Genomic DNA, 274,966 nt, shown 5'->3' on the forward strand with positions numbered 1-274,966 from the left:
CTGTCAGGACACTACTTCGTACTGTGGGAGGGTGTAGTTCAGATGAGCCTGGAATGCTTTCTATAAGTGTTACTTTAAAATACGCATAGATTTTGTTCGTATTGAGAAGTACCCTCTCCCATCAAAAGGGAGGCTCTCTTCCTCAAGCATCACTTGACAGTTTTCTCGAAAACTCTCCCTTCAGAATTTCTTTCCCGGAGTGTATGTGAAAAACTGTTTTATCTTCTTTCTCTTTTTTTCTGATGCTGTTGCTTTGCTTGTCTTGTCCATTTTCACACTTAATCTCCCTTGGCTGCCAGCTGCAGCCTGTGCCTCGGTGGTTTTCTGGAATGGTTTGTTTGTTGTACATGAAAGAAATAGGCTTGAGTGCTCCTCGACAGATGTTTGTTCACCATGGCACAGTGTAGGAAATCTCCAAGAGAAACCTCCCTGTGGTTTGCTGTTGGTAAATGGACTGATTTATTTGGCTGTGGAAGATTGCACACAACATTACATACTTGGATAAACTACTGTATATCTGAAATTATGTGGGTTCAAATGTCATGTTTATACCCAGCTATGACAAGCTTGACTATCTTCAGGAGAAGTTTGGCTGGTTTCACCACAGTTGTAAATAGCTGTATGCTTGACAACAGGCAAGACAATACAAGATATTTATACTGTAAAGAAAACAAAAATCTGCTATGAATGTGCTTCTGTATGCATTTGGTGATGCTTTTGGGTGTAAATTTCAGCAGGTTGTTCATTTATTGGTCTCTGGTATTCTCACCATAATCTCTTGTTGTGGAATATGACATCTTTGGCAATTTGAGGGGAAAATATGTTTTACTCCTTTTTTCTGGAGGCCTCTAACCAGAGGAAAGAATGTATACACATGGGAAGAGCATGGAGGTGTCAATGTAGAATATGTCAACAACATAGCTGTAGTTGTAATTTCTTATGTATTGAATTACAGGCATGTACTGTATGTTTATATTACAATAAGATCAATCTCCCCACACGTCTCCTTTGGCATATATCCTTATTATCGTTTGAGAATTGATGAGTCAACGTGTCTTTATTACCGCGATAGCTAACAGCAAAGAGGGGGCTGTCAGACATCTTAACCATCAGGTGTGCAAGTCAAAATTCTCTGTCACTATTAGCTCTCTGAATCCTGGGCATTTGTAGTAACATGACAAATTAGCAATGTTACATTTGCCACTGATAATGCCGAGCTCAGACAACCCAATCGTGACAGAGAATGTCTTTCTTGTTTGTGACACACAAAAGAGGATCTCTATAGAATTTGCCAATAGTTAGATATTACACAAGTCAAACTTTGAACAGCTATTGTGTTGTATGACTATTTACAGTGCCTAAAAGGGATTCAATTACAGCAATTGACCTTTTTCTAAATTAATATAAAATAAAAAACCACGATGTCTTCATTGAGTATGTCTTCAAACCCCAGAGTTAAGGCAGCAAAATTGGACAACTGGACAACAATCCAATGCATGTACTGTACAACACTACAGTGATGTAGGATACAGGTATAGGGCTACAGATTCATACTGCAGATCAGGGCTTCAGACTAAAATATTGCCCTGGTAGCACTGGTGCCACTAACCTTTTCAGTTGATGGCACCAGCCCATGATTTGGTGGCACGGCACCTCCCCGAAAACCATTTGCAGCGTCACACAATAGAAACATTTTGAGTAATCATCTGATAAAGTCCTTATAAAGTCTTTCACAATGCTTAACTAAGAAGTGTAATAGGCTACTGAGATGGCATTCAATAAATATGTTGTTACATCTAACATGTCCAAGCAGGAATGCATTATTCCAAATGTGATTGTTATGAATTTTGGGTTGACAATTAAGATATTTTTGTTCAATTTTCCCGTGAAAATAGAGCTCCAGAATTGTCTGTTTTTTTTTGGTTCAACAGAGATGAATTTGCCTTCATCTTCATGTGCGTTAATAACATATAAAGGCCTAATTCAGTTCGTACACATTCACCACCTGAGGAAGTGGAAACTCAAAACATATTAACTAGATTGCTAACTCTAAATATAATACCCACTGCTAGTAGCCATGTATTCATCCAACAGTAAATGTAATGTCCTAAAAAAAACTTTGCAATGAAGCCTAGAGCCCTCGAGATTGGCCGATGCGTATTTTGCTCTCTTCGTATTTTAAAGCCATATCAGATATCTTGATTGTAAAACTGTAAAAGCTCAATAATGACAGTTGAGGAAAAGAATGATACCTGCAGAAAGCTGAGAACGTCTTCTCTTAAATATGGACAACTAGTTGTGTTTGTTACGCACAATTACATTTTGAAATGTTATACAATCATTTGGATGCACGAGGGTGGAGAGAGATCGTCTGAGGCTCTTCTCATCATTACAGCAGCTGGCCTCAGCAAAACAGGCAGGCACAGCGGCGATCATGAGGATAATGCACTTTCCTGTTTCATGATTTTATCCGCCTAACAAATAGGATGTTTTGATTGAGGTGCCCGGGTAGAATGTGCAGCTCGCCACAGTGCAACCAATATTTTTTTTCAAAGGTAGCAAAATGTGACTAAATGGATGCAGCATAATGTTGCATATTGGAGGGGTCAATACTCTTCTAGGTGGGCAATTAAAAAAAAAGAAATAGATGTGGTTGTTTCTGTTGAATTCTAAAGGGAAAATACATCCCACACTTTCCTGATAGTTTGGTCAATATATCCCAACCACAACTGAAATACCAATCATTTCTGTATTACTTTAAACTGTTGGTCTAACTCTAACAGTTCAGAAAGTAACCATGCTTGGCAATTGTTTTGTCGATCAAATGTGAGAAAGTCAGTTCTGGTGAAGGTTCAGTTCAAATTAACGTTTGCTACGTTTGTGTAATGGCTTGTACTGAACGACACGTTTCCCCAAAACGTTCTTCAATGTTCTTGAACAGACTTTGAGGTAGTCTACCTTTTCTCCATTTGGTGGGTGTGGCTTGAAGCAATGAGTGACATATTTGAAGGGCAATGGTGCGTTTTCAACCCACAACCCAATCCCTGCCCGCTTTTCAACTGGTCGCTCAGAACAGCACCGTTTCCGTTTAATTGAACGTTGCATTATGTTTTTTTCATACTGAATGCAGCCCTGGTGACTTTTCTACTCCAAAATGTATGAAAATATAATGAAGGTGACATCATTAAAATATTATGTCCCCTAGCCTAACAACATACTGGTCCATATTATCAGGATGGTGTGTTATTTAGCGATAAGCATTATTACCTGTATATTATTACCTGTAGCCCAACAGATAGCATAGTGGCTATAAATAAATAGGTTGAAGCACGGGGTTGCCCATCTGTATTTTTGCATAAATCAGTACTTGCCCAACCTTTTCAGCCATGACCCCCTTTCATCATGGGGGAACATTCTATGTATATCTAGCCCAATATAACCATTACCAATTATCACTTGTTTTGAGAAATAGCCCGCTGGGCACAGACGTCAGTTCATATAGAGTGAACAAAAATATAAATGCAAGATTCAGCAATTTCTAAGATTTTACTGAGTTGCAGTTCATTTAAGGAAATCAGTCAATTGAAATAAATTCAATAGGCCCTAATTTATGGATATCACATGACTAGGCCGGGGCGCAGCCATGGGTGGGCCAGGGAGGGCATAGGCTCATCCACTGGGGAGCCAGGCTCACCCACTGGGGAGCCATACCAGTCAATCAGAATTAGTTTTTCCCCACAAAGGGGCTTTATTACAGGCAGAAATAAACCTCAGCACCCACCCTCAGATGATCCTGCAGGTGAAGAACGCAGATGTCGAGGTCCTGAGTTGGCGTGGTTACACATGGTCTGTGGTTGTGAGGCCAGTAGGACGTACTGCCAAATTCTCTAAAAACACGTTGGAGTTGGCTTATGGTAGAGAAATGAACATTCAATTCTCTGGCAACAGCTCTGGTGGACATTCCCGCAGTCAGCATGCTAATTGCATGCTCCCTCAACATTTTTGACATCTGTGACATTGTGTTGTGCAACGAAACAGCAGATTTTAGAGTGGCTTTTGATTGTCCCCAGCACAAGATGCACCTGTGTAATGACCATGCTGTTTAATCAGCTTCTTGATATGCTACACCTGTCAGGTGGATGGATTATTTTGGCAAAGAAGAAACGCTCACTTTTAGGGATGTAAACACATTCGTGCACACAATTTTTGAGAAATAAACTTTTTGTGCGTATGGAAAATTTCTGGATCTTTTATTTCAGCTCATGAAACATGAGACCAACACTTTACATGTTGCGTTTATAATTTTGTTCAGTATAGTTTTGATTTACATTTGGTTGAGTTGTCAACTAACGGGAATTCAACGTGAAATCAACAACAAATGTCACCATGTCATTTGATTTAGGTTAAATTAAAATGACGTGGAAACAATGCTGATTCAACCAGTTTTTGCCTAGTGGAAGCGCTCACATGCAAGATCGCATCACTTGGCAATAGAAACTTACTCCATTTGAAAAATATCATATATAATTATTATTCTTGCTTATGAATTTACCATGTCAAGTGTGACTGTACTTCTTTAGGAGCTATTGCATTGTTCTCCTTACAAGCCTTGTGCAGGCCTTTGAGGATCGGGTCAAACCAAAGCATAATTTGCGGTCGGGAGATCCAATCGTAAAATAAGGAATTGAGTAGTATTGTGTACTGTAAAGCCGCAGAGTGCCAGAAGGTACAGTTGGAAAATAATTTCCAATCTATCAAATTCATCATGGTATATTATTGAGGAGGTAAAATTGTCCCCCCTGTCTCCTGCAAGTTACGCACCTGGCTGTAGATGCATATCAAATAGAGGTTTAACTGTCTTAAAGGTTTAATTTTCTTGAACTTCTTCAGAATTGGTGGGTCCCCTGTGGGACGGTTGAGTTAACATAGGCTAATGTGATTAGCATGAGGTTGTAAGTAACAAGAACATTTCCCAGGACATAAACATATCTGATATTGGCAGAAAGCTTAAATTCTTGTTAATCTAACTGCACTGTCCAATTTACAGTAGCTATTACAGTGAAAGAATACCAAGAGTGCACAGTTTTGAACATGAAAAGTTATTAATAAACAAATTAGGCACATTTGGGCAGACTTGACACAACATTTTGAACAGAAATACAATGGTTCATTGGATCAGACCTAAAACTTTGCACATACACTGCTGCCATCTAGTGGCCCAATATCTAAATTGCACCTGGGCTGGAATAATACATTATGGCCTTTCTCTTGCATTTCAAAGATAATGGTACAAAAAAAAAGTTGGCTTTTTCTTTGTATTAACTTTTAGCAGATCTAATGTGTTATATTCTCCAACATTCCTTTCACATTTCCACAAACTTCAAAGTGTTTCCTTTAAAATGGTACCAAGAAAATGTATATCCTTGCTTCTGGGCCTGAGGTACAGGCAGTTAGATTGGGTATGTCCTTTCAGGCAAAAATTTTAAAAAAGGGGTGACAGAATTATTTGAAAGACATTTTGGGTCGAAAATATTATTAATCTCAAGAATTAATGAAAAATGTTGAATATAAAATCCTAATGTTTCTAGTGGACACTGCTTCTGGCAGGGTTGGGTAAGTTACTTTCTAAACATAATCTGTTACAGTTACCTGTCCAAAATTGTTATCAGTAACGTAACTTTTGGATTACTTAAACTCAGTAACATAATCGGATTACTTTCAGTTACTTTTTAGATGACTTTCCCCTTAAGAGCCACCCCTCCTCTGTTTTGGTAAAAATGGATGCTCTATCTATTAAAAGTATTGTTTAAAACATGTTTTGAGGCTATACAGTGTTTGCTTAATTTACAATGTTTACAAACATTGGACAAAACAAACCTATACAGAATTTGGGGTTTTCACGGGGTGTGATAGTTGAACTAAAATCATGAGGCATTAAGTAGTTGTATGTAAAAAAAAAGAAAATGCAGCATCATATGATGCAAAATGCATCATACCAGCTGTATTTCTGTATTGTGAAAGTTATACATCTTGAGATTGTTTTTGGGTGTAGTTTTCCTTTAAACCTCTGCCTTTTTCAATGCTGATTTGAATGTCATTGAGGAAACAGAAATACTTTTTTCAAACATACTTTCTGAATTTTAAAGTAATCCTAGAAGTAATCATCTAGTTTTAAAAAGTATCTGTAATTGGATTTCAATACTTTTGCTGGTAACATAACGGATTACATGTAAACTAAACATTGATCTTAATATTCTGATTTATATCCTGAATCTCAGAGCAATCTGCCTTTCTGTTAGAGCGCCGTTATCGTCAAAATTATGTTATATGTGGGGAGAACAATGATTGCTCCCCTGCATAAATGACTGGTCCTGTCATCATTTGTTGCCATGGTTCTTTATCAAGTTAGCTCTGTCAGTATGACTTCTAAAACGACATGATAATCCCCCTGTATCATGCTCAAGGCGATTTATGTAAGATGTTTTTTAAAGAATGGTATATTGTAACGGTCGTCATAGTAAGTGGACCAAAGCGCAGCGGGTTGAGTGCTCATTATATATTTATTTAGAACACTTAAGAAAACAAAACAAGAAAAACGTACGAACGAACAGGATTACAGGCTAAACACAGCTATGCAATCACAACTTCCCACAAAGGGACAGGTGAAAACAGGCTATCTAAGTATGACTCTCAATCAGCAACAACGATGTACAGCTGTTCCTGATTGAGAGCCATACCAGGCCAACACAAAGAAGTACACAACATAGATAGAACCTAGAATACGACACATAGAACATAACCCAAAACCCCCGGAATACTCTAACCAAATACCCCTCTACATAAACACACCCCCCGAACCACATAAAACAAATACCCCCCTGCCACGTCCTGACCAAACTACAATAACAAATTACCCCTTTACTGGTCAGAACATGACAGTAACCCCGCCCCCAAAGGTGCAGACCCCGATGCACCTCACACAAAAAATAAAAATAAACACAAAAATAAACCCCCCAAACTAAAGGGAGGGAAGGGAGGGTGGCTACCGTCACCGACGGTTCCCGTGCTACACCCCCCCCCCCTCCCCAATCCTCCTACTGTGGAGGTGGCTCAGGCTCTGGCCTTAGTCCCCCACCTAACCTGTCCACCCCCGCTGAATGCCTCTGGCTGAAGCGCATCGCTGTAGACCTCGGGCAGACGGACATTTCTGGGAGCTCCGGACTGTAGGCCGTCTCACTCGGTTCCGGACTGTGGGCCATCTCTAGACGGGGCACTGTCGTCAGACACTCTGGATGGGGTACTGTCGCCGGAAGCTCTGGACGGGGTACTGTCGTCGGAAGCTCTGGACGGGGTACTGTCGTCGGAAGCTCTGGACGGGGTACTGTCGTCGGAAGCTCTGGACGGGGTACTGTCGTCGGAAGCTCTGGACGGGGTACTGTCGTCGGAAGCTCTGGACGGGGTACTGTCGTCGGAAGCTCCGGACGGGGTACTGTCGTCGGAAGCTCCGGACGGGGACTGCGCACTGAAAGCCTGATGCGTGGGGCTGGTAGTGGAGGTACCAGACTGGAGACACACACCCCAAGGCTAGTGCGAGGAGCAGGAACAGGACGAGTTGGACTGGGCTGACGCACTGGAAGCCTGGTGCGTGGGGCTGGTACTGGAGATGCCAGACTGGATACACGCACCTCAGGGCTAGTGCGGGGAGCAGGAACAGGACGAGTTGGATTGGGCTGACGCACTGGAAGCCTGGTGCGTGGGGCTGGTACTGGAGATGCCAGACTGGATACACGCACCTCAGGGCTAGTGCGAGGAGCGGGAACAGGATACACTGGGCCGTGAAGGCGCACTGGCGGTCTCGAGCGCAGTACTGGCACCACCCTTACTGGCTGGATGCCCGCTTCCCCCTGGCAAATGCGGGGCGCTGGTACCACGCACACCGGCCTGTGAATGCTTGGCCTCGACGCCGTGCGTATCACCCCATAGCACCGGACCTGACCAATAACAGGCTGCTTCCGATAAGCACGGGGAGTTGGCTTGGGGCGTAACCCTGGCCCAGCCAAACTACCCGTGTGCTGCCTCTCAGGCTCCCTTAACTCCTCCATAGCCCTGGATATGCTCTTCCTCATTTCCGCCCATGTCCATCCTTCCGAATAGTCCACATAATTCCTCTGTTGCTCCTTTCCCCGCTGCTTGGTCCGTTGTTGGTGGGAAGTTCTGTAACGGTCGTCGTAGTAAGTGGACCAAAGCGCAGCGGGTTGAGTGCTCATTATATATTTATTTAGAACACTTAAGAAAACAAAACAAGAAAAACGTACGAACGAACAGGATTACAGGCTAAACACAGCTATGCAATCACAACTTCCCACAAAGGGACAGGTGAAAACAGGCTATCTAGTATGACTCTCAATCAGCAACAACGATGTACAGCTGTCCCTGATTGAGAGCCATACCAGGCCAACACAAAGAAGTACACAACATAGATAGAACCTAGAATATGACACATAGAACATAACCCAAAACCTCGGAATACTCTAACCAAATACCCCTCTACATAAACACACACCCCGAACCACATAAAACAAATACCCCCCTGCCACGTCCTGACCAAACTACAATAACAAATGACCCCTTTACTGGTCAGAACGTGACATATATTCTTTATATTCATTTTATACTAGTTAGTAAATTGTACCCTTTTAGTGTTATATGTAAAGTGAAATGGAAGTTGGGACCAGATAAGAAAATACCATAATTTATACGTGATAAAGATTATGTTTTGCACATTATTAACTGTATTCCATAGCTTTCCCATATTCTGTAGTATCTTCATCTACTTGTTGATGAAGAAAAGGTGCCAAATTGCAAACAGGAAATGTCATTTTTATTGAACTTTTTTGTATTTATTTTTCATGGTATCCAATTGGTAGTTACAGTCTTGTCTCATCGCTGCAACTCCCATACAGACTCAGGAGAGGCAAAGGTTGAGAGCCGTGCGTCCTCCAAAACACAACCCAACCAAGCCGCACTGCTTCTTGACACAATGCTCACTTAACCTGGAAGCCAGCTGCACAAATGTGTCAGAGGAAACACCATACACCTGGCGACCGTGTCAATGTGCACTGTGCCGGGCCCGCCACAGGAGTCGCTAGTGCACGATGGGTCAAGGACATGCCTGCCGGCCAAACCCTCCCCTTACCTGGACGACGCTGGGCCAATTGTGTGTCACCCCATGGGTCTCCTGGTTGCGGCCGGCTGCGACAGAGCCTGGACTCAAACCCAGAATTTCTAGTTGCACAGCTAGCACTGTGAGGTAGTGCCTTGGACCACCGTGCCACTCGTGAGGCCAGGAAATTTAACATTAAAGGACGACTGCACCTTCAGATTTTGCCTTCTGATTTAGATTTGGTTAATTTAGAAATTAATTCAAACATGAGTTGGTTTCGGGGTGTGTTTTGATGTGGATGTCTCGTGTGTGTGTTTGCATGTGGGAAGAATTGGCCAAATAATTTTGCCAGTTAGATTCAGCCGGCTAGTGTGAGATCGTGGCAAAATTAATTTGACTTTGGATAGCCTATCTCCGGGGATAGTTAGGGGCCTTCAATAAATTACACAATGTAAATGAGGCAACATTTTCATGTTGCACACCTTTTAGTTTTCTAATTAAATGCTTTCAATATTTGTATATGAATTTCTACAATTTATAGTTAGTTTAAGGTTAAGTCATTAAATTGTTGAACTATTGGAATTTTAACATATTGTCATATGTACATTGTGTAATTTACCAATGGTCCCTAACTAACCCCACAGGGATATCCAAAGTTAACAGAAATTTACCACAGGCATTGCGATCCTTTTGGATGAAACTTTATGACCAAAATGATCCTATTTACACTTTGTAGAAAATTTCGGACTGTTATCGATGCCACAATGGCTCTTTCAAAATTTGAAGTTGTTTTTAGGGGCAGTTGATTTTTAATCTCTATGCAGCCAACTATTATTTCAGGAAGTTTACAGATAGTTTCAGCATAATTCAGGATGTAGGAAATGTCATGGATGTCTTTGAAATGTCCAATCGGGGTTTAGCCCCAATATATTTAGCCCAGAGTGGCGCAGTGGTCTAAGGCACTGCTTCTCAGTGCTATAGGCGTCACTACAAACATCCTGGTTTGAATCCAGGCTGTATCACAACCGGCTGTGATTGGGAGTCCCATAGGGCGGCGCACAATTGGCCCAGGTTTGGCCGGTGTAGGCCGTCATTGTAAATAAGAATTTGTTCTGAACCGACTTGCTTAGTTAAATAAAATTAAGAATTGGTAACACTAATAAATACATCTGGGTATATATCATTTGGATGAAATAATTGAATGACAATGTATTTCAGGTGTAGAGAAATCAGTCATGTCCTGTATCATTACAAATAAAAGGATAGAAATATTGCAAGACCTATGTGGGAAACAATGTAGACCTATGTGGGATCTGGTAGTGGTGCGTTGGTTGATAACTTGTCAATTCCCATTTTTGCTGGTTTCATGTTAAATTAGGGGTATCTATTACATTACATCAGTCAGTGACTACAAGAAGCCTTAAAGGGATAGTGCAAGATTTAGGCAACTAACACTAGAACCTCTAAGTGCTAAAGTACACGCTGTTGGGTGTCCCCTTTAGCCAAAGTATCAGATTAATCTACTGTGTTGTTATCAGGGGTGTGACAACCTAGGTAAATCTGGCTATACTTCTAATTGAATCCATAAATTGACAGTTGATACTTGTGATCAGAATAAACGTAACTGTTTCATTATGCCTAAGTAGATGTTTGGAAATATACCTATCTCCCTGTAGGTTTATAGACCAGATTTGGAGCAATGCACGGAAGTGTGTGTGACTGTGTCTGTGTCCTGTCCTCAAAACTTGCAGCGGGCAAATAAGTTGGCTGTCAGTCAGTCAGAATGCACATTAGCGTTTCTTCTTCTTTCCCTACTCTCAGGTCGCTTCTTAGATATGATTCACATTGATAGCTTGCTAGCGAACGTCCTCACCTATGGATTTATCATAGTAGCAGGCTAAAAGGAGGCAACAGCAATCTAAATTATCAGACCGAAACATGCGATGAGAAGGGATCAGGTGAAGTATGAAGTGAGTCAATGGAGACAGTTTTGGGTGAAATATGAATATGCTCCCAATGGCTATGGTTGCTTAATTCAAAATCTGTTAGGGAGTGCCAATAGGCTTTAGATTTCAATAGCCACAGGAAGGGTCACATTACCCTCAGGATTAATGTCAGTGCTGCAGCAGTGGACTTGCATTTGAGTGACTTGGCTGAACCTCTTGTTTAAATATACACAGACTCATTAAAGATTAGGCCAAGGGGAAACCCTTAAATAGCCCTGAATTATGGCCATTTGGGCTCTAAAGGCACGTTCCCCAAAGCACCTCAAAAATCAGTGTCACTCACTCCCTCAGCCTGCTTCGAGTCCTTAATTGAAGACTAAATCTATAATCTACAGGGGAGTTTTTTGTTCCAGCCCCTATGTTTGTGCCCATTACAGTGCCTTGGTTTTGAACATTGGATAATGGTTGTTTCATAACAAGCTGTAGTCGACAGTGGTTCATATAGGGTGGTGTGACACCGTGAAACTGTGGCATGCTCTTGTCACGAAGTCTGCTGCCCTGGCTCTGCTATCTTGGAGGAAGATGTAGAGAGCTGAGTCACCGAGGAGCAGAGAGGCCTGGAGAGCGATAACTCACCAAGGATGAACCGAGTCGTCACTCTTCTTGTTTTAATTAGGAAGAGCTTGCCCTTTCGACAGGACACTCACGTCATCAGCTTCCTTCCCCAGCAATGATTACAGACAAGGAACTGTGTGAGCTCATTGCAGCTTGGGCCACACTGGGACCTAATATACCTTGAATTTTGCGAGTAGTATAATTTTTGTTTGGCTTGCTGAGGGGATACAGTATCATATTCAGGCTCCCTTGATAATGAGAGGAAATCTGTCCACTGTGGCAAACTGAGTGAGGCCCAACATCTCCCTCTCAAATGTTGCTTCATCATATTGAAATTTTTCCAAGGCCATAGGCTCTGAGTGTAATATATTCTCTCCTCCTAGGGGTCGGCTGTACTGTTTGGAGTGGATGGGGGGGTCACCCAGCCTCTGTGTTCCATCACCCAGTCATTCATCACTGTCACCATGTGCCTGCCCGTCAGGCTCCCAGCGTGCATTGCCAGGTGTGAGAGGGGGGCCAGCATTTTTGGCTCCCGATCAGGAAATGATCGCAACTGGCTCTGATCCACTTTAGCAGTGTGGGTCTGGATGTCATAATGTATACGCTCTTGGCTCCAGAAGCTCGGCTTCAGGTCAGAATGTATACTCACACTCTAGAGAGACGGAACTGCACTAGTGGGATCTGGTTTTCGTTTTCCTAGTTGACGCAGTGCATTAAACTTTCCAGAGATTGGGACAAATCTTAAGAGGCAGAACAATATATATGTTGGAAAAGCTGTTTGAGGGAAATTCTTTTTTATCCTTTCTTCGCCACGAAACCTTGCCGATTGCTCGCTTTTTGTTAGCCGAGGGGCGAGACCTTAGTGGAGAAGTGGGGGGACTTGCTATACTGCTGAGTTGGCAGAGAATACATTTTTGCAATTAACACTTTTTTCCTGCACTCACTCTGGTGCCCAGTAGGCTATCAAGTAAGCACATAATCCTCAAAGGGGAAGGAGTATCACCGTTTAATGCCCTTTACTACTCAAGTGCAGCTCAGTCAATATTTCAGTACAGCAGAGGATATCAGAAAAGTATGTTGATGGCTCCAAATTGGATTATGGCCACATTCCGGACTTAAATTGGTGTCAGCCGGCAACTTGACTGACTGAGTTTATTCATCCTCACCTTGATGCAATTTGTCTATAGCGAGTAGCCCATTCCCAGTTTTTCTCCTCATGTCTGCCTCGTCCTTGGAAAAACTGAAATCTAACATGCTTAGGACACTCGTCTCATTATTTGTCTGTTCTTGGGAGCGAGGAGGTGTTTTTCAGGGTCTATTTCAGGCAGCTGTCAACAAGTGTTGTTCTGTGCACTATAGTGCAGCAGAGGCACTGCAGAGACTTCAATTACTGACAAGTCTCAGTTGGATGATTTCTAACTGTGACCAACAAATTAGAAAAGAGGATAGAGGCGAGACTGAGGAAGGAAAATAATTTCAAAGGCAGAGAGCCAAAAGTGTAGTTACAGCGCTAAATACAGAAAACCAAAGAAGACCACCCTCAAGCCAAGTTTAACAAGTGCGATGCATTTGGCAGAAGCTAGAAGAGAGGAACCCCTTTGTTCGTAGGAGTTGGAACAGCACCAACAGCCTGCTCCATCGGATTCTGTTCAATAATCCACCGAGTGGCTGATTTATGGCTGGCATTAAAGTGTTGACTAAACTTCCTGAACATAATCTGTTCCTACAACCAAACCAAAGAGGGGGGGGGGGGGGGAGAATAACAACTGACAAGAATATACTGTCACTGACTTTTCCATCAACTACCAGCAGTTCTGGTTAAAAGTAATAGTAAAGTCAGCAGGCCATAAAGCTTTGACGCAATACAGTAATACACAGTACGTGCAGTCATTTGCATGGTGTAGTGTCAAGCCAATTGAGAAGGCTAGTTAAGATAAGGTTTTCTCTTCTAAATACTGACATGTAGGAGGTAGTGAGGCATTACCCACACATGTGATGATGAACATTTGGTATTAAAGTAGGATTCTAGCCCCTGCAAACCAGACCAATTATCTCAGGGTTCATGGGCCACAGAGCAGCTATGGTTTTTTGTAGACCAGAGGGGGCGGCCGTCATCTTTTTTTTGTGTCAATCTGCGTTTTCAAAGGGTCCCAGGCACTTTCAACCCATATGTTATTTCGAGTTCCCCCGCTGTTTTGACTTGATACATGATTCCCAAAGACAAGGAGCATGTTCTCTGGGGGACAAGGGAGAGTGGATGTGCCACATTTGACATTGAGGCAAGATTACAGTGTTCTTCCTGAAGCAGACAGACCTAAAACAAGCGGGGAGCAGGAAGGCAGGATGAGAGGCTGTCGTGTATGTGTGCACTCATACAGGACGAGGGTTTTAGAATAGTTTTAGAAGCATACGAAGGACAGCTGTTGGAGTCATCATCACTTTTTGACGGCTAGGACCAAGCTCCCTTGAGAGTATCTGCATCTCCTGTAGAACTAGAGGACTACAGAGGAATCCATTTAAAAAGCCAGTTCATCCATTCAGGCACCTGTGTTGTTGGATATTGATTAGGCCTCGCAATTGCAAAATTAAATTATTTAACTGCGTCGTCCTAAAAAGTGGTTGGATTATCACAAATGTGTTCAATATGCCATTAGCCAAAAGTTCCAGATTTTACATTTACATTCCACCTGATCGGCTCTTATTGCTGGTATTTAGTAGAGCACTTAGGCTAATGCTATCTCCACTAAAACACAGAGAGAGCTATTTGTGGGAAGCAGCATGACATAGTTGCTCTTGTTCAGACTGGATTCTCGGAATATTGTACCTCATTTTAGATTATTTCACATCCACATTTTGTTCAATGAGGGAGCTATACAGTAGTTTCAGTGACATTTTGATTAATCTTTCGTCATCTTACTGTATTATGCTATGCTCTTTTACTGCAGTGGGCTAAATCAGGGTCACACAGAGTGTTTCTTGGTAATCTTAAACAAATCTACTATGAAACAAAAGTATACGCCTCACACACATGGTTATGGCCTTAAAAAAAAGAAGACACCTGTAGCATGTCATATATAGATTTGAAATGTATTCAATTTTTGAGGTTGCATCCCAATATTACACTTTATACATCACAGAAAAATGAAATATAACATAATCGTTTGACATAGAAACAATGGATTTTTGGTGTTAAAAAAGTATAATATTTATTAATTTGATCATTTGACTACAGGAAAGGGCTACATAGATTTGGACAGATTTTTGGTTTGTCTACTGTGGAAAGGAGTACATTAGATAGAGTTGGGTCTACCTCTGGGAAACCATGATAACCTGCATTCCCAGAAAGTTCCTATTTAGCACTTATTTTTACGAGGTGTTAGGGAATACGAATACCGTACAATATATATCAGCCAATACAAATATCTGACCCGATTCAGGAAACTAGGCGTATGTCGCAAGTCACGAATTCACAGGAGAGCTGTTTTGTTTTTGATCAAAATTTTTTGGCCAGCAATGCCTTCTCGAACATGTGAACTTTCATGTGCCTTGTAAATACGAATAAAATTGTTAAATTACGAGCCTAGTTTGACTACATTAGATAGAGTTGGGTCTACCTCTGGGAAACCATGATAACCTGCATTCTCAGAAAGTTCCTATTTAGCACTTATTTTTACGAGGTGTTAGGGAATACAAATACCGTACAATATATATCAGCCAATACAAATATGTGACCCGATTCAGGAAACAACCTTCCCGCTATCCATGATTGGCTGAGATAATGAGTTGGTTGGATATGCCGATAGATGAGTTTGGATTGGTCTGCCATATAGCATGCGTCTGTCTATTGGAGCTGGTCAGTAATTTTATTTTATTTCACCTTTATCTAACCAGGTAGGCCAGTTGAGAACAAGTTCTCATTTACAACTGCGACCTGGCCAAGATAAAGCAAAGCAGTGTGACAAACAACACAGAGTTACAAACAAATGTACAGTCAATAACACAATAGAAAAATCTATGTACAGTGTGCAAATGTAGAAGAGTTGGGAGGTAACGCAATAAATAGGCCATGGAGGCAAAATAATTACAATTTAGCATTACACTGTAGTAAAAGATGTGCAAGTTTATTTATTTTATTTATTTCACTTTTATTTACCTAGTATGTGTAGGTAATCGTGTCAAACGCTGCTTTTTTTTTATGTATCACATAGTAAAACTGCATAAACCTAATGTCAAGTTAAAGTGTACTGTTAGCTAGCTAACGTTAGCTGGCTGGCTCGCTAGCTAACATTATGTGTATGCTCTCCACTTTCTGGAGGACAGAGTTTTGAAATCAGTGGAATTAGAGTGTGATAGCTAAGGAGATGGAGAAAACACCTGGATTACATCGTCAAACTAAGGGCAATCATGCATGGCATGACAGGAGACGCATCCAACCATGATGTATACCGGTAAGATAGTCTAGCTAGCTACATTTTCAGATATTACACGTTTCTAATTTTGACAGAAAGTGGTTTCATTTCAAGTGTACTGTTAGCTAGCTAATGTTAGCTGGCTCGGTCACTAGCTAACGCTATGTATGATCTTATTCCTTGTATCTCAGACAGATTTGCTTAACTAGTTATAGCCATAGAACCTGGTTGGCTAGCTACCAGCAGATTCATGCAGGGTAGTAACGTCATGAGTTGTGATTATGGTCCATTGTTTACCTAGCTACATGTCTTAACAAAAGACTCCATGCAAGCATCCATTTCAATAGAATGTCACTGCAACTGTTGATAGACGTACTAGTTGATAAATTTGCTCTGGCTATCTACTCCAATTTCAGACCACGGGTAAGATAGTCTAGCTAGCTACATTTACAGATATTACATGTTTCTAATTTTGACAGAAAGTGGTTTCATTTGAAGTGTACTGTTAGCTAGCTAAGATCAGTTTTTTTTCTACTCATAAATAAAATAGTTTCTCACGTTATCCTACCTTTTTTATCTTTAAAAATGTTTTTGCAGAATTTACAGACCATCCCATGTACATGATGAAACAAAACAGATTAATTACACAGACAGTCTTAGTCATTCAGTGTGATTGAGCTGGTGCGGTTACCACTCACTGACTCACTGACTCTCGTGGTGCCAGTAGTGAAAACATCCAGCGGACCCCTTATGCATGGCTGCCTCCATCCTAACACAACACCTCTCTGTTTCCATGGAACCAGCAGAGATAGAAAGATTGTGTGTGTGTGTACCTGCGTGTGTGCTTGTGTGCGTGCCAAGGTTAAACTAAAACTAAACATGAAAAAATGATTTAGTAAACTGAAATTAAGCAAAACTGTTTGAAAAACTAGACTGAAACTATTTATCTTGGGGAGATTTAAATGGGTTTTCAATCTTCTGATTCTGTCAGGTCATATTGAGATTGACTTTATCATTTAAAGGTAGACTCAGCAAGATAACGTTGCCATGAGCAGCACCTCAGATATTGGGCGCATTTGAGTGGTAAGGCTAAAGCAACAGACTAACAGAAAGTCGAGGAGTGAAGTCGGGGGATGTGCATCTGTGACAGCCGGAAGTTCAGATCAACATACTAGTGTTGCCATTGTTTAGAAAAGGTTCTTTATAATGTCAAAATAAACATGTATCTGAAGCCCATATCACACACACTCAAACTAAAATCTTAATATAATATTGTGTGTTGTGGTAAGGTTGGACCCAGGTGCAGAGAAGAGACCAGATGAGGAATCATACTTTACTGAGAACCAGAAGCCGCAGGATCACAGTACACTTGTAAAAACTACTACTACCACCTCACAACTCAGGAAACAACTCAGGAAACAACTCAGGAAACAACTCAGGAAACAACTCAGGAAACAACTCAAGCTTCTGCAAAGGACAACAGAAAACACGCCTCTTTTAACAGGGAAAACATAATGAGTAAATAGGACACACCTGAGTGTCATTAATGTCTCTTGGACGGTCTCTGCCACCCTCTGGTGACAGGTGGAACCATGACATGTACATTGTACAATCAATTAGCGAGAGAGCCACAAATGTCACATTTATTTATATATGTCCATTGAACACATAAATCTCTGCAAATTGGTTGCTGTTTCAGTCATGTCTTTGGTCACATTCGCAAACAAAAACACCCTAATGATTGGATGACAATAGACCCTCCCACAATGCAGGCGATGGCTGTAGGATGAAGTTGGTGAAGAGCAACTGCAGAAACTTGCAGTCAAAACTTAATGACCTTTGATCACGAATTGTGTGAAGTTCATGCAGTTGACATGTCAGGATATTTTTTATCCCCAGAATGCGACACACTTTGAAAGGCGATGACCAACAATGGTCACCGACTTGACACGAGTGATCTACTCGAACGTGCCCATTGAGATGAGCACGATGCAAGATTTTGCTCTCACACAGGCCATGTCCGATAGTATCAAAACCATGATACAATTTTGACTGACTGATCTACAAATAATATTGAGTAGTCTTTAATGATGCAAGGTGATTTGTAGATCAGTCAGTCTCAACCTTCCTTTAATGTCAGCTGCAATGTCGAATGCGCCCACAGTCACACAGAGCATCTGTGCATGTGCACAGGTGCGCTTCATGCTGCTACAGCGTGGTAGCTACAGGACCAAAACAGCAGAGAAGTTTAGCCTTGCGCTTCAACACTGCTGGTTATTGCGGAAATTGACCCACTACTACGGTTTACTTCTTGCGTCTACGACATCTCCTGTCATCTCACTACCTTTAAACCCAACCTAACCTATAACCTGAGCCATCACCTTATGCGTTACTGTCCCAGAGTGGCAAGAAATAACATCCCCAAAAACATCAAAACTAAACATAAATGTCTCCTAGCCTCCCAGACATCAGTTTCATTGTTTGTGTTAGGGACAGAAAGTAGCCTATGGGAAAATCTCAACTGCATACTTCTCGCGTCCTCTCTCCTCGTCGCCTTCTCAAAATTTAAAGGAGGAGAAGGTCAAAGGGGAGGGACCTCTGGTTTTCTCATCTAATGGGTTTTGAGAAGGAGATGAGGACACAAGGAGTATTCAATTGAGATCTTCCCATCGGCAACGTTCTGTCCTTAAGACTAACACTAAAACTGAAATCATACTGATCAAAAATATAAACGCAACTTGCAACAATTTCAATATTGTACTGAGTTACAGTTCATATAAGGAAATCAATCAATTGAAATAAATTAATTAGGCCCTAATCTATGGATTTCACATGACAGGGTAGGGGAGCAGCCACGGGAGGGTATAGGACCACCCACTTGGTAGTGAGATCCACCCACTGAGGAGCCAGGCCCAGCCAATCAGAATGACTTTTTCCTCACAAAAGGGCTTTATTGCAGACAGAAATACACCCCCTCCCCATCAGACAATCCTGCAGGTGAAAAAGCTGGATGTGGAGGTCCTGGGCTGGCGTGGTTACACGTGGTCTGCGGTTGTGAGGCCGGCTGGATGTACTGACAAATTCTCTAAACCGATGTTGGAGGCGGCTTATGGAGGAGAAATGAACATTCAATTCTCTTCAAACAGCTCTGTTGGACATTCCTGCATTCAAATTGTACGCTCCCTTGAAACTTGAGACATCGGTGGCATTGTGTTGTGTGACAAAACCGCACATTTTAGTGTGGCCTTTTATTGTCCCCGGCACACAGTGCACCGATGCAATGATCATGCTGTTTAATCAGCTTCTTGATATGCCACACCTGTCAGGTGGATGGATTATCTTGGCAAAGGAGAAATGTTCACTAACCGTGATGTCAACAGATTTGTCCACAACATTTTAGAGAAATAAGCTTTTTGGGCATTTGGAACATTTCTGGGATCTTACATGGGTTTATATGTTTGTTCAATGTATATACACTGTTAAAAAAAATAAAGGGAACACTTAAACAACACAATGTAACTCCAAGTCAATCACACTTCTGTGAAATCAAACTGTCCACTTAGGAAGCAACACTGATTGACAATAAATTTCACATGCTGTTATGCAAATGGAATAGACAACAGGTGGAAATTATAGGCAATTAGCAAGACACCCCCAATAAAGGAGTGGTTCTGCAGGTGGGGACCACAGACCACTTCTCAGTTCCTATGCTTCCTGGCTGATGTTTTGGTCACTTTTGAATGCCGGTGGTGCTGTCACTCTAGTGGTAGCATGAGACGGAGTCTACAACCCACACAAGTGGCTCAGGTAGTGCAGCTCATCCAGGATGTCACATCAATGCGAGCTGTGGCAAGAAGGTTTGCTGTGTCTGTCAGCGTAGTGTCCAGAGCATGGAGGCACTACCAGGAGACAGGCCAGTACATCAGGAGTAGTGGAAGAGGCCGTAGGAGGGCAACAACCCAGCAGCAGGACCGCTACCTCCGCCTTTGTGCAAGGAGGAGCAGGAGAAGCACTGCCAGAGCCCTGCAAAATGACCAACAGCAGGCCACAAATGTGCATGTGTCTGCTCAAACGGTCAGAAACAGACTCCATGAGGGTGGTATGAGGGCCCGACGTCCACAGGTGGGGGTTGTGCTTACAGCCCAACACCGTGCAGGACGTTTGGGATTTGCCAGAGAACACCAAGATTGGCAAATTCGCCACTGGCTGTGCTCTTCACAGATGAAAGCAGGTTCACACTGAGCACATGTGACAGACGTGACAGAGTCTGGAGACGCCGTGGAGAACGTTCTGCTGCCTGCAACATCCTCCAGCATGACCGGTTTGGCGGTGGGTCAGTCATGGTGTGGGGTGGCATTTCTTTGGGGGGCCGCACAGCCCTCCATGTGCTCGCCAGAGGTAGCCTGACTGCCATTAGGTACCGAGATGAGATCCTCAGACCCCTTGTGAAACCATATGCTGGTGCGGTTGGCCCTGGGTTCCTCCTAATGCAAGACAATGCTAGACCTCATGTGGCTGGTGTGTGTCAGCAGTTCCTGCAAGAGGAAGGCATTGATGCTATGGACTGGCCCGCCCGTTCCCCAGACCTGAATCCAATTGAGCACATCTGGGACATCATGTCTCGCTCCATCCACCAACGCCACGTTGCACCACAGACTGTCCAGGAGTTGGCGGATGCTTTAGTCCAGGTCTGGGAGGAGATCCCTCAGGAGACCATCCGCCACCTCATCAGGAGCATGCCCAGGCGTTGTAGGGAGGTCATACAGGCACGTGGAGGCCACACACACACTACTGAGCCTCATTTTGACTTGTTTTAAGGACATTACATCAAAGTTGGATCAGCCTGTAGTGTGGTTTTCCACTTTAATTTTGAGTGTGACTCCAAATCCAGACCTCCATGGGTTGATAAATTGGATTTCCATTGATTATTTTTGTGTGATTTTGTTGTCAGCACATTCATCTATGTAAAGAAAAAAGTATTTAATAAGATTATTTCTTTCATTCAGATCTAGGATGTGTTGTTTAAGTGTTCCCTTTATTTTTTGAGCAGTATATAATATAAAATCAAAATAGAAATGTGTTTAGAAAACTTAAGCTAAATAAAAACGAATAAAGTGGTTCTGAAAACTAACTGAACCTAACTTACTTTCAAATAAAATCTTAAAACTGAATGAAATAAAAACAAATATAAAAACACAAAACTATAATAACCTTTGTGCGTGCTTTCATATGTGCGTGCACACATGTGAGCACGTCTGATCAGAAGTGACACGAAAACCTTGAGATGGCCAGAGTATTAATGACCTCCAATAGGAACCTTTGAGTAAAGGCTGGACAGAGGACAATGAGGACTTCCACCAGGCCACAAAGCACCTTTCCATCTGCCCTTTCCATCCAGGCCGCCCCAGCTGCAGCCGGAGCCTCCAGATGTGAAGTTTGCCTGCCTGTGGAAAAAGGGGGCCCTGGCCACCTGCCAGAGAGCAGAGAGAACGTGTTTCCAGAGGAGCCCTGTGTCCATTAGGCATCAAACTAAAGAAATCAGTCTAAAACAAGGAGGGACTAACTGGATTTAAAATTGTATGTCACGGCTGTTTGAAGGATCGGACCAAAATGCAGCATGTTCGTAGTTCCACATATTATATTTATTGTGAAACTAAATGCAATACACGAAAAATAGTTGAATACACAAAAAACAACAAACCGTGACGCAGAGAGGAAAACACACTACTCAAAAGAAAATAACCCACAAAACAGAAAGAGAAAAACCCCTACTTAAATATGATCTCTAATCAGAGGCAACGAGGATCAGCTGCCTCCAATTAGAGATCAACCCAAACAATCCCCACATAGAAATAGAAAAACTAGAACTTAAACATAGAAATAGAAAACATAGAACAACCCAAAACACCCCCTGTCACGCCGTGTCCTACTCTACTATAGAAAATGACATCTTACTAGGGTCAGGACGTGACATTGTAAATGTTTTTAAACATTTGTTATCATGTGCCCTAATGAACATGACCCTTGTGTCCCCCAGTCTCAGGTGCAGTGGAACCTGAGACTACATCCAAGGGCAACCCTGGTGGTGAGCGCGAGGTGCAGCTACACCCGTGGGGGCGACACTTCAAATACAATCAGAGCGGATGACGGAAAAACCGCAGGGACCGCAGTCAGGGTCTGGGAGAGAAAAGACACATGGGAATGCATGAGGTGTTCTGACATTGAAAAGAGTGCAATAGGAACCTGCATGGAAAGGGTCAAACACCTTCTAAATACTGAATCAGACAGATATGCATATTAGTCACCTGTGCTGAACCCAATGACACACTGAGTATGCTCTTTTTCCCTGGAAGTTCAAGAGTGAGACACATTCTTAGCACAGTTTGGTAATCCCCTTTGAATCACAATTGGAATATACACAGCATTCCTCTCAAATGAACGTAACATATACCTCATAGAGATTTTGATGTTGAAAAGAGAGCCACCTTCTCTGAACAGAAGTTACATTGGTGTCACTGTAAATACAATGTGCTCCATTCTAAATCCTCTTACATTCCATACTTTAACAGGCCTCGCATTCTGTCTTTAACATTGTGATCCATTTACTGTATTTATTTTATTCCAAGAGAAATGGCCTGTTGGGCGACCATTTCTATGGCCACTGATAGGCATCACTCAGAAGGGGGAGATGAGAGGGTTTGCTAGCTGCCACAGGAGATCCTCGGTACCCAGGTGTCTGACAGAATGCTCAGCCTCAGGAGAGTGTCCCTCCAACATCAGAACAACTCAAGGTCAAACCGACAGGGCTTTTCCTTTATGTTCCCAAACTTTTCGATTTAAAGATGCCCCTGCTTTTCTACTGAGATCAAATCACCTCCTCCCCGACCAGATTAGGGGTGCTGGTGGGGGGTACAGGGTGGCTAGCAGGCTTATATTAAAATGGCATCCCGCTGTTGACAAGCGTTCTTTGAACAGGGCGAGCAGGGACAGTACAGAGACTCAAGACGGATCTTCCTGTTCTGGAAAATTATTCCAAGAGAAGCCAAGAACACCTCTGGCAATTTTTTTCCCCCTTATTGTACCCTGTAGCATGTTATTTTTCTGTGTCGACTGAGTAGTGTGCACAGCGAGGTGCATCTTAAGGTGCTTTGTCCTTGTCCTGGATTGTGCTTATGCCGAAGTGTATAAACTGAGGCTATGCATTGTGTGCAAGAGGACTGATTCCTCTTTTAATCCGATTGGAGCACATTATGTGCCCTTTGTAATCTATTTCTAATCTAATGTATTTCAACAGTGCAAATTCTCTTTGATAATCACGTGTTCCATTGATCCCTCTTACAATGGCTAATTGTCTAATTCTGTAAATCTGGTCACTGTATCATCAGGCCTCTGGGCCTCCCATTCTGTCTTAAAAGAATCAGGTGCTCAGTGCTAGCCAAGTAGGTTGGCCGATCTGTTTGTCTGTCGGTTGGTTTGTATCTGTTTTTCTATCCCAGTGTCCCTGCTCTATAACCAAAGGTATCCAGACCATATCCCCATTGTCAAAATGGAAGCGTATGTTGTGCAAATGAAGCTCAGCTGCCCAGTCAGTTTCACTCACATACTGTATTATTAGGAACACCTTCCTGAACGACGATATGGATATTCAGCTAGCGGGATATACGCTGCACCGGCAAGATAGAACAGCACACTCTGGTAAGACGAGAGGGGGGGGTGGTCTGTGCATATTTGTAAACAGCTGGTGCACGAAATCTAAGGAAGTCTCTAGATTCTGCACGCCTGAAGTAGAGTATATTGTGATAAATTGCAGGCCACACTACCTGCCTAGAGAGTTTTCAGCTATACTTTTTGTGGCAGTTTATTTACCACCACAGACAGATGCTGGCACTAAGACCGCACTGAGACAGCTGTATAAGGAAATAAGCAAACAGGAAACCACTCACCCAGAGGCGGCGCTCCTAGTGGCCGGAGACTTTAATGCAGGGAAACTTAAATCAGTTCTACCAAATTTCCATCAACATGTTAAATGTGCAACCAGAGGGAAACAAATTCTAGATCACCTGTACTCCACACACAGAGACGTGTACAAAGCTCTCCCTCGCCCTCCATTTGGTAAATCCGACCACAACTCTATCTTCCTGATTCCTGCTTACAAGCAAATATTAAAGCAGGAGGCACCAGTGACTCGGTCTATAAAAAAGTGGTCAGATGAAGCAGATGCTAAACCACAGGACTGTTTTGCTATCACAGACTGGAACATGTTCCGGTATTCTTCCGATGGCATTGAGGAGTACACCACATCAGTCACTGACTTTATCAATAAGTGCATCGAGGACGTCGTCCCCACAGTGACTATACGTACATACCCCAACCAGAAGCTATGGATTACAGGCAACATTCGCACTGAGCTAAAGGGTAGAGCTGCCGCTTTCAAGGTGCGGGACTCTAACCCGGAAGCTTCCAAGAAATCCTGCTATGCCCTGCGACAAACCATCAAACAGGCAAAGCGTCAATACAGGGCTAAGATTGAATCATACTACACCGGCTCCGACGCTCGTCTTATGTGGCAGGGCTTGCAAACTATTACAGACTACAAAGGGAAGCACAGCCGCGAGCTGCCCAGTGACACGAGCCTACCTGACGAGCTAAATCACTTCTATGCTCGCTTCGAGGCAAGCAACACCGAGGCATGCATGAGAGCATCAGCTGTTCCGGACGACTGGGTGATTATGCTCTCCGTAGTCGACGTGAGTAAGACCTTTAGACAGGTCAACATACACAAGGCTGCGGGGCCAGACGTATTACCAGGACGTGTGCTCCGGGCATGTGCTGACCAACTGGCAGGTGTCTTCACTGACATTTTCAACATATCCCTGATTGAGTCTGTAATACCAACATGTTTCAAGCAGACCACCATAGTCCCTGTGCCCAAGAACACAAAGGCAACCTGTCTAAATGACTACAGACCCGTAGCACTCACGTCCGTGGCCATGAAGTGCTTTGAAAGGTTGGCAATGGCTCACATCAACACCATTAACACAGAAACCCTAGATCCACTCCAATTTGCATACTGCCCAAACAGATCCACAGATGATGGAATCTCTATTGCACTCCACACTGCCCTTTCCCACCTGGACAAAAGGAACACTTATGTGAGAATGCTATGCTTCCCTCAAAGCTCATCACTAAGCTAAGGATCCTGGGACTAAACACCTCCCTCTGCAACTGGATCCTGGACTTCCTGACGGGCCGCCCCCCAGGTGGTGAGGGTTGGTAGCAACACATCTGCCACGCTGATCCTCAACACTGGAACTCCCCAAGGGTGCGTGCTCGGTCCCCTCCTGTACTCCCTGTTCACCCATGACTGCATGGCCAAGCACGACTCCAACACCATCATTACGTTTGCAGACGACACAACAGTGGTAGGCCTGATCAATGAGGAGTTCAGAGACCTGGCCGGGAGGAGGTCAGAGACCTGGCCGGGTGGTGCCAGAATAACAACCTATCCCTCAACGTAACCAAGACTAAGGAGATGATTGTGGACTACAGGAAAAGGAGGACCAAGCACGCCCCCATTCTCATCGACTGGGCTCTAGTGGAGCAGGTTGAGAGCTTCAAGTTCCTTGGTGTCCACATCAACAACAAACTAGAATGGTCCCAACACACCAAGACAGTCGTGAAGAGGTTATGACAAAGCTTATTCCTCCTCAGGAAACTAAAAAGATTTGGCATGGGTCCTAAGATCCTCAAAAGGTTCTACAGCTGCAACATCGAGAGCATCCTGACTGGTTGCATCACTGCCTGGTACGGCAATTGCTCGGCCTCTGACCGCAAGGCACTACAGAGGGTAGTGCGTACGGCCCAGTACATCACTGGGGCTAAGCTGTCTGCCATCCAAAAACCCTTCTCAACAGTTTTTACCCCCAAGCCATAAGATGAATCAAATGGCTACCCGGACTATTTACATTGTGAGCCCCCCCACTCTTTTTACGCTGCTGCTACTCTCTGTTTATCATATATGCATAGTCACTATAACTATACACTCATGTACATACTACCTCAATTGGGCCGACCAACACATTGGCTAACCGGGCTATCTGCATTGTGTCCCGCCACCCACCACCCGCCAACCCCTCTTTTACGCTACTGCTACTCTCTGTTCATCATATATGCATAGTCACTATAACCATATCTACATGTACATACTACCTCAATCAGCCTGACTTACCGGTGTCTGTATGTAGCCTCTCTACTTTTATAGCCTTGCTACTGTATATAGCATGTCTTTTTACTGTTCTTTTATTTCTTTACCTACCTATTGTTTACCTAATACCTTTTTTGCACTATTGGTTAGAGCCTGTAAGTAAGCATGTTGTATTCAGCGCACATGACAAATAAACTTTGATTTGATTAATCTACACTGGTTGAAGTGGATATAACAGTTGACACCAATAAGGGATCATAGCTTTCACCTGGATTCACCTGGTAAGTCTATGTCATGGAAAGAGCATGTTCCTAATGTTTTGAACATTCAGTGTTATATCTCCTAATCTGTGAGCACTCTCGGCGATAATGGGGGGATTTCATCTGCGATACAGACGGACAGACAGACACTGATGCGCAAGGCAGGCAAAAAAACTGCCTGCCTGCCTGTCTGTCTGTCTGTCTGTCTTTCTGTCTGTCCCATGCCCGTGGCACTGTCTCAACCCAACAGGGGGGGAAAGCTTGGCAGTGGGATGATTTCCTCTCAGAATGCAGACAGAAAATACATAAAGGGGAGATTAGCGAATAAGTGCAACGGTTTGTTTTCTTCCGCGTCTTTGCCAGAGGTTACTGGTCCGTGTGACTTTCCCATGAAGTGCCATTTTGGGTCCTGGCTCTTCCTGTCTCCCACTCTCTCTTTCTCTCTCTTATGGGGATAAGCACAGGACTGGAGGTGGAGCAGTGTTGGGTGAAATGGTCACATGGTCCGTATCATATTCTGTTTGAGTGTGTTACCCAAACATCGCAGGAATGTTATGGGAGCAATGGGGTCTCATCACTCAACCTTTATGAGAGGACCTCACAAAAACCCTAGCTCTCTCTCTCTCTCTCTCTCTCTCTCTCTCTCTCTCTCTCTCTCTCTCTCTCTCTCTCTCTCTCTCTCTCTCTCTCTCTCTCTCTCTCACTATCTCGCCTGTCACCCTGAGGAAAAGTGAGTGCATCGTTAATCACATTGGCAGGCCAGTGTTTTGAAGCTGTAGACTGCCTATAGCCAGTGCCACTTTATTGGTTGTTATTTCACCCCATGGAGCTGAGAGTGGGGTCCTGAAATCACAAATGCTTTTGATACTGGTGCCGTTTGCCTGAAGAAGTGTCTTTCAAGAAACATCATCTTGGAAAAGCTGTCAAAGACCCAAGCTAACTGGAGAACCTGAACCTCAAGTCAACCTATGTCCGGAGAATGAACTCACCTAATTTCCCTAGAATGGAAAGTGGAGGGTTTATTGCTTGTTATGATGATGTGAGCTTGAACGTGTATGTGCTAACTCGCATTAACTTGTACACTTGTGTGTACAATGAATTACTTTGTCTCGCGGGGCTCAGGGGAGAGCTTAAGAGTGAAGGCGATGAGAGTTTGGGTTTGGATCCTTTGCAAAAAAGATCTGGGCCACATTTTTAGGTCCCCATAGCTATGTAGCCTATTGAAAATAATTACCTAATTCTGAGTAAATCGGTTGGGTTACCACTCAGGAGACTTGTATCATGTGTTTTTTATATATTTAATGCATATGTTATGCACGCGTGACTATAAAACCATTTTATTCGATTGTGTGCCTCAATATCTCAACACCTCTTGCGAGCAAAGCTGTCTGGTGGGTGAGTCGAGTAAATCCCGATGGCTGCTAGTTTAATGCTCCACAGGCAGAGCTGGATTATTTCTCCTGATGCCCTTTGTTTAAAGGCTATTGGTGTTGATTGACAGCCCAGCTTGCTGCCCCTGTTCCGCCAGGGTTCAATGCGAATGTCTGGCTAATGAGGTCCACTTCAGTGATTACAATCAGAAGGGGGAATATTAGCCTTCTCTTGTGTCAGCCTTGGATGAGGGAAACCAGGGAAAACCCCCCAAGGCCGCGGTGTCGGAGTGAGACGGAGGCTTTTCGGCTTCTGATCAGTTCATATTTACCATACAACAACATGTTGTAGCCTCCCCAAGGTGGTTTAAAGCCGTCTCAGAGATGTGACAGGTAACGAGGGTAAGGAGTAATGGTGAGAAAAGGCTCCCTGAGTCCATTTCCAAGGCTCTGATGACATAGGGCATCCGACCCAAACGTAAAAATTATCTCATGTCTGTTTTCGATGGCCATAAAACGTGCTGTTGCTTGTACTTCGAAATTAACATTCACCCCTATGCTGAGAGTAGAAAATGATGAAATTCTTCATCTTGGGCTTACAATGCAGTGAATTGGCATCATTTTCTGCCTCCTCTATATTAAGGTGCCCTCACTTCTCCCTCCCTGGTCAGTCCGTTTAAAGAGAAAAACAGAGGGAAAGATGAGAGATGGAAAGAAAAACGCAGAAGAAAACTCACGAGAGCCGACTCACGAGAGCGATGTGACATATGGAAGCCATCACAGGCTGTGCCCCCATCTGTGTCGGCCGCCGCGGCCTGTTGGCACCCACCAGCCCCAGCCACTGCGCAGGATGGGAATTATCACGGGAAGAGGATCCATGTAATTGTGATAAGAGTCGGAATCCCTTGGGAACAGGAGTTTGCGTGGTGGTGGGGGGGTGGGCTGGGGTGTAGGCGCAGATGCTTACTGGGGTGTTTACAGAAAACAGGTGCCCAGGGATCTCAAGAGGGTTCAGCTGACTTCAGTAGGGCTTAGTTTCTCATGTTTCTGCCTGCGACAAATATCCCCATCCTCGATTAACGCCCCGAGGCTGCATTTTCCTTGTTTCTCGCCGACTTCTAACAGATTCTTAATGTAAAGGAAATGCTGCGACACATTCCATTTGTTTCAGCATTTAAATTGTTCTGAGAGAGGGTGGAGAACGCTACAGCTCTAGCGTATGCACAGTCACCTTGATTTTAGGTGCCTGGCCGGATAGGATTGATTTCAGTTTGATTTGTGTTCGAGACATGCCAAGTCGATGCATTGTCAAGCGTATTAAAAGGGAAATAAAACGAAATACTAAAAGTCGTTATCAAAAAGGAAATTGGAACTCCCATCTCAATTCACATGTTTATGAAGCTGAAGAAGCCTGAAGGGATGAATAATTAGTACATCATTATAAACCACAATATAAAGCAGATAAGTCATTTGAGAGTCTCCTGACTCATACTTTGGTTTAGTGCAGATTTAATCAGGATCTTAAATTACATTTTCAACCTCCAGTCACATTCTGTTCTACTCATTCAATGAAATTTGGCTGCACATGCAAGCTACAGGTCGTATACATTTCATGCTGTATATCAATTAAGTGTAGACAAAACCTAATGAACATTTCACATGTTTGGAATCATTTGGCAGGATATGACATCCAACAAAGCATGCATAATACTAATTACTTATGCGGAGTAGCACTGCATGCTTTGTTTTTTAGTTTTCATAAATCTTGTCTTATCTTTATACCTTTTATCCTCTGCTTTACCTGACTAACTGGAATAGTACAATTTTGTCTGTGAAACATGTCCACTCTATTTCAGTGGACCCCTGATGGTCTGCTGTAAGCTGTACTAGAGTGAACAGCCCTTAACATCCTCACAACCTGTCCCCTCAGACACACACACATTCAGAGAGTGACCCTACCCCTAGTTGTGTCTATGTCTGTCCCCCCCCCCCCCCAAGGATTAAACAGAACTGCAGAGTCGGGTGTCGGCTAAATAGCCGATAACAGCCTCATTGTCAGCCGGCAAATTTTTCCACTTCATTAATTAACTAGTCTTTTCATTTAAACGTTTTAATTTGCTTCTCAGAAAAGTCTGTATAGCCTTCTCCTGCTAAAATGAAAGATATGCTGGGCTCTATTGATAGGACAGACGAGCGATGACAGGGACACACTGCTGATTTGTCAGGCTGCTGTTTGTCCCACCTGTGTTATTTTTATGCGCTCTGGTTGACTGCAGTCAAATGTCTTTTAACAGAGGAAGAATAGCATGAGCGTCATCTCCTGTGAGTGAATTTACACGTCCCGTGTAATGTAAGTTGTAACGATGAGTTGAAATCCACGTTACTATTGTTTTGTGGCACATTCGTTTATTTTCTTTAGTGTTTCATAGGCCTATAGCCAGCCACGGAGTTGGGGTGCACAGGCTATTTACTGTGCTTTGATTGACGACCCAACAGCAAGTGTTCACTAGTTTATAAAAGGTGTCGAACAGACTGAATCTCCTATATTCCTTTGCTAGTCATGAATCCCAAATAAACCAAGGATCTTGTTCGCATTTTCCTAGGATTCGAAGCCCGCTAAAGTGACTCGTCATTGTAGCCTAGTGATGGGTTGTTCGCGAACGGTTCTTTTAGAAGGGTTCTTTTAGGTGAACAGAACCGAATCGCATCGGCGAGAGAACCGTTCATTTGGCTCCCTAATTTGCGTACTGGTAGGCTACTACTGCTTTTGGGGATTTATCTGCAGATAAATTATGAAAACATTCTATGAAGATGTTGAATCCTCACTGAAGGAACAATAGACACTGGATAGAGAGCCTCATTCTTGTCCAAAATATGATAAAAGAAAAGGTTATAAATGCTAATGTCATAATACTTTTATGGTATTACTAAATATATTCATATAGGTCTACTGATTTGATTAGTGTTGACAATGGAGTAGTCAACTTCAGAATTCTGTGTAGCAAAGCCCATGTTTAACACCTGCTTCATTCTTCAATCATACCTGTTCTATTCATGGGCGCCTGACTTTGTATAAAAGTGGGGGTGCACAATCTGGCGGGGGGTCTGTGGGTCCTCCTAAAAATGTTTGCATTTCAAAAACAATTTCCTGCAATTCTATGTTGTTTCTCAACAGGTACTCCATGTTTATTTGACATAGCACAACCTTTTTTTCTTCTTTTTTTTTGACACAATAAACTAAATTGAAAGAGTAGACTAGCCTAGTTTTTCTGACTAGATTAATAATCTACCGCCTTCTCTCAAAGTCCCATCCACAGTGATTGATTGACAGGTCTGAAACCCTACCAACTCTGTGACAAACAACCTGCCCCCTCCCCTGACAATCCCACCCACAGTGATTGATTGACAGGCCAAACTATTAAAAGCATAGTTCACCCAAATTACAAAATGACACACTGATGTCCACAGCAGCAGAGCCAATTAAATACATAATTTGAAGAACAAACATCATTGTGGCAATTCATATATTGCAGTAAAACTGTAAATATGACTTTGATCTCAAGAGACGACAGGTTTACTGTTAAACCAGGTTCTCTTACTTACAGTAGATCATACAGGCCTAGGCCTAGACAAAATCCCAAACAACTAACACACTGAAGTGATACCTTTTCAGTCATTTTAATTGTAAAGTCATGTCTTTCTACTCAATACCACCACTAATTTCCCAATCTGGCAGTAATTTAGCTGTGTATTTCAGATGGAATCAAGGCATTAGAATGTACGAGGCTGTCAAAATAGAGCTTGTCCCACCCAGCCCGGAACTTCCTGGCTGCCTATTTTATCTGTTTGCCTGGCTACTCCATGTACTTATGGAAAACACAGCAGATGGGTGCAGTGGTGCGCCCCACAGCACTCAAACCAGAGACTTCTTCACCTCCCAGAAGAACAATTGTCTGTATTCTTTGATCCTCCATGTAGCAGAATGAGCCTAACATGATCCTGTGTGGTGGTGTACCTCAGAATCTGACCCCAGACCAGGTCAGAGCTGCCCCGAGGGCAGACAGAGCAGGGCCCCTCAAGATTTAACACCTCTCAGACCTGTGAACACCTGGGATGTATTAGTACATACACATGTAGCCATACAAAGAGAAAAAATTGTTTCTGCCCGGCCTCCCCAAGGCCCGGTCGATTATTTTCTTCACCTGCATCCGTCCTGGCTGGTGCTATAGCTTTTCTGTCTGACATTTTTACCGGCCCCCTCCCCTCTTCAACTCATCCATCTTCAGTGGTGTTATGGGGAGGTGAGGAGGCTTGTCAGGCATGACTAATGTGACTCAGATAGCGTGCTGCGTGATGATGGGGGGAACACCTTGATATGGGCCGCACCTTGTTTGTTGTGGCAGCTCTACCTCCGATTCCCCCCTCTGCCCGCGTTGCCTAACCCTGCCCCCCCCCCCCCCCCCCCCCCCCCCCCAACCCCCAACCCCATCAGTGATATGCTTCAGCAATTCGGGGCAAATGAAAGAACAGCTGTCAGATTTATTTTTCTATACCACCATTTTAACAAAGTTCGAGGCCCTGACCCTGGTCTCTGGTCAGTTCCTGTGTCTGGTCATTTGTATCCTCGGGACAGATCCTGACACAGGGCAGCCATATCCAACAGGAAATAGTCCCTCTGCGCGACCACGGCCAATAACACTTGTCTCATCTCCTGGTCACTCTGTAAACAAGTGCCTCTCTTATCGTCAGGAAGTTTTTGTGTTGAGGAAAGATATTTCTGTATCTTTGTTTCCTCTAATGCAAACAATTAGGCGATATCCTCTCCAGGGAGCGGGGCTGGCCGGGGCGCACCGTTGCAGCTGGAGGTGACAGCATGCTCCAGTACTGTAATGGAGTCATCCATCAACTGTCCCTATTAAAATACCTTGACAAGCCAGCTGAGACTACACTCCTCCAGTGGCCATGGTGACCAGTCTCAAGGTTGTCATTTCACTCGCAGACAGTAGCCACGGAAATACAATCGCCCAAAGTCTCCTGTAATGGACCTCGTTCTCATTATTAGGTTTACTGAGCTTTTACACTTGGCTGGTTGCTTTATCCTTCCAGTGTACAATGTGCAGAGGTGAAGCTTGAGCGAGAGAGAAAAATCTGGCATGTCCATCTGAATACAAGCCATTTGGGTTGTTTTTGGTGGTAAACTAGGGCAGATATCAATGAGCCAAGAGAAGTGGTACAGATTTGACCCTGATTTTTGTGTACTTCACCCAAGTCAAAGACTGTTCTCTCTGCTACTGCATGGCAAGTGGTACCAGAGCGCCAAGTCTAGGTCCAAAAGTCTCCTTAACAGCTTCTACCCCCAAGCCATAAGACTGCTGAACAATTTATCAAATGGCCACCCGGATCATTTGCATTGACACTGCTACTCGCTGTTTATTATCTTTGCATAGTCACTTTACTCCCACCTACAAATTACCTTGACTAACCTGTACCCCCGATACATTGACTCGGTACCGGTACCCCCTGTACATAGCCTCGTTATTGTAATTTTATTTGTAATTTTATTTACTTTAGTTTATTTAGTAAACATTTTAAGGGCTTGCAAGTAAGCATTTCACGATAAGGTCTACACCTGTTGTATTTGACACATGTGACAAATACAATTTGATTTGATTTAACGCAGACCAAAACATTCAACATTGTGAGAGGATCTCCTACAAATCAGCCGGACTAGACAATCTGAACCCTCTCTTTCTAAAATGATCCGCCGAAATTGTTGCAACCCCTATTACTAGCCTGTTCAATCTATCTTTTGTCTCGTCTGAGATCCCCAAAGACTGGAAAGCTGCTGCGGTCATCCCCCTCTTCAAAGGGAGAGACACTCTAGACCCAAACTGCTACAGACCTATATCTATCCTACCCTGCCTTTCTAAGGTCTTCGAAAGCCAAGTTAACAAACAGATCACTGGCCATTTCGAATCCCACCGTACCTTCTCCGCTATGCAATCTGGTTTCCGAGCTGGTCATGGGTGCACCTCAACAACGCTAAAAGTCCTAAACAATATCATAACCGCCATCGATAAGAGACAATACTGTGCAGCTGTATTCATTGACCTGGCCAAGGCTTTCGACTCTGTCACTCACCACATTCTTATCGGCAAACTCAACAGCCTTGGTTTCTCAAATGACTGCCTCACCTGTTTCACCAACTAATTCTCAGACAGAGTTCACTGTGTCAAATCGGAGGGCCTGTTGTCCGGACCTCTGGCAGTCTCTATGGGGGTGCCACAGGGTTCAATCCTCGGGCCGACTCTTTTCGCTGTATACATCAATGATGTCACTCTTGCTGCTGGTGATTCTCTGATCCACCTCTATGCAGACGACACCATTCTGTATACTTCTGGCCCTTCTTTGGACACTGTGTTAACCTGTTAGGGCTAGGGGGCAGTATTGACACGGCCGGATAAAAAAACGTACCCGATTTAATCTGGTTACTACTCCTGCCCAGTAACTAGAATATGCATATAATTATTGGCTTTGGATAGAAAACACCCTAAAGTTTCTAAAACTGTTTGAATGGTGTCTGTGAGTATAACAGAACTCAAATGGCAGGCCAAAACCTGAGAAGATTCCATGCAGGAAGTGGCCTGTCTGACAAGTTGTGTTTCATCTTGGCTCTTTTTATTGAAGACTGAGGATCTTTGCTCTAACGTGACACGTCCTACGGCTCCCATAGGCTCTCAGAGCCCGGGAAAAAGCTGAACGATATCGAGGCAGCCTCTGGCTGAAACACATTATTGCTTTTGGCAAGTGGCCGATCAGAGTACTATGGGCTTAGGCGTGTGCCCGAGTCGACCGAATGCTTTATTTTCTTTCGTCTGTTTACCTAAACGCAGATTCCCGGTCAGAATATTATCGCTTTTTTATGAGAAAAATGGCATAAAAATTGATTTTAAACAGCGGTTGACATGCTTCGAAGTACGGTAATGGAATATTTAGAATTTTTTTGTCACGAATTGCGCCATGCTCGTCACCCTTATTTACCCTTTCGGATAGTGTCTTGAACGCACGAACAAAACGCCGCTGTTTGGATATAACAATGGATTATTTTCAACCAAACCAACATTTGTTATTGAAGTAGAAGTCCTGGGAGTGCATTCTGACGAAGACAGCAAAGGTAATAACATTTTTCTTATAGAAAATCTGACTTTGGTGAGTGCTAAACTTGCTGGGTGTCTAAATAGCTAGCCCTGTGATGCCGGGCTATCTACTGAGAATATTGCAAAATGTGCTTTCACCGAAAAATTATTTTAAGATCGGACATATCGAGTGCATAGAGGAGTTCTGTATCTATAATTCTTAAAATAATTGTTATGCTTTTTGTGAACATTTATCGTGAGTAATTTAGTAAATTCACCGGCAGTGTTCGGTGGGAATGCTAGTCACATGCTAGTCACATGCTAATGTAAAAAGCTGTTTTTTGATATAAATATGAACTTGATTGAACAAAACATGCATGTATTGTATAACATAATGTCCTAGGGTTGTCATCTGATGAAGATCATCAAAGGTTAGTGCTGCATTTAGCTGTGGTTTGGGTTTATGTGACATTATATGCTAGCTTGAAAAATGGGTGTCTGATTATTTCTGGCTGGGTACTCTGCTGACATAATCTAATGTTTTGCTTTCGTTGTAAAGCCTTTTTGAAATTGGACAGTGTGGTTAGATTAACGAGAGTCTTGTCTTTAAAATGGTGTAAAATAGTCATATGTTTGAAAAATTGAAGTTTTTGCATTTTTGAGGTTTTTGAATAACGCGCCACGGGATTACACTGGCTGTTACATAGGTGGGACGATTTGGTGCCACCTACCCTAGAGAGGTTAACTAACCTCCAGACGAGCTTCAATGCCATACAACTCTCCTTCCGTGGCCTCCAACTGCTCTTAAATGCAAGTATGAAAAACTAAATGCATGCTCTTCAAACGATCGCCCGTCCAGCATCACTACTCTGGATGGTTCTGACTTAGAATATGTGGACAACTACAAATACCTAGGTGTCTGGTTAGACTGTAAGCTCACCTTCCAGACTCACATCAAACATCTCCAATCCAAAGTTAAATCTAGAATTGGCTTCCTATTTCGCAACAAAGCATCCTTCACTCATGCTGCCAAACATACCCTCGTAAAACTGACCATCCTACCGATCCTCGACTTCGGCGATGTCATTTACAAAATAGCCTCCAATACCCTACTCAATAAACTGGATGCAGTCTATCACAGTGCCATCCGTTTTGTCACCAAAGCCCCATATACTACCTGTCTTGTTTTGTACGCTTTGTACAAAATAATAAAACACAGAACTACAGGATGTTTCTTAACATAACTCTTTATTAACTAGCTACAACTGCATGTTCGCCTATCTCCAACCACGATCAACTGGCCATGACCTAACCGTCTGGGTGGTCTTAACCAATCACCGCACAGTAGGATACGGCGGTAAAATGCATCCAATTATAATTCGGTATGTATTCACATATGAATATTACATCCCCCTTCTTTTAAAACAAAATACAAATGTTTTACATATTCTAAGCTTTTCTTTTGAATACATGCTCTGTAGTTTGAACAAAAGGTAAGTAACCATTTATATTGCATAACACACCAACTGAATCAACATAGACTCTGAAACAATGATCCAACATACTGTTACTTTTCAAACAAGGGATTCTCAGCAACTCAGCTTTCCCTGTAGAAATGACATCTTAACATTTCAAACAAATACAATAGCAAAGCATTTCAAGTGAACTTTCAATAACAAGTTTACAGTCTGGAACTCTTTTAGGGCAGTGATCCGCATACACCCTTTGACATTTCACAGGTCGAGGACAGCTCTGGGCTTGACCTCTCTTCCTGACCTTGTGCGATATGATGTTGAGCATGCTTCTGTGTCAGTCAACAGCTCTTGTGGTGTTGCAGGTCAGTGTGGTGTATGTTGTACTGTGTGTGTGTTTAGTCCATCACGTTCTCTTTCAGGGGAACAGTTCATCTCATCAGTGTGTTTTTCTTTTGTGTTCAGTAAGTGACGACGATTGCGGCGGTACACTGCTCCTTCTGCTGTGCAGACGTGATATGAACGTTCAGTGTCAGCTGGCTGGATGACGACTGCTGGTTTCCAGAGGCCATGCTCCTGGATTCTAACTGACTCTCCGTCGATCAGTGGTCTAGCTGACCTGTCATAGTATCGCTTTTGTTGTTGTTGTCTCTGTGCACGTTTTTCATGCATTTCCTTGTAGCTGACGACCTCAGGTTGCAGCTGCTGGTTGGTGCTGGGAAGGGTTGAGCGAAGTCTGCAGCAGCTGGGCTGGTGATTTGAAGTTGTCAACTGGAGTGTTGCGGTATTCAAGGAGACTGGGGTAGGGGTCTCTCTTGTCTGCTTTTGCTTTGTCCATGAGTGATTTAGCAATCTGCACAGATTTTTCAGCAAGGCCATTACTTTGAGGGTAATGTGGGCTTGTGGTGACGTGTGAACTCCCATGCTTTTGTGAAGGATTCAAACTCATTTGATTTGATTTGTAACAGGGCCCATTGTCAGATATTAAAGTCTCTACAATGCCATGCCTGGCAAAGGCTGCTTTCAGCTTGTGTATCACAGCTGCAGATGTGGTGCTGTGAAGCTTGTCGAGTTCGAAGTATCTGCTGTAGTAGCCCACTGTTACGATGTAGTCCTCGTTGTTCCAGGTGAACAGATCGGTTGCCACGACCTGCCAGGGTCTGTCTGGGATACAGTGAGGTAACATTGGCTCTTTGGTGTTTTAGGGGCGTCTTTCAAGACAGATGGTGCATCTACCAACAATGTCCTCTATTTGTTTGCACATTCCAGGCCAAAACAAAATGTCCCGTGCTCTCTGTTTGCACTTTTCCATGCCCATGTGTCCAGCATGGATCTTTGTCAAAATCTTTTTTCTGAGACTGGTAGGAATAATGATTTTCTCTCCTTTGAAAATGATTCCGTTGATCTGTGATAGTTCATCACGATGGTTCCAGAATTCTGAGATGCTCTGAGGGCATTTTCTCTCTCCTCAGGCCATCCATCCTGTATGACTTTCCTCAGCTGTGTGAGTTGTGAGTCCTTGTCTGTTTCTGCTTGGATCTCCTTCAGTTTCGTGTCACTAACTGGTAAGTTGCTGTACACAGTGTGCACTTGCATGTCCATGCCCTCACTGAGGCTGCTGTCCTTGTAGGTAAGAATCTTCCTGGAGAGTGTGTCTGCGACAGGGATGTCTTTGCCTGGACGGTGAATGATTGTGAAGTCGTATTTTTGTAGTTGAAGGATCATTCTCTGTAGCCTTGGCGGGGCTGCAGCTAGTGGTTTCCTCAAGGGCCATTTGATAGCCTTGTTCAAGTCTCTTGGGTCGAGGCATACTCGGAGCTTGCCTGTGCGTGGTTTCTCCACCACCACTAACGCGTTTACCCAGTCAGTCGGTTCTGTAACCTTGGTGACTATGTCAGATTGCTCCATGCTCTCCAACTCTTTCTTCAGATGGACACGGAGAGCAAGAGGAATCTTTCTCGGTGGGTAGACCACAGGGGTTGCGTCTGGGTCAAGGTGAATGGTACATTCTCCTGGGAATAATCCTATTCCTGTAAAGACATCAGCAAACTCCTCCAGTACATTTTCTGTCTCTACTGGTGCTGTTACTGATAAAACTAGCTTGATGAGGTCCATGTCTAAACATACTTTAAGACCTAGCACTGCAGGTGCTCTAGTGTCAACAACGTAAAAGTCAAACATCATGTCACTTTCCTTGTATTTGCATTTGAAAGTGCATGTGCCTTTTACTGGGAGCTGTTCAACACCATAACCAGTCAGTCTGAGCATGGTGGGCTGTAGCTCGCACTCAGATGTCAAGCTGCGGTACTTATTCAGAGGAATAATGTTTACTTGTGCACCAGTGTCTAGTTTGAACTTTAGCTTTGTGCCTTGTGTTCCTATCTCAATGTCAGCAAAGGCTTGCTCTGTCTCTGATATGTGACTTTTCTGTGTCACTGAATCAATAAACAGTTCATCATCATTTGACTCTTTGATTGACATTTCATCTTCACTCACTGTGTGTACTGTTTTTCCACGGTAATCTCTGCACACTTTTACAAAGTGATTCCATTTAGCACATTTAGTACACCGTTTGCCTTTAGCTGGGCAATTTCCTTGTTCGCCATGCACTTTGTATCCACAATATCCACATGTTTTGGGGCGTTTTGAGTCTGTGTCGCTCTGTTTTGGAGTTATGTCTCTCTCCGTTCTAAAATGCGCTCTCTGGGCACCGGAGGTGTGCTTTGATGTCTGCCTGACTGCGTGCACTGCTTGTTCACGTGATGCGCTCGTGCTGCTGCGCGAAATGGTTTTCATCTGAGCCCGTGCTAGCTCGTGAGATCTGGCTATGTCGATAGCTTTGTCCAGCTTTAGCTCAGACCCAACATTCAAAAGTTTCTCTCTCACTCGCGGTGAGTGTATTCCAAATACAATACGGTCCCTGACCATCTCATCCTTGTTTGCATTATCACAGTCTTTCACAAGCAGACGCAGCTCAGTCCCAAACTGTTCAAAAGACTCACTAGCTCCCTGTACTTTCTCATGGAATTTGTACCTAGCGAAAATTGTATTAGTCTTCGGCACAACATATGCTTCAAAACGATCGTAGTATGTTTTCAGTACCATTGATTCAGCCTCGGTAAGTGTCCATGTGTTGTAAATATCTCTCCCTTTTTCACTGATCCAGAGGAGCAGGTAGCTACACTTTTCCTCTTCTCCTCTTGCCTTCAGAGGACCCGTGAACATTAGCTCCACATGCTGTTTGTACTTACGCCATGCATCCGGTAAGTTTGTAGACTCCCAGGCCATTCGAGGTGAAGGAACTTCAGAAAAATCCATCTTTTAACCTCTCTAGGGTATGTGGGACGAAATCATCCCACCTACTCAACAGCCAGTGGAATCCCGTGGCGCGATATTCAAATACCTTAGAAATGCTATTACTTCAATTTCTCAAACATATGACTATTTTACAGCTATTTAAAGACAAGACTCTCGTTAATCTAACCACACTGTCCGATTTCAAAAAGGCTTTCCCACGAAAGCAAAACATTAGATTATGTCAGCAGAGTACCAAGCCAGAAATAATCAGACACCCATTTTTCAAGCTAGCATATAATGTCACCAAAACCCAGAAGACAGCTAAATGCAGCACTCACCTTTGATGATCTTCATCAGATGACAACCCTAGGACATTATGTTATACAATACATGCATGTTTTGTTCAATCAAGTTCATATTTATATCAAAAACCAGCTTTTTACATTAGCATGTGACGTTCAGAACTAGCATACCCCCCGCAAACTTCCGGGGAATTCGCTAACATTTTACTAAATTACTCACGATAAACGTTCACAAAAAGCATAACAATTATTTTAAGAATTATAGATACAGACCTCCTCTATGCACTCGATATGTCTGATTTTAAAATAGCTTTTTGGTGAAAGCACATTTTGCAATATTCTAAGTACATAGCCCAGGCATCACGGGCTCGCTATTTAGACACCCGGCAAGTTTAGCACTCACCATAATCATATTTACTATTATAAAAGTTTGATTACCTTTTGTTGTCTTTGTCAGAATGCACACCCAGGACTGCTACTTCAATAACAAATGTTGGTTTGGTCCAAAATAATCCATCGTTATATCCGAATAGCGGCGTTTTGTTCGTGCGTTCCAGACACTATCCGAAATGGTAAAGAAGTGTCGCGCGCATGGCGCAATTCGTGACAATAAAATTCTAAATATTCCATTACCGTACTTCGAAGCATGTCAACCGCTGTTTAAAATCCATTTTTACGCCATTTTTCTCGTAGAAAAGCGATAATATTCCGACAGGGAATCTCCTTTTCGGCAAACAGAGGAAAAAATCACAAAGGCGGGGGCGGTCGGGTCACGCGCATAAGCCCAGAGTCCCTTGATCGGCCACTTGAGAAAGGCGATAATGTGTTTCAGCCTGGGGCTGGAATGACGACATTCTGTTTTTTCCCGGGCTCTGAGCACCTATGGAAGACGTGGGAAGTGTCACGTTAGAGCAGAGATCCTTAGTAAAAGATAGAGATGGAAAAGAAGTTCAAGAAATGGTCAGACAGGCCACTTCCTGTAAAGGAATCTCTCAGGTTTTGACCTGCCATTTGAGTTCTGTTATACTCACAGACACCATTCAAACAGTTTTAGAAACTTTAGGGTGTTTTCTATCCATATGTAATAAGTATATGCATATTCTAGTTACTGGGTAGGAGTGGTAACCAGATTAAATCGGGTATGTTTTTTATCCAGCCGTGTCAATACTGCCCCCTAGCCCTAACAGGTTTAAAACAGTTTTACCTAATTTCTATCAACATGTTAAATGTGCAACCAGAGGGAAAAGAACTCTGGACCACCTATACTCCACACACAGAGATGCATACAAAGCTCTCCCTCGCCCTACATTTGGCAAATCTGAGCATAATTCTATCCTCCTGATTCCTGCTTACAAGCAAAAATTAAAGCAGGAAGCACCAGTGACTAGATCAATAAAAAAGTAGTCAGATGAAGCAGATGCTAAACTACAGGACTGTTTTGTCAGCACAGACTGGAATACGTTCCGGGATTCCTCCAATGGCATTGAGGAGTACACCACGTCTGTCATTGGCTTCATCAATAAGTGCATCGATAATGTCGTCCCCACAGTGACCGTACGTACATACCCCAACCAGAAACCATGGATTACAGGCAGCATCCGCACTGAGCTAAAGGCAAAATCTGCCGCTTTCAAGGAGCAGGACTCTAACCGGGAAGCTTATAAGAAATCTTGCTATGCCCTCCGATAAACCATCAAACAGGAAAGCATCGATACAGGACTAAGATCGAGTCATACTACACCGGCTCTGATGCTCGTCGGATGTGGCAGGGCCTGCAAACCATTACAGACTACAAAGAGAAGCACAGTCAAGAGCTGCCCAGTGACACGAGCCTACCGGACGAGCGAAACTACTTCTATGCTCGCTTTGAGGCAAATAACACTGAAACATGCCTTTAGACAGGTAATTTACTGCGCTGACCACTGACATTTTCGACCTCTCCCTGTCCGAGTCTGTAATACCAATATGCTTTAAGCAGACCACCATAGTGCCTGTGCCCAAGAACACTAAGGTAACCTGCCTAAATGACTACCGACCCGTAGAACTCACGTCTGTAGCCATGAAGTGCTTTGAAAGGCTGGTCATGGCTCACATCAACACCATCATCCCAGAAACCCTAGACCCACTCCAATTTGCATACCGCCCCAACAGATCCACAGATGATGCAGTCTCTATTGCGCTCCACACTGCCCTTTCCCAAATGGACAAAAGGAACACCTATGTGAGAATGCTATTCATTGACTACAGCTCAGCATTCAACACCATAGTGCCCTCAAAGCTCATCAATAAGCTAAGGACCCTGGGACGAAACACCTCCCTCTGTAACTGGATACTGGACTTCCTGACGTGCCGCCCCCAGGTGGTAAGGGTAGGTAACAACACATCCGCCACGCTGATCCTCAACACAGGGGCCCCTCAGGGGTGCGTGCTCAGCCCCCTCCTGTACTCCCTGTTCATTCATGACAGCATGGCGAGGCACGACTCCAACACCATCATTAAATTTGCCTATGACACAACAGTTGTAGGCCTGATCACCGCAACAACGAGACAGCCTATAAGGAGGAGGTCAGAGACCTGGCCTTGTGGTGCCAGGACAACAACCTCTCCCTCAATGTGATCCAGACAAAGGAGATGATTGCGGACTACAGGAAAAAGAGGACCGAGCACGCCCCCATTCTCATCGACGGGGCTGAAGTGGAGCAGGTTGAGAGCTTCAAGTTCCTTGGTGTTCACATCACCAACAAACTATCATGGCTCAAGCACACCATGACAGTCGTGAAGCGGGCACGACAAAACCTATTCCCCCTCAGGAGACTGAAAAGATTTGGCATGGGTCCTCAGATCCTCAAAAGGTTCTACAGCTGCACCATCGAGAGCATCCTGACTGGTTGCATCACAGCCTGGTATGGCAACTGCTCAGCCTCCGACCGCAAGGCACTACAGAGGGTAGTGCGAACGGCCCAATACATCACTGGGGCAAAGCTTCCTGCCATCCAGGACCTCTATACCAGGCGGTGTCAGAGGACGGCCCTGAAAATTGTCAAAGACTCCAGCCACCCTAGTCATAGACTGTTCTCTCTGCTACCACACGGCAATCAGTACCGGAGCGCCAAGTCTAGGTCCAAGATGCTTCTAAACAGCTTCTACCGCTAAGCCATAAGACTCCTCAACATCTAGTCAAATGGCTACCCAGACTATTCACATTGCCCCCCCCACACCACTGCCACTCTCTGTTGTCATCTATGCATAGTCACTTTAATTAACTCTACCTACATGTACATAATACCTCAGCTAAATGATGCCCCTGCACACTGACTCCCCCTGTTTATATTGTTATTTTTTATTTCTCCTCTTTAACTACTTGTTACTTTTATCTCTTATTCTTATCCATATTTTTTGAAACTGCACTTTCGGTTAGGGGCTCGTAAGTATGCATTTCACTGTAACGTCTACGCCTGTTGTATTCAGCGCATGTGACTAATAAAATGTGATTTAATTTGATTTGAGATGGTTAATCATGACCAGTCAAATGTATTTTCAGTGGCTAACCAATTTAATAGTTAACTGTTAACATCCTTAATGTGTTGGTATGGATGTGGGTACACAGATCTACAAGCCACTGCAGCCCTTCATGATGTTCCGATTTTTTGTGGCCCCCTCCCCCATCAAAGTTGCCCATCCCTGACCTAAAGTGACTGAAAAAAGCCCCCCAGTGTATACACAAGTTCTTGGCCCACAGTTCAGGAGCCTATTGAAAGAGCCTATCTCCTCCATCTGCGGCATGCCGGCAGGCATCCTCCTGAATTCCAGTCCCTTTGTTTGCTGAGCAACATTATTGAGTCTTCCGTCGACTTGACATCCTTGGAAAGTCTGCCTTGCTTCTCACACCTGCTGCCCAGCCCTGCTGGAATTCCTTCATGACGGCCGTAAAGGATGTGTCGCCTGGAAAATGCGGGCCGCTAAGAGACCTTCAAGGTAACGCAGGGTGAGTTGAGGAAATGGTGAAGAATGTGAACCTGATCATTGGCTCCGCATCTCCACATCCACCCAGGCAGCCAAGAATTCAAGCATTGTTTCAACTGCTGAAGTGATCCATCACTGATATTGAGCAACTGTAGACTTAATATAAACCTTCTATCCCCCATTGTTTGTGGTTTTTACCCCTGTTTTGACTGGCGCCCCGAGGTCAAAAGGTGCTTGATGTGATGACTGGAGTGTGACACGTTGTTGTGGTTAATGTATGAATGTAGGGAGAAATGTTTTTCAGTAGAAAAGAGTGGGTAGAGTTCAATTGCCAAACCTTTTGATCTGACTGCAACTGGTACTCATACTTAAAGGGCCAATCAGCAGTTGAAACAATAACTAAGTGTATTCCCCACACAGGAGGCTGCTGAGGGGAGAACGGCTCATAATAACGGCTGGAATGGTGCAAATGGAATGGCATCAAACACATGGAAACCAAAAGCAGATAGGGGTGTGACTTACTACCATATATGGGCATACAAATCTATAAGGGCAGGCCAAGCCGATGACCTCATTTGAAGATGGCTGCTACCTACAGTGAGGGAAAAAAGTATTTGATCCCCTGCTGATTTTGTACGTTTGCCCACTGACAAAGAAAGGATCAGTCTATAATTTTAATGGTAGGTTTATTTGAACAGTGAGAGACAGAATAACAACAAAAAAATCCAGAAAAACGCATGTCAAAAATTTTATAAAATGATTTGCATTTTAATGAGGGAAATAAGTATTTGACCCCTCTGCAAAACATGACTTAGTACTTGGTGGCAAAACCCTTGTTGGCAATCACAGAGGTCAGACGTTTTTTGTAGTTGGCCACCAGGTTTGCACACATCTCAGGAGGGATTTTGTACCACTCCTCTTTGTAGATCCTCTCCAAGTCATTAAGGTTTCGAGGCTGACGTTTGGCAACTCGAACCTTCAGCTCCCTCCACAGATTTTCTATGGGATTAAGGTCTGGAGACTGGCTAGGCCACTCCAGGACCTTAATGTGCTTCTTCTTGAGCCACTCCTTTTTTGCCTTGGCCGTGTGTTTTGGGTCATTGTCATGCTGGAATACCCATCCATGACCCATTTTCAAAGCCCTGGCTGAGGGAAGGAGGTTCTCAGCCAAGATTTGACGGTACATGGCCCCGCCCATCGTCCCTTTGATGCGGTGAAGTTGTCCTGTCACCTTAGCAGAAAAACACCCCCAAAGCATAATGTTTCCACCTCCATGTTTGACGGTGGGGATGGTATTCTTGGGGTCATAGGCAGCATTCCTCCTCCTCCAAACACGGAGAGTTGAGTTGATGCCAAAGAGCTCCATTTTGGTCTCATCTGACCACAACACTTTCACCCAGTTGTCCTCTGAATCATTCAGATGTTCATTGGCAAACTTCAGAAGGGCATGTATATGTGCTTTCTTGAGCAGGGGGACATTGCGGGCGCTGCAGGATTTCAGTCCTTCACGGCGTAGTGTGTTACCAATTGTTTTCTTGGTGACAATGGTCCCAGCTGCCTTGAGATCATTGACAAGATCCTCCCGTGTAGTTCTGGGCTGATTCCTCACCGTTCTCATGATCATTGCAACTCCACGAGGTGAGATCTTGCATGGAGCCCCAGGCCGAGGGAGATTGACAGTTCTTTTGTGTTTCTTCCATTTGCGAATAATCGCACCAAATGTTGTCACCTTCTCACCAAGCTGCTTGGTGATGGTCTTGTAGCCCATTCCAGCCTTGTGTAGGTCTACAATCTTGTCCCTGACATCCTTGGAGAGCTCTTTGGTCTTGGCCATGGTGGAGAGTTTGGAATCTGATTGATTGATTGCTTCTGTGGACAGGTGTCTTTTATACCGGTAACAAACTGAGATTAGGAGCATTCCCTTTAAGAGTGTGCTCCTGATCTCAGCTTGTTACCTGTATAAAAGACACCTGGGAGCCAGAAATCTTTCTGATTGAGAGGGGGTCAAATACTTATTTCCCTCATTAAAATGCAAATCAATTTATAACATTTTTGACATGCGTTTTTCTAGATTTTTTGTTGTTGTTATTCTGTCTCTCACTGTTCAAATAAACCTGTGTATTAAATGAATCATTAGGTTATTAGGAACAAATCTAGCCTATTGCCATGTTATCTGATGATGTATGACTTAATGGCAACATTGAATGTCTACCGACATTGAATGTCTAATCTTAGCGCATGAAAAAGATGATGCTGCCTGCTTACATGCCGTAGGCATCCATTACACAGGGGATTGGCTACTATGGTACCTTGACAGTCTTATAGCCAATGATAATCTTTCCAGGGATGTGCAGTTGACCTGAGTGGTACAAAGCAAGGCTTAGAACCTTTTATGCGTAATGCAAACTATTGCTACCTGGCTCAGAGACGAGATGCACCAAGCATGCTATATTATATTGTAAACGGGTTTCATTGCTTAATTTCATTGCATTAGCATCAAATGTGGCTTCTCAAGGGGGAAGAAAAAATAAATATCGAACCTTAAGCTAAAAAGAATGCAGCTATGAATAAGTATACCGACCTAGAAGTTTTTTAAATATAATACTGGTCAGACTCGGATCAGGGGAGCGATTTGGACAACAAGGATTTCGACTCGGCCGACGAAGATTGCTTTCTAGAAGGATTGGATCCACTTTTTGATCTGTAAGTAAATTATTTTCATAATTTTCTATAACTTATTCTATAAGTTGTCTGCTTTTTCTGCTTTGGATTTAGTTGACATAGGCCTATGTAACAAGTCATTTCAATGTTGTATAATTCCAAAGCAGTTATTGTCTATGTTTCATGTTAGTTCACTGTTTGCTGTTCTAAGTCTCATCCTTGTAACTTTGGAGAGGCCACTAAACTCTCATGGCCATTGTTTATTTGTGGTTTTCACCTCTGCTTTTGTCTCCAAAATGTTAATGTTTGCATTGTGTGTGTGTTTCACACCTTCTATGTGAGTCACTGTACAGATTAAGTTTAGGCTTGGTTTTTTTACTTTACAGTAATGTTGTTTTGTAAAATTTAGTCAACTGTAATTCTGTGTGTCTTACAACAATATATCTCTTTATTTTATTCACCACAGAGTGGAGGATGCAGAGGCTTGGATGATGACGTCAAGGTCTTCCACCACCCACTGCTATATCAATCACCCCGTCTGATGGTTCTACATCCACTTTTCATAGACCTCTTGAAAAAGAAAATAGGGGCTTGTGGCACCATTCGTCCTAACAGAACCGGTTTCCCCAAGACCAAGGTAAACGACATGACAAAGACAGCGGAGAGGGGGACCATACATTGGATCAGGACTAACAAGCTACTTTTTGTGAAATAGAAGTACACTAGGTAAGTAACCATTCTCCCCACACAGCATACGGCATTCAATAACGACCATGTCTCAAGGAGGGTGAAAAAGGAAGAATGTCCCCATTCTGTGAAGGACTACAATGCCAGCATGGGAAGTGTCAACCTATCTGACGCTCTGATAGGCTACTAGCAGGTCCTCGACAAGACCAGGAAGTGGTATAAGAGTTTTATTCACCACTTTGTGGACATTGCTACAGTAAATGCTTTCATTTTCCACAAGCAGATGGACAAAGCGAAAGATCAAACCCCACTCTCCCAGTTGATCTTCGGACACTTTGGAGAGTTTGAAAGGACACTTGAATGTACCCTGGATACCCCATAACACCACCGCAATGTTTGAGGGAGGTTGATATGGTGGAAATTGTGTTTTTATACTGAACAATTAGCATTCAGGGATTGCAAATATGGAATAGCACAGGAATGATCAAATGTACAGACATATGACACTTGGAAACGTCCCGTGACCACACCTGACACCACTTACTAAAACATCTGCCCATTTCTAGTTGTTAGGTCTATCAATCCCATTTTTTTATAATATTGTTCATATGTTGTGGGAGCCATCGGTTTCCAGCTCTGGGCATCAATAATTCACTAATTCACAACAACAACAAAATAACTGTTATTTCGTGTGTGCTTGATCTTGTGTATTCTGAACTATGTAACTCATATCTATCTTCTGATCATTTCGTCATAATCTCCCAGATGTCGTCTTTCCAAATATACCAAGTTTTGGCATGTCAGAATCATGTAATTACACATGAATAGCAGTTACTTTTGGCTATGTCTATTTAGGAGGTTTAGGAGATCCAGCCCAGGGCTCCAGACTAATGGTTTCCTCTAATGGCACTGGTGCCACTAACCTTTTCAATTGGTGGCACCAGCCCATGATTTGTTTGTACCCCCCCCCCCCCCCCCCAAAAAAAATGTGCAGCCTCACGCAATAGATTTAACCTTTATTTAACTACAGTTGGCAAGTCAGTTAAGAACAAATTCTTATTTACAATGACGACCTACCTCGGACAACGCTGGGCCAATACAATGCTCAATAAGAAGTGTAATAGACTACTGAGATGCTATTCAATAAATAAATTGTTACATATAATGTCCAAGAAGGAATGCATGATTCAAGATATCACCTAATCCAGGGATTGTCATAGATTTTGGGTTTGGGGGCAATTAGGCTTTTCTTAAAATAAGGATCCAGAATTTTTGGTTCATAGATGAATTTGCATTCATCTTTATGTGCACTATTATGATCTATAGGCATATGCTGATTCACCATCTGAGAAAGTGTGAACTATTGGGCCCTATTAAACCTGTATCTTTTTTCTCCAAATTCAATTTTCCCCCAAACAAATTTTTCCTCAGTTTTGTTGCTCCAGGTTTTGGATTTCCCCTTGTTTTCTCAGGTATTCACTCTCAAAATCATACTTATTTAGCATAAAAACAATAACATTGGATGTTCTAAGTCCACAACAATGCTTAAACCACATCAGAAGAGGTCTGGGAAAAATGTAAGGTGTTTTTGTAGCCACATGTGATGGTAGAGTTTCCTAAACAAATGCCTGACCGTGTGGCCTGACCAGTAAAACTCTTGACCTTGGTAATAGGCTATAACTACGGCCCAGAGGTTTTCCTGGTCAGGTCTCATGTTCAGGAAAAACTCCTGGCACTACACGTCATACTGTGTGTGATAATGTCACTGGGTGCATGGGCATTTAGCCTGGCACCTGTGTTTGATGGGGGAAATGATTTAATGTCCACGGATGGGCATGCCTGGGGTAAGGAGGGGAAAGGTCCCTCAGGCTGCTGGGCAGCTTGATTAGCTACTGATATAGAGTCAAACACCATGACCAATGTAGTTCCTGAAGACCTCACTCATGTCTTGCCACAAACACTAAAACACTCTGCCTTGGCACTGTCCGATGTGGGCAGACATCTGCGATGAGGAGTGCCAGAGCATGCCAACCTGTGTCCAACTTTGATGTTCAATGGCTCGACTCATTCCCTTATCACATCTATTAAATCTGCTCATCATCATTGTTTCTGATCTAGGCCTAGATTCATTATGGATCATGGAAGATCTACACTATAGCACGATTGAAATTTAAAGGCAATGTTCCCGGGTTCGCAGAGACTGCATTCACGGTAAACGCTAGATACATTGAGTGTACAAAACATTAGGAACACCTTCCTAATATTGAGTCGCACCCCCTTTTGCCCACTGAACAGCCTCAGTTTGTTGGGGTATGGACTCTACAAGGTGTCGAAAGCATTCCACAGGGATGCTGGACCATGTTGACTCCACTGCGTCCCACAGTTGTGTCAAGTTGGCTGGATGTCCTATGGGGGGTGGACCATTCTTGATACACACAGGAAACTGTTGAGTGTGAAAAACCCAGCAGCGTTGCAGTTCTTGACACACTCAAATCAGTGTCCCTGGCACCTACTACCATAGCCGGTTCAAAGGCACTTCAAACTTTTGTCTTTCCCATTCACCCTCTGAATGGCACACATACACATTTCATGTCTCAATTATCTCAAGGCTTAAAAATCCTTCTTAACCCCTCCCTTCATCTACACTGACTGAAGTGGATTTATCAAGTGATATCAACAAGGGATCATAGCTTTCACCTGGATTCACCTGATCAGTCTATGTCATAGAAAGAGCAGGTGTCCCTACTGTTTTGTACACTCAGTGTATGTCGGCTCAATCGGAAATTACCTTTAACCTTAACCATAAAGGTTACTACTTTCAATCGCGCTATAACGCGAATCTTCCGAGGTACGCGTTGAATCTAGCCCCTATTCTATCCCACTGGACTAAGGTTACGCACACAAAAAGATGGTGAATGGCCCTCAAAGAAAGTAGTTTGCTGTGATGGAGAGGAAGTGGAAGAAGACCATCACCATGAATCTGTCAGTCGACTTATGTGACAAACACATCAGAGTCATTGGCTGTGTAAGGGCAGCCTTCAGTGTCTCTGCATTGAAAACCTGTAACAGTGCTCTACTTGGACTAGAATGGCTCGATGGACCTCGGGATATGTAGGACCTCTTGGAGAGGGCTTTTGGGACTTGTGAACACTGGCTGCACTGTTAATTCTATGTGTTGTAGCTCTTACAAAATAAATGTCTCTTTCCTAATCCGTGAAAAGTAACTTGTTTCCATAGGGGTCATTTGAAGTGCCAAACATTTCAATCACTGCCAGTTTCTTCTGTATTTCCATTAGGCAAACCTCTTCCTCAATACAACCTCTTTGAACTGGATTTAGGGTGACGGCCACAGTGTATGACTAGTGAGCATGTGCATAACCAAGGGCCACATCATCCTCTCTGGGCAGAACAAGGTTAAACGTCAAGGCCATCAGCGGAGGTGCTGAAAGATTAAATGTATAATCAGGAAATTCTTCATGATGGCTGTGGGTGTGTGGATCCCTTCTGATCCGCCATGTTCTGCTTTCGTTCCTATGCGCTGCTGAACCAACTAAGCACCCAACGGTGCTGGCCTACAGTGTCTCAGGAGGCTCCTGCTTAGATTTATGAGCATATTGCTTTTGTTTAGCCAAGGTGCATTCTTATTTTGCTTCACTTTTAGAGACTGCAGGTTGAGATAATAAATCAACAGTGAGGGGTTAGAGGTCACATATCCACTTAGAGCTTCTCTTGAAACCTTGGTCATCTGGTTTGACCATTTGTTTGATTCCCTGAGACAGGAAATTTCTTTCTGTCGAGTGTGTCGGGCCCTCTAGATGATTGAAGCGGCCAAACACACTCGAGATGCTACTTTCTGCAGTAAACATTTTCCAACCCCTGGAGTGATTAGCCCGGAGTTACCGTGGAGGCTGGGGCGTGCTGTCCGTCTAACCGTCTGCCTGGGACCCAGGCAAATGAAGGGTTCAATCATCTTTAATTAGCATTCTTAAGGCTCTCCAAGAATCACACTGGAAGCCCTATATACTAATCTCTCCATGCCTCATTTGCATTTGCAATTTACTTTTGCCCAGCATGTTCTGTGAACCCCTATGGTCACGATATTGATGTAGCATTTAAAAGCAAACACACACTGTACACAGGCAGGATTCCAGCATCATCAGACATGCAACGGACCATTTCTTATCATTCCAACAGTAACCCACATGCTTGATGGTAGAATGTTTACAATCGTTGCACGGTCAGAAATCTGCAAGAGTGTGTGAGAGGATGACTGAATAAAAAGCAGGGGTGGAAAGAGTACAGAAATATCCTACTCAACTAGAAGTACTGTTACTATAATGCAATTTTACTAAAGTAAAAGTAAAACTACTGATGTAAAAAAAATACTAAAGTAAAAGTAAAAAGTAGCTAATTTAAAAAGTAATTGAGTTACTTTTAAGGTAAAAGCAGAGGCAACAACACAAACTTATGGAAATGCAAAATGAATGAGCAAACCTTTGAGATAGAAAAGGGGCTATAGATGTTGCAATACTGAGATACTGAGACTGACGTGTGTTTGTCAGATGTTTTCTGACCTTAAAAGTTGTACCATGTCCAGCTGTACCTATTGTGTACTCACACAGTTATATGCAAGATTAATTCATTTAAACCAACCCATCTATTGTTCTCTCTCACTTCACATGCACACACACATACTCAATACAATGAAAATTATGTGTAGATTAAACATTACTTGTGAGAGACACTGATGTTGAATGAGTACATCAATCATAAAAGTTTATGTAATGATTGATAGGCCTACTACAACTCATGCACGGCTTCATAAAATGCTTACGTAAAATTTAGGCCCCAGTTATAGTAGCTACAGATTGTCACTTCAGATAATGTGATTTAACCAAAGATTTTCAGTATCTGGGAGTTACCGATTTGGTACTGTTTAGTGTAGCACAGATATTTTTTTACCAACCTTAACTTGGCGACACTATATTTGTTCTTGATTCAGCCAAACATGTATCTTATAAAATGTCAGTGTCCAGTTGCAGGCGGTGCGTTTGAATTTATAAAAGGTACACAGTGCATTCTCTAAACTTTTTTCACTGTTTTTTACGTTACAGACTTATTCTAAAATGGATTAAATCGTTTTTTTCCCTCATCAATCTACACACAATACCCCCTAATGCAAAAACAGGTTTTTAGAAATGTTTGCAAATTTATAACAAATAAAGCACTGAAATATCACATTGCCAGCGGTTACCGCCTTGAATCTTCTTCGGTATCACGCTACAAGCTTGGCACACCTGTATTTGGTGAGTTTCTCCCATTCTTCTCTGCAAATCCTCTCAAGCTCTGTCAGGTAGGATGGGGAGCGTTGCTGTACAGCTATTTTCAGGTCTCCCCAGAGATGTTTGGGTTCAAGTCTGGGCCCTGGCTGGGCCACTCAAGGACATTCAGAGACTTGTCCCAAAAACACTCCTGCATTGTCTTGGCTGTGTGCTTAGGGTCGTTGTCCTGCTGGAAGGTGAACCTTCACCCCAGTCTGAGGTCCTGAGCGCTCTGGAGAGGTTTTCATCAAGGATCTCTCTGTACTTTGCTCCGTTCATCTTTCCCTCGATCCTGACTAGTCTTCCAATCCCTGCCACTGAAAAACATCCCCACAGCATGATGCTGCCACCACCATGCTTCACCGTAGGGATGGTGCCAGGTTTCCTCCAGGCGTGACGTTTGGCATTCAGGCCAAAGAGTTGAATCTTGATTTCATCAGATCTGAAAGGTACCTTTTGGCAAACTCCAAGCGGGCTGTCATGTGCCTTTCACTGAGGAGTGGCTTCCGTCTGGCCACTCTACCATAAAGGACTGATTGGTGGAGTGCTGGAGAGATGGTTGTCCTTCTGGAAGGTTCCCCCATCTCCATAGAGTAACTCTGGAGCTCTGTCAGAATGATCATCAGGTTTTTGGTCACCTCCCAAGGCCCTTCTCCCCCGATTGCTCAGTTTGTCCGGGCGGCCAGCTCTAGGAGGAGTCTTGGTGGTTCCAAACTTCTTCCATTTCGGAATGATGGAGGCCACTGTGTTCTTGGGGATCTTCAATGTTGCAGAAAAGTTTTGGTACTCTTCCTCAGATCTGTGCCGCGACACAATCCTGTCTTAGAGCTCTATAGACAATTCCTTTGACCTCATGGCTTGGTTTTTGCTCTGACATGCACTGTCAACTGTGGGACCTTATATAGACAGGTGTGTGCCTTTCCAAATCATGTCCAATCAGCTGAATTTACCGCAGGTGGACTCCAATCAAGTTGTAGAAACATCAAGGATGATCAATGGAAACAGGATCCGCCTGAGATCAATTTTGACTCTCATAGCAAAGGGTCTGGATGCTTACGTAAATAAGGTATTTATGTTTAAAGAAAATACATACATTTGCTAAAAAAATCTTAAAAACTGCTTTTGCTTTGTCATTATGGGGTATTGTGTGTAGATTGATGAGGGAAAAATGTATTCTATAATAAGGCTGTAAGGTAACAAAATGTGGAAAAAGTAAAGGGCTCTGAATACTTTCTGAATGCACTGTATATACACAAATGCTCCGTTATTAAAATATATATTTTTTTGCTCCATGAAGTAATCAATAATGTGTACGCCACCATCTTGCCTATTACAAATCTTCTTTCATTTATTGTAGCTGCAAGGATATCTAGCTAATGTTAGCATACTAAATAACTAGGCTATTAGCTGCTAAAGCCAACCATAGCTACATTTTTTTGCATTCATAACTAGATATCTTACCTCTACATGTTTCCTGAGGTTCAAGGCAGAGTTTTTGTAGGAAGCCACCTCCGCCATCCTGGGTAAGCAGCTTGCATTGCATGATTACACTGTCGCTTCTCCTATACTTGAAGGAAAACTGGTGACTGAAATGCGGCCAGGGATTCCCCTCCTCGTCTCTTTCATAAGATGAAGGCACAGGGTCTGTGCCTGGATTGTCTCCTGACTCTCCTCAGTCTCCTCCGTCTCCATTGTTTTTCACACACACCGCTTTGATAAAATACCTTTCCTCTCTTTCACGACAGGTCTCTCTAACTAACTTATTTTGACCTTTTTTGACCTATTTTTACCTGTATTTCACCATAACAAGCTCAAATCAAATTTTATTTGTCACATGCTTTGTAAACAGGTGAACTGCTTACTTCTGTCCCAACAATGCAGAGAGAAAAAGGAGAACATTTAAAAATAATAATAACATGAAGCTACCTTGGCTATAAACACGGGGTACCAGTAGCGAGCCAATGTGCAGGGGTACAAGGTAATTGAGGTAGATATGTACATATCGGTAAGGATAAAGTGACTAGGCAACAGGAGAGATCATTCTTTTGAAGTGCTTTCCTCACCATCTTAAATAAGCATGCCCCATTCAAAAAAAATTGAACAAGGAACAGATACAGCCCTTGGTTCACTCCAGACCTGACTGCCCTTGACCAGCACAAAAACATCCTGTGGCGTACTGCATTAGCATCGAATAGCCACCGCAATATTGAATTTTTCAGGGACGTTAGAAACCAATATACACAGGCAGTACGGAAAGCAAAGGCTGGCTATTTCAAACAGAAATTTGCATCCTGTAGCACAAAATCCCAAAAGTTCTCGGACACTGTAAAGTCCATGGAGAATAAGAGAACCTCCTCCCAGCTGCCCACTGCACTAAGGCTAGGAAACACTGTCACCACTGATAAATCCACGATAATTGAGAATTTCAATAAGCATTTTTCTACGGCTGGCCATGCTTTCCACCTGGCTACCCCTACCCCGGTCAACAGCCCTGCACCCCCCACAGCAACTTTCCCAAGCCTCCCCCATTTCTCCTTCACCCAAAACCAGATAGCTGATGTTCTGAAAGAGCTGCAAAATCTGGACCCCTACAAATCAGCCGGGCTAGACAATCTGGACCCTCTCTTTCTAAAATGATCCACCGAAATTGTTGCAACCCCTACTACTAGCCTGTTCAACCTCTCTTTCATATCGTCTGACATCCCCAAAGATTGGAAAGCTGCCGCGGTCATCCCCCTCTTCAAAGGGGGAGACACTCTAGACCCAAACTGCTACAGACCTATATCTATCCTACCCTGCCTTTCTAAGGTCTTCGAAAGCCAAGTTAACAAACAGATCACCGACCATTTCGAATCCCACCGTACCTTCCCCACTATGCAATCTGGTTTCCGAGCTGGTCATGGGTGCACTTCAGCCACGCTAAAGGTCCTAAACGATGTCATAACCACCATCGATAAGAAGCAATACTGTGCAGCTGTATTCATCGACCTGGCCAAGGCTTTCTACTCTGTCAATCACCACATTCTTATCGGCAGACTCAACAGCTTTGGTTTCTCAAATGACTACCTCGCCTGATTTACCAACTACTTCTCAGACAGAGTTCAGTGTGTCAAATCGGAGGGCCTGTTGTCCGGACCTCTGGCAGTCTCTATGGGGGTGCCACAGGGTTCAATCCTCGGGCCGACTCTTTTCTCTGTATATATCAATGATGTCGCTCCTGCTGGTGATTCTCTGATCCACCTCTACGCAGACGACACCATTCTGTATACCTCTGGCCCTTCTTTGGACACTGTGTTAACTAACCTCCAGACGAGCTTCAATGCCATACAACTCTCCTTTCGTGGCCTCCAACTGCTCTTAAATGCAAGTAAAACTAAATGCATGCTCTTCAACCAATCGCTGCCCACACCTGCACGCCCGTCCAGCATCACTACTCTGGATGGTTCTGACTTAGAATATGTGGACAACTACAAATACCTAGGTGTCTGGTTAGACTGTAAACTCTCCTTCCAGACTCACATTAAGCATCTCCAATCCAAAATTAAATCTAGAATCGGCTTCCTATTTCGCAACAGAGCATCCTTCACTCGTGCTGCCAAACATACCCTCGTAAAATTGACTATCCTACCGATCCTTGACTTTGACGATGTAATTTACAAAATAGCTTCAAACACTCTACTCAGCAAATTAGACATAATCTGTCACAGTGCCATGCGCTTTGTCACCAAAGCCCCATATACTACCCACCACTGTGGCCTGTATGCTCTCTTTGGCTGGCCCTCGCTTCATATTTGTCGCCAAACCCACTGGCTCCAGGTCATCTATAAGTCTTTGCTAGGTAAAGCCCCGCCTTATCTCAGCTCACTGATCACCATAGCAGCACCCACCCGTAGGAAACGCTCCAGCAGGTATATCTCACTGGTCATCCCCAATGCCAATTCCTCCTTTGGCCGCCTTTCCTTCCAGTTCTCTGCTGCCAATGACTGGAACGAATTGCAAAAATCACTGAAGCTGGAGACTCATATCTCCCTCACTAACTTTAAGCACCAGCTGTCAGAGCAGCTCACAGATCACTGCACCTGTACATAGCCATCTGTAAATGGCCCATCCAACTACCTCATCCCCATACTGTTATTTATTTTATTTATTTTGCTCCTTTGCACCCCAGTATCTCTACTTGCACACTCATCTTCTGCACATCTATCACTCCTGGGTTTAATTGCTATATTGTAATTATTTAGCCACTATGGCCTATTTATTGCCTTACCTCCCTAATCTTACTACATTTGCACACACTGTATGTAGACTTTTATATTGTGTTATTGACTGTACATTTGTTCATCCCATGTGTAACTCTGTGTTCTTTGTGACGCACTGCTTTGCTTTATCTTGGCCAGGTCGCAGTTGTAAATTGAGAATTTGTTCTCAACTAGCCTACCTGGTTAAATAAAGGTGAAATAAAAGATAAAAAAAGATTAAAAAAACAGTAACATCAGCGTATGTGATGAGTTAGCACAAAATGGTCAATGCAGATAGTTAAATAGTTAACCAATAGTTACCTGGACTAAGTGTTCAGTTAGGATCACCACTTTATTTTAAGAATGTGAAATGTCAGAATAATAGTAGAGAGAATGATTTATTTCAGTTTTTATTTCTTTCATCACATTCCCAGTGGGTCAGAAGTTTACATACACTCAATTAGTATTTGGTAGCATTGCCTTTAAATTGTTTAACTTGGGTCAAACGTTTTGGGTAGCCTCCCACAAGCTTCCCACAATAAGTTGGGTGAATTGTGGCCCATTTCTCCTGACAGAGCTGCTGAAAGTGAGTCAGGTTTGTAGGCTTCCTTGCTCGCACACGCTTTTTCAGATCTGCCCACAAATGTTCTATAGGATTGAGGTCAGGGTTTTGTGATGGCCACTCCAATACCTTGACTTTGTTGTCCTTAAGCCATTTTGCCACAACTTTGGAAGTATGCTTGGAGTCATTGTCAATTTGGAAGACCCATTTGCGACAAAGCATTCACTTCCTGATTGATGTCTTGAGATGTTGCTTCAATATATCCACAATATTTTCCTCCCTCATGATGCCATCTATTCTGTGAAGTGCACCAGTCCCTCCTGCAGCAAAGCACCCTCACAACATGATGCTGCCACCCCTGTACTTCACGGTTGGGATGGTGTTCTTTGGCTTGCAAGCCTCCCCCTTTTTCCTCCAAACATAACAATGGTCATTATGGCTAAACAGTTCTATTTTTATTTCATCAGACCAGAGGACATTTCTCCAAAAAGTACGATCTTTGTCTCCATGTGCAGTTGCAAACTGTAGTCTGGCTTTTTTATGGTGGTTTTGGAGCAGTGGCTTCTTCCTTGCTGAGCGAACTTTCAGGTTATGTCGATAAAGGACTAATTTTACTGTGGATACAAATACTTTTGTACCTGTTTCCTCCAGCATCTTCACAAGGTCCTTTGCTGTTGTTCTGGGATTGATGGTCCCATGGTGTTTATACTTGCGTATTTTTGTTTGTACAGATGAACGTGGTACCTTCAGACGTTTGGAAATTGCTTCAAAGTATGAACCAGACTTGTGGAGGTCTACATTTTTTTTCTGAGGTCTTGGCTGATTTCTTTTGATTTTCCCATGATGTCAAGCAAAGAGGCACTGAGTTTGAAGGTAGGTCTTGAAATCCATCCACAGTTACACCTCCAATTTACTCAAATTATGTCAATTAGCCTATCAGAAGCTTCTAAAGCCATGACATCCTTTTCTGGAATTTTCCAAGCTGTTTAATGGCACAGTCAACTTATTGTAAGTAAACTTCTGACCCACTGGTATTGTGATACAATGAATTATAAGTGAAATAATCTTTCTGTAAACAATTGTTGGAAAAATGACTTGTGTCATGCACGAAGTAGATGTCCTAACCAACTTGCCAAAACTGTAGTTTGTTAACAAGAAATTTGTGGAGTGGTTGAAAAACGAGTTTTCATGATTCCAACCTAAGTGTATGTAAACTTCTGACTTCCACTGTATATATACTACAGTTCATAAGTTTGGGGTCACTTAGAAATGTCATTGTTTTCCATGAAAACATACATGAAATGAGTTACAAAATGAATAAGAAATATAGTCAACACGTTGACAAGGTTATAAACAATGATTTTTAATTGAAATAATAATAGTGTCCTTCAAACTTTGTTTTCGTCAAAGAAACCTCCAATTGCAGCAATTACAGCCTTGCAGACCTTTTTCATTCTAGTTGTCAATTTGTTGAGGTAATCTGAAGAGTTTTCACCCCTTGATTCCTGAAGCACCTCCCACAAGTTGGATTGGCTTGATGGGCACTTCTTACGTACCAACAGCTCAATAGGGTTAAGATCCGGTGACTGTGCTGGCCACTCCATTAGAGACAGAATACCAGATGACTGCTTCTTCCCTAAATAGTTGTTGCATAGTTTGGAGCTTTGCTTTGGGTTATTGTCCTGTTGTAGGAGGAAATTGGCTCCAATTAAGCACCATCCACAGGCTATGACATGGCGTTGCAAAATGGAATGATAGCCTTCCTTCTTCAAGATCCCTTTTACCTTCTTCAAGATCCCTTTTACCCTGTACAAATCTCCCACTTTACCACCACCAAAGCACCCCCAGACCATCACATTGCCTCCACCATGCTTGCCAGATGGCATCAAGCACTCCTCCAGTGTCTTTTCATTTTTTCTGCGTCCCACGAATGTTCTGCTTTGTGATCCGAACACCTCAAACTTAGATTCGTCTGTCCATAACACTTTGTGTCTGTGTGTCTGTGTTTTTTGCCCATATTAATCTTTTCTCTATATTTGCCAGTCTGAGATGGCTTTTTCTTTGCAACTCTGCCTAGAAGGCCAGCATCCCGGAGCCACCTCTTCACTGTTGACGTTGACATTTGTTTTTTGCGGGTACTATTTAATGAAGCTGCCAGTTGAGGACTTGTGAGGCGTCTGTTTCTCAAACTAGACACTCTAATATACTTGTCCTCTTGCTCAGTTGTGCCGGGGCTTCCCACTCCTCTTTCTATTCTGGTTAGAGACAGTTCTGTGAAGGGAGTAGTCCACAGCGTTGTACAAGATCTTCAGTTTCATGGCAAATTCTCGCATGGAATAGCCTTTATTTCTCAGAACAAGAATAGTGGCCATTCTGGCCATTTTGAGCCTGTAATCAACCCCACAAATGCTGATGCTCCAGATACTCAACTAGTCTGAAGTAGGCCAGTTTTATTGCCTCTCTAATCAGCACAACAGTTTTCAGCTGTGCTAACATAATTGCAAAAGGGTTTTCAAATGATCAATTAGCCTTTTAAAATGCCTTTTAAAATGATAAACTTGGACTGTTCGCTGCTCTGGCACCCCAATGGTGGAACAAGCTCCCTCACGACGCCAGGACATCGGAGTCAATCACCACCTTCCGGAGATACCTGAAACCCCACCTCTTTAAGGAATACCTAGGATAGGATAAAGTAATCCTTCTAACCCCCCCCCTTAAAAGATTTAGATGCACTATTGTAAAATGGTTGTTCCACTGGATATCATAAGGTGAATGCACCAATTTGTAAGTCGCTCTGGATAAGAGCGTCTGCTAAATGACTTAAATGTAATGTAAATGATATGCTAACACAATGTGCCATTGGAACACAGGAGTGATGGTTGCTGATAATGGGCCTCTGTATGCCTATGCAGATATTCCATACAATTTCTGCCGTTTCCAGCAACAATAGTAATTTACAACATTAACAATGTCTAAACTGTATTTCTGATCAATATGTTATTTTAATGGACAAAAAATGTGCTTTTCTTTCAAAAACAAGGACATTTCTAAGTGACCCCAAACTTTTGAATGGTAGTGTATATATATATATATATATATATATATATAACATTCTATTGGTTGTAATAATTTTGTATAATCATTTAAATTGAAAAACTCTAAGCTTTGAATCCAGCGGCAGGATGGAGTTATGGTCAGATTTGCCAACAGGGGGGCGAGGTAGAGTTTTGTATGCGTCTCTGTATGTGGAGGGAAGGTTATCTAGAGTTTGTTCACCTCTAGTTGCACAGGTGACACGCTGGTAGAAATAAGGTAAAACGGATTTCAGTTTTACTGCATTAATGTCGCCAGCCACTAAGAAGGCCACCTCTGGGTGAGCATTTTCTTGTTAGCTTATGGCCCTGTACAGCTCGTTGAGTGCGGTCTTAGGGCCAGCATCGGTTTGTGGTGGTAAATAGATGGCTATGAAAAATATCAATGAAAACGCTCTTGGTAAAACAGCTATAGCTGTTTCCAATTTCCATAGAGAAATGGTATTGAAACTGAGAACTTCGACTAGTTACCCCAAGTCTCACTTACTAAATCCAGGACATTAACATTAAAAAGGCAGCTCCCATTAACACAACCCCTTTCTCTGCTCCAGTGTCTTAACCCCCCAATCAGTGCTCACAATGGGGTAACTTGACTGGCTGCCTTGACACCCAGAAGTCCCCTATTGTGGCAGGGTCAGAGCCTGCCACAACGGGGCACTTGACATGTGTCAGATGGGTTTGAGAGTGAGAGAGAGAAATCCCTCTGCAGTTGAGCGGTGGCCGCCTTTTCTTTAGCTGCCATCTGTTAGCAGAGGGCAGATTGCCTCAAGGGTCTTATACTCCCAGGTCACAGGGTCAGGCTAGGGAGCATGTCAATCCCTTCTCAAGCCTATTATAAGATCCTGGATGAGTAGACATGAGTGGAGCAGTGCAGCAGGTCTAAAGTCTAAGCAAAGCTCTTTGATAGCTTGTCTTTGTTTCCACTGCATTAAGCATGTTTAACCAGATGGAACTCCACTGTATGTTGTGCTGCTATGCACATTAGTCATTTAGTCAAATTTTGCACATGATATATTTTCCTAATTTCTTTCCAATATGGGCTGCCTTTTGGCAAACCACCACTTATCCAATATTAGGCTTCACTGAAAAGGGGATTTGAAAATACCAAACCCTGATTAAGCTAGAAGCAGGGTCCAGTTGGTCATTGGAGCAGCGTTACATGATGACCGGTTGAGGAAACGTGTGTTTGTGTTTGAATAGTTGGCCAATGACGGAGGCCCGGGAGCGCGACAAAATTCCTAAGCTTCATGTAACATCCTGCACAATTAACATGGAAAAATTCCAACCGCCAATTAACGGCACCAATAATAGGGGCCATTAGACAAACAAGCTGACACAAACAGTGACATACTGTGACACACACACACACTCCAACACACACACACTTTGACAAAGACACGGGATGCCCCAAAGTGAGGAAACTGAGTCGGTAGATAGGAAACAACACGGCGGGAATGTGTCCCCCTGTCCCTGAAAGCACCATGATGCACTTGAACCTGCCCCCTCTGTCCCTTCCTCCCTGTTTTCCTGTTTATGACTCACTTGTTTGGATGTTTTCCTTTGGCCAGCGGCGGACATACAATTAGGCAGAAAAGGCAATTGCCTCAGGCCTCACATCATCAAGGAGCCTCATGAGCTGGGTATAATAATACTTTTAGTATAAAAAAATATATATAGAGTACCAGTCAAAAGTTTGGACACACCTACTCATTAAAGGGTTTTTCGTTAAAGACATCTAAACTATGAAATAACACATATGGAGTCATGTAGTAACCAAAAAATTGTTAAACAAATCAAAATATGTTTTAGATGTTAGATTCTTCAAAGTAGCCACCCTTTGCCTTGATGACAGCTGTGCACACTCTTGGCTTTCGCTCAACCAGCTTTACCTGGAATGCTTTCCCAACAGTCTTGAAGGAGTTCCCACATATGCTGAGCACATGTTGGTTGCTTTTTCTTCACTCTGCGGTCCAACTCATCCCAAACCATCTCAATTGGGTTGAGGTTGGGTGATTGCGGAGGCCAGGTCATCTGATGCAGCACTCCATCACTCTCTTTCTTGGTCAAATAGCCTTTACACAGCCTGGAGTCGTGCTGGGCCATTGGCCTGTTGAAAAACAAATAATAGTCCCACTAAGCACAAACCAGATGGGATGGTGTATCGCTGCAGAATGCTGTGGTAGCCAATATCGTTAAGTGTGTCTTGAATTCTAAGTAAATCACAGACAGTGTTACCAGCAAAGCACCCCCACACCATCAAACCTCATCCTCCATGCTTCACGGTGGGAACTATACATGCGGAGATCATCCGTTAACCTACTCTGCGTCTCACAAAGATAAGGCAGTTGGAACCAAAAATCTCAATTTTGGAATCATCAGACCAAAGGACAGATTTCCACTGGTCTAATGTCCATTGCTTGTGTTTCTTGGCCCAAGCAAGTCTCTCATTCTTATTGGTGTCCTTTAGTAGTAGTTTCTTTGCAGCAATTCGACCCTGAAGGCCTGATTCACACAGTCTCCTCTGAACAGTTGATGTTGAGATGTGTCTGTTACTTGAACTCTGTGAAGCATTTATTTGGGCTGCAATTTCCGAGGCTGGTAAATCTAATGAACTTATCCTCTGCAGCAGAGGTAACTCTGGGTCTTTCTTTCCTGTGGCGGTCCTCATGAGAGCCAGTTTCATCATAGCGCTTGATGGTTTTTGCAACTGCACTTTCAAAGTTCTTGAAATTTTCCCGGATTGACTGACCTTCATGTCTTAAAGTAATGATGGACTGTCATTTCTCTTTGCTTATTTGAGCTGTTCTTGCCATAACATGGACTTTTACCAAATAGGACTATCTTCTGTATACCACCCCTACCTTGTCACAACACAACTGATTCAAACGCATTAAGAAGGAAAGAAATTCCACAAATGAACTTTTAACAAGGCACACCTGTTAATTGAAATGCATTCCAGGTGACTACCTCATGAAGCTGATTGAGAGAATGCCAAGAGTGTGCAAAGCTGTCATCAAGGCAAAGGGTGGCTACTTTGAAGAATCTCAAAAATTAAATATATTTGTATTTGTTTAACACTTTTTTGGTTACTACATGATTCCACATGTGTTATTTCATAGTTCTGATATCTTCACTATTATTATACAATGTAGAAAATAATACAAATAAAGAAAAACCCTGGAATGAGTAGTTGTGTCCAAACATTTGACTGGTACTATATATATATATATATTTCATTTCTCCATTTGAGCCCCCTCATGCTCCGCTTGAGGTATTTTTTACAGTTAAATTACGTCTTTACTATATTAGCTATGTATTACCTTTGAATGTGCCATGAACACAACCAGTCATGATGTTCTCATCTGATTGTCAAACAAATAACTTCAAAAGGTACATTACCTTTGCACTTTCATCCAAAATAATTCTGGCAACCGAACAGTGCACTGTGTACCCGCCAACTTTCCATCAATTTGCAAGTGGCTGAAACTAACTCTCTAGAGAAAGCATCTGAAAGCGCCCCTCTGTCTTACCACACATCTGCTTGGGGCCTCCAAATCACTAAGTCCACCCCTGCCTTTGGCGCCCCAAAGTCAATACCCTCCTGTGGTGGGTGTCCGAACATCATTAGAGGGCTAAGAATATCCGTGTGTGGGTCCTGTGTGCGGTTGCATTGTTTTGAAACCACCCTGGTTTGGCTAGGGCTATTTCTGGAGCACTGATCGCCTCCCTCCCTGACTGAATCCAAACTGTAAAAAGGGCAATGATTTTTCACCCACGTGTCCTGCAAAATCAAACAATGCCACTTCCAAGGTCATCCTAACATTAAAGTAATTCTCTTCCTCTGAACTGTCTTGCATCCTCTGTGAAATGCTGGAATTCAAACTTCTAGTTAGTTATACATGTCATACTTAATTTGGATGTCAGAAAAATTAATGGCGGAGCATTGGAATTATAGATGGTAATGAATGATAAGAAACAAGGCGACCTACGCCAAAATGGCCCACTTTCAGCTGGAATCAGACCACATATTGTTTTCTTTCATGTTTTTTGGGGGGGGCACATCCCCTCTTTGTCTGCTCTGCACTGCAGCACTCCGCTATCAGTCAGGGGAGGACACAGAATCCTCCCGTCGTCCGTCTCTTAATGACTCCTGTGACCCTTTGCTGTGAGATTGCTCAGATGCAGTGCACTCAAGGACCAGTATCAAGGTCACTGATTGGTCCTTTTGGTTGACTATTTGCATTCACATGTTTTATCACCCTACAAATGGAGCTGAGTGGAAATCTTGCACAGGGATGTTCATCAACTAAAACAAGTGAGTTACAGATTGGCTGAGCATTTAGGCTACTCAAGCGCGCACACACACACACACACACACACACACACACACACACACACACACACACACACACACACACACACACACACACACACACACACACACACACACACACACACACACACACACACACACACACACACACACACCTGTCCTTGTTTGCTGACAGACTCCCCAGCTGTCCTTTCATCCAGACCCAAGATCAACTAACACAGATGACATGAGGAAGAGAAGTGCAATTGGCCGTAGTATTGAGCTAGTGGAGCGTCCAGTCTCAATCTGACTCCCAACATGTAAAATCCATCCATCCACACACACGCAGACAAATCAAGTCACTCATCCTGATGTGCAAGCCTCGTGTGTGTGTGTGTGTGTGTGTGTGTGTGTGTGTGTGTGTGTGTGTGTGTGTGTGTGTGTGTGTGTGTGTGTGTGTGTGTGTGTGTGTGTGTGTGTGTGTGTGTGTGTTTATATGTGTGTATGTATCTTCCTGACCTGCTGTATTGTAATACGCACAACCCTACTGAATGTGCAAACCTAACTTTAGTAGATGCAAACCTACAGATGTATAATCTTAATTTGATTACTCTTTTGTTGCTTAGAATTGTCCTGTGCAGCAGGAAATGCAAACTTGTAGTGTATTTCAGTTTTAAAAAGGCTTCTAAAGTTTCTGATTTCCACTTTAAAAGTTCAGACTTGATTTGCCCTATTGCAAATGTATCAACCCTTACAAAAATGTCCATTCATTATAATCCATTTGATAATTCACATTTCCTGTTGCTGCAGGATTATTTTCCTGCTATAATAAACTGGCTCAAATTAAGATCCTACATCTGTATTGTTATTATGTATCAATATACTGTACAATGCAGTAGTGACTTCCTTTATTACTAGTAGCAGCCCTACACAATCACTCTCTTACTGTACTGACAGTCTACCCCTCAACTGTAACACCTGCAGTTATTATTCCGTTAATAGTTTGGAATACACCACTATGGGAGAGCGGGGGAGGCATGACCAGGCTTCCTTGGGAGTGTCCATAGCAATGGGCTATTGGAGTAAGACACTGTCACCCCACGCCAAGTCAACAATGTTATCTCCCAAAGCCCTGGCAAAAACATGCCAGCAGCTCCAACTGTAAATCCTGCCTCTTGGTTACAGTGAGTCGCAGCTCTCGGTCTTAACGAGAGAGTGCAGAGAGAGAGAGTGCTTGTTAGAAAGAACAACATCAGCTGACAGGTTGCTCTGTGTCAAATAAAGGAAAACTACTGGAGAAAAACTACAGGAGAGGTCTTTCTCTGCAGTACTGGTCGTAGCCAACAAGTCTAGGCCTAATCCCTTCGAAATTCATTCCGCAGAATTTACGACATTCTGACACTATTCTGATTTGTTTTACAGGATAATTCCAAAGTACATGAATTCCCTCCTTCTAATTTTCCGATAGTTCCACTTTCCGTCAGAGGTGAATAACTCTCTTTGGTATTTATTATAAGTCTTCTTTTAAAATCTGTGGCCACCCTAAGACTCAGTGTTAACCTCAATAACTTAACACTCATGTTAACCTTGATAAAGGGATATCACTGTCTGACTTTGTTGCAATGTCATCTTACAGATGTAGGATCTTAATTTGATCACCCTGCTGCAAGATAACTTTCCTGCAATGCAGGACATTGTTTACGTGTAGTGTAGAGGTTTAAGAAAACTTCCCTTAAGAAAAATGCATCAACCCCTACAAAAATGGCTATGAATTATATTCCACATAATAATTCACATTTCCTGTTGCTGTAGGATCATTTTCCTGCTGTAGAAAACAGACAAAATTAAGATCGTAAATCTGTAAATTATTCCAGGCTCTTTTCTGGTTCTTTGGGGTTATTTTAGGCTGCTGATGACATGGGGTGTGTGTGCTCACCAGAAATCTCCAAATGCAACATTTCTAGCCATGAATACTTAATAGCAAAAACCTCTCACAGGTTCTTCGTCATCATACAGTACATGCACGCGCACAAACACACACACCACCTGCACCAAATACCCCCTAATGGATCCCAACGTCATATCTCCCCCTTGCACGTTGAATGGAGTAAATATGAATGAGGATGTAGTAGTATGGTCTATACAGTCTGTAACTCATTACAGATGTAGGATCTTAATTTGACCTATATTGTCACAGCAAAGTAATCCTGCAGAAATGTTAAGTCCATAATGTTGCTTGATCAGTGGTTAGTCTGTTAACTGGCCAAAAGTAAGCTAAATGAAAAGTGCAATACTTTTAATTTAACTGTGGGTTTTCAGTGAATTTCTGTAAATCAAAAAGCAAATCTCCATTTCATTCTCAGCAACAAATGAGTGATCAAATTAAGATTATTCATTTGTACATGTGATGGGTTTGTCTGCTAAAATAATTCAGCCATGCCACAAATTTCTGCAAATTGCCATAACTATTCTATCTCGTAACCCGGCATCCATTACATTATTGAAGACAGATTTGAGAAATCTGTCTCTACCCATTTGTTTCCACTGAGCCCCAAACTCCCCTTGACGGTAAAACATTATACCTCTTCATTAATTCTGCTGATTGGAGCATAGCCCAGTTGGATCTCCATTTCTGCAGATCTCCATTTCTGCGGCTGCATGCGACATGTGTGTGTGCACTTGCGTGCGTGCATACGTGAATGCGTGTGTACATATCAGTGGAGGCTCCTCAGACGAGGAAGGGGAGGATCATGCTCCTCAGTGAATTTCATAAAAATTTTAATTGTAAAACATTTCAAAAGTTAACCTTTAAATAAAACTATACTAAATATAATCACGTCACCAAATAACTGATTAAAACACAATATTTTGCAAAGAAAGTCTATAGTAGCGTCAACAGCACTGTAGGGTAGCACCATGGTGTAGCGTGAGGACAGCTAGCTTCCGTCCTCCTCTGGGTACATTGACTTCAATACAAAACCTAGGAGGCTCTTGGTTCTCACCCCCTTCCATAGACTTATACAGTAATTATGACAACTTCCGGAGGATGTCCTCCAACCTATCAGAGCTCTTGCAGCATGAACTGACATGTCGTCCACTCAATCAAAGGATCAGAGAATGAATCTAGTACTGAAAGCATAAGCTACAGCTAACTAGCATCGCAGTGTATAAAATGTGGTGAGTAGTTGACTCAAAGAGAGAGAAAGACAATAGTTGAACGTTTTTGAACAAATTAATTTCTTCCAAAATGAAGGAGAATCAAGAGAGAAATAAAGAGAGCGCAAATGCAGCTAGCTAGTTTAGCCTACTAAAACTCCTTGCTCAAACAGAGGGATTCTATGTTAGCTAACTGGCTATGACTTTCCAACAAGATACTGGAACTCTTCCAAGTCAAGGTAAGCTTTTGGTATTACAAATGTATTGCCACCAGGGCTCGCCGGTGTAACTGCTTAGTGACTAACGTTACTGCATGATTGTAGCGGGTTTACTAATGCGTTAGTTATATTAGCTATGCTGACTATGACATTAATTTAGCTAATATGGTGAATGACGTAGGCTGTGTGCAGCGGTTTGGCTTGGAATGATTTTTTTGCCTGGTCACATACAGTTGATGTGTTGTCCATTGAAGTCCACAAGCGAAGAGAAGAGGTGAGAGGAGGAGAGCGTATAGATGCAATAAAAAATACAACGTGGCTGCAATGAAAGTGAACTGTGTTTACACGTTATCAGTGGTGTACTCATTCTGCCGATTCTGTTGAAAAACATTTATTAAATGGAAGCAAACGGAACAAAAGGGGGATAAACATACCTGAACTTGTCTAATAGAAACTCTTGTTTGCAACTGTTGGACTAATGATTACACCCTATATCAGCTAGATGCAGGTAAGAGTGTGCAAGGCGGTATTGAATGTCACTGTCTTGACATGTGCCACTTGACTGTCACCTCAAATTTGTCTCTCGACCTTTGTGCACCTACACTGTAAAATTTCATTCATAGGCTAGATTGTAGCAACCTCATGATGGGTATAGGGAAAATTTGAGTATCATGTAGTAGCCTAAACCTATCGCTGTTACATTGAACTGGGTGAATGGAATATGAATGAGAGTCATGCAATATGCTTAAATAGAAATAAGGCCTTGCTCATGAAAAACAAATTGTCCTCCCTTATCTTAAACGGCACTGACCGCCATATATATATATATATATATATATATATATATATATAGTGGGGGAAAAAAGTATTTGATCCCCTGCTGATTTTGTACGTTTGCCCACTTACAAAGAAATGATCAGTCTATAATTTTAATGGTAGGTTTATATGAACAGTGAGAGACAGAATAACAACAAAAAAATCCAGAAAAACGCATGTCAAAAATGTTATAAAATGATTTCCATTTTAATGAGAGAAATAAGTATTTGACCCCTCTGCAAAACTTGACTTAGTACTTGGTGGCAAAACCCTTGTTGGTAATCACAGAGGTCAGACGTTTCTTGTAGTTGGCCATCAGGTTTGCACACATCTCAGGAGGGATTTTGTCTCACTCCTCTTTGCAGATCTTCTCCAAGTCATTAAGGTTTCGAGGCTGACGTTTGGCAACTTGAACCTTCAGCTCCCTCCACAGATTTTCTATGGGATTAAGGTCTGGAGACTGGCTAGGCCACTCCAGGACCTTAATGTGCTTCTTCTTGAGCTACTCCTTTGTTGCCTTGGCCGTGTGTTTTGGGTCATTGTCATGCTGGAATACCCATCCACGACCCATTTTCAATGCCCTGGCTGAGGGAAGGAGGTTCTCACCCAAGATTTGACAGTACATGGCCCCGTCAAATGATGCAGTGAAGTTGTCCTGTCCCCTTAGCAGAAAAACACCCCCAAAGCATAATGTTTCCACCTCCATGTTTGACGGTGGAGATGGTGTTCTTGAGGTCATAGGCAGAATTCCTCCTCCTCCAATCACGGCGAGTTGAGTTGATGCCAAAGAGCTCCATTTTGGTCTCATCTAACCACAACACTTTCACCAGTTGTCCTCTGAATCATTCAGATGTTCATTGGCAAACTTCAGACGGGCATGTATATGTATTCTTGAGCAGAGGGACCTTGCGGGCGCTGCAGGATTTCAGTCCTTCACGGCGTAGTGTGTTACCAATTGTTTTCTTGGTGACAATGGTCCCAGCTGCCTTGAGATCATTGACAAGATCCTCCCGTGTAGTTCTGGGCTGATTCCTCACCGTTCTCATGATCATTGCAACTCCACGAGGTGAGATCTTGCATGGAGCCCCAGGCCGAGGGAGATTGACAGTTCTTTAGTGTTTCTTCCATTTGCGAATAATCGCACCAACTGTTGTCACCTTCTCACCAAGCTGCTTGGCGATGGTCTTGTAGCCCATTCCAGCCTTGTGTAGATCTACAATCTTGTCCCTGACATCCTTGGAGAGCTCTTTGGTCTTGGCCATGGTGGAGAGTTTGGAATCTGATTGATTGATTGCGTCTGTGGACATGTGTCTTTTTTACAGGTAACAAGCTGCGGTAGAAGCACTCCCTTTAAGAGTGTGCTCCTAATCTCAGCTCGTTACCTGTATAAAAGACACCTGGGAGCCAGAAATCTTTCTGATTGAGAGGGGGTCAAATACTTATTTCCCTCATTAAAATGCAAATCAATTTATAACATTTTTGACATGCGTTTTTCTGGATATTTTTGTTGTTATTCTGTCTCTCACTGTTCAAATAAATCTACCATTAAAATTATAGTCTGATCCTTTCTTTATCAGTGGGCAAATGTACAAAATCAGCAGGGGATCAAATACTTTCCCCCCCCACTGTATATATATATTTTACAGTTGAAGTCAGAAGTTTACATACACTTAGGTTGGAGTCATTAAAACTAATTTTTCATCCACTCCACAAATTTAACAAACTATTGTTTTGGCTAGTCGGTTAGGACATCTACTTTGTGCATGACACAAGAACATTTTCCAACAATTGTTTACAGACAGATTATTTCACTTATAATTCACTGTATCACAATTACAGTAGGTCAGAAGTTAACATACACTAAGATGACTGTGCCGTTAAACAGCTTGGAAAATTCCAGAAAATGATGTCATGGCTTTAGAAGCTTTTGTTAGGCTAATTGACATAATTTTAATCAATTGGAGGTGTTCCTGTGGATGTATTTCAAGGCCTACCTTCAAACTCAGTGCCTCTTTGCTTGACATCATGGGAAAATCGAAAGAAATCAGCCAAGAAATTGTAGATCTCCACAAGTCTGGTTCATACTTGGGAGCAATCTCCAAATGCCTTAAGGTACCACGTTCATCTGTACAAACAAGAGTATGCAAGTATAAACACCATGGGACCACGCAGCCGTCATACCGCTCAGGAAGGAGACGCGTTCTGTCTCCTAGAGATGAACGTACTTTGGTTTGAAAAGTGCAAATCAATCCCAGAACAACAGCAAAGGACCTTGTGAAGATGCTGGAGGAAACAGGTACAATGGTATATATATCCACAGTAAAACGAGTCCTATATCGACATAACCTGATAGGCCGCTCAGCAAGGAAGAAGCCACTGCTCCAAAACCGCCATAAAAAAGAGTCAGACTACGGTTTGCAACTGCACATGGAGACAAAGATCGTACTTTTTGGAGAAATGTCCTCTGGTCTGATGAAACAAAAATAGAACTGTTTGTCCATAATGACCATCGTTATGTTAAGGGGAGAAAGGGGGAGGCTTGCAAAGTGAAGAACACCATCCCAACCGTGAAGCACGGGGGTGGCAGCATCATGTTGTGGGGGTGCTTTGCTGCAGGAGGGACTGGTGCACTTCACAAAATAGATGGCATCATGAGGGAGGAAAATGATGTGGGTATATTGAAGCAACATCACAAGACATCAGTCAGGAAGTTAAAGCTTGGTCACAAATGAGTCTTCCAATGGACAATGACCCCAAGCATACTTCCAAAGTTGTGGCAAACTGGCTTAAGGACAACAAAGTCAAGGTCCTGGAGTGGCCATCACAAAGCCCTGACCTCAATCCTATAGAAAATTTGTGGGCAGAACTGAAAAAGCGTGTGCGAGCAAGGAAGCCTACAAACCTGACTCAGTTACACCAGCTCTTTCAGGAGGAATGGGCCAAAATTCACCCAACTTATTGTGGGAAGCTTGTGGAAGGCTACCCGAAACGTTTGACCAAAGTTAAACAACTTAAAGGCAATGCTACCAAATACTAATTGAGTGTATGTAAACTTCTGACCCACTGTGAATGTGATGAAAGCTGAAATAAATCATTCTCTCTACTATTATTCTGACATTTCACATTCTTAAAATAAAGTGGTGATCTTAACTGACCTAAAACAGGGAATTTTTTACTAGGATTAAATGTCAGGAATTGTGAAAAACTGAGTTTGAATGTATTTGACTAAGGTGTATGTAAACTTCCTACTTCAAAAGTATATGTGTGTTTATGTCTTTTGTATGTTTATATGTTTATATGCGCATTGAGGGGTCGGCACTCCGGGGACCACCTGCTGATTAGGTAAAAGTTTCCCCGCCTCAGATTGGGGGGGGGGGGGGGGAGTCTAGCGTCCTCCCGCCTGACCCTCCCGACCTCCTCCTAATCCTTCTATTTCTTTGGCCTGCCTCAAAGCCTGCCTGCTCATCCATTAGCGCACAGAGTGATAGACGACTGCACCCTGGACTCTGTATCCACCCCTGACCAAACACTAGTGTCATCCTTCCTGCATTCCAGTCATGGGAGTTTCTCAGGCCTGTCCAGGCCATTGGTTGGTGTCTTTCTGGTGAGGCCATTCCAGCTTCCCTATTGTATTTTCATAGGAAAAGTACTGCCTAATCATATCTCAAGCAATGTTTGTCAACACTCCAGCATCCTACAACACCCTACAACTTTGAATTTAGTTTTTTTTCTCAATTCTAAGATTAAGCCACAATGGGAAGTATGTGACATCTATTCAAAAAGTTAAATATTGATGTAAAGCGTTCTAGTCAATGCTATGTGGCACATGATCTGTCTTTGCACCAGTGGGAGATGCAGCTATATTATGACAAGGTGTTACTCTAGCTTTATCTGTAGATCTCAGCCTGATTTACAGCACACATTATCACTCCCCCCCCCCCCCCTATCTGTCTGCACAATCTGCTTTCAGTTGGGCTCCTGGCTAGATTGAAGAGCACCTTTTCAACACAATGAAAGGAAGAGATATTCCTCATACTCATCTGAAGCACCCAAAAGTATGTATTGTGTAGTATAGAAAGGGAAGAGTTATTTCACCAAGTCAGTGCTGAAATCTGTAATGCCTTCAAGATGTTGGAAACGGGTGGATGCTTTATTTCGCACGTAAAAATAGGTTTTAAGAGGTTGTATTTTTCCATCGCGGTACAATGCAATCACATCCGAATTGTACTACAATGCAGACCAAATCATTGTGTGTTGATTTCAAATGGAAGGTAATCATGCTGCCATTTATCTTGAACACTTAAGATGTTTTTTGGGGGGCTATCGACATTTTGAGGGGAGAAAAAACTGTGTTAAAGAAGCAATGCCAAGATCCAGCTACAGTTAGATGTAATCTAAGGAAAACGGTTTGATTTGTAATCTGCAAACAAAGGGGGGTTTGTGGAAGTGAATGACCCCATAGTGGCTAGTAGCTGTTTACTCTGGTCAGAGACTGGTGGCAGGGGAACTGACTGTACCCTCTATACGTGACTGAGGTCCCAAACCCTGCTGAAAAAAAACAGCATAGACCAGCATATGGTGGTGACTAGTGTTGGTTTTGCTGGTGACCAGCCTTTGTTATGTTTTGGAGACTTTGATGCTGGTTTGCTGGTGACCAGTTTATGCTGGTATGCTGGTGAATCAGTTCAACGTGCTGGTATACTGCACAATCAGTTCAACATGGAAATGTATAATATTTCAATGAGATTTCAACCTTTATTCACCCTCTCAAAAAGACAGCCAGAAGTTTGTTGAATTCAAATGTGTTATCACTATGCTTCAACCATCGAAAAGCACAACCAAATTCCAATGGAAAAACATGGTCAGATTTTTGGATAAGTTGCATCTAAATGGGTTATCACATCAAACATTTAAAAGCACAAAGTTCAAATGGGAATACAGATATTTTGTATTTATACAACAACTTAATGTTTTATCACTGTGCTTAATCGAATAGCATAACCAAATGACCTGGATTGAAGTTGAGATTACTTAAAAGTACATAGTGCAAGTGATCAATGCTGTTCGAGATTCTGTACAGATTATTATAGCATTGCGAAGATCTACACAGACCTGAAACCTTTGTACGCAATCTTGAACATGCACACATTCTATGATTACATTACAAAACATTTATAGTTATAGTAACCTCAAAATGTGTCCATGGATGTGTTACTCATTTTAGGTTAAATAAATACTGTTACATTAGTTTGTAAAATAGCCTTAACTTTAGGCTATTTTCTGTATTACAAAAGTAATATTGAATTGTCTTTGGTTGACAACTCAACCAAATATCAACATTTAAAAGAGAAGTAGTCTAGCTAATGCTTGGATAGTTTCATCTGAGCCACTGGCTTAATCCTATTCTTGAATTCTTTTAATTTTTTTTGTTGGAGAAACGAATCCAACATAATTTGTTAAAAATGCACTACGCAGTTCAGTTCACCATTTCCTGGTTGATAAAATTTGAATAGTTAGGCTAATTTCAGTATATGTGAGAAAAAAAGAAGCAAGTATAGTGTAGAGAATCATTGTACCATCTGAACCACTGTGAAAAATATTTACAAAACCGAAAGTAAAAGATGCAAAAATAAAACTTAAGAACAGGGAGCATAGAAATAGTGCGCATAGAACAGATCTCCTGCTTCTTAGACTTGCTTTCAATCTGTAACAAATATTTCTATGTGAATTTGGTCAGGTCGCCCAAAAAATTACATATTGTAGCTTTAACTTGTCGACCAAGTTAATAGACTATTTACTGTATTGCAAAAGTGATAATGAATTGTGTTTGGTTGTCAACGCAACCAAATATAAACATTTGAAGGAGATGTATCTTTTGTGTTACTAACTTAGTCTGGCTTTAAATCCAGTTGTTTAGATATTTTGCAGTGATTTATGCTGTATCTGGCAAAGTACTGTGTAAGTTTCAGAAAGAGGAAACAATGGCAAATTGTTGTGGACCTGTCAGCAGAACGTTTGAATTCAACAATGTTTTGCATCGACTTTTCCCCACAACCGAAATACAGGGCCGGCGTTATGGGCGGGCCTAGGGGGCCTGGACCACCCTACCATACCTCCTTGACCGAACAAATAAAATATGGAAATATTGATAATTCATTTGACCGAGAGGCAAGCCGACAGAAAGACACATCAATCTCAGTCAAAGCATCGGAGCGAGTGAAACAGCGCCCCCTGTCTGTCTCAGAATGTGTAGACCATCTATCTGATGCTGTCTGGACAGTGAAACAGCTCCCCTCTGTCTCAGAATGTGTAGACCATGTATCTGATGCTGTCTGGACAGTGAAACAGCTCCCCTCTGTCTCAGAATGTGTAGACCATGTATCTGATGCTGTCTGCACAGTGAAACAGGGCCCCCTGTCTGTCTCAGAATGTGTAGACCATGTATCTGATGCTGTCTGGACAGTGAAACAGCGCCCTTCATTCTCAGAATGTGTAGACCATGTATCTGATGCTGTCTGGACAGTGAAAAAGCTCCTCTCTGTCTCAGAATGTGTAGACCATGTATCTGATGCTGTCTGGACAGTGAAAGAGCGCCCCCTGTCTGTCTCAGAATGTGTAGACCATGTATCTGATGCTGTCTGGACAGCGAAAGAGCGCCATTCTGTCTCAGAATGTGTAGACCATGTATCTGATGCTGTCTGGACAGTGAAACAGCTCCTCTCTGTCTCAGAATGTGTAGACCATGTATCTGATGCTGTCTGGACAGTGAAACAGCGCCCCTCTGTCTCAGAATGTGTAGACCACTTGTCTGATGCTGTCTGGACAGTGAAACAGCTCCCCTCTGTCTCAGAATGTGTAGACCATGTATCTGATGCTGTCTGGACAGTGAAACAGCACCTCTCTGTCTCAGAATGTGTAGACCATTTGTCTGATGCTGTCTGGACAGTGAAACAGCTCCCCTCTGTCTGAGAATGTGTAGACCATGTGTCTGATGCTGTCTAGACAGTGAAACAGCTCCCCTTGGTCTCAGAATGTGTAGACCATGTATCTGATGCTGACAGTTTTTCCTCTTCCTGCCCTGATTCTATTTCTGGCTAGACAGCATCAAATATAGAGGGACGCTTTTTCGCTTGCTTACAGTAAACTTCAGCAGAGAGGAAGAGGCAAAGCGAGGGGGCTCACTCTCGCCAAAATCTGTCCAGTATAAGCCCAATGCGTTTCTATAGGAACAATATGCAGACCTATCTATTTATTTTTTTAACCTTTATTTAAATAGGCAAGTCAGTTATGAACAAATTCTTATTTACAATGACGGCCTACCGGGGAACAGTGGGTTAACTGCCTTGTCCAGGGGCAGAACGACAGATTTTTACCTTGTCAGCTCTGGGATTCAATCCAGCAACCTTTTGGTTACTGGCCCAACGACCTAAGCTTGTCGCTTGCCTTCCCGCCTTTGGGACAAAGACTCCCATTGTGAGGGCGGAGACATGAGCATTTCTTCATTTATATACAGATCTCTGGTTTCAGCCTCTTGCGAATTGGAAAGGAAGGTGGTCGGGTGCACACCGCACTGTTAGGATGCTGGATTTCCCTAAAATAAATTGACGTTAAGCCAAAATTATATAATTACCCCTGTCTAAATAAAATGATTCTAAATACTTCACGAGGGAGCATGACTTATGAAATAGCTGTGGTTTGTTTAAAATTAAAGGTGTGTTTGGGAAGCCCACAATTTGGGAAGCGGTGCAGCAGGTGCAGCTGTCAGTGAAAAGCGTTTAAAATATTTGTGAAGATATTGTGTCTTGAGTATAACTGAAAATGTTGCATCAAGAAGAAGGGAGGGGTGTTGTTTGCGAAGATATGGTGCACATCCAGAATGCATGCATATGTAGGAAAGTGTGCATTTGGCAGTGTTTTATTTCTGATTGCCTAAACTCTCATTCTCATTCTTTTTTCACATCCATTGCGAATGATAGTTCCTCAGTATTTAAAAAAGCTTTCCAACACTCCCGGCCTAAATAATCCCCAAGCCTCGGTGTGAAAGAGCAGAATATCATGATCTGATGAGCCCGTATATCCAGTGGAAACGTCATAAAAACTGCTTTCTGCCTCGAGCTCACTGGCGCAGGAAACTTTGAGGGCCCGGAATAGGCTAGTTGAGTTTGTTAGCGAAAGCGTCGGGCTGGACCCTGTGGTGATTTGATACAATGTTGAACTTCACTAGTAATAGCTCAAGTCAAGACAGATAGAAAGGAAGGCAGACAGGCAGAGAAGAGAGATTAATGTGATTGAAAGAAGCAGAATTGTCATCAGGATTTTTTCTACTGTTTTTATTTGTCGGCTTTAGGCATATGTATATTACTTAGTTGAGGCTTACTGCTGCATTGGCCTATAGGCTATCTCTGAGTTCTATATGTAACAGTATAGCTTCCGTCCCTCTCCTCGCCCCAACCTGGGCTTGAACCAGGGACCCTCTGCACACATCAACAATTGACACCCACGAAGCATCATTACCCATCGCGCCACAAAAGCCACAGCCCTTGCAGAGCAAGGGGAACAACTACTTCAGGTCTCAGAGCGAGTGACATCACCGATTGAAACGCTATTAGCGCGCACCACCGCTAACTAGCTAGCCATTTCACATCGGTTACATATGCTATCATTTCTTTCGCCGCCAATGAATCACAGTGTCTCAATGTGGCCATATGGCAGAGGCTAGTGCTCTTGCCATGGTTGAATTTTACATTTTGTATTTCATAATTTTACTTCCGATTTTTTTGATTAACCACGTGACAATGATTATGAGAAACAAAAACGTTATTATTGAAATGAAACTATTCTGCAAAAATGTGCATATATAAATATTCATAACTGGCACGCAGATCGGTAGAAGTGGTAGAATAAATTGTAAGCTTCCCCAAACTTGAAACTCACGAGTTAACTATGGTCTATACTATTACACCGATTTAAAAAAATATGTGCACACATAGGAGGTCCTGTGAAAAAATAGGCCCACCTATGGAAATCAAATGCCTGTCAGGTCTGTCTAAATATGCCCGTGAATTCTGAAATATTTTAGAAGGCAGGCTACTAAAAACAAATGCAATTACAGTATACAGTAGCATGCATAGGCCTAATTCAATGTAAAAGATCAACCATTCACATGTTAAATTTGACTGTACATTTTTCAACCACGATGCCTATGGGATCGCAACCCTTGAAATACATATAACCTATCTATTTGCTAGGCTACTAACTAGGCCACTCGGTCCAATTTAAATGACAGATGTACATGGTAATTTCTTGTATGGCTACTTCAGGAATATGAACCCATCACAGACAGAAAAGGTGAGGAATTGATTCTGCAAATAAATAGGAAAAATTCCTGTCTAATTATTTTAGGTTCTGCAATTTTATTTAGAAATTTGCAAAACGCAAACTGACAGCTGCAACCAACCATAGACATATAATCCATAGATTATAGTATATAATCTCTATATAATCTATTCCATATTTTTCATGAGAATAACCAAAGACAGACAACATTTGGTAATTTAATTCATTGGAAGTCTTTAGTTTTAATCACCTTGCATCTCCTATCTTGACACGTGGCTCTGTTTTTAGAGAATTGTGGGTAATTCAACATTTTTAGACATAATACGTTTCACATATCAGTTAGCAAATAATGTAAAAAAAAAAGTAATTGACTTAATAAAGCCACATACATACATGGTCTCTTTTTTGCTTTCTTGAGTAAGGCAGATCCAAAATGCAGGTGTTTCAGCCTAGCTCAGTGCTTTCTGTGGTGGTGGGGCAGCCAGCAGAAAATCCAAAGCGTAGGGGTTGGTAATGTTCTCTAGTTGTGCCGTGATTGGCTCAGTGTTCTGTCACTCATGGGGAAACTACATCACCGCAAAAATTACAGGGAAAGCAAAAAAATTAAAGCCCCTTAGGTGCTGCCTTAGAGGTTTTATTTTATTTTTATTTCACCTTTACTTAACCAGGTAGGCCAGTTGAGAACAAGTTCTCATTTACAACTGCGACCTGGCCAAGATAGAGCAAAGCAGTGCGACACAAAGAACACAAAGTTACACATGGGATGAAGAAATGTACAGTCAATAACACAATATAAAAGTATATATACAGTGTGCTCAAATGTAGTAAGATTAGGGCGGTAAGGCAATAAATAGGCCATAGTGGTGAAATAATTACAATTTAGTAATTAAACACTGGAGTGATAGATGTGCAGAAGATGAATGTGCAAGTAGAGATACTGGAGTGCAAAGGAGCAAAAATATAAATAACAATATGGGGATGAGGTAGTTGGGTGGGCTATTTACAGATGGGCTCTGTACAGGTGCAATGATCGGTAAGCTGCTCTGACAGCTGATGCGTATAGTTAGTGACGGAGATATGTCTCCATTTTCAGTGATTTTTGCAATTCGTTCCAGTCATTGGCAGCAGAGAACTGGAAGGAGAGGCGGCCAAAGGAGGAGTTGGCTTTGGGGGTGACCAGTGAAATATATCTGTTGGAGCGCGTGCTACAGGTGGGTGCTGCTATGGTGACCAGTGAGCTGAGATAAGGCGGGGCTTTACCTAGCAGGGACTTATAGATGACCTGGAGCCAGTGGGTTTGGGGACGAATATGAAGCGAGGGCCAGCCAACGAGAGCATACAGGTCGCTGTGGTCGGTAGTATATGGGGCTTTGGTGACAAAACTGATGGCACTGTGATAGACTACATCCAATTTGCTGAGTAGAGTGTTGGAGGCTATTTTGTAAATGACATCGCCGAAGTCAAACATCAGTAGGATAGTCAGATTTACAAGAGTATGTTTGGCATCATGAGTGAAGGATGCTTTGTTGCGAAATAGGAAGCCGATTCTAGATTTAATTTTGGATTGGAGATGCTTAATATGAGTCTGGAAGGAGAGTTTACAGTCTAACCAGAAACCTAGGTATTTGTAGTTGTCCACATATTCTTAGTCAGAACCGTCCAGAATAGTGATGCTAGACGGGCGAGTCGGCCCGAGAATTGATCGCTGTGGCACCCCCATAGAGACTGCCAGAGGTTCGGACGACAGGCCCTCCGATTTGACACACTGAACTGTCTGAGAAGTAGTTGGTGAAACAGGCGAGGCAATCATTTGAGAAACCAAGGCTGTTGAGTCTGCCGATAAGAATGCGGTGAATGACAGAGACGAAAGCTTTGTCCAGGTCGATGAATATGGCTGCATAGTATTGTCTTTTATCGATGGTGGTTATGATATTGTTTAGGACCTTTAGCGTGGCAGAGGTGCACCCTTGACCAGCTCGGAAACCAGATTGCATATTGGAGAAGGTACGGTGGGATTCGAAATGGTCGGTGATCTGTTTGTTAACTTGGCTTTCAAAGACTTTAGGCATTTTGAGCAGGACTGAAGGCTCTACAGTGAAATAAAACAGTAAAAACCAGCCAAGACAGCAGTAGACAAGGCATATTGACATTAGAGAGAGGCATAAAGCAATCATATGTGTTGATCAGGAGAGCTAAGACAGCAACGGGTAAATGGCGATGAATGGGCAGAGCGGGTCAGTTAGGTACATACAGGACCTGAGTTCGAGGCTGGGGCCGACAGGTAAACAAAATGAGGTACCATGTTATTGAAAAAGTCCAGGGGGCATCAGCTGTGTAGCCAAGTAATCATAGGGTCAAAAGAGCAGCAATAGGTGAATCAGGGTGCTGTTCGGTCATCACTACTACGCTAGGCGAGCAGGGGATCCAGCGTTCTGAAAAGCTAGCAGGCCGGGGCTAGTAGCTGGTTCTTCGTCGTCATAGTAACAGAATAGCCTGTTGAGACCACATCAGGCGATCACGTCGGCAGTCCAGTCGTGCTGGATCGGCGGGGCTCCGTGTCGACAATAAAGGGTCCAGGCCAATTGGCAAAGGAGGTATTGTAGCCCTAGAATTTGATGTTATATGGGCCTAGCTCGAGGCTAGCTCAAGGCTAGCTGCTGCTTGCTTCAGGACAGAGGCGTTAGCTAACAGTAGCCACTCGTTTGAAGCTAGCTAGCTAGCTGCGATGATCCGGAGTAATGATCCAGAGCGGTAGGAATCCGGTGATATGGTAGAGAGAAGCAGTCCGATATGCTCTGGGTTGATATCGTGCTGTGCAGACTGGCAGGTGTTGTCCGAGCTAAGTCTGGCTGATGACGGGGAAAAAAGGCGTGGACCACTAGCCGTGGCTAACAAAGACTAGTAGCTAGTTAGCTGGCTAGCTCCTGATGGAAGTTCCAGTTGTAAGGAATAAAAATAGCAGATCCGTACCACATTGGGTGAGGCGGGTTGCAGGAAAGTATATTTAGTTCGTAGATAGAAAGTGAGATTAAGATATTTATGATTAAGATATATACGATATATTAGAAGTGCCAATCCAAGAAGTCTCAAGGTCATTGGCCACAGATAAAATGACATCAAATCAAGTAATATCTACCGTAGCTTTGATTGGTCTGATCATGTCAACATCATACTTTCATCATGAATCAAATCGACAATCTACTGGCAAATCCTTTTCAATCCTTGTCATATGAAGAGACATTATAGATAAATGTATCGGTGCTCATCGGCCATTGGACATAAACATTACACAACAAGTTGGAAATCGCAAATTCAACAATGAGTGATTTGGAAGGAATCAGTGGCTAACTGCAAGCGTAGCAAAGCAATCGCTAGCCTGCTATTCAGTGGAGTAGGTGTGTGGTCCAAATCTGGGTTTAAGAGTTTATTTTCCAAGCTTAAAAGGATAAACATTCACATGCAACACCATAGGCCAGAACATTTTTGACAACATTGGTCATGCTGTCAATCCAGCATGACTTCTGCTGCGTTCAAAACAACTGGAAACTCGGAACTGGGAAATCGGTAAGAAAATCTGTAAGAATACTGTAAATCCCAGGAAAAAACAGACACTTGTTTTGACTTATTTTTCTTTACTAATAGCCTAATGGAGGAGAGATGCATGCTTGCACTTGCTTGCTGAATGTAAAATAGGCTACAGCATGAAAAACAGGCGGGGAGTTGGAATGGGGAGCGAGACAGCACATGGTGTTAAAACAATCCCATATTTTCCTATGGTATCTTATCACCGATACATCCTGCCAACCACCTCCTAACTACCGCAGATGATCTACGCACAAAATACCCAGGCATTGGTACTGTTCTGCTTGGTGACTTCAACAGATTTGATTTGCCTGAACTGTATAGAGGTAACAACCTGACACAGGTTGTAATGGACAGCACTAGAGGCAATGCCTTCCTAGAGCAAAACGCCATCCATGATCATAACAAATACGAGTGACTTACAAGCGCCCCTCCATCCTCCCACCCATAGGATGCAGTGACCACAATTCTGTGCTATGGTGAACCAAAGCAGGAAGATCAGAGAACAAAGTGGTTAAGAAACAGATTAGATCCCTTCATGTTTAACTTTGGCAAATGAGCCACGTCCCAATCTTGGTCTGAAGCCTATGAGGCAAGAGACACAATCACAAAAGCAGATACCTTCTACCAGACACTCACCAGTGCTGTAGAGACCTCTTTCCTATTAAAAACAGTCAAGAGTGCACCCTAGTGACAAACCTTCGGTCTCCCTAAGTATCAAGCGCCTAATCAGGTTGAGACAAAAGTATTTTTTTAAACAGAACGCACAAGTATGGAAATTCTACCAAAACAAAACACAAAGGGCCCTGGCTTCAGCTAAGAAGAGTTACTACACGGACAATGTTGCTAGGCTGAAGACTGCAAACCCCAAGCACTGGCATCAAGAGGTGATGGCCATGGCAAATGTAAAGAAAGTGGACAGAGTTATTAGTGTATTTATTTTTTATTTAACTAGGCAAGTCAGTTAAAAACAAATTCTTATTTACAATGACGGCCTACCCTGGCCAAACCCTAACCCAGACGACACTGGGCGCCACCCTATGGGACTCCCAATCACCCCTGGAATCAAACCAGGATCTGTAGTGACGCCTCTAGCACTGAGATGCAGTGCCTTAGACCACTGTGCCACTCAGAAGCCCTGTACCAGGGGCTGAAACTGAGGACAGTTCTACAACTGCCAACATCAACAGATGCTTTGCTGTGATTTCATCTGCCTTGCTTCCACTTGACTTGACACAGCTCCCAACTTTCCTCCCTTCCCCCACCAGATTCCCACCCTCACATTCTGGGATGTCTACACAATTCTCCAAGCGATTAAGGTCTGCAAAGCACTCAGCCTGGACCTAATCCCTTAAGCAGTGGAAAGAAGCAGTGGTCATCCCCACCCAGCTGTCCATATAGAACAACTAAGACCAATCTCTGATATACCAGTTTGCAAAGATTCTTGAAGGCTTTGATACTCAAGGACATCTCTTTTGATCCCAGACAGTTTGGAAGTCTAAAAGGCAGGTGCCCTTGTTAACTTTGGGCTAGATGGGATGGTAGTGTCCCACCTGGACAACATCCGGTGAATTTGCAAAGCGCGAAATTCAAAATACAAAATTAGTAATATTAAATGTTCATGAAAATACAAGTGTCTTACATCGTTTAAAAGCTTAACTTCTTCTTAATCCAGCCGCTTTGTCAGATTTCAAAAAGGCTTTACGGCGAAAGCACACCATGCGATTATCTGAGGACAGCTTCTCGCATATAAAAGCATTACATACATTTTCCAACCAAGCAGAGGCGTCACAAAAGCCAGAAATAGCGATAAAATAAATCACTTACCTTTGAAGATCTTCCTCTGGTTGCAATCACAAGGGTCCCAGCTACATGACAAATTGTCCTTTTGTTCGATAAAGTCCTTTATATCCCAAAAAAGTCAGTTTAGTTGGCGCACTTGACTCAGTAATCCACCGGTTTCCCTCGTTCAAAATTCATACAAATGAATCCCGAAAGTTACCAATAAACTTCGTCCAAAGAAGTCAAACAATGTTTCTAATCAATCCTCAGGTACCCTAATATGTAAATAAACGATACAATTTAAGAAAGAGAATAGTATGTTCATTACCGGAGATAAATAATGAAGTGCGCGTCGGTGACAACACTACAGCCAAAATGGGAGCCACTTAGAAAAACTACAAATTCTAGCTAATTTTTCAAAAAACAAGCCTGAAATGCTTTCTAAAGACTGTTGACATCTACTGGAAGCCCTAGGAACTGCAATCTGGGAGGTATTCCATTGATTTCCCCATAGACAGGCATTTTAAATGGTGCCAACTCCCCAAAAAAAAAAATCTGGATGGATTCTCCTCGGGTTTTTGCCTGCTATATCAGTTCTGTTATACTCACAGACATTATTTTAACAGTTTTGGAAAATTTTGAGTGTTTTCTATCCAATACTACCAATTATATGCATATCCTAGCTTCTGGGCCTGAGTAACAGTTTACTTTGGGCACCTCATTCATCCAAACTTCCGAATACTGCCCCCTAACCTTAAGAAGTTTTAACCTTGTTGAGAGTCTCTCCAAAGACTCAGAAAAACCAAGCTCAGTTTGTTCATTCATAGCCACAGATTTCAGTGAAGCATTTGACAGTGATAACCACACTACTGTCATCAAAAAGATCCTGTCAATGGGCGTGAGGCATGAAATAGTCCCATGGACTTGCACACTAAAAAGTTTAAAAAAAATCTGTGTATAGTACACTATTTTATATAGAGTGCATTTCAAACAGGTTGCATTAGACAGAAACAATAAATGGGAGGTTGGTTGGGGAGGATGCGTAGGCATCTAGCAACCCAAAGGTTGTGTGTTTGAATCTCATCACAGACAACTTCAGCTAATTGGCAACTTTGCAACTACTTTCTAGCTACTTTGCAACTACTTAGCATGTTAGCTAATCCTTCCCCTAACCTTAACCCTTTAACTACTTAGCTAGCATGTTACCTAACACTAACCTTAACCCTTAAACCTAACCCTTGCCTTATCCCATAACCCTAACCTTTACGCCAAGCCTGGCTAACGTTAGCCACCTAGCTAGCTTAGGTAACGTTAGCTACAACAAATTAGAATTTGTGTAATGTACACGAATGCGTTATGAAAAATGAAAATTGTGTAATATCGACATAACCTGAAAGGCCGCTCAGCAAGGAAGAAGCCACTGCTCCAAAAGTGCCATAAAAAAGCCAGACTACGGTTTGCAACTGCACATAGGGACAAAGATCGTACTTTTTGGAGAAATGTCCTCTGGTCTGATGAAACAAAAATAGAACTGTTTGGCCATAATGACTATCATTATGTTTGGAGGAAAAAGGGGGAGGCTTGCAAGCCGAAGAACACCATCCCAATCGTGAAGCAAGGGGGTGGCAGCATCAGGTTGTGGGAGTGCTTTGCTGCAGGAGAGACTGGTGCACTTCACAAAATATATGGCATCATGAGGGAGGAAACTGATGTGGATATATTGAAGCAACATCTCAAGACATCAGTCAGGAAGTTAACTATCCTACCGATCCTCGACTTCGGCGATGTCATCTACAAAATAGCTTCCAATACTCTACTTAGCAAATTGGATGTAGTCTATCACAGTGCCATCCGTTTTGTTACCAAAGCGCCTTATACCACCCACCACTTCAACCTGTATGCTCTAGTCGGCTGGCCCTAGTCTATGCTAGGTAAAGCTCCGCCTTATCTCAGCTCACTGGTCACGATAACAACACCCACCTGTAGCACGTGCTCCAGCAGGTGTATCTCACTGGTCATCCCCAAAGCCAACACCTCATTTGGCCGCCTTTCCTTCCAGTTCTCTGCTGCCAGTGACTGAAACGAATTGCAAAAATCGCTGAAGCTGGAGACTTACATTTCCCTCACTAACTTTAAACATCAGCTATCTGAGCAGCGAACCGATCGCTGCAGCTGTACATAGTCCATCTGTAAATAGCCCACCCAATCTACCTACCTCATCCCCATATTGTTTTTATTTACTTTGCTGCTCTTTTGCACACCAGTATCACTACTTACACACCATCATCTGATCATCATCATCTGCTCATCTATCACTACAGTGTTAATCTGCTAAATTGTAATTACTTTGCTACTATGGCCTATTCATTGCCTTACCACCTCATGCCATTTGCACACACTGTATATAGACTTTCTTTTTTTATATTGTGTTATTGATTGTACGCTTGTTTATTCCATGTGTAACTATGTGTTGTTGTTTCTGTCGCACTGCTTTGCTTTATCTTGGCCAGGTTGCAGTTGTAAATGAGAACTTGTTCTCAACTAGCTTACCTGGTTAAATAAAGGTGAAAAAAAAAGCTTGGTTGCAAATGGGTCTTCCAAATGGACAATGACCCCAAGCATACTTCCGAAGTTGTGGCAAATTGGCTTAAAGACAACAAAGTCAAGGTGTTGGAGTGTCCATCACAAAGCCCTGACCTCAATCCCATAGAAAATTTGTGGGCAGAACTGAAAAAGCGTGTGCGAGCAACGAGGCCTACAAACAAAGTCAAGGTGTTGGAGTGGCCATCACATTGTCCATTTGGAAGACCCCGTTACACCAGCTCTGTCATGAGGAATGGGCCAAAATTCACCCAACTTATTGTGGGAAGCTTGTGGAAGGCTACCCGAAACATTTGACCCAAGTTAAACAATTTAAAGGCAATGCTACCAAATAGTAATTGAGTGTATGTAAACTTCTGACCCACTGGGAATGTGATGAAAGAAATAAAAGCTGAAATAAATCATTCTCTCTACTATTATTCTGACATTTCACATTCTTAAAACAAAGTGGTGATCCTAACTGACCTAAGACAGGGAATATTTACTAGGATTAAACGTCAGGAATTGTGAAAAATTTAATTATATGCATTTGGCTAAGGTGTATGTAAACTTCTGACTTTAACTGTATATATTGCATATTTTAACATTTTATTATATTAAGTGTCTTGTTAGTTTAAGATTTTACTATTTGATAATTACACTGAGTATACAGAACATTAGGAACACCTTCTTAATATTGAGTTGCAGTCCCCCTTTGCCCTCAGAACAGCCTCAATTTGTCGGGGCATCGACTCTACAAGGTGTCGAAAGTGTTCCACAGGGATGCTAGCCCATGTTGACTCCAATGCTTCCCATAGTTGTCAAGTTGGCTGGATGTCCTTCGGATGGTGGACCATTCTTGATACACACGGAAAACTGTTGAGCGTGAAAAACCTCAGCAGCATTGCAGTTCTTGACACACTCATACCGGTGTCCCTGGCACCTACTACCATACCCTGTTCAAAGGCACTTAAATATTTTGTCTTGCCCATTCACCCTCTGAATGGCACACATACACAAACCATGTCTCAATTGTCTCAAGGCTTAAAAATCCTTCTTTAACCGTCTCCTCCTGTTTATTTACACTGATTAAAGTGGATTTAACAAGTGACATCAATAAGGGATCATAGCTTTCACATGGATTCACCAAGTCAATCTGTGTCATGGAAAGAACATATTTAGTACACTGTGTATATACAGTATGATTGATGTTATGGTCGTAAATTGGTTTCCAATTCAGTCTATGACTGTGAGGAACCAATAACCTACTACTACTACTACAAAACACAACATATGAGTGGTCTGCTAATGTACCTTTCTAGATCTTAAAAATGGTTGAGAATAGACCCATAACTATTCCAAATGGTTGCATAATGAGGCCTAGGCTGTATGCAGTTATTTCGGCATGAAACAAAACAGGATATTTGAGCGGTTATTCAAATTAGCCTTCATCACTGCAGTTCACAGCCTATAGACCTTAATTGTGTACTCACTTGATAACAATAATAAATTCCTCATTGCACTGTGTTGTTGCCTTGGGTCGTTTTTTTTAGGTAGTCATTTTCTTAAACGTTGGTCTATTCAATAACCTAGTGGAACTTTGCGTGCCCGCAGAGTGCAGCCTGGAGGAGGTCTGCAATTTCATAATCTGTTAATATTTCTAGCCCTAATATTTTGCTAGTGAATGCCCCAATATATAGCTAACAGCGTCTTACTACAGCTACACATAGGCTATAGCCTCCCTCTTCCAGCTATTCCCGTGCGTAGTAGGCTATTCCTCTTCTCGTGAAATCCCAGGAAAAGCTATGCTGTTTGTGTGACGCAATACTGTACTATATCACATAGACTGTTAGGAATGATCTGAGCAAACTGAACAGAATTCATACATTTTGCGTCATAAAAGCCATAGGACATTTTTGTTAAAACAAATTATACTATGCCTAATAGCCTATTTGAGGAATGAAGCAGGCTTGCTCGTGCTTATTGGTGTATATAAAACAAGGCTACAGCATAGGCCAAATTAAAGTTGAGGAGATAAAGTGCATTGGTGCTATGATCACTTTGGACAGTTATGATAACATTGTTGCACTATTGAATTGCAAATAGTTGCAGACAGAGGGATGAGCACAGTGATAAAAATCCAAATAATAATTGACAACCATTAATAATAATAATAGTAATAATAATAATAATAATAGATTTAATGTATGTAGTGCTTTTCATTACAAACTGAAGCTCAGTTGCTTAAAAAAACAAACACAAAAATAGATGCGCAGGCTAAATGGCGTTTGCTGTTAAATTGCTCCATTTAAATGCAAGTGTTTATATTATTATTCATTTTAAAAAGTATTCATACCCCTTGACTTATTCCACATTTCGTTGTTGTTGATTTTTTTCTCACACATCTAAATACCCCATAATGACAAAGTGAAAACATGTTTTTAGATTTTTTTTCTTGGCCAAAATTATATGAAATACCCCTTCAAATAAGTGGACGTGGCTATTTCACCAACCCCCATTGCTGACAGGTGGATCAAATTGAGCACACAGCCATGCAATAGACAAACATTGGCAGTAGAATGGCTTTACTGATGAGCTCATTGACTTTCAATGTGGCACCGTCATAGAATGCCACCTTTCGAACAAGTTAGTTGGTAAAATTTCTGCCCTCCTAGAGCTTCCCCAGTCAACTGTAAGTGCTGTTATTGTGAAGTGGAAACATCTAGGAGCAACAACAGCTCAGCCGTGAAGTGGTAGGCCACACAAGCTCACAGAACGGAACCGCCGAGTGCTGAAATCATCTGTCCTCGGTTGCAACACTCACTACCAAGTTCTAAACTGCCTCTGGAAGCAACGTCAGCACAAGAACTCTTCGTCGGGAGCTTCATGGAATGGGTTTTCATCGCCGAGCAACCGCACACAAGCCTAAGATCACCATGATATTTAGCAGATGCTCTTGTCCAGAGCGACTTACATACATTTTGAGTGCATACATTTTCATATTTTTTTTTGTACCTACTTAAGTATTCACACACCTGAGTCACTACAAATTAATATCACCTTTGGCAGCGATTACAGCTGTAAATCTTTCTGGATAAGTCTCTAAGAGCTTTGCACACCTGGATTGTACAATATTTGCACATTATTATTTTTTAATTCTTTGTTGATCATTGCTAGTCAGCCATTTTCAAGTCTTTCCATAGATTTTCAAGTCGATTTAAGTCAAAACTGTAACTAGACCACTCAGGACCATTCAATGTCGTCTTGGTAAGTAACTCCAGTGTATATTTGTTTCAGGTTATTGTCCTGCTGAAAGGTGATCTTGTCTCCCAGCGTCTCTCTCTGAACCAGGTTTTCCTCTAGGATTTTGCCTGTGATTAGCTCTATACTGTTTATTTTTATCCTAAAAAACTCCTTAGTCCTTGCCGATGACAAACATACCTATAACATGATGCAGCCACCACCATGCTTGAACATGTGAAGAGTGGTACTCAGTGATTTGTTGTGTTGGATTTGCCCCAAACATAATGTTTTTATTCAGGACATAAAGTTATTTTCTTTGCCTCATTTTTTGGCAGTTTTATTATAGTGCCTTACAGCAAACCGGATGCATGTTTTGCAATATTTTTATTCTATACAGACATCCTTCTTTTCACTCTGTCATTTAGGTTAGCATTGTGGAGCAACTACAATGTTGTTGATCCATCCTCTGTTTTCTCCTATCACAGTCATTGTAACTGTTTTAAAGTCACCATTGGCCTCATGGTGAAATCCTTGAGTGGTTTCCTTCCTCTCTGGCAACTGAGTTTGGAAGGACACCTGTATATTTGTAGTGACTGGGAGTATGCTCAAAGGGATATTCAATAGGTGTCCTTCTTTGAGAGGCATTAGCAAACCTCCCTGGTCTTTGTGGTTGATTCTGTGTTTGAAATTCACTGCTTGACTGAGGGACCTTACAGATAATTGTATGTGTGGGGTACAGAGATGAGGTAGTCATTCAAAAATCATGTTCAACACTATTATAGTACACAGAGTTTTTATTGCACACAGTATTATGTGACTTGTTTAACAATTGTTTACTCTTGAACTTATTTTAGGCTTGCCATAACAAAGGGGTTGAATACTTATTTCAGCTTACATTTTTTTATTAGTTTGTATACATTTCTAAAAACATAATTCCACTTCAACATTATGGGGTATTGTGTTTAGGCCAATGACACACAATCTCACTTGAATCCATTTTAAATTCAGGCTGTAACACTACAAAATGTGTAAAAAGTCAAGGGTGTGAATACTTTCTTAAGTATTATTTGCAGTTGTCACTATGACAATGAACACACCCTGAAAGCACGGACTGATCTTGTGTTAACACCTTATTAATATGTCTACAATGTGCGGTAGTATGCATTGATCAGTTGATTGACAGGTGTACTGTAGAATGATAAACGCTCTTATGGAAAAGTGTTTGTTCACGTCCATCTATGTCAACATGTGTAATTATCTGATGAAGAATTAGTTCCAGGATATAATCACTGCCACCTGTTGAGGTTAGCATAGGGCTAACATGTGCCATGGTATCTGATTGGACGAGCTACAATTTCGTGTTTTGTCACCTGCAAGTAAATTGATGATTTTACCTGGCTGATAAACATTTTGAGCCAGAGAAAATGGGTCCAGTGTGGCTCAGTTGGTAGAGCATGGCGCTTGCAACACCAGTGATGTGGGTTTGAGTCCCACGGGGGATCAGTATGAAAATGTATGCATTCACTACTGAAAGTCACTTTGAATAAGAGCGTCTGGTAACTGTTTACAGTTAAATGTTTGCAATTATGGCCCCCTGGTGTGTTCTGCAGTGAGTTACTCACAAGGCACCGGTCTCTTGTGTTTCATAATGTGACAGGTGAAATAAAAAATGCAATCTGCAGGTATTTACTTAAAAAGTAGCTACAAACATTCACATTTATAAAAAAATGTCAAATAAATAGTTTCAAAGGTATTGACGGTATTGAAAACCATCCCGTGGCTATTTTCAAATACCCCGGTATACAGTATATATGGTATACCGCCCAAGCCTACCAAGGTGCATTGAAACTGTTCTGGCTCGTGGTGGTCCAACTCCCTATTAAGGCGCTGTTGACGTTTCCTATATTTTGGCATTACTTGGAAGTATTTTACTGTAGTTGCCAGCTTGCAATACAATATTTTAACCACTAGCAGATGTGGTATGCATGTTCTGCAGGGAGGTGAGCACATTCTCATGTCTACTTAAATATACATTTTAGAAATGCCAATTCGAAGAAATTCGCACAGTTTATAAATCAGGCCCCTGCACACTGACCGTGGACTTTTGATATCCTATGGGGCTAGTTAGGGACCATTAGTAAATTACGCAAAGTACATGGGACAATATAAAAAAATTAATTAGCTCCAAATTTAAATAAAATGAAAACCTCAAACCAACTATAAATTGCATAAATTAATATCGCTAGCCTAGGCTATATCCAGACACAAGATCTGGTTAGACTGTTTCAAGTTATCTAGAAGGGTGAGTGGCTGTAACTGCGTAATGTTTTGGCAGAGTGAATGTACAAACGCTTCCCACGTACAAACACACACAAACAAGAGACACCCACATCAAAGCACGCTTCCAAGACCCGAATCTCATTCTCAGTTGCACTTCCTAATGAGTTTGATTGCAACCCAGGCTAAGTCAGTAAGTTCAGCCCCTCTTTAAGACAGTACATTACATATATAATAAGACCTTACTTTGAAGGCCTAGTTTTTCACATTACGCTAGCTTGCAAATATGTTTGAACCCTATAGGAATCCAGCCAGTGGGGATATCAGTTAGAACTTTTATTCACCCACAGCCTGAATTCAGAATGACTGCTAGGGCAAGAAAGATTACTAAATGAGACTATCATCATCTAAACTGGAACAACCATTTCAGTAATGGGTGCAATAACTAACAGATTAGATTAGTTTAGAAAAATGTATGTTATTTATCTTTGTGTAGCCTAAGATTCATTAATCAATCAAAGCACAAAATAATGAAATCAAAAATTCAAAAAATCTAACTGCAAAGAGCATGCTGGGAAATATGATAATGATTGGTGCGGTTTTTGCCAGCTAGACCATGCTGGTCAGACCAGCTTGACCAGCTAGAAAAGCATACCAGCTTCACCAACATACCAGCATGGGCTGGTCACCAGCACCACCAGCTTGACCAGCTAGTCGGCCAACATAACCAGCTAGACGATGCTGGTCAGACCAGCTTGACCAGCTAGACCATAATGGTTGGCCAACATATACAATAACAGTCAAAAGTTTGGACACACCTACTCATTCAAGGGTTTTTCTTTATTTTTACCATTTTCTACATTGTAGAATGATAGTGAAAACATCAAAACTATGAAATAACACATATGGAATCATGTAGTAAACAAAAAGTGTTAAACAAATATATTTTAGATTTTAGATTCTTCAAAGTAGCCACCCTTTGCCTTGACAAATTTGCACACTTTTGGCATTCTCTCAACCAGCTTCATGAGGAATGATTTCCCAACAGTCTTGAAGGAGTTCCCACATATGCTGAGCACTTGTTAGCTGCTTTTCCTTCACTCTGCGGTCCAACTCATCCCAAACCATCTCAATTGGGTTGAGGTCGGTTGATTAAGGAGCCCAGGTCATCTGATGCAGCACCATGACTCTCCTTCTTGGTCAAATAGCTCTTACACAGCCTGGAGGTGTGTTTTGGGTCCTTGTCCTGTTGAAAAACAAATGATAATCCCACTAAGCACTAACCAGATGGGATGGCGTATCGCTGCAGAATGTTGTAGTAGTCATGCTGGTTAAGTGTGCCTTGAATTCTAAATAAATCACAGACAATGTCACCAGCAAAGCACCCCACACCTCCTCCTCCATGCTTCACGGTGGGAACCACACATGCGAAGATCATCCGTTCACCTACTCTGCGTCTCACAAAGACACAGCGGTTGGAACCACAAATCTCAAATTTGGACTAGACCAAAGGACAGATTTCACTGGTCTAATGTCCATTGCTCATGTTTCTTGGCCCAAGCACATCTCTTCTTCTTATTGGTGATCTTTAGTAGTGGTTTCCTTGCAGCAATTCGACCATGAAGGCCTGATTCACGCAGTCTCCTCTGAACAGTTGATGTTGAGATGTTTCTGTTACTTGCACTCTGTGAAGCATTTATTTGGGCTGCAATCTGAGGAGCAGTTAACTCTAATGAATTTATCCTCTGCAGCAGAGGTAACTCTGGGTCTTCTTTTCCAGTGGCGGTACTGTATGTGATACAGTAGCTCAGAAGAGGGGTTTTATTGCCTCTATATCTCTGTTTTGTCTCTCTCTCTCCCTCTCTGTATTTCTCTCTCTGTATCTACTGTCTTTCTCCTACTGAGACACACACACACACACACACACACACACACACACACACACACACACACACACACACACACCACACACACACACACACACACACACACACACACACACACACACACACACACACATCACTCTTTCCCTCTACCCATGTTAAATGCTATATTTCAGAGATGTACAATGGTCGTTGATTCCTGTAGGTCAGAAAGAGAAGCAGAGGCGCTCCATGGCGTCTATTGTCTGTGGCTCTGTCTCTGATATATATTCCGTTGACAGGACCCAAACAGCCACTGTTGCTTAAGAAAAAGCATATGGTCATATTTAAAATATCAATCCCACAGAGATAGAGGATTTTTGTCCACAACAACAATCACATCCCAACATCTCTATACCAAGACAGTGTGTATTGGTTAGGACACCCAGGGTGGAGGACTATGGAGAGACTAAGGTCCAGGGCTAAACAACTCCATTTCTGTCCCCTCAGCCTTCCTGCATCCCCTTACAACCCTCATGCCTCCTACATCTGGAGTATGTGCAAGTTAGACAGTCGGCCTATCTCTTCGTTATAGCTAGTGTTGAAAGCTACAAGCAAAGATATGATAGCAGCATTGTTGGCGATTACAGATTTATTGCCTTGTTTTGATTTCAGTGGCAGTTTCCTTTAGGTTGAGCTGGTTTCAGTGGCGTTAGAATGAAATTGAGTCCCTGGCATTGCTAGCAAGTGACCATGCTGGGTCTTAGAGTACACTATGTGCCTGTGGCCTCTCAGTCCCTTGCCCTCCCCTGTGCCTACACTAGCTAGCTATTCCAACTCACACACTTAACACAGGGAGACGTTGCCAGGGCTACCATTTATTAATAGCAGGTAGGTAGGTTGATAGGTAGGTTGATAGGTAGCACCCCCTACTGTTTTGATAGGTAGAGGCAGGAAAGTAGGTAGGTTAATAGGTAGCACTCCCTACTTTTTTTTTAGGTAGAGGCAGGTCATTTCAACCTGTATCATAGTTTACATGAGTCTAACAACTGAGGCAGAGCTGACCGGCTGACGTTTGTGGAAATGCATTTTGCCCTCATTACCATTAAACTTTTTGACTCCCTTTGCATTAAATACAAATTCATTATAACAAATGTAATAATGCAAGTAGGATGAAACCTGTTATGTTTACTGTGATTCTTTCCATGTGTGAAATAAGTATGGTGCAAATGTGCCCCCCTCTGGTCAGGTAATGGAATGGCTATAGGCATAACACAAATACTGCCATACATGTCCCATTCAATTGTTTACGGCTGTTTATCACTGCAGGTAATAACTCTGGGAGAAGGGTTGTCTACATTACCTTATCTTTGTATGTTTGACCTTTTTGGCTTGTAGGCCCTAAAAATGGTCAAAGACTCCAGCCACCCTAGTCATAGACTGTTCTCTCTGCTACCGCACAGCAAGCGGTCCAAAAGGCTTGTTAACAGCTTCTACCCCAAGCCATAAGACTCCTAAACAGCAAATAAAATGGCTACCCAGGCTATTTGCATTGACGCCCCCCCCCCCCGACACCGGTGCCCCCACACATAATAGACTCTGTACCGGTACCCGCTGTATATAGCCCAGCTATTGTTATTTTACTGCTGTTCTTTAATTATTTGTTATTCTTATCTCTTTCTTTTTCTTTTGGTAATTTCTTAAAACTGCGTTATTGGTCAAAGGCATGTAAGTGAGCGTTTCACTGTAAGGTCTACACCTGTTGTATTCGGCGCATGTGACTAATAAAATGTCATTTGATTTGATTTGAACACCTCAAAACAAGACATGGTATCAATAACAAAACGCAACAAGCTGAAACGAGCCACATACAATTCCCCACTTGGCAGCTTCTTGTCATACAGAATCATGTAATGCACACCTTCCGGCCATCATCGATGCATGCACATTTGTTTCGAGCGGCCATGATGGTGACAAACGCACGCACGCACGCACGCACACACACACACACACACACACACACACACACACACACACAGTCTGCTCTGTTCAGATGGAAACACAAGGCTCCATATTCCCTCTTTATAGATTAAGAGTCATCCACTGAGTTGTGCTCTTATTAAGCCATAAAGTCTTACAACAGAGACGCTGGTGGCTCCAATAGCTCTGTCTGAGAACAATCAGATATGTTATCAGTTCATGGAAACTGCTGGACACGTCACAACACACATTATATAGGCATATAGGCTATTCACTGTAATACACTGCAAATAAAGACAACCCAGACACCAAAGAGAAATGCATGCCAACATAACATTAAATAGGCTATAAAGTTATATTTGTCATAACTTCATGAAGTAACAAGAAAAAAACGTTAAGTGATTTAGGTGCTCTGCATGATAAACTTACAGAGCAAATGTGCCCCCTTCTGGTATCTTCCTAGATCACTTGTCTCTCTGTGTTGATACACTTGTCATTAGCTAATATACACAGGCATTTATATATATTTATAAACTGGGTGGTTCAAGCCCTGAATGCTGATTGGCTGACAGCCATGGTATATCAGACTGTATACCACAGGCATGACAAAGCATTTATTTGTACTGCTCTAATTACGTTGGTAACCAGTTTATAATAGCAATAAGGCACTTCTGGGGTCTGTGGTGTATGGCCAATATACCACGGCTAAAGACTGTATCCTGGCACTCCACGTTGCGTTGTGCGTCAGAACATACCCTTGGGCCTTACTGCTTAAATATGTCACATTCAGTTTTCATGTGGGCAGGTTGATGTCTGCCTATGTTATTGTGTGTTTAACAGTTGAGCAATGGTAAAACTTCTGTGCTCTCTGTCTGTTTTTATTGGCCAGTAAGGATCTTGGCTCCTGAGTGGAGCAGTGGTCTAAGACACTGCATCTCAGTGCAAGAGGTGTCACTGCAGTACCTGTTTTGAATCCAGGGTGCATCACATCCGGCCGTGATTGAGAGTCCCATAGGGCGGCTCACAACTGGCCAAGCGTTGGCCGGGGTAGGCTGTCATTGTAAATAAGAATTTGTTCTTAACTGATTTGTCTAGTTAAGTAAAGGTTAAATAAATAAAACATATTAAAATCTTCCAGAGTACACAACAGATATTGGCAAAAAACATTAACAACTGCATTTCATAACTCCGCCTCCCTGCTCTGATAGAGGCTATTTTGAGCAAAGGCTGAAGTGCAGCGGATCTTCACAAGTTCATATTTAACCTAACAGTGTTCCATTAGCTACCTCACCCACAGTGTAGACCTAGTCACTCAAAGTGGACCGTAGATATGTGGTTCTCCATTGTTATGTTCACTAGGCACCAAATGGAAGCAAGCGGCTGAATCAAGGCATACTATCTTAACGTGTCCAATAACAAGAAACTCTCATTGATGTCGCAAAATGTTGTGCTATTGTTTGCTATGGTGTGTACTAACGAATACACCCCTGATCTTCCTTGACAGCTTTTGAGGTGCCGCTGTTGCTAAGCAGTAATTGGCCGGGGAGCTGAGGAGTCTCCTGAATGGTTCTGTTCAGGCGATGGAATGGAACATAGTCTAATAGAGTCTCCTCTCCTCTCTCCTATGCCTTCTGCTCACATCATAGTAGACACAAAGAGGTTGTATAAATCGAACACTGACTAGTAGTCTATGTTTTCCACTGAGACCTAGGAGGAATTACCTGAAGTGGTCTTGTATCTGTGAATCTGCACACATACTGCAGAAAGACGGACACACACATACAGTCATTATATTCTATGCACCTTAGACCATGTTTTTCATGGCATGTGTTGGCCGTGTACTGGAGGCTGGAGTGAAAACAAGATAAAATGTCTGAGTGTGTGAGAGGCATATATCCAGGATCCCTGTGCAGGATGACCACAGTGCTGCACTATTATATGCAGCAAGGCTTGGGTATCTCGTGCAGAACAGACCTCTATTACAAAATAGATTTTATTTCAAGAGACCACCTGTATTACATAGAATAAATACCTGTGTTATCAGGTTCTTCGATTAATTATGTTATCTCTAACCAGGAAATACAAATAAAAGGGAATCCTGAAGGGAATATTGTTTTATATGCCTCAGACTGCTAAGAGAGAAGGGCAACAAGCAGTGCAGCCGAGCGGCAACAGCAAAATGACACAGTGGTTTTTATGGCGTGGAGCAAAGAGAATTTATGGAATGGAGGAAAGAGATCCATACCTCAGCCAAAGTTCCACCCTTTAAGCTGTAGTGGTTGATCTCTATCAGAAGAGGGGATAGTGCATGGTGTATCATACAGACAGAGGGAGGAGAGAGACGTGGCAACACACTCACTGACACACCGACACACACACCTGTCTCACATACAGTACATTCATGCACGCATTACCGTCACTCTCTCTGTGGAATCGCTGGTGGCAGACAGTTTGTGCCAAGATGCCCTTTTCTGACTGGCTACTGGTTGGCACTCTTCTGGCACTTGGAGGTAAAAGTTTAGTTCTAACTTCCTGTGATGATTGATGTATCCATATTAATAAGTGCACAGTGCATGATTTATGTGCGAAAAGGCTATGCGAGAGGCTCTTGGTTGGTATAGGGTACATTCGAATTTGCCATCTGCTGTTTGTTTCATGCCTGTTGGATTATTCATTGGAATATCTTTGAATGTAATTTTACTGAGAATGAATCAAATGAGAATGACAATGATTATGCATTCTGACATGTTGTTTAGAAGTCAATCGTTTGATTGCTTCTATTGTCTTTGAGAGAACTATCGTGTTGCACGGGGATTTTATGAAAGGTATTATTATACACAATTTGTCTGGCTGCTCTCTTCTTTCTCTACTTGCAGAGATTCTATAATTTGTAATTTTCTCACCATTGCAGTTAGTCTTCATTTGCCCCTAGATGAAGTTACATAGATTTTTGGAGACAAATCACAGCTCTTACTGTAATGTCTGATTAAAATCAGTAACTGAACAACAACAGTACTCCACATTGATCTAGGAATGTGCTTACACAGCACTTTAATTGTCACTTTCCAAGGTATCTTCCTCATTTGTTTTTTCCCATTTCAGGAAGCTGGAATGTCATTCGTGCAGATGGTGGGTCTGAGAGGAACTGCTCTGCAATCCCACCGGTATGACGATCTAGCCCAGATTTAGTGCTGTTATACCATGTGTCCTTGTATACCATGTCCCTTCTGGGGATTCAAATAAATGTGTAGTGAATGAGTGTCAGATCAGTCAATATGTAATCAGGTCAGACACACAGTATGCAGCCATGTTTTTCCATATCTAAGGTTCACTCACTGGCATAATTAGCCTCGACCCATATTTATAAAGAGACTCAGAGCAGGCGTTCTGGTTTAGAATCAGGTCCTCCCTGGCCAAATCATTTGATTAATTAATATTTATTATCGAAAAAGGATAAACTGATCCTAGATCAGCACATCTAATCTGAAACGCTTTATGAATACGGGCCAAGGAATCTACACTAAATATCATTCAATTCCACTGTTGTTTTACTTCACTCATTCAGTCTGGACAAATATTGGGGAACTTGAGTTTTGGATTCCAGGAAACTCTCTATTTTGAGAAATACACCCATCGTGACTCTGACTATCACGTTAAACATGCATTCATGTTAGTAGGCGATTCACACAGATTTTAAGGTTGCAATTCAGCCCTCTAACCCTCTCTACTGTTTGTTCCAGTACCTGCCTTCCACTGTGGTCAACACTACCCTACGGCTGCAGGCCTTGAGGGAGGCTATGAGTTCCTTCAATGTCTCTGCCTATATCATCCCTGGGACAGACGCTCACCTGGTAGGAGTGTGTGTATGTACGCATGTGTGTGCGTGTGTGTATGTGTTGTGTGTGGGTTTGACAACATGTGTATCTCCTACAGAGTGAGTACATCGCCCCACGTGATGCACGGATGGCTTTTATGACGGGCTTCACAGGCTCTGCAGGTATATCTCTAGATGTCCTTTCCTCCTTTCTTTTTTCTCCCTTCTTTTTTCTCTCCTTCCTCTCTAATTCTCCTCCCCTCAGTTCTAAAATACCACACTCCCTTCCTCTCCTCCTGTCTCAGTTTTAGTCCTTCCCATTCATCTCACCGTTCTACTTCTCAGTTCATTTCTCACCCCTCCTCCTCCTCTTCCCTTCTCCTCCCCTACCTCCTAGTCCCACAATCATTCCACTCCAGCCCTCCTCTCCTGATACCCTCTCTTCCATCTTCACTGCTTCTTCTTCTCACATCCATCAGCTCCCTGCCCCTTCCCCCACCCTCTCAGAGCCATTGATGAGTGACAAATGAACTGTGAATCAGGGAGCTTCCATAGACCGATCAGCCTGGTCTCATAGACTAGACGTAACATAGAAAACTCAAATCCGGGACACTGAAATTAGTTTGAGGTGTTACATTTGGTATGGTTACATAAGACAGAAGGTTACCTAAGGCAAAAATAAAGGACGGTGGTGGGTCGGGGTGGATAGGTGGGTATATAACGCAAACATCTAGCAGCCCAAAGGTTGTCTGTTCAAATCTCATCTTGAACAATTGAACAAATTATCAACTTTTCAACTACTTACTTATTTTTAGCTGCTTTGCAACTACTTAGCATGTTAGCGAACCCTTCCCCTGACCTCAACCCATTAACCTAACTCCTAACCTTAACCCTATCCTTAACCCCTAGCCTAGCTAACATTAGCAACCTAGCTAACATTAGCTTTAGCCACCTAGCAAACATCAGCAACAACAACTTGGAATTCGTAACATATCATATGTATTGCAAATTTGTAACATATTGTACAAATTGCAATTTGTAACATATCATACGAATTGTAATTTGTAAAATATCAAATGAAATGGATGAAGGACATCCACAAATGAATACATACCATACTAAATGGAGGGAGACAGATTTAGGTACACTACGTTAAGTCTACCCTTGAGTCCAGGTTGGACAGATTGATGGGAGATCTATTCCTGGACTATTGCACTGACATAAACGGATGATCAATGCCATTTCTGTACTAGAGCTCAGGCAGATGAATAGATCATTCCAAGCACAGTTAAAATTTCTCCCCTGTGAATAAGAAAAGGTATTTTATAATATGTTTTATTTTTTATCCGGCAGATGTTCAGATTAGTCTGAGTCTGGCAGTTTGTGATATATAAATAGAGGTTAACACCAGTATTACAAAGCTGTTATGATTGTGTTCTGAAAATGCCTGTAATGATTTGGTGCATTTTGTGATCATTGGTACTGTTGTACGTCCTTCTGGTATGTACTTGTCATATAAAGTGCCTTCGGAAAGTATTCAGACCCCTTGACTTTTTCCACATTTTGTTACGTTACAGCCTTATTCTAGAATAGATTAAATCGTTTTTTCCCCCCTCATCATTCTACAAACAACACCCCATAATGACAAAGCTAAAACAGTAAAAAAAACAAAAAAAACGGACATTAGATTTACATAAGTAATCAGACCCTTTCCTCAGTACTTTGTTGAAGCACATTTGACAGTTGATTACAGCATTGAGTCTTCTTCGGTATGACACTACAAGCTTGGCACACCTATATTTGGGTAGTTTCTCCCATTCTTCTCTGCAGATCCTCTCAAGCTCTGTCAGGTTGAATGGGGAGTGTAGCTGCACAGCTATCTTCAGGTCTCTCCAAAGATGTTCGATTGGGTTCAAGTCCGGGCTCTGGCTGCGCCATTCAAGGACATTCAGAGGCTTGTCCCGAAGCCACTCCTGCGTTGTCTTGACTGCGTGCTTATGGTCGTTGTCCTGAGTGCTCTGGAGCAGGTTTTCATCAAGGATCTCTCTGTACTTTGCTCCGTTCATCCTGGCCTCGAACCTGACTAGTCTCCCAGTCCCTGCCGCTGAAAAACATCCCCACAGCATAATGCTGCCACCACCATAATTCACCGTAAGGATGGTGCCAGGTTTCCTCCAGACGTGACGCTTGGCATTCAGGCCAAAGAGTTCAATCTTGGTTTCATCAGACCAGAGAATCTTGTTTCTCAGATAGAGATGTGAGTGCTGCAGAGATTATTGTCCTTCTGGAAGGTTCTCCCATCTCCACAGAGGAACTCTGGAGCTCTGTCAGAGTGACCATCGGGTTCTTGGTCACCTCCCAAGGCCCTTCTCCCCCGATTGCTCAGTTTGGCCAGGCGGCCAGCTCTAGGAGGAGTCTTGGTAGTTTCAAACTTCTTCCATTTAAGAATGATAGAGGCCACTGTGTTCTTGGGGACCTTCAATGCTGCAGAAATGTTTTAGTATCCTTCCCCAGATTTGTGTCTGTGTCTCGGAGCTCTACAGACAATTCCTTCGACCTCATGGCTTGGTTTTTGCTCTGACATACACTGTCAACTGTGGGACCTTATATAGACAGGTGTGTGCCTTTCCAAATCATGTCCAATCAACTGAATCGCCAGTCAAGTTGTAGAAACATCTCAAGGATGACAAATGGAAACAGGATGCACCTGAGCTCAATTTCGAGTCTCATAGAAAAGGGTCTGAATACTTATGTAAATACTGTAAGGTACTTCTGTTTTTAAGGTTTTAATACATTTGAAAACATTTCTAAAGTAGGGAGTGTGATAAGGACTGGGAGACTAGTCAGGATCGAGGGAAAGTTGAACGGAGCAAAGTACAGAGAGATCCTTGATCCAGAGCACTCAGGACCTCAGACTGGGGCAAAGGTTCACTTTACAACAGGACAACGACCATAAGCACATAGCCAAGACAATGCAGAAGTGGCTTCGGGACAAGTCTCTGACTGTCCTTGAGTGGCCCAGCCAGGGGACAGAGCTTGAGAGGATCTGCAGAGAAGAATGGGAGAAGCTCCCCAAATACAGGTGTGCCAAGCTTGTAGCGTCAAACCCAAGAAGATTCGAGGCTGTAATCGCTGCCAAAGGTGCTTCAACAAAGTACTGAGTAAAGTGTCTGAATACTTACCCTGTATGTAAATGTGATATTTCAGTTTTTAATTTTATACATTTGTAAAAATGTCTAAAAACCTGTTTTCGCTTTGTCATTATGGGGTATTGTGTGTAGATGGTTAAGAAGAAAAAAAAGATTTAATACATTTTAGAACAAGGCTGTAACTTAACAAAATGTTGAAAAAGTCAACGGGTCTCAATACTTTGCGAATGCACTGTAAGTTGCCAACGCATAAAGGAGTACAATAACTCTAACATAACCACACATCATTGAAACTGAACACAACCCTCCATGATGTGTAATGTAACCCTCCCTCCCCAGGCACAGCGGTGGTGACCCTGAAGAAGGCGGTCCTCTGGACAGACAGTCGCTACTGGGTCCAGGCTGAACGCCAAATGGACTGCAATTGGGAGCTGGAGAGAGACGGTAAGATGATTTGATGTGATACATTAATCGATGCCAATGGAGACAGCTCGTCTTACTGGGGTCCGACATATAACCAAAAATACATTACAGACAAAAGTCTTTACAATTTGCAGACATTTAAAAACATTAACATGTCCTTTGTGTGTGTCATTTGTGTGCATGAGACACTACTGCAAAGAAGAGACTAGAGCTGCAGACTGTGTTGACTAGACTAGAGCTGCAGACTGTGTTGACTAGACTAGAGCTGCAGACTGTGTTGACTAGACTAGAGCTGCAGACTGTATTGACTAGACTAGAGCTGCAGACTGTGTTGACTAGACTAGAGCTGCAGACTGTATTGACTAGACTAGAGCTGCAAACTGTATTGACTAGACTAGAGCTGCAGACTGTGTTGCTTTCCTGTCTGCCTGATCCTCTCATTTCAAATCCACATCTCTATCTGATGAAACTACGAAAGGAGAAAGGAATTACAGTCACAGACACATACACAAAAAAAGTGCACAGTGATAGGCATGCAAGCCATCAATGAATCAATCAAATTCATTTTATGAAGCCCTTTTTATATCACCAGCAGCACAACGTTCTTTACAGAAACTGTACCCAGCCTACAACCCCAAAGAGCAGGCAATGCAGATGCAGAAGCACAGTGTCTAGGAAAAACTCCCTAGGACGCAATAACCTAGGAGAAACCTAGAAACCCAGTCTTCTTCTGGCTGTACCAGGTGGAGATTTATGGGTCCATGCTGTAAGGCCAGATCTTTTTTTCAAAGTGTTCAAACGTTCATAGATGACCATCTGGGTCAAATAATAACCATGGTGGCTGTAGGGGTGTAACAATTCAACACCTCAGGAGTCAATGCTGGTTGGCTTTTCATAAACAAGCATTTAAAGTTTCAAAGTGAAAGGTGCGGAGGGGGGTTAGCAGGAAGCAGCAGCAGGTAGGAAGTGAGGGGGTCGAGCAGCAGGTCTGGGACAAGGTAGCGCAAGTGTACCCGGTGTATTATCAAATATAAGCCTGAACAAAAACATAAATGCAACATGTAAAGTGCTGGTCCCATGTTTCATGACCTGAAATAAAAGATCCCAGAAATGTTCCATACACACAAAAAGCTTATTTCCCTCAAATGTTGTGCACAAATTTGTTTACATCACTGTTAGTGAGCATTTTATCCTTTGTCAAGGTAATCCATCCACATGAAAGGTGTGGCATATCAAGAAGCTGACTAAACAGCATGGTCATTACACAGGTGCACCTTGTGCTGGGGACAATTGAAATACACTCTAAAATGTGTGGTTTTGTCACAACACTATGCCACAGATGTCTCAAGTTGTGAGGGAATGTGCAATATACATGCTGACTGCAGGAATGTAAACCAGAGCAGTTGCCAGATAATTTAACATTCATTTCTCTACCATAAGTCGCCTCCAACGTTGTTGGAGGGGGAAAAACTAATTATGATTGGTTGCGCCCCTGCCCAGTCATGCGAAATCCATAGATTAGGGCCTAATGAATTTATTTCAATTGACTGTTTCCTTATATGAACAGTAACTCAGCAAAATATTTGAAATTGCTGCATGTTGTGTTCTTTTTTTTCATCAGTATATTATTATAATGGAGCTATGATAGAGGTAACCTTAAACAAACACATTGCCAAGGCTCCCAAATGTCAAACATTCGTTTATGTAATCTGAACAAATGAAACTGTCTCGGCAAGGAAGATAACTGTTGTGACAATGTTTACTCAAGCAAATGTCTGGTCTGTCCTATTGTTGCTTCTGCTCCACAGTGTCCATCAGCAGTATAACTGACTGGCTGATTCGGGAGGTTTCAGACACTGGCAACATCGGCTTTGACCCCTTCCTCTTCTCTATCCGTAAGGCAGCCCATAAAGATCCATGTCATACTTGACAGACTATGGCACTTTGGTTTAGCAAATAAGTATTCATGTACTATCAAATATATGGCACTATATATGCCACTTAGCAGATGCTTTTATCCAAAGTGATTTAAAGTACAGTAAATGCATACAGCATAGGCTGTGTATGTGATCCCTGCAGGATGTACTACTGTATAATGGTTGTCTTTTCCAATCCCATAGAAACCTATGAGTCCTACAGCTACTACCTAGTTCCAGCCAAGCTAATGCTGAAGTCCATCCCTGACAACCTGGTGGACAGAGTGTGGACAGACAGACCCCTCATCCCTCCTGATAACCTCATCCGCCTGCCCGACAGAGTCGTAGGTGTGTGTGTGTCGCTGTCTATCCGTGTGTGTGTGTGTGAGAGTGTGTGCGTGTGATGAGTGTGCGAGTGAGTGAGTAAGTTACTGTGCAGTTCCCTTTATCTCTGGGCTGATGAATAGATAAATACCGGCAAACAGTGCAGAAAGCCATAGGCTCACAAACTGTCATAAACATCCCCTTTAACTGCTTATGGCTGGCAATCATTGCAGGTTATTACTCTGTGGAAGGGGGAAATGAATTGGGTTGTTTCCATTAGTCTTGTCTCTGTGGGTTTCCCCTGATAATAAACACTTATAGTCAGTGCCTGATTTGGTTCAGAGCTGTCCTGAACGTGTACCAGCAAATCTAATTGTTGGGGAATTGCGTACCAGCTCCTCTATACAAACAAAGTAACCTATCCCTGTCCCAGATTCACACACTGAAGCAAAACAGGTTGATCAAATTGGAATGAAGACAAGATCTTCATTGAGTAGGAGAGTGGGCATTCATTCACTGATTCTGCTTTGTTCTACATTATTTGACGCTAGTCTGTGAATCTGAGAGTGACAGTAGGCTGTCCTGGGTGTGCAGGCTTTTGTTCAAGCCCTAGTCTAACCACATTGTAGGCTAAACATCAGCTGCTCAACAGGACCTTGATAAGTAGACTTGAGTGTTTCAGGGCTGTATCATAAGCCAAGCCTGCACACCCAGGAGCTCTCCAGATGGAGGGTTGACCACATGTTGACAACATGTGGCTAACTGTGCAGTTCTATGTGGGGGGCTAAGTGCCTTTATCAAGGGCACAATGCCAGGAGGTGGTAGGTCTACACGGGATCAGACACAGCAGCTTCCCAGTGTCAATAATGCTTACTTTTGCATGTAGGCTATAATAACCATTAACAGTGAATAATCAGAGAGCTCTATAGCATAATGTCATTGGTGAATTTTGGTAACCATAGTCTAATGGACCGACTTGGAAAAAGACAGCTCCTGCACTTATTCCATCCCAAGTCATGCACTGCTGATAGTTCTGTTTTACCTTTTGATTTCTATTATCATGATTAGACAGCAGTAGTGATGTGTGAGTAAAATCACTGGGGGAAGCCAAACCAGGGGGGAAAAAAGCCATATTACAACCTATGTGTTGTGGTAATTGCGTTGTTTGCTCTATAACCTGGTAGTTCATATGCCTTGACACCGTGATATACTGTATAGGCCTAAGGCTGAGAGAATAAGAAGACATAGCCTTCCCTGTAGCTCAGTTGGTAGAGCATGGTGTTTGCAACGCCAGGGTTGTGGGTTCGATTCCCACGGGGGGCCAGCACAGAAAAAAAATGTATGAAATGTATGCATTCACTACTGTAAGTCGCTCTGGATAAGAGCGTCTGCTAAATGACTAAAAATGTAAATGTAAAAAGACATTGGCAGAATAAATTCAACCACACCTTTGTTTCATCACTAAACTGGAGAGCAACATCTGTCCAGTGAAGACCACAAAGCATATTGCATGTAACAAACAGTTACATGACCTACAGCATGGTCAAGCAAGTTAATGTTTCTGACATTGTTGGACCACTAAACAACTATTGATTTAGAACCACGGAGAGTTACCACAAGTTACAAAGAAAACAGGAGCTGCCTCCACTATTCTAGCACCATTTCAACTTCAACATTTCAACATCATCAAATCACGTATGCTTAATCTAATGCAGTGACAAGTAAAATATACCAAAAATAATTTAGTCCAATCATCGTAAGCTAAATATGATGTGGCTGTTCATGGTTCTGATTTCTGTGTGTGTGTGTGTGTGTGTGTGTGCGTGCCAGTAGAAAAAACATGTTGACTCACCCTAGTTGTAGAGAAACGCGAATGCCATCCTCCTCTCTTTCATGTTGCCTAAACGGTCTATCACTCTGTCATACAGTACACACACTTATTTTTTGTTGTCCTAGGCTACCTGGCTAAAATGCTTGCTCGCTAGCCCAACTTCCTTTCATGGGAAATGTTAGCTAGTTAGCATTAGCCTTCTACAATGAAATTTTTGTCATTTTAGCAGACACTCTTATCCAGAGCAACTTGCATCTATATACATATTCAACTTCCATCCTCTCAGGCCAGGCCGCACATTGTATGAATATATGGTTGGATCAGAATCACTGTTATAATCATTGGCCAGTACGGAGAATTAAAGGTTAAACCTTTTTTTTTTTAAAGTAAAACCACAAGTCCAAATCTCAATCTCCATCTATTGCTAATTTAGGAAAGGACCTATTTTAGCCAGCTAGCTAGCCAGTTTACTTTAGCTCAACACTGGTAGGCTATTCTTTTATACTTTTTTTTATCAAGGAAGGCCAAAGCTCGCTGGCTTCCCGTGCATTCAATGCTACAGGCGGCAACAATGTCATACTCTTTTTGACCAGACAGAATCAGATAGATGGCCTACAAATACAGAAAAAGAGGGGCACTATTTCACTAGCTCAGATGCTTTCCCTTGGTCAATTTGTTAGGGAAACCTGGCTTCCCTTGGCATCCATGAATACACTCCACTGTTAGATAGTAAGTAAATGGAGGGATCATAAAACAAATGGCCTTTATGGTGACCCAGAGTCTGATTGTGTTTTCTCATCTGGCGCCGAAACACACCCGTTTGACAGAGAGGACCTGGCAGATGAAAGTGGAACACATACGGACTCAGATGACAGACAATCCTTACAAGCCCACAGCGGTCCTGCTCTCTGCTCTTGATGAGACTGCCTGTAAGAACGTCAAACCTGGAAACTCCACATTCATACTCATTCACTTAACATTTCATTATTTGAAGTCCTCATTGAAGTCTTCTTATCTGCTCTGTTTCAGGGCTGTTTAATCTGCGTGGTAATGATGTCCCCTACAACCCCTTCTTCTACTCCTATACGCTACTGACCTTGAATGAGATCTGGTGAGTCTGAAGTCCTAGTCCGCACTGCGTTACAGTGCTCAAACGGGCCCCTTGTGTACCATAAAAGTTGTTGATTAATTTTTCTCTCCCTCTCAGGTTGTTTGTACACAAGGACAGAGTGACAGAAGACTTGAAGCTATACCTGAACTCCACTTGTTTCCTAGCTCACTGTGTGCAGTTGTTAGAATATGAACAGGTGCGGGTAATGCTGAAGAACTACATGACAACACCTGGTGTGAAAGTGTGGATTGGAACAGAGTACACCAACTATGCCCTGTACGAGCTCATCACTCCAGAGGTGAGGACAGGGGTGGGATATAACCTATTATTAAACTCCTCACTGACTGGGAATGGTCCATTTAATGTGTTATATATTTATTTATCACACCTCCCTACACTTTACTGTGGAAGAAAGTTGTTGTTGTGTCGCATTTCATGTACATGAGTATGAACTGAGAGTATTAGAACCATATCGCTCTACCCCTCCGTTTTAGGAGAAGTTACTGACCAGTGCCTACTCTCCGGTGCTGACCACTAAAGCGGTGAAGGACGAGACAGAGCAGCGCATCCTGAGAGATGCTCATGTATGTGACACACACACCATTCAAAATCCTATTTTTCCTAAACCCTAACCCTAACCCTTAACCCTAACCTTAACCACAAATCCTAAACCTAACCCTTAAGCCTAAAATAGCATTTTAACAAATTCAAGACATGAAAAAAGCCCTGACTTTTCACGCATGCACGCACGCACACACACACACACACACACACACACACACACACACACACACACACACACACACACACACACACACACACACACACACACACATAGAGAGAAAGCTGGAAACTCAAGACTCCCTATTCCCTCTCTTTATTGAGTTGTGCCCTTATTAAGCCATAAAGTCTTACAACAGAGACGCTGGTGGCTCCAATAGCTCTTCAGATGTGTTATCAGTTCATCTCGACAAGCCATACTTTTCCATATTGGGATTGTTATATTAGAGGCAAGATTGCATACGTTAGCATTAGTGCTTTCAATACCCTTCATGGGATATCCTGTCTAAGATACCCTGATTTTCTGTCTTCTATCCATTACCATCAAAGTCAGTTTTTTATGATTGGCACCAATAAAGCCCTTAAATGTATGGTTCTTATAAGGGTGTGTTATTATAAATTCCTCCATTCCTGTCGTCATGGCTGTCAGCTAATGGGGATACAGATAAAGATACAGATCTGAGCGCGGCAATAAGATATGACAGACTGTTGTCATGGCATTGACATTTAATATGGGCCAAAATGTCAAGGTGTTTGTATGAATTATGACTCTGGATGGACATTGTCCTTTGAATCAGATCTAGAAATCAGCTTACACACCCTAACCTCAACCATTACACACCCTAACCTCAACCATTACACACCCTAACCTCTACCATTACACACCCTAACCTCAACCATTACACACCCTAACCTCAACCATTACACACCCTAACCTCAACCATTACACACCCTAACCTCAACCATTACACACCCTAACCTCAACCATTACACACCCTAACCTCAACCATTACACACCCTAACCTCTACCATTACACACCCTAACCTCAACCATTACACACCCTAACCTCAACCATTACACACCCTAACCTCAACCATTACACACCCTAACCTCAACCATTACACACCCTAACCTCAACCATTACACACCCTAACCTCAACCATTACACACCCTAACCTCAACCATTACACACCCTAACCTCTACCATTACACACCCTAACCTCAACCATTACACACCCTAACCTCAACCATTACACACCCTAACCTCAACCATTACACACCCTAACCTCAACCATTACACACCCTAACCTCAACCATTACACACCCTAACCTCAACCATTACACACCCTAACCTCAACCATTACACACCCTAACCTCAACCATTACACACCCTAACCTCCACCAGCTTGAAAATCCTAACCTCAACCACTGTGGGAAAAAACGGAAAGCTGATCTGAGATCAGGGGCCGTATGTACCCAATATCTCAGAATAGGAGTTCTGACTTAAGAGCAGTATTATCTTTTAGATCACAATTAATAAGATTACATGAACCTGATCCTAGATCAGCAGTCCTACTTTGAGACGCTTGAGTTCAAGGGTAACGTCATCCTACTTCTCAGTTGTAATAGGAGAATACCTTGTGTGGTCTGATTGTCCTCCCTTGCTCTCCGTAGGTGAGGGATGCCGTGGCAGTCATACAGCTGCTGATGTGGCTGGAAAAAGTTGTACCAGAGGGGAAAGAGACAGAGATGACAGCAGCATATTACGTCAATGAGCGTCGCAGGTGGGGAGAAGACATACACACACATGCATATACACACAAACGCAAGCACTTAAGCACGCACACACTTAATCGCTAACACTATCTTTGACACTTGACAGCAAGCAGAAGGACAGCAGGGGGCCAAGCTTTGAAACCATATCTGCCAGTGGGCCCAATGCTGCTCTGGCCCACTATAGGTATCTAGAGCTTATCTTTTCCACCTTGTCTCCTAATGTTTTTGCTTAGTATCTGCCTCACAGTACCACTAACTATTGTTTTGTCACAAACATTGTATTATAGCCCTTCTAATGCAACTAGCAGAAAGCTTACTGTTGATGAGATGTACCTGGTGGACTCTGGTGGCCAGTATCTGTGAGTAGAGAAGCTTATTCACTATAGCTGAGAATGTAGTTATCACCATAGAATTACAAATAACACATTAGATTAGTAATTTAATAGGATCTTTATGGTAAATATTTGCAGTTTATTCTTCAGTTATTATCCAGATTGATTAAAATGTGAGCCATGACTTGTTCTTCTTGTGACCATAGAGATGGGACCACTGACATCACACGAACTGTTCACTGGGGGACCCCCACCGACATGCAGAAGGTACAGGTGGCCCTATGGGGCTAAGTAGCTTTATATATACCAGGGATGGGCAACTGTGATGGGGGTGGACGCCACAAAAAATCTGAACTCATCACGAGGGGCCGGAGTGGCTTGCGGGTCTGCTTACCCACATCCATACCCGCAGTCTGAGCCAGCCCTAGCCTTTTGGGGGCCCAAGTGAAATTGTGTTACCTCCGTCAAATTGATATGTAGATATATACCTTTATACCTGATATATAACTTTATGTCGCCTATAGTTATTTCATGTCTATTCTCATCATTTCAAACCAATTCTCTGATCTACACTGTTCTCTCACTCCAAAGGAGGCCTTCACTCGTGTGCTCATGGGAAATATTGAAATCTCTCGGACCATCTTCCCCTCAGGGACAAAAGGTGAGTGCAATGCAATGTACAACTGCACAGAAGCAGATGCTCATTCACGTCACACTGTCAGAGGCTACTACTGGTGGATATGTAAAAGCATACGTGCAATGTTCTATACAACCACAAGAGGGCACTCTTTTTTCACTAGTCCCTTAGCAAGGTGATTTTGTGCTTATTTTACACAAAGTACATTGGGACTGATTGAGGCCCTGTTTGTTGAATACTTTGAAAATACATCTTTCCTTCTTTGAGATCGCTGATCTGACATGACTGAAAGGTATATTACAAGCATTTCGCTACACCCACAATAACATCCGCTAAACACGTGAACGTGACCAATACAATTTGATTTGATGAGGGAATCTTTACTTTCACGGTTGTGTTAAATCAGTGATTACTTCAAGAGAGGAAGGAAAAATACATGTCTTAAAGTATGGCAACAAGAAGTGGTTGTAAAGATTTGAAGGGTGTTTGACACCATGGCACGTTAACGCTTTTATTTATCAACAGGTGTAAACATGGAGATGCTGGGGCGCCGGGCATTGTGGGAAGTGGGCCTGAACTACGGCCACGGGACCGGTCACGGCGTGGGAAACTACTTTGGCGTCCATGAGTGTATAATTGCTTTACTTATTGTTTATTTTGAATCTTGAGTATCGTTTTATGATACTGATATTCAGAGTTGTTTTGATTTCATTGTAGCAATCACACTGTATTATTTTCACTTTTTTTTTTTGATTCTCAATGCTAAAAAAAATCATTGAATCCACTATTAAAAATAAGGGAAGGAAGTTAAAGTAGCTGTACAGTATGTGACCATAGATGTTTGGATTTGACTAATTTCAATTCCGTCACAGGGCCTGTTGGCTTTCAGAGCAATAACATTCCATTCCGGGAAGGCATGTTCACGTCTATAGGTAAGATCTTACCAAATCAAATTTGTGTCCTTATCTTCAATTAACATCTTGAGGTTTGTCACAAGGTTCATTTAGATTTTTTAGCTGCCTTTTTGACTTGAATGAATAGGAAGAGAATGGAGACCTTTATTTCATGAGCAGGTTGTATCTCTTCCAGAACCAGGATATTACAAGGAAAATGACTTTGGGATCCGTATTGAAGATGTTGTCGTAATCGTGCCAGCTCACACAAAGGTAGATAAACTATTGAACTACAGCATTTTTATTTAACATGTGGAAATATCAGATAAGTGTGGGTAAATATGAATAACATTTAACAATGATGGGGATGTATTAAAGCTGTGGAAAGATTCTAGCTATCCATAATATGACGTCAATTGTCAGATGTAAAATGTCTGACAACTACAGTGCATTTCCAAAGTATTCAAACCCCTTGACTTTTCCCACATTTTGTTAAGTTATAGCCTAAAATGGATTACATTTAAAAAAAAATCCTAATCAATCTACACCCAATGCCCCATAATGACAAAGCGAAAGCATATTTTATTTCTTTGCACATTTATTAAAAATAAAAAACAGAAATACCTTATTTACATAAGTATTCAGACCCTTTGCTATGAGACTTGAAATTGAGCTCAGGTGCATCCTGTTTCCATTGATCATCCTTGAAATGTTTCTACAACTTTATTGGAGTCCACCTGTGGTAAATTCAATTGATTGGACATGATTTGGAAAGGCACACACCTGTCTATATAAGGTCCTACAGTTGACAGTGTATGTCAGAGCAAAAACCAAGCCATGAGGTCGAAGGAATTGTCTGTAGAGCTCCGAGACAGGATTATGTCAAGTCTGGGGAAGGATACCATAACATTTCTGCAGCATTGAAGGTCCCCAAGAACACAGTGGCCTCCATCATTCTTAAATGGAAGAAGTTTGGAATCACCAAGACACTTCCTAGAGCTGGCCGCCCGGACAAACTGAGCAATCGGGGGAGAAGGGCCTTGGTCAGGAAGGTGACCAAGAACCCGATGGTCACTCTGACAGAGCTCCAGAGTTCCTCTGTGGACATGTGAAAACCTTCAAGAAGGTCACCCATCTCTGCAGCACTCCACCGATCAGGCCTTTATGATAGAGTGGCCAGACAGAAGCCACTCCTCAGTAAAAAAGCACATGACAGACCACTTGGAGTTTGCCAAAAGTCAACTAAAGACTCTCAGACCATGAGAAACAAAATCCTCTGGTCTGATGAAACCAAGATTGAACTCTTTGGCCTGAATGCCAAGCGTCACGTCTGGAGGAAACCTGGCACCATCCCTACGGTGAAGGATGGTAGTGGCAGCATCATGCTGTGGGGATGTTTTTCAGTAATAGGGACTGGGAGACTAGTCAGGATCGAGGGAAAGTTGAACGGAGCAAAGTACAGAGAGATCCTTGATCCAGAGCACTCAGGACCTCAGACTGGGGCAAAGGTTCACCTTCCAACAGGACAACGACCCTAAGCACATAGCCAAGACAATGTAGATGTGGCTTCGGGACAAGTCTCTGAATGTCCTTGAGTGGCACAGCAAGGGGACAGAGCTTGAGAGGATCTGCAGAGAAGAATGGGAGAAACTCCCCAAGTACAGGTGTGCCAAGCTTGTAGAGTCAAACCCAAGAAGCCTCGAGGCTGTAATCGCTGCCAAAGGTGCTTCAACAAAGTACTGAGTAAAGAGTCTGAATACTTATATAAATGTGATATTTCAGTTTTTTATTTTATACATTTGCAAAAATAAAAAAAAAACAGTTTTTGCTTTGCCATTATGGGGTATTGGGTGTAGATTTATGAGGAAAAAAACCTATTTAATCAATTTTAGAATAAGGCTGTAAAGTAACAAAATGTGGAAAAAGTCAAGGGGTCTGAATACTTTCTGAATGCACTGTATGTATGATTTTTACATGTGAAATGTCAGAAAATCATGTGTCTCACGTGTGAAATCGGCTTCGTGAGACATGACTTTTCCATAAGGGATGTCAAAGGTTGTGTTCCAGGCTGACTTCATGCATTGTATCAACCAATAGTTGTGTGCCACGCAGTCCGACATCAGATTGCTATATTATATGCTGATACGTTAAACACATTTGTATTTATTAGCAATCCCCATTAGCTGCTGCTGCTACTCTTTCTGGGGTCCAAAGACATTAAGGCACTTACATCTCACGTACAATGGTTGTGAGATCTGGCATGTGTCTGCAATGTAATCCGCTAGGAATGTGTCCAAAGACTGTGACAATCGTTGACTTTCTGCCCTTTGTGTATTTTTCTCCTGCAGTATGGCCATAAATACCTGACCTTTAAGACCGTATCATTAGTCCCGTATGACAGGAAGCTGATTGACACCTCTCTCATGAGCCCTCAACAGGTAAGAAACACATGGTGTGTTGACACTTAACTTGTACGCTCTGTCATGAGGCCTACTTACTGTAATGACAGCAGATACCATAAACACATAATCAGCAGTCATGATAAAACATCCTTACCACCATCACAGCTAGTTAGTTAATTAACAACTGAACTAAGACTGACATCATGCCCATCATTCAATTACATATTTCATGGAATTTCATTTCCTTCATTAATTTCCTTTATTATATTTGTTATTTATTATATAGATTCCCACTTTGTAAAATGACAAAAAGGGGGTCAGTGGAGACTAGGTCATTGGGATTACTATGTGTGTATTTTGATATGATCTCTGTTATGCACGTTAGGTCATTATTATGACTGCATTATAGTATGACTGAAGGTTCAAAAACATTGAACGGTTCAATTCTCTGGGACATCTAGTATGAGAGCATGAGGTAAATACACATTCGACAGACAGGTTGAGGTGTATTCATGCTGACAGTTTGGGTTTCCTCTGAAAATCCCCCTCATAGTTTACAGGCAGCTTCCAAAACCTGCATTTTTTTTTTTTTAAACCACGTATGACGTTTATCAGCAGTGATATTACTAACTATCCGAGGTCTCAGAGAAAACAAAGCCAGCACTTTCATTTTGTACATGTAGCCTGATCTGTAATCTACTCGTGTTTATGTTCAGCCGTACTACTTTTTTTTTTATTGTATCTTGTATGTTGGTCATTTTAGAAACAGCGTTCATATATTATTGCAGTTTGAATAAAGTACACCTGTCACTCAAAGTAAATCTCACACTACTTCTGTACACACACATATGACTACCGTAAAAGCCAAAATGGGTCACATATGACCTACAGTACCAGTCAAAAGTTTGGACACACCTACTCATTCAAAGGTTTTTCTTTATTTTGACTATTTTCTACATTATAGAATAATAGTGAGGACATCAAACTAAGAAACAACACATATGGAATCATGTAGTAACCAAAAAAAGTGTTCTAGGCAGAGTTGCAAAGAAAAAGCCATATCTCAGACTGGCCAATAAAAAGAAAAGATTAAGATGGGAAAAGAACAAAAACACTGGACAGAGATATGGCTTTTTCTTTGCAACTCTGCCTTGAAGGCCAGTCGCCTTTTCACTGTTGACGTTGAGACTGGTGTTTTGCGGGTACTATTTAACGAAGCTGCTGAGGACTTGTGAGGTGTTTGTTTCTCAAACTAGACACTCTAATGTACTTGTCCTCTTGCTCAGTTGTGCACCGGGCCTCCCTCTCATCTTTCTATTCTGGTTAGAGCCAGTTTGCGCTGTTCTGTGAAGGGAGTTGTACACAGCATACGAGATCTGCAGTTTCTTGGCAATTTCTCATATGGAATAGCCTTCATTTCTCAGAACAAGAATAGACTGACAAGTTTCAGAAGAAAGTTATTTGTTTCTGGCCATTTTGAGCCTGTAATCGAACCCACAAATGCTGATGCTCCAGATACTCAACTAGTCTAAAGAAGGTCAGTTTTATTGCTTCTTTAATCAGAACAACAGTTTCAGCTGTGCTAACATAATTGCAAAAGGGTTTTCTAATGATCAATTAGCCTTTTAAAATGATAAACTTGGATTAGTTAACACAACGTGCCATTGGAACACAGGAGTGACGGTTGCTGACAATGGGCCTCTGTACGCCTATGTAGATATTCCATAAAAAATCTGCCATTTCCAGCTACAATAGTCATTTACAACATGAACAATGTATACACTGTATTTCTGATCAATTTGATGTTATTTAAATGTACAAAAAATTGCTTTTCTTTCAAAAACAAGGACATTTTTAAGTGACCCCAAACTTATGAACGCTAGTGTATGTGGAAACTCTGTTGGAAAACTGTTAGAAAAGCATTCCAGGTGACTAATTCATGAAGCTGGTTGAGAGAATGCCAAGAGTGTGCAAAACTGCCATCAAATCAAATTTATTTCAAATCAAATCAAACTTATTTATATAGCCCTTCTTACATCAGCTGATATCTCAAAGTGCTGTACAGAAACCCAGCCTAAAACCCCAAACAGCAAGCGATGCAGGTGTAGAAGCACAGTGGCTAGGAAAAACTCCATAGAAAGGCCAAAACCTAGGAAGAAACCTAGAGAGGAACCAGGCTATGAGGGGTGGCCAGTCCTCTTCTGGCAGTGCCGGGTAGAGATTATAACAGCACATGGCCAAGATGTTCAAATGTTCATAAATGACCAGCATGGTCAAATAATAATAATCATAGTTGTCGAGGGTGCAACAAATCAGAAACTCAAGAGTAAGTGTCAGTTGGCTTTTTCATAGCCGATCTTTGAGAGTATCTCTACCGCTCCTGCTGTCTCTAGAGAGTTAAAACAGCAGGTCTGGGACAGGTAGCACGTCCGGTGAACAGGTCAGGGTTCAAGCAGGTCTGGGACAGCAGGTCTGGGACAGGTAGCATGTCCGGTGAACAGGTCAGGGTTCCATAGCCGCTGGCAGAACAGTTGAAACTGGAGCAGCAGCACGGCCAGGTGGACTGGGGACAGCAAGGAGTCATCATGCCAGGTAGTCCTGAGGCATGGTCCTAGGGCTCAGGTCCTCCAAGAGAGAGAAAGAAAGAAAGAGAGAAAGAGAATTAGAGAGAGCATATTTAAATTCACACAGGACACCGGATAAGACAAGAGAAATACTCCAGATGTAACAGACTGACCCTAGCCCCCCAACACAAACTACTGCAGCATAAATACTGGAGGCTGAGACAGGAGGGGTCAGGAGACACTGTGGCCCCATCCGATGAAACCCCCGGACAGGGCCAAACAGGCCATCAAGGCAAAGGGTGACTACTTTGAAGAAACTAAAATATAAAATATATTTTGATTTGTTTAACACTTTTTGGTTACTACTTACTACATGATTCCATATGTTTTATGTCATAGTTTTGATGTCTTCACTATTATTCTACAATGTAGAAAATAGTAAAAATAACGAAAAACCCTTGAGTGAGTAGGTGTGTCCAAACTTTTGACTGGTACTGTAGTTTATTACTGCTAGTGTTTTGACTTGATTTATTAGGATCCCCATTAGCCGACGCCAATGGGGGGACAGCTAGTCTTACTGGGGCAGACGTATAACGAGAAAGACATTACAGACAAAATACTTTACAATTTACATACATTTAAAAACATTAAAATGTAGTGTGTGTGTGCATCTGTCAGTTACACATACATGTCAATACATACACACAAGCAGGTCACATGGGGGAGAGGCGTTGTGCCATGAGGTGTTGCTGTATTTGTTTTTGAAACCAGGTTTGCTGTTCACTTGCGCTATTTAAGATGGAAGGGAGTTCCATGCACTCGTGGCTCTGTATAATACTGTATGTTTCCTTGAATTTTTTCTGGACCTGGGGACTGTGAAAAGACCCCTGGTGGAATGTCTGGTGGGGTAAGTGTGTATGTCAGAGCTGTGTGTAAGTTGACTATGCAAAGAATTTGGAATTTCGAACACATCAATGTTTATTATAAAAACAAAAAGTGACACAGTCAGTCTTTCCTCAACTCTTAGACAAGAGAGACTGGCATGCATTAGTATTAATATTATCCCTCTGATTACAATGAAGAGCAAGACGTGCCACTCTGTTCTGGACCAGTTGCAGCTTAACTAGTTCTTTCGTTGCAGCAATTGACCATATGACTGTGCAATAATCAAGATAAGATAAACTAGAGCCTGCAGGACTTCTTTTGTGGAGTGTGGTGTCAAAAAGCACAGTATCTCTTTGTTACAGACAGACCTCTCCCCATCTTTACGACCATGGCAGTTTACAATCTAAGCTAACACCAAGGAATTTAGTCTCCTCAACTTGTTCACCAGCCACACCATTCATTACCAGATTCATTTGAGGTCTAGAACTTAGGGAATGATTTGTACCAAATGAAATGCTCTTAGTTTTATAGATGTTCAGGACTAGTTTATTACTGGCCACCCATTCCAAAACAGTCTGCAACTTCATTAGCTGTGGTTGCTGATGTGTATTTGGTTGAATCATCAGCATACATGGACACACATACTTTGTTTAATGCTAGTGGCAGGTCATTGGTAAAAATAGAAAAAGTAGAAGGCCTAGAGAGCTGCCCTGCGGTACATCATACTTTACATGTTTGACATTAGAGAAGTTTCCATTAAAGAAAACCCTCTGTTACTTAAGATAGATATCTCTGAATCCACGATATGGCAGAGGTTGAAAAGCCATAACACACGTTTTCTCAACAACAGGTAATAATATCAAAGGCTGCCTTGAAATTGAACAGTACAGCTCCCACAATCTTCTTACTATCAATTATTTCAACCAATCTTCAGTCAATCAATCAATCAAATGTATTTATAAAGCCCTTCTTACGTCAGCTGATGTCACAAAGTGCTGTTCAGAAACCCAGCCTAAAACCCCAAACAGCAAGCAATGCAGGTGTAGAAGCACTTTGTGACATCAGCATCACTTTTTCATGTGTCATTGCAGTACATGTTGAGTGCCCTTCTCTATAAGCATGCTGAAAGTCTGCTGTTAATTTGTTTACAGAGAGGTAGCATTGTATTTGGTCAAACACAATTTTTACAACAGTTTGCTAAGAGCTGGCAGCAAGCTGATACAGTTGTAGGTCTGCTGTCAGAACCAGTAAAGGCAGCATTACCACTCTTGGGTAGTGGAATAACTTTGGTTTCCCTCCGGGCCTGAGGACAAAGACTTTCCTTTAGCCTCAGATTAAATATATGACAGATAGGAGTGGCTATAGAGTCAGCTACCATCCTCAGTAGCTTTCCATGTAAGTTGTCAATGCCAGGAGGTTTGTCATTATTGATCGATAACAATATATTTTCCACCTCTACCGAATTCATTTTACAAAATTCTAACTTGCAATGCTTTTCTTTCATTATTTGATTTTTTTTATACATGAGTATGATGGCTCACTCTTCATTGTTGTCATTTCCTGCCTAAGTTTGCCCACTTTGCCAATGAAGTAATTATTAAAATGATTACCAATATGAAATGGTGTTGTGAATAAGCCATCTGATTCGATGACAGATGGAGTTGAATTTGTACTCCAAAGTATTTTTTCCATCATTCTTTATATCATTGATATTGGCTTCATAATACAGTTTCATCTTCTTTTTGTTGAGTTTAGTCACATAATTTCTCAGTTCGCCCCATCTCTTTCAGCCATACAGTTTTTCAATTCCTCATCAATCCATGGAGCCTTAACAGTTATATCAGTCAGTTTCTTAACATGTGCATGTTCATCAATAATTGAAAGAAGCAATTTCATAAATTCATTAAGTGCAGCGTCTGGATGCTCCTCATTAATCACATCAGACCAAGAAATATTTTTAACATCATCCACATTAGAGGCACAGCAAAAACTATTTTAGGCCCAGCTTTTGGAACTTTGGCTTTCCTGGATATAGCCACTATATGTGACTCGTTTCAGGAAACTAGGCGTATGTTGCAAGTCACGACTTCACAGGAGAGCCATTTGAACGTTTTATTTTTATTTTTTAAATGTGTTTTGGCAGAAATGCCTTCTAGAACATGTGAACTTTCATGTGACTTAATAACAAACTTGTGTGCCATCTGTAAATACGAATAAAACATTTAAATTACGAGCCTTGTTGGTTAAGCCACAGAAAAATGGAGCAACCTTCCCACTAGCCATGATTGGCTGAGATAATGAGTGGACTGGACATGCCGAGAGAGTTCAGATTGGTCTGCCATATAGAAGGCTTCTGTCTATTTGAGTTGGTCAGTCCGTGTTGGTAATCATGTCGAACGTGGCTTTTTAAAAATGTATCGTGTAGTGGAGCTGCATAAGTGTTACTCTCCACTTTCTGGAGGATCGAGTTTTGAAATCAGTGTAATTAGAGTATGATAGCTAAAGAGATGTTTTCTCCAACTGTCTCTGGATTACATCTTCAAACTAAGGGCAACCGTGGCATGGCATCCGTGACAGAGAAACGCATCCATCATGCATGATGCTGTATACGGGTAAAATAGTCTAGCTAGCTACATTTTCAGATATTACTCATTTCTAATTTTGACAGAAAGTGGTTTCATTTCAAGCTAAAGTGTACTGTTAGCTAGCTAGCTAACGTTAGCTGGCTAGCTCCCTAGCTAACATTACGTGTATGACGTTATTATTCGTATCCCAGAACCGTTTGCTTTGCTAGTTAGAGCCTAATGTTAGCTAGCTATTGTGATCACTGCATCCAATGGGTACGTATACAGCTTTAGAACAAAGTTTTACAGTATTAGTAAAAATGTGATCAATACATGTGGATGATCTTGTTCCTGGTAGGTTGATTAATAACCTGAACCAGATTACAGGCACGGGTTACAGTGAGAAGCTTCCTCTTGAGTGGACAGCTTGATGAAAACCAGTCAATATTCAGGTCCCCAAGAAATTAGACCTCTATGTTTACATCACACTACATTATCAAGCATCTCACACATTATTTAGATACTGACTGTTAGCACTTGGTGGCCTATAGCAACACCTCAAAAGAAAATACTTTAGATGTGCCAGGTGAACCTGCAACCTCAACACTTCAATAACACTTGACATAAAATCTTCTCTAAGCATTTAGGGCTCCCGAGTGGTCTAAGGCACTGCATCTCAGTGCTAGAGGCGTCACTACAGACCCTGGTTAGATCCCGGGCTATAACAAAACCAGCCGTGATCGGTAGTCCCATAGGGCAGCGCACCATTGGCCCAGAGTTGTTTGGCTGGGGTAGGCAGCCATTGTAAAATAATAATTTCTTCTTAACTGACTTGCCTAGTTAAATAAAGTTTTATAAGTTACAGGGATATGTCTCTGAATTGACTGAACTTCATCTCTTAAAGTAAAGATGGACTGTCGTTTCTCTTTGCTTATTTGAGCATAATATAGACTTGGTCATTTACCAAATAGGGCTATTACCCCTAACTTGTCACAACACAACTGACTGGCTCAAATGCATTAAGAAGGAAATAAATTCCACAAATTAACTTTTAACAAGGCACACCTGTTAATTGAAATGCATTCCAGGTGACTACCTCATTGTAACGATGTGCGCTGAGAGTCGGGAAGCAAGTTCAGGGAGTGAGTGTTTTAATAAATAAACATAACATAATACAGAACAAGAAAACACAAACAACGCACAGACATGAAACAGAAACAATAACACCTGGGGAAGGAACCAAAGGGAGTGACGTATATAGGGAAGGTAATCAAGGAGGTGATGGAGTCCAGGTGAGTCTGATCACGCGCAGGTGTGCGCCATAACGAGCAGCCTGGTGACCTAGAAACCAGAGAGGGCACCACGTGACACTCATGAAGCTGGTTGAGATAATGCCAATAGTGCAAAGCTGTCATCAAGACAAAGGGTGGCTACTTTGAAGAATCTGAAATATAAAATATATTTTGATTTGTTTAACACATTTTTTGGTTACTACATGATTCCATATGTGTTATTTCATAGTTTTGATGTCTTCACTATTATTATACAATGTAGAAAATAGTAAAAATAAAGAAAAACCCTTGAATGAGTAGGTGTGTCCAAGCTTTTGACTGGCACTGTATACAGCAACACCTCACCCATAAGCATTCCTGTCTCTTCTATAGATGTTATATCCTTGTATTGCTACTGCTCTGTCATCAAATGAAATATCTAGTGAATCCTAGAAATGACTAATATATGAATTTTATCTTATGTTAGCAAGTTAATGATTTCACTAACCTTATTTCTAAGGCTACATATATTAATATGGGCTATTTTCAGCCCTTTCCTGGGTAACTTATCAGGGATAGACATGGAAAAGAGCAAACAAAGCAAGATAAAAATATATATACATATACATTCATTGTGTGTGTATATGTGCGTGCATGTCAGTGGCTGTCGGTGACGTTTAAGATGAGGGAGAACGATTATTTTATTATGAGCATGGCCGTATTTCTATTACAGCATATTGGATGACTGTCATTCATATTCCATTCACCCAGCTCAATGTAACATCAATAGGTTTAGGCTACTACCTTTTCCTTGTAGCCATCATGAGGTTGCTACAACCTAAAAAGTTTACAATGTAGGTGCATTGGTCAAGAGAAAAATTTGAGTAATCGAGGTGACAGACAGTGATACATTTAATACTGCCTTGTACACTCTTGCCTGCATCTAGCTGATCTAGGGTGTAATCATTAGTCCAGCAGTTCTAAATGAGAATTTCTATTGGACAAATTCAGGTATGTTTATCCCCATTTCTTTCCATTTGCTTCCGTTTAAGAAACAATTTTCAACAGAATTGGTGGAATGAATACACCCCTGATCATACGCAAACACAGTTCACTTTCATAGGAGCCACATACTGTAGAAACAGCATGAAAATTTTGCTCATTGTAGAATTCCTTCTTGCATCTACATGCTCTGGCAACACAGTAATAAAACCAAAAGCTTAGCTTGACTTGGAAGAGTTCCAGTATTGGATAACCATAGCCAGCTAGTTAAATAGCATCCCTCTTTGTTTGAGCTGGGTGTTTGAGTAGGATAAACTAGCTAGTTGCATTCGTTAACTAAGTGAAATTGAAAGTAAAACAAAAATACAATTAAATATCTCTTTTGCTTCTCCTTTATTTTTAAAGAATTGAATTGGTTCAAAATTGTTCCTCTATTGTCTTTCTCTCTCTGAGTCAACTACTCTCCAGATGTTATGCACTGCAGTGCTAGCTAGCTGCAGCTTTTGCTTTCACTACTAGATTCATTCTCTGATCCTTTGATTGGGTGGACGACATGTCAGTTCATGCTGCAAGAGCGCTGATAGGTTGGAGGACGTCCTCTGAAAGTTGCCATAATTACTGTGTAAGTCTATGGAAGGGGGCGAGAGCCATGAGCCTCCTAGATTTTGTATTGAAGTCAATGCACCCAGAGGATGACGGAATCGAGCTGTCCTCCGGTTACACCATGGTGCTACCCTACAGAGTACTGTTGACCTGTAGACCTTCATTACAAAACAGTGTGTTTTAATTAATTATTTGGTGACTTGAATATATTTAGTATAGTTTTATCTAAAAAGGCTAACTTTTTTAATGTTTCAGTATTTTTATGAAATTCACTGAGAAGGATGGTCCTCCCCTTCCTCCTCTGAGGAGCCTCCACTCGTGCATGTGGCATGTGTGAGTGCATGTATGTGTGTCCGTGCCAGCTTACGGTGGTGCGTGGCACTGGGTTGCTGCTCATTTGTGTCTGTGCCCCACTGACCCTGTCTCCATTGTTCTCCCCTTCAGCTACAGTGGCTGGATAATTACTACCTGACCATACGTGAGCTAATGGGGGCTGAGCTGGACAGGCAGGGCCTGACAGAGGAGAAGAAGTGGATGCTGAAGCACACAGTGCCTTTCCAGAGTGCCACTGCTTCTGCTGCCGTCTCCTCCCTCAGCCTGACCCTCACCGCCTTGGCCACCGCCCTCCTCCACAACCTCCTCTGAGGAGCCTTCATCCCTCGCTCCACTTCTCCCGCCATCTCTCCCACCATCTCTCAGTCCTTCTCTCCCTTCATCTCATCGCACTCCATCTTTTATGGCTAGTATTATTATCTTAGCTGTCAGCCTATGCAGTGCCTGTGCATAGTAAATGTATTGTTGTCATTCAATGTTTGATTTCAATGCATGTTTTGATTAGTACCTTTAAGTTTATTTCAATTTGTTTATTTCGTTATTTGGTGAATATGTTCAGCTGGTTTGTTTTGTCATTTTTTGATGTGTCCAACCTCTCTGTGTTTCGAATCAGTTTTTTTATTTGCATCCCAAAAGGGGGTCTTGGCTGTAGACAGTGTAAATTGATTTGTAATTTATTAAAAGAGGATTATTTGAAAGTTTGAGTACCATTTTGTTAACTGACCTGTAGTTCACTACTTACTTTCTGTGTAGAATGATTTAAATGTATATCAAGCATACTGTACTTTGTCCCTGAAGAAAAAGTTTAACCAAACAAACTCAATATTAAACACTACATTACAAGATGGCCATGATGACAGAGTGAATGTTGTATTGTAATCTGTGCCTGTTAGCACTTTGTGAGGGACAGATAATTGGGGTCATCATCACATGCTGTGTTAATCAGTGTCTCTAAAAGCAGCCATTGTCACTGTCTGATATGAGTCTCACCCCCCATCCAACCAACAGCTCTTGAGGTTCGTCTAGCTTTACCACATGTGAAGAACTAGTGCCAGCGAGATAGGGCTGTTGCTTAGCAACAGACCTGTCAAGAGCTGCAAGAAGGTGTGAATGTGGCTTTTACGAAGACGTCCGCCCTGCTGCAAGCTTTTTTTTCGACTTGCATCCCTCCCGCATAGGAAAACAAGTTTTCATAAGAAGAGAAAGATGGCTTGGCTGTGCTATATTTCCATTGTTGTTGGTTAGATGACACTGTCTGTGTGTTTGAAATGGTTGGGTCTGTGGCTATGGCCACTGGAAAAAGAGGAACAATGCAATTACTAATTGATGTTGAAAATATGACCTCATTGTCTCTATGTAAGGAAAATATTTCCCTAAGACCTGAACACAGTTTTAGTAAATGTACTATATCTTAACTTTCACATTGTCCCTAAATGAAGTGTATACTGTTGATCCTCTTGGATTGCTACTGTTTATTCTTTCAATGAAACCAGTATGTCTTATGCTGAACATTGTTTATTTATGCTTTTGTCCCTCAAACGTTTGTACAAACACACAAAAACCTCAAACTTGTTGCCAACGTTCGGAAACTTAACTAGGGCATCCTCTAGTCATGTCGTTTGACAACCCTCCAAAATAATAGGCTACATTTAACACATATCTACTTCCTTGTATGTCTATCTCCGCATAGGCCTACTAATGCTTGTTTTGTCCAACATGCAAAGGTAAAATGTATACGCATTTTCCTGTGGATTCGATTTCTAGTATTTTTTTTTATCATCCATTAGTTGTTTTTATCGGTTGTTATTGGCTCAAAGTAAAAGTTGCCCTTGAGTTGCAGGGTCAGGGAGATATCCCTAACCACTGAAGCAGGGATCAATATGTTCTATCCCCCTAATGGTTAAAGTTAGGATTGAGGGGCAGGGTAATCTGGTCCTAAATCAAGGACAACTTCTACCTTGAGCCAATAACAACCAAGGAAATCAACCGATGGACGATAAAGAAAATACTAGAAATAGAATCCACAGGGAAATGCGTGATTTGACAGACCACTCTGTATACCTTATCAAGGATCAACATGGATGTGTTTCTGGTCGGGCAGGCTGTGTGTTTCTCCTGTGACAGGGATTTACACCTGCCCAGCAGCTTCAGTTTCTAAATGTGTCATCTCTTGTTGGCTTTCACTTCCATGGTTCAGGTCTGCTCTGATAGAAATACTTCGGGTATTTTTGTAAAGCTGGCTCAGTGCTCGAATCCTCAACTAGCATCTCTATCATACACAACCTCAAGTAGCACCTTTATCAGACAGAAATCACTATAAAAGGTGGAACTCATCTTCTTCTGGCCAGTATTTCGTATGACTGGCATGACTAGTAACAGTGCCCAACAACAAGTGAATAGCACTTTGAAAACTCTAATGATGAGCACTCATAGCAGATAGGATGTGGAGGAGTGAATGCCGAAAGGGATGGCAGCTTTCAAGCCAGGGTGGGGTTTTACTCCCGCCCAGTACTGTATTTCAGTAGGCCCCTACTGTATGTTATGGTTAAGAGGAAGAAAACCTCCTCTACTCTTTTTACATGCAAAATATGATTCATTTCTTGCACTCTGGTGGATCTGCCTTCTTTCTTGTTTTGCAAGAGGTAAATATAGACAGAATGAGGGAGGCATGAACTTGTTTAACCCAGTCATAGACACTAACTGCCGTTAGTGCCTTTTGAGTGTATTCTGGGGAGTTTTGTTAAGAGCCCCGATGCTTGTTCTGAACGTTAAAACGCATCACTTGCGGAAATTTTTTGGAAACATAAGGAACGTATCTTTTATATACGTGAGAAATAATTTTCAGAAAATAAATAGTTAAATTACTACACACTTTTTTTATAATAAGGGATACATGGAGAAAATCAGACCTGTATGAAATGAAAATGAATGGCCCTACCTTCAGGTAAAATATATTTTACCTAAAACCCCCCTGAATGCTTGAAAATAAACAAATGACCCTCCCCTATACGCAAAACAATCATTAAAACAAAATGTATAGCAGAGAACGTGTCTACCATTTACCCTTAATTCTTGGACAGACCAGAGTCAGTTTTAGAAACTGTTCCTGGACCTGTGTAGTAGGCTACATGGCATTGCAGAAATGTTGCACAAGGCTGCGGGTCAGAAGGTTGTGGGTTCACAGACCACCGTGGACAAGAGTAGGGATGGAACGATCTCTTTTATAGTAAAAGCGATGCAAGAATCTCTCTCTCCTTTATAGTAAAATTATTACATTAATCTATCATCGTAATTGCAGGTTCGAGAAAAATTGCCTTTTATAAACCTTTCATACAATTAATACCACACAAATTACAGAAATTACAGGCTAAGAATGGACACAGATAGCCCTATCAAATCAAATGTTTTTGGTCACATACACATATTTAGCAGATGTTATTGTGGGTGTAGCAAAACGCTTGTGTTCCTAGATCCAACACTGCAGTAGTATTTAACAGTGCAGTAGTATCTAAAAACGATTCACAATATTTCACACATGTAAAAGTAAAAGAATGGAATTAAGAAATATATAAATATTAGATTGAGCAATGTCGGAGTGGCATTAACTAAAATATAGTAGAATATGATACAGTATATAAATGTAATGTAAACATTATTAAAAGTGACTAGTGTTCCATAAATTTATATTTAACTAGGCAAGTCAGTTAAGAACAAATTCTTATTTACAATGACAGCCTAGGAACAGTGGGTTAACTGCCTTGTTCAGGGGCAGAACAACACATTTTTACCTTGTCAGTTCGGGGATTCGATCCACCAACCTTCTGGTTACTGGCCCAATGCTCTAACCACTAGGATACCCACCACTTCTGGCTGTTAAAGTGGCCAGTGAGTCCAAGTCTATGTATATAGGGCAGCAGGGTTGCGTAACCCTCTGTGTTCATCTTATCATATTTCTCCAATGCCAAATCAGTGTGTGTTGTTTGATACGAAACTGGCCCTGTTTGCAAATAATTAAATATGAGACTTCATTAGGAATCTGAGCACGGTACTTTCGAAAGTTAGGCCTACCTTTCCACCCCAGACAGAGTAGGTCTACCGACAAAGAAAATTGTCATCTTTAACTGCTGGCTACTCTTGTTCCGTGGCTTAACCCCTATTTTATGTTAGCTATCCCCTATTTTAGACAAATTGGATTAGAACCATTACTCTTTCTGACTATATCAACCAGTGGAGGCTGGTGGGAGGAGCTATAAGTGGACAGGCTCATTGTAATGGCTGGAATGGCATAAATGGAATGGTATCAAACGGTGTCGAACCAGATGTTTGACTCTGTTCCATTTATTCCATTCCAGCCATTACAATGAGGCCATCCTCCTATAGCTCCTCTCACCAGCATCCACTGATATCAACCATTAGTTTTGTGAACTTAAGAGATGAATCGTCACTTTCACCAGCAATGTATGTCCAAAAAGCCTGGCACGCAAGGTTATTAAAATAATGAAGAAGAAAAAAATACAAGCAATGTTGAGTTTCTCTGTCAAACCCAAACCAAAGCGCCTACAGAAGTTTGCTTCTCCACTTCCTGTGTGGTCACGTGTCTTCCTCTCAGTCTCTGTGCTCTACTCTGTCAAACAGGAAGTCACTCTTTTTGTCTCTACTGTTTTGTCAGAGTTCTCTAGAAGTGACATCGGAGTGACAGGAGCTGCTGAAGTCTGCGTTGGTGCCCGTCTCTCCACTGTTTGACCAAAAAGAATAGCAGCAGGAACCATAGAGGAACAATGTTACGGCGAAAACCTTCCAACGCCTCAGAGAAGGAGCAGGTGCAGGAGAAGGTGCAGAAGAAGAAGGTGAGGAGGTTTGGGTTGTCTGTGTTTGGATGGGAGGATTGTGTCTGTGAGTAATGATGAAACAAAGTGCAATGACAAGAGGAGAAGCGCTGTCTGAACACTGCAAAAAGGGCTTTGGACCGCAATTTTTTCTTCAAAATGAGCAGTGATCAAGTGAAAAAAATGATGTTGCTAAAACAAGAGAGCAACACAACGTGTTCATCTTATTGATGAATGAACACATGATGGACAGTAATTTAGAGTGCTACTTTCTCTGGCTCATCCCCTTGTACTAACTCAAACACTGATGATGGTGAGAGGCACATTAGCCTATTGTCTGTATGTGCAACGAACACTGACAGGTTTTGCTACACAGGCTTAGAAGAAGAAACCTTTGTGGTGACTTGAAAAAAATCTTCTAAAACTCGGAACTGAAATAGATGGAAGCCTTGGTTGTCAGGGTTAAAAAGACAAAGTATTGCTTCTCATGGCACTAAACCTTAGTTCCTCTAATATTGCTGTATGATTCATTGCTATTGGCCATGGACTTAGCAGCTAAGTTCAGTTTGAGTCATACTTAATCATTTTGTGGCTTCTCGCTCTCTAAAGCTCTACTGGCTTGGTTGGGTAACAGCTATTCTCCTATGTTTAACACCAGTGCCCTTGTTTTCCATCTGCATGCATATTCTACGCTTCTATCCAAGTTTCATCATTACACATCTCATCACCTCACTGCGTCACCATGACACGCAATAGTTGAGAAATAGATGAAAGGTCAAACTGAATGCAAAGACTCTATTGTTCAGGAGCAGATATACTGTATCTGAAAAGTGGACTTAAGTGGGTTTTGATGCTAGACAAGGCAAATGATTTGCTTCTCAGCAAGATCACCCAATGGATATTAGATGATACTAATGCCTATCATAATAAACTACACAAACTCTATCTTCTCTGAGAAGTTGTTCCCTCTAATTCAGTGGCACCAGGAAGAGACAACATAGACCACTATTGCCACCAAGGCTGTCTAGACACCTGCAGCGATTGGATGCTGACAGTTGCCCAACATGTACCCATATTCTGTGGATTTTTAGATAGGGGCAAGAAAGAGACGTGGATATGAACATAGGCCATGGAACATAGGCCATGGAAAGTAATGGCTGCTTAGGGGAGAGTGAGGTAAGTTGAGACGACCTTGTTTCTAGGAAACCATACACAAAATGTTTAATAATTTCATGGAGTTTGAAGAACAAAACATGAAAAAGGGGTAAGCAAGTTAGGTCCAAAAAACAGTTAGAGGTTTCATGATGCTTGTTTCTAAAGCAAAGTAGATATTTAAAAATGTTTCTATACATCAGTTGGGGTCTGTAAAAGCTTCAATATGAGGTCCTAAAGCTAGCATGAAAGTCCAGCTCTGTGGGCTAATAAGTGTTTTCTTCCCAGGCATAATGCAAGGCATTATTGCTGGGATATGAGGTAAAAAAAAAGGGCCTGGACTATGTTGAAAGTGTTTTTAAAAAGTAGTAAGTGTTTGTTTGGTGTTAAGCCTGTGTTAAAAGATTCTTAAAATGAATAAAAGACAAAATGGGGCCTCCCGAGTGGCGCAGCGGTCTAAGGCACTGCTTCGCAGTGCTAGAGGCGTCACTACAGACAAGGATTCGATCTCGGGCTGTATCACAACCGGCCGTGATCGGGAGTCCCATAGGGCGGCGCACAATTGGCCCAGCGTCGTCCGGGTTAGGGGAGGGTTTGGCCGGGGGGCTTTAAATGGCTCATCACGCTCTAGCAACTCCTTGTGGCAGGACGGGCGCCTGCACGCTGACCTCTGTCGTCCATTTGAATGGTGTTTCCTCCGACACATTGGTGCGGCTGGCTTCCGGGTTAAGTGGGCAGGTGTTAAGAAGCGTGGTTTGGCTGGTCATATTTCGGAGGACACATGACTCGACCTTCGCCTCCCGAGCCCGTTGGGGATTTGCAGCGATGAGACAAGATCGAAATAGGAGAGAAAAAGGGAGTGTGATTGCGTTAAATGGTGTTTGAAAAAGAAATATAGACATGGTTTTAAAAAGGTAGTGGTAATATTTAATTCAGTACAGAAATTTGTAGGCGGCTTAACTTACCCTGTCCCGTGGCTCAACTTGCCCCATATACCCAGGATAAGTTATACCAAGAGACCACCTTTTTCGGACAAGTTATGTTTCCAAAACTGTAATGTTTACATTAATTCTTATTTCCAGCATTACACAACATCCTGAAATGTTATGTAGATAGCTTTGTTAGAAAGAATACAATAATTCCCTTGACGGAGAGATGCTGAATGTAAAAAAATAATTCTCAACTTACCCAACTCTGCCCTATCGCTATAGGGAACTCCAAGTGGAAACTGTTCGACCGCATCAACGATTTCTGTATTGATTCTCAGTACAGTATCAAATTGAGACTCAATCATATGTGTAATCACAGATGGGAAAATGTTTGATTCATAACTGAAGTGTATAATCAGAGATGGGAAGAGATGAAAAGGCTAATTAAGGGGTTTATTGAAATGCATTGGAGAGACTAGAGATGGAGGCATAGAGCAAATAGAAGCATACTAGTCTATAAAACAGCAGACATGAATACAGCTTTCATCTTTGCCATATTTTGGGAACAGTATTCTATAATGTTATTGACTGCGTCTAAGCCTTGTAGATCTGTGTAAGCCGTGTCTCATGCTGCATGCTGGTTTAACCTGGTTGGGATCAGCCCACTGTATTGATTTGTGATCCAGGAAAGGTACAAAATGCACTTTTTAATACAGTCACCATCTGTGCAGGCAGCTTTGGGAGCAGCAGTGTCCTTTTGACCTGTAGTCAGATATTGGTCAGGATATACTGTAAGCATATATATCCCATAATATACGACTAAATATCCCATGACGACCTGCCGAGCTAGCGTTATGACTAAGCCTGTCTGATATAGATTTATTCTGTGAATCTCGACTGATAAGGACGTGATACCACGTATTGTGAAACATCAGTGTGAAAAGTACTATCTCAGGAGTGATTTCAACCAACAACACAAACAATAAACTCTGCACACAGCTGTTTCTAATGTCCTGAGAAATGTTTATCAGGTACATTTAGTTGAATGTAGGCGCTTCCTCTTATTTTATGAATCGGTTTTGTTAAGTTCTCATTTTAATAAACTTGATGATTCAGAGTTTGTCATTACTGTAAGTGCTCAACAGGAGGCCTGAACCATAACCAGGCCTAAACCCCCAAAGATTGGCCACAGTGGCATTTTGGCTCTTCTCAGCTGTATCTGAGTTTCTTCTTCCTCAAATCTAAAAAAAAGTTGCCAAAATGATAAACGCTACCATGTGTTCTCTACCCTATTTTAGATATCATGCCAAGGTTCTATCTCCTCCTGGCTCATTGTCTCTATTACAACTGTCTGCGTATTTTACTAGAAGAACTCTCTGGGTGCCAAAATATCTTTGATGAAATGTTGTACGTTTTTAAGACCACATGACTTGAATGTCGAGATGTATATATTTTTTATGACTCAAATGTGTATTTCTCTAGGTCTCCCCTACATAAATCGTCTGTGTCCTCCCTCTGTCTCCACAGCTCACTCTGCAGAGGTCCAGCAGCTTCAAGGACTTCATGAAGCCCAAGTCCCCAGTAGTGGTGGACAAGGAGCTCAACTTGGACTACACAGTAAGTTTACAGTGAGACTGACTGGCTTTGAACCCGGGTCGCCAGTATGCTGTGTTAGCCTTCTGAGCTAAAGCCTAGGCATTAGCTTGGGAAGCTAAAGCAATTCTTCAGGCCTTAGGGAAGGTTACTCTTCACATGAGCATGGTTTACCGAACGACCTCTATTAAAAACAAAAGCCTCTCCTGTCTTCCATTGGCAGGCATATGTATTCACATAATCCAATCAGGTTACAGTTTAATAGCAAAAAATGGATTAAATAAATACAGGGATGGTTTCAAATTCAATCTCTTAGTTTACTGAAATTCTAAAAGTACTTGTTCCTCGACGAAGGACATACTGGTTAACGTTCATTCAACAACTGAGTTTCAACCATACCCACATTCACACTAAATTGTCTATTGACCACAAAGGGAAAACTGACATCAGTGTTTAACGATAAAGGAAGTTTGCAGTTCATGCTTCCCAAAAATTGCTAAAAACAAAGAACTGTCAACAACTGATACCAACAATAGCCGAGTTCTGTACTTCCTCAGTTTCACGTTGATGACAATATAATCAAACTTGAATGGATAGCATTTATTTCTCTACTGTATTTTTAAAAACAGTATGGCTGGAAGTTAGAGGTAGAAGTTTAGAAGAGGTTTTCAACAATGAGAGGAAGTTCAGAGGATGAAGTTTAGAGCTGCGTCTAAATCAAACCACATTGAGAGACAGAAGGACAGAAATACCAGAGCAGGATGTCCTCTGTAAAAAGCTATTCAAGCAGAGAACCGCTGGCTGCTGTCTTCCAGACAGTCTGCTGCTTCTCAGCCAGATCCCATTCACTACGACTAATCCACCTCCAGAAATGATTAAATAATGAGATCTCTTCCTAAGCAATGTTCTAATGATTTTGTAGGTGCGTGCGTGCATCCATGCTTTTGTATGTGTTTCTGCATTTATTTTCAAGTTTTGCTCTGTATGTATGTGAGAAATCTGCAGTATGTGTTTACAGCACTTGTGGTGATGTGGTCTGTTGTGCTGAAGATGGGGTTGTAGGCTTCCATGTTCCCCATACAGCCATTCTGACACAGCACTGTAGCCCTGTGAGGAGGAGCTAGTATGACTCACTGCACCATGCTCTTCTCTCTCTCTCTGGGCCTTCTGCCGGTGACACACACAAACTGTCATCACAGCCAAGCTTCACTGGAAGCCCTCTCCCCGACACAGGATCCCAATCACTGATTCACGTCACACACCGCAATCTGTTTGTGTGTGTGAAGCGTGCGCTATGAGCCACTCTAGAGCACATCATCACACAAGTTACATTGATCACTTAACATGTTTGTGTATGAAATCACAGTCAAATTCCTCGTGACCGTTTAGTCATGGTAACTAGGCTTCTCCAAGCTCTGCTGCTGATGGTCATAAGTAGCCTACCAAACTTGCTAACTGCCTCGTACTCAGCACTCTATTGTCCCTGTAATCACTCTGACGTCAATGCAAATGTAATCGAAAATCAAATCAAACACTTAATGAGAGCCCATGAACTCATGTTGCGCAACATTTATATAGGCTATATTTTTTTCTCAAGTTTCCTAATATTAAGCATATTGCTTATCTTTTACAACAGGAGTATAGCCTACCTGGGTGGCATGAAAATGAACCATGGGAAAAGAGTCCTACATTCGCTTTTTAAGTTAATATTTTATGTATTTTTTTTCCCCCTGCCCCTGTTGCGTGACCGGTGTATGATAATGGTTCATTCTAAATCAAACTAATTTCACAAATATATTATTTAGTAAATGTAAAGACAAGATTAAATTAATAATAGTCTGATGGATGACAATATTAACCTATCACTTATGAATGATGCCCAGCTTGTTCAGTAAGGCAAGAAACAGTGCATTACTTTTTATTTGGCAACTTTTTCAAATCATAGTCGCCCACCTCATGTAGCTTAGCCCATAGGCCTATATATCTGGATAAGGTTTGTATCACAACTAAAGTGACCAAATAACTTCTTAAAATAAGTAGATGCTGGGGCCTCCAGAGTGGCGCAGCGGTCTAAAGCACTGTGCTTGAGGCGTCACTACAGACCCGGGTTCGACCCCAGGCTGTGTCACAACCGGCCGTGACCGGGAGTCCTATAGGGTGGCGCACAATTGGCTCAGCATGGTTTGGCCGGGGGGGCTTTACTTGGCTCATCGCGCTCTATCCACTCCTTGTGGTGGGAAGGGTGCCTGCAGGCTGACTTCGGTCGTCAGTTGGGTGGCGTTTCCTCCGACACATTGGTGGAGCTGGCTTCCGGGTTAAGTGGGCGGGTGTTAAGAAGCGCGGTTTGGCTGGTCATGTTTAGGAGGACGCATGACTCGACCTTTGCCTCTCCCGAGCATGTTGGGGAGTTGCAGCAATGAGACAAGATTGAAATTGGGGAGAAAAAAATATCAAATAATAATAATTAAGTAGAGCCTAACTGGCATAGATAGGCCGCACATGAGTTTCAAGTTTGGGGAAGTCCATTTTCACCATAAAAATGCACCTTTATAATAAAGCATTACTTGCATTTGCGGTCACTTTTGAGAACAGTGTTTTCCAGGTAATTGATTGCATTTTGGAACATATGCGCTTATAGCCTACTGCCGTGTGCACATTGCTGCGCTTATAATGTGAAGAAATAGCCTAATAGTTTAAGAGAGTGGTTGTATTACTTTGGGATCTATCGCATCCCACAACTGTCCCAGAGTATGTTTGGAATATTTATTTCTTGCACAGATGGACAAGGTGACCAATAGAATAGGTACATTTTGTACTATGGGGGATAGCAGATTGACATAGGCTAGTGCTTTTGCTGATCGTTAGGTCTACTCATCTTGTGGGCTGACAAAAAGTAAATGTGGACAGTTCTTCTCACATTTTCAATATGCGCCTCGAAATTCGATAAGAAGGACACGCACAGTTGCGTCCCAGATGTGTCTGTCTGCACTTATAGCCTACTTCGGAGCTGAGATGCCTGTGAGAAGGACCAGATCATGTTATGGGCATTGGCTAATTAACAAATAAGGCACGAGGGGTTGTGGTATATGGCTTAATACCACGGTTAAGGGCTGTTCTTAGGCACGATGCAACTGCTATTATAAACTGGTTACCGATGTAATTAGAACAATAAAAATACATGTTTTGTCATGCCCGTGGTATGTGGTCTGATATACCACGGCTGTCAGCCAATCAGCATTCAGGGCTCAAACCATCCAGTTTTTATAATAAGAATTGAGATATCTGAGAGAGCCATGTGAGAGAGGTGCTTTGGAGCACAACGATTGGCAGCTGGGAGAAGGGAATTATAATTATTATATTCAGTCCAAGAGCACAACAGCCACCTTGGCCACAAAAAGCATGGATTTTTTTAGGGGGCATTACGGCCACACAAGGGGGATGCCGCCAGGAAATTCGAGGCCTGTTGAGAATATTATCAAGTGCTTGTAAAATTGTGAATGAGAGACTGATGAAGTGTGTGTAGCCTTCACAAGAAACAAAGCAGAGCTTTGCATGCAACTTTTTTCAAATCACCATTAGAGTAACATCATGCAGCATTAGAATGTATTCAATTGTATTCTTTATACAATAAAATATAAAATAATGCCACGGAATTCTAAGCAAATCTTGTCTTATAAATGAACTAGTGTAGCTCACAATATGGTATAGCCAGATCAGGGCCTTTATAAAAGGGCATCTCAGAGTATGCTAATCTGTTTTTCTGAAATAGACTACATTTTCTACATGTCATGTTTCTTTAGACTTGTCTGAAATAATGAATGGATTTGTTGTGATGGTGTAGGCTATTTTAATAGGATTTATTAGACTTTTAAAATGTATGCTAGATGTTCCAAAGGTCTGCATCAGTGGCTGGTAGGCTATGCATGAAAGACAGGAGATGCTAAACCTGTTTATGTTAATTACCGGTGAATTACCGTGAGACCGGCAGCTATTTTCTTGACAATCCCCAGCTGACATAATTTAATAACCGCCACAGCCCTAGTTAGGTGACCCTGTGCACTTCATTTGTGATCCACATAGATAAAAACAGCACACAACACCCACATCTTGCAAAGACCGACTTAAGTAAATGTTGAAATGGTAACCAAAATGAACCTTTTAGGTGCCAGAGGATATGCCTGTGGAGGATGCAGTGAAGAGTGGCAGTAAGCAGGGGAAGAAGTCGTGGCGTAACGTCATCTCACGCACCATGACCCGCAAAACCTCCAAGACGGTACAGAAGGCCCTGGCAGAGGAGGGGGTAAGTGTAACTTGATATACTACAGTGCCCGTAATGCTATATGGTTTGGTCTTAACAAAGATGGTTCCAAAGCTTACAACGTGATGTCTGTCTCCTTACCAATAAATCATCATAACTGACAGGTTGTCTAATAAAATGGCAATTAAACTCAGCAAAAAAAGAAACTGCCCTTTTTCAGGACCCTGTCTTTCAAAGATAATTCGTAAAAATCCAAATAACTTCCCAGATCTTCATTGTAAAGGGTTTAAACACTGTTTCCAATGCTTGTTCAATGAACCATAAACAATTAATGAACATACACCTGTGGAACGGTCGTTAAGACACTAACATCTTACAGACGGTAGGCAATTAAGGTCACAGTTATAAAAACTTAGGACACTAAAGAGGCCTTTCTACTGACTCTGAAAAACACCAAAAGAAAGATGCCCAGGGTCCCTGCTCATCTGCGTGAACGTGCCTTAGGCATGCTGTAAGGAAGCATGAGGACTGCAGATGTGGCCAGGGCAATAAATTGCAATGTCTATGCTGTGAGATGCCTAAGACAGCGCTACAGGGATACAGGATGGACAGCTGATCGTCCTCGCAGTGGCAGACCACATGTAACAACACCTGCACAGGATCGGTACATCTGAACATCACACCTGCTGGACAGATACAGGATGGCAACAACCACTGCCCGAGTTACACCAGGAACGCACAATCCCTCCATCAGTGCTCAGACTGTCCGCAATAGGCTGAGAGAGGCTGGACTGAGGGCTTGTAGGCCTGTTGTAAGGCAGGTCCTCACCAGAAATCACCGGCAACAACGTTGCCTATGGGCACAAACCCACCGTCGCTAGACCAGACAGGACTGGCAAAAAGTGCTCTTCACTGACGAGTCACAGTTGTCTCACCAGGGGTGATGGTCGGATTCGCGTTTATCGTCGAAGGAATGAGCGTTACACCGAGTCCTGAACTCTGGAGCGGGATCGATTTGGAGGTGGAGGGTCCGTCGTGGTCTGGGGCGGTATGTCACAGCATCAACAGACTGCCTGCAATGACAACAAGCTCAATCTCAACGCTGTGCGTTACAGGGAAGACATCCTCCTCCCTCATGTGGTACCCTTCCTTCAGGCTCATCTTGACATGACACTCCAGCATGACAATGCCATCAGCCATACTGCTCGTTCTGTGCGTGATTTCCTGCAAGACAGGAATGTCAGTGTTCTGCCATGGCCAGCGAAGAGCCCGGATCTCAATCCCATTGAGCATGCCTGGGACCTGTTGGATCGGAGGGTGAGGGCTAGGGCCATTCCCCCCAGAAATGTCCAGGAACTTGCCTTGGTGGAAGAGTGGGGTAACATCTCACAGCAAGAACTGGCATTTTGACCCCCCCCCCTTTGTTCAGGGACACATTATTCCATGTCTGTTAGTCACACGTCTGTGGAATTTGTTCAGTTTATGTCTCAGTTGTTGAATCTTATTCTGTTCATACAAATATTTACACATTTGTTAAGTTTGCTGAAAATAAACGCAGTTGACAGTGAGAGGACGTTTCTTTTTTTGCTGAGTTTATATTGTAAACATAATTTATATTCCAAAAATCAAATATAGATTCAAATATGTGCTATATTTTTGGGGGGAATAGATATTTAGTTTAACCCTGAAAATGAGACACTTTATTACCTGTATATCATATGACAACTCAAATAAAGGCAACATAAACATAAAGTGTCTTAGTAGGGCGTTAGGCCACCATGAGCCACCAGAACAGCTTCAATGCACCTTGCCATATATTCTACGAGTGTCTGGAACTCTATTGGAGGGATGCGACACCATTCTTCCGCAAGAAATTCCATAATTTGGTGTTTTGTTGATGGTGGTGGAAAACGCTATCTCCGGCACCGCTACAGAATCTCCCATAAGTGTTCAATTGGGTTGAGATCTGGTGACTGAGACGGCCATGGCATATAGTTTTCATGCTTATCAAACCATTCAGTGACCACTTGTTATCTGTGGATGGGGGCATTGTCATCCTATGAGGGCATAGCCATGGTAGACAAAATAATGGCCTGCCCAGAATGTTTATATATGACCATAAGCGTGATGGGATGTTGATTGCTGAATTAACTCAGGAACCACACCTGTGTGGAAGCACCTGCTTTCAATGTACAGTATCCCTCATTTACTCAAGTGTTTCCATTATTTTGGCAGTTACCTGTGTCTAAATACTGAACACCTTTACATGAATATCTTCAAAAGGTTGATAGTGCCTCCCCCTAGTGGTCACATTTCAAATAGCATCCAAACAAAGGCTTTCACAGCTACAACTCATTCTACCATACAAGGCTCAGTGGTGTAAAGTACTTAAGTAAAAATACTTTAAAGTACTACTTAAGTCGTTTTTTGTGGGTATCTCCGAAATAAAAGGGCGTTTCCGAGTTGCGCAGCAGTCTAAGGCACTACATCTCAGTGCTAGAGGCTTCACTATAGACCCTGGTTCGATTCCAGGCTGTATCACAACTGGCTGTGATTGGGACTCCCATAAGGTGGCGCACAATTGGCCCAGTGTTGTTAGGGTTTGGCTGGGGTAGGCCGTCATTGTAAATAAGTGTTCTTAACTGACTTGCCTAGTTAAATAAATAAAACAATTACAATGTACTTTTTACTCCATACATTTTCCCTGACACCCAAAAGTACTCATACATTTTTTTAATGCTTAGCCGGACAGAAAAATTGTCCAATTCACACACTTACAAAGAGAACATGTCGTCATCCCTACTGCCTCTGATCTGGCGGACTCACTAAACACGAATGCTTTTGTAAATGACATCTGAGTGTTGGAGTGTGCCCATAGCACCATTTTCTTGTTCGGAAAGTGAGCCGTCTGCTTTTTCTCAATATAAGGAATTTGTAATGATTTATGCTTTTACTTTTGATACTTAAGTATATTTAGAACCAAATACTTTTAGACTTTTACTCAAGTAGTATTTTACTGGGTGACTTTTACTTGAGCCATTTTCGCACCACTGACAGGGCTACGCTACAGCACAGTATACTTTGGAGTGACTTTTCTAATGAGGGGTCCCCAGATAGCTGTCTGTGGGTGTACTATAGCCCCATGTTAGGGCCAAGAGAGAAACACAAAATATGTATATACACAACACACTTTTTTTTGTATAACGAATATATGTCTATCGTTAGGGCATATTTTGACCTGAAGGCTCTGTCTGTTGTTGAACACCTAAATAATATCCTTTATGTATACAGGGGGAGAGTGGTGATGAGGGCTCCCTGTCTCCCACCACAGACTGGATGCCAGGCCTGACAGCAGGCAATAGGACATCTGTGTGCTCCAATGGCTCCGAGGACACTGTCCACAGCCCCGTCTCTCGCCAGCTCTCTGGGTGTAAGTTAGGTTAAATAAACTATATCTAACCAAGCCAAGTGATTTCCAGTGATTGTCTGACTACGAGTGTTGTGTATTACAACAGGTGGGGACCGCCAGAGCCTGGACAGTGGCTACAGCCAGAGAGACAGCATGAGGCTGGAGGAGTCCAGTCCTCCCTACACAGGCCCCTTCTGTGGTCGTGCTCGTGTCCACACAGACTTCATCCCTAGCCCCTACGACATAGAGTCCCTCAAGCTCCAAGTAAGTAGCCTGGTTTAACCAGACTGACAGTCCACTTAGCCTCTTTGGGCTAGGCATGCTGCTAGCGCCCCCACCTCGACAACATCCGGTGAAATTGCAGAGCGCGAAATTCAAAATACAAAATTCGTAATATTTAACGTTCATGAAAATACAAGTGTCTTACATCGTTTAAAAGCTTAACTTCTTGTTAATCCAGCCACTTTGTCAGATTTCAAAAAGGCTTTAAGGCGAAAGCACACCATGCGACTATCTGAGGACAGCGCCCCGCATACAAACGCATTTCAAACATTTTCCAACCAAGCAGAGGCATCACGAAAGTCAGATATGGCGATAAAATAAATCACTTACCTTTGAAGATCTTCCTCTGTTTGCAATCCAAAGGGTCCCAGCTACATCACAAATGGTCCTTTTGTTTGATAAAGTCCTTCTTTATATCCCAAAAAAGTACATTTATTTGGCGCGCTTGACTCAGTAATCCACCGGTTTCCCTCGTTCAAAATGCATACAAATGAATCCCGAAAGTTACCAATAAACTTTGTCCAAACAAGTCAAACAATGGTTCTAATCAATCCTCAGGTACCCTGATATGTAAATAAATTCTAAAACTTAAGAAGGAGAATAGTATGTTCATTACCAGAGATAAATAACGAAGTGTGCGCCCTCACCGACGCGCACCACAACACTACAGCCAAAATGGGAGCCACTTAGAAAAACTACAAATTCTAGTGAATTTTTCAAAAAACAAGCCTGAAACTCTTTCTAAAGACTGTTGACATCTACTGGAAGCCCTAGGAACTGCAATATGGGAGGTATTCCATTCATATTCCCATAGACAGCCATTATAATGAGTGGTGAGCTCCACAACAACAAAAATCCCGGATGGATTCTCCTCGGGTTTTCGCCTGCTATATCAGTTCTATTGTACTCACAGACATTATTTTAACCGTTTTTTTAAACAGTTTTAACAGTTTTTTTTAACATAACTTTAGTGTTTTCTATCCAATACTACCAAGTATATGCATATCCTAGCTTCTGGGCCTGAGTAACAGGCAGTTTACTTTGGGCACGTCAGTCATCCGTACTTCCGAATACTGCCGCATTGACTGGTTTAACCAGGCTACCAAGTAAGGCCCTCCTGAAAGAACTTGTTAACAGATTGTGAAATAAAAGAATGATTCCTTAGTCATCATCCATGGCTGAATCTATATAGGGGCCAATTGTACTGAGCGCTGACCAGATTAGACATGTAGCTATTATTAGAGTAGCTCAGTGAAGAATAGAATTACACAGACCGACTTCACATACATTTTGTGGTATACAGTATGTGATCATATACTACTTAACTGGAATGCAGATAATGCTTGGATCGAGGTAGTTATCCACTGTTTCTCCTGCAGAAAGGTGACAGAACCACTTCACATAATACTACAAAATGTACAGTGCCTTCAGAAAGTATTCATACCCCTTGACTTATTCCACATTTTGTTGTTGCAGCCTGAATTCAAAACGGATTATATATATGTTTTTCTCTCACCCATCTACTCATAATACCCTATAATGACAAAGTAAAAACATGTTTTTAGACATTTCTGCAAATGTATTAAATGAAATTACACGTAGTCCCCCTGTGGCCAATTCAATTGTTTGGACAGGATTTAGAAAGAAACACACCTGTCTATATAAGGTCCCACAGTTGTCAGAGCAGAAACTATACCATGAAGTCCAAGGAACTGTCTGTAGATCTCCGAGGCAGAATTGTGATGAGGCATATATCTGAGTAAGGGAAAAAACAATTTCTAGAGTGTTGAAAGTTTTCAAGAGCACAGTGGTCTTCCTCATTGGGAAATTGAAAAGAATATTGAACTACTCAGCCTAGAGCTGGCCGTACGACCTAACTGAGCTACCGGGCAAGAAGGACCTTGGTCAGGGAGGTGACCAAGGACCCATGACCACTCTGACAGAACTTGGCTGAGATGGGAGGACCTGCCAGAAGGACAACAGTCTCTACACCACTTCACCAATGGGCTTTATGGGAGAGTGGCCAGACACTCCTGAGAAAAAGGCTCATGACGGCATGTGAGAGATTCTGTGGTCTGAAGAAAACCAGGCACAGCTCATCACCCATCTAACACCATCCCTACCATGAAGCATGGTGGTGGCAGCATCATGCTATGGGGATGCTTGTCAGTTGCAGGGAATGGGAGACTGGCAAGGATAGAGGGAACAATGAATGGAGCTAAATACAGACAAATCCTTGATGAGAACTTTATTCCGAGTGCAAATTACCTTAGACAGGGGAGAAGATTTACGTTCCAACATGACAATGACCCCAAGTATACAGCCAAAGCAATGCTAGAACAAGAATGTGAAAGTCCTTGAGTGGCCAAAACCCCAGACTTGAATCCCATTGGAAATCTATGGAAAGACTTGAAGATTACTATTCAACGCCGCTCCCCATCTGACTTAAAGCTGCAATATGTAACTTTTTGGGTGAACCGACCAGTTATAGATCTGTCAATCTCATTGAAAGCAAGTCTAAGAAGCAGTAGATCTGTTCTATGTGCACTATTTCTATGCTTTCCGTTCATAAGTTTCATTTTTGCATCTTTTACTTACGGTTTTGTACACCAGCTTATGGAAAATATATTTCACTGCGGTTAAAATGGTACAATGATTCTCTACACTATACTTGCTTGTTATGTCATATAAACTGAAATTAGCTATACTATTAGCATTTTAGCAACCAGGAAATGGCAGAGTTAACAGAGCTTGAGAATATCTGCAAGGAAGAAAGGGAGAAAATCCCCAAATCCAGATGTGTAAAGCTGACACAGACTTACCAAAGATGACTCAAAGCTATAATCGCCGTCAAAGGCGCTTCTACAAAGTATTGACTCAGGAGTGTGAATACTTATGTAAATTAGATTTTTGTATTTCATTTTCAACTAATTTGCAAAATCTAAACATGTTTTCACTTTGTCATTATGTGGTGTTGTGTGTAGATGGGTGAGAATCTGTCATCCATTATTTAATTCAGGCTGTAACATAACAAAATGTGGAATAAGTCAAATGGTATGAATACTTTCTGAAGGCACTGTATGTGGTCACATTGTATTATATAACTGGGAAGCAGATTGGATCTAGTTTGAATCGAGGTATTCATCATCCACTGTTTCTCCTGCAGAAAGGTGACATCATCCAGATCATTGAGAAGGACCCGGTGGGCACATGGACAGGGAAGCTCAACAACAAGGTGGGCACCTTCAAGTTCATCTATGTCAACATCTTACCGGACGAGGCCACGCCACCCATGAGGAAAATGTGCCCCAGCAAGAACCGCTTCTCCAAGGCCAAAAACAAGCCCCAGACCCTGGAGGAAGTTCTGGAGAGGATCGGTCTCACCGTAAGACAGTCATATTCTCTTAATCTCATACAGATTCAAATAGACAATTGGCTTAGAGAACGCAATCAAAGAGCAATCATTATTAACTTAGATCAGTTCAGATTTGGAAAAAGTTTAAACGCAGAGTGCTGTATAAAGACATTAGTGAAACTGGATAAGTATCTGACAACGCATCTCATTTAATTGCATTGCATTCGAAGCTCTCAGAAATCCCTGTCAAATAATGAACATTTATTTTTGGATTATTGTGCAATACTATAATGCTAATGTGATGATTCTCTCTGTTGTTCAGGAGCTGGGCTCTTTGCTGTCTATGCACGGCTTCCAAAGCCTGGAGGACTTTGGCGGGCTGAAGGAGTCCCACCTCAATGAACTGAACATCACAGATGCTGAGCAACGTACCAAGATTCTGACTGCTACTGAGCTGCTGCGTGACTGTAGGTCCACACTCAATTCCATATAATAACATAATAGATCACACAAGAAACACTATAGGGGGCCCATGATCACAAAATAATCACAGAAAAACTAAGCACACAGATGCAATGTTTTACTACAGGTAGATGATGCCATAATGTACCTGTAAGCGATCACCCCATTGTATGTATTCATTTCTCATTTACATGGGAGCATAGCCTCCTATGTGCTACATCAAGATGTAATGTAATGCGGGACATTTTCAGCAAAGCCTATAAATGTATAACTTCTCTGTACAGTGCCATCTTCAGCTTTCTCTCCTTTCTTGGAAAATTGTTACCTGATTAGCTTAATTTCATGAGCCAAACTGTACAGTAAAGGTACAACATTCCGCTCACAAGTTACTGCATTGGCCTGTAGGAAACCCCATTTGGCCCTCATAAACACTTTGATATGGGAGCTCTCTTCCCTCCAGTCAGATAATTAGCCCTCATTTAAACACCTGTTTCCGACCAGTTATGATCCATATCATTATGGCGGTTTCCTCTGTTCTGAACATAACTGCTTGGTTGGCTGTTAGCCTGAGGGGCTAGCAGCTTCAACGTGCTTCCCTGTTTTAATTACGTACACTACGACTGGAATTCAAACGAACCACACTGCGCTGACGTCGCACTGCACTTGACTTTAAAGGCAATTTCCCTGACATTAGAGGCACATACATACTGAAATAATGCATTTGGACCAAAACTGAAGTTGATGGGATCGTTATCTACGCTGTATTGATGCTGATGATTGTTTTGTCTTTGTCCCCCTCAGCGGATGACGAGTCTGAGCCAGAGGAGGAGGGAAGTAGCACTGAGGAGAAGGGTGACGTACCCAGGGACTCTGGCTGCTTCGAGAGCACAGAGAACATGGAGAACGGGCGCCATGAACCAGAGGGAGAGCCTGGTATGCAGCAGAAGTCTAACCAGGAGCCAGAGCAGCAACAGAGAGAGGAGAATCAGCTGAGCTCTGTTGAGGAGCAACTGCAGGAGCTTACAGTGGATGAGGAGATCTCCTGAGAACTGTGAAGAAGCTCTGGAATTGAAGAGAACCTTGGTTGGTTGACTTTACTAATGGACATTTATCAAAAGCCAACGACAATTGGTTGATTTATTCAAACCATCAGAATAGTGATAAAATCAGGATTAAGCCATATATACTGCAAGGGAGTGTCTTTTCATTTGTTGCCCCCATACTTTTGAAACAAAGAGCCATAGGGTCTGCAACCGTAGCATGAGCTCCACCAGTAACTATTGAAAATGTTTTGGAAGAATGCAAGACCTTTGAAAGTATCTATTTTTTGTTGAAAGCTTGGTGTGGTCAGGCTGTAAATACAAGTGTTATCCTTTTCCCTGATACCATGGCATTTGAGCAGTTCTGAGTGGATTTTATATATACTGAGAGCATTCATATCATCATCTTTCCAGGGCACTATTAAGACCTTAGTAAGGGCATAAAAACGGTAATATTCTTCTGTGTGTTTCGGACTTGATATAGTCACGCAATTCCTATTTCCATCAATGGACAGGTAAGAAATTACTTCCCTGTGTCTTTTTTGAATCCTTTATTCTGTCATCTTTAATCTATTACTTTTGAACATTTTAGGTGTTTTGAGTTTTCAATGTGTAATGCTTTTGCTTGAATGTTTTTTTTGGGGGGAAATAGACAACCAATTCTTGAATATGACCTATGAATGAATGTTTCTATAGTATGTGGACTGTATATAACGTTGTAGACATTTGACAGCACCAAAGTCATATCTCATGTGTTCAGAGTTACTGTGTATTTGGTTTTACCTTTTTGTTGTGTTGATCAAAGTTAATATCTGTATGTCTGTCATAGTTGTTAGGTTGACTTTTCTGTATTCAATTTTAAATAAAACACATTTTTATACCAGTGTAGATTATTAAAAGAACTGATTGTGATCATATCTTCCTGACCACCTCCGAAAGGAGGAATTGATTGGGTGGATAGGTTATGACGATCATGACATCAGCCGGTCAGGAACAAGGGCAGGGGTAAAAATACATGTCATCTGTATGCACTTGAATAGTGAATGGAGGCCGCTTTACCACTGTTTCGTTTTTCAATCATGCCATGTAGGCTACTCCAGTTATTTATCTCCACCCATATCATCTGCGCGACAGATGATATTCTGCCCAAACTCTGTATGCCATTGGCTCTCCAATCCTGTTCCTGTAGCTTCCTAGTGCTTAATTTGGGAAACCAAGTGAAAGCATCGATAGTAACATTTTCACAACAAAACGTTGAATTAAACTGTTGACAGCCCCTCTGCACGTTTGAGAAAGGAATAGAGGAGATGGAAACACATGGTGGTGAAATATTCTGTCAGCCAATTCATTATGAAAATATAAAAAAATGCCCTTCACTAAGACTTCTGTAATCTCAACATTAAATAAAACACTAGAATGCACAGTATAGATTGCGCCATACTGGATGGCCGCCGTTTTACAAGCTCTGGCCCAACTGTGCTATTCTATTGTTTATTTTTACTTTATTTTCACAAAATGTATCCCCTATTATTTCTTACAACCGACAAGAACTTTTTAAAATCAGATCAGCATTTACATACCCCAATTCTGGCTTCAACTTCCGACTCATTTACCCTGGGCTCTGTAATTCCAATCAAATTTTCGGGCTACCCAAGAGGAAATGCCGGTGTTACAGAGGGAAGGGGGTCCTGGTAAAATTAAGGCGAAGGGAAAACCAACCACCACTTCCCCTCCACCAATGTACACGATAAGATAGATGACCTCCGATTGCAAATTTGCTACCAACGGGAATCTCGAAACTGCAATATTCTTCAATTTTCTGAAACATGGCTTCGGACAAGATGCTATCCAACTTCACTGGGCAGACAAGGACAATGGAGTCGGGAGGGGGGGGGGAGGTTTTGCCTCGACATCAACACCAACCTCTAGCTCAGTTGGTAGAGCATGGTGTTTGCAACGCCAGGGTTGTGGGTTCGATTCCCACGGGGGGCCAGCACAGAAAAAAAAGAAATGTATGAAATGTATGCATTCACTACTGTAAGTCGCTCTGGATAAGAGCGTCTGCTAAATGACAAAAATCTAAAAAAAAAAAAAATGTGTGCTAACCCCAGTGCGGTGGAAGTGTCAACCCACTGTTCACCTGTCTTGGAATACCTGATGGTCAAATTACGTCCCGAGGGAGTTTTCAGCTATTATCGTGACTGCTGTATACATTCCACCTCAGCATAAGAAAGATAACAAGCTGGCTCTTAATGAAGTCTAAAAGGCTATAAACAAGCAAGAAAATCTACATTCAGAGGCACCTTTTGTGATTGCGGGCGATTTTAATTCTGCGTCACTAAGACACGTGATGCCTAACTTCCATCAAAATGTCTCCAATGCCACTAGGGGCGATAAAGTCCCAGACCACTGATATTCTACCAACAAGCAACCATACAAGGCCCTCCCTCGTCTGCCATTTGGCAAATCAGATCATGACTCCGTACTCCTGCTTCCTGTTTACGAGCAGAAACTCAAACAGGAAGTACCCATGACTCGCTCCCTTGAGAAATGGTCACCAGAATCAGATTATCCTACAGGACTGCTTTGCTAGCGCGGTTTGGAATATGTTTTGAGACTCCGCCGATAACTTTGATGAGCTAACCACCTCTGTCACCGGTGTCATGAATTGACTTTAACATTATTCTGAAGACTTATTTATCTAATTACCTAAATATGTCTAATTGTTACCCGATTAAATGAATCATTAACTCATTAGGATCTGGGAAACCACGAGAGTGGTTCTTTAAAGCGTTACCATCTCCCGAATTAAACACTAAAAGGTCTTTACCTATCACATCTATAAACAGTCAACGTATTAATCATAACCTCGTATCATATCATCATTCTGAACAGTCGTAACCTTGCATCTGCAAAAACCTGAGCCTTACTTATGATTCAGTACTACACAAATTGGTTTAATAATTTATTTACTAGCTAATTAAAATGGTAACACAGGCTAAACATACACACTTAATATGTTAAAAACAGGTCCCTAGCGGACTGACAACAATATGGCTAATTGTTACAAAAGACATGGAGAGAGAGGGACAGAGACACTTAACGTTGGTACATTTACAAACTACTCTAACTTACAGTACTCCTATACTTTGCACACAAACCGTCGCCCGCTTGGCGTAAGAAATCATGAATGCATTTACGTGAAATGCCTTGGTTCGCTGTGTATCTCCCGGAACCATGCCACCTTGGAAAGGGGGTTGGGCCTTTTTTTGCGGCACGCTTGTAAGGCTCTCATTATCCACAAGGGTTCCAACAAGTCTTCTCCGGTATCCAGTGACTTGTCCTGAACAGAACTACATTTTACATTTTAGTCATTTAGCAGACGCTCTTATCCAGAGCGACTTACAGTTGTGAATGCAGACATTTCATACATTTTTTTCCCTCGTACTGGTCCCCCGTGGGAATCGAACCCACAACCCTGACGTTGCAAACACCACGCTCTACCAACTGAGCCACACAGAGTTTATTCTCCTTCCATTCACTCCGGAATATGCTTCTTTGAAGATGGGCTAGCCAGCCCAGTTGTAGTCACCAATGCTCTGGATAACATAAAAACAGCCTAACCAGCTCTGCTAGGGTGAGTAAAATTCTCAGAGTGAGCTGTTCTCTCATTTGTGTCTGGAAGTAGCTAGCCAACGTTAGCCAGTTAGTGTGTGTGCTTGACTGCTGTTGTTAGGTCAGAATGCTCGGATCAACCCTAGTCCTCGGCCAGAGTGTCCAGTGTGCGCTCTTAACGCTCCGAGAGCGAAACGCTCTGAATTTACAAATGCTTTGAGTTTACGAACGTCCAGAGTGCACTCTGAGCACTTTCTGGCACTCCAGATTAAATTTACGAACACACCTGTAGTATTAACCAGCCTTAACACCCTGACTACACCACTCACATCAGGTGCGCGTGCATTGCAAAATAAATGTAGAAATCTATATTATTCAATTATTGCACCCACACTGCTCGCGCACGTCAATGTGTCTGTGTTGCCAAGGGCTAAATTAGAAGTCAGTTTTATTTGTGACGCAGATCACGCTGCAAGTCCTGCCTCTCCCATCTCCTCATTGGTTTATAGAAGCAGATACCCACGTGCCATCTCCTCATTGGTTATACCCACGTGGGTGATTGAAAGACGAACGGTTTTGTCGGTCGTCGTGGTAATACTATGAATGCTTAGATGCCAATCACAATATAAGTTCAAAGAAGAAAAAGCCTGGAAGGAGGAGAGATGACTAGAAACAATTCAGTTGACCACTTTATGTGTGGATTAATTGTCGGAATAGAGGACCTTGTGCATTTCAGGTAAAATAACAAATCAATGTTTATATCCGAGGACAAATTAGCTAGCAATAGCAAACTAGCTAAATAGGACAAGTTAGCTAGCAAGTGCAAGCTAGCTAGCTAAATTGCCATAAATGTTTAACCTGTTGGGACTAGGGGGCAATATTTTCACGGCCGGATAAAAAACGTACCCGATTTAAACTGGTTACTACTCTTGTCCAGAAACGAGAATATGCATATAATTAGTAGATTTGGATAGAAAACACTCTAAAGTTTCCAAAACTGTTTGAATGGTGTCTGTGAGTATAACAGAACTCATATGGCAGGCCAAAACCTGAAAAGATTCCATGCAGGAAGTGCCCTGTCTGACAATTTGTTGTCCTTCTGTTGCATCTCTATCGACCTTACAGCATCTGTGCTGTTACGTGACACTTTCTAAGGCTTCCATTGGCTCTCTAAAGCGTTCAGAAAGTGGAATGACGTGTCTCCTGTCTCTGGGCAAAGTATAGCAGCAGAGTTTGTAAGTGGCCTGCCTGGGGACAGTGAAGCTGAGATGCGCGTTCACGAGACTTCTCCATTTTCTTCTTTCAGTCTATGAATGAATACAACGTTGTCCGGTTGGAATATTATGGCTATTTTACGAGAAAAATAGCATACAAATTTATTTTAAACAGCGTTTGACATGCTTCTAAGTACGGTAATGGAATATTTCGATTTTTTTTTGTCACGAAATGCACTCGCGCGTTACCCTTCGGATAGTGACCTGAACGCACAAACAAAACGGAGGTATTTGGATATAACTATGGATTATTTGGAACCAAAACAACATTTGTTGTTGAAGTAGATGTCCTGGGAGTGCATTCTGACGAAGAACAGCAAAGGTAATCCAATTTTTCTAATAGTAATTCTGAGTTTAGGTGACCCCGAAGTTGGCGGATGTCAAAATACCTAGCCGTGATGGCCGAGCTATGTACTCAGAATATTGCAAAATGTGCTTTCGCCGAAAAGCTATTTTAAAATCGGACATAGCGATTGCATAAAGGAGTTCTGTATCTATAATTCTTAAAAATAATTGTTATGTATTTTGTGAACGTTTATCGTGAGTAATTTAGTAAATTCACCGGAAGTTTGCGGTGGGTATGCTAGTTCTGAACATCACATGCTAATGAAAAAAGTTGTTTTTTGATATAAATATGAACTTGATTGAAAAAAACATGCATGTATTGTATAACATAATGTCCTAGGAGTGTCATCTGATGAAGATCATCAAAGGTTAGTGCTGCATTTAGCTGTGGTTTTGCTTTGTGTGACATACAGTGGGGAGAACAAGTATTTGATACACTGCCGAATTATGCAGGTTTTCCTACTTACAAAGCATGTAGAGGTCTGTAATTTTTATCATAGGTACACTTCAACTGTGAGAGATGGAATCTAAAACAAAAATCCAGAAAATCACATTGTATGATTTTTAAGTAATTAATTTGCATTTTATTGCATGACATAAGTATTTGATACATCAGAAAAGCAGAACTTAATATTTGGTACAGAAACCTTTGTTTGCAATTACAGAGATCATACGTTTCCTGTAGTTCTTGACCAGGTTTGCACACACTGCAGCAGGGATTTTGGCCCACTCCTCCATACAGACCTTCTCCAGATCCTTCGGGTTTCATGGGCTGTCGCTGGGCAATACGGACTTTCAGCTCCCTCTAAAGATTTTCTATTGGGTTCAGGTCTGGAGACTGGCTAGGCCACTCCAGGACCTTGAGATGCTTCTTACGGAGCCACTCCTTAGTTGCTCTGGCTGTGTGTTTTGGGTCGTTGTCATGCTGGAAGACCCAGCCACGACCCATCTTCAATGCTCTTACTGAGGGAAGGAGGTTGTTGGCCAAGATCTCGCGATACATGGCCCCATCCATCCTCCCCTCAATACGGTGCAGTCGTCCTGTCCCCTTTGCAGAAAAGCATTCACAAAGAATGATGTTTCCACTTCCATGCTTTACGGTTGGGATGGTGTTCTTGGGGTTGTACTCATCCTTCTTCTTCCTCCAAACACGGCGAGTGGAGTTTAGACCAAAAAGCTCTATTTTTGTCTCATCAGACCACATGACCTTCTCCCATTCCTCCTCTGGATCATCCAGATGTTCATTGGCAAACTTGAGACGGGCCTGGATATGGGCTGGCTTGAGCAGGGGGACCTTGCGTGCGCTGCAGGATTTGAATCCATGATGGCGTAGTGTGTTACTAATGGTTTTCTTTGAGACTGTGGTCCCAGCTCTCTTCAGGTCATTGACCAGGTCCTGCCGTGTAGTTCTGGGCTGATCCCTCACCTTCCTCATGATCATTGATGCCCCACGAGGTAAGATCTTGCATGGAGCCCCAGACCGAGGGTGATTGACCGTCATCTTGAACTTCTTCCATTTTCTAATAATTGCACCAACAGTTGTTGCCTTCTCACCAAGCTGCTTGCCTATTGTCCTGTAGCCCATCCCAGCCTTGTGCAGGTCTACAATTTTATCCCTGATGTCCTAACACAGCTCTCTGGTCTTGGCCATTGTGGAGAGGTTGGAGTCTGTTTGACTGAGTGTGTGGACAGGTGTCTTTTATACAGGTAACGAGTTCAAAACAGGTGCAGTTAATACAGGTAATGAGCGGCGAACAGGAGGGCTTCTTAACCTGTTGGGGGTAGGGGGCAGTATTGACACGGCCGGATAAAAAACGTACCCGATTTAATCTGGTTACTACTCCTGCCCAGTAACTAGAATATGCATATAATTATTGGCTTTGGATAGAAAACACCCTGAAGTTTCTAAAACTGTTTGAATGGTGTCTGTGAGTATAACAGAACTCATATGGCAGGCAAAAACCTGAGAGGATTCTATATGGGAAGTGGCCTGTCTGACAAGTTGTTGTTCATCTGGGCTCTTTTTATTGAAGACTGAGGATCTTTGCTCTAACGTGACACTTCCTACGGCTCCCATAGGCTCTCAGAGCCCGGGGAAAAAGCTGAACGATATCGAGACAGCCTCTGGCTGAAACACATTATCGCTTTTGGCAAGTGGCCGATCAGAGTACTATGGGCTTAGGCGCGTGCCCGAGTCGACCACATGCTTTATTTTCTTTCGTCTGTTTACCTAAATGCAGATTCCCGGTCGGAATATTATCGCTTTTTTACGAGAAAAATGGCATAAAAATGGATTTTAAACAGCGGTTGACATGCTTCGAAGTACGGTAATGGAATATTTAGAATTTTTTTGTCACGAAATGCGCCATGCTCGTAACCCTTATTTACCCTTTCGGATAGTGTCTTGAACGCACGAACAAAACGCCGCTATTTGGATATAAGTATGGATTATTTGGGACCAAACCAACATTTGTTATTGAAGTAGAAGTCCTGGGAGTGCATTCTGACGAAGAACACCAAAGGTAATAACATTTTTCTTATAGTAAATCTGACTTTGGTGAGTGCTAAACTTGCTGGGTGTCTAAATAGCTAGCCCTGTGATGCCGGGCTATCTACTGAGAATATTGCAAAATGTGCTTTCGCCGAAAAGCTATTTTAAAATCGGACATATCGAGTGCATAGAGGAGTTCTGTATCTATAATTCTTAAAATAATTGTTATGCTTTTTGTGAACGTTTATCGTGAGTAATTTAGTAAATTCACCGGAAGTTTGCGGGGGGTATGCTAGTTCTGAACGTCACATGCTAATGTAAAAAGCTGTTTTTTTATATAAATATGAACTTGATTGAACAAAACATGCATGTATTGTATAACATAATGTCCTAGGTGTGTCATCTGATGAAGATCATCAAAGATTAGTGCTGCATTTAGCTGTCTTCTGGGTTTTTGTGACATTATATGCTAGCTTGAAAAATGGGTGTCTGATTATTTCTGGCTGGGTACTCTGCTGACATAATCTAATGTTTTGCTTTCGTTGTAAAGCCTTTTTTAAAATCGGACAGTGTGGTTAGATTAACGAGAGTCTTGTCTTTAAAATGGTGCAAAATAGTCATATGTTTGAGAAATTGAAGTAATAGCATTTCTAAGGTATTTGAATAACGCGCCACAGGATTCCACTGGCTGTTACGTAGGTGGGACGATTTCGTCCCGCCGGCCCTAGAGAAGTTAAAGAAAAACTAACAGGTCGGTGAAAGCCGGAATACTTACTGGTTGGTAGGTGATCAAATACTTATGTCATGCAATAAAATGCAAATTAATTACTTAAAAATCATACAATGTGGTTTTCTGGATTTTTGTTTTAGATTCCGTCTCTCACAGTTGAAGTGTACCTATGATAAAAATTACAGACCTCTACATGCTTTGTAAGTAGGAAAACCTGCAAAATCGGCAGTGTATCAAATACTTGTTCTCCCGACTGTATATGCTTGCTTTGAAAATGGCTGTGTGATTATTTTTGGCAGGGTACTCTCCTGACATAATCTAATGTTTTGCTTTCGCTGTAAAGCCTTTTTGAAATCGGACAATGTGGTTAGATTAACGAGAGTCTTGTCTTTAAAATGGTGTAAAATAGTCATATGTTTGAGAAATTGAAGTTATAGCATTTTTGAGATATTTCTATTTCGCGCCACGCGATTCCACTGGCTGTTGACTAGGGTGGGACGCTAACGTCCCACTGGCCCAGAGAGGTTAAAGAGATGGGTGGGGCTAAGGCTTTAGAGGGTGTGAACAATGCTGAATGGGTGTAGACAAAGAAGAGCTCTCCAGTGGGTGTACCAAAACATTCAAAGGCCATTTTCTTAAAAGTGAGGTTACAAGTGTATCAACTTTCAAAGCAGAATGACTTTCCCATTGTACCTCAACTGTAGTGTATGAAATACAGTTTTCTAGCTCTGAGTCTCTACTTTTGTCCAATGTAAAAAAACACAGTTACATACGTTGCTACATAAGACCAATTTGAGCCGGTCAGTCACATATACAACTGGTGTAAAAAGTATTACGAGAAATTAATAGTGTAATGGGTTACTAGATTTGATAAAGTAACAATGTATGAATGTATAATGGGTTACTTGAGTTTAACTTGCTAGGTAGAGACTTAGTATGGACAGAACACGCCATCTATTAGGGGACTGATCTACAGTGCCAGCCCAATTATAGTGAAAGTTGATCCTAGAAAGAGACTCTAGTCTCGAGAGCAAATTTAAAAAAGGCTGCTCCCTCCAAAGTTTCTCTTCCCCTCTGAAATGGCAGTATTTTATTAAAATTCTGCGCATTACATTACATAAATAATAGACATGTAATAAGTGTGAAGCAGAAAGTGAATATCCTACAGAAATAATTATATAGAGTAACATTGTTAGGGTAGACTAAAATTACATGTTTATCAACGATTCTGTATCCCTTTGAAATGCTTTCTGAGACTGGTGCCTTGGAGTTAGTATGAAGGTAACTGAATCCGGCTGGTAAAGGAGCCCCAAATAAAGTAAGGCCATTTAGTTTGTTTTTACCTGTTATTGAATATTTGTTAGTGGTGTTGATACTGATTTATTGTGTGGGGTCTTTTTATTTTTTGTTTTAGTGGGTTTTTCACAGGTTAGAAAGGATGCACCTTAAAGGGCACACAAATGAACTTTTCTGAAGTATCTATTGTCAGAGTTTTGGTTGCACACATGTCAATTCTCTTGATAAGAAATGTACTGAAAAACCCAATGTAAACCTGATACACAAAATGTTTGAAATATCGTTAAATAATGTGAGGTACAGGGAAAGAAACACTCACTTAAATGGGGATGAATGACCTCTGTTCTGACTTTCTTGTGAGGCCTGATCACCATCACTAGAAAGACTAGAGACATTGGGTGAGATTTAATGGGTTATGTAAACACCAATAATTAGGAAGAAGTTTATAATTTATCATCAACAGTCCTGTGTTGATGATTAAGAGAGAGAGAGCGCTGACCCTGAATGAGGGACACTTGTCTCGTCTACTTTACCATTACCTTATGGGAGACAGTTAAGATCGAGTCATCAAGGGTTGTAATTCTAATTTATTTGTTATTTTGATTTAACAGGCAGTGTTGTTTTTTTTGGGACGCATGAATCACGATGTGAGTCATGTGTCTAAAGGGGGAATTACCAATCCCCTGGCGCCCTTTGCTAAATATGCAAATTGATTTTCTTTCCATGCCTCCCTGTAAAAGGAAAAAGGTATGTTGTTAATGATTGACAGTTACTCCAAATTGATTGAAGTTTTCCCCACCTCGAGTGATATATGAAGAAGTGTATTGCTGTTGTTTTGTTTTTGTCTTGCTTCAATACAAATCTCATCAGATTGGGTTTGCTGGATGGTCGGGATTTCTCCCTAAGGATTAGCCCTCTGACTCCCCAACCCTGTAACTCTGTGGTGAGATCGCCAAGATGATAGGGGAGTAAGCCAATTTGGGGGGGAAAAAATGGTTTCAACTGTGTTATTCTCTTTGACATTTGTCTTAGACATTTGTATTAAGAATATTGGTAGTAGTACTAATTTGTCATACAGTGAATAATTTCTCATAAATAATGCATGGATTTCCTGAATGAGAAATGCCCTAAACTAAACTGTTGTTCTGAGCCGTCCTCTCTCTCGAGGTTATGGCGAAGGTGACCACAGATGGTATCTAGATGCATGGAAGGGATAATTTGACTGAGAACAGTGTAAACCTCACCCCCTCTAACCGGCTGAAGTAATGGCGACAATGGCGTTCACTATGGTCCTTCTTCACTTCTACCGTGAGACCTGAATCAGAGCCAGCAACCTGTACACAGCATCCAGTCGAAGCTATCAACTGCCTTTTCTCTCATGCCTTTTCTCTCAGGAGTGCGACATGGGTCCATGTGGAGTGAGCATGGAGAGAGATCCCGTCCAAACTTCTCTCATGCTGCTGGTGTACTGGTAGGAAAATGGAAAATACATAATGGACTGTAAAACACAGCTGTGGCTCAGGTGAGAGAAATCGGGACATTATCAAGGGCCATCCACCTTGAACATGTGCCATTGGGAGGACGAACTGAAACGCCAGAAGAATGAATGCTGGGAGGGAGGAGGGTGGTCAACCATGCCCGTAATTAATTTAGGCTTATCCAAAATTGTTCATTTGGGGTATCAGGTTAATTGTGGAGGTCTGCACACTGCGAAATGTATATTACTTTAAACTAGAACTACATTGAGATACCAATCTTGCATTAATATGCCACTTGCGACAAAAGCTCCAGCTGAAATGTCATTGCCAGAATCCATAAATGAAATTGTGTAATGAAGCATATATGTAACTGTATGAAGTGAAGGTCTAAAGCCATGGTTTTACAAGAAGGATTGTACAACCCAGAATGGTTTGAAATAATGAAGTGTCTGGTTTTGTGTTGATTTCCCTTACTTTAATAAGCGTACAGAACCTTTTGATAGAAGCTATAATCTAATGTTTAACTTAAAATGTAATGATAATTATTACAGATTGAGTGATACATTTTATTTTTTTATGTTTGTGCTTTTCTAATAACCAATTTCTGTGTTCATGCAAGTGACTGATTGCAGATACCGATGGTGTGGATTCGTTCAATTTGGCAGTACGCCCATACCCTTGTTTTGAGAACGAAATATCTGTTTCAAGGGCTCAGCTTAGGGAGAAGAAGCCTTGTGCGGTATTGGTCTGTCATATGCATGAACTAGTATCGGTCGGTCACATGAATGAAGCAAACGTTAATGATGAATAAGCTAAATCATACAAATAATAACTTGTCTGCAGAATATAAGAGAACTAAAGGGACTGCCCCGGTAGAGCTTCTGACAGACGTTCAATGGTGCATCAAGTTTCTTGGAACCTCTCCAGTTAACTGTTAATAAAAAATGTATCATTTAAGATTGACTTTGAGTGTCCCATATGTAGAATTTCCACGACAGAACGTTCAAAACAATATTGTGACGAAACATGCAACCCATGAATAGGAGGACGGGCTCATTGTAATGGCTGGAATGGAATAAATGGAAGTATCAAACAAACATAGAAACCACTTTTGGCTCCGTTCCATCTATTCCATTCCAACCATTACAATGAGCCCATCCTGCTATAAATCCCCCCACCAGTCTCCACTGATGTATAGCCTACTTCACTGTGGAAAAGGGGCCACAATACATGTCATGTTATGATTTTCAGTTTGCTTCCTTCCATGACTGGTTTTTTCATTCTTCTCCAAGGATCATAAGGAAAAATCTAAAACAATTGCTATGTGTATTTACAATCCCCTTCTCCAAAAGGATCGCTCATTCACCTAGCGCTTATCAATTTATAAATTACAGTGCATGGATATTCTATCAGAAAATATAAAGTAGAAGCTTTTTCCACTTGGAACCGTAAGGTTCACTCGACCTTGGGCTCTATTCAATCTGCAAAGCTGCTTACAGATTCCACCATAGAAATGTAAAGGTCATTTCCGATTGAGCCGACATATGCAGTATTTACCGTGAATGCAGTCTCTGCTAAAGCAGGTACATTGCCATTAAATTTCAGCCCCTTATTCCTGGTTTCCTCACGCATAAAGGTGGTGGAATTATTAGGGAATTAAGTCCAGGTCAGAATATATCGTAGCTGTAGCCATACCTCTGCTACACCTTCATTTCTTAGATATCCACTCCAAACAAATGGCGGGTGAATAGTAACTGAGATAGGGACCAGAGGGTCAATCTTGCTGATGTCCTTGTCAAAGAATGTCTATTTATAGCCCTGGTTACACCTTGCATTAACATGTGGTTTTCATGATCTGATCAAGATGATCCAATTACTATCTGTTCAAGGTTCTGGGTCTACTCATGGTTGTTAAATGTCTCTTATCCCTCCACTGTGTCTGTATTGTGACCAGATTTCCTGGTCCCTCCATGTATGCAAATTATTTGACAGATATTATTTGGCAGTCAGCAGTCAAAATCCTTTCCATGCAATAATTCAGAGACAAGATGATTAATAACAATGACAATATCATTCAATTACCAGACATGTCAATCAATCATGTAAAAAGAAGTGAGAAATATCATGAAATATACATAATCACAATGTTATTACTAAACAAAGTGAACATAAATAGTATTCCATCAGTGGTATTGTATCTACTGTATACTGTATTATGTACGGTGTTATGTAGATCAGAGCATTCAGATCGGAGACCCTCGTCACGCACTTTTCACATTATAAATCAAAATCATACATCCAAACATTGAGAGAAAAAAAGTCCAAACTTCCCAAGTCATTGTATAGACTATTACTATATGCCCATAGCGATAACATTAATAGTACAAGGGTCCAATTCGTTCAATTATCTTTCAACCAGCTTAAACTTTAACATGAACATTCCCTTTTTCATTTGTTAATCACAAATCACCAATACGGTCACACTTTCCATTGACAGCAATGCAGCTGCACAGTTATCTACTGAGAGAGAATTTTTACAACTGGCTAGAACAGAATACTATTCAGGGGGAAAAAAACAAATCAACTTAAATTGATAGGTCTACCCTCAAACCAATCCTAACAACTGCTCCGAAAGACAAAAATAGATTAAAAAAGAAAATGAATACATTTCCTGAAAGGCCTTCTCAATACACACACATAAATTCAGGAAATACTGTACACCACTATTTGATTAAAACATCCATTTGTTGTCCATTTCACAAGGCGGCTTACATTCTCAGCAGCTCCGGGGTAAAACTTCCCCTAGGTACAGCTCTATAGTAGGATTGACTTCCCCTCCCCCAATCCTAACCTTAAAGGGATACTTTTGGGATTTTGTCAATGAAGACCTTTATCTACTTCCCTAGAGTCAGAAGAACTCATGGATAGCATTTGTGTGTCTCTGCGTGCAGTTTGAAGGAAGTTGCTAACTCTAGTTAGCATTGCTTAGCGAAACTACCTCCAACTTCATTCATACTGAACGCAGAGACCATTGGTGGGGAAAATTCTAAACCGACCCTGACCCAGACCAGCGTCTAGGGGCAACAGCACAAGTGTCCTTCCAGAATCTGTAGACTACGCAAGTGAATATGGATTTGGCTTTTATCTTTCCTTCCCTAAAATAATCCCTTCCATGACCTTCACTGGATTGTTTGATATTTTAAATCTGGAGTAGACTAAAGTGATAAAAACAGTGCAAGGGCCTAGATGGAAACAACTAGTAACTCCCCTACTCACATTTCCAATACAAATACACTTTTTCACTGGAAAGGAGAATCTTTGTGAAATGAAATCAACAAAAGTAGAAACACACCGCTTGGCCATAATACAGTAGCTCTGCAATCCTTTTCATTCATTAAATCTGATTATTTCAGTATCATTCTGTTCTGGTCATATATAAATAAGGCAATAGTAAACATGTTCCCCACGAATGATGCACTGCCCTCATTTGGGCCAATTGAGATCATGCGTGTGACTAAACACATTTTCACTTTGGGCCAATCAGTATGATTTAGTAAATACTGGATCTCTACGGCAAGATACATCATTCACCCAAGTTTCATCGAAATAGGGACAGTGCGGTCTGAGATATCGCGTGTGACTAACGTATGAATGAAAGGACGGAGACAGATCTACAGTCCCCTCTTCATCGTGGGGTACAATTATCTTGGGCATATGAAAAGGCTGAACGACACTGTCAACATTGTTATACTAATGTTTCTATACATCACAATTACTCTGCCTTGCATACAACACAAAGCGTAATACAAACTCTCTCCAACCAATATCAGTTTAACATATCACCCAACAGTCAAGCAAGCCAGTCTCACTGACTATCCCTTTGTGAATCCTGTCCCTTTGAGTTGTCTTGGGCTGAAGCACCTGAAGCACCACCTCTCACAAACCCCCATAATCCTCTGCTCCATTTGGTGTGAAATTAACAGAATGTGTAGAAAGGAGAAAGAGAGAGAAAGCAGCTTCAGTCTCTTGATTTTTCGGTTTGATAATGAGCCTGTCACGGATGGCTTTGGTCGTGACTCTGTTGCCTGGGGAACTGAATATCTTCCCCGGGAAAGATGGAGCGGAAGAAAGGAGGCGAAAGAGAGAGGCATGGAGGAGTGGAAACAATGAAAGCTTTCCTCATCAATGGATCATGACATGGAGCAAGGACACCAAGTTGACAGTGAAAGCTTTGACAGTGAAAGTTGCATGACTTGCAAGAAGCAGGACAGGCCTTCATACACAGGCAAATATCTAACACTGGACACATGCACTTTCCAAAAACAGAGACAATCTGGGTCTCTTCTCATCAGAAATAGATCCACATTTTTTTTTTTTTTTTTTTTTAAACACCTACATACGGTATGTACATTTAAACAATGGCTTTACTTCATCTTTTTTTGCAGTCTCATTGGTAACTATAAAAAGCGACGTTATTTCTCGTTGGACAGTCTGCATGTACGATTTGGAGTGCTGAGTCATGAACTGGAGTCTAAGGGTCTCTCTGTAGATAGACAACCTTATAGTTATAGTCGCATGTGATAGTGCAGCTTCTTGATAAGGCACTGTAACTAGTGTCTACTGTCAGCAACAATCAGGCCTTCTCTGTCACACACACACACACACACACACACGTTGGGTTTTCCAACATAAATTCAGAGGGTCAACTTTTTTTCCTTTTTTTTTTCTTGGATAATTTCTTTCATTTTACTTTCTGAATTGACTGAATTGAAATGCCCCCAACACTGACACACACGCCTACCCAGACACACTCTGGGACAGTGGCAAAGTGTCTATTTCTAACGCTAGATACAGGAAGTCTGAGCGTGCCCCTGCAAACGGTCCGCGGAAATGTGGATGTTCAACTATTCCAGAATATTTTACCTTTTGCTATAACAGTATAAAAAAGGAAGGACGGTAGCCGAGGCTGCACCTTCATCTCAACAAATCTAGTCAGAGATGTTAATTAGGATAGAACTAGATGCAGCAATATCAGTGGAAATCAGGTAGTGTAGTTTCACTTCCCGGAAGAGACAAAATGGTAGCTGAAATATTGCCTCCATCTCAACCATAAAGGATGGTGTTACCTTTCGCCACTATGTTTTACTGTTAAAACACACCCTAAACTAGTTGTCAGTCCTTATATTCTCATTATCCAAACTGCCAACTTTCCCATTAATTGCATAGGAGGCTGTTCGTGTGGTTCAGTAGAGAAGATGAGAACGGTCTAATAATGTGTATGTGTTAAGAGGATTTACAACACAAAAGCTAGTATGTTAGAACTGGCTTTTTCACATTTTAAAAGTCATCATCACAGCTACAAAACAAAAAAGACAGAAAAAGTAGAATTAACAAATCAGAGCGAGTCCACAGGCGCCTGGGTACGGTGCACATTTTAGGACACCCTCAGCCTCACACTACCCGGGGATATACAGTCATCTGCATCCAGTGATATCGCAGTTCTTCCCACAGTTTCACCATCCTCTGTGTTCTTCCACACAATGTTCAGGGGAACGAGAAAGGTGCTGAGCCACCAGCCCCCAATACCCAACCCCACCCTTCTGGAGTGTGAATGTCAATCAAGCAGTCCTGCAGTCACTGAGTTAGGGGGGAGGCAGGGTTTGGTGTGGGCACCAACTCTACATATCTGGTGGAATGAGCAGGGAGTCAGAGCCTTGCGGTCATTCCCCACTCATTACAGGCAGATAGATGCTTTTCACTCATACAGAGGTTGATTAAAGTGTCTCCTCACAGGTCCAGACAGAGCGTTTTATTGATAAACTGACTTTGGGCGGGGCAAGGAAGGAGTCTCCACCCCCACCGCGCAGCTAGAGCGCCTTCTCCTTGGCAATAATGATGGAGGCCTCCACGTCAGTTTCAGGTGAGGCCAGGGGCGGGACTTTGGCGGGAGTGGGCGGCTTCTCCTTGGGGGAGGGGCTTCTTTTCTCTGCGTGGGCGATGGCCGAGTCTGCGATGCTGGGCTTGGCGTCGTCAGGGGTGTGCTCGTTGGGGATGAGTGGAGCTGTAGTTTTCTACAGAGGGAACATGAAACAATAAGGATACTAATAGTAGCCAAAGACTAAACTATTGATAGCTGCCCTGTATTTGAATTCAGGGGATGTGAAAAGGCAAGACATTGCACCAGTAAAAATATACTGATAAAGTGAGGCATAAAATGGCTACAGACAAAGTGAGGTACAATACTGCAACAGTAGATGTCAACTGTAGACATCGCAATGTACAAAATGGCTATAGTAGGATAGACTAGACACCAGTACAAAATGGCATCTGTACAGACACAAATTGTCTACAGAACTGTGAGCTGCTGAGTACATTAATAGTATCTCTATAAAAAAAGGAAAACAGTTTCTGCTCTACAGTACATTGTTCACCCCGTTCACTTTCTTTGCTCTCCTCCCTCTATGTAATTGATTTAGGCTATATTTTATGCATGTTCACTATACTAATGCTTTGTGTCTGGCAAGCTGAAACCATTTTAGTGCCAAAGAGTAAATTTGTGTGTGTGCATGCGTTCGTGCGTGCGTGGCTTACTGTGGTCTGTAGCACTGGATTGCTCTGGGTGGCAGTGGATGCGGGAACAGGCAAATCATCCTGCGTCAGTCCTCTTCTGTCCAAGACACTGCCAAGGGGAGACAGACAGTCAGTCATCAACAACACCCTATTCACCACCGAACAGAAAGGAGAGAGCGAGAGAATGAGAGAAAGACAAAGGAGTGAGGTAGGGGGAGGAGGATAAAAGGGAGGCTACAGTATGAGAGAGGAATAATATTAGAGACTAAGCGAACAAGAAAGTAGTGAGAGTGAGACGAGGGAGGGTCGGAAAGGGCAGGAGGACCAGAGGGTGGCTATAGAGAAGAAGAATAGTAGAGGGAAGTTAGCAAGAGGAAGATAAAGATAGAAAGAGACCATGAGGAGAGAGGGTAAAACAATGAAAACCACAGCAGCAGAGTATTTTCTACACTAGTTAATCGTATGAGCACAGATAAGGCCGCTAGTGCGCCTACTGTACAGTACCTGGGGTATGCAGGCCCACATAACACTTCACAGCAGTTCTTGACGATGTTCTTGTGGCTGTAGGGGTTCTGCAGCCGGTTCTTTCCCGACCATGAGCCTTTGATCTGTAAAAAAACAATTACAGCCACCCGTAAAAAAAATAAAAAATTCATAAAGTATTCACGCCCCTTGACTTTTTCTTCTGTTACAAATTGGAATTAAAACCCATTTTATTTATTTTTACGATCTACACAAAATACTCTACTGTGAAAGTGGAAGAAAAATGCTAACATGTTTGAAAGATTAATGAAAAATAAAACACTAATATATCTTGATTAGATAAGTACTGAAACCCCTGAGTCAAAACATGTTAGAATCACCTTTGGCAGAGATTACAGCTGAGAGTCTTTCTGGGTAAATTTCTATGAGCTTGCACTCCTGGATTGTACAATATTTGCCCATTATTATTTTTAAACTCTTCAAGCTCTGTCAAGTTGATTGTTGCTAATTACTAGACTGCCATTTTTAAGTCTAGCCATAGATTTTCAAGACAATTTAAGTCAAAACTGTAACAAGGCCACTTTGGAACATCTAGTGTATATTTGGCCTTGTGTTTAAGGTTATTGTCCTGCTGAAAGGTGAATGCCTCCCAGTGTCTGTTGGAAAGCAGACTGAACCAGGTTTTCCTCTAGGATTTTGCTTGTGCTTGGCACCATTGCATTTTTTTTTTTTTATCTTGAAAAATTCAACAGTCCTTAAACAATTACAAGCATACCAATAACATGATGCAGCCACCACTATGCTTGAAAATATAGAGTGGCACTCAGTAATGTGTTGTGTAGGATTTTCCCCAAACATAATGCTTTCTATTCAGGACAAAAAGTGAATTGCTTTGCCAAATGCTTTGCAGTAATACTTTAGTGCCTTATTGCAAACATGATGCATGTTTTGGAATATTTTTATACAAACGTCCTTCTTTTCACTCGTCATTTGTCTCCTATCACAGACATTAAACTCTGTTCTAAAATCCCTGAGAATACTTTCTGAAGGCACTGTAGCAAGGAATACATTTCTTGTGCCATCTCTTCCACACAGGGTAAATTCCATTTCAATTCGGTGAACTGAAATCCAAGTCCATTCATTTCTTTTCAATTAGGAAAATTGTAATTTCAGTTCTGTAATTGACTGAATTGGAATGGAATAGACCCCAACCCTACTTCTGCTAAACGCAAACAACGCCCTTACAGACAGATCTCAGACACTGCCTGTCTGGTTACCATTTAAAAAAAATAGGGAATATTCAGTATTGCCTCCCCCTACTAAAATAATTTCCCTTTAGTTATACCTTATTCAAACGTACGGTTCCATTTTTAGATTGTAATCCCACAGGGTTACACTTGACCTACAAAAAATATTTGGTGAGGGATTTTATAAATTCCTGATCAAAGTATAAGATAGGTATGTTAATATGCATGTATACAGGGCATATTGTCATTAAAATGACCAAATTCTTTAACACAATTCTGTGTTGACGGGTAGTGATACTAGGATATATTTCTCCAAAATGGAAATAATTCTTCACACAAAGAGTTATCAATGCATGAAGTATCCAGCTGGTAGGGTTGCAAACCTACCCAAAATGTACCAAAGTTAGCGGAATCGTTGGTAATTAACAGGTAATCCACAGTAATTTAGGTAATTTCGACTTGGGAAAAAAAAGAGAGAAAAAAACACTAAATACATACAAAAGTATGTGGACACCCCTTCAAATTAGTGGATTCGGCAATTTCAGCCATACCCGTTTCTGACAGTTTTATGAAATCGAGCACACAGCCATGCAATCTCCATAGACAAACATTGGCAGTGGAATGGTCTTACTGAAGAGCTCAGTGACTTTCAACATGGCAACTTCATAGGATGCCACCTTTCCAACAAGTCAGTTCGACAAATTTCTGCCCTGCTAGAGCTGCCCCAGTCAACTGTAAGTGCGGTTATTGTGAAGTGGAAACGTCTAGGAGCAACAACGGGTCAGCCACGAAATGGTAGGCCACACAAACTCACAGAACGGGACCCCCCCCCCCCCCCCCCCGAGTGCTGAATCGCATAAAAATAGTCTATCCTCGGTTGCAACACTTACTACTGAGTTTCAAACTGCAACATCAGCACAATAACTTTGTCGGGAGGTTCATGAAATGGGTTTCCATGGCCAAGCAGCTGCACACAAGCCTAAGATCAAGTCCCCACAGCAATTTTCCAACATCTAGTGGAAAGCCTTCCTAGAAAGTGGAGGCTGTGTCCACATACTTTTGGTCATGTAGTGCACATATTGTCCAGGAGTTTCTAATGGACAGACCATATGGTTCAAGAGAAAATTGATTAATGACAAAAAGCATCTAATCAACAATGGCATTAATTCCAATGAACTCTCCAACTCTTCTGGCTATTGACTTTTTTCACAACTGCATCCAGATTGGCACCAAAACATTTACAACATGACCTATTGACATAGTAAAATAAATGTGTGTAAAAAATATATAAAGAATATTTCATGCTGAAAACCTCATATTAGACATCAATAGTATTTACTATGGTTATGGTTTATAGTTAGGATGATGTTTTACAGCTTTGTTATATTTTTATTTTGAAGTAATCTTATTTTATATATTTTACAGGTGATAAGGAAACACAGGGGGCCAGAGATAATTACAGACTGCTGTGATAACCTGAAGTACCCAAAAAGGCCACTAGATGTCATTGATAAAATTCCCCCAAAAACTACAAGTTACCAAAATTCTGGTTGTTTACTGGTAAACTTAGGTTTCCAGTAATATACCCTCCCTTTGAAACCCTACCTGCTGGTGAATGTAATGTAAACATAAATCCTTAAGGGTGTTCAGAAATATAATGGACACGTCCTTTCAGGAGGTTAGACCTCAGATATTTACTGAATGTACAAAAACATACAAATACCTCAATAACTAATGTGTCAAAAAAGGAGGAAATTAAATTTTTCTACCTTTGTGTACATATTCAGGATACATCAACGAACGCATCGCATATCCATCATGATGCATTTCTGTACAGTACAAATCAGGACCTATTCGTTTACAGTCATTCTGTTATCAGGTGTGAATTCACTTCACTTACCAAAATAGATTTTTTTCAAACTCAAGGTGTCATATCATAGCTTTTACATCTCATTATTTTTGCGGACATCTTTGAATCTTAATTCAGAATAGATATTTAACTGAGTTTTTGGAAAAAACTTGGTCACAAATGGAGGGCATTTTTTTTTTACCATCATTCTGTTACAGAAATGTACATCTGCACAGTTGTTCAAGTAAATGTGTTTTTGTACAATTGTCATTGGAAATGGTTGAAAGTAGTCCTTGTGCATAGAGTTGTATGGTTTGTTCAACTTTTGTCATTATGTTACCATGGAATTGCCCTCACTATTCAATATGCTTTTGTAAACTTGATGATTTATTGTTTATGTAATACCAATGGATTTGAGTGTCTAAGACTGCTATTTAGTTATTAATCAAACTTGAAATTAGAATTAAATCACTTCTGCATTAGCCATATTTAGGCAGTAAAGCTTCCCCCCCCCCCCATGGTCATTAAAATCACACTGGTCTTGGGTACTGTATAAAAACCTACGACTAGTACAGGTAGACTTCCCTCACAGTCTTGCATTCATCCGAATAAGAAGTCTGTGTCTGCATTTGAAAACAAAGACACTGAGTAAATATTGCCATGGTGTATTTGATTGAATTCTAGCCCCCCCCCCCCCCCCCACAAGGGTGTGCGGTTGCCAAGGTGACAGCTGACTGGAGAACTTTGGAGTGTTTATCACCACCCACCCTGAGTGCATATTTATCTTTCCAACCATGCCATGTTAGCACTCCACTTTCAGGACTTAAAACAGAACCCTGGAGTGAAGCAGCTAACAACTGACACAGGGTCAGGTCTAATTGCATTATGGTTACGGTTAGGATTAGCGTTAATCTGATCCCAGATCTGTGGTAATGTAAACACTTTAACTCGAGTACCGACTGTGTATGCCAATGTTCCAGCACGCACGCCTGTACTTAGACAACATCAGTTTGGCGTAGAGGAAAGGTGGGACATCCGGCTTTCTTACATCACTGCCTTATCCGCTTGTTGCCCCGGCGTAAACATCCCCCGGACACAAAATAGTATCTAGAATATTTGGAATAAGTGCATTTCGCAAGTGGCTAGTTTGCGTCAACCTTGAATAAAACGACTGCAAAGGTTTGGCCTGCAAACTCTGGTTTCAAATTGCAACGTTCTGTCATATCTGCCTACAGGCTACGGTAAGACTTCTTCATAAGCACAATTCCTGTCTGCATTTTAAGCCCCGCCTACCCTATCTCATGATTTGTTGGGAGAGTCGTCTGTCTGTGAAGGACCCTTCCTGGATTTATTTGTCCCTTTTCGAAGTTACCAAGAGAATCCCTCATGATTTCTGAGACTACCAGCTGTGTCAATAATCTACAACGTCCTTCCTTCCTTATCTCCATAATCACCCGTGCTGGATAAAAGAGGAGAGGCAGACAGTTTAAACTTTTGAGACACAGCTCCTGTAATAGGAGTAGTGAATGGTAGAGAACAGATATACTCACATCCTCATTGGTGGTCTGGTTGAGGGAGATAAGATAAGAATGGAAACCTGTCAGTCCCACTACTGACCACAAGGTGAAGAAGCACACCAACACTTCCAGCACAGTGGGATGGGGTTAAAGAAACAGGACAGATACAGTAAGAGTACTACAGTAAGAGTACTACAAGCTCTAACACGGAACCCAAACCGGCTGCGCACGTGCGCCATCGTGCATACATTTATTTTGTCCCCCTACACCAAAACGCGATCACGACACGCAGGTTAAAATATCAAAACAAACTCTGAACCAATTACATTAATTTGGGGACAGGTCGAAAAGCATTAAACATGTATGGCAATTAAGCTAGTTAGCTTGCACTTGCTAGCTAATTTGTCCTGGGATATAAACATTGAGTTGTTATTTTACCTGAAATCTGTCTATCTTATTATTATTATGAATGTTTGACTCTTTTACGTTTAAAAAGTAAACTACTACGGTGGCCCTAATAGTCAATAAACAGATGGTATTGTGAACTGTAGATTTATGTGGAACTGAAAGGATATGTCCCAGGTGTGTCTTGTAGTGTCTTCACAAACCCAGAGTCCACCGAGCCTGTAGAGAGAAGCACATAGTTAAAGAATATTCTGTGGAGCACATACAGTGCATTCGGAAAGTATTCAAACCCCTTGACTTTTTCCACTCACACAAATCCCCCATAATGACAAAATCAAAAAAAAGTATTTAGGCATTTTACTCAGTACTTTGTTGAAGCACCTTTGGCAGCGATTACAGCCTCAAGTCTTTTGGGTCTACAAGCTTGGCACACCTGTATTTGGGGAGTTTCTCCCATTCTTCTCTTCAGATCCTCTCAAGCTCTGTCAGGTTGGATGGGGAGCGTCGCTGCACAGCTATTTTCAGGTCTCTCCAGAGATGTTCGATCAGGCTCAAGTCCGGGCTCTGGCAGGGCCACTCAAAGACATTCAGGGATTTGTTTCAAAGCTACTCCTACGTTGTCTTGGATGAGTGCTTAAGGCCGTTGTCCTGTTGGAAGGTAAACCTTCTCCCCAGTCTGAGGTCTTGAGTGCTCTGGAGCAGGATTTCATCAAGGATCTCTATGTACTTTACTCCCTTCATCTTTGCCTCGATCCTGACTAGTCTCCCAGTACCTTCCACTGAAAAACATCCACACAGCATGATGCTGCCACCACCATGCTGCACCGTAGGGATGGTGCCAGGTTTCCTCCTGACATGACGCTTGGTAGTCAGGCCAAATAGCTCAATCTTGGTTTCATCAGACCAGAGCATCTTGTTTCTCATGGTATGAGAATCTTTAGGTGCCTTTATGCAAACTCCAAGCAGGCTTTTCTGTGATTTTACTGAGGAGTGGCTTCCGTCTGGCCACCGTACCACAAAGGCCTAATTGGTGGAAACCTGCAGAGATCGTTGTGCTTCTGGAAGGTTCTCCCATCTCCACAAATGAACTCCGGAGCTCTGTCAGAATGACCATCGATTCTTGCTCACCTCCCTGACCAAGGCCCTTCTCCCCAGATTGCTCAGTTTCGCCAGGTGGCCAGCTCTAGGAAGAGTCTTGGTGGTTCCAATTTTCTTCCATTTAAGAATGGAGGCCACTGCATTCTTGGGGACCTTCAATGCTGCAGAAATGTTTTGGTACACTTCCCCAGATCTGTCCTCTGACATGCACTGTCAACTGTGGGACCTTATATAGACAGGTGTGTGCCTTTCCAAATCATGTCCAATCAATTGAATTTACCACAGTTGGACTCCAAATCAAGTTGTAGAAACATCTCAAGGAAGACCAATGGAAACAGGATGGACCGGAGCTCAATTTCAAGTCTCATAGCAAAGTGTCAATACTTATGTACTTTTATAAATTAGCAAAAATGCCTAAAAACCTGTTTTTGCTTTGTCATTATGGGGTATTGAGTGTATATTGCTGAGGATTTATTTTTATTTAATTCATTTTAGAATATCATAAAATGTGAAAAAGTCAAAGGGTCTGAATACTTTCCAAAGGCACGGTATACGAGCGTGCACACACACACACACTCCTAACAAGCTCCAAGATGTACACTTACATGTTCCACTCACTCACTCACTCACTCGACCATTAAAAAAATTAACTATTCATTAAAATTAGGAATGACATTGAAAGTCCGCTGGCTGTGGCTTGAATTAAGATCACAAGCCTGGAGCCAATGATCCTGAATGTAAATGCTCTCTGCTTTTCCCTGCCATCTCGCTGTCTGTAAAGTCCCACATACAGGAACAGATCAAAGGGAAGTGTGTGTGTGAGTGGGTCATTCAGGCAGTTACTGTTGCATGTCACTTCACGCTCCAGTCAAGCCTCAGCTGAACTAGGTCTCTTTTTCATCACATTTAGTCCACATCCGTCACTGACCCTTCCAGATCGACTACATTCTCTCAACTGTCAAGAGTGACGGTTTCCCGCACACCTGTGAATGTCCTATCGCCCAATCTGTAAACGCAGTCCTTAAAGTACTGTCATGGTCTGAAACTGACCTGAATCTACATTTGCTTTTGTTATTATATTCTGCTCTGGTCTTGACTGACACATAAGGTTGCGAAACGATGAAGGAACAACCGTACTCACGCATCACCACATGTACGATGGCGAAGGTGAAGATGTAGATGGTAAGCAGGGACAGGGACAGAGTGAACAGGTAGAAGTAGCGGTAGTTCCTCTTGCCCACACAGTTGCCCACCCAGGGGCAGTGATGGTCAAAACGATCTGTAGAAAAGAGGAGCGGGAGGAGGTCAAAGATGGAGAGGAGAGGGAGGAGGCTTTGTGGCCACGGGATCAAATGCACATTTCAACGCAGACAAAAACAAACTAAGTTCAATTTAATTTGGAGATGTAAATGAGTGCGTTGGATAGACCCTTCCCCAAAGTTCTGCTGGTTAAAGGCTGAACAAAAATTTAAAAAAAACAAAACAATTTCGCTAGGTAGTCATTGAAAACTAATTCTGACAATAACAACCAAGTTCAACAAAGGTAATGTAGCTATCAATGTCCTCTGCTACAATACGTCACAATCCCTCAAAGACAAGCACACAGTTTTGACAGGAAATAAGAGCCATTTCCCTATAGTTCCTTTTTCTCTGATCTAAATATAGTGACCACTGTTTCTTCATTACACTAGGACCAGAGCGAAGCTATCCAGGGTCAGACAGCTTTACAGAGGAAAAACATCTTGCTTTACACTTTTCTCCCTGTGGCAGACAACACGTACACATTAAAATATACACTGCTCAAAAAAATAAAGGGAACACAATGTAACTCCAAGTCAATCACACTTCTGTGAAATCAAACTGTCCACTTAGTAAGCAACACTGTGACAATAAATTGCACATGCTGTTGCGCAAATGGTGTACAGGTGGAAATTATAGGCAATTAGCAAGACACCCCCAATAAAGGAGTGGGTCTGTAGGTGGGGACCACAGACCACTTCTCAGTTCCTATGCTTCCTGGCTGATGTTTTGGTCACTTTTGAATGCTGGCGGTGCTTTCACTCTAGTGGTAGCATGAGACGGAGTCTACAAACCACACAAGTGGCTCAGGTAGCGCAGCTCATCCAGGATGGCACATCAATGCGAGCTGTGGCAAGAAGGTTTGCTGTGTCTGTCAGCGTAGTGTCCAGAGCATGGAGGCGCTACCAGGAGACAGGCCAGAACATCAGGAGACGTGGAGGAGGCCAACAACCCAGCAGCAGGACCGCTACCTCTGCCTTTGTGCAAGGAGGAGCACTGCCAGAGCCCTGAAAAATAACCTCCAGCGGGCCAAAAAATGTGCATGTGTCTGCTCAAACGGTCAGAAACAGACTCCATGAGGGTGGTATGAGGGCCTGACGTCCACAGGGGGGGGGGGGGGGGGGTTGTGCTTACAGCCCAACACCGTGCAGGACGTTTGGCATTTGCCAGAGAACACCAAGATTGGCAAATTCGCCACTGGCGCCCTGTGCTCTTCACAGATGAAAGCAGGTTCACACTGAGCACATGTGACAGACGTGACAGAGTCTGGAGACGCCGTGGAGAACGTTCTGCTGCCTGCAACATCCTCCAGCATGACCGGTTTGGTGGTGGGTCAGTCATGGTGTGGGACATTACATCAAAGTTGGATCAGCCTGTAGTGTGGTTTTCTACTTTAATTTTCAGTGTGACTCCAAATCCAGACCTCCATGGGTTGATAAATTGGATTTCCATTGATTATTTTTGTGTGATTCTGTTGTCAGCACATTCAACTATGTAAAGAAAAAAGTATTTAATAAGATTATTTCATTCATTCAGAACAAGGATGTGTTATTTTAGTGTTCCCTTTATTTTTTTGAGCAGTGTATATGATGACAGCATGCAGGTGGGGCACTTCTGCATTGAAGCATATCTGGAATGAGGAAACACCATAAATATGATCTGTTGATGTACTGTATATAGAAAGGAGCCCAGTGTGTATAATCAACTACTAAATATTGTATGGCACACCGCACCACACACACAAGACAGGTTCATGAAAAACGCCTTCCTTCCAGCTATTAACCACACCCACTAGTTTTACTCAAATATGTGAAAAATCTATGTTTTTATTCACTACAATACTGCAACAGACCTGATTGCATTGAAGAAAGGTGATGTCTTTTGTTTTGTCCAACTCCTGTGCAAAGACAGATGACCATTAAACCCACAGCCTTTATTGATTCATTGATCATATTGAGCCCTTACTGCAGAGTGGAGGGGCCTGAGCCCCACCTTTCCCATAAGGAGGCTGGCGGGCTGTCCCAGGCTGCTGTGTCATGCTGGTTGTGTGTGACACAGACAGCAGCAGGTGCACTGGCCCCACACAGATTGGGTGGGGTGGGGGGGAAATCGTACACAATAACTGATGTTTAAAGGCCAAATGCATGGTTCAATCATGACTAGCCAAAATACTGTTATTCTGCAAACGCTTGACATGTTCATGTACACACATGAAAAACTATCCTCAAGCAACATTCCAAAGAGTGCTTTGTAGAAAACTGGGGAGAATGAATACAATACGCCAGCATTCCAAATCCCCACTGGAAACCCATTCAGCTATAGAATGTCCATCTCCGGATATAGAACTCATCAATAGAACTTTAGATTAAAACTATTTCCAATAAAATGTTCTAAAACACTGACAAATAAATGTAGGTAAGGTCAAGGCTTGAGCAAACGAATAAAAACTTGCATCAGCAGAATGTGGTCCTTCACACGCTGATAAAAAAAGCTAGTTCTCACACAATACCCAGTCTCTGAATGAATTGAAATGTACGTGTAAAACGTGTATGTTATTTTCAGACCGAGTCTCTTTCATGATAAGAACAAGATTAATTGACTGAAGGGAGAAGAGTGCTCGCTCTTACCCACACAGTTGTCACAGATACTGCAGTGTGAGGCGCGAGGCGGTCGGAAGATCTTGCAGGTGTAGCAATACTTCAGTTTGACGATCTGCCCGTTGATCTGGACGTTGCGGATCCGAGGTGGAGGCCGCTGCCCCGCCGGGACGTTCCCATTAGCCGCCTCTGAGACAACAAAAAGGTGGCCATTTTGGATTATACTCAGTTAACAATGGAGTCATATCTATTCATGTTCATACTGTGTAGTGCAAGTTTCACATACAGGTTAAGCCTAAATTGCCTTTGAACCAAGAATAATGATAATTTGGCTTCAGACATGTCTTAATCATGGATGATGATCCGCATTTAACAAGTTAGGAGTCACAGATCGACCACAGGCAAATTACATTAAGTCAACTAAATATACCAGATTTTAAACAGTTGACCCAGAGTGCCTCTACCACACACATAGTCATATAGTAGAGCATCAATTCTATTGCATTGCCTGTTGCTAGCTCCATCGCCACACTTCAAAGTATTGAATTCAAAGCTGGTGGAAATCGAGGTTCCAATTGGGTTGAATATCTACACAGTGGCGGTTAAAAATGAAGGGCTTTGGAAGCACACATACATGTGAATCGTTGAACCTTGAGAATGTCAGTGAATAACACAAAAAATCCACTTCTTCCTTTAAATTTACAGTGTTAAATAACACTTTTTTTGTGAACAAATGTTTCATTGTGGGGTTATGACGTTGGTAGCAACATGTGAAATAGCTGTGGGAATCTGTTGCAATGCTCTCTATATGGGCTGGCTGGCTAGCTAAGTAGCTAGCTACACACAATAACACCAAAGACAATATCCGCATGTAACGTGGCTGGTTAACTGTAAAATCGCCTAACCAAACTGCACTATCAACTTAGGAGTCTACAATCTCACCATGTTCAACCTGAATATCGATGTGCCTCAGAGTGGAGTCGAACATGCTCAACGGCATTACTTATATACTTTTGAGGAGATGGGTGATTGATCACCATGGTGATTGCCTACGGAGCTGTGAAGGGAACGGCACCTCCATACCTTCAGGCTCTGATCAGGCCCTACACCCAAACAAGGGCACTGCGTTCATCCACCTCTGGCCTGCTGGCCTCCCTACCTCTGAGGAAGCACAGTTCCCGCTCAGCCCAGTCAAAACTGTTCGCTGCTCTGGCACCCCAATGGTGGAACAAGCTCCCTCACGACGCCAGGACAGCGGAGTCAATCACCACCTTCCGGAGACACCTGAAACCCCACCTCTTTAATGAATACCTAGGATAGGATAAAGTAATCCTTCTACCCCCCCCCCCCCCCTTAAAAGATTTAGATGCACTATTGTAAAGTGGTTGTTCCACTGGATATCATAAGGTGAATGCACCAATTTGTAAGTCGCTCTGGATAAGAGCGTCTGCTAAATTACTTAAATGTAAATGTATGGGAAAACGTTGCCGTGCTACGTCAATGGACCGCTCGGTGCATTCTGGACGATTCTGAGACAAGGAGCTCTCCCCTTCAATGTGAGTCCATTGGGCGCTAGCTCAAAACCCCCAACATTAACACGAATTTGGTCAACAATAAGTATAAAACATTAGATGTGAAATCATGAACTTGCTATCTGTAGTATCGTATACCTTTGGAATCGTGATAGGCACGTTTCTCGACATATACACGTTGAGAAGGGATTGCGTGACGAAGAGCTTAGCAACCGCGAGACGCAACATGACAACGTGAACGCGATTGGTCAGTCATGCCTGGTGGGGGCGTAACACCTTCCTCTGTTCATTGGATACCTATCTCCTTTCTATAATATCTCTGGCAACGGCACCATACAAGTCACTAGACTAAAGAGACAGAAAAATGTGCTATACCCTACGTTCAATAAAACATATGTATTGATAAATTGCTCATTCGAGAGAAGACATCCTCCCGAGTTATGAAAATCAGCCAGTATTGAAATCTGACATGTATTAGACGTTTTCGCGATCTAAAAGTCGTATTCCTATTAACATCCAGTGTGAGCGACTTTATCACGTTGCTACTTCAATAACTCAGATACACATGAACACATGAAATTATCCAGGGAATCGATAGATGAATCAGAAAATATAACATAATACATTCAAAATGGTTGAACCTTTACTTTATGGTTCATTTTAATAAATGGAATAACATGACTGAATACTGCCAGTAGGAATTACTGCTAGGATAAGTGAAGAGAGCACAACTTGAACCAAATCGAACATTTACAGTTCGAAAGCATTGAGGCCATCCACCTCATAACACTTTCAAAGTCTGCATGGTTAAAGCAGCAAGACGCTAGCAAGGAAGCAGAATATATTTAAGGATTTTGCTACCGCCATTGATGAAATAAAGTCAACACTTAACAGGCCAAATCAATAGTGTACAGCACACAAGATGGCGGTCAAATGACTTCTTCACATAGTGAACAAACACTTAAAGAAACACCAGGCTTTTAACAAAACGAACCACAAGTGAATCAAACCACTTTCTACTTAAAACCATTACTTTGTGAATTAATGTAGCTAACTAGTGTAACAGTATAGCTTCCGTCCCTCTCATCGCCCCTACCTGGGCTCGAACCAGGGACCCTCTGCACACATCGACAACAGCCACTCTCGAAGCATCGTTACCCATCGCTCAACTACTTCAACTACACCGATTGAAACGCTATTAGGGCGCACCCCGCTAACTAGCTAGTCATTTCACATCGGTTACACTAGCACAACAGTGGGGAATGAGACCATACATGCGGTCCCTTGGGAAAACCCGGTCTTCATCGGCCCAATTTCATTATGTACTCCAGGAGGATCTTATACTGTTAGCATTCCTCTAGGGCTAGCCACTAACGGGCCAAGCAAGTGACAGCACCGAAGCTGGCCATTGATCACAATATGACTGGCTTCTAGAGCTCAACCAATGATGTATATAAAACATTAGATTGCTAATACTATGTATTGGCCATTGAGAGGGTTTGAAGCCACTGGTCGGCAGTATTGACACTCACCAGCATTTTTATTTATTTTATTTAACTAGGCAAGTTCTTATTTACAAGGACGGCCTACCCTGTCAAACCCTAAAGACGCTGGGCCAATTGTGTGCCCTATAGGACTCCCAATCACGGCCGGTTATGATACAGCCCAGAATCGAACCAGGGTCTGTAGTGACACCTGCAGCACTGAGATCCGGTGCCTTAGATCGCTGCGCCACTCGGAAGCCCATGGAGCAGTCCTCCATGGAATTCTACAGCATTTCAATTAAATGTTTCAAGGACAAAATGACATGTATTTAACTATTTTATTGTTGTAGTGGGGACAGTAACATTAGTACTCTCAAAAAATGTATTGTATATATACAGTGCCTTCAAAGTATCCACAACCACATTTTTTGGTGTTACAGCCTGAATTTAAAATGGATTCAATTGAAATTTTTGTTGTCATTGGCCTACATATAATACCCATAATGTCAATGTTTTTATACATTTCTACAAATGTATTTAAAATAAAAAGATGAAATGTCTTGAGTCAATAAGTATTCAACCCCTTTGTTATGGCAAGCCTAAATACTGTATATTAGTGTTTTATTTAACATAATATTTTTACAAATGTACAACATTTTCCTCCACTTTGATATTACCAAGTATTTTGTGTAGATCGTTGACAAAAAAAGTCAAAATAATTTTAATCCCACTTTAACAACGAAGTGGAAAAACTCACAGGGTGTGAATACTTTATAAAGGCATATTTGTATTTATTTTTGCTCACATAATATAATTTAGAAGTATACATTAAGGTGTCTGTAGCCAGTGGCGTGTAGCCATCTTACAGCGCTCCCTGTCAGTCATCCAGGGTTTTATGCACGTCATTGAGCTCAAAACATCTGTGCCCATCTGCCTCCCATTAACACACCCCCATGTTCCATCACAAATGCCACCGCCTGCCACACTAGCGAAAGATAGCACATTAAACCACACACATTCTGGGGGGGGGGGGGGGGGGGGGGTGTAACGCAATCTCTATTGCACTCCACACTGACCTTTCCCACCTGGACAAAAGGAACACCTTTGTGAGAATGCTGTTCATGGACTAAAGCTCAGTGTTCAACACCATAGTGACGTCCAAGCTCATCACTAAGCTAAGGACCCTGAGACCGAACACCTCCCTCTGCAACTGGATCCTATACTTCCTGATGGACTGCCCCTAGGTGGTGAGGGTAGGCAACAACACACCCGCCACGCTGACCCTCAACACGGGGGCCCCTCAGGGGTGTGTGCATAGTCCCTGTTCACCCACGACTGCGTGGTCGCGGACGACTCCAAAACCATCATAATAAAAGTTTGCCGATGACACAACGATGGTAGGCCTGATCACCGACAATGACGAGACAGCCTATAGGGAGGTGATCAGAGATCTGGCAGTGTGGTGCCAGGACAACAACCTCTCTCACAACATGAGCAAGACAAAGAAGTGGATCGTGGACTACAGGAAAAGGAGGGCTCTTCCCCCTAAAGAGTGTGAAAAGATTTGGCATGGGCCCTCAGATCCTCTTAAAGTTCTACAGCTGCACCATTGAGAGCATCTTGCCTATCTGCATCACTGCTTGGTATGGAAACTGCTTGGCATCCAACTGTACAGCCCAGTACATCACTGGGGACGGTCCCTGCCATCCAGGACCTCTATACTAGACAGTATCAGAAGGCCCTAAAAATTGTCAAAGACTACAGCCACCCAAGCCACTCTCTGCTACAATGGTACCGGAGTGCAAGCATTGACCCTTTCATGCACACTCACTGGACTCTACCCACACACTCCAACACACACGTATATTGACACCACACACACACTGCTGCTACTCTGTTATCCATCCTGATTGCCTAGTCACTTTTACCCCTACCGACATGTACATATTACCTCAACTACCTCGTACCCGGTACCAGTACTTCTTGTACACTGAGTGTACAAATGACAGACTGACCATGTGAATCCAGTTGAAAGCTGGATGTCCCTTATTGATGTCACTTGTTATATCCACTTCAAATCAGTGTAGATGAAGGGGAGGAGACATCGATTGTGTATGTGTGCCATTCAGAGGGTGAATGGGCAAGACAAAATATTTAAGTGCCTTTGAACGGGCTATGGTAGTATGTGCCAGGGACAACGGTTTGAGTGTGTCAAGAACTGCAATGCTGCCAGGTTTTTCACGCTCGACAGTTTCCCCGTGCGTATCAATAATGGTCAAAGGACATCCAGCCAACTTGACAACTATGGGAAGCATTGGAGTCAACATGGGCCAGCATCCCTGTGGAATGCTTTCAAAAACCTTGTAGAGGCCATGCCTCGACAAATTGAGGCTGTTCTGAGGGCGAAAGGGGGACTTCAACTCAATATTAGGAAGGTGTTCGTAATGTTTTGTACACTCAGTGAGCACAGTTACATGCACACAATAATATGATTATGGTGGATAGTCAGATTAATGCAATAGTTTAAAATATTTACATGCTTTGCAAGATGAACAATTTCCCTAATAATCCTGTTTACATGGACACATCAAAAATCAGACTACTTGACGGGACTTTTGATAAATGCAGAAAATCACAGAAGAAAATAAACATTCTGCTACAGTGACCATATTATTGCGAAGTCTATTTGATTCTGAGTTCAGACATATAAAGTTTGGATGTGAAAACTATTTCTAAGATGCATTCTTTCAGTTTTTCTGAACTCACTTCACTCGCGCATAAGAGGGAGGCTACCACTGCTGGCACATGTGCAGATCGAATATACGACTGGAACGGTGATTAAGCTGTTTACATGTCCTAATAATTCAAAAGATTGCTCAGAAAACCAGGTGTTTTAATCAGCGTATGCTTACTTCAATTTTAAGATAAGCAGGGTAAGGTTTTTACATTGCCATTTCCTTTCTCTGCCTACTGCCATAAAATCAGTTTAATATTATTATTAGTGTGTATGAAAACATAGCCTCATTATTTTATTGTGTCCAAATCTTTCTTACTTATAACTCCGCATTGTTGGGAAAGGGCTCGTAAGTAAGCATTTCATGGTAAAGTCTACACCTGTTGTATTCGGCGCATGTGACAAATAAGATTTGATTTGTTAATTAAAGACAAGCTGAATTGAAGTTGGTGGTTTCTTTTTCTTGTACAAACACGTTTGAACAGCTTGATGAGGATGTGATTTATTTTGGGAATTTGAGCGATTCCTTTCGTCATTTTATGCGAAGGTGTGGTATGTGTGTGGGCTCTGTACTAGTTTACAATCAGGAAGACAAGTTTGGGAAGAGTGAAAAATCTTATCAGGGAAGGATCGATGCACGCCAACAAAACACAATCTGTGGCTCAACATACTCCATATGCTAAACAAGGTAATGTCACACAACCTGAACGGCCTCGCTGTTCTAAGTAGTGCCATTGCGGCCATTGTTAGCCCAAACATGAGAACCTTATCACAAATTCATTATCATGTTAGCCCAACAGTAAATAGCATGTTAGCCCAACAGTAGATAGCATGTTAGCTAAATATCCATTAGCATGTATCTCTATGGAGTCCGACTGGAAGGCCTGTGTCAGAGCCGTCACAAAGGGAGCATATTGTCCCACGCCTCTAGACTGTTACGAGAGAGAATGGGGACACGGAGGGCAATGTGAATCTTCACTGCCCAGACAGAGGCGCCTGAACAGCAAGAGAGGGAGGGGAGGGTTGGGCTGTGGCATGGATATTGCAGAGCAGACAGGCCTTTTCCTTAAGAGATAGGAAAGAGAAGCTGGCTGAAATAATGGCAAAATTGTGGATAGTCCACAAGGGAGTAGTCAGGTAATCAAAACAAAAGCCATTACATGCATGTGCAGCAAGTTCATTCAGACCCACATCTTTTTTTTTTATATATATATATATTTTTTGTTGTCATTTAGCAGACGCTCTTATCCAGAGCGACTTACAGTAGTGAATGCATACATTTATTTTTCTCCATACTGGTCCCCCGTGGGAATCGAACACCATGCTCTACCAACTGAGCTACACGGGACCACGTCTGGCTAGGTTATACAACGTAAGAGGAACTGAACCATCTGGCTAGGTTATACAACGTAAGAGGAACTGAACCATCTGGCTAGGTTATACAAAGTAACAGGGACTGAACCATCTGGCTAGGTTATACAACGTAAGAGGAACTGAACCATCTGGCTAGGTTATACAAAGTAACAGGGACTGAACCATCTGGCTAGGTTATACAACGTAAGAGGAACTGAACCATCTGGCTAGGTTATACAAAGTAACAGGGACTGAACCATCTGGCTAGGTTATACAACGTAAGAGGAACTGAACCATCTGGCTAGGTTATACAAAGTAACAGGGACTGAACCATCTGTCTAGGTTATACAAAGTAACAGGAAGTGTGTCTGCAAAACCCTCCTATTTGGTTGTGCCTTCATAATTACTGCCTGTGCTACTGTTGTTTAGATAATGAGAATGTCAAAATGCGTCGCTGTAGGGCCAAAAGGATGAATTCAAACTACATCAAGGCTTGAAATAGTACACTTCAGAGAAAAAAAATCTGACTAGGGGATGAGCTCAGAACAGCATGGATGATGAACCTTTAGCAATATAAAGCATAACAAACATGAATTAAACAACAGGCTGAAGCTCTGGTCTCTACTAGATGTCGACCGACTATGATTTTTCAACGCCGATACCGATTATTGGAGGACCAAAAAAAGCCTGTGACAACAATTTTGGACCCCCCCCCTAAATGTGGAGTATGAAATAATTTTTACATAAAATGTTTGCTATTGTTCTTTTTTACATCCGTTATTAGACAGTGGCAACGATGATGATTATGAACATGGTCTTTTGCCTGCTAATGCCTGCAATGCAGTGAAGAAAACGATATGACAACAATAACGTCTAATGTAACTGGCCCATCTAACAGTATAACTGGCCCCAGCTTGGCCCCCCCAGTTGAAATGGTCTAGAACCACCACTGCATATACCCTGACTCTGCTTGCACAGAACGCAAGAAAAGTGACAATTTCCCTAGTTAAAAAAAATTAATGTTAGCAGGCAATATTAACTAAATATGCAGGTTTAAAAATATATACTTGTGTATTGATTTTAAGAAAGGCATTGATGTTTATGGTTAGGTACACATTGGTGCAACGACAGTGCATTTTTGCGAATGCGCTTGTTAAATCACCCGTTTGGCGAAGTAGGCTGTGATTCAATGATAAATTAACAGGCACCGCATCGATTATATGCAACGCAGGACAAGCTAGATAAACTAGTAATATCATCAACCATGTGTAGTTAACTAGTTATTATGTTAAGATTGATTGTTTTTTATAAGATAAGTTTAATGCTAGCTAGCAACTTACCTTGGCTCCTTGCTGCACTCGCATAACAGATAGTCAGCCTGCCACGCAGTCTCCTCATGGAGTGCAATGTAATCGGCCATGATCGGTGTCCAAAAATGCCGATTACCGATTGTTATGAAAACTTGAAATCGGCCCTAATTAATCGGCCATTCCGATTAATCGGTCGACTTCTAGTCTCCACACTGCTGCTTGACACACACACACACACACACACACACACACTTTATTCATGCACCTAGAAGGCTTTAGACCTCGCTTGGTTCCTAATTCACAGTCCTCCTTGGCCACCCAGTGACATTTGTTCCATATCCAGAAGTGACCTCGCTAGCCCTTAACCCTTAGGCATTTCATGTACATCAAAGGATTAGATAGGTATGGGCAGCATGATAGTAGCTCCACCTTGCCCTCTGATTGGCTAGATGGAATTATTTCAGAACTACGGAAGTGTCACACTACATTGATCCAGTTTAGGTTTTGAATATACACATTTAGGGGGGTTGGCCTAGGGCAGGGATCATCAGCCTGACTAACCAGTGTCTGTATGTAGCCTCGCTACTGTATATAGCCTCTCTACTGTTATTTTCCAGTCTTTTTACTGTTGTTTTATTTATTTACCTACCTATTGTTCACCTAATACCTTTTTTGCACTATTGGTTAGAGCCTGTAAGTAAGCATTTCACTGTAAGGTCTACACCTGTTGTATTCGGCGCACGTGACAAATAAACTTTGATTTGATTAACTAGATTCAGAAGAATATAATTTCGAATATTTTGTAGACTGCAATTTGATTGCAAGAAGCCCAAACAGATCATATTTGACTAAAACATAATCATGTCAAACCTTGCTTACATTTGTATACGATCACCTATATCTCTCTATTATGCGTAAGGATACTTTGGGACATATTTCCAAAATTACAACCACTTGGAACTGATTTGCTGGTGTTTTTACAACTGAGCTACAGGCCTTCCCTGTAGCTCAGTTGGTAGAGCGTGGTGTTTGCAACACCAGGATTGTGGGTTCGATTCCCACGGGGGGCCAGCAAAAAAAAATTATGAAATTGTATGAAATGTATGCATTCACTACTGTAAGTCGCTCTGGATAAGAGCGTCTGCTAAATGACGAAAATGTAAATGTAAATAAATCACCCGCCGGCCAAATACAGCCTGCGGGCCGCTAGTTGGGGAACCCTCGCCTAAGGGTTTTTTCTAGACAGGGCTTATGGGGGAATGAGGGATGCATGGGTGTGAATTATTATTATGATGACACAGGTATGGGTCAACTACTCACCAATTTCCATCTCAATGAAAGTGGCCTCCTCGGGGAGTGCGCGCGGCAACACGCCCGGGTCACTGAAGCTGGTCCTTAGCAGCAAGGCCATGACAAAGAGGAAGAGGACAATAGCGAAGACCGGGATGGCAGGGGACAGGTGAGTTGCCAGGTATGGGCATCTGCAGATGTGATGAGAGGACCATAGGTTAATAGCAATATTCAAGCAAACACAGAAGTACCACACAATGTTGTCTCTTGATACTCCTTACTGAGTGATTATAATGCGATTGACCCATAAAACATTAAGCTAAAAGCAGGATAGTTCGTGCCATGGTGATTATTCTGTTTATTTATGTTGATGCAAATTCTCATGAATTAAGTGGAAAATTACAATTTCTTGCCCTCAATTTCATACCAAAACTAAAATATGTGTTTACATGACCCAGGAGCTAATCTATTTTTCCTTTTATGGCAGCACAACAATATGGCTGCGACGATAACAACTACATCGGGGTGGAAGAATCCCTCTGCTTATACACGAGAGGTTATTAGCGTCCCATAATTGTCAACAAAAGCGCTGCACAGTCGGCACTGCGAAACAAGCCTGTACACATTCTTGTAGAGCAGTGTTCAGAAGGTCACTGTTGCAACGTGCCGTTAGGGCCGTCTGGTCTGCAACCCTTCCCCTAGGGCCACACACACGCGCATTGCAGCTATGGCCCAAGAATCAACAACAGCCGGAGACCGTGTTTACTCTTCTGAATGCTCACACACATTGTAGGGGGGAAAGGCTGCATTAACATAAGTCCAATTGGCACACATAAACTGACAATAGAGTCAGGATACCATTCTGCAGCCAGGATGCCCCTCTAAAAAAAGCCCTTTTTCCCTTCACGGTGGCGAAGGTGGTCTGTAAGCGCCACAGGCCACTGCATTGAGCTATTAATAGAAAAGCTGCACTTCTCTCCTTCTTCCCCATGTGAAGAGATCACACATCCATAATGCAAAAGTAATATATTATGATAACATTTCCCTCTTCATAATGAATTATCAGCACATTTATAATACCTTATGAGCTATACATGCCACATAGAATTCATTGTGAAGGGAGCATTGGAAAGAAGAGGTGGTCATACAGGGCAGAAATCCTGAGTATTGCATGTTAGACAGCACATTGGTGATGAGTGATCATGAGTGTTTTTATCAGTGCCAGTGAGCAAACTGTGTAATGCTTTTACACCTGCATTGCTTGCTGTTTGGGGTTTTAGGCTGGGTTTCTGTACAGCACTTTGTGATATCAGCTGATGTAAGAAGGGCTATATAAATAAATTTGATTTGATGCAGAGTTTCCCAAACTCGGTCCTCGGGATCCCCAAAGGGCACGTTTTGTTTTTTTGCCATAACACAACTTGATGATTAGTTGAAAAAAAATCATCTGTGTAGTGCTAGAGCAAAAACCAAAAATGTGCACACCTTGAGGTCCGAGTTTGCGAAACCCCGGTGTAACAGGATATAGGTTTCATTATGCAAGAGGTATGTAAAAAAGGAAATCATTTTTTCAAAACACCAGATTTCTAGTGGATCCAGATGTATAAAGACTGGATCTCCCTACAAAATCCCAAAACATGACCAATCCAAGAAAATACTTTCTAGTTCAAAACCAAACAAACATTCTCCCCACTCGGTCTGGTACAAATGCTGTTGTGATGTAAGCCCCAGACACCGACTGTCATTTTCAGTTCCCATTTAAAAAATTTCAATTTCCTCTTTTTGTTTGGGTGCCATTTTATGCTGACTCAAACACTGTCCTACACCACAGTGGAAACATACTGTAAGAGGGAGGAAGAGGTTAAGGGGAGGGGTATAGCTACAGTGTACAAGAGTGAGCCAACAAAAAAACAGGGTAACAATGGCCACCTGTTCCTTTCACATTATGCAGATTGACTTGATTTCAGGACTTATTCCTTTTAACTCTTAGTAGAGCAAAAGGCACTATGTAGATTCGACAGGTAAGTCTGCATACTGGTGCCATACTTGCAGGACAGGTCTGATAAGTTTCCCCCAGTACCTGGTTCCAGATCTGTCTTTGCGGTGTGTTCAACTCCTTTGCCTTGACAATGACCATATGAGTTGGCAATGCAGCACAAGCAGATCTGGGATCAGGCTACCTTTTCTACACTAATGGAAAAAAATGATAAAAAGGGAGAGATCCATCCAATCAATATAGATTTCCACTGGTTCAAGCCCCGAGACAGTTGCCTAGAGCTTGCTCAATTACTGCAGAGTCATCACAGACAACAGAGGACAGGAAGTGAATTAAGAGAACGGAGAGGCAGGCAGGGAAAGGAAGCTTGGTCTCAGCCCTCTCGCAGTCTGTCAATTATGTATAATTCCAGCACTGATGACTGGTTGAGCATTCTAGTCACACGGTCATGACCTGGAATTCCTGGACATTACCAGTAGCCAAAACCAGGGTGGTACCAGAGACATATATTTGGCTTTGGGTGGTTCTTAGAGCCCGACCGATTTAAAAATTGGTTGACTGATATTTGCCGATAATATTTGTATCAACGTTTAAGGACCGATATAAGATGCGGAGAAAAAGCTCCAAAAAAAGACCGGACATAATCCCCCAACATAACTACACCAGTCGGAGAAGAGAGTGAACTAGTTCAGTGGCTACAGCCCTACTATTGATTAAAACACCAATATATTGAAAATGTGTCCTATGTTGTTGTTGTTTTCCAGCTGGCTAGCATGAGGCAGCTCAGTCTTCAGAGCCTAGGCACATTTTTTTGCTGGAATCGGTGTGGATTAGCCTCCTTTCACTAGAGTAACAGTTTTTCAAAAAAGAAAAAAGTATTTCTGGCGCTGCTAAATTTTATGTGGTGCTTACATTAAAATGTTCTTTCCTCACATGTCTGCTCATCTTTGTAGGGCTGTTTTAAGCACAATCCATAGTCCCCCCCCCCATTCCAGCTAGAATAATAAATCAACAGATATAAAATGGTTATCGGTAAATATTTCCACTCTAAAAATCGGATCCAAATATCCCATATCTAGTGGTTATTTTTCCTTGTTGTGTCAATCATTAAAAAACGCTGCAATAAACCAGTCAAATTTAAGCATGGTCATGTATTTTTATTACATCAACAGCGTAGTCAAATCACGTTCAGACTCAACACTCATTATCAGATTCTGAGTTCAGTATTATTTGCCTCTGGGAAATCAAGATTATTTTATGTAATTCTTAATATATTCTCTTAATGCATTATTTTGTTTGTTCTTCCTCTCCCTCACTGGGACCCAAAAATATATAAAATCCTTGATTCTTACAGGCATTTGGGAACATCGCACTAAAACATACATTTGAATTAATCAAGTCATTGAGAACCACAATTAATTTAAGATACCGGTATCTAAATCTGTAATTTCGCTGATCTATCCCTTTAGAATTAGACCAAGAGCCCATCATGCATGCTACGGACCCTGTAAAAGTTATCAGACACTTTCCTAACATGAGGCTGTGCTTGTAACAGCCAATTCTTGAAAGCAGAGATAACATATCACCCCTGGAAATATTTGCAATGCAAAGGCACCACCCTTACCTGGTACCAATTATAATAGCTAACTGGTGCAGAGTGAGAAGTTCACTTCCAACTTTTAACTACTGGAGGGGAAGGGACATTTGTGTGAGGGCTCTCTAATCTAGACTTTGAACCATTGAACTTCCCCCCCCCCCCCCCCCCCCCCCCCCCCCCCCCCCCCCCCCCCCCCCCCCCCCCCCCCACACACACACCACACACACACACACACACCCCCCGGGGGGAGGAGGAGTATGTACAGGACTCGTTAAGTAACAAGAACTGTTTGAGACTTACAGTTGAAGTCGGAAGTTTGCATACACCTTATCAAATACATTTAAACTCAGTTTTTCACAATTACATGACATTTAATCCTAGTAAGAATTCCCTGTCTTAGGTCAGTCAGGATCACTAATTTATTTTAAGAATGTTAAATGTCAGAATAATAGTAGAGAGAAGAGAGAATGATTCATTTCAGCTTTTATTTCTTTCATCACATTCACAGTGCGTCAGAGGTTTATATACAGTCAATTAGTATTTGGTAGCATTGCCTTTAAATTGTTTAACTTGGGCCAAACGTTTTGGGTAGCCTTCCACAAGCTTCCCACAATAAGTTCGGTGAATTTTGGCCCATACCTCCTGACAGAGCTGGTGTAACTGAGTCAGGTTTGTAGGCCTCCTTGACTTTGTTGTTCTTAAGCCATTTTGAAACAACTTTGGAAGTATGCTTGGGGTCATTGTCCATTTGGAAGACCCATTTGCGACCAAGCTTTAACTTCCTGACTGATATCTTGAGATGTTGCTTCAATATATCCACATAATTGTCCTGCCTCATGACGCCATCTATTTTGTGAAGTGTACCAGTCCCTCCTGCAGCAAAGCACCCCCACAACATGAGGCTGCCACCCCCATGCTTCACGTTTGGGATGGTGTTCTTCGACTTGCAAGCCTCCCCCTTTTTCCTCCAAACATAATGATGGTCATTATGGCCAAACCAGTTCTATTTTTGTTTCATCAGACCAGAGGACATTTCTCCAAAAATTACGATATTTTTCCCCATGTGCAGTTGCAAACCGTAGTCTGGCTTTTTTTATGGCGGTTTTGGAGCAGTGGCTTCTTTCTTGCTGGACAGCCTTTCAGGTTATGTCGATATAGGACTCGTTTTACTGTGGATATAGATACTTTTGTACCCGTTTCCTCCAGCATCTTCACAAGGTCCTTTGCTGTTGTTCTGGGATTGATTTGCACTTTTCGCACCAAAGTACGTTAATCTCTAGGAGACAGAACGCTTCTCCTTCCTGAGCGGTATGACGGCTGCGTGGTCCCATGGTGTTTATACTTGTGAACGTGGTACCTTCAGGCTTTTGGAAATTGCTCCCAAGGATGAACCAGACTTGTGAAGGTCTACAATTGTTTTTCTGAGGTCTTGTCTGATTTCTTTTGATTTTCCCCATGATTTCAAGCAAAGAGGCACTGAGTTTGAAGGTAGGCCTTGAAATACATCCACAGGTACACCTCCAATTGACTCAAATTATGTCAATTCGCCGATCAGAAGCTTCTAAAGCCATGACATCACATTTTCTGGATTTTTCCAAGCTGTTTAAAGGCACAGTCAACTTAGTGTATGTAAACTTCTGACCAATTGGAATTGTGATACAGTGAGTTATAAGTGAAATAATCTGACAGTAAACAATTGTCATGCACAAAGTAGATGTCCTAGATGTCCTAACCGACTTGCCAAACCATAGTTTGTTAACAAGAAATTTGTGGAGTGGTTGAAAAACTCCAACCTAAGTGTTATGTAAACTTCCGACTTCAACTGGATCTGCCCCATTTCCTGAACATAGATTGAACCCACTCCTGGACACAACAACTATTTATCTCCATTGAGCATGCTTTTTAACCCAGGACTAGGGTAAATCTGTGTCTGGGACACCTGCCCATCATTTACTTCGCAAGTGGAACTCTCTAAAGTAGAGATGTTGCAGACTTCAAATATTAGTAGTCCTCATGCTGAGCAACACCACCGTGCCTGAGCATCAGAGGGAGTTGTCATGCCTAAGTACTTCCTACCCAGTCTCTTAACTTTACATCGGCGTTAGCCGTCCATTGGAGAGCAGACGTGAAATCACAATACCATTGAATTATGTACCGTAATGCTGCGCTAGCAGATCTGCAGTGGGACAGCTGTGTAACTTACATCTTTTGTAAGGATGTCTGCCTACAACTTTCTCCCTCTGTCCCTTTGTCTCACTCACTCTTTCTTGGGCACTGGCGAGAAACAGAGAGCCCACAAACGACATTTACTGCTTCTCTCTTTCAGATACCCACAGGAAATAGTTCCATAATAGAGGTCCCAGTGATCTCTCATTCACAGTCATCTCAACACATTCAGTAGTACACGATTCCATATTCTACATGTCATGTTTGTTCTAGATAGTATATTTCTATATGAATATTCCACAATGCGTGTGCCCTGTTATCCTCCTGACATATTTGCTTGAGACAGACTTTCAGCTATGGCCACAAGACAAAGTGCTGGCTGGAAACACCCCTTTAAACAATAAGAAATAATCCCAACCTACAGTAAAGGTGCAGTTTAGTGCCATAAATTACATTAAAGCCGAATAATGAACTTAAAACACTACAATTGTTCAGTAAACTTAAGGACAATCTTAATTTATGTTCGGTTGGAATTGAAAACGGTCTGATCTTAGTAGTCAAAAAAAGGTTGAATCAGCAACACAAAGTTGTAACACAGTGGAGCAGAACAAAGTGTTGAATTAAATCAGATAATAACGATTTGATTCCAGAAACATGAAATACCACACCAGTGACCTCTGACAGAGAGAGGAAAAAGGAACAGATTTTCCACAATACTAAAGGGCCCAACTAGCAACTGCAATACATTGGTTGTGTCCCAAATAGCACCCTATCCCCTACAGTGCACTACTTCTGACCATTTGGGATGTAATACACATTGATCTGCAAATTGGGAAGGGACTGAAACCTTAAGACTCAAAATGCTGCCTAAGTGGCTACCAGGCAGTACGCGCACCTGAGTCCAGGCCTTTAAAAGTTGACATCAGACAGAAGACATCTCTTGGGAGAATAGTGGCAGCTGTCATCCATTACACAGCACTTTGATGAGGAGGCAAATATGTATTAAGTGTGCGTCCCTAGCTCGCCTGCTTGTATTGAAGTACAGATACGAACAGGATCATTTCACTGAAATTCACTCAAATTCACATAAACCCAACACAACCTTTAACAAGCAAGCTTTTAGTCAACAAAGACTCCATTTCATTGTTATTGGAAGTAGATATAGTAGGTTTTCCCAGCTGAATAAAAATAAGGGCATTGACTGGGTTATGTTCATTAGGCAGAATAACCTTGACGAATCATTTTCATTTTCCGTTTTAGAAATGTTGTTACATTGCTGAATATAAATTAAGGATTTTACTTCATGGCTCGTGTTTATTAGGCAGGAAAGCAGACAAATGAATGAAAACAGCCAAATGGAGGGAAACCCCAGAAGGGTTACAATTAGAGGTTAGATTTAGTTTTTGGGCTTAAGGGAAAAATCAAATTTTGAACAGGAATACATTTTTTGGTCCCCACAAGGATGGTAAAACAAACAAGCATATATGAGCAAGCACACGAGCAGGAGAAAGAGAGAGAAAGAAAGAAATGGATGCCTGGGAGACCTTGGGGCCTGTTACTAGATCCTCTGGCCAGAGTCGGACTGCAAGGTCAGCACTTGGCAGTGCGCTTCTCTCTCGCCCTCCTTCCTCGTCACACACACACACAAAATATATGAGGGAGCTGACAAGCACTGCTCTGCTAGGCTAGGTACACACCCCGGACGCCATCCACCCCCCTTCACAGGACACACACATATGCTCTCTTTCTCAGTTACATGGGCAAACACAGATGATACACTGCCCTTGTGTGCCATGCTGCTGCGTCGTCACTCACACATGCACATACGCCCCCCAACCCCCCCCTCTGGAGAGCTGAGCCATGGAACATCACAGGCACAGTAAGCAGGTCCATGAGGTTACGTAGAGCCAGGCCTTCAGTTCAGAGAGCTAAATGACTAGCAAACTGGCATGTATTCATGGATGCCAAGGGAAGCCAGGCTTACCCCAAAAATGTACCGGAAAAATATTATTATTTTGTGTTTCATCTCTGTGTTTCACACATTTTCTTCAATTCGCAAGGGGCTGAATGTACACTACATGACCAAAAGTATGTGGACACCTGCTAGTCGAACATCTCATTCCAAACTGCCTTTGGAAGCAACTTCAGCACAATAACTGTTAGTCGGGAGCTTCACGAAACGGGTTTCCATGGCCGAGCAGCCGTACACAAGCCTAAGACCACCATGTGCAATGCCAAGCGTCGGCGGCAGTGGTGTAAATGCTCGCCACCATTGGACTCTGGAGCAGTGGAAACGTTCTCTGGAGGAATGAATAACGCTTTCATCTGGCAGTCCGACGGACGAATCTATGTTTGGCGGATGCCAGGAGAATGCTACCTGCCATAATGCATAGTGCCAACTGTGAAGTTTGGTTAAGGAGGAATAATGGTCTGGGGCTGTTTTTTCATGGTTCGGACTAGGTCCCTTAGTTCCAGTAAAGGGAAATCTTAACGCTATAGCATAGAACATTCTAGACAATTCTGTGCTTCCAACTTTGTGGCAACAGTTTGGGGAAGGCCCTTTCCTGTTTCTGCATGGCAATGCCCTCGTGCACAAAGCGAGGTTGATACAGAAATATAGTCATGTAGTGCATCACGGTGTCAAGGCATATGTACTAACAGGTTATAGAGCAAACAACACAATTATCACAACACATAGTTATAATATGCCTTTTGTTTCCCAAGGATTGGCTTCCCCCAGTGATTTTACTCACACATCACTACTGCTATCAAAGCCTGAGCCTGTTCATTCGGTACCAAATGGAAGAAAACAGACAAACTGAGGAACCAATAAGTCCAATAAGAAATGCTAATTTCCATTTTCTGCTGCAAAACATGCCCTAATAAACACAACCCTGCTCTCTGCCACAGAGGTAAGCTCCCATTCAAAGCACAAAACACCACTGAAATGCATGTCTGATATTCTATTATAACAAAATGGTGAAATGTTACTCGCAGGGGCCGAGGAAATAGTAAGCCCACATACAAAGACCACACAAGACATGAATCCTATTATATGAATCAACGCTGGAAAAAGACTGCTTCATCCTACCAATGGTTTCTACCAATTTGGCTCATCTGTTGTGTATTTGTTGCTCATTTCCACAGCTACTCTTCAGGGGGAGCGCCTCTCTCGCTGGACTGCTGATGGTTGGAGATTAGTTATAAGAGAGCTACCCGGTTGGTTGGTTGTTGTTGTTGTTGGACTGGGTCCAGCCCGCTCATGAGGACACTGCTTCTCTGTTCCCCTATCTATGCCTTGCTTCTTTCTAATCCTAAATCCACATTAAAAGAAGGGCCCTAATGCAGTGAATTGATTCCCAAGGGAAGGAAAGTTGGTGGGTGGAGAATGAAGATGGAGGTCAGAGAGCAATGCAAATCATAGAATTCCACTGAAGTTGTTGGCCTTGAGCTGTCAGAACTAGTTTGTGTTTATTCGTAACCTGACTACCCATCCACATTGCTCCAGCCAAACTAGCGTTTTTTTCTCCACGATGAGTCTGGATTGGCTTTCCTCCCTGACATTTTCTAGAATGCAAACACATTGACTGTTCTGATTGGTCCTAGAAACAGAACTTTGATATGCTAAAATGGTTAGACTGTTTAGAGACTATCCAATCGCTGATTCATTTGTTTTGAATATTGCCCCTCATTTTGAGGTCTGCACAAACAACTTTTAGGATCGCAGTTACAGACAATGGCGTGATCGATAGAGCAGCGGAATTAAATTCAGGATGAGTGGTAAGGCAAGTTCATTAGGGTACACAAAGCAAAACTTTTTGAAAATGTTTTTGGAAAAAGAAAATGAGAATTTCTTAATGGACAAGTTCAGATAAGACCTCAGTTTCACACCGTCTTCTTCTGTTGTTGTCTAATAAATTAATGCAGGATTAGACCTGTCTCCTCTCTGAAAAAAGTATATGTATTCAGTGCAGAGAAGATGCTACATCAATGATGATTATACTGACCAGTCTCTTACTGGTGTAAACCATGAAAGCACAGCCACCAAAAGCAGCTTCCGTGAACGCTCTCTACTCCCGTTAGACTAGTTTATCCTACAGTAACATTCTTGCTAAATGAGGAATGTCAAACCTTCGCCAGACACCAACCAGAATCACAGAGACGCTCCCTGTTTCCAGCTGAAGAATCTGTCCAATAGATAATAATCCATGGCAGCCTTGTTCCATAATGTGCTAGCGCCAACTCCTCTATTGTCATGCCATACTGTACATGCACATACAGCACATGGGACAACACTAGATCCATGGGAATCTAAGTAGAGACATCTCTTTAGGTGAAGATTGACTTTTTTGGCCCTATGTTCGATGCCATTTTAAAAGATTTAGACATCCATGTTAGACATTTCTTAATCTCTTAAAATATATAGTATAGTGCAAGTGAAAAATCACAGGTATCACTTCTCAGTTTCTAATAGAGGAGCGCCTGTAGCTGTTGGTTAGTGGTAGTGAGCTACTCTCTCAAACATGACTCTTGAAAAGCATCAAAACCACTGTGCCTCTTTCATCAGCAAATTTCCATTAGCCCATCAAGGGGCTAGATTAGATACGTCTCAAATTGCTCCGTAATGGAGAGTTTTGAATTACAGCCCCTGTTCCCCAGCCTCCGAATATTCAGGCGTCCCCCCATGAGGGACAATTGTAATATGAACGTAGCGTGCTAATCGCTAACAACCCTCTCGCCATTAGTCATTGTTGGGCCTGGTCCAACCTCAGGCGCTAAGCTAGTGGAATCGGTATCAGTCTCAACTCCGGCCCTGGGGCGGACAACGGTTCCCTCTGTGGGGACTCAGCTGAGAACTTGATCTGTTCATTAGGGCAAAATGTTTTAAAACATTTTTTTTTTGCAACGTAAAATAGAATATTATTGGAGTCCAGAAAGTCCCTGCCAGTTTCAGTCCGTTTTCGTTCATGTGGTGCCTAATTAACACAACCCAAACTCCCAGTGAGTGCACACAGAGATGGAAAGGGCTTGGCACTCACAGTAGGCCCAGAGGCTTCAGGAAGCTGTAGTCTGCAGCCAGTACTGTAGCTCCTCAGCAGTCCACTGGATGATTACATTATGTCTAGTAGCTTAGCAGTAATGGTCCCTGTCTATGGAATTACATAGTGAAACTTGAGTCCATTAGCTAGAATATCATCAACATCAAATGTTATTTGTCCCTTGCTTCGTAAACAGGTGTAGACTAACAGTGAAATGCTTACTTACAGGCACTTCCCAACAGTGCAGAGAAAAGAATAATAACGAGGAATAAATACACAATGCGTAACGACAACTTGGCTATATACACAGGGTACCAGTACAGAGTCGCTGTGCAGGGGTACGAGGTAATTGAGGTAGATATGTACAGTATTCAGACAAAAAATTTCCACATTTTGTTACGTTACAGCCTTATTCTAAAACCGTCGCCCCAGTCTGAGGTCCTGAGCAGGTTTTCATCAAGGAGCTCGCTGTACTTTGCTCCGTTCATTTTTGCCTCGATCCCGGCTAGTCTCCTAGTACCTGCCACTGAAAAACATCCCCACAGCATGATGCTACCACCACCATGCTTCACCGTAGCTCTGACACAGGTGTTCGCCTTTCCAAATCATGTCTAATCAATCGAATTTACCACAGGTGGACTCCAATCAAGTTGTAGAAACATCAATGATGCTTAATGGAAACAGGATGCAACTGAGCTCAATTTCGAGTCTCATAGCAAAAGGGTTTAAATACTTATGTAAATAAGGTATCTGTTTTTTTTTTGGTTTTTTTTTTAAACCTGTTTTCGCTTCGTCATTATGGGGTAAAAAAAAAAAATCTTTAAACAATTTTAGAATAATCAAATCAAATTATATTTGTCACATGCGCCGTAATGCAGTAATGCTTACTCACAAGCCCTTAACCAACAATGCAGTTAAGAAAATACCCCCCCCCCCCCAAAAGATAAAAGTAACAAATAATTAAGGAGCAGCAGTAAAATAACAATAGTGAGGCTCTGTACCAGTACAGAGTCAATGTGCGGAGGCACCGGTGTCGAGGTAATTGAGGTAATATGAACAGCTGAAGTAGGAAGTTTACATACACTTAAGTTTGAGTTCAACCACTCCACAATTTCTTGTTAACAAACTATAGTTTTGGCATGTTGGTTAGGACATCTGTGTGCATGACACAAGTAATTTTTGCACTAATTATTTACCACAGTAAAACCAGTCCTGTATCGACATAACCTGAAAGGCTGCTCAGCAAGAAAGAAGCCACTGCCCCAAAACCGCCATAAAAAAAGGGGATAAAGATAGTACTTTTTGGAGAAATGTCCTCTGGTCTGATGAAACAAAAATAGAACTGTTTGGCCATAATGACCATCGTTATGTTTGGAGGAAAAAGGGGGAGGCTTGCAAGCCAAAGAACACCATCCCAACCGTGATGCATTGGGGTGGCAGCATCATGTTGTGGGGGTGCTTTGCTGCAGGAGGGACTGGTGCACTTCACAAAATAGATGGCATCATGAGGCAGGACAATTATGTAGATATATTGAAGCAACATCTCAAGACATCAGTCAGGAAGTTAAAGCTTGGTCGCAAATGGGTCTTCCAAATGGACAATGACCCCAAGCATACTTCCAAAGTTGTGGCAAAATGGCTTAAGGACAACAAAGTCAAGGTATTGGAGTGGCCATCACAATGCCCTGACCTCAATCCAATAGAAAATGTGTGGACAGAACTGAAAAAGTGTGTGCAAGCAAGGCCTACAAATCTGACTCAGTTACACTAGCTCTGTCAGGGGGAATGGGCCAGGATTCACCCAACATACTGTGGGAAGCTTGTGGAAGGCTACCTGAAACGCTTGACCCAAGTTAAACAATTTAAAGGCAATGCTACCAAGTACTAATTGAGTGCATGTAAACTTCTGACCCACTGGGAATGTGATGAAAGAAATAAAAGCTGAAATAAAATCGCTACTATTATTCTGACATTTCACATTCTTAAAAAAAAGTTGCGATCCTAACTGACCTAAGACAGGGAATTCTTACTAGGATTAAATGTCAGGAATTGTGAAAAACTGAGTTTAAATGTATTTGGCTAAGGTGTATGTAAACTTCCGACTTCAACAGTAAATGTAGGTAGAGTTTAAGTGACTATGTATAGATAAGAAAGAGTAGCATCAGCGTCGAGGGGGGGGGGGGGGGGGGATGCAAATAGTCTGGGTTTGATTAGATGTTCAGGAGTCTTATGGCTTGGTGGTAGAAGCTGTTAACCTCTTACATCTAGATGTTCCGCTAGCGGAACACCTGCTCCAATATCCAATGATAGGCGTGGCACGAATGACAAATTCCTCAAAAATACAAAAACTTCAATTTTTCAAACATATTACTATTTCACAGCATTTTAAAGACAAGACTCTCCTTTATCTAACCACACTGTCCGATTTCAAAAAGGCTTTACAGCGAAAGCAAAACATTAGATTATGTCAGCAGAGTACCAAGCCAGAAATAATCAGACACCCATTTTTCAAGCTAGCATATAATGTCACAAAAACCCAGAAGACAGCTAAATGCAGCACTAACCTTTGATGATCTTCATCAGATGACACACCTAGGACATTATGTTATACAATACATGCATGTTTTGTTCAATCAAGTTCATATTTATATCAAAAACCAGCTTTTTACATTAGCATGTGACGTTCAGAACTAGCATACCCCCCGCAAACTTCCGGGGAATTTACTAACAATTTACTAAATTACTCACGATAAACGTTCACAAAAAGCATAACAATTATTTTAAGAATTATAGATACAGAACTCCTCTATGCACTCGATATGTCCGATTTTAAAATAGCTTTTTGGTGAAAGCACATTTTGCAATATTCTAAGTACATAGCCCAGCCATCACGGGCTAGCTATTTAGACACCCGGCAAGTTTAGCCTTCACCAAAATCAGATTTACTATAACAAAAATGTTATTACCTTTGTTGTCTTCGTCAGAATGCACTCCCAGGACTGCTACTTCAATAACAAATGTTGGTTTGGTCCAAAATAATCCATCGTTATATCCGAATAGCGGCGTTTTGTCCGTACTTCGAAGCATGTCAACCGCTGTTTAAAATCAATTTTTATGCAATTTATCTCGTAAAAAAGCGATAATATTCCGACCGGGAATCTCCTTTTCGGCAAACAGAAGAAAAATCACAAAGACGGGGGCGGCCAGGGCACGCGCCTAAGCCCACAGTCCCTTGATCGGCCACTTGAGAAAGGCGATAATGTGTTTCAGCCTGGGGCTGGGATGACGACATTCAGGTTTTTCCCGGGCTCTGAGCGCCCATGGAAGACGTGGGAAGTGTCACGTTAGAGCAGAGATCCTTTGTAAAAGATAGAGATGGCAAAGAAGTTCAAGCAATGGTCAGACAGGCCACTTCCTGTAAAGGAATCTCTCAGGTTTTGACCTGCCATTTGAGTTCTGTTATACTCACAGACACCATTCAAACAGTTTTAGAAACTTTGGAGTGTTTTCTATCCAAAGCCAATAATTATATGCATATTCTAGTTACTGGGCAGGAGTAGTAACCAGATTAAATCGGGTACGTTTTTTATCCAGCCGTGAAAATACTGCCCCCTAGCCATAACAGGTTAACAAGCCTCTTGGACCTAGACTTGGCGCTCCGGTACCGCTTGCCGTGCGGTAGCAGAGAGAACAGTCTATGACTAGGGTGGCTGGAGTCTGACAATTTTTAGGGCCTTCCTCTGACACCGCCTGGTATACTGGTCCTGGATGGCAGGAAGCTTAGCTTGATGTACTGGGCCGTACGCACTACCCTCTGTAGTGCCTTGTGGTCGGAGGCCGAGCAGTTGCCATACCAGGCAGTGATGCAACCCGTCAGGATGCTCTCGATGGTGCAGCTGTAGAACTTTTGGAGGATATGAGGACCCAAGCCAAATCTTTTCACTCTCCTGAGGGGGAACAGGTTTTGTCGTGCCCTCTTCACGACTGTCTTGGTGTGCTTGGACCATGGTAGTTTGTTGGTCATGTGGACGCCAAGGAACTTGAAGCTCTCAACCTGCTCCACTACAGTCCTGTGGATGAGAAAGGGGACGTGCTCGGTCGTCCTTTTCCTGTAGTTCACAATCATCTCCTTTGTCTTGATCACATTGAGGGAGAGGTTGTTGTCCTCCACATGGTCAGGTCTCTGACCTCCTCCCTATAGGCTGCCATCATTATCGGTGATCAGGCCTACCACTGTTGTCATCAGCAAACTTGATGGTGTTAGAGTCGTGCCTGGCTTTGCAGTCATGAGTGAACAGGGAGTACAGGAGGGGGCTGAGCACGCACACCTGAGGGGCCCCCATGTTGAGGATCAGCTTGGCTGCCTTTAACACCTGGGGGTAGCCCGTCAGGAAGTCCAGGATCCAGTTGCAGAGGGAGGGGTTTAGTCCCAGGGTTCTTAGCTTAGTAATGAGCTTTGAGGGCACTATGGTGTTGAACGCTGAGCTGTAGTCAATGACCAGCATTCGTGTTCCTTTTGTCCAGGTGTGAAAGGGCAGTGTGGAGTGTAATAGAGATTGCATCATCTTTGGATCTGTTGGTGCGGTATGCACATTGGAGTGTGTCTAGGGTTTCTGGGATAATGGTGTTGATATGAGCCATGACCAACCTTTCAAAGCACATCATGGCTACAGAAGTGAGTGCTATGAGTCGGTAGTCATTTAGGCAGGTTGCCTTAGTGTTCTTGGGCACAGGGCCTATGGTGGTCTGCTTGAAACATGTTGGTATTACAGACTCGTACAGGGAGAGGTTGAAAATGTCAGTGAAGACACTTGCCGGTTGGGCAGTGCATGTTCGGAGTACACGTCCTGGTAATCCGTCTGGCCCTGCGGCCTTGTGAATGTTGACCTGTTTAAAGGTCTTACTCACATTGGCTGCGGAGAGCGTGATCACACAGTCGTCCGGAACAGCTGATGCTCTCATGCATCTTTCAGTGTTATTTTCCTGGAAGCAAGAATAGAAGCTGGTGGGCTTGTGTCACTGGGCAGCTCTTGGCTGTGCTTCCCTTTGTAGTCTGTAATAGTTTTCAAGCCCTGCCACATCCGACGAGCGTTGGAGCCGGTGTAGTACGATTCGATCTTAGTCCTGTATTGATGCTTTGCCTGTTTGCATGGCGGGATTTCTTAAAAGCTTCCCGGTTAGAGTCCCACTGCTTGAAAGCGGCATGTTCAGAATAAGGTTGTAACTTAACAAAACGTGGGAAAGTTCAAGAGGTCTGAATACTTTCCGAAGGCACTGTACATATAGGTTAGGGCCAGGAAAATATGTGACCCGATTCAGTAAACAGGAGAGCCATCATTACTTCGCAGTAGAGCCGTTTGAACGTAAACTTTTTTTGTTCTTATCAAAATGCATTTTTTGGCAGAAATGCCTTCTCGAATATGTGTACTTTCATGTGCCTTAATAACAAACTGCTATGCCATCTGTAAATACAAATAAAAAAAACTTAAGTTACGAGCCTAGTTGGTTTAGCCACATAAAAAGACAGCAACCTTCCCGCTAGCCATGATTGGTTGAGATAATGAGTGGGCTGGACATGCCAAGAGGAGTTCAAATTGGTCAGCCATATAGAAGGTTTCTGTCTATTTGAGTTAGTATGTCTAGGTAATCCTCTCTAACGCAGCTTTTTTTTAACTGCATAAGCCTAAATGTCAAGTGTTCTGTTAGCTAGCTAACGTTACGTGTATGCTCTCCACTTTCTGGAGGACCGAGTTTTGAAATCAATGGATTTCTAGTATGATAGCTAAGAAGATGGAGAAACCACCTGTCTCTGGATTACATCTTCAAACTAAGGGAAACCATGGCATCTGACAGGAGACGCATCCATTGATGATGTATATGTGTAAGATAGTCTAACTAGCTACATTTTCATATATTATACATTTATAACTTTGAAAGTTTCAATTTTAAAGTAAAAGTGTACTGTTAGCTAGCTAGCTGTTTCACCAGCTAACGTTGAGTATGATCTTATTTCTTGTATCTCAGACCCATTTGCTTGACTAGTTATAGCCTAATGTTAGCTAGCTAACATTGAACCTGGTTGGTTAGCTACCTGCAGATTCAAGCAGGGTAGTAACGTCATGGGATTACGGTTGGTGTTTACCTAGCTAGCTACATGTCTTAACCTGTTGGGTCTAGGGGGCAGCATTTGCACGTCTGGATAAAAAAAATGTACCCGATTTAATCTGGTTACTAATCCTACCCAGTAACTACAATATGCATATACTTATTATATATGGATAGAAAACACTCTAAAGTTTCCAAAACTGTTTGAATGGTGTCTGTGAGTATAACAGAACTCATTTGGCAGGCAAAACCCTGAGACATTTTCTGACAGGAAGTGGATACCTGATGTGTTGTATTGACTTTAAACCTATCCCATTGAAAAACACAGGGGTTTAGGAATATTTTGACACTTCCTATTGCTTCCACTAGATGTCACCAGCCTTTACAAAGTGTTTTGAGTCTTCTGGAGGGAGATCTGACCGAACAAGAGCCATGGAACGATGATGTCCCATTAGACACCTGGCGCGCTACTTCATGTTGGGTACCCTCGTTCCAATACGTTATAAAAGAGTATGCATTCGTCCACCTTGAATATTATTCATGTTCTGGTTATTAACAAAAGACTCTCGTCTGAGTGTGCTAGAGCGCAGAATAACTGATGAATTTACGAACGCTCAACGCCCATTGAATATGGCCGGTGCCAGTAAACGTCAACAAAAAAGCGTAATTAAATTGTTGCCAGCAGCACAGTTAGTCACCAACTCTCTGGATAACATAAAAACAGCCTAACCAGCTCTGCTAGGGTGAGTAAAATGGTCAGTGGGGTGTTCTCTCACTACGTGTCCAGAAGTAGCTAGCAAACTAGCCAATGTTAGCTTGGGTGCTTGACTGCCGTTGTGAGGTCAGAACGCTCAGATCAACCCTACTTTGCGGCCAGAGCTTCCAGTGTACGGTTGAACACTTTGAGAGCGAAACGCTCTGAATTTACGAACAGGCAATCTGACAGCACAGTTGCAGTCACCAACGCTCTGGATAACATAACAGCCTAACCAGCTCTGCTAGGGTGAGTAATGTTCAGTGAGCTGTTCTCCCATTTGTGTCTGGAAGAAGCTAGCAAGTTTGCTTACGTGCCCGACTGCTTTTTAATTTTTTTTTAATTATGAACAAAAATATAAAAACAAAAATACATAAACCTAACAGTATTACATAGAGATATATTTTCAAATTGTCAAAAAGTTATGGTACGTATTGCTTTTTTGTTTTTACATATACTGATCATTTCTAAATAATATTTAAATTCTCTCAAACAATGTAGAGGGGTTTGTTCGCCGCCCACTTTATTTTATTGGTAAAGGTTCTACCATGAAAAATAAACAATGAAAGTTAAATAAGGTCCATATAATGTGGATCAAAATAAAACAGAGTCTTTCAAATTAACATTAATAGTAGTTTATTTTTAAATAAAATATAACTCACTCCAATCTTCTGACATAAGAACAGTCCCAAAATAAATGGTCAAGAGTCTCGGTTACAACCTCAAAATACACATTTGTTATCAATAGCTATTTTGGATCTGTGTATTATAAAGGTCTTTACAGGGGTGCTTGACTGCTGTTAGTACAGAACGCTCGGGTCAACCCTTAAATAGATGGGGCTAAAGCTTAAGACGGAGTGAACGACGCTGAATGGATGTAGACAAAGGGCTCTTGTCGTGGAAATGCAGTACTGAGAGAGAATTTCTTCAAACAATCAAATGTATTTAATATCGATTAATTATTGCAATAATGAAACCGTCAGCCCAACAGTCTTGACAGCTGGACAGAGAGTAACTGAAAAAAACTGATATTATATAGGACCTAAAAATGCATAGTCACAATGGTTCCATCTCCCATAAGCCACCTTGGTGATCTACACAGATTGGTGTTTTACCCCCAACCCGGCTAAGTTTCCCAGATGCCAGGAAGATGAGACAATGAGGCATTGTTCTAAACTCTTCCAGGCTATCTCGGGTCACACACACACACACACACACTTTGTCTATGGAATGCCAGCTTTTAATCACCAAGTCATTGTCAGCTCAAGCTATGTCTAGTAAAACCATACACCCAGATTAGCTGCAGGGTGCTAGAGTGGAGACCATAAAACACAGCATTAGCAGGACATAAATATCTTACTGTTTGTTAAGTAAATAACTGTTACATGTCCAACAAATAAGGAGAATACATCATTTTTCTATCATACTCTCCAGTAGTAGTACCAAAACATTCAAAGGCCATTTTCTCAAAAGTGAGTTTACAAGTTTATCAACTTTAAAAGCAAAATGTAGCAAAACTATAGAGTATGATATACCATTTTGTAGCTCTGAGTCTCTACTTCTATCCAATGTAAAAATTACATTTAAAATTTTGCTACATAAGACCTATTTGAGCTGGTCGGTCACATATCGCAATGTTTTTTTATATCGCAATATTTTTTCCATGGCAAAAATGAAAACATGAATCAGAAAAACTCTTCGGTCCTTTAAAAACCTGATTTATCTAACAGTGTGTTATAGCTTGGAAAATAAATGTGACTCGATGACAACATTACGATTTTTGTTTCCAACGTTAGGGCTGTTTTCCTAAAGCAGTTAATTCCGCTTCACGTTCTCTTTCTTTGCCACGATACTAACGAGTACCTTGATTTTGGTATCGTCCTGGCCCTAATATAGGTAGGGGTAAAGTGAGTATGCAACAGGATAGATAGATAGTAGCAGCAGCATATGTGATGAGTCAAAAGAGTTAGAGCAAAGAGGGTCAATGCAGAAACTCTGGGTAGCTATTTAGTAAAGCTGCAATATGTAGCTTTTTGGTCAACCTGACCAAATTCAAATTTGACAGAAATCTGAATTACAGATGTCATTCTCATTGAAAGCAAGTCTAAGAAGCGGTACATCTGTTCTATGCGCACTATTCCTACGCATCCCTTCAGTTTCGTTGCTGCGTCATTTACTTTTGTACACCAGCTTCAAACAGCTGAAATTACAATAATTTGGGTTATTGAAAATGTATTTAAGAAGGTTTCTCTTGCTTGTTTTGTTACAAATGGAAATTAGGTAAATAATTAATTTTTGCAACCAGGAAATGGCGGAGCGATTTCTGAATATTGTATCTTTAACTATTTAGTAGTCTTATGGCTTGGGGGTAGAAGCTGTTCAGGGTCCTGTTGGTTCCTGACATGATGCATCGGTACTGCTTGCAATGCGGTAGCAGAGAGAACAGTGTGTGACTTGGGTGGCTGTAGTCTGAATTTCTAGGGCCTTCCTCTGACACCGCCTGGTACAGAGGTCCTGGGTGGCAGGGAGCCTGCCCCAGTGAAGTACTGGGCTGTACGCACTACCTTGCGGTAGAATGTCAAGCAGTTGCCATACCCAACAGTGATGCAGCCAGTCAAGATGCTCTCAATGATGCAGCTGTAGAACGTTGAGGATCTGAAGGCCCATGCCAAATCTTCTTGGCCTCCTGAGAGGGAAGATACGTTGCAGTGCCTTCTTCACGACTGTGTTGGTGTGTGTGGACCATGTTTATTCCTTAGTGATGTGGACACAGAGGAACTTGAAGCTCTTGACCTGCTCCACTACAGACCCGTCAATGTGGATGGGTCGTATTTTTGAATCATATTTTCATATAACATACTTCCAAGAGTCTTGATGATCATCCAAGTACTTTTTGGAAAACTTGACTCAACTTTTTGGATGACATGGGTCCTAGTATGCCTGGCAAAAACCAAACACTGCATTTCACAGTAAGAACCTCATAGCAACGGTCAAAAATTGTGGTGTCAGCATTGATGGTTTGGGGATGCTTTGCTGCCTCAGGACCTGGACGATTTGCCTTAATAGAAGGAACCATGAAATCTGCTCTGCATTAGAGAATTCTACAGGAGAACGTCAGGCCATCCATCTGTGAGCTGAAGCGCAGCTGGGTCATGCAGCAAGACAATGATCCAACACACAATCAAGTCTACATGAAAATTTCTAATAAGCAACAAATTTGAAGTTTTTGAATGGCCTAGTCAAAGTCCAGACCTAATCCCAATAGAGATGTTGTGGCAGGACTTGAAACGAGCAGTTCATGCTTGAAAACCCACAAATGTCACTGAGTTAAAGCAGTTCTGCATGCAAGAGTGGGCCAAAATCCCTCCACAGCGATGTGAGAGACTGATAAACTACAGGAAGCATTCGGTTGCAGTCATTGCAGCTAAATGTGGCACAACCAGTTATTGAATGTAAGGGGGCGATTACTTTTTTTTCACACAGGGGAATTCAGTGTTGCACAACTTCGTCAATTAAATTGTTTTGAACTCCAGTTCCCTTTAATATTAGATTTTGGTTGAAGATCTGATAACATTCAATACCAAAACTATGCAAAATAGAGAAAAATCAGAAAGGGGGCAAAAAGTTTATCTACAGCATCGTGATAAAGTATCTTGGTAAATATTATGGTCGGCAGCTTATCGTGAAGTATTCTAACTCAGGCTAGCAAAAACTCAATACTTTCTTAACTTTAGCTGTTAACACTAGAACCGCCTGGCCTTTCAGCCTATAAGTACCTGCCGGAAGTCCCCTTTATTTAGCATATGCATCAGATGCATATCAACCCACAAGGTGCACAAACATGAGCACCAACACTTGATAAATATTGCATAAACTATTGTAAAGGATAAATTGCATGAATAAATAGTGGAAATATATCAATTCGAGTTAAGGATATGTTCTGTATAATTCTACAAAGTCAGAGAAAAAAAAGAATAATATAGGCCTATTGCCAATTTTCATTTCCCTTACAATAAAAAAAAAAACATTACAGTATAATCCATTTGATCAACTTTATTTCTATAGTCGATTAGTAATGCAACTGGTAAAAGGGCTGTAAATACTTTGTTTGTGATTTCAAAATTCTGACAAATGAGCAGTGTAAAATACAAACATTTAGGAAAAGTAATGGAAGGCGTAGGACATAGCTTTTTGGGGGAAGATTTTTTTCTATTTACAAAATCAAATGACAGTGGTCATTTGCGGTTCTAGTGTTAACAAATACACACCCCTCCCCCTCTAAGCTTACTCGAAGCTGCTGTCCAATCTTGACGAAGCATGGAAAAGCCAGCGAGGTGTATATTATACAAGTCCTTGTTCAGCCACGATTTCGATAAAAACATAGAATATTACAGTTCATCAGGTCCCGTTGTTAGGATAGTCTTGAACAGAGCTCATCCAATTTGTTCTCTAGTGATTGTACATTCGCCAACAAAATAGAGGGCAATGGTGGTCTAGATGCTCGCCAACGTAGTCAAATCATAATGCCACCTCGCTTGCCTCTCTTTCACCACCGCTTCCTCTTTAGAGTCCCAGGGATGAGGGCTTGGTCTGGCGTAAGCAAACAACCAGAGCTGCCTGACTCGTTGAAGTATTAATCTTCATCCAAATCAAGATTAGTGATTGCCGTTCTGATGTCCAGAAGCTGTTTTCAGTCATAGGAAATGATAGCGGAAACATTATGTACAAAAAGTTAAGATCAGCGTAAAAACCCCCGCAAAATAACAGAATTGGTCAGGAGCCCTTAAGATGGCAGCTATCCACTGCAGTGCAGTCTCCATCATGCCATACATTTCATGGAGGAAAATGTATTGTGGTTTCAGTGAGATTGCAAAACAACAAACCGGCCTGGTTATTTCTGACATGCCGGCCCAATTTTCCTTGAGGCCCCCCGTTTTTAGCTAAATAATGACAATTCTGCAAAAACCCACAATTCAGACAGGCCCTCAAACAAGGCATTTGGCTGAATTGCTCTTTGGTCAGCTTTGTTAGGCAGTTTTGCTTGATGTTGATGAAGTACAAGAAAGGAAATCTACAGTAGGCCTATGTTCTGAAAAGGCAATGCTTAATTTTGAGCAAGAGCCCAGTAAGGGAATTAAAATGTTTAAATATGCAAGACTAGATATTAGTCAATAATGGTTCCCTTCTGATAGGCTATCACTCAGCCATTCATTTTTGTGAAGAAAATAAATCTCTATAAACAATACAAAAAAAATCTATATTTGAATATTTTATATGCCTTATTACTTGAGAGCAGCTGATAGACTAGTGGTTAGATAGGCTCTTTTAGAATCTGAGAGTAAAACACTTACACTTCTCTCTAAGATGTAGGCTTAGCCTTCCCAAACAGTCCTATTACAAGTCAGAATGTTGAACATACTTCATTTCAAATTACTTTACCGGTTGTCAGTAATCTGAGACAAAATATCCACAGGGAAGCGTTTTCAACCCTACCGTCAGTAGGGCCGAGCGTAACTGAACGTTGTCCCATGCAGTCAGCTGGCAAATAAAATAAAATAAAAACTCCCAGCTAATTACGAGGAAACTGTGTCGGTCAACTGTTTGGTTAGATTCGGCTATAGTTTACATATTGTGCATCACGTGCAATACCTCAGGAGATCGAAAATACAAGTGACAGAACCTACTGGAGACAAAAAACAAACAAAAAGTGATAGGTGATGGGTAAACAACACTTTCCCGTGGATACCGTATCTCCACCTCCTACCGCCAAAAACAGCATGAACAACCGGTAAAGTACATATTTTATTCAACATTCTCGCTTGTAGAGACCCTTGTCTTTTTTAGGCAGACTTCTTTCAGACTGAATATCCATGGACTAACCATGGTAACAGTCTGATGTTTTAGGCAAGCGTTGGGCCAGCAACCTAAATGTCGCTAGTTTGAATCCTAATTGCTTCAGCGTCTCCATTGATAATGTCAGGCCCTGGCCGTGACCCGACTCACTGAGGGTGTCTCAGGGGAGTTGGGATATGCAAATGTTTTCAAATCAATTTCACAGATGCATATTAATACACACATGTGTGAAACATGACAAATATAAGCACCCATAAAATTATTATAATAATCATAAATTATTCAATCATAACTTGGTACAGTGTAAATATAACCTATATTTTAGGCATACTACAGGTTATTATTTGCATCTGACTTTCGGGCCTATAGGAAAAGTGCCTCATCTGTGCTCCAGGCATAAGCTGTCTTTTTTCCCCTCTTTACTCAGTCGGGGTCTCAACTTACTGTTGAGAGTAAGAATAGTAGAATACACAAGGTGCAAGTCGGAAATTTGGTTGTGCATCAGCAATTTTTCTCATGTTATGTCAGTCACTGACAGTCACTCAATTAGCCATGTCAGCTAACAATTTTTGGATTGGTAAGTTAGTCTAGCCAGCTATCTAAATTTATAGTAATCATGGCCAAATACCGACCAGGCCCTGAACTCCAGGGGGCCTCTATTGATTTTGCTAGTCACTCTCAATCAGATATCATTAGCATGGCATAAGTCATGGCAAAATGGGTAGAATTGCAGGGAATTAACTGTATAACTGAATTTTTCAAATGTGTAATAAAATTGCAAATACTGCTTCCCTCCCCGTGGCAAAATGTGTAGAATTGCAGGAAATGCACTTGTAAAGGGGGGGGGGGGGGTCAACCAAATCTAGTTTAGGGCCCCCAAAAGGCTAGAGCAGGCCCTGTACCTCATCCTAGAAAACATTTTATGACACTTGCACTGATGGTGCATGTTCAGGATTTCTTGAGAAAACACGCCCTAATTATTTACATATTGTTTGATCATCGCCCAAATGAATAATGGAGATGTAACTATACTTACTCGAATGCGAAGAACAGGGAGCAGGTGCCGACGATGAGAAATACGGTTAGATAGAAGACGCCTTTCTGCCGGGCCATCATTACGCGTCCATCGCAGCAGAAAGTGTTTTTCCCCGGGAGCTTTTCCCATTTTCGTACCTTCCTTGCAATCATTACCGCCGACATACTGACAGATTACGTTCAACTCAGTATAGTGACATATGATGTGTAAAGGCCACAGTATGTAGCACAAATGGCAATATTTCCTTGCCTTTCAAAACGACAATGATACGGTAAAGTCAATTGCCTTGTAACTAACTGGCAGAATCACAACACCCGCGAGATGGTAATCTGAAACGGGCGATTCCAAATGATTCAGAAGCTCACAAATATGCCTATGATAAAAAAAAAAGTTTTGTTGATTTAAATCTGGTAGCCTAGTAAAGCGCCATCAATAAGCCTACAGTCCATTCAGTCTGATGCAACGAATTTCTTTCTTCAGCAATCCGCGTTACTCTCATTTCATTGCTCTGAAATGATTTGATTATGAATCACTTGTCGTTTGTGTCATACATTTTCACAAAATCCATGCATCCATATTTTCGGCAATGAAAGTTCTCTTTTCAGTGTGGCCACCTCCTTCCAGTGCCAGAGGGCTTCCATTATAGAATAGAACAGTAATCAGGTTCCCAAATGATCCCTTTAATAATGGAATCTGTTTAAATGTTATCCAAATGCTGGAGGCAGATTTTCTCGGCCCATAGGAAAGCAATCCAATCTTGGTCCTCGCATCGGGAGTGGACCTTGAGCGAGTGACGTTCATACCATCTCGATAATACTGATCATACGCGCGCACCACACAGGTTTGGTTTATGATGGTTGCTATTCAATAAGTCTCATTATTAATAAAAAAAAAATAAACACCTACAATAGGCCTATCTTAAATAACATATACATAACCGTAGCCTAAAAATAAGGTGTGTTCGCTGTGCTTTACCGCAGGATGCGAGTTTGGCTCGTATCTAATCAATGGGAGCAGAGAACACGCCTAGATTGAAATGTTTTCTCTTAAAGGGGCAGTACAGGTACAGTGAAATAGAAATGAACAAAGGAGCGTGAGTGCCCTGAAACATTGGCGTTAGGCTACGGTATACGCGTTAAAACATCCTTAATGTTCGAATTAAGTAATGATGAAAATATTCCCAGCCACAAAATATTAGCAAGTTTTGTCTTCCAGGAATAATGAATTCTATTATTTTCATTTCTATTGTGTTATACTCCACTCTATTCTATCGTTTTCTAATGTGTTCTATTCTATTATCTAGTTTATTTTATAGGCTAGAGTATCTTTTATCATTGGCAATCAATAAAAAACAAAACATTTTGGGGCAATTATGACTGTAATATGCATTCTCCATAGAGAGCAAAGCACACATATGTTAGCATGAACATAATATCATAGGTAGAACATCTCTATCCTTTACAGTAAAATTAGTCCATGGAAACATAGTATCAAAGGTCAACAAATAGGGGAAAATTATTATTGATCAGCATTGGTTTAAAGTCCCCATTTTCACAAGTTGGGCAAAGGAGCAAATCCTTGCAGCACTTCCGGAGATCCACTGTGCAGGACATAATGCATGCTTAAAGAGCATCAGGAGCAACACCAGTGAGGTGTTGCTCCTGCAAGTAGAGGAAGAGATGGGAGGGAGGGGGTTGGGCAGACCCCACCCCCTTCCTCCGGAGGCAGTAAACAAGTAGAACCAGAACCACTCTGTATCCACCATCACCACCAGGGATTTGTCTATTTCAATCCACACAAGAGGATCATGGGTAATATATGACTCGTCAGAGGCTGCCATGGATGAGCGGTATACAACTCAGGTTAAATGTTTACAACGATATCATCATACACAGTTGTCATCTGATTCATAATCTATCTCTGGATGTCAGCTTGTGAGCTTTTGTTTTACCCTCTCTAAAACAGTGGGGTGAAAACAGGCATGAATATATCATGTTTCTGTTAATTGATGTAACACAAAACATACTCTGGAATAGGTTATGCCACGTACACTGAGTGTACAAAACATTAGGAACACCTGCTCTTTCCATGAGATAGACTGACCAGGTGAATCCAGGTGAAAGCTATGATCCCGTATGTATGTCACCTGTTAAATTCACTTCAGTCAGTATAGACCAGTGTAGACCAAACTTTTTATAGTCCTTTTTATACCCCTTCAAACATTCAACCTCCAGCTGCATACATCAGGGTCAGCGCACTCTGTTGTTTTTTGCCATCATTTTAAGCCTGCCAAACCCACACTATGCAATACAATTGTTAAACATAAGAATGAGTGTGAGTTTGTCACAACCCGGCTTGTGAGAAGTGACAAAGAGCTCTTATAGGACCAGGGCACAAATAATAATAATCAATAACTTTGCTCTTTATTTAGCCATCTTACATATAAAACCTTATTTGTTCATCAAAAATTGTGAATAACTCACAGGTCAATGAGAAGGGTGTGCTTGAAAGGATGCACATAACTGCAATGTTGGGTTGTATTGGAGAGAGTCTGTCTTTAAATCATTTTCCACACACAGTCTGTGTCTGTATTTAGGTTTCATGCTAGTGAGGGCCAAGAATCCACTCTCACATACTCTCACATATTCTGTCACGGTTGTTGGGATAGACAGACCAAGGCGCAGCGTGATTCGAGTTCCACATCTTTTATTAGTGAAACTTAAACAAAACAATAAACAAACAACGACCATGAAGTAACACCGTGCACATCAGCACTCAACAAAACAATATCCCACAAAGCAGGTGGGAGAAAGGGCTTCCAAAATATGATCCCCAATTAGAGGCAACGATTACCAGCTGCCTCTAATTGGGAACCATACAAACCACCAACATAGAAATACAATGACTAGAACACCCCCCCTAGTCATGCTCTGACCTAAACACCATAGAGAACCAAGGGCTCTCTATGGTCAGGGCGTGACACGCTTGTTCAGATATCGGTAAGTGGACTGGAGACAGGGCATGAAAGGGATAACGAATGCAGTTGTTTGTGTCGTCCGTTTTGGGAAAATAACTGCGTAATTGCGCACCCAGCTCACTCAGGTGCTTTGCTATATCACATTTGGCATTGTCCGTAAGCTTGAGTTCATTTGCACACAAAAAATCATACAATGATGGAAAGACCTGTGTATTGTCCTTGTTAATGCAGACAGAAAAGAGCTCCAACTTCTTAATCATAGCCTCAATTTTGTTCCGCACATTGAATATAGTTGCGGAGAGTCCCTGTAATCCTAGATTCAGGTCATTCAGGTGAGCAAAAACATCACTCAGAATAGTCCAGTCGTGTGAGAAACTCGTCATCATGCAAGCGATCAGACAAGTGAAAATTATGGTCAGTAAAGAAAACTTTAAGCTCGTCTCTCAATGAAAAAAAAACATGTCAATACTTTGCCCCTTGATAACCAGCGCACTTCTGTATGTTGTAAAAGAGTTACATGGTCGCTGCCCATATCATTGCATAATGCAGAAAATACACGAGAGTTCAGGGGCTTTGCTTTAACAAAGTTAACCATTTTCACTGTAGTGTCCAAAATGTCTTTCAAGCTGTCAGGCATTCCCTTGGCAGCAAGAGCCTCTCGGTGGATGCTGCAGTGTACCCAAGTGCTGTCGGGAGCAACTGCTTGCACGCGCGTCACCACTCCACTATGTCTCCCTGTCATGGCTTTTGCACCATCAGTACAGATACCAACACATCTTGACCACCAAAGTCCATTTGATGTCACAAAGCTGTCCAATACTTAAAATATATCCTCTCGTGTTGTCCTGGTTTCCAGTGGTTTGCAGAAGAGGATGTCTTCCTTAATTGACCCCCCATAAACGTAATGGACATATACCAGGAGCTGTGCCAGGCCCGCCACGTCTGTTGACTCATCCAGCTGTAATGCATAGAATTCACTGGCTTGTATGTTAAGCAGTAATTATTTCAAAACATCTCCTGGCCATGTCACTGATACGTTGTGAAATAGTGTTGTTTGATGAAGACATTGTCTGTATAGTTTGTTGGGCCTTAGCCCCCAGCATTGTCCCAGCCATATCCGTGGCAGCAGGAAGAATTAAGTTCTCCACAATAGTATGGGGCTTGCCTGTCTTAGCCACTTGGTAGCTCACCATATAAGACGCTTCTAGCCCCTTTTTATCAATGGTATCTGTTGCTTTTATACATGTCTTACTACTCAAAAGTCGTCTTTTTTGTCGCTCAATAAACTCCCGTGTCTTATTTTTCAAATTGTCATATTTTGTTTCTAAATGTCTGTGCAAGAGTGAAGGTTTCCCGCAAGAGAGTAACGGTTAATGTGATTGGATGTTAATTATTTGACTAGGCTACCTGTATTTGACATTGTGTTGTTATTTTGCTGAACACTAGATGGTTTCATTTTATTTTTGGTAGTGAAACGAGGCTACTCAGGCGAGACAAAAACCTCACCCAAATGTATAGCCCCGTTGGAAAATATAAATGTACTGTTTGAAAATGTGAAGAATTAAAAAAATGTAAAATGTGAATCACATTTATATTTGCCGTACCCCCTATGGCATTGCACGTACGCCTGGTTTGGGAATGCCTGGTGTAGATGAAGGGGAGGAGACAAGTTAAAGAAGGATTTTTAAGCCTTGAGACAATTGACACATGGATTGTGTATGTGTGCCATTCAGAGGGCGAATGTAAGTGCCTTTGAATGGGGTAGTAGGTGCCAGGCACAGCGGTTTGAGTGTGTCAAGAACTGTAACGCTGCTGGGTTTTTAACGCTCAAAAGCTTCCCGTGTGTATCAAGAATGGTCCGAAACGACATCCAGCCAACTTCAAACAACTATGGGAAGCATTGGAGTCAACATGGGCCAGCATCCCTGTGGAACGCTTTAGACACCTTGTAGAGTCCATACCCCAACGAATTGAATGAGGCTGTCCTGAGTGCATAAGGGGGTGCAATTAAATATTAGTAAGGTGTTCCTAATGTTTTGTACACTCAGTGTATATTCTTTGTACGTTCAATAATTTAGTGTATGATTACTGAACTACAATTTACATAAAACAACTCAATTTCCTGGGATATATCAATGGGGCTGGTTATTGATATACCCCTTAACCTGTCTGTTGAAAATGTTACCTCACATAGGATGCCAACATATCCATCTAATTGTGTCGACCTTTGTAACGACAATGACGTCGTCATAGGCTACACTCTAGGCTACCTAGAACCATAAGGGTTCTTCGGCTGTCCCTGTAGGAGAGCCCTTTTTGGTTCCAGGTAGAACCTTTTCACCCTTGGATGTACCATTGTACTGTCTTTAACTATGGGAGATTCTTAATTGGGGGGAAAAAATCTGTCCTCTCCTCGACTCCTACGTCCTCCTCTCCTCCGTGACCCTGAAACCGATAAGTGGTCAAGCTGTTGAGGAGAGTGTAAGTCCGTGAGTAGGTGAACAAGAGGAGTGTCCTCCTCTTCGCAGCTAGCGCATCAGTGTTTTAACATCCACCCCGCCCGCTCATAATCAGCCGTTGTTTTCTCAAAGGAGAAAAGCATGCACCCGTTTAAAAGTGATACACTACTTATACCTTGTATCTATCAAATGTCTTCCACACCTAGTTCCATTAGTTTTGAACAATTTAGACATTGATTTTGGGATTGCACCTCTGTAAATGTCGTTTGCCCGATGAAGCGGGAGTGGAGAAGAATTTCTCATAAAAGCGCATTTGTTTCTACTTTCCCTCTCCTTGCCGCTTCTCCTCGAAGGAGAGGACGGAGGAGAGGAGACGGAAGGCGATCAAAATACAATTGAGATTCTCCCGTGTGTGTGGGTGTGAGGCTGGAATCTGATGACCGTGCGTTTCCAATTTTGACCTGTGGGAGGCAACTATGTCTAAAAGTGTCGACCGCTCGTGTGGCCTTGTCAGGTGGCTCCCTCTAGTGGTTAGATAGAATTCTAACAATTCAGGACCCAGAAAAAAAACAACTTAACATTCTCACTTCTTGTCCAAATGATCTTAAAATGTTAGGATTTTCTTTCAGGTTTGAGTTTCATGTGACTAAGTCCAGGTTCTCTGATGGTAACATCACAGGGAAGCTCAGGATATCATCACTGAACTCCAGTTGGAAGACTGGGGGGTTTATATGCTGGTTAACATTGCGTGTAATAATTCTTAATGCATTGTATGTGTTACAGGAAGGCTTTAAAGTCTTTCAAGTATCCCATCCCTATGGGCAGCAGAAGCTGGGTGCCAGGTGCTTGATAGCTCAAGTGTGAGGGATTGGTGGGAAATCAGTTAAATGAGAGTGAGAGATGGATTGAGTAGCCTAGTCTCTTGACATGGCGAGGTTTGCCCGCGTCCGTTTGAACCCTTTCTTTTGGCATGCCTATTTGTATATTCATATTGGTATAATATTATTTGTCACCATCAACTGAACATAGTCTAACTTGCTTGGGCTGGGCTGGGCGACACAGGAGTCAGAACAGCGCTCAAGTTGGACCCCATTAAGGAGGCCTACTCTGTCTCTGAAGTAGCCTACAGTACATGTAGGCATACACAGACATCACCGGTCCGCTTACTCTTACTTTCATGCTAAAAACAGACAGGCCTAACTAGGACCCACAGACAGTGAAATTAGGTTCATCAATAAGCTGGCTAGTCAGTTCTGTAATGTAGGTCAACTATGATCAAATTGAACTCGATGGGCGGATTGATACTGTCTGAAAACGCCGATCTCTCTGTCTCGAAACGAAGAGCAGTCATTGTATTTTGGTCAGCAGTCTCTCCTCAACTTACATCTTGCTTTATTAAAGCAATATGTCAAAACAATTCCATCCAACCTATCAGAAGGTATTGTGACTCAATTACAAAATTGCTTAAATCTATAGATCTTCTCAGATTTAGACTACAGGAGGGTGATGGGCTATATGAATTAGGGGCGATGATGTTATTTTGAATTGATTGTGCACATTGTTATGTTATTATGCAACATGGACTCAGGGGTAGACGTAACATATTAAATGTACATACAACACTCCAATTAGAATTATATGTTATGTTTCGTATGGTATGTATTAATCGTAGATATCCATCATCCATTTTGTATGATATGTTACAAATTACAATTTGTGGCTATCTAACTATACCAAACGTAATATATCATACTCATTTGAGTGTTTCGGATTTACATTTCCTATGTTATGTCTAGTCTATGAGACCAGGCTGTATTATGTGTAGGCCTACAGATGTGTTTTGGTTAATGATTTTTATAGTAGGTGGCAGAATTGTACTCAAATAACATACTGCATGCATGTAATCCAAAATTAGTATCTCTGTGTGAGATGGTCATCTGGATTTGTCAAACAGCACCCAGCTAATCTTCATTTGTGCCTTTGCTTCATATATGTAACAATTCTGAAAATATAGATATTTTTTGTTATGAAATATATATATTTTGCCGTTGCATAGAATCCATATTTAGCACATGCACAGCTGTATCTAACAAACAATGCTACAGAGCTCGCTGGGGTCTATGATCAAAAAGACAAAAACTATGACCTAATGAAAGAAAACTGTAAGGACCGACGCTGGAGTAGAGAAGCAGGTATGGGGAGTCAACGTTTAATAAGGAACAGACATGGAACGAGACAGGACCAGTGTCAGCACACGGGTAACACAACAAAGTACGACAATTCATCCTGAAGCGGGGAATAGAGCTTGGGAACAGACAGATATAGGGGAGGTAATGACACAGGTGATTGAGTCCAGGTGAGTCCAATAATTGTTGATGCGTGTGACGGGGGAAGGCAGGTGTGCGTAATGATGGTGGCAGGAGTGCGTAATGCTGGGGAGCCTGGCGCCCGGTAGCAGGCCTGACAAAAACAACATAGATCACTGAGACAAAAGTAATAGGCTATACACTGAGTATACCAAACATTAGGAACACCTTCCTAATATCCCACAGCTATGCTGGCCCATGTTGATTCCAATGCTTCCTACAGTTGTGTCAAGTTGTCTGGATGTCCTTTGGGTGGTGGACCATTCTTGATACACACAGGAAACTGATGAGTGTGAAAAATCCAGCAGCGTTGCAGTTCTTGACACAAACCGATGCGCCTGCCACCTACTACCATACCCCGTTGTCTTGCCCATTCACCCTCTGAATGGCACACACACAATCCATGTCTCAATTGTCTCAAGGTTTAAAAATCCTGTCTCCTCCCATTGATATACACTGATTGAAGTGGATTTAACAAGTGACGTCAATAAGGGATCATAGCTTTCACATGGATTCACCAGGGCAGTCTATGTCATGGAAAGAACAGATATTCTTAATGTTTTGTGTTCTCAAGTGTATTTCTTCCAGCAAATATTTGACAACAAAAATGTCGCTATGACTTTTGTTTGTATGTTTTCAAAAATGCTTGCGTTGATTTATGGGCCAATTAATACATGAACACATGAATCTTGGAACGATTCATAAATTAATGAGTAATGTAGCATTTTATGAAGCTCACTGCATTTTTTTAACGCATTGCAAAAGTGAACGTGGTCGCGATCATAATGCTCTCTCTTTTCTGTTTCTTATCTCTAGAACTGACTATCTTCAGGCAGTGTTTTATGACATCTATGTTGATAGTAATTAGCTAAAGATCACAAAGTAGCAATATAAGTCAAAAGTCATACTTTATTGTGTGTATTGACAAACCAAAGGGCTGAGAGAAATTGCTTCTCCATCCTACATCTTTGGCATTAGTTCAGTGACTTCTGGAAACACGCTTCACTTAGGCCACTAGATGTCTCTAGACACTGCTTTTATACTTATGGCAAAGTGACAAGCATAATATTATCTCTGTGGCTTATTCAGTTCATAGCCTGTCCAATTATTTTTGTTATTCAGTCATATTTTTACAATTGACTTGTCAACTTGTGTGCGTGTCCTGTCAATTTCAGATGACAGCCCTGTGTTTACGCCACAGGAGGCTGCTGAGGGAAGGACGGCTTATAATGTCCAGAACGGAACAAATGGAATGGCATCAAACACCTGGAAACCATGTTCGATGTATTTGATACCATTCCACTAATGCCGCTCCAGCCATTACCACGAGCCCGTCCTCTCCAATTAAGGTGGCACCAAACTCCTGTGGTCTCCTCCCTCTGCACTATTTTTTGTTACTCAGATGCACACCTGGGTCGTGTTCATTAGGGCACACTGTAGCAAAATGTTTTGCAACGGAAAACGAAAATGAACGTTCCTTTTTGGACAAGTCCAAGTAGTCCCTCCATGTTGCAGTCAGTTTTCTTCTATTTGGTGGCTAATGAACACATCCCTGATACTGCTCACCTGGTGAATGCAGGCATGTGCTCCCAGACACAAGAAGGTGCTTCACAAGTTTTGAAAAAGAGCTATGTTGAAATGCTTCAGCGTATCTACTTACCTTCCAGACAACCAGCACTCAAGTCTGTTTTAAAGAGCTTCATCTACATTATTTGATGATTTTATGGAAATAATGTACACAGGGTCCCGTGTGGCTCAGTTGGTAGAGCATGGTGTTTGCAACGCCAGGGTTGTGGGTTCGATTCCCACAGGGGACCGGTACGGGAAAAAAATAAGAAAAAAAAATCTATGAAATGTATGCGTTCACCACTGTAAGTCGCTCTGGATAAGAGTGTCTGCTAAATGACTTAAATGTTGATGTTATCAAGTGATTGATAGTGTAATTACCCAGTATAAAAATGGCGTAAGAAATCACAGGAGGTTGGTTGCACCTTAATTGGGGAGAATGGGCTTGTGGTAATGGCTGGAGTGGAATCAGTGGAATGGTATCAAATACAGCAATGACATGGTTTCCAGAAGTTTGATGCCATTCTATTTGCCCTGTTCTGGCTCATTTATTATGAGCCATTCTCCCCTCAGCAGCCTCCTGTGTAAGAAATGCTGATTTAGCTGATGAATGGTTGCTATTTCTGGATGGCAGCTATGAGCTCTAGTGTGAGAATCCTTGCCACAACCAAACTGCATGATGATAACTTAGTTGGAGCTGAAAAATTCAATGGAAAACAATGGTTGTGTTTCAAATGGTACCTTATTCCCTATAGTGCACGACTTTTCACTAATCAAATCAAATCAAATCAAATTAATTTTTATATAGCCCTTCGTACATCAGCTGATATTCTCAAAGTGCTGTACAGAAACCCAGCCTAAAACCCCAAACAGCAAGCAAAGCATGTGAAAGAAGCACGGTGGCTAGGAAAAACTCCCTAGGAAAAACTCCCTAGAAACGGTGGCTAGGAAAAACTCCCTAGAAAGGCCAAAACCTAGGAAGAAACCTAGAGAGGAACCAGGCTATGAGGGGTGGCCAGTCCTCTTCTGGCTGTGCCGGGTGGAGATTATAACAGCACATGGCCAGATGTTCAAATATTCATAAATGACCAGCATTGTCAAATAATAATAATCATAGTAGTTGTCGAGGGTGCAACAAGTCAGTAACACAAGAGTAAGTGTCAGTTGGCTTTTTCATAGCCGATCTTTGAGAGTATCTCTACCGCTCCTGCTGTCTCTAGAGAGTTGAAAACAGCAGGTCTGGGACAGGTAGCACGTCCGGTGAATAGGTCAGGGTTCCAGCAGGTCTGGGACAACAGGTCTGGGACAGGTAGCACGTCCGGTGAACAGGTCAGGGTTCCATAGCTGCAGGCAGAACAGTTGGAACTGGAGCAGCAGCACGGCCAGGTGAACTGGGGACAGCAAGGAGTCATCAAGCCAGGTAGTCCTGAGGCATGGTCCTAGGGCTCAGGTCCTCCGAGAGAGAGAAAGAAAGAAAGAGAAAGAGAGAATTAGAGAGAGCATATTTAAATTCACACAGGACACCGGAAAAGACAAGAGAAATACTCCAGATGTGACAGACTGACCCTAGCCCCCCGACACATAAACTACTGCAGCATAAATACTGGAGGCTGAGACAGGAGGGGTCAGGAGACACTGTGGCCCCATCCGATGAAACTCCCGGACAGGGCCAAACAGGTAGGATATAACCCCACCCACTTTGCCAAAGCACAGCCTCCACACCACTGGAGGGATATCTCCAACCACCAACATACCATCCCGGGACAAGGCCGAGTATAGCCCACAAAGATCTCCGCCACGGCACAGCCCAAGGCGGGGCGCCAACCCAGACAGGAAGACCACGTCAGTGACTCAACCCACTCAAGTGACGCACCCCTCCCAGGGACGGCATGGAAGAACACCAGTAAGCCAGTGACTTAGCCCCCGTAATAGGGGTAGAGGCAGAGAATCCCAGTGGAAAGAGGGGAAACCGGCCAGGCAGAGACAGCAAGGGCGGTTCGTTGCTCCAGCCTTTCCGTTCACCTTCACACCCCTGGGCCAGACTACACTTAATCATAGGACCTACAGAAGAGATATGTCTTCAGTAAAGACTTAAAGGTTGAGACTGAGTCTGCGTCTCTCACATGGGTAGGCAGACTATTCCATAAAAATGGAGCTCTATAGGAGAAAGCCCTGCCTCCAGCCCTGCCTCCAGGGAAAGAGAAGGGGCATGTGTTCGTGGACCCTGTCAGGGCCGTAACCAGGATCTGAGTTTTAATGAGGTCCGGACCTAAAATGATATTTGGAGAACAGCAAAACCAAGGTAAAATGACCCCAGCCATTATCACATTGGTAGCTATAGCTTCATTCACCTCAGTTGATCTACAAACACATTGCTTATTAGCTACAGTGGGGGGAAAAAGTATTTGATCCCCTGCTGATTTTGTATGTTTGCCCACTGACAAAGAAAGGATCAGTCTATAATTTTAATGGTAGGTTTATTTGAACAGTGAGAGACAGAATAACAACAAAAATATCCAGAAAAACGCATGTCAGAAATGTTATAAATTGATTTGCATTTTAATGAGGGAAATAAGTATTTGACCCCCTCTCAATCAGAAAGATTTCTGGCTCCCAGGTGTCTTTTTATACAGGTAACGAGCTGAGATTTGAGCACACTCTTAAAGGGAGTGCTCCTAACCGCAGCTTGTTACCTGTAAAAAAGACACCTGTCCACAGAAGCAATCAATCAGATTCCAAACGCTCCACCATGGCCAAGAGCTCTCCAACGATGTCAGGGACAAGACTGTAGACCTACACAAGGCTGGAATGGGCTACAAGACCATCGCCAAGCAGCTTGGTGAGAAGGTGACAACATTTGGTGCGATTATTCGCAAATGGAAGAAACACAAAAGAACTGTCAATATGCCTCGGCCTGGGGCTCCATGCAAGATCTCACCTCGTGGAGTTGCAATGATCATGAGAACGGTGAGGAATCAGCCCAGAACTACACGGGAGGATCTTGTCAATGATCTCAAGGCAGCTGGGACCATAGTCACCAAGAAAACAATTGGTAACACACCACGCCGTGAAGGACTGAAAACCTGCAGCGCCCGCAAGGTCCCCCTGCTCAAGAATACATATACATGCCCGTCTGAAGTTTGCCAATGAACATCTGAATGACTCAGAGGACAACTGGTGAAAGTGTTGTGGTCAGATGAGACCAAAATGTAGCTCTTTGACATCAACTCAACTCGCCGTGTTTGGAGGAGGAAGAATGCTGCCTATGACCCCAAGAACACCATCTCCACCGTCAAACATTGAGGTGGAAACATTATGCTTGGGGGTGTTTTTCTGCTAAGGGGACAGGACAACTTCACCGCATCAAAGGGACGATGGACGGGGCCATGTACCGTCAAATCTTGGGTGAGAACCTCCTTCCCTCAGCCAGGGCATTGAAAATGGGTCGTGGATGGGTATTCCAGCATGACAATTATCCAAAACACACGGCCAAGGCAACAAAGGAGTGGCTCAAGAAGAAGCACATTAAGGTCCTGGAGTGGCCTAGCCAGTCTCCAGACCTTAATCCCATAGAAAATCTGTGGAGGGAGCTGAAGGTTCGAGTTGCCAAATGTCAGCCACGAAACCTTAATGACTTGGAGAAGATCTGCAAAGAGGAGTGGGACAAAATCCCTCCTGAGATGTGTGCAAACCTGGTGGCCAACTTGTGTGCCAACTTGTGTACAAGAAACGTCTGACCACTGTGATTGCCAACAACGGTTTTGCCACCAAGTACTAAGTCATGTTTTGCAGAGGGGTCAAATACTTATTTCCCCCATTAAAATGCAAATAATTTTCAAAATTTTTTGAAATGCGTTTTTCTGGATTCTTTTGTTGTTATTCTTGTCTCTCACTGTTCAAATAAACCTACTATTACAATTATAGACTGATCATTTCTTTGTAAGTGGGCAAACGTACAAAATCAGCAGGGGATCAAATACGTTTTTCCCCCACTGTATATACAATTAGCCGCTACACATTAACTCACATTAATTTAGCCCTGGGATTAAAAACAGTAACTTAATAAGCACAGAGTGATCAGTGTAGGAAATAAACTATTTTATTAACAAAAAGTAAACAAATGAGTTTGCTTTACAGATTTTTGTTGTGTGCAGTTGTATAGCTAATTTCCTGCCATTCTACACATTTTGCAATGTGGTGGGGAGGAATGTTTACAGTTTACAAGCTAATGCCATGACTTATGTCATGTTGACATGATATCTGAGTGAGAGTGACTAACAAAATCAATGGAGGCCCCCTGGAGGTTGGGGCCCCTGGGCATGTCCCCTGTGTGCCCGGTTAGTATGATAGCTGGTTAGACTAACAAGAAATTGAGACGCCATCTGAGTTCCCAAAAACCAAATTATATATAAAACAAAATATATAAAATACTCTAAAATGTATTGTCCACCAGAGCTGTTGCCAGAGAATTGAATGTTAATTTCTCCACTAACGCCGTTTTAGAGAATTTGAAAGAACGTCCAACCGGCCTCACACATACATTTATTTCGGAAAGTATTCAGACCCCTTGACTTTTTCCATATTTTGTAAATTTACAGCCTTTTTCTAAAGCCTTTTTCATCAATCTACACCCAGTCATAAGGTCGAAGGAATTGTCCGTAAAGCTCTGAGACAGGATTGTGTCGAGTCACCGATCTCGGGAAGGGTACCAAGAAATGTATGCAGTATTGAAGGTCCCCAAGAAAACAGTGGCCTCCATCATTCTTAAATGGAAGAATTTTGTAACCACCAAGACTCTTCCTAGAGCTGGCCACCCAGCCAAACTGAGCAATCGGGGGAGAAGGGCCTTGGTCAGGGAGGAAACCTGGCACCATCCCTACGGTGAAGCATGCTGGTGGCAGCATCATGCTGTGGGGATGTTTAACAGCGGCAGGGACTGGGATATTTGTCAGGATCGAGGCAAAGATAAACGGAGCAAAGTATAGAGAAATCCTTGATGAAAACTTGCTCAGGACCTCAGACTGGGGCCAAGGTTCACCTTCCAACAGAACAACGACCCCAAGCACACAGACAAGACAACGTAAGAATGGCTTCGGGACAAGTCTCTGAATGTCTTTGAGTGGCCCAGAATAATAGTGAAGACATCAAAACTATGAAATAACACATATGGAATCATGTAGTAACCAAAAAAGTGTTAAACAAATCAAAATAGATTTTAGATTTTAGATTCTTCAAATTAGCCACCCTTTCCCTTGATGACAGCTTTGCACACTCTTGGAATTCTCTCAACCAGCTTAACCTTGAATGCTTTTCCAACAGTCTTGCAGAAGTTCCCACATTTTCTGAGCACTTGTTGACTGCTTGTCCTTCACTCTGCGGTCCAACTCATCTCAAACCATCTCAATTTGGTTGAGGTCGGGTGATTGTGGAGGCCAGGTCATCTGATGCAGCACTCCATCACTCTCCTTGGTCAAATAGCCCTTACACAGCCTGGAGGTGTGATGGGTCATTGTCCTGTTGAAAAACAAAAGATAGTCCCACTAAGCGTAAACGAGATGGGACGGAGTATCGCTGCAGAATGCTGTGGTAGCCATGCTGGTTAAGTGTGCCTTGAATTCTAAATAAATAACTGACAGTGTCACCAGCAAAGAACCCCCACAACCATCACACCTCCTCCTCCATGCTTCACGGTGTGAACCACACATGCGGAGATACATACATTCACCTACTCTGCATCTCACCAAGACACAGCGGTTGGAACCAAAAATGGCAAATTTGGACTCATTAGACCAAAGGACAGATTTCCACCAGTCTAATGTCCATTGCTCATGTTTCTTGGACCAAGCAAGTCTCTTCGTCTTATTGGTGTCCTTTAGTAGTGGTTTCTTTGCAGCAATTCAACCATGAAGGTCTGATTCACGTAGTATCCTCTGACGGTTGAGATGTGTCTGTTACTTGAACTCTGTGAAGCATTTATTTGGGCTGCAATTTGTGAGACTGGTAACTCTAATAAACTTATCCTCTGCAGCAGAGGTAACTTTGGGTCTTCCTCTCCTCTGGCGGTCCTCATGAGAGCCAGTTTCATCATAGCGCTTGAAGGTTTTTGCGACATCACCTGAAGAAACTTTCAAAGTGCTTGAAATGTTCTGCATTGACTGACCTTCATGTCTTAAAGTAATGATGGACTGTTGTTTCTCTTTGCTTATTTGAGCTTTTCCTTAATATGGACTTGGTCTTTTACCAAATAGGGCTATCTTCTGAATACCACCCCTACCTTGTCACAACAAAACTGATAGAAATTCCACAAATTAACTTTTAAGAAGGCACACCTGTTAATTGAAATGCATTCCAGGTGACTACCTCATGAAGCTGGTTGAGAGAATTCCAAGAGTGTGCAAAGCTGTCATCAATGCGAGTGGCTACTTTGAAGAATCTAAGATCACTTTTTTGGTTACTACATGATTCCACATGTGTTATTTCAAAGTGTTGATGTCTTCACTATTATTCTACAAAGTAGAAAATAGTAAAAATAAAGAAAAACCCTTGAATGAGTAGGTATGTCCAAACTTTTGACTGGTACTGTGTGTGTGTGTGTGTGTGTGTGTGTGTGTGTGTGTGTGTGTGTGTGTGTGTGTGTGTGTGTGTGTGTGTGTGTGTGTGTGTGTGTGTGTGTGTGTGTGTATATATATATATTTTTTTTGTGTACGTATATCTATATATGTGAGTATATTTATAAATATATATATATATGTATACTGCTCAAAAAAATTAAGGGAACACTTAAACAACACATTCTAGATCTGAATTGTCACAGCTGTCTTCAGAAATGGACCAAAATGCAGCAGAGTTAGTATTCATCCTTCAATTTAATCAGAACGAACACTATACAAGAAAAAAACAAGGAAACTGACAGCCAACAGTCCTGTCAGGTGCAACCACACTAAACAAGAAACAATTACCCACAACCCCAAAGAAAAACACACACTCCTATATAGGACTCCCAATCAAAGGCAACTCAACACACCTGCCTTCAATTGGGAGTCCTAATCACCAACAACCATTCACACACACACACAAAAACCCTGCCACATCCTGACCAAAACTAATCCAATTGCTCCCTCTGCTGGTCAGGATGTGACATGAATGAAATAAATAATCTTATTAAATACTTTTTTCTTTACATAGTTGAATGTGCTGACAACAAAATCACACAAAAATAATCAATGGAAATCCAATTTATCAACCCATGGAGGTCTGGATTTGTAGTCACACTCAAAATTAAAGTGGAAAACCACACTACAGGCTGATCCAACTTTGATGTAATGTCCTTAAAACAAGTCAAAATGAGGCTCAGTAGTGTGTGTGGCCTCCACGTGCCTGTATGACCTTCCGACAACGCCTGGGCATGCTCCTGATGAGGTGGCGGATGGTCTCCTGAGGGATCTCCTCCCAGACCTGGACTAAAGCATCTGCCAACTCCTGGACAGTCTGTGGTGCAACGTGGTGTTGGTGAATGGAGCGAGACATGATGTCCCAGATGTGCTCAATTGGATTCAGGTCTGGGGAACGGGCGGGCCAGTCCATAGCATCAATGCCTTCCTCTTGCAGGAACTGCTGACACACTCCAGCCACATGAGGTATAGCATTGTCTTGCATTAGGAGGAACCCAGGGCCAACCGCACCAGCATATGGTCTCACAAGGGGTCTGAGGATCTCATCTCGGTACCTAATAGCAGTCAGGCTACCTCTGGCAAGCACATGGAGGGCTGTGCGGCCCCCCAAAGAAATGCCACCCCACACCATGACTGACCCACCGCCAAACCGGTCATGCTGGAGGATGTTGCAGGCAGCAGAACGTTCTCCACGGCATCTCCAGACTCTGTCACGTCTGTCACATGTGCTCAGTGTGAACCTGCTTTCATCTGTGAAGAGCACAGGGCGCCAGTGGCGAATTTGCCAATCTTGGTGTTCTCTGGCAAATGCCAAACATTTGGGCTGTAAGCACAACCCCCACCTGTGGACGTCGGGCCCTCATACCACCCTCATGGAGTCTGTTTCTGACAGTTTGAGCAGACACATGCACATTTGTGGCCTGCTGGAGGTCATTTTGCAGGGCTCTGGCAGTGCTCGTCCTGCTCCTCCTTGCACAAAGGCGGAGGTAGCGATCCTGCTGCTGGGTTGTTGCCCTCCTACGACCTCCTCCATGTCTCCTGATATACTGGCCTGTCTCCTGGTAGCGCCTCCATGCTCTGGACACTACGCTGACAGACACAGCAAACCTTCTTGCCACAGTTCGCATTGATGTGCCATCCTGGATGAGCTGCACTACCTGAGCCACTTGTGTGGGTTGTAGACTCCGTCTCATGCTACCACTAGAGTGAAAGCACCACCAGCATTCAAAAGTGACCAAAACATCAGCCAGGAAGCATAGGAACTGAGAAGTGGTCTGTGGTCCCCACCTGCAGAACCACTCCTTTATTGGGGGTGTCTTGCTAATTGCCTATAATTTCCACCTGTTGTCTATTCCATTTGCAAAACAGCATGTGAAATTTACTGTCAATCAGTGTTGCTTCCTAAGTGGACAGTTTGATTTCACAGAAGTGTGATTGACTTGGAGTTACACTGTGTTGTTTAAGTGTTCCCTTTATTTTTTTGAGCAGTGTTTATATATACATTAGAAGTCGGAAGTTCATATACAATTAAGTTGGATTCATTAAAACTCGTTTTTCAACCCCTCTACAATTGTCTTGTTAATAAAACTATAGTTTTGGCTAGTCGGTTAGGACGTCTACTTTGTGCATGACACAAGTCATTTTTCCAACAATTGTTTACAGACAGATTATTTCACTTATAATTCACTGTATCACAATTCCAGTAGGTCAGAAGTTTACATACACTAAGTTGACTGTGCCTTAAACAGCTTGGGAAAATCCAGAAAATGATGTCATGGCTTTAGAAGCTTCTGATAGGCTAATTGACATCATTTGAGTCAATTGGAGGTGTACCTGTGGATGTATTTCAAGGCCTACCTTCAAACTCAGTGCCTCTTTGCTTGACATCATGGGAAAATCAAAAGAAATCAGAAGAGACCTCAGAAAATAAATTGTAGACCTCCACAAGTCTGGTTCATCCTTGGGAGCAATTTCCAAAAGCCTGAAGGTACCACGTTCATCTGTATAAATAGTACGCAAGTATAAACACTATGGGACCATGCAACCGTCATACTGCTCAGGAAGGAGATGCATTCTGTCTCCTAGAGATGAATGTAATTTGGTGCAAAAAGTACAAATCAATCCCAGAACAACAGCAAAGGACCTTGTGAAGATGCTGGAGGAAAAAGGTACACAAGTATCTATATCCACAGTAAAATGAGTCCTATATCGACATAACCTGAAAGGCCACTCAGCAAGAAAGAAGCCACTGCTCCAAAACCGCCATAAAAAAGCCAGACTATTGTTTGCAACTGCACATGGGTCAAAGATCAGACTTTTTGGAGAAATGTCCTCTGATCTGATGAAACAAAAATAGAACTGTTTGGCCATAATTACCATCGTCATGTTTGGAGGAAAAAGGGGGAGACTTGCAAGCCGAAGAACACCATCCCAACCGTGAAGCACAGGGGTGGCAGCATCATGTTGTGGGGGTGCTTTGCTGCAGGAGGGACTGGTGCACTTCACAAAATAGATGGCATCATGAGGCAGGAAAATTATGTGGATATATTGAAGCAACATCTCAAGACATCAGTCAGGAAGTTAAAGCTTGATCGCAAATGGGTCTTCCAAATGGACAATGAACCACAAGCATACTTCCAAAGTTGTGGCAAAATGGCTTAACATCTAGACATTCCGCTAGCGGAACACCTGCTCCAATATCCAATGATAGGCGTGGCGCGAATTACAAATTCCTCAAAAATACAAAAACTTCAATTTTTCAAATATATGACTATTTCACAGCATTTTAAAGACAAGACTCTCCTTTATCTAACCACACTGTCCGATTTCAAAAAGGCTTTACAGCGAAAGCAAAACATTAGATTATGTCAGCAGAGTACCAAGCCAGAAATAATCAGACACCCATTTTTCAAGCTAGCATATAATGTCACAAAAACCCAGAAGACAGCTAAATGCAGCACTAACCTTTGATGATCTTCATCAGATGACACACCTAGGACATTATGTTATACAATACATGCATGTTTTGTTCAATCAAGTTCATATTTATATCAAAAAACAGCTTTTTACATTAGCATGTGACGTTCAGAACTAGCATACCCCCCGCAAACTTCCGGAGGAATTTGCTAACAATTTACTAAATTACTCACGATAAACGTTCACAAAAAGCATAACAATTATTTTAAGAATTATAGATACAGAACTCCTCTATGCACTCGATATGTCCGATTTTAAAATAGCTTTTTGGTGAAAGCACATTTTGCAATATTCTAAGTACATAGCCCAGCCATCACGGGCTAGCTATTTAGACACCCGGCAAGTTTAGCACTCACCAATATCAGATTTACTATTATAAAAGTTTGATTACCTTTTGTTGTCTTCGTCAGAATGCACTCCCAGGACTGCTACTTCAATAACAAATGTTGGTTTGGTCCAAAATAATCCATCGTTATATCCGAATAGCGGCGTTTTGTTCGTGCGTCCCAGACACTATCCGAAATGGGAAATCAGGGTCGTGCGCATGGCGCAATTCGTGACAAAAAAAATCTAAATATTCCATTACCGTACTTCGAAGCATGTCAACCGCTGTTTAAAATCAATTTTTATGCTATTTTTCTCGTAAAAAAGCGATAATATTCCGACCGGGAATGTCCATTTAGCTAAACAGAGGAAAGAAAACAAAGCTTTCGGTCGACGCGGGCACGAGCCTGAGTCTCACAGTACTGTAACCAGCCACTACCCAAACGCGCTACTTTGTTTCATCCAGAGCCTGCAAAGCCACGATTCAGTATTTTGCCGCCTTCTGAGAGCCTATGGCAGCCGTAGGAAGTGTCACGGGACAGCTAAGATCCTCACTCTTCAATAAACAGAGACAAGAAGAACGACACCTTGTCAGACAGGCCACTTCCTGCATGAAATCTTCTCAGGTTTTTGCCTGCCATATGAGTTCTGTTATACTCACAGACACCATTCAAACAGTTTTAGAAACTTTGGAGTGTTTTCTATCCAAAGCCAATAATTATATGCATATTCTAGTTACTGGGCAGGAGTAGTAACCAGATTAAATCGGGTACGTTTTTTATCCAGCCGTGAAAATACTGCCCCCTAGCCATAACAGGTTAAGTAGAACAAAGTCAAGGTTTTGGAGTAGCCATCACAAAGCCCTGACCTCAATCCTGTAGAAAATTTGTGGACAGAACTGAGAAAGCATGTGCGAGCAAGGAGGCCTACAAACCTGACTCAGTTACACTAGCTCTGTCATGAGGACTGGGCCAAAATTCACCCAACTTATTGTGGGAAGCTGGTGGAAGGCTACCCGAAACACTTGACCCAATTTAAACAATTTAAAGGCAATGCTACCAAATACTAATTAAGTGTATGTAAACTTCTGACCCACTAGGAATGTGATGAAAGAAATAAAAGCTGAAATAAATCATTCTCTCTACTATTATTCTGACATTTCACTTTCTTAAAATAAAGTGGTGATCTAACTGACCTAAGACAGGGAATTTTTACTTAAATTAAATGTCAGGAATTGTGAAAAACTTGAGTTTAAATGTACTTCGCTAAGGTGTATGTACACTTCCGACTTCAACTGTATGTGTGTGTTTGACTATGTGTGTGTATATATATATATATATATATATATATATATATATACACACACACACACACACACACACACATACACTGTACAGCTGAACATACACACACACACACGCACACACACACACACGTACAGCTGAACATACACACACACACACACACACACACACACACACACACACACACACACACACATATATATATATATATATATATATATGTGTGTGTGTGTGTGTGTGTGTGTGTGTGTGTGTGTGTGTGTTCAGCTGTACATATGTGTGTGTGTGTGTGTGTGTGTGTGTATGTTCAGCTGTACAGTGTATATACACATGGCTGAACACTAGTATCTATCTATCTATCCTATGAAGAAATTATGTTCATCTTCATCAATGTTATCAGGAGTAAAAAAATATGAGAGAATATAACCTACATTCTGGAGATCTCCTGGACATAGAAGGTCATTTTTTGTGCAAGGAGAAACGCTTCTCTTCATTAATATTCATTAGATGACTCATAATTACAAGATCAGAGACCTCTGTCAACAGTCAGCAAACTCCTGCACTGGCTGCTAAAGATGGATCCAATTAAGGCAAGATTATAGTGATTAAATGACCAGGCATTTATCAAGCCATTCTGAAAAAAAAATAGAGAACGGAATAAAGTCTATTTGATTTGAAGAGGATATATTTGGAGCAGGTGCAGTTTGGGCTTTATCATCAATCATAGATTTGACCTTAAATTCAATATAGTCTACAGTGTTAGGTATAGAGATAGTTTAGTGGTTAGGCCTCAGTCTATTTCCTCTATACACATCCCATCCACAAGGGGCATCAGCCTCCATGGCCAGTTGCTTGGTGTACTGGAAAGCTTGATAATGGAGTGATTGCTCACAGGCAGGGCCGGACTGAACCTTCATTCAGGGCCCTAAGTGAGATTTGGTTGCGTGTACATTTTGGCCCCCCTCTTGTCTTGAAGGTGGAGAGAAACATTTAAGAGGTAAAGTTCAATTCTACACATTTTGCCATGGGGTTTAGAGAAAATGGTGCAATTTTTTAACACATTTCATGCAATTCTACTTATTTTGCCATGTGGTGGATAAACATTTTTGCAGTTTTAAAGCAAATTTCCTGCAATTCAACACATATTGCCATGACTTTTGGCATGTTAATATGATATCTGAGGGAGAGTGACTAGCAAAAGAAAAAGATCGGGGCCCTCTGGATGTCAGGGCCCATGGGCACATGCCCTGCATGCCCAGTCAGTTTTCGGCCATGACTTTCTACAAGTTTAGATAGCTGTCTAGACTAACTTGCAAAATATTTTGTTGGTCGGGGGTCCACTAGCTGTCGGGTGCCCTAAGTGATTGCTAATGTCGCTTATGCCTGGGGCTGGCCCTGCTCACAGGTGTGGGTGATTGTGGATCTGAGAAGTTGCTGGAGAGTTGCCTCCATACCCGGCATACTTTTCCCAGTTTTGGTTTGAATCCCATTCATCTGGCATGCCTTTTGTAAATTATTATTTGCGTCACCAATCTGACCTCCTTGCGTGGGCCAAATACATTGTCTCAGACTACATGTAGCTAGTCCTAGGCCCTGGTGAGTAAGCCAGCTGTATCCTTGGCCATATAAATACAACACCCCATTCCCTTACCTGACTTCTCATGTTAAGTGCATCCACTCAGAAGTTACAGGGTTTAGCTTATCGGATCTTCCAAAGATTGAGCGAGAGTAGGAGGTTAGATGGGGCTGCTAACCGGTTTCGTAACAGGACATAATTAGAGCTACCGACATCAGTGGAGCGCATATTTTTCAATTTGTAATACAGACATTGATGTATTGTGATCATTAACTCTTCAAAACACACACACACTGCAACGTGCACTCACACTGACTAGCTAGCACAAAGCTTTCCAGAGCTCTAAATTATATTAGCCTTTTATATCCAACCTCTGCTCCACTCACCCTCATCCCACAAAACTCTCCAATTTACTGCCGTGATGAAGCACTGGAGATAAACACACACAGCAGGGCAAAGACCAATCACTGGCCGGGCCTCTCTTCACTAATCACTCACATAAAGATGAGAAAGAGAAGGGGGAAAAGTGGTCTATATTTCAGAAGGGGTGAGATATGACTCAAGAGTCCGTACAACATTCACACAGTAGGAAGGAACGAAGGACAAATTGATAATTTTAGGCCTGAAAATTGATCATTTTCGGCCTGACTCCCAGTCCCAGCGCGCTCATTGGGAGACTGTTTTCCAGGGAGCAACTCCATACTGGGTCTGTTTAATATTTAAATGAACTGACACACAAGATCAGCTAATAAACTCCTTCATTCTCATGCTTTTATTGTTGGCAATTACAACTTCCAACAAAATCTCTGACACCCCATTTTCACAGCATCACAAAATCCACCACTATGACCCACTGGTTGTTTTCAGGTTCCTCATCATTGCCCCAGTTTTAGAGGAACAGGAGGTTGTTCTCATGGGGAACGGGAAGTAGCAGGTTGTGGTGGGAGAGTCGAGTGAGGGAGAGAAAACTAATAGTGGATGGTCAGACAGCTTCCTCTCCTCACTAATGCCTGGCATATTTATGAGCTAGGAACTATATTGGAAGGAAGGCAGGGAAAGATTGCAAACCTCACCCTCTCTATCCATGCATTCACTCGCTTGGTGTTGAGTAATGTAGTGTATCCATCTGAAACTTTCTGCAAAACGTGATTAGAGTTGTGGGAGATTATCTTAAGTGAATTCTAATGTGAATTTGTCTCAAGTGGCTGCCCAAGGAAGGCTGGTTTTGGAGTGAATAACATTGCAGAGGATGTTAATAGATTAGTCGGTTGGGTCAATATGTTCATTCTCTTCATCAACAATGCTGCTGGACAATGCTAATGTGTCCCATGGCACATTTCTTAACTAGACAGCTGGACAAAAAAAAAAGATTTGACCAAAAACACTTTACACTGTAACGAGTGCACTGAGAGTCAGGAAGCAAGTTCAGGGAGTGAGTGTTTTAATAAATAAACACAACATACAATAAGAAACACAAACAACACACAGACATGAAACAGAAACAATAACGCCTGGGGAAGGAACCAAAGGGACTGACATATATAGGGAAGGTAATCAGGGAGGTGATGGACTCCAGGTGAGTCTGATGATGTAGGTACGCAGGTGCGCGTAACGATGGTGACAGGTGTGCGCCATAACGAGCAGCCTGATGACCTAGAGGCCGGAGAGTACACTAGTATTTTGTGCTTCTTTTTTGCTATACATTAGTGAGAGCTAAGCTGTACTGTGCAAACTGGATACGCAATATAGGTTGGGTTGGCAAAATAGTGTGAAAAGTGTTCAACAAAGTTCTTACATTTTTTCAGGTCTCAGAAGAATGACCAATATCTCTTATCAAAATCATGGAGGAGCAGATACTGCTGAGGTCATCAGAGAATGTAATAAAAACTCCAGTTTGTCCATGACAGCCAACAGAGGCTCATCATAACACACCCCTTCTTACATGTGTCTCTTGGGGTCAATCTTCTCCAGGTGAACCAGGGATACATACTCCTTTCTTTAGTGTAACGCAGCTTCTGTAAAGCAAATGTGTACGGTACAATGGATGAGTGCCCTCTGAGCTGTATTGGTTTATTACTGTGGAGAACTGTAAAATGTTTATCAGTGAAGTTGGAGTTTGTAAAACATGTCTCTGGGTCTCTGTCTATAACCACAAAACCCTGGATCACACTCCAGTTTGCACTCCAGTGAATGCAGTATCTGCAGGAGAGTACTGATGTTAATTTCTCAGCTTTTAATTGCTAGCCTCTTTAGTTCCCGGGCTCATCAATAAGCTGGCTACAGAAGTTAATCATTAATGCTATCCTTACGGAAGAGCCACTGTACAGTAGTCTAGTGGAAGATGGATGAATTGCCCTTTGACTCCATCTACAAGAGGAAACTCCACACTGGGACTAAATGACGGTGGAAATGATAAAGGTATCCCCAAAGGGACCATCCCACTGGGCACAAACTGGCTGGAATTGTTTCAACAAAATGTGTCAACGTATTGTGACGTGGAATCTACTTGGAAAATACATTGGATTTGAAAAAAAATCTATGTAAATTGTTGTTTTGAGGTTTAAATTTTAACCACAGGATTATGTCACCATGGTAACCACATTTCAACATAGACAACCCTTGTATAAAATATATAGAATTTGTACCTTTAAAACAATGTCAGATTTCCAACATTATATCCACTATCAGAAAAGAAAAAAACAATAGGCTGGGCAGCACCTCCTACTGGAGGATTGATCTACAGCTATCCTTTGGTTTCCCATCTAAGGTTATAACCAAGCCCTGCTTAGCTATGATATTTGTCATTGACCAATGTGATATCATGAGAATGATTGTTGAGAGAGCTCCACTTAAAAACGAAATAGATTAGCTGTTGCTATCAAATTCATTCCAAAGGGTAGGTTTACCTTAGAATATTTAATTTGACCATACTTGAACAATTATGCTATTTTGGCCTATATACAGTAGCATTTGCAAAGTCATCAACAGCAATTGTTTGAATTCAACCCAGAATTCAACTAAAAATAGACAATACAATAGGCCTAGGGTTTCAAGTTCTGGTTGATTTGACATTTTATGATGTTTAGTTCAATTGAATCAGTGGCGACTTTAGCATGTACATCTTGGTGGGGCAAACAAAAAAATGTTGGATGCATGCCAGCAAAACCACTACACAACACAACACAAAAAAATACATGAATTGCACTATAATGGTAACAAACAGTGCCCACAAACTGTTAGGGCCTACATAAAGCTGTCCCAACAGCAGAGTCCCAACATCAGTCCCAACACCTTACCACTGCTACACCTTGTCTGGCAGCGAAACAGTTCAGCCTCATTTACTGCCTTTAAAAAAAAGCTGATATGGCTGACCTGCTTAAATAAATGTGGTTCCACTGACAATTGAGATGTACAAACTATGGCATAAGGGGATGACAAGCGGATTAGAGGCAATCCGTGATTTCGATTAAGACATTAATGAGTGAGCTAGGATGGACGTAGTCAATATAACTATGTAGCCTATAGCTAAAACAGGTTACAGGCTACATATGCACCACCAAGTTAGAACAATAGGTGAAATTAAGAGGGGAAAATAGACCTAATTATTAGGGTGAGGCACTTGGGCTACTAACAGTTTACAACACAACATACAATGAGTATTACTTTCTTAGCTACGGTATACATATCTCCTTGGCATATTACATCGTTTATGCAGCAGCATACGATATATTTTTGGACTCCCCTTGTTGTGCTGTGCTCACTTGAACAGGAAGGTGGCACGGCAGTCCGTCGTGGGCAAATTTTGTCAATAAACTTTGTCATCAAAGTCTGGCATTTTCTGTATTTATGATGCTTTCAAGACAACTGGGAACTCGGGAAAAAAACAAGGTCAAATCATGACAAAGTCAGTGATCTTCAGGTTGTAGCTCTAGAAAGTGGCCCGACTTACAATTCCAAGTTGGATGACCATTCAAAACATATATTTTCCCAGTTGAAACTCGTTTTTTCCCAAGTTCCCAGTTGTCTTGAACACACTGAAGTCAGATTTCCCAGTTCTGAGTTAACAGTTGTTTTGAGCGCGGCAGAAATCATGCTGGGTTAACAGGATGGCCAATGTTGAATGTTTATCATTTTAAACTTGGAAAAGAGAACCTTAAACCGAGAATTGGGACCACACACCCACTCCACTGAATAGCAGGCTAGTGATTGCTTTGCAATGCTTTCAGTTAGCCACTGATTCCTTCCAAACCACTCATTGTTGAATTTGCGATTTCCAACTTGTGTAATGTTTATGTACAATGGCCGATGAGTATCGATACATTTTATCTATAATTTCTCTTCATTATTTCTCTTCATATGACAAGGATTAAAAAGGATTTGACAGTAGATTCATGGTGATGACTGCTAGCTAAGATTTTGAAATCAGTCCAATCAAAGCTACTGTAGATCTCACGTGATTTGACATAATTTTATCTGTGGCCAATGACCTTGAGCCTTCTTGGATGGGCACTTCAAATGTAACTCTATGGCAGCACCCAAGGGGCTTGAATTTCCTAGCTCTACCCTTAGATTTGGCAGTGACGTAGTGTCCCCATGAGTGACAGAACACTGAGCCAATCACGGCAACACTAGAGAACATTACCAACCCCTACACTCCATATTTTAGCACTGAGCTAAGCTGAAACACCTGCATTTTGGAGCTGCCTTACCATGTTTGTATGGAGGCTTTATTAACTCAATGATTTTTTATATATTTTTTACATTGTTTGCAAACTGATATGTGACACGTATTAATGCAAAAATAACATGCAAAACAGGTAACCCCGCCCCCAAAAAAGTGTTTTTAGTCAATTATTTTGCTAAAAATGTGGGCCCACCTGGCCTGAATGACTGGTCGCCACTGTATTCAATTTTATTTGGCTGTCAATGCAACCAAATATCAACATTTGAAGGATATGTATATCTTCTGCTTGGATAGTTCCATCTGTGCCATTGTCTTAGTCTGGCTTAAATTCCAATGTGTCTACACATAAAACATGCATATGTTGGATTCACATCTCCATCTCAACCAAATATCGATTTAATCCTATTCTATCATTTAGATTTTTGGTTGAGATGGAGACGTGAATCCAACATTGTCACAGGTGCTGTCTTCGAATTCCCTGTCATAAATCAGCGAAGGCGCAGCATACCGGTAGTTCCACATATTTATTTAGTGAACCCGAACAAAACAAGAAACAGGTGAAACAGAAACAAACGTGACGTTCTGGGGCTGCAATAAACACAGCTGCACAAAAACAAGATCCCACGAAAACACAGGGAAAAACAGGCTGCCTAAGTATGGCTTCCAATCAGAGACAACGATAGACAGCTGCCTCTGATTAGAAACCATACCCGGCCAAAACATAGAAACAACAACATAGAATGCCCACCTACCTATCACACCCTGGCCTAGCTAAAGAGAGAAAACACAGCTCTCCTAGGTCAGAGCGTGACAGTACCCCCCCAGCCCCCCCCCCCCCCCCCAAAGGTGCAGACTCCTGGCTGCAAACCGGAACCTATTGGGGAGGGTCCGGGTGGGCATCTATAATTGGCCGTAGCACCCCCCCGCCCACTGATCCCCCCGCTTCTGTGTGTCCGGAGGAACCAGACCGTGGATCATCGCTGGAGGCTCTGGAACGCCAACCGCCGCTGAAGACTCTGGGCTGAAGGCCGCCGCTGAAGACTCTGGGCTGCAGACTGCCGTTGAACACTCTGGGCTGCAGACCGCCGTTGAAGACTCAGGGCTGCGGACCGTCGCCGGAAGCTCCGGACTGGGGAGCGTCGCCGGAGGCTCCGGACTGGAGAGCGTCGCCGGAGGCTCCGGACTGGGGAGCGTCGCCGGAGGCTCCGGACTGAGGAGCGTCGCCGGAGGCTCCGGACTGAGGAGCGTCGCCGGACGCTCTGGACTGGAGAGCGTCGCCGGAGGCTCCGGACTGAGGAGCGTCGCCGGAGGCTCCGGACTGAGGAGCGTCGCCGGAGGCTCCAGACTGAGGAGCGTCGCCGGAGGCTCCGGACTGAGGAGCGTCGCCGGAGGCTCCGGACTGGAGAGCATCATTGTAGGTTCCGGACTAGGGACCGTTGTTGCAGGCTCCATGCCTTGGATCATCTATACAGGTTCCGTGCCCTGGATTATCACTGGAGGCTTCGTGCCATGGATCGTCTCTACAGGTGCCGGGCCATGGATTATCCCTACAGGCTTTGTGTCCTGGATTATCCCTACAGGCTCCGGACCATGGATAATCCCTACAGGCTTCTTCCCATGGATTATCTCTACAGGCTCCGGGCCATGGATTACCTCTGGAGGCTTCGTGCCATGGAACATCCCTACAGGCTCCGGGCCATGGATCATCACTAGAGGCTTCGTGCCATGGATCATCTCTACAGGCTTCGGACCATAGATTATCACTGGAGGCTTTATTCGTGGAGCTGGAACAGGTCTCACCGGACTGGGGAGACGCACTGAGGACCGAGTGCTCAAAGCAGGCACCGGCCGTACTGGGCTATGGAGGCGTACTGGAGGAAGAGTGCGAGAAGCAGGCACAGGACGTACTGGGCTATGGAGGCGCACTGGAGTAAGAATGCGAGGAGCAGGCACAGGACGTACTGGGCTATGGTGGCGCATTGGAGGGAGAGTGCGCGGAGCAGGCACAGGATGTACTGGGCTCTGGAGGTGCACTGGAGGGCAGGAATGCTGAGCGGGCATACTCCAAGCTGGCTGAGTGCCAACCTTAGCACGGCAATGGTGAGGAGCTTGCACCGAGCGCACTGGGCTGTGAGTGCGCATGGGCGATACCCGGCCAAAACATAGAAACAACAACATAGAATGCCCACCCACCTATCACACCCTGGCCTAGCTAAACAGAGAAAACACAGCTCTCCTAGGTCAGAGCGTGACAAACATACAGTGCATACAGTGGATTCGGAAAGTATTCAGACCCCTTCACTTTTTACAGCCTTATTCTAAAATGGATTAAATATATTTTTCATTCTACACACAATACCGCATAATGACAAAGCAAAAACTGTTTTTTAGATTTTTTTGCAAATGTATTAAAAAGAAAAAGCAGAAATACCTTTTTACATAAGTTTTCAGACCCTTTGCTATGAGACTCAGAATTGAGCTCAGGTGCATCCTGTTTCCATTGATCCTCCTTGATGTTTCTACAACATTTTTGGAGTCCACCTGTGGTAAATGCAATTGATTGGACATGATTTGGAAAGGCACACACTTGTCTATATACGGTCCCACAATTGACAGTGTATGTCAGAGCAAAAACCAAGCCATGAGGTCGAAGGAATTGCCTGTAGAGCACCAAGACAGGATTGTGTTGAGGCACAGATCTAGGAAAGGGTACCAAAACATTTCTGCAGCATTGAAGGTCCCCAAGAAGACGGTGGCCTCCATGAGCAATCGGGGAAGAAGGGCCTTGGTCAGGGAGGTGACCAAGAACCCGAAGGTCGCTCTGACAGAACTCCAGAGTTCTTCTGTGGAGATGGGAGAACCTTCCAGAAGTACAACCATCTCTTCAGCAATTCCACCAATCAGGCCTTTATGGTAGAGTGGCCAGACGGAAGCCATTCCTCAGTAAAATGCACATGACAGCCGGCTTGGAGTTTGCCAAAAGGCACCTAAAGGACTCTCAGACCATGAGAAACAAGATTCTCTGTTCTGAAGAAACCAAGATTGAACTCTTTGGCCTGAATGCCAACCGTCACATCTGGAGGAAACCTGGCACCATCTCTTCAGTGAAGTATGGTGGTGGCAGCATCATGCTGTGGGGTTGTTTTTCAGCGGCAAGGACTGGGAGACTAGTCAGGATCGAGGGAAAGATAAGCAAAGTACAGAGAGCAGGAGTGGCTTCGGAATAAGTCTCTGAATGTACTCGAAAATCTCTGGAGAGACCTAAAAATAGCTGTGCAGCGACGCTCCCCATCCAACCTGACAGAGCTTGAGAGGATCTTCAGAGAAGAATGGGAGAATCTCCCCAAATACAGATGTGCCAAGCCTGTAATGTCATACCCAGGAAGACTCAAGGTTTTCATTGTTGCCAAAGGTGCTTCAACAAAGTACTGAGTACAGGGTCTGAATACTTACGTAAATGCTATATTTCAGTTTAATTTTATTATTATTATTTTTTTTATCTGTATTTGCTTTATTATTATGGGGTATTGTGTGTAGATTGATGAGGGGGAAAAATAATTTAATACATTTTAGAATAAGGCTGTAACGTAACAAAATGTGGAAAGATTCAGGGTCTGAATACTTTCTAAATGCACTGTACGTAAGGGATAAACACCTACGTTCTGTACATTACCTCAGAAATAATAGATGATCTAGAGGGACGACGCAGCAGGACAATGTTCTTACATTTTATGTTTTGGTGCCTGTAGGGCAATTCAGAAAGCTGATTGTGGACCTTATTACTGATGAATGTGTTTTTTTTATGACCATGCTTTTGTTTCTTTCTGCTTGCATATATATTTTGATGTGTATTTTCTGTATTTCAGGGCTCATCTGTAAAAGAGACCTTGGTATGACTCCCCCCACCCCAAAAAATGTGTGTTCAAATAAAGTGAATGTGTCCCTATACATTTTCCAACTGTCCCGTTATCTAATTTTAATGTCCGTTCTACAATTCCCTTCTAGCCAATCAGAAACAAGTATTCACCAATTTTGTTGTATAGCAATTATACCTTTTTATTCAACGGGTGGGTCTAATCTTGGAAGCTGATTTGATTAAAACCGCATTCCAGCCAGTGTTTATTCCACAAGTGACCACCGTCTAAAGCTCTGACGTTGAAATGCCTATTTACTCTGTTCCATCTCACTGCGCAATCCACTGTCTCATCAGCCCAACCAGACAATTTATAAACTTGATCTCCACTTTAAAAAGCATCTAGACATTATCTCCCATTTTGTTTAGACTAGCATTTGGTTTTCAATAACAGAGATTTGTATAAGCCTTGCTGTCTGTCTCTCTGACATTTGCAACTTTGTTTCAGTATTGAAATTTGATCTCCAGCTGTCCCATAGTAATGAACTTGTAGGGGTCAGGAGTCGGGATGAGACTGACAGGCATGCACATTTTCTTAGCCAATCAAAATGAATCAGCATGAATCAGCATAATCTTTATGGATATATACAAAAAAAATTCAATAGAAAACAGGTAAAACAAAATTAAGTGCAGCTAGTTTGCAGTTTTTCCGTTTCAACCGCAAAACACCTGACCTTGTTATGATATTTTGCCTGTCCACGACCAGTCTCCTGCCTGCCCCTTGGATTATAATAAATATCAGAGACTCGAACCATCTGCCTCCCGTGTCTGCATCTGGGTCTCGCTCTGAAGAGGCGACTCCGGGAGGCTGGCCTTCCAGGCAGAGTTGCAAAGAAAAAGCCATATCTTAGACTGGCCAATAAAAATAAAATATTAAGATGGGAAAAAGAACAGACACTGGACAGAGGAACCCTGCCTAGAAGGCCAGCGTCCCGGAGTCGCCTCTTCACTGTTGACGTTGAGACTGGTGTTTTGCGGGTACTATTTAATGAAGCTGCCAGTTGAAGACTTGTGAGGCGTCTGTTTCTCAAACTAGACACTCAAATGTACTTGTCCTCTTGCTCAGTTGTGCACCGGGGCCTCCCACTCTTTCTATTCTGGTTAGAGACAGTTTGCACTGTTCTGTAAAGGGAGTTATATGGGCACAGAGCGAGACCCAGATGCAGACACGGGAGGCAGATGGTTCGATTCTCTGATATTTATTATAACCCAAGGGACAGGCAGGAGAATAGTTGTGGACAGGCAAAATATCATAACAAGGTCAAAGTCCAGGAGGTACAGGGTGGCAGGCGGGCTTGAGGTCAGGGCAGGCAGTATGGTCAGGCAGGCGGGTTCAGAGTCAAGGCAGGCAAGGATCAAAACCGGGAGGACTAGCAAAAACATAGAAAAGGCAAAAGCAGACGCACGAAAAAACACGCTGGTTGATTTGAAAAAACAAGACGAACTGGCAACAGACAAACAGGGAACACAGGAATAAGTACCCAGGGACTAATGAGGAAAACAGTTGACACCTGGAAGTGGGTGGAGACAATCACAAAGACAGGTGAAACAGATCAGGGTGTGACAGGAGTAGTACACAGCATTGTACCAGATCTTCAGTTTCTTGGCAATTTCTCCCATGGAACAGCCTTCATTTCTCAGAACTAGAATAGAATGACAAGTTTCAGAAGAAAGTTATTTGTTTCTGGCCATTTTGAGCCTGTAATCTAACCCGCAAATGCTGATGCTCCAGATACTCGACTAGTCTGAAGAAGGCCAGTTTTATTGCTTCTTTAATCAGAACAACAGTTTTCAGCTGTGCTAACATAATTGCAAAAGGGTTTTCTAATAATCAATTAGCCTTTTAAAATGATAAACTTGGATTAGCTAACACAACGTGCCATTGTAACACAGCAGTGATGGTTGCAGATAATGGGCCTCTGCACGCCTATGCAAATATTCCGATAAAAAACTGCCGTTTCCAGCTACAATAGTCATTTACAACATTAACAATGTCTACACTGTACTTCTGATCAATTTGATGTTATTTTAAATGGACAACAAATGTGATTTTCTTTAAAAAACAAGGACATTTCTAAGTGACCCCAAACTTTTGAACAGTAGTGTATATACAGTGGCAAGAAAAAGTAGGTGAACCCTTTGGAAATACCTGGATTTCCTCATGAATTGGTCATAAAATTTGATCTGATCTTCATCTAGGTCACAACAATAGACAAACAGTCTGCTTAAACTAATAACACACAAACAATTATACATTTACATGTCTTTATTGAACACACCGTGTAAACATTCACAGGGCAGTGTGGAATAAGTATGTGAACCCTTAGATTGAGTAACTGGTTGACCCTCCTTTGGCAGCAATAACCTCAACCAAATGTTTTCTGTAGTTTTGGATCAGACCTGCACAACGGTCAGGAGGAATTTTGGACCATTCCTCTTTACAAAACTATTTCAGTTCAGTAATATTCTTGGGATGTCTGGTGTGAACTGCTCTCTTGAGGTCATGACACAGCATCTCAATGTTGTTGGTTTACTACTGTGTTTTGGGTCGTTGTCCTGTTGCATCACCCAACTTCTGTTGAGCTTCAATTGGCGGACAGATAGCCTAACATTCTCCTGCTAAATGTCTTGATAAACTTGGTAATTCATTTTTCCGTTGATGATAGCAAGCTGTCCAGGCCCTAAGGCAGCAAAGCAGCCCCAAACCATGATGCTCCTTCCACCATACTTTACAGTTGGGATGAGGTTTTGCTATTGGTGTGCTGTGCTATTTCTTCTCCACACATAGTGTTGTGTGATCCTTCCAAACCACTCAACTGTAGTTTCATCTGTCCGCAGAATATTTTGACAGTAGCGCTGTGGAACATCCATGTGCACTTTTGCAAACTAAAGACGTGCAGCAATGTTCTTTTTGGACAGAGATGGCTTCTTCCGTGGTGTCCTCCCATGAACACCATTCTTGTTTAGTGTTTTACGTATCGTAGACTCGTCAACAGAGATGTTAGCATGTTCCAGAGATTTCTGTAAGTCTTTAGCTGACACTGTAGGATTCTTCTTAACCTCATTGAGCATTCTACGCTGTGCTCTTGCAGTCATCTTCACAGGACGGCCACTCCTAGGGAGAGTAGCAACAGTGCTGAACTTTCTCCATTTATAGACCATGTGTTTTACCATGAACTGATGAACATCAAGGCTTTTAGAGATACTTTTGTAACCCTTTCCAGGTTCATGCAAGTCAACAATTCTTAATCTTAGTTCTTCTGAGATCTTTTTTGTTCGAGGCATGGTTCACATCAGGCAATGCTTCTTGTGAATAGCAAACTCAAATTTTGTGAGTGTTTTTGATAGGGCAGGGCAGCTCTAACCGACATCTCCAATCTCGTGTCATTGATTGGACTCCAGGTTAGCTGACTCCTGACTCCAATTAGCTTTTGGAGAAGTCATTAGCCTAGGGGTTCACATACTTTTTCCAACCTACAATGTGAATGTTTAAAGTATGTATTCAATATAGACAAGAAAAATACAATAATTTGTGGATTATTAGTTTAAGCACACTATGTTTGTCTATTGTTGTGACTTAGATGAAGATCAGATCAAATTTGATGAGCAATTTATGCAGAAATCCAGGCAATTCCAAAGGGTTCACATACTTTTTCTTGCCACTGTATGTGTATATATATATATATACTGTATATATATATATATATATATATATATATATATATATATATATATACTATATACTGGTACTATGAAATAGCACACATGGAATCATGTAGTAACCAACAAGTCAGTTCATCAAATTTCTGCCCTGCTACAGCTGGACCGGTCAACTGTAAGTGCTGTTATTGTGAAGTGGAAATGTCTAGGAGCAACAACGGCTCAGCCGTGAAGTGGTAGGCTACATCAAGCTCACAGATTGGGACCACCAAGTGCTGAAGCGCGTAGTGTATACAAATCGTCTGTCCTTGGTTGCAACACTAACTACCAAGTTACAAACTGCCTCTGGAAGCAACGTCAGCACAATACATTTTTTGTTCATGGTTTGGGCTAGGTCCCTTAGTTCCAGTGAAGGGAAATCCTAACGCTACAGCATACAATGACATTCTAGACAGTTCTGTGCTCCCAACTTTGTGGCATCAGTTTGGGGAAGGCCCTTTCCTGTTTCAGCATGACAATGGCCCTGTGCACAAAGCGTGGTCCATACAGAAATCGTTTGTTGAGATCGGTGTAGAATAACTTGACTGGCCTGCACAGAGCCCTGACCTCAACCCCATCGAACACCCTTGGGATGAATTGGAATGACGACAGAGCCAGACCTAATCGCCCAACATCAGTGCCCGACCTTACTAATGCTCTTGTGGCTGAATGGAAGCAAGTCCCCGTAGCAATGTTCCAGCATCTAGTGGAAGCCTTTCCAGAAGAGTGGAGGCTGTTATAGCAGCAATAGGGGGGACCAATTCCATAAAAAAGTACCTATTAGGGTGTTGTGCCTGGCCGTGTATACTATTCGGGCTACTATGCCTTCTGTTGACATTTTAAAAACATTCCTAACTATAACAAATGTGTTATGCTAGATTTTGATCAAGACATCTCTACAATTTGAATGTCTATTCAGACTCTGTAACATCCATAACGGATGATGTAACATCCATAATGGTCGTTTTTGATCTCTTTTTGTGTTGCAAAAGTGTGTTGACAAAGGTACTTGGTTCGAAACGTGCCAGCAATAAACATCAATGAAGGGAATTCAGCTACCACCGTGAACCTTCTTTTACTGAAGGTGAAAGGGATGTTAAGAGTTTCTCCACAGTTAGTTACAGTCAGATGGCCAGGAAGCAGGGTGGCGTAGGAGGGAGGGGGGATGTTGATCATAAAATCATTCAGCCTCTGTCATCGCCACCGGGAAATGCCCAGAGGTCACAGGAGACACATGCTGTGTAGACACACAGAGACGTTCTGTCTGTAGCTCGCAATCCACTTACCAGCCACCATCTTGCATTGAATTACATTGGTAAATGTAGCAATAGTGCATTTTACTCCCCCTCTATACCAGAGCAGGTTGGCATTTATTGTCATAAATCTTGCCCTGGAGGCAGCTCTGCAAAATGGTCACTAGCTGGCACAGCCATAAAATCTGATTTTAAACCTAACCTTAACCCTAACCACACTGCTAACCCTAATGCCTAACTCTGACCTTAAATTAAGACCAAAAAGCACATTTTTGTTTTCATAGATTTTTATGATATAGCCAACTTAGATTTTATATGTAATTGTGCTTGGGTTGGTCTTGAAAAATACTTGTAAGCAAGACTCCTACCACCTATGTAAATGTGTCTTTAATTCAAATGTGAACGTTAGAGAATGCCCTGATATTAAACCCTGCAGCTACCTCTAAGCTCTACGAATCTATATTTGATACTATCACAAGACCTCCACGTTCACCTGTCTGCTTTTATCAGTTTTTACTGAGACATTGTTTTGCCAGGGGATTAAAGCAGTCTGGCTTCAATAAAAGCCCCCTCACTCTCTTATAGTCTTCAGAAGCTGCAGGAGTCATACATCAAAACAGACACAGAAGTGCTGGCCATAATCATATACTGTGCATTCGGAAAGTATTCAGACCACTTGATTTTTTTCCCAACATGTTGTTATGTTACAGCCTTATTCTAAATTGAAAGTAAGGTATTTGTTTTATATTTTGAATACATTTGCAACCTGTTTTTGCTTTGTCATCATGGGTTATTTTGTGTAGATTGAGGGGAAAAAATGTATTTAATCCATTTTAGAATAAGGCTGTAACGTAACAAAATGTGGAAAAAGTCAAGGGGTCTGAATACTTTCCAAATGCACTGTAAGCATAGCATGGCTATTGCAAGACAGACAAAATGTTTGTGGTGGTTTTTATCCAGTGAGGGGCCAAAACGACTATAAATCCTCCAAATGTATAGTCGTCCAACGTGAGCAAGACAAAGGAGATGATCGTGGACAACAGGAAAAGGAGGGCCAAACATGCCCACATTCACATCGACAGGGCTGTAGTAGAGCGGGTCAAGAGTTTCAAGTTCCTTGGTGTCCACATCACCAACAAACTATCAGGGTTCAAACGCAACAAACTATCAGGGTCCAAACGCAACAAGAAAAGTCGTGAAGAGGGCACAACAATGTCTTTTCCCCCTCAGGAGACTGAAAAGATTTGGCATGGGTCCCCAGATCCTCAAAAAGTTTGACAGCTGCACCATCTAGAGCATCCTGACCTGTTGCATCACTGCCTGGTATGGCAACTGCTCAGCATCCGACCGTAAGGCGCTACGCTACAGAGGGTAGTGTGTACAGCCCAGTACATCACTGGGGCCAAGCTTCCTGCCATCCAGGACCTATATACTAGGCGGCCCAAAATTGTCAAAGATTCCAGTCACCCAAGTCATAGACTGTTCCCTCTGCTACCGCATGACAAGCGGTGTCGGAGCATCAAGTCTAGATCCAAAAGGCTCCTTAACAGCTTCTACCCCCAAGCCATAAGACGACTGAACAACTAATCAAATGGCCACCCGGACAATTTACAATTACACTGCTGTTTATTATCTGTAAATAGCCTCGTTATTGTTATTTTATTGTGTTACTTTTTATTTTTTACTTTAGTTTATTTAGTATATATTTTGTTAACTCTATTTATTGAACTGCATTGTTGGTTAAGGGCTTGCAAGTAAGCATTTCACGGTAAGGTCTACACCTGTTGTAATCGGCGCATGTGACAAATAAAATTTGATTTCAAATCATGAAGATTTCAAAACATGAGCCAAGAGAAAGAAATCATAAGAATGTAAAAAAAGCATATCTCTCGCTTTAAGACTTTTATCAAGGCATCACCCGGTGTCTTGGTTTTGGCTACTAACTAAGAAATGTTCTTCTTCAAAGGGTATGACACTGCGGGATTGTCCCGACTTCCGCCGAAGTCGGTCCCTCTCCTTGTTCGGGCGGCGTTCGGCGGTCGACATCACCAGTCTTCTAGCCATCGCCGCTCCACCTTTCATTTTCCATTTGTTTTGTCTTGGTTTTCCGCACACCTGGTTCACATTGCCTCATCTGACTAAATGTATATTACCCTCTCTTCCCCCCCATGTCTGTGTGTGGAAGTTTTTGTTTGTTACGTGTGGTTCGCATCAGGCTGGTTTGTGCCGGGTATGTGTTTGACCCGTTTGTTTTGTTTATTGTACCGTTTGTGTACTTTGGGCGTGTTCGCTGTTTTCCTTGGGCATGAATAAAGTGCGCCTGTTATCACCCATCTCTGCTCTCCTGCACCTAACTTACCTTCAACCAGTTGCGCACATCTTGACAGGGATAGAAATACAGATATGGTGCTGCTGTATGTTTACATGTAATATTTTCAAATGACTTTAGTTATGCCCATCGCTCCTGGGAGTATAGACCACTGATGACTCCTCTCCATCACACTCTGTTCTGGGCAGTCTTCTGCAGCTCGTTCCACTCACATGCTGATTTTCTTAGTATTTTCCTTAGTAGCTTCCGTCCTTACCTTCAAATATTCATGGTAAATCTACAGGTAACTGCAAAAATAAAGGAAACAATTGAGGAAATGAGGGATACAAAGTACACTATATATATACAAAAGTATGCGGACACCTCTTCAAATGAGTGGATTTGGCTATTTCACCCATCCGCTTTAATTTTGCCAGGGAATCAAAGCAGTCTGGCTTCAATAAAAGTGACACAGGATGGTCAAAAGGCTTCGTGACAGTGTCATAAAGTGTATTTTCTACAAGTTATTTAAAATATGATGAAAAATACATGACTGTATAGAATTCATAAAAAAAGATTTAAGAGAAACTTTCAAACGAAGGGAAACTTCTTGGCAGGGAAATAACTAATTTGAATAAATGTGGGTTTTATGTAGGTGTCATAACCAGCCATGAAATAATGCAATATATATCACAACGGGTGTAAATATATGGGTCATAACAGTGTTATGACCACCCAGAGATGATGCAGTCTCTATTGCACTCCACACTGCCCTATCCCAACTGGACAAAAGGAACACATAGTGAGAATGCTATTCATTGACTACAGCTCACTGTTCAACACCATAGTGCCCTCAAAGCTCATCAATAAGCTAAGGACCCTGAGACTAAACATCTCCCTCTGCAACTGGATCCTGGACTTCCTGTCGGGCCGCCCCCAGGTGGTGAGGGTAGGTAACAACACATACGCCACGCTGATCCTCAACACAGGGGCCCCTCAGGGGTGCGTGCTCAGCCCCCTCCTGTACTCCCCATTCACTCATGACTGCACGGCCAGGCACGACTCCAACACCATCATTCAATTTGCCGATGACACAACAGTGGCAGGCCTGATCATGAACAACAACGAGACAGCCTATAGGGAGAAGGTCAGAGACCTGACCATGTGGTGCCAGGACAACAACCTCTCCCTCAGCGTGAGCAAGACAAAGGAGATGATTGTGGACTACAGGAAAAAGGTTCAAGTTCCTTGGTGTCCACATCACTAAAAAACGAACATGGTCCAAGCACACCATGACAGTTGTGAAGCGGGCACGACAAAACCTATTCCCCCTCAGGAGACTGAAAAGATTTGGCATGGGTCCTCAGATCCTCAACCAGAGCATCCTGACTGGTTGCATCACTGCCTGGTATGGCAACCGCTCAGCTTCCGACCGTAAGGCACTACAGAGGGTAGTGCGAACTGCCCAGTACATCACTGGTGCCAAGCTTCCTGCCATCCAGGACCTCTATACCAGGCGATGTCAGAGGACAACCCTAAAAATTGTCAAAGACTCCAGCCACCCTAGTCATAGACTGTTCTCTCTGCTACCACACGGTAAGCGGTACCGGAGCACCAAGTCTAGGTCCAAGAGGCTTCTAAACAGCTTCTGCCCCCAAGCCATAAGACTCCTGAACATCTAGTCAAATGGCTACCCAGACTATTCACATTGCCCCTCCCCCCCCCCTTCTCCACACCACTGCCACTCTCTGTTGTCATCTATGCATAGTCACTTTAATTCACTCAACCTACATGAACATAATACCTCAACTAACCGGTGCCCCTGCACATAGACTCTGTACCGGCACCCCCCTGTATACATTGTTATTTTATTTTTTACTGCTGCTCTTTAATTACTTGTTACTTTTATCTCTTATTCTTATCTGTATTTTTTGAAACTGCACTGTTGGTTAGGGGCTCGTAAGTAAGCATTTCACTGTAATACACCTGTTGTGTTCGGTGAATGTGACTAATACAATTTGATTTAATGTCAAGTTATGACATGGTTATGACCGTGTCAAAATGTGTTATGGCACTTGGTGTCAAGTGTTACTTTTGTGTATATATATATATACACATTTAAGCAATAAGGCCCGAGGAAGTGTGGTATATGCTCAATATACCACGGCTAAGGGTTGTTCTTAGCCACGACACATTGCGGCGTGCCTGGACACAGTCCTTAGCTGTGGTATATTGGCCATATATCACAAACCCCCGAGGTGCCGTATTGCTATTATAAGCTGGTTATCAATGTAATTAGAGCAGTAAAAATACATGTTTTGTCATACCTGTGGTATACGGTCTGATATACCATGGCTGTCAACCAATCAGTATTCATGGCTCGAACCACCCAGTTTATAAATATATATATTAGTATGTGGACATCCCTTCAAATTAGTGGATTTGGCTATTTCAGCCACACCCATTGCTGACAGGTGTATAAAATCAAGCACACAGCCATACAATCTCCATAGACAAACACTGGCAGTAGAATGACCTTACTGAAGAGCTTCTGGACTTTCAACATGGCACCGTCACAGGGTGCCACCTTTCTAATAAGTCAGTTCGTCAAATTTCGGCCCTGCTAGAGCTGCCCCGGTCAACTGTAAGTGCTGTTATTGTGAAGTGGAAACGTCTAGGAGCAACAACGGCTCAGCAGCGAAGTGGTAGGCCACACAAGTTTACAGAACGGGACCTCCGAGTGCTGAAGCGCATGGCGTGCAAAAATCATCTGTCCTCGGTTGCAACTCTCACTACCGAGTTCAAAACTGCCTCTGGAAGCAACAAGAACTGTTCGTCAGGAGCTTCATGAAATAGGTTTCCATGGCCGAGCAAGCCTAAGATCACCTTGCGCAATGCCAAGAGTCAGCTGGAGTGGAAATGGGTTCTCTGGAGTGATGAATCACGCTTCACCATCTGGCAGTCCGAAGAATGAATCTGGGTTTGTCTGTCGGGCGAGAACGCTACCTGCCCCAATGCATAGTGCCAACAGTAAAGTTTGGTGGAGGAGGAATAATGGTCTGGGGCTGTTTTTCATGGTTCGGGCTAGGCCCCTTAGTTCCAGTGAAGGGAAATCCTAACGCTTTAGCATACAATGACATTGTAGACAATTCTCTACACCCAACTTTGTGGCAACAGTTTGGGGAATGGCCTTTCCTGTTTTAGCATGGCAATTCCCTCGTGCACAGAGCGTGGTCCACACAGAAATGGTTTGTTGAGATCGGTGTGGAATAACTTGACTGGCCTGCACAGAGCCCTGATCTCAACCCCATCAAACACCTTTGGGAGGAATTGGAATGGCGACTGCAAGCCAGTCCTAATCACCCAACATCAGTGCCCGATCTCACTAATGCTCTTGTGGCTGAATGGAAGCAAGTTCCCGCAGCAATGTGGAAAGTCTTCCCAGAAGAGCGGAGGCTGCTATAGCAACAAAGATGGGAGGTGAATGCACCAATTTGTAAGTCACTCTGGATAAGAGCATCTGCTAAATGACGTAAATGTAATGGGACTCACTCCATATTAATGGCCATCATTTTGAAATTAGATTTTCGAAGAAGTGTCCACATTCTTTTGGTCATGTAATGTATATTGAAAGCAGGTGCTTCCACACAGGTGTGGAATTAACATCCCATCATCTTTAGGGTTATGTAGAAAAATGCTGGGCAGACCCAGTTGGCCATTATTTTGGCTGCCATGGCTAAAAGAAGAGATCTCAGTTACTTTGAAAGAGGGGTGATTGTTGGGGCACGTTTGGCAGGAGATTCAGTGAAGAAGACTGCTCAACTTGCTGATGTTTCACGATATGCAATGGCCACCAGATCTCAACCCAACTATCAGGAAATGGGAGATTCTGGAGCGGCGCCAGAGACAGTGTGTTCCACCACCATCAACAAAACACCAAATTCTCGTAGAAGAATGGTGTCACATCCCTCCAATAGTTCCAGAAACTTGGAAAATCTATGCCAAGGGACAATGAAGCTGTTCTGGTGGCTCATGGTGGCGCAACGCCCTATGAAGACACTTTGTTGGTGATTCCTTTATTTTAGCAGTTACCTGTATACAGTGTATCAAAGGGTTAGAATAATATGATCTTAAAGATGTTCCATTCCTAGTCTTAATAAGACCCTTGGTACTACCAGAGAAATCATTACTATTTTGTCAAAGAAAGAGTACAACCAACTCTCTCAGTCATGGGAGGTAAACTCTAACGTTAAAGGCTCAATGCAGCCATTTTTATATCAACATGAAATCATTTCTGATTTACTTTAACAGATGTCCATTGAAATGGGCAACTCTAGCTTTTGAGCAAAAAACGATTTCTCAAGCAAGAATTTTGTAGGACTGTTTTGGAGTGGTTTGAGTGAGGACAGGGGGAAATGGAAAACTAGCTGTTATTGGCAGAGAGGTATGGGACTATTTGTTATTGGTTTATTAACCAATTTACTGCATGGTGATGTCATCATGGAAAGCATAAACTCCCACCCACTCCCGCCCTACTGATTTAGAAGGTGCTGTGTAGATTGTATTTTCAACCAGCAACTATCAGGAAATAACACTGATGAAATGTTTTAAGACTTTTACAGTGTGTGACGACCCTCCCACGCTGTCTGCCGAATTCATTCTCTTTGCTCTTGTTTTCCTTTAATAGGATGTCGGTGGGCGGAGCTGGGTGGGTCGTAAGCGAAATGAGACACACCTTGGATCGGGTGTGTCCTTGGGATAAATACACCTTTCCCCCATATACCGAGGAGACTCTCTACACGCAGACACACTGTTGTTTTTGGTTGTGGCAATTTGGGGCTTCTTTGTGTTCATTTGTTTAGGCACCTCTCCACACCCCTCATTATCACGTCTATGAGCATGTCTACTCACTCACTGACACTATTGACTACACACGCCATTGTTACCTGGATACAGTTTACTTTATTTAATACATGTTTATTTCTTTATCTCTGCGTTGTCTCCCTTTTCGTTGCGGTCTACAAGCTGGTTCGTAACAAGTGTTAGTTTCATCAGCTGTTGTAGAATATGATAAAACACAGAGAAACTATTTTGACTGCACTGGGCCTTTAAACTCAAAGGCACACTGGGAAATATGCAGATAACGTATCAACAGCACAATATGGTGTATGTCAAGGTTCTTTGTTCATTTACTAAATATCCCTTCTGCTTTTCTGATTACCTGTGTTTATTCACCTGCATTCACAAATGTGACCATATCAAGAGGTAAAACACAAATCCAGGGGGATAGAATCGTGGACTACATTTAGAAAACGTAGCAAACAGAAACCATGCTGTTTGGATGGCAGCTGAGAGGGTGATTGTGTACAATGTGCAGCTTCAGGATTCTTTTTTCAAATATGCCACTCATGGCTTCAGGTCACACCCTGCCAGACCTAGGTTCAAATATTTTAACAACCTCAAACCCTGCCCATCTGGCACTCCAGGCAGTACAGAGCAAATACTCAATGTAGTTTAACGATTTCAAATAGTATTTCAACCCAGGTTTAGAATACTAAACAGTAGCGAACATACTATAGAGTACTAGTAATGAAAAGATGTTAGTGTTTTCTCCCAATTTGATATGAGTACAATTCAGGGTACAGTAAACAAACAAATCACTCCAAAATGACCTCAAGAGGCAGTCGATAACTCAGGCAGTCGATAACTCATTCACCTGTGCCAGAGCTATTCACTCAGGTTGCATTCCTCTGCTCAGACATTGCAAGCATCAACCAATGTTTGAATGCCACGTCATCGACTGAGCCGCTGGGCACCAGATTGCTATAAAAATTGATGTGGTTTGCTGATATGTAAAATTCCTATCCAGGCGTTGTAAGATCTATAAGGGTCAGATAGGTCTGAGCAGAGGAACACAACCTCAATCTTTTAAGCTCATTAGAAAGACTGAGACTTAAAAAGCAACAGGTGTTGCTATTTTTTTTAATTTAACTAGGCAAGTCCGTTAAGAACAAATTCTTATTTACAATGACGGCCTAGGAACAGTGGGTTAGCTGCCTTGTTCAGGGGCAAAACGACAGATTTATACCTTGTCAGCTCAGGGATTCGATCTAGCAACTTTCGGTTACTGGCCCAACGCTCAAACCACTAGGCTACCTGCCGCCCCAAAAAGGCTGCTAATGTCAGCCTTTTTCAATTATCCTTCCTAATTGAATCTGAGACGTTCCCACTACACGCGATTCAGCTGACTCGACATATTGGAGGATTTCACTGACGCAAGACTGGTTCAGATCTTTTATCGAGGGCACGCCAGGACAACTGCTTCCCTTTAGCTCACACTGACAGCATACAAATTCATGCTAATGATTATGTACAACTTCATCACGATGGATGTTATTAGATGGCTAAATGTTTTGAGCCACTGCGAACTGACCAACATGTCTCAAAACAATGTGCCACATTCTTCAACTTTCTCATTTCAAATTTGAACATGAATGTTGATTAAGTTAGTTTGGGTGACAAACTGCATAACTCCACTTAACGAAAGTATAAACGCAACATGTAAAGTGTTCGTCCCATGTATCATGAGGTTATATGCACAAAAACCTTATTTCTTTCAAATTTTGTGGACAAATGTGTTTACATCCCTGTTAGTGAGCGTTTCTACTTTGCCAAGATAATCCATCGACCTGAAAGGTGTGGCATATCAAGAAGCTAATTAAACAGCATGACCATTACACAGGCGCACCTTGTGCTGGGGACAATAAAAGGCCAAAATGTTTTGTCACACAACACAATAACACAACACAATTTTCAGGGAATCTACAATTGGCATGCTGACTGCAGAATGTCCACCAGACCTGTTGCCAGAGTATTAATTTCTCTATCATAAGCCACCTCCGTTGTCATTTTAGAGAATTTGGCAGTACATCAAACTGGCCTCACCACCGCAGACCACGTGTATGGCATTGTGTGGGCAAGCGGTTTGCTGATGTCAACGTTGTGCCCCATGGTGGTGGTGGGGTTATGGTATGGGCAGGCATAAGCTACGGACAATGAACACAATTACATTTTATCGATGGCAATTTGAATGCACAGATATACCGTGATGAGATCCTGTGGCCGATTGTCGTGCCATTCATCTGGCGCCGTCACCTCATGTTTCAGCATGATAAGCACGGCTCCATGTCGCAAGGATCTGCACACAATTCCTGGAAGCTGAAACTGCCCCAGTCGTTCCATGGCCTACATACTCACCAGACATGTCATCCATTAAGCTGTTATGGATAGGGGGCAGTATTTTCACGGCCGGATAAAAAACGTACCCGATTTAATCTGATTATTACTCCTGCCCAGAAACTAGAATATGCATATAATTATTAGCTTTGGATAGAAAACACTCCAAAGTTCCTAAAACTGTTTGAATGGTGTCTGTGAGTATAACAGAACTCATTTGGCAGGCCAAAACCTGAGAAGATTCCAAACAGGAATCTGACCATTTCTTGGCCTTCTTGATCATCTCTAACTAAAACAGGGGATCTCTGCTGTAACGTGACACTTCCTACGGCTCCCATGGGCTCTCAGAAGGCGGCAAAAAGCTGAATGGTGGCTTTGCAGGCCCTGGCTGAAAAACATTAGCGCATTTTGATAGTGGTCAATCAGAGAACAGAGACTGGATGCGCGTGCACGAGGCGACCCCATGTTTTTATTCTTTCGTCTTTGAATGTAAACAACGACTCCCTGTCGGAATATTATCGCTTTTTTACGAGAAAAATGGCATAAAAATTGATTTTAAACAGCGGTTGACATGCCTCGAAGTACGGTAATGGAATATTTAGAAATGTTTTGACACGAAACGCGTCAGGCGCGTAACCCTTCGTCACCCTTGGATAGTGTCTTGAACGCACGAACAAAACGCCGCTATTTGGATATAACTATGGATTATTTTGAACCAAACCAACATTTGTTATTGAAGTAGCAGTCCTGGGAGTGCATTCTGTCGAAGAACAGCAAAGGTAATCAAACTTTTCTAATAGTAAATCGGAGTTTGGTGAGGGTCAAACTTGGTGGGTGTCAAAATAGATAGCCGTGATGGCTGGGCTATCTACTCAGTATATTGCAAAATGTGCTTTCACCGAAAAGCTATTTTAAAATCGGACACCTCGATTGCAAAAAGGAGTTCTGTATCTATAATTCTTAAAATAATTGTTATGTTTTTTGTGAACGTTTATTGTGAGTAATTTAGTAAATTCACCGGAAGTGTTCGGTGGGAATGCTAGTTCTGAACGTCACATGCTAATGTAAAAAGCTGGTTTTTGATATAAATATGAACTTGATTGAACAAAACATGCATGTATTGTATAACATAATGTCCTAGGCGTGTCATCTGATGAAGATCATCAAAGGTTAGTGCTGCATTTAGCTGTGGTTTTGGTTTATGTGACATTATATGCTAGCTTGAAAAATGGGTGTCTGATTATTTCTTGCTGGGTACTCTGCTGACATAATGTAATGTTTTGCTTTCGCTGTAAAGACTTTTTGAAATCGGACAGTGTGGTTAGATAAAGGAGAGTCTTGTCTTTAAAATGGTGTAAAATAGTCATATGTTTGAAAAATGGAAGTTTTGGGATTTTTGAGGAATTTGTAATTCGCGCCACGCCTATCATTGGATATTGGAGCAGGTGTTCCGCTAGCGGAACGTCTAGATGTAAGAATTAAGCATGTTTGGGATGCTCTGGATCGACGTGTACGAGAGTGTGTTCCAGTTCCCGCCAATATCCAGCAACTTCGCACAGCCATTGAAGAGGAGTGGGAAAACATTACACAGGCCACAATCAACAGCCTGATCAACTCTATGCGAAGGAGATGTGTCGCGCTGCATGAGGTAAATGGTGCTCACACCATATACTGACTGGTTTTCTGATCCATACTCCTACTTTTTTTATATGTATCTGTGACCAACAGATACATATCTGTATTCCCTGTCATGTGAAATCAATAGATTAGGGTCTAATTCATGTATTTCAATTGACTGATTTCCTTATATGAATTGTAACTCAGTAAAATCTTTGAAATTGTTGCATTTATATTTTTGTTTGGTATACAATGTTTTTTTGATAGATCTTTGGGTAAACAATTTGTACAGTTAAACTATATAAAAGTACACATATCCCTAGAGGATGACCTATTAAAGCGATAAAAACACTTATTTCTAATTTGGTTCTTGTGTAAGACATGTTTTGACATTCTAATGAGTCCAATGTTAACACTGGGCAAAAACTGGTTGAATCAATGTTGTTTCCACATCATTTCAACAACAAAAAATGTATGGCTTTGAATCAATGTGGAAAACGTATTGGATTTGAAAAAAGTAATCAACGTAGGGGCATTTAACCTAGAACTAAATCCAATGAGATGTTGACTTTTGTTGTTGTTGATTTCACATTGAATTCACATTAGTTGACAACTCAACCAAATGTAAATCAAAATTAGAGGTTGAACTGATTTCTGCGCCTAGTGGGATGGTAGTCAAAATAATGGCCTGCCAGCACTTTAATACATGACCCTAAGCATGATGTGATGTTAATTGCTTAATTAACTCAGGAACCACACCTGTGTGGAAGCACCCGCTTTCAATATACAGTCGTGGCCAAAAGTTTTGAGAATGACACAAATATTAATTTCCACAAAGTTTGCTGCTTCAGTGTCTTTAGATGTTTTTGTCAGATGTTGCTATGGAATACTGAAGTATAATTACAAGCATTTCATGAGTGTCAAAGGCTTTTATTGACAATTACATGAAGTTGATGCAAAGAGTCAGTGTTGACCCTTCTTTTTCAAGACCTCTGCAATCCACCCTGGCATGCTGTCAATTAACTTCTGGGCCACATCCTAACTGATGGCAGCCCATTCTTGCATAATCAATGCTTGGAGTTTGTCAGAATTTGTGTGTTTTGTTTGTCCACCCGCCTCTTGAGGATTGACCACAAGTTCTCAATGGGATTAAGGTCTGGGGAGTTTCCTGGCCATGGACCCAAAATATCAATGTTTTGTTCCCCGAGCCACTTAGTTATTACTTTTGCCTAATGGCAAGGTGCTCCATCATGCTGGAAAAGGCATTGTTCGTCACCAAACTGTTACTGGATGGTTGGGAAAAGTTGCTCTTGAAGGATGTGTTGGTACCATTCTTTATTCATGGCTGTGTTCTTAGGCAAAATTGTGAGTGAGCCCACTCCCTTGGCTGAGAAGCAACCCCACACATGAATGGTCTCAGGATGCTTTACTGTTGGCATGACACAGGACTGATGGTAGCGCTCACCTTGTCTTCTCCGGACAAGCTTTTTTTCCGGATGCCCCAAACAATCGGAAAGGGGATTCATCAGAGAAAATGACTGAGTCCTCAGCAGTCCAATCCCTGTACCTTCTGCAGAATATCAGTCTGTCCTTGATGTTTTTCCTGGACAGAAGTGGCTTCTTTGCTGCCCTTCTTGACACCAGGCCATGCTTCAAAAGTCTTCGCCTCACTGTGCGTGCAGATGCACTCACACCTGCCTGCTGCCATTCCTGAGCAAGCTCTGTAGGTGGTGCCCCAATCCTGCAGCTGAATCAACTTTAGGAGATGGTCCTGGCGCTTGCTGGACTTTCTTGGACTATCCTTGCCTGTGAAGCGCTTTTTGTGCAAAGCAATGATGACGGCACGTGTTTCCTTGCAGGTAACCATGGTTGACAGAGGAAGAACAATGATTCCAAGCACCACCCTCCTTTTGAAGCTTCCAGTCTCTTATTCAAACTCAGTCAGCATGACAGAGTGATATCCAGCCTTGTCCTCGACAACACTCACACCTGTTTAATGAGAGAATCACTGACATGATGTCAGCTGGTCCTTTTGTGGCAGGGCTGAAATGCAGTGGAAATGTTTTTTTGTGATTCAGTTCATTGGCATGGCAAAGAGGGACTTTGCAATTAATTGCAATTCATCTGATCACTCTTCATAACATTCTGGAGTATATGCAAATTGCCATCATACAAACTGAGGCAGCAGACTTTGTGAAAATTTATATTTGTGTTATTCTCCAAAATTTTGGCCATGACTATACTTTGTATCCATCATTTACTTAAGTGTTTCCATTATTTTGGCATACATTTCAATGAATTATGGGAAGCTGTAAAAGAGGTGGGCCCTCTGCTGATGAACATGATCAATACTTCGATTCAAAAGGGTTCCTTCAGAAAATCTGTAAACACAGCTCTCATTTCACTGTTATTGAAAAAGGATACAAATCCTGTGTTATGTTTTAGTTATTGTAATATGTCGCTTATTAATTCAGATTAAAAATATTTTCAGGTTTTACCACGCCATCTGAATAAGTATTTGGCAAACTAATACATGGGGATCAAACAGGATTTGTTAAGGGCCGCCTTGCATCAGACAATCTAAGAAGACTATTGTATGTGATTCATTTTGCTCCAGATTCAAATGCTTCCTCTGCTATCTTATCATTACATGTTGAAAAAGCCTTTGATAGGTTAGAATAGCAATACTTATGGATGGTACTACTGTAGGTCATCTGGTCTTAGGTGCTAAATATATCAATCTGATTAAAGTTTTATACTCCAACTCTGGCGCAATTGTGATGACCGGTACTAATTGTTCATCTCCAGAGCGGCTAGGCCGGGAGATCCTCTTTCTTCGTTGCTTTTCATTCTCTCACTTGAGCCTCTAGGCCAAGCTGTATGGCAATTCAATGTCATAGAACCAATTATTATCAATGACACCCCACATTTTATTTCGCTGTATGCAGATGATGTCCTCTTGTTTTTGAACATCTCACAAACTCTACCCTTTGTACTTGATTTATTTAGTAAATTTAGTAGCTTCTCAGCATATATAAATGAACTATCAAAAGTCTGCTTTGTTGTCCCTTAACAATTCCAATGACACTGTGATAGCTGATACACTGTGTTGAAGACCTGAAAGGAGAATTCCACCCAAAAACTATATTTTAGTAATTGTTTCATTAGTCCATTGCTGACATAGTCCCAAAATGTTTTGCCAAACCCAGCATCATATGATGCAAAATGCACCATATGTAGATAATTTATGTAGTTTAAAAGTTACATACATTATCTTGAAAACTTTTGGGACTATGTCAACAATAAGCCTTGTTCACACTGCAGGCCTTAAAGTGGCAATATGTCATTTTTTGGGATGACCCAACCAAATTCACATAAAAATGTGAGTTATAGATCTACACTAATATTTGAAAGCAAGTCTAAGAAGTGGTAGATATGTTATATGTGCGCTACTTCTATACTTCCCGTTCTTAAGTTTTGTTTTTGCTTCTTTTACTTTCAGTTTTGTACACCAGCTTCAAACAGCTGAAACAACAATATTTTTGGCTTATTAAAAATATATTTCACAGTGGTTTAGATGGTACAATAGTTCTGTACTCTATACTATCTTATTTTGTCACACAAACTGAAAATCAGGCAAACTATTAGTTTTAGCAACCGGGAAATGGCGAAGCGTTTTCTGCATAGTGCAACTTTAATGCTGAAATTGTATTTTTTTTAATCCATTTTGGAATACTGACTGTCCAAACAGCAAGTTCCATGTGACCAAATAGGATTTGTGTGTGTTCAGACAGCAGTCATTTTCTGACATGGCTATGCTAGTTGTCATTGTAACGATGGGTGTTTGCACAGTGGTGTAGGCTGACTGGTGGTGTTGCTGTGCTTCCTATCACTCAGAAGTTCTGTGGCAAGCTAAGGTGACAACAATGCCAGTCATGGACATTTCCCAGTTGCTTTGAATGTTTAAAATCATAGTGTAAGAACACGTCCTGACCAGTAAAAGGAGTTATTTGTTATTGTAGTTTGGTCAGGGCGTGGCAGGGGGTGTTTGTTTTGTGCGTTTGGTTTATGTTCTATGTTATCTATTTCTATGTGTTTATCTACTTTTCTATGTTGGGTTTTTGGCAATGACCTCCAATTAGAGGCAGCTGGTTGTCGTTGTCTCTAATTGGAGGCCATATTTAGTTGGGGTTGTTTTCTCTTGTGTTTTGTGGGTGGTTGTTTCCAGTATAGTCTGTGCACCTTACTGGACTGTTTTCGTCGTCGGTTATTTTGTTTAAGTGTTTTCTTTAATAAAGAAAGAAGATGAGCACTTTACCCGCTGCGCCTTGGTCCAATCCTTACGATGCTCATGACAGGCATGTTATGACATTTTTTTTGTCCAATGCTGTTTATTCTGCCGAATAATTGAATACAGAATAATAATACAAATTGTAAAAATGAAAATAAAACATCCCATAATGCTAAGGGTCATGTATAAAAATGCTGGGCAGGCCATTATTTTGCCCATTATTGTAGTTACCATGGCTATTCCCCGATAGGATGACAATGCCCCGATCCACAGGGCACGAGTGGTCAGTGAATGGTTTGATGAGCATGAAAACGTTGTAAACCATATGCCATGTCCGTCTCAGTCACCAGATCTCAACCCAATTGAACACTTAGGGGAGATTCTGGAGCGACGGCTGAGACAGCGTTTCCCACCACCATCAACAAAACACTAAACGATGGAATTTCTAATGGAAGAATAGTGTCGCATCCCTCCAATAGAGTTCCAGACACTAGTAGAATCAAAGCTGTTCTGGCTTGTAGTGGCCCAACATCCTATTAAGTTACTTTATGTTGGTGTTTCCTTTATTTTGTCAGTTACCTGTATGTGTGCAGTGGTAGAACGCCATGCTCTCAAGAACATTTCGATTTTAGGGTATTACTAAATTATGATATTAAAGCTCTTGCATTGAACAATTTGAAACATTTCATAGAGATTTTTGTCAGAACCGCCTCATCTTTCAGTCTTGTTAAATATTTTGATGTGTCTTTACCTCTATAATGAGGTAGCTACACACATACAGTAAACACACACACAGTTTCAAATATACAGGGCTTCAAACATCTGAGACTGCCCATCCCTCTCTGTCAGCACGGATTCATCCAGATGGAGGGATCCAATTTATGAAACTCGACAACACACACTCCAACCAATCAAAGAACATACAGACCCAGGAATACCATTATCTGAACAAAGTAAACATACCATTACCCACGCAAATGGAAGTCTGGGGAACTTATTTGCGTGTGTGTGTGTCTCTAGAAACGATTAGCTGGATCTCTCTGGTTCTGTTCTCTTCATGGACTATGTATGATGATTAACTATCCATCCCTGTGCCCACATCAGTACCACTCATGTGTAATTGGGTTGGCTGGTATTTGTCTGAATCAGTCGGGGCGGATGTACTTACTCAAGTGTTCTGTTTCAGGGAAATGTACAGTCCCAACCCCCTTAGTTTTATTACTAAACTCACCATAAACTCACTATAGTAATCATAGAGTATAGCTCAGTACCACAAATACTATACAATTCACTACATTAAATGCTAGCCATTCTGCTCACAGAGCCAATAATGTTATTTTTAATATACAAGTAGATAACCAGGCAATTCCAATCGAAATTCACTATCTGAATTGAAAATAGCCAATTAAGGTCTGTGAAGATATTGTCAATTCACTTCCATAAATTATCAAATTGAAATAGGAATTGACTCTGATGTTTAGCTTACAGTCACTTCGGAGCCAATGTGTTGCTTTGCTGACCACCAACATGGCCTTGATATCATAGCATAATATAACCACTAAGCATAGAGTATTGCTCCCAGAGCCTTGGAACACAGGACAGCAGAAGGCAGAGGCTAAGCCATTAATAAACCTATTTACATGAATAACACAGCCCACATGGCAGAATCTACAGCTGCCATCAGAGGCTCTGACTGCATCCAAAATGGCCCCCTGTCCCCTTTATCGTGCACTACTTTTGGCCCTGGTCAAACGTAATGCACTATACAGGGAATAGGGTGCCATTGGGGACGTAGCCTCCGAGACCGTTGTCACATCCTCCTGTCACACGAGCATCAAATGATGTGGCTATAGCACTGCCTGGCTACAAGAGAGATGGACGGTGACATTTCATAACAACTAGCCAGTCTGGAGCCATGCACTAATGCAAAGGCTTTTGTTTTCCGGAAGCTGTTGCTCATACAAGGTCTGACATAGTGCAGGGTTACTATGTCATTGGTTACTATGTAATTGGTTAAGGGTGGGGGGAAGGTTGTGTGTGTGGTCGTGCGTACGTGTTTGCATCTGTGTTAGTGGACAATAGAACAAGGCCCACAAGCAGTAAACCTGACACCTTTCTGACAGTAACAAATGCCATAGGCAAGGTTATTGGAAATAGAGATTAGGGGGATGAAGGTACAGCAAAGAAAGAGAGAGACCTTGAGAAGAAGTCAATCGCATAAACATGTATCAGGCAATAGTTGCACCCAATTCTCATTCTCTCCATTCATGAAAAACAGAAATGGTCTCACTGTAAATAGACAGGCTTTTAATTTCAAAGAAAGGGGGGAAAGAGTGAGAGACCTTAGCCGAAAGTCAATAATGTCTTTTTTTTTCAAGTTAATACTAACACTCATTTCTCACTACCCATTTACCAGTTACACCACATCTAACACACAGTGAGGGGCTCTCAATCATGAAAACTCTGACTGCAACTGCCAAACGTGCTACTGGCCCTAATCGAACGGTGTTGAGTAGAGCAGGTAATGTACAGTGCCTTCGGAAATTATTCAGACGCCTTAACTTTTTCCATATTTTGTTACGTTACATCCTTATTCTAAAATGGACCAAAAAAATCCTCAGCAATCTACACACAATACCCCATAATGACAAAGCAACAACAGGTTTTTAGAAATGTCTGCAAATGTATTTTTAAAAACTTCAACAAATATTCAGGCCCTTTACTATTAGACTCGAAGTTGAGCTCAGGTGCATCCTGTTTCCATTGATCATCCTTGAGATGTTTCTACAACTTGAATGGAGTCCACCTGTGGTAAATTCAATTGATTGGACATGATTTGGAAAGGCACACACCTGTCTATACAAAGTCCAATAGTTGGCAGTGCATGTCAGAGCAAAAACCAAGTAATGTGGTTGAAGGAACTGTCCAGAGAGCTCCGTGACAGGATTGTGTCGAGGCACAGATCTGGGGAAGGGTATAAAAAAGGTCCCCAAGAATACAGTGGCCTCCATCATTTTTAAATGGAAGAAGTTTGGAACCACCAAGACTCTTCCAAGAGCTCGCCGCCCGGCCAAACTAGGCAATCGGGGGAGAAGGGCCTTGGTCAGGGAGATGACCAAGAGCCCGGTGGCCACTCTGACAGAGATCAAGAGTTGTCCTATCTCTGCAGCACTCAACCAATCAGGCCTTTATGGTAGAGTGGCCTGACAGAAGCCACTCTTCAGTAAAAGGCACATGACAGCCAGCTTGGAGTTTGCCATAAAGCACCTAAATACTCTCGAACCATGAGAAACAATCTGGTCTGGTCTGATGAAACCAAGATTGAACTCTTTGGCCTGAATGCCAAGTGTCACGTCTGGAGGAAACCTGGCACCATTCCTACAGTGAAGCATGGTGGTGGCAACATCATGCTGTGGGGGTGGTTTTCAGTGGCAAGGACTGGGAGACTAGTCAGGATCAAGGCAAAGATGAATGGAGCAAAGTACAGAAAGATCCTTGATGAAAACCGGCTCCAGAGCACTCAGGACCTCAGACTAGGCAGAAGGTTGACCTTCCAACAGGACAATAACCCTAAGCACACAGCCAAGACAACGCAGGGGTGGCTTTGGGACAAGTCTCTGAATGTCCTTGAGTGGCCAAGCCAAAGCCCGGACTTGAACCCGATCAAACATCTTTGGAGAGACCTGAAAATAGCTGTGCAGCAATGCTCCCCATCCAACCTGACAGAGCTTGAGAACATCTGCAGGGAAGATTGGGAGAAACTCCCCAAATACAGGTGTGCCAAGCTTGTAGCGTCATACCCAAGAAGACTCGATGCTGTAATTGCTGCAAAAGGTGCTTCAACAACGTACTGAGTAAGGGTCTGAATACTTATGTAAATGTCAAATTTCATTTATTTATTTTTAATAAATTAGCAAACATTTCTAAAAACCTATTTTTGCTTTGTCATTATGCGATATTGTGTGTAGATTGATGAACAAAAAAAAACATTTCAATTTTAGAATAAGGCTGTAACGCAACAAAATGTGGAAAAAGTCTGTCACGACTTCCGCTGAAGTCGGTCCCTCTCCTTGTTCGGGCGGCGTTCAGCGGTCGACGTCACCGGCCTTCTAGCCATCGCCGATCCACTTTTCATTTTCCATTTGTTTTGTCTTTGTTTTACACACCTGGTTTCAATTCCCCAATTACATGTTCATTATTTAACCCTCTGTTTTCCCCATGGTTTTTGTGCGTGTTTGTTTTATGTATTTAGGTCCTTTTGTGTGGGCTTGGTAATTTCTACATGTACTTGGTAATTTTGAGTTAAGTTACTTTTATTACTCATCTCTGCTGTCCTGAGCCTGACTCCTCTGCACCAGCTACACCCAGACCTTTACAAAGTCAAGGGGTCTGAATACTTTCCAAAGGCACTGTATGTTGCAGTGTAGCCTACAATCCACAAGGGCAGAAATAAAATGAAGGGAAAATAGTGATTCTGCCCAAATGTTTTTCCTAATTTGTGTGATGCCAGACGTATCAATACTGAAATATTACTTTCATTATCACACTGAAACCATTGTTATAACACACCGGGTTAATGAGGTCTCCTTCATCTTACTGAGATACAGAATCGACGTACAGAGGGACTTTAAAGCCTGAATCCCTAATAGTGAAACCGCCACATCCGTTTGCGAACAAATAAGTTGCTGCAAACAACGAACATCATTTCTTCCCCTCAGACATCATTGCACACGCGAAGAGCACAATATTTACTGCAATTATTATCTATTTTTTTCACAATGCTGCGTGAAGTCTCCTCAGTTTGGCAACAGAAACAATAACAACAATGCTGGGGGGGGGGGCCCAATTTCATGGTATCCAACTGGTAGTTACAGTCTTGTCTCATCGCTGCAACTCCCGTACGGACTCGGGAGAGGCGAAGGTCGAGAGCCGTGCGTCCCCCGAAACACAACCCAACCAAGCCGCACTGCTTCTTGACACAACGCCCACTTAACCCGGAAGCCAGCCGCACCAATGTGTAGGAGGAAACACCATGCACCTGGTGACGTGTCAGCATGCACTGCGCCCGGCCCGCCACAGGAGTCGCTAGTGCGCGATGAGACAAGGACATGCCTGCCGGCCAAACACTCCCCTAACCCGGACAACGCTGGGACAATTGTGCACCAATTGTGCACTGCCCCATGGGTCTCCCGGTCGTGACAGAGCCTGGACTCGAACCTAGAATCTTTAGTGGCACCAGACCACTGCGCCACGCGGGAGGCCCATTACGCTCAGGACTCTTTCTACGATTACCACCTTCTCTGCAAATACATTTACACATAAATAATTCCATCTAACCCATAACACATTCATTGCTCCCTACTTATATAGTTATAAACATACTAAAACACTTGCTCAAGTCAGTTACAAAAAATGTGTTTCCAACAATCCCTCAGCCCCAGTTTCCAACAATCCCTCATCTGGAACAATGATCACTTTCATGGTCTACCTAACAAAAACCATATTGACTTTCACAGGGAAGAGAGGACACATGTTATAACACTTACCAACCTTGATAAGAATGATATTGGGGCAAGTGTCACAACTTCCGCCGAAGTCGGGTCCTCTCCTTGTTCGGGCGGCACTCGGCGGTCGGCGTCGCCGGTCTTCTAGCCATCGCCGATCCACTTTTCATTTTCCATTTGTTGTGTATTTAACCCTCTGTTCCCACGATGTCTTTATGTGGGATTGTTTATTGTAAGTGCTTGTGCACATTTGATTGGTGCGCGACTGGTTTTTGTACCCATATCTTGTTATTTTTATGCCGTTGGTTTTGCTATTAAACTGCTCCGGCTATTACCAAGTTCTGCTCTCCTGCGTGTGACTTCCCTGCCACCGGTTACGCACCCCTTACATCAAGCTTGTCACGTCCTGACCATAGAAAACTTTTATTTTCTATGGTAGAGTAGGTCAGGGCGTGACAGGGGGTTTTGTCTAGTTTATTTATGTCTATGTTGGTTCTAGTTTATTTTTTCTATGTTGGGGGTTTTGTCTAGTTTATGTATTTCTATGTGGAGTTCTAGTTTTTGTATTTCTATGTTGTTTTTTGGGATGATCGCCAATTAGAGGCAGCTGGTCATCGTTGTCTCTAATTGGGGATCATATTTAAGTTGTTGTTTTTCCCACAAGGTTTTGTGGGAGATTATTTTGAGTAAGTGTATGTTGCACCTCTTCGTTACGGTTTGTTGTCTTGTTTATGAGTTTATTTGTATGTCTTGCATAGTTTCACAGTTTAAATAAAATGTGGAACAGTACACACGCTGTGCTTTGGTCTCCTTCGTACAACAAACGTGACAAAGCTACCATCTAGTGGCTCCCCTCACTCTGTCTCTAGAAGCCTCGCCTTCCCAAATCATAATTAGACCTATTGATAAATGATCCAACCCAAATTTCGAACGACATTGCTTAGTGATTCATGTTAGTTCTATCACTCCAAGTTAAAACCCTCAACTTAGCATACACCGACACTAGAAGAATGTATATTTACTTTATACTTCTAGTATTAACTTTTTTCATCACGGTCATAATTACAGATCAGTATTTCAATGCATTCTTAGTCTAAATTACTATAAATTGCTCAATGTGTAGGCCTCCACAATCAACTTGATATCCCAAATAAACAATTTTGGACAAGTCTAAATCAATTACGGGCACGGCACTCATTCTTCTGGCGTCTCTTCGTCGTCTTCTTCAGATAGCTTTACAGTTCCTCTTCCCAATGGCACACATGTTCAAAGTGGATGGCCCATGATAATGTCCCGATTTTCAATGTATGAGGAAAAATCGGATTTTCCCAGACAGACTCATGTCTCACCTGAGCCGCCACCACCTTTATCACCCATTATGTGTCTTCTCTATTTGCCGACCAGTATACCAGCAACATGAGAGAAGTTTAGAACTAATCTCTCTCCATGCTCACTCCACGTGGACGGTCTCAGGACTCATGTAGAAGTGGTGAAGGACAGGGCCATAGTGAACGCCATTGTCGCCATTACTTCAGCCGGTGAGTGGTGGTTGAGGATCACACTGTTCTCGGTCGAATAATCCCTTCCATGCATTTAGTCACCTTTGCCATAACCTCGAGAGAGGACATACCAGAACAACGGTTTATTTTGGGGCAATTTCTGATTCAGGAAATCCAGGCAAACCATTCACTGTATGAAAAAGTATTACTTCAACCAATATTCTTCATACAAATGTATAAGACATGTCAAAGAGAATAACAACACATAGGTAAAAAAATTGTAGATCTCCACAAGTCTGGTTCATCCTTGGGAGCAATTTCCAAATGCCTGAAGGTACCACGTTCATCTGTATAAATAGTACGCAAGTATAAACACCATGGGACCGCGCAGCCGTCATACCGCTCAGGAAGGAGACCCATTCTGTCTCCTAGAGATGAACGTACTTTGGTGCGAAAAGTGCAAATCAATCCCAGAACAACAGCAAAGGACCTTGTGAAGATGCTGGAGGAAACTGGTACACAAGTATCTATATCCACAGTAAAACGAGTCCTATATCGACATAACCTGAAAGGCCGCTCAGCAAGGAAGAAGCCACTGCTCCAAAACAGCCATAAAAATGCCAGACTATGGTTTGCAACTGCACATGGGGACAAAGATCAGACTTTTTGGAGAAATGTCCTCTGGTCTGATGAAACAAAAATAGAACTGTTTGGCCATAATGACCATCGTTATGTTTGGAGGAAAAAGGGGGAGGTTTGCAAGCCGAAGAACACCATCCCAACCGTGAAGCACAGGGGTGGCAGCATCATGTTGTGGGGGTGCTTTGCTGCAGGAGGGACTGGTGCACTTCACAAAATAGATGGCATCATGAGGCAGGAAAATTATGTGGATATATTAAAGCAACATCTCAAGACATCAGTCAATAAGTTAAAACTTGGTCACAAATGGGTCTTCCAAATGGGCAATGAACACAAGCATACTTCCAAAGTTGTGGCAAAATAGCACAAGGACAACAAAGTCAAGGTATTGGAGTGGCCATCACAATACCCTGACCTCAATCCTATAGAAAATTTGGGGGCAGACCTGAAACAGCATGTGCGAGCATTACATTTACATTTTAGCAGACGCTCTTATCCAGAGCAACTTACAGTAGCGAATGCATACATTTCATGCATTTTTTCCCCTTCTTTTTTGTACTGGCCCCCCATGGGAATCGAACCCACAACCCTGGCATTGCACACACCATGCTCTACCAACTGAGCCACAGGGAAGAGCAAGGAGGCCTACAAACCTGACTCAGTTACACCAGCTCTGTCAGGAGGAATGGGCCAAAATCCACCCAATTTAATGTTGGGAACATTGCCGAAGGCTACCCAAAACCTTTGACCCAAGTCAAACAATTTAAAGGCAATGCTACCAAATAGTAATTAAGTGTATGTAAACTTCTGACCGACTGAGAATGCGAGGAAAGAAATAAAAGCTGAAATAAATCATTCTCTCTACTATAATTCTGACATTTCACATTCTTAAAATAAAGTGGTGATCCTAACTGACCTAAAACGGGGAATTTTTTTACCAGGATTAAATGTCAGGAATTGTGAACAACTGAGTTCAAATGTATTTGAATAATATGTAAACTTCCGACTTCAACTGTATCATTTTATACACTTCTATATACCACTCAATGTGTATATTCCAACCAACCATTACCAACATGTATTTCTTCCTTTTACAGTCAGGCATGTGAACAAAATAAATGTGCATATTTAACCAAAAAGCCTTAGGGGACTGGTAATCCCCCCTTTTAACACGTGACTCACATTCTGATTAATGTATAAAAAAAACAACAACAAAAGAACACCAGGTTAAATAAAAATAAAACAAACATTACAACAAATCAAATTAAAACTACCCCCCTTAATATCTCCAGAAGGAAAAAAAATTGTACCTCATAAGGTCTACTTCAATATAGCCTAACCAGTTGTTAGATTGGCTTTTATAACACATATAAGACAATAGGCTAACGAGTAGGCCTAACAAACAGCAAAAGCACTAGCCTATGTCAATCTAATATCCCCCATAGTACAAAAGTTGACCTATTCTATTCTGTGTGAGAAATAAATATTCCAAACTTAAGGACAGGTGTGGGCACGATAGATCCCAAATTAATACAACCACTAGCGTCCCAGAAACTTTTTTAGACGATGAGGCTGACGCAACAGTTAAGAAAAATGTAGCTTAAAATGTGATAAACTATTACGCAATTTCTTCACATTATAAGAGCAGCATTGCACACATGGCAGTAGCCTATATGCGCAAATTTTTCATTAGCAGAAAACACCATTCTTAAAAGTGACAGCAATTGCGCATTTTTATGGTGAAAATAATCTTCCCCAAACTTGAAACTCGCTCGCTTCGTGTGTATGCCAGTTAGGCTCTACACCCCTTGTAAAGCGGATTGATGTGCTTAATTTTAAGAAGCTATTTGGCCACTTTAGTTGTGATACAAACCTTATCAAAACATATAAACTATGGGCTAGGCTTCATGAGGTGTGCGATTATGATTAAAAAAAGGTGCAAAAAAAGGCATTGTTTCTTGCGTTAAGCTGGGGATCATTCACAAGTGATAATATATAATTCACAAGTGATAGGCTAATATTGTCACTCATCAGACTATTCTTGATTTAATCTTGTCTTTAAATATACTAAATAATATATGTGGGAAATTTGTTTTGATTTAGAATGGACCATTATCATGCACCTGTCTCGAAACAAGGGAAAAAGTACCAGTCATCTATGCACTTAAATAGCAAATGGAGAACGCTTTTCCCGTGGTTAATTTTCATGCCAGCTAGGTACGCTATACTCCTGTTGTAAAGATAAGCAATGTGCTTAATATTAGGAAAGTTGAGAAATAAATATAGTAGGCCTAGCCTATAGAAAGCTGATGGGATCCTCATCTTTTTAATAGAGGCCATCACACTGTTTTCTCGCACAATTGCATAGCCTATAGAAATGTTGCGCAACATGAGCATATGGGCTCTCATGAAGTGTTTGATAAGATTTTCAATAACATTTGCATTGATATCAGAGTGATTAGAGGGACAATAGAGTGCTGAGTACCATCAGCAGCATCAGAGCTTGGAGAAGCCTAATAACCGTGACTGAACGGTCACTTGGAATTTGACTGCCTTCATAACTCATGACCGCCGGTGTGGCGGTAATACGTTCACCACAACAGCCCTAGCAATAGCCATCTACTAGACATTTGTGCAGTGCTTTTTACTAAACACAAGTCATCATGTATTACATTAAAGGTCAATTCTGGGATTTTCTGTGTATTTTAATTGTTTTATCAATGTTTATTCACTTCTGAATCTCAGTCTCTTCAGCCCAGCTAGTGAGTTTGAGCTGTAGTAACAAGTGACTATGGTGCCGGATTACATTACATAGACACCGCACTAAAGGTTGGAAAGCCCTCCTTATTTCATTCGCTGAAAGGCACCACTTCTTGGCAGAAAGATACGCATTCACGTGCCGCAATGTCAAACGAACCACAACGCAGGAAATCTATCCGCATCCACATAAACTAGCTCTTTCATAAACGCAGAACGTTGTATATTGAATTCAGTTCCTTAATGTAGCCTTTGGCTGTATTATACAACCAAAACATTAAGGAACTGTCAGTCTCTCTGTTTTCTTCTTTTGAATTATATGTGGCCTAATATTTAAAGGAAGGAATTCATTCAGTGATTTTCTTTGTCTAATATATGTATCTATTCATTCACCACTAGGATGGGTTCACTTAATTTTAAGGGTCCATAATAAACCATTTATAAGGCATTTAGGGGTAAATATAAAATATATGCCTAAAATGTATTAAGCCCTTTAGTCATTTCAATAAACCATTTGGAAGACCTTATTAAGAGCTGTCCTAACCTGTTAGAAGCTGTCAGCTGCAAGCATGCGTTTGCATGAATCTGCCTGTGTCAAAGTGTTGAAAATGGTTTGGAAATTATGAAGTTGTATCGACCAATCACATCGCCTGTCAGTGTAACAGAGGTGTTTGTGAGCAAAAAGAACAATTTGCCTTCTCTGGAAGATAATGGAAAAAGTATTGTTCTTCTTCTTCTTGTTTTTCTTATTTTTTAGTGAACCACATTTGTTTGATGATTAACCTTGCTTGAGACCTGATGACTTGATTTAGCTTGCCAAGCTAATGTATTGGCTTTAGCTCAGTGGGCTAACACAGTCTTGTAGTAAAAAGGAGACCTGGGTTTGAAACCCGGTGGGTCACACTGGCAGTTATAAATTGATCAAGCAATGTCAGGCAATGGCTAAATAGGTACTGCATTATCTCATCTGAATGGAGGGAGTTTACACTTGATTTAGGAATTGTCAGTCCCATTGAAGCTCATTCCGATATCACTCGCTACCTTTAAACTTCCTGCTGCAAATTTGGCTCCTGCTTCGCACCAGTCTCTGTGATCTAAGACTTCCAAGACACACCATAATGCTGGAACAAACCCGGTGCCCAACAGACTGATCAAGCCTCTCTATAATACAAAACACCTGTCAAAATACTGTCAAAACACTACAGTTCACCTCCTGTTCTCAATTCTAACTTCTTTTGAGGCCCTCAAAAATCCACCAACTCAAAAATGTTGTAACACGATCTGTCAGATGCTTTAAGACAGAGTACTCTCACCACGTTGTGGAGCCCCCCAAAAAACAGACTGTTCTGTCTGACTGAGACATCTTCCACACTTCAAGCACAGCCACACAGAGCTTCTTGTGTCAAGTGGGCCACGCACAGCAATAGAAGAGCTGTACCAGTCAATCCTTCTAGTGAACTATTGCATCTGCACATCAACAGAGGTCGGGTTATGCTGCAGGTGGTCTCTCTGTTTATTGGCTAACTCCCTTTATTTTTTAGAGGGAGCACAGAGGGATATGTGCTAATCATGTTAATGGAAAAATTAAAACCCAAAGGACAGCCTGTTAGCTGGTTGGATGGCAACATCAGTGTTCTAGCGTTCACATGGTCAAGCCTGGAGTTATCACACTCATTGGGGACCTATGGAGCATGCATGTCTGTACAGTACATGTGAGAAGTGATATTTTTTATTTAGGCTACTTTAGCTCATATGATTGATATATAATTATTGCTGGTGCATTTTATACCAGCCGCCCCCACAGGAAATGGAAGCTGAGGGTAGGACAGCAAATACTTTCCTTAAACTGCAGTGAGCTCAGTGATGCCATACAACAAACTAGTAATCTGTCTGAACCTAGTCTCCATTCTTCCAGTACCCAATGCACCTTCTGATCAGGGGCGGAAATCCCGGGGGGGACGGGGGGGACACGACCCCCCCATCTTGGGAAAAATATGATTTGTCCCCCCCAATATATCACTGAAACATAACTATGTAATTTAAATAATATTAATAATACGCAATGAAAGCAATTGTGCTGATTATAGACACTTAATAGCGCGTTTTTATGTTTCAAAAGATTGCGACCCCCCCACCCTTTTCCTCACAATGGTTTGATCCACTGGCAAGGTAACAGAGGGGTCGTAGCCACTGTCTGAAAGGCACTCAATGAACGTAACTGACGTGAGGTTAATCCAGTCAATCGCGCACACACACTAGCTGAATATGCAGAGCTAGCGCACAAATATTAACTATTAAGCTAGCTAGTACATATTCCATTTATGTGGCCTCATCAAAGATGGATTCTTTGCTATCGTCAATTTATTCCGAGATCAGCATGCAGATGATGTAAGTTAGTGCTTCAAAGTCCCTGTGATAAGGTTAGCGATAAACTGAAGTCCAAACTGAACAGAACTACACTCTCTTCTACCATTTTCTTAAATATATTTAATGGTCTCGTTGCAAAAGCTAAATTGTCGCAAGGGAACTTTTATTTATTTATTTTATTTAACCCGGGTAGCAAAGATTATAGCAAACACCACTGAAACTGAATTGGTGCTCGCTAGCTTTGCAAATTCAGCTATTGTTGGAAGCCAGCCAATATGAAAGAAACTATTAAAATTACAAAAGGTTGCAGCATATGTTGTGTAAATGGTGAACTCATACAGCTGTCAACTCTTGTCATTTTAATCCGTTTCACATTTGCTAGCTACCTTTTAGATCGAAGCCCAAATAGAATGATAAAAGATAAGATGATAGAAGCCCATCTCCTACTGTAAATAACCTACACACTGTGTGTGTGTGTGTGTAGCCAGCCAGCCAGGTAGAAAAATGGCAGAAAAATAAAAGACGGACATCAGAGTATTTTTCAGTACACCAAAACGCAAAGTAAGAACCCTAGTAGCCTAATATCTCAAAGACTAGTTGATAAAATGTTCATAAGAAAGAAATGAAATTCTAATGGAAATGTTTCACAATGATGTCATTAGGCAGAGTAGGCAACAGATGGCACACAGACAGCAGAGTTGGGGACAGATATGCAGGGACAGACTGGCAGAGACAGGGAGTCTCAGGTAAGTTTGTTGAGTCTTTGTTTGGCAACATTATGAAAGGTTCTCCATTTTTTTTACTTGTAAAATAGGAACATAATTGGAAAATGCCATGGATACCCCCACTCTCAACTTAAACTGGTGACTGAACTAAGATTTGTTAAAGGCAATGGTATTGCTGTTGTGATTAGTTGTGTAGTTTTGGGTACCGGTAGTTAGGAGTACGGCAAACACCTTATTTCTTTGGTTCCTCAATATACATTTACCATATTACAATGTAGGCTATGTGTTACAGCACTACTTTTGGTGTCCCCCTCAGGAATTGCTCTTGAGAAAATGTCATGTAATTGTCCCCCCCAAAGTTGATATCAGATTTTCGCCCCTGCTTCTGATATGTCCATTCATATTGTTCATTAACCTTAATCCAGTTAGCAGCACATGTTGAAAGATTTGAGTGAGAACGCCAACTTGGCATTGGCCCAAATGTGTGCCCACAGAGATTTCTCTGCTTGCGTTGATGTTCGAGGTGCCAGGAACACCATAAATTATATCCTTTCTGCCAGGGATGACAGGATGTCGATCTTCCTCTTCCTGCTCTGGACCCCCTGGACTCCTCTGGTGCCCGTTGTGCTCTTTGTCCTCATCAGAAGACAGCATAGAGGTTGTGAGATCTGGGAGTGGCAGCTCTCTATTGTCACATCCTCTTCTGCTACTTCTTCTAAGCAGCCTTCGAGTGACTTATGACTACTGCTGTCCACCCTCAAAATATGATCTGATTTACCTGGCATTGGTTTATTAATGAGGCATGCAGTTGCACAATAATTCAAACGCAGTATATTGATTTGAATCCCTTACATATTTTAGCAGTGGTACCATCTGCACTGTGCTGCAAATCTCTGCATAGGATGATCTGTTTGTTGTCTGAAAAAGTTCATGTTTCCCAAGACAGACACTTGCAGCATGCAAGTGAATATATCCTCCAACCCCTTTGGTGTTCAATTGGAGTAAACAAAATAGCTTAGCTAACTTTGTACCATATAGTGTGGATGGGCAGACAAATGCTGATCAGCTGCACAGGTGTGCTGAGTAAGAAATGCTGCAGTGCTGTCCTTGGTGAGCAGGCTACTGTGGTGAGAGGAGCGGTCCAGGGATCTGAAATGACCAGATGTGGGAGTCGAGTTGTCCATGGTGCTGAAATGGGAAACAATTGAGCTATAGTACACAGAGCTATCTATGGTGCTAGAGTTGTCAACAAGATGCTTAGTGGCATTGTCCATGGTACTGTAATAGCCAACATGCTACTATAGTACACCTTGCCGTCTATGTTGATGAATGGCCAATTTGGTACGTAGTGGAGCTGTCCATGGTTCTGAAATGAACAGCGCTCTGCTGTATTGAGTTGATCTGTCTTTGGTGCTGAAATGAGAGCTGCATGTCTTGCCACAGGGTTTCAACATAATTAATCGAATTCACATCAAAATTGCAGCGACGTAAAGTACTTAAATAAAAATACTTTAAAGTATTTTGACTTTTTCTCAAATAGTATTTTACTAACTTTTACCTGAGTCATTTTCTATTAAGGTATCTTTACTTTTACTCAAGAATGACAATTTGGTACTTTTTCCACCACTGCAAAATTGCAATACTGACAATATTTTAACAACAACAAAAAAT

At 42.1% G+C, this 274,966-nt stretch overlaps 3 protein-coding genes across 3 annotated transcripts; 2 read left to right on the forward strand and 1 right to left on the reverse strand.

Annotated features, from left to right (window-relative positions):
* Positions 1-98,057: 98,057 nt before the first annotated feature.
* Positions 98,058-125,081, forward strand: xpnpep2 (X-prolyl aminopeptidase (aminopeptidase P) 2, membrane-bound). Its single transcript, XM_014211821.3, has 21 exons — positions 98,058-98,352; positions 98,945-99,006; positions 99,583-99,693; positions 99,776-99,839; positions 103,145-103,249; positions 105,037-105,123; positions 105,349-105,492; positions 108,127-108,228; positions 108,329-108,410; positions 108,507-108,708; positions 108,905-108,994; positions 110,647-110,756; positions 110,855-110,932; positions 111,036-111,107; positions 111,287-111,347; positions 111,672-111,741; positions 112,243-112,347; positions 112,590-112,649; positions 112,807-112,883; positions 114,959-115,048; positions 124,346-125,081. Exons 1-21 carry the CDS (start codon positions 98,244-98,246, stop codon positions 124,544-124,546), a joined length of 2,082 nt encoding a protein of 693 aa, XP_014067296.2. The 5' UTR covers positions 98,058-98,243; the 3' UTR covers positions 124,547-125,081.
* A 3,777-nt stretch (positions 125,082-128,858) lies between these two features.
* On the forward strand, positions 128,859-146,420 carry sash3 (SAM and SH3 domain containing 3). Its single transcript, XM_014211822.3, has 8 exons — positions 128,859-129,081; positions 132,669-132,758; positions 136,897-137,034; positions 140,284-140,422; positions 140,508-140,665; positions 143,850-144,068; positions 144,361-144,505; positions 145,302-146,420. Exons 1-8 carry the CDS (start codon positions 129,013-129,015, stop codon positions 145,544-145,546), a joined length of 1,203 nt encoding a protein of 400 aa, XP_014067297.1. The 5' UTR covers positions 128,859-129,012; the 3' UTR covers positions 145,547-146,420.
* Positions 146,421-158,821: 12,401 nt separating this feature from the next.
* Positions 158,822-209,090, reverse strand: zdhhc9 (zDHHC palmitoyltransferase 9). The gene is made up of 9 exons (XM_014211823.3): positions 208,084-209,090; positions 183,568-183,728; positions 173,865-174,023; positions 171,080-171,217; positions 169,011-169,059; positions 168,469-168,571; positions 163,844-163,947; positions 163,361-163,448; positions 158,822-162,840 (listed from the first exon to the last, which is right to left on the reverse strand). The coding sequence occupies exons 1-9, from the start codon at positions 208,245-208,247 to the stop codon at positions 162,637-162,639; spliced, it is 1,170 nt and encodes a 389-aa protein (XP_014067298.1). The 5' UTR covers positions 208,248-209,090; the 3' UTR covers positions 158,822-162,636.
* Positions 209,091-274,966: the final 65,876 nt, after the last annotated feature.

The sequence above is a fragment of the Salmo salar genome, chromosome 09 (assembly GCF_965601325.2).
Source record: "Salmo salar chromosome 09, fSalSal1, whole genome shotgun sequence".
Lineage (NCBI taxonomy): Eukaryota > Metazoa > Chordata > Actinopteri > Salmoniformes > Salmonidae > Salmo > Salmo salar.

Coding starts and splice junctions, on each gene's coding strand:
- xpnpep2 (XM_014211821.3), top strand. CDS start 98,244: ATGCACGCATTACCGTCACTCTCTCTGTGGAATCGCTGGTGGCAGACA. Junction 103,250..105,036: donor TTGGGAGCTGGAGAGAGACG/GTAAGATGATTT, acceptor TCTGCTCCACAG/TGTCCATCAGCAGTATAACT. Junction 111,348..111,671: donor CCCCCACCGACATGCAGAAG/GTACAGGTGGCC, acceptor CTCACTCCAAAG/GAGGCCTTCACTCGTGTGCT.
- sash3 (XM_014211822.3), top strand. CDS start 129,013: ATGTTACGGCGAAAACCTTCCAACGCCTCAGAGAAGGAGCAGGTGCAG. Junction 137,035..140,283: donor AGGCCCTGGCAGAGGAGGGG/GTAAGTGTAACT, acceptor TTATGTATACAG/GGGGAGAGTGGTGATGAGGG. Junction 140,666..143,849: donor TAGAGTCCCTCAAGCTCCAA/GTAAGTAGCCTG, acceptor TTTCTCCTGCAG/AAAGGTGACATCATCCAGAT.
- zdhhc9 (XM_014211823.3), bottom strand. CDS start 208,247: ATGTCGGCGGTAATGATTGCAAGGAAGGTACGAAAATGGGAAAAGCTC. Junction 183,729..208,083: donor TCCCTGTTCTTCGCATTCGA/GTAAGTATAGTT, acceptor TCACATCTGCAG/ATGCCCATACCTGGCAACTC. Junction 162,841..163,360: donor ATCCAGTGCTACAGACCACA/GTAAGCCACGCA, acceptor TTCCCTCTGTAG/AAAACTACAGCTCCACTCAT.